Genomic DNA, 288,358 nt, shown 5'->3' on the forward strand with positions numbered 1-288,358 from the left:
GGGTGGCCCTGGCTTCCATGCACTACACAAAATGTTGACCCACTCACATTGCTCATGCCCTTTCTCCCTTGTTGAGTCCTAATTCCCGGAGGGCCCTGCTCAAGGGGAAGCCAGAATGGCTACTATGGGGGTGTCTCTGAGTTCACTCTGGGCTGGGGGACCCCTAGAGGATGGTATCTTGAATAGCAACTTGGAGGGGGAAATGTAGCCACAGGGGAATAGGTCAGACCCCTCTCAGGCTCAGGGTTGATCACTGATAATTATTAGTCCTCATTTTCCCCCCTGAGGACCTACTATGTGCTGAGCACCCGGAAGTATACTATCTTACCAAACCCACCCATTGTTCAGATGAGAAGACTGAGGCTTAGAAGTCAGTTATTCACTGAACTAATGCTTGCTTGCCCTCCAAGTGCCAGGTACACCAGATAAAGAGCTGATGCTGGGGCCACAGTGGCAGACAGGACAGGTCCCTGCCCTCCAGGAATTCATGGTCCCAGGGAGAGACCCACCTCAGTAGGTGATCACCATGCTGCCACTGTGGTCTGGGGCCCAGCTGCCTTGGCTCAGGGCATCCTGAGAGACGGAGGCAGGGCCGGGATGTCCCGCTGGGGCCCTCCCTGCCGGTCCCATTGGGCTCTGTCTCCATCAAGGCGGCACTGTCCTCGCTGTCCCCCTGTCCACCTCTCACCAACGGGGTGACCCTGGGCACTGCTTAGCGTTTCTGGGCCTCAGTTTCCTCGTCTGTAAAGTAGGAATTATGATAACCTGCCGTTTAGGACTTTTAGTGGGGTTAAATGAGACAACATTCGCGTAGGGGTTTTTGACAATTATTTTCCATTTCCTCCTGTACATGTTTTTATTTATTCTGTGTTTCAAAGTTGCAGTTTCAAGCACTATGAGCAGAAAATATGTAACAAAAGATCCCTAACAAGTGGAAGAAAATAATTACACATGCTGGAAAATTTGGCCTCATAAACACATTTAGCCTAATACATGCCCCACTGGAAATCAATTATACGACATTTATTCGAGTGTTAACGTTTCCAAATCCCTCTGAGTAGTGAGCGCTCCAGCGTTCCCAGCGTAGAGTCCCTCAGTGTCTGAAGGCCACTCGGACAAGCAGCGTGAATGGTCACTCGGAGCTACTGTTTTGTTTTTTGTTTTTTAAATATATTTTATTGTTTTTTTACAGAGAGGAAGAGAGAGGGATAAGAGTCATAAACATCGATCAGCTGCCTCTTGCACACCCCCTACTGGGGATGTGCCCGCAACCAAGGTACATGCCCTTGACTGGAATCGAACCCGGGACCCTTGAGTCCGCAAGCTGACGCTCTATCCACTAAGCAGAACCGGTTTCGGCCGGAGCTAATGTTGACATCTTGTTCTGCTCCTTCCCCTATAGACGCTTCTGCTGTGTCTTTACACATCTTCCCCCTCTTTGTTCTGATCTTCCCGCAGCTTCAGAATCATGTTTTGCGTTTCTCCTCTTATTGTTCTCATTCTTGGGGTGGGAAACCAGTTTGCCAAATTCACAGATAGCTCAGAATTCAGAAGGCGATTTTTCTTAGAATTTGAACAACATCTGGCCAAGAAGGCCTCCGGAGTGAGTTCAGGAGACGGTGGGTTGTTCTCGGAATTATTACCTGGAGAACGGGCTGGGGTGGGTTCTGAGCTAGCCCTGGAAAGAAAAACAAACCGGGCCAGTGGGAGGGGTGGAGTCCAGGCAGCAGGCTCAGCACCTGCACAGGCCTCGCCCCAGCAGCAGACACAGCTCCTCCTGCCTGTGCAGCACCGGCTCGGGGTCCGAGGGAGCTTAGCTCCACCCCCATGAGTGCCCTGAGCCTCGGGAACTGGAAGCTCACCTCATCACCCCAGGTCAGACTGGATGCAGAAGGAAAAAGGCTCTGGTTGGACCAGCAAGGGACTGACTCTAGGTGAGGCCCCACTGAAGGCAGCCTGGATCCTGCCTTTATCTTCCACTTTGAAAGCCCCCAAGCTCTGGTCGGGTGGCTCAGTGGGTTGGAGCATTGTCCCTACACCAAAAGGTTATGGGCTCGATTCCCAATCAGGGCATATACTTAGAAGGCAACTGACCGATATTTCTGTCATCTCACATCAATGTCTGTCTCTCTCTCTCTCTCTCTCTCTCTCTCTCTTTCTCTCTCTCTTTCTCTCTCAAAAAGCAGTGAAAACAGCCTGGGTGAGGACTGAAAAACATTGTAGACATGTAAAAAGAAAAAAAAAGCCTCCGAAAGATGCCCCCTGATCCCGCTGAGGCCTGCCTTTGCCCTTCTGGCTCGGCTTCCCATGACTCAAGCGAGTGGCAGGCCTGCAATCCAGCTAAGCTCCGGAAGCGCCGCCAAACTCCGGAAAAGAACCCGCGCTGGGCCGGAGGCCCTGAGGCCGCCCTGGCCTTCCCCCAGGAAGGAGCCGCACCCGCACCCAGGTTTCTGGCCCAAGGACCCGCCAGCAGCACAGAGAGGCCACAGCAGGAGGAGCAGCCTCTGGGAAAGGCCTCGACTCCTGCTCCCAGGCGGGGGAGATATCTCAAGTTTGCCAACACTAGCCACTGCCACCTCCTGAGACTCCCAGAATATCAAAAGTGAAAAACTTCAAAGCAGGCACACAAAAATAATTGTACCGTAAGGTCCTAAATGTTTACATTAAACAAATGCATGTGTTTAAACAAGCACACACACCCATAGTAATGCAGTCAGAGCGATGTCGTTATGCCAGCCCTGGGACGATGGCAGGGGTTACAGCGGGGCCCGTGGGACCCAAATCTGAAGCGGCCAATGGTCGCCTTCCTGCCCCAGCCCATCAGGAGGCTGTGACCCCCCCGTGGTGCCTTCCGGGGATAACGTTAAGTACGTCGCCCAGAAAAATCTCTCTGCACAGGAGGATGTAGGCCCAATGGCCCTGAAAAGCAGAGGTCAGCCCGCCCTCACCCTGCCCTGGCCTCCGACCCTCAAACAGGATGTCGAGTGGCGGGAGCAGCTCCGAGGCCTCTCATTTTGCCCTGCTGCTCCCCTGCCACGATGCCGCCTGGGCCCCTGGGAGAGACCGCAGACACTGGGGTCAAGGACAGCGCAGGGAAACCGCAATTTCTGGGACCCCAGCCCTGAGGCTCTGCGACGCCAGGTGGAGAGGTCCCGGCCACCCCGAGCCGCAAGTCCCTGTGGGCCCACAGCCTTGCGTTTCTTTATGAAATGAAGAACGCTGGCAGCCCACAGCTCATCTGCGAGGATGCCCAGGCCCCCAGGAGGAGGAGAACTGCAGGCCCGAGGCGGACAGGAAGAGGAACTGCCTGTGGTAAGGTGGAGGGGCCTGTGGTTCCTGCTGCGCTGGGAACAAGGTCCTTACCTGTTCAGGTGATCGCGACACGGGCACTCCAAAGGCTGGCTGCGAAAAGCTCTGCAATGGGAAGAGAAGCCAGAAATCAGGCTTGGATCTAGGGTAAGGTGACCAGACGTCCCGCCAAAAACAGGACGTCTGGTCACCTTAATCTAGGGCAAGTGGAGACCCACACCCTGGATGGGACCCCGTTGCCCTAGGAAGCACAGACACTCGCACATTGCACCCGCAGGTGGTAGACACTGGCTCATTTCTGCACCAGCGGTCAAGGTCAGGGTGGCCAATTTGACCTCAGCGCTGCTTTGGAAGGAGAAAAAATGGTAATTCAAGGGGTCAAAATTCAAATACCTATCAGTAGGTGAGCTTCGTGACTCCAGTGAGGCAGGGACTGCTCTTTGATCAGTTTGGACACTTTCATGAACAGGAGCTCCCTATTCCAGATCCTTAGCCCTTCCGAGTTTAGCTTCCGCATTGACAATGTGGATGTAAAAAGGATTAAATTGCATGATTTGCACCAAGTGCTGGTCTGGGCCTGGCACATCCTTAGTGATCCATAAATCTTAGCAGTTGCCATTACCTATTAAATGGAAGTGATGAACCGGCTAGGCCTGAGGACGCTTCAAAAAGCTTTTCAGGGGTGAGGGGTTCTTCCTTCTCGCCTTTAAGATGTGGTCAGTATCCCTGGCATCAGTTTCATCTTTGCCCTCAAAGCGAAAGTGGCCCTGGGGTCTGAGGGGGTCGGCCCGCCTGGCCTGACGGGACCTGGTCACCTAGAAACGCAGAGTTGGCTTCTTTGCCTTACACATCCAACCCGGAGAGAAACGGGAGAGCTGATCCACACGTCCCTCAGCATAGAACTTCTCTCTGGAACCCACCTCACGGTGGCCCTCACACCACCTCTCAGACCAACACCAGCTCAGAAATGAACACTGTTGGCTTTGAGTTTTTGACCAGAGGTTGCCACTGGCAGCCCACAGGCAAACCGGAGCTCACAGATGTGTTGTCTTTGGCCTGCGGAGCCTTTAAAATGGTAATAATAAATTTGATTTGGTTGCCAACGTTTTTAAATCAGGAAATTTCATTTTGAAAAAAAAAAAAAAAAAAAAGCACACAGATTTTTGGCTTCTCTTTAAAAAAATCAGATGATCAAACGATTTGGCAGCTCCGGGCCTGCATTCCCACAGGGCAACAGCTGGTGGGAGCAGAACAGCGGTAATAGAATATTCGTTAGGGAAGGCTAGCTGCTGTAATGAACAACCCCAAGCTTTCACTGGCTTACCTCAATACAGTTTTACTTCTTGCTCATATCATGGTCCAAGGAAGTGTGGGGGGGAAGCAGGGGTGTCCACAAGTTATTTTAGGAATTCAGGTGCCTTCCATTTTATGTCTCTGACATCTTCTACGACTTCATTTTTTAGACACTGAGCTGGAGGGTGGTGAAGCTGACGGACTTTTCACTACATCATCTAGGAAATGGCCCACACGGGTGAGAACCAGTCACGAGGCCCAACAGGGACCCAAGGGGACTGCGAAATGTGGTGCCTGGCTCGGGGGCCAGCAGGAAGAGAACTCAGAGGCTTAAAAGCATTAGTATCTCTTTTTCAAGTGGCTGCCCTACGTGTTTTCTCTGCTTGGACATGGAAGCTCTATTCTTCCCATTGTTCTTCCTCTCCCCTCCTCAGCATAGCCATTCCGGTCAGGGTCAGGGGAAACCACCAGTCACTGGCTGAAGGATGGTCACATGATGCAATCCCAACCAATGAGACAAGATGAATTTGCATGTGACTCCTGGAACTGCTGCAGCCATTCTGGGACCAGCCTTGGGTTGAAGCCAACCCAGTGATGGCAGAGAAGAGAGATGGAAGGTACCAGCGTCTCTGGAGGCCTGGTAGAGGTGCTCAAACAACCAACCCAGAAAACCACCTATCTCTATACTTCCTCATACATGCATACTAAATTCCAGTTGGAGGCAGGGGAGCTCCTGTTCATGAAAGTGTCCAAACTGATAAGAGAGCAGTCCCTGCCTCACTGGGGTCACAGAGGTCACTTGCTGTTAGGTATTTGCATTTTGACCCCTTGACTTGCCATTTTTTTCTCCCTCCGAAGCAGAGCTGAGCTGAGGTCAAATTGGCCAGGCCTGACCTTGACGGCTGGTGCCGAAATGAGCCAGTGTCTACCACCTGCGGGTGCAATGTGCGAGTGTCTGTGCTTCCTAGGGCAACGGGGTCCCATCCAGGGTCTGGGTCTCCACTTGCATGTTGGGTACACAATCCACATGCAACTCAGACCACACGATGAACGGGTGTGGATTTGAGTGCGGGCTCCACCACGCCTTCACAGAGTGAATGTAGGCAAACCAGTTCACCTCGCTGATCTTCAGTTTCCTCAGCTGAACACGAGGCTAGAACTTGGATTGCTGTTATCATGGCCAGAAGGTTCAATTCTGGCAGTGGCTCTTCCCCACGTCTCAGCACACAGAGTGCTCACAGTAGATGTTGGCTGGTGGTGTGGTCACTGTCCAGCAGCTGAGGCTACTGAGTGACCAGATGGTGGAAGGTTTGCTGCCAACTACGAGGTTACTATTAGGGGAGACCCAGCCCTAAAACAAGAGGCCCCTGTGGTGCGATAAGGTTGGTTTTAGAGCCTGAACAGAGGGGCCTTCGATAGCTCTGCATAACCTCGTAGAAATGTATTCCCGTCTCACTTTTCCTAAACTCCTCCTGATCTTGGGAAGGAGAACGTCTCAGTCTGCTCTGCTCTTCCTTTCAGTTATTCCTTTGGAAAAATAGAAGCAGTATTTTTCTCATCGTTTTTGTGCCAGGCTCTGTGCCGGCGCAGGTCTGTGAGAGTGGTAAGGTGAGTTAGACCATGTAGACCCTCTTTTTTATTTTTATTTTTTTACTTTTAATTATGAGGTATTTCAGGCCAACCAACCAATAGACAAACCAACAAACAAATATCCATGTGCCTACCAGCCAGCTTAATTAATACATAAATCAAATCAATATTCAACTAAGACCCCTCAATGCCCTTTCTCCATCTCAGCCCTTTTTTTTAAAAAAATCCTCACCTGAAGATATATTTTCATTGATGAGAGAGAGAGAGAGAGAGAGAGAGAGAGAGAGAGAGAGAGAGAGAGAGAGAGATCAATGGGAAAGAGAAACATCAATCAACCATCTCCCTCACAGGATGGAACCTGCAATCTGGATGTGTGCCCTGACCAGGAACTGAACCCTCGAACTTTCAGTGCATGGACAATGCTCCCATCAACTGAGCCACAATGCCAGGGCACAGGCCATCTCCTGACACCCCACGGAGGGTGCCATCCCGAATTTAGATCTTATTCCCCTCAGTCAGCCATTGGAGCTGCTGTTACCCGTGTAGACAGAAACAGCAGGTAGGGCATTGTTTGTATGACACTGACTGTGTAAATGGTCTCATGGCGTCCCATCTTTCTGTGCCTGCCCTCATTCTAGTCCACGTTTCGTGAACACGTTTTTCCACGGTGAGTGACGCAGCTACAGTTTACTCATCTGAACTGCTGATCCGAGTTGAAGTCTGTGAGCACAGCACAGCTGACCCTTCCGTGCTCCTCGGTGCTGCAATGTGCACGCAGGAGGATTTCCGTGTGGTTTACGTCTCACAGTAGGATTCCTGGGTCTCCTCAAAATGGGGTTTTCAGAAACAGGGTGGCCTTTAGCTTGGTTTTTTTATTTTTTAAAAACATTTTCCTCAGTCTCCAACTGGTCTTTGTTGTCTTACACCCAAGTGCCTTTATATGTTCACATGGTCTGTCTGGCTCCTGGAGGCATTGATGCTCTCACCGTGGGTCTCTTGGGAGAGAATACGGGAATGTAAGCTAGTAAGTGTAATATCTTGTGATAAATGCTGGAGAAATGATAAACCTGCCCAAACCGGTTTGGTTCAGTGGATAGAGCGTTGGCCTACGAACTGAAAGGTCCCAGATTCGATTCCAGTCGAGGGCATGTACCTTGGTTGTGGGCACATCCCCAGTAGAGGGTGTGTAGGAGGCAGCTGATCAATGATTCTCTCTCATTGATGTTTCTAACTCTCTATCCTTCTCTCTTCCTCTCTGTAAAAAAATCAATTTTATATATATATATATATATATATATATATATATATATATATGTGATAAACCCAAGGTGCTGAGGTCGAGGAATGACTCAAATGAATCGTTAATTTAGTAACAGTAAGGAAAGGTTTTGTGGCATGAGTAGGAGTTCTCTGGGAAGATGTGAGTGGAGAGAGGACATTATATTATAGGTAGAGGGACATATGCACAGGCAATAAGGACAAGGGAGCACACTGAAGTGAAGGCATAGCCAAGGCGGTGTGCCCAGAGCAGGAGGAAGCACGGAGGGAGGGAGCACACTGGGTCTGGAATACCACGCCAAGGAGGTGGGATTTACTGGGAGGTGGGGGGCCTCTTGTGAAGGACCAATGCACGAAAATGACATGGTCACTGCTGTGTTTGAGAGAGGTCAGGTGATGCAGAGAGAAGACTGAATGCAAGGGACACTAGGTAGGAGTCTACCGAGACAGTCCAGACACCAGACACCCAAGAAGAAATGGCACGGTGAAGGCTTGAGGCAGCACAGAAGGGGCCGTTCGGAGAGAGCATTAGGTAGAGACTAATCGGGTGAGCAGGTGAGGATGGAGGGATGAGTCAAGGGTTGGGGCAGGCAAAATAATGCTTCCCCAAACACGCCCACACTCTACTTCCAGGAACCTATGAATATATTAGTATAAAAAGGGGCTTTGCAGATGTAAGTACGGGGTTAGACCTTTCAACAGGGAGCTTAGTCTGGTTTCTCTAAGTCCGTGGCCGGCAAACTGCGGCTCTCGAGCCACATGCAGCTCTTTGGCCCCTTGAGTGTGGCTCTTCCACAGAATACCACAGCCTGGGAGAGTCTATTTTGAAGAAGTGGTGTTAGAAGAAGTTTAAGTTTAAAAAATTTGGCTCTCCAAGGAAATTTCAGTCGTTGTACTGTTGATATTTGGCTCTGTTGACTAATGAGTTTGCTGAACACTGGTCTAGGTAGACCCAATCTAAGTCCACGAACCCTCAAAACCAGAGCTTTCTTTGCCTGCCTGAGAAAGGTGCAAAAGGAAGGGAAGGTGGAGAGACTGGAAACAGGAGCCACCAACATGGGGACGTGCTGTGTGTGATAGGCAAGGACCGGAGAGAGGCCCCCAGGAGCCAAGGAAGCAGAGAACTCAGTCCTACTGGTGCACGGAGCTGAATTTGGCCCACAACCCGGGCAACGGTGGACGGGATCCTTCCCAGAGCCTCCTGAGAACAGCCCAGCTGGTTGACACCTTGACTCTGCCCTTGTGAGACGCAGAGCAGAAAAACCAGCCAAGGCCAACCTGGACTCCTGACACACAGAAACTGCGTCGCACAAGTCGTTTTAAGCCGCTAAGGCTGTGGTGAGTCGGTGAGGCAGCGGTGGGACATGAACACGGGGTGACACCCAGGAACATACACACAGACACCGAGGGCTCGGACAGATGTCGCCCTGGCCCGCGGCGGGGCTGGATGGAAGACCGGATGTTGCCGTTCCATCTCAGACTCTCCCTGTGTTAGCTGTCTATTGCTGCATGGCAATAGTACCACCACTTAGCAGCTTACAGGACACATGCACAACACACGTGCCTTCTCTGCTGGTCTGGGGGCCAGGAGTCCAGGCACAGCTGAGTGAGTTCTCTGCCAGGCTGCAGCGAAGGTGTAGGCTGGGTTCGCTTCTGAACACCCAGCCAGTGTCTTGGTCGGGTTGGGCCGCTGTCACAGGGGGTGGCTTCCGGGACATTTCTGTCCCACAGTTCGCGAGGCTGGGAGGCTGAGGCTGACATCAGGGTGTCTGGGGAGCTTCCTCCTGGCTCGCAGACGGCCGCCTTCTCGCTGTGTCCTCCTCGCCCTGTGGGGGGAGAGGCGGAGCTCTCCTGCCCTGGCCTCCTTTTATAAGGCGGCAATTCTGCCAGGAGGGCCCCACCCTCATGGCCTCATGTAACCCTCATCGCCTCCCAGGGCCCTCACCTCCAAATGCACTGGGGATTATGGCTTCAATCTAAGACACCAGCATTCAGTCCACAGCAACCAAGGAGGGCCTCGCGCTCACGCTCACAGAGCTGAGGACAGAACTCCGTTCCCCGGGGCCCGTCCGGCTGAGGGCTTCGGTCCTTTCCTGAAGATGCCAGGAGACGCCCTGTTTCTTGTCAGCGTGGGCCTCCCAGCATGGCCACTGGTTTCGCCCAACGAGGGAGAGGAAGCCTGCTAGCCAGGTGGGCGTTGCCATCTTATGGAACAGACCGTGTCCCCTTTGCCGTGCTCTCTCCCTGGGAAGCAGGTCACAGGCCCACTCCCAGGCAAGAGGAGACCTACCCAAGGGCGTGACTCCCCAAGGCCGGGACAACCGGGGAGATGGCAGTCTCCCCGCCAACATGTCACCTCGGAAGACTCGGGCTCCTTCTCTGGGCGTGCTGCACGAATTGTGAAGAGATGTGTGCCTGCTGCCAGGCCTCTGCTGCAGGGTTCTCTCCGGTCCCGGTCAGTCATACATAAGCTCCGCTCACTGAGTCTGAAGGGCAGGGAGGGGGCCCCGGGGAACTGGCCTCAGGAAACGTTTGTCCTGCGCCAGCCTGGTGATCTGCTCAGCAAAACTCAAGCTGATGTGACATAAACCACGCCTGCGGCTGCCAGGGGCCCTCCACAATATTTTCTCCGAAGCTCTGCTCACGTCTGAGGTCACTTCTGGTTCTGAAATATGGTTCTCTGTTCATGCACGTGGGCAAACCACTCACTCCTTATTAAGAGTCCCGTTTCTTATTCTTTTTTTAATATATATATATATATATATATATATATATATATACATATATATATATATATATATATATATATATATAAAATCTTTTTATTGACTTCAGAGAGGAAGGAAGAGTGAGATAGAAATATCCATAATGAGAGAGAATCACGGATCAGCTGCCTCCTGCAAGTCCCCCACTGGGGATTGAGTCCACAACCTTGGCATGTGCCCTTGGCCAGGATCGAACCTAGGACCCTTCAGTCCGCAGGCAGACGCTCTCTCCACTGAGCCAAATCGGCTAGGGCAGGGCATTCATTCTCTTTGACGGCTGCCCATGATGCCATGAGATGGATCAGCATTTACATCCTAGCCAGCGGATGTTTACAATGTCATCGTCAGAAGAACTCCATGAGAGGAGAAGTGAGTAAATATGTGTCTTTCCAATTTTAGAATGGGAGAAACTGAGGCACAGGGAGGATCAGTGGAGAGTGGGTGGCTCCCAGCAGTGGGTGAGTGGCTCCTAGCAGTTCCTGGCAGAATCGATCTAGCCCTTGCTTCATGCTGCCACAAGGAGGCACTGTTACACTTGCTCCCGAGAAGTCTCTGTGGACTTCCTTGCTTGCTAACACCAGGATTCTGGACACCCCTCGGTTTCAAAAGTCCAGTTAAACCTTTTCCTGCCACTGACCATCACGATCTATCCTAATTTTGAAGAACAGGGAGATGGGTTGGAAGAGTTTAATTTCTTCTTTCCCAGAAATCCCTGGGCTCCTTATGCAAACCCATTTTCTCCCCAATGGACGAGTTTGCCCAGGGAGGTCTGAGGCTCATTTCACCCTCCTCTCCTCCCAAACCCAGCATCAGGGGCCTTCTTATCTCCTCTTGACGTATCCAAGGGAGACCCGAGACTGCTTCTTCACAGGACGAAGGCTGCCGACTTCAAGGTGACTGTAACAAAAGTTACAGAACTCCAAACACAGCATTACATATCCACGAACACACGTGGCTTAAATGAACATATAATGTCGTGCTTATCCAGACACACGATGAGCTTTACCCATTTAAGTGCATCCAGGACCCAGGTTCAGGATTTTGCTCACCAGTTTCTGATTCTGCAGCCTGTGCCAAATGGGTTTGACAGCTCTGTGGATACTGAGCTTTCAAACAGAGGGGGCAGTTTTGAGATTTGTGTGCAATCTTCCAGGCTCAAAAAGAAAACAAATAAAAACAGCTGGCAGGTCTCCCGACACATGAGTATATACCCTTGGATATTTGGGGCCATTTTTTTTTTTTTTTCATAAATGGTACCGATAGTACATTGTGTAAACTGCTTGTTTTGTGAAGTCCATTCTTCACCTGGGGCAGAGAGTGGAGTGGGGCCAATGGGGGTGTGGGTGACAATGGGCTTTTCCTGAGGATAATGTCACAGGGAGTGCTGCTTCCTTCCGGGGAGCACAGGAAGATCCGAGTGGACAGGCTCCCCAGATGCTGGCCCACCTGTGGGGGGTAGTGTGGTCCTTTTTATTTTTTAATGAGGAGGCATACAATTGCTCTTTAGTGGCACTCTGAAAAAGAGAGACAAGTGGTTGCTCTAGTGGAGAGAAGAGAATAGTCATGTATGTCTTAATTCTGGATGCTTCTAATTTGCCTGCTTTCTCATAGGTTATCTTAGTATTTGTGGGCTTTGGAGGTTATTCTGGGGGGAAAAAATTGCACATGTAATAGAGACATTTGTAGAAAATCCAAGCAATGTGAAAACTAACAGAGTAAGGAATCCTTTCAACAGCCCCTTCCCTCCGCAGAGGCAGCCACTGTTCCCCAGGGCGGGTCCTCCTCTCCCTGGCTGCTCAGTGCGGGCGGGGACCAGCACACCAGCATCGCCCAGACCCGCAGAGTCAGAAACTGCATTTTAACACGAGCTCCAGGTTGAAGTGTTCATATTTGTATGTGTGAGTTTACATATTTGTGTGTGTGCAGACACGTGCTCCTGGGGTTAGAATGTGGCTCTGGGGACAGTAGCAACAGCAGCGCTCTCTGGCAGGCAGTTAGACAGACAAAAGATCAGGTCCCAGCTCAGAATTACCGAATGCAGACGCAGCGGAGGTGGGCACAGCCATCATGTTTTCACAAGTTCTCCAGGGGTGCTGATGAACTCCATGAGAGGGGAAGTGCGGGAACCACTTCTGAAAAGTGGGGACTCTTACCTGCTCTCCTGCCAGGCTCCCACCCCCCATCACATCCATCACCCCTTCTTTGTGGCTTGCCCAGATCTGGCTGGCCCACCGAGGTACTGTCAGATCCAGCCCCACCAGGCGTGCACCAGGAGCCCCGTTAACACTTTCTCCAATTAGGTATCTGGGGCTAATACAGGTTCCCCCAATTTAGGTCAGGCTGTTTTTTGGATTTATACAACTTCTGGAGGCTGATGGAGGTCATGGCATAATCTCCATAAACTCATTCGAGCAGGCCCGTGTGCATTCTCTCCTGATGCAAAAGAAACAGGTGCCATACGGCCGGCCGCATCTTCTTTTACTTAAACCTCTCTCTGGCAGCTGGCTTCAACACCGGTGCTAGAAAGAGACCCATTATACAGAGGGGCAAACAGAGGCCCAGAGCGAGGGTTCCGTTTTCATGTCAGAGCTGCTGCAAGTCTGGGCAGGATTTCCTCTCTGCGATGCAGAGCCTATGCTGGATTTCCTTTTAAAATAACAAGCCAGCCCTAACCGGTTTGGCTCAGTGGATACAGTGGTGGCCTGCAGACTGAAAAGTCCCAGGTTCGATTCCGGTTAAGGGCATTTATCTTGGTTGCAGGCACATCCCCAGTAGGGGGTGTGGAGGAGGCAGCTGAATTGGTGTCTCTCTCATCGATGTTTCTAGCTCTCTATCCCTCTCCCTTCCTCTCTGTAAAAAAGCAATAAAAATATATTTTAAAAATAAAATAACAAGCCAGATGCCAGCTGACAAGCAATGGCAGTTCGAGGATAAAGTTGGACTTCAGAGTGCAGAACAGTGCTTAGCGGCTCTTAAGCCTAGTACAGGCCACTGTAGGTGTCTTCCCGCAGCCCACGGTTTGCAGGTGACCCCTGCGGCGGTGGAGTTTGTGAGCTCGGTCCAACGGTCCAACGGAGCCCCCACGAAACCAGCCGCCCGGGGATGGAGGGGTCGCAGTGCCCGGCGGGCCTCCCAGCCTGTCGGGGGCGGGAGAGGAGTTGGAACGCAAACTGAGTGAAAAGGGTTGGCCTGGCCGGGACCTCGCGGTAAAGATCCGAACGCGGCACCCGCGGGTGTGACTGCTGATGAGCTCCGTGAAAACTAATCCTACTTCTAAAAAAGTCTTCTGCGGAGAAGGCACGGACGGGGTTCGAACCCGTGATCTTCGGTTTACGAGACCGACGCCTTACCACTTGGCCACCGCGCCTGCGTTGGAATGGCGGCTCGGGGAGCGTCTATCCTGTCTTCGCTCCGGTGAGCTCGCCCCGCGGGCGCGAGCGTCGGCACGAGCGCGAGCGCGAGCCCGAGCGAACGCGACCACGCCCCCGGCCCCGGCCCCGCCCCCTCTGCCCGCCCCCTCGCGGCGGCCGGCGGGATAAGTCGGGACGCTGCGCCCGCTGCTCCCCCGGACCCGGGGCCGCCTGCCCAGCCCAGCCCGGAGGTGCCCCCCGCCGGCCGGACGTCCCTCAGCCCCTCACGCCCGGGGCTGGGTCTCCGGAGTCCCCACGGCCTGCCTGGAGGGAGGCGTGTCTGGAACTCGGAGCTGGCGGGACGCTCGCCGGCGTCGCAGAACATGGGGTTCGAAACCCCGCTCCGCTGTCTCTCCGCGCCGCGGACCTCAGGCTTTTGAGCCTCAGTTTCCCCGCTCGGGCGGGCACCTCGGAGGCAGAGGTATGGGGGCAGCTCTTATTACGACCCCGGGTCCGCCCACGGCTGCCCTGAGGCGCTCTGCAGGGTTGTCAATGGAGTGAAAGCTTTCTGAAATCTGCACTGGTTGCATAAAATACCTATGTACTCGAGTAATAAATTCATTGTTTAGCTAGAAAAAAAAAAAAAAAAAAGCCCAAACGCCCCTCCTCCCAGACTGCAGGTGTGGCCCAGGGACAAGCAGCATCACCTGGCGGCTTTATTCAAACCAAAATGGGATGACTTCACAGTTCTCTGCACTTTAATTTTTTTTCCTTTCCCCCCCCCCCCCCCGAACTTTGATTTTTCATGAATTAATGTATGACGTGTCAATATACAATGGCTTGTAGTCCATAATACAATATAATCACAATACATACTAGCATATATTATCAAATATAATTCCATTGTATTCGTCAATGTGCATAGCACATAGTACATTATACATATAGCAGTCTATATACTGTAATATGAGATTGTGCATGAGTACGTCACCTTTATTATTCTCTTGGTTAGCTGCGTGGTTTTCTAGTGAGTGGCTTTATCACAATGGATGCAATCAGGTTCTGGGAGGTAGGCCTTGGATGGTCTGCAGCTTTTTTTTCTGCACAGAACATTCTGCTGTATGTGTCTGCCGCCTGGCACCAGGGATGCGTGTAAGGGCATATGGAGACATGAAAAACGTCCACACCCCACCAGGCAGGTAGGTAGGCAAATAGGAAACTTAAAAATACCAGGAAGTTGTGCTCACCAAGTTGCTTTAAATGTCAGGGTTTGGGCAGGTGAGTGGGGAAGGCCCTGGCATTGACCCTCAGACAGGAGCCCTGCGACACGGGCCCTGGAGTGACTGAGGTCAGCATGCAACCCTCCCTGCAGCTCCCTAACTCAACAGAATACATAAGCTGAACGTTTTCAGAATTAAAATACGCATTACGGGGCACTGCTTCTGACTGATTGATAAGATGGGTTCTATGAAGTTTTAAATGTTGATAAGTCCAATTTATCACTGTTTTCCTTTTGTGTTTTTGTCCTTTCTAAGAAATCTCTGTCTCCCTGGGTCACGAAGGTGTTCTCCTAGACGAGTTTTGACTATTTTAGCTTTTATGTTTTGATCTGCCATCTGTTTTGAGTTAATTTTTGTGGGTGGTGTGAGGTAGGGCTTGCTGTTACATTTTCTCCTCCTTTCTTTGGTGTTCACTGAGTTGTTGAAATCATTGTGCCGAAGTGACGGGGGCTTATAAAAAAAGGGAAAAGAAATTGGCAAACGAGAGAACATGACACGAGCTGACCCCAGAACTCACTGGCAGGTGAAATGCGAGTCTAACAGGCGCTTTTATCCGCTCCGTCTTCTGAGGGAATGGCGGTAGCCGAATGAGAAAGGTGCAGTTGCACCTGGATGGGCAGGTGGGATGCCTGAGGTATATGCAGGGCCTTGGGGGCCCCTCCCGAGGGAGGCTGATTCTCCAACCCAGTGGTCGGCAAACTGTGGCTCGAGAGCCACATGCAGCTTGCGAGCCGCGGTCTGCCGCTCTGTTGACTAATGAGTTTGCCGACCACTGGGATAGGGGCTTCATCACAAGGAACAACAACAGCCTGTCATTATTGGAATCGAGAGTCTACGTCAGTGGTCGGCAAACTCATTAGCCCAGTGTTTCCCAACCTTCTCTCATGATGAGAATCACCTGGTGGAGTTGTTAAAACACAGATTCCCGGATCCCAACTAAGAAGTGCTAAACTAGAATTTTTGGGAACATATAGGTAAAATTGTATACCTAACTAGTGCTCTAAGACAGATTTTATATACAGAGCACTAAGTTAGGTATGCAATTTTACCTATATGTTCCCAAAAATTCTAGTTTAGCACTTCTTAGTTGGGATCCGGGAATCTGTGTTTTAACAACTCCACCAGGTGATTCTCATCATGAGAGAAGGTTGGGAAACACTGGGCTAATGAGTTTGCCGACCACTGACGTAGACTCTCGATTCCAATAATTACAGGCTGTTGTTGTTCCTTGTGATGAAGCCCCTATCCCAGTGGTCAGCAAACTCATTAGTCAACAGAGCGGCAGACCGCGGCTCGCAAGCTGCATGTGGCTCGAGAGCCGCAGTTTGCCGACCACTGCTCTGACCCTCGGTGAGTCCTAGAGAGCACAGGTGCTGGGCGTTCTGACGCTACTTATCTTCCAGGAGGAGGAGCCCGAGAGGCCACCGATCTCAGACACCTGGGTGGAGGATCGGCTCGCGTTGGCTCCCGCGTCTTAGACTTAGAGCGATGCCCGCACAGGTAGGTCCTTAAAAGGTTTTGCAGTTTGTTGGATACGCTGGATACAAGTCTTTGTCAGATGTCTTGTGAATATTTTTCTCCTTCTCTGTGGCTTGCCTGTTTGTTTTCTTCTTCATGGTTTCTTTCGAAATGCTGAAGTTTTAAACGTTCATGGAGTCCAATTTATCGCTGTTTTCCTTTTGTGCTTGTTGTCTCCTTTCTAAGAAATCTCTGTTGACCTGGGTCACGAAGGTGTTCTCCTAGAGCACATGTGTCAAACACAAGGCCCGCGGGCCAAATCCGTCCTGCAAGGCCTTGCAATGTGGCCCACACCGCGGTGTCATCACTGCACTCCGCTGCGTTTCCATCACAATGACAGTTTATGACTGTTCAGTAAACCATTCGGCCCGCGATTTAGGCTGGATTTTAGATTTTGGCCCCTTCTCTGATTTAGTTCGACACCCCTATCCTAGAGTTTTGGTCTTTATGTTTTGACCTGCCATCTGTGTTGAGTTAATTTTTGTGGGTGGCGTGAGGGAGGGCTTGCTGCTACATTTCCCCCCCATACGGATATCCGGCACCATTTATTGAAATGATTACCCTCTCCTCATGGAATTGCTGGGGTACGTTTGTTAAAATTCAGTGGACTGTTGACGTGTGGTGTGTTCCTGGAGTTTGTGTTGGTTTCCATTGGTGTGTGTGTGTGTGTGTGCGCGCGCCAGTTTTTACGCCAATTATGACATAGCCTTGATGATTGTATTTTATGGGGAGTCCTGAAATCAAGTATTGTAAATCCTCCAATGTTGTCCTCCTTTTATAACATTGTTTTGCCTGTTCTGGTCCTTGGCGTGTCTGGGTAATTCTTAGAATCGGCTCATCAGTTCTATAAGATGCAGGCTGGGATTTTGATTGGGACTGCATTTGGAAAAGCTGCTGTCTTAACTCTACTGAGTCCTCCTGTCCATGAATATTTCAGTATTTTGTTGCTGGTGCCAATGGGTCTTGGATTATCGGTTCATTTCGTCAGCATTTCTTTACGTGAGCTTCCGTGTTTTCGGTGGTAGAGTAGCCGGAATATTTGCGGTACCTGTGTTCACCTCCTTTGGCTCTCTGTCCACGCACAGACCCCTGTCACGTGTAGGGATCGTGTGGGGCCTCCGCAGGACACCCCAAGATAAGGTGTGAAGCAAGACACGCAGCCTGTGTCACTACTGTGACACATTCAGAAGCAGGAAAGATCTCTCCGCTTAGAAAGAGATTTAATGACTGTCAACACTCTTCACAGATCATGTCGACTATACATAAAATGTTAAGGTGAAAAGTACATTTTTCTCCAGAAAAGTGACAGCTGTACAGAATGGTATCTCCTCACCAACTCAATCTGAGAACATCCAACTTTGGAAAGTGTGCTTTAACAGCCAGAGGAGATCACGTTGGCAGCAGGAATAATGCAGTTTTCAGTTCTTCCTTTTTTCCCTTTTGTGTTTCAGATAAACTTTAAAAGGTTCGTCAGATCTGAGAATCAGATTGGCAGGCAGAGTTGGCAGTTGTTTTATGTTTGTATATAAAAAGCAATAGACAGTGACAGAATAAAACTGCTGCTTCTCTTATTAGTCTCCCAGCTCTCGCTTCCCCCTACTCTTCCCTACTTTTCTTTTCTTTTCTTTTTTTTTTTTTTAATATATTTTTTACAGAGAGGAAGAGAGGGATAGAGAGTTAGAAACATCGATGAGAGAGAATTATCGATCAGCTGCCTCTTGCACAGCCCTACTGGGGATGTCCCCGCAACCAATGTACATGCCCTTACCGGAATCGAACCTGGGACCTTTCAGTCTGCAGGCCAACGCCCTATCCACTGAGCCAAAGTGGTTTCAGCTCTTCCCTACTTTTCAAAGTGACCATATTATCAGTTTATTTTGGATTTTTCCATTTATTTTCCTTTGCTTTTCTGTTGACGCAGGTTTATACAAAGGAAATGTAGTGTCTTCGGTGGGATATTTCTCCCCACAAATGGTGTTATAATGTATGTTTTTTGATGTCTTTAAAAAATAAGGTTTTATTGATTTTAGAGAAGAAAGGAGAAGGAGAGAGAAATAGAAACATCAATGAGAGAGACATAGCAACACTCCTCCTGCACACCCCTTGCTGGGGAGTGAGCCCCCAACCCAGGCACGTGCCCTGACCAGGAATTGAACCCTGACCTCCTGGTGATGGGTTGATGCTCAACCATCGAGTCAACATCACGAAGGCTTTTTTTTTTTTTTTTTAATTCTACAAAACATCGAAGGTCCAGCCCTATGATTCCCTGTTCCTTTTAACTGCTGTGTTCTAGTCCAGTGGGTGAAGCAGAGTTTTTACTAAATCTTCTATTCTGACTATCTAGGTCAGTGGTCGGCAAACTGTAGCTCTTAAGCCGTGGTTTGCCATTCTGTTACTAATGATTACTAATGAGGTTGCCGACCACTGAAGACTCTCGATTCCTAATTCAGGCTGTTGTTCCTTGTGATTAAGCCCGTAGGTTGTTTCTGACTTAAAAAAAAAAAAATATTTGTATTGATTTCAGAAGGAAGGGAGAGATAGAAGCATTAAAGAGAGAGACTAATTGATCGGTTTCCTCCTACACGGCCCAAACTGGGGATTGAGCCAGCACCCCAGGCACGTGCCCTGACTGGGAATAGAACCGTGACCTCCTGGTTCCTAGGTCGACACTCAGCCACTGAGCCACGCCAGCTGGCCTGGCTTTGCTTTATCATGAACACAGCTGCTCCTGCACCTTCGCATGTGCCTCCCTTCTCTCACACGTGAGGGTTCCTTAGCACAGCCATCGGGGCCATCCTTTCCCAGGATAACCTTTCTGCTGTATTTCAGCGGCCTTGAGAAGAGGATTCTGCAAACACCTGCTTGCTAGTAATTGAATCAGCCCTCAGGGTCACTGGGCAACAGGAGCCATACCCGCTCTTGCTCGAGTCTCCTTTTTAACTCCGTGTGGAGTTGGTTGGGGGAAGGCAGCAATCATCAGCCACCCGTTTAGTGCGATGGCTGATGAGGTCTACCGAACGGGCAGAGACCAAACTGAACAGGTTTCTTGTGTTGTTTCAGTCCTATGAGCTTGTAAGAAACAGTGTGTGAATGTCCCACATTGGTCCTTCACCTGTTACCACTTTCTATAAAGTGGCACCAGCAGCTCATACATGAATGATACATCGGGCGTGTTTCTCAATACAGTGAAGAATCACTTCTTGTCCTGCAGATTTATTAGTGTTACATGATAGTTCAAAAACTCAATATTTATTCGTATTAACCAGGAAGTCATTTTGGCAGACAGATAGATTGATAGTGACCTTTAGCTAGGCCTTCTATTTTAAGATTATTTGTTTCATAAATGACACGACCTAATGGGTTGCAATTAAAAAACAACAACAAAAAAAACAGTATAGAGCTTTGATGAATTAATGCTTGCTAATGGTCCATATTCCACATACATTGTGTGCTCTCTTTTAAAATCTGGGAGTTAAAGTAGCATATACATGGTTAACGATGCTTCTTTCTCATGGATGTTCCTACCTCTCTATCCAAAATAAATAAAAACATACTTAAAAAAGAAAGAAAGAGCCCTAGCCAGTTTGGCTTAGTGGATAGAGCACCCACCTGTGGACTGAAGGGTCTCAGGTTCGAGTACCGTCAAGGGCACACGCCCAGGTTACCGGCTCGGCCCCCAGTGGGGGACATGTGAGGCAGATGATTCTCTGACATCATAATGTTTCTGTCTCTTCCTCTTCCTTCCTCTCTGAAATCACTAAATATATATTAAAAAAGAAATATGTATCATATTATGAAGTGGAAACTGACTATTTAAAAGTGCCATTTCCCATAATCGGACACCAGTGATCGTATTCCCACCGATTGGCATGGTCGGCGGTTGTTCCCAGGTTTGTTGGTGGGGAAGGTAAGTGTGTGGAAGGGACGGGAGCAGATGTGCCGGTAAGCTGACTTACTAGGTGAGATACACCTTCCACATTTCCCCTGTGACTTGGCTTCAGTGCTGCTACATGGTAAATGTGCACGTGAAACGCAGATGTAAGAATGTCTAACATGAGATACAACATGTGCCTTTCATAGACATCTTAGAATTTTGTGTGTGGAAACATGAAGAAGATTTGCTGAAACATCTTGTTGCTGTCACTGTGTTTGTTGCGATGCTTTCTGCTCAGTGGCTGCCTGTCGGAGTCAGCACGGTGCCCTGAAGTGCAAATGGCTTTCCCTCGCGTTTACCTCGTGTGCTTGCCAGTTGTCACCATATATTAGCGAGCACTGTTTAATCCTCTGTTACCTTAAAAATAACACCAGGGGAAATATTTAGAGAAAGTGCACAGATTACAGCCAGACCTCAGCTTATCCTATTTATTAAAGAGGTAATATGCAAATTAGACCGGACATCCTTCCTGACAAAGCCAGGACTGTGAGGGAAGCCCAGGTCCCGGGTGCCAGAGGGAAGCCGGAGCCGGCAGCTGCGGGAAGGGAGGCCTACTCTTGCACAAATTTTGTGCATCAGGCCTCTGGTCTCAGATAAAAGCCATTAATTCCATTCAGGTAAAAATGCCTGTGTAACCCGGGGTGGCTTCTTTCTTTTGAATGGGTTGTTTGATTTATTTGGTTGGTTTTTTGTTTGTTTGTTTGTTTTGTTTTTAAATATATTTTATTGATTTTGTACAGAGAGGAAGGGAGACAGATAGAGAGTTAGAAACTTCGATGAGCGAGAGTCATCGATCAGCTGCCTCCTGCACACCCCCTATTGGGGATGTGCCCGCAACCAAGGTACATACCCTTGACCGGAATCGAACCCGGGACCCTTCAGTCCCCAAGCCGACGCTCTATCCATTGAGCCAAACCGGTCCTGGCTGGTTTTTTTTTTAATGCCTTTTGTCATCCTTCTCCTCCTGCCCCCGCCCCCCATCCCCAACCACCATTCTGCTCTCTGTCACTTCATGTTAGTTTGCATATCCTAGAATTTTATATAAATGGGATTAAACAGTATGGTGGGGTTTTTTTTTTTGTTTGTTTGTTTGCTTTTGGCTTCTTTCATTCAGCATAATTATTTCGATATTCATTCACTCTGTACATTATTGGGTAGCAAGAATTCATTCCTTGTTATCACAGAGTTCTAGTGTGGACATTTGAGTTGTTTCCTGTTTTAGACGATTCCAATAGAGCTCTGAACATTCATGTGCAAACCTTTGAAAGGACATTACACGGTTTTTATTCCTCTTGGGTCGGTACATAGTGAAATGCCTGGATTGCCCGTTTCCTTTTAGAGAAGCTGGCTAATGGTTTCCCGAAGTGGTTGTGCCATTTTGTATTCCCACCAGCATCAGAGGAGCGTTCCCGTTCCTCCACAGCCTCACCAGTACTTGGTTATGTGCTCCATCTTCTTGTTTAGCCATCGTGACAGGTAGGCAGTGGTATCTCACTGTGGTTTTAAAATGACTAGTGATGCTGAGCATTTTTGTGTGTGTTTATTTACAGTTCATCTCTCTTCTTTAGAGAAGTGTCTGTTCCAATCCCTTATGCATTTTTATTGGATTGTTTTCTTATTATTGGGTTTTCAAAGTTCTCGATGTATTCTGGATACAAATATTTCACCAGACAGATGATTTTCAAATATTTTCTCCCAGTTTGTGACTCTTGATGGTTATGTGTTTTTGTTTTTAGAGCAGAAGTTTTAAATTTTGATAAAATCCTATGTATTTGTTCCTCATGCATCACTCTTGTTATATCTAGGATAGCTTTGCCTAACGGTTTTTTCCTGAGTTTTTCTCTGGAAGTTTTATAATTTTAGATTTTACAATTAGGCTTATGATCCATTTGAAGTTAGTTTTTATTTCATGTAAATTATCATGATTAAGTGTGATGTTAGCTGTGGGTTTGTCATAGACATCCTCTATCTGGTTGAGGAAGTCTCCTTTTCCTACTTTATTGGGGATTTTTTTCTTCAAAAAAAAAAACCCAGAAATGAATGCCCTCTTTTGTTAATTGCTTTTTCTGTGTCAATTAAGATGATCCTGGTTTTTAATTTCTTAGTTTGTTAAGCTAAATTACCTTGATTTTTCAAATGTTAAACCATCCCTACATTTCTTGGACAAACTGCACTTGGTCAGGATGTGTTATCTTTTTTTTTTTTTTAAACTTTTGCTTTTTAAAAAAATATATTTTATTGATTTTTTACAGAGAGGAAAGGAGAGAGATAGAGAGCTAGAAACGTCGATGAGAGAGAAACATCGACCAGCCGCCTCCTGCACGCCCCCTACTGGTGATGTGCCCGCAACCAATGTACATGCCCTTGACCGGAATCAAACCCGGGACCCTTCAGTCCGCAGACCGACGCTCTACCACTGAGTCAAACCGGCTTCAGCTGTGTTATCTGTTTTACATATTGTTGGACCCAATTTTCTAAACATTTGTAGAAATTTTGCATGTTCATGAAGGATATTGGTCAGTAATTTTCTCTTCTATTAATGTCTTTGTCTGGCTTTGGTATCAGGGTAATATTGGCATCATTGAATAAGTTGGGAAGAATTCTCTCCTTTTCCATTTTCTAGAAGAATCTTTGTAGAATTGGTATTATTTCTTCCTCAACTGATTGGTAGAATTCTCCAGGAAAGCCATTTGGGCCTGGGATTTTCCTTGTGGAAGGTTTTCACTGTTGCCCTGCTGGTGTGGCTCAGTGGGTTGAGCCTTATCCCAGGCACCAAGAGGTTGCTGGCTGGATTCCTGATCAGGGCACATGCCTGGGTTGTGAGCTGGTGTTTGCCAGTTGTCATGATATATATATATATATATATATATATATATATATATTAGCGAGCACTATTTAATCCTATGTTATCTTAAAAATAACACAAGGGAAAATATTTAGAGAAAGTATAAACATTTTAGCCAAACCTCAGCTTATCTCAAATAAAAACCACTAGTTCTATTCAGATAAAAATACCCATAGGGCTAGGGCATCTTTGCACACTAGGGCTGTGCAGGTGGCAGCCAATCAATGTTTTCATCTCCTTGATGTTTGTCTCCCCCTTCCTCTCTCTCTTAAAAAAAAAAAAAATCAATAAAATCTTATTTTTTTTTAAAAGGTTTTCATTATTAATTCAAGTTCTTTTATAGATATAGGACTAATCAGGTTATCAATTTCTTCTAAGTGGGCTTTTATAGTTTGTATCTTTCAAGGAAATTGTTTCATCTAAGTTGTTGAATTTATTGATATAAAAGTTTTTTATACTATTATTGCCTTATCCATTTTGTATTTGCAGAATCTGTAGTGACATCACCTCCCTCATTCCTGGTATTGGTAATCTGTGTCCTCTCTTCATTTTTCTGATTTGTCTTTTAATAAAGGCTCTTCAATTTTACTGATTTCCCCCAGGGACCACCTTTTAATTCATTGATTTTTTCCCTATTACTTTTCCGTTTTCTATTTCATTTCTGCTCTGACCTTGATCACTTTTTTCTATTTTAGCTTTAATTTGCTTTTATATTTTTAGTTTTATTTTATTTTTTAAGGTGGACACTGAGGCCATTGATTTGAGACCATTCCTTTTTTAATTTTTTAATTCCTTTTTTACTCAGCGCTGTAAAGTTTCCTACTGGGGATCAAGGCCGTGTGGCTTGACTGGGAATTGAACTGGTGACCTGTTGGTGCATGGGATGATGCTCAACCAATTGAGCCACAGCTGCCAGGCGGGTTAGGCTTAAATTTATTATCTTACTGTTTACTTTCTATTTGTCCTAGATGCTTTTTGTTCCCTTATTTTCTTTTTATATATCATTAATATATATATATATTATTGATTTTTAAAAATTGATTTTTCACAGAGAGGAAGGGAGAGAGATAGAGAGCTAGAAACGTCGATGAGAGAGAAACATCGACCAGCTGCCTCCTGCACACCCCCTACCGGGGATGTGCCCGCAACCAATGTACATGCCCTTGACCGGAATCGAACCTGGGACCTTTCAGTCCGCAGACCGACGCTCTACCACTGAGCCAAACCCGTTTCTGCTATTTTATTGATTTTTTTACAAAGAAGAAGAGAGAGGGACAGAGTTAGAAACATCGATGAGAGAGAATCATCGATCAGCTTCCTCTTGCACCCGCCTTACTGGGGATGTGCCCGCAACCAAGGTACATGTCCTTAACCTGAATTGAAACTGGGACCTTTCAGTCCGCAGGCTGACGCTCTGTCCACTGAGCCAAACCGGTTTTGGCTCTTTTTATATATCTTTTAACTTCTTGAGATTTTATGGTTCCATTTACCCCCTTGCTTGGCTTATTAGCTATAACTCTTTGTTTTATTAGTTTAGTGTTTGCTATAGGATTCATAATACACATTTTTAACTTACCATGGTCTACCACTAAGTGATATTATACCACTTCACATCTAATATAAACATTTCACAATAGTGTACTCCCATTTCCTTCACCTGAGTTTTATGCTATTGTTGTCATGTATTTTACTTTCACATCTTACCTAATAATAGAAAAATGTATAAATTGACCATACCTCCTCTATGCCCACAGCCAAGCAGAGTGAGTATGCAAATTAACCCAACAAAGATGATGGTTAATTTGCATACATTCCTAGGTCCTGGAACCTTGTCAGCACCCAGATCACTCCCAGCCGGCCATCGGAGAGGTGGGGAAGGGCCAAGCTTGCAATCGGAGGGGTAGGGTGGTGGGGGGGGGGGGGGGGTGCTCATTCCCAAGCCTAAAGCCTTGGGCGTAGGCTTTAGGCTTGGGAAGAGGCTGCACCTGCGATTGGAGGGGCGGTAGGGGCCTTTCCAAGCCTAAAGCCTGAGCAGCCCGAGCTGGCGATCAGAGGGGCAGGGGGTGCTGAGCCTGGGATAGGAGGGAAGGGGATAAAATCAATGGAAACATATCCTCAGGTGAGGATAAAGAAAAAGATAAAGAAACGTAATATCCTATGAAAGACACATCTTGAAAATGCCTAAAGAAAGTTGTCACCGGAACCGGTTTGGCTCAGTGGATAGAGCGTCAGCCTGTGGACTGCAAGGTCCCAGGTTCGATTCTGGTCAAGGGCATGTGCCTTGGTTGCGGGCATATCCCCAGTAGGGGGTGTGCAAGAGGCAGCTGATCGATGATTCTCTCTCATTGATGTTTCTAACTCTCTATCCCTCTCTCTTCCTCTCTGTAAAAAAATCAATAAAATATATTAAAAAAAGAAAGTTGTCATTTTTTCATGGTGAAGGGACTGGAGTCCGTGTTGATGAAAACACCTTGGTGGCTGTGGTGATTGGCAGTGGCTGCAGCAGCGGGGTGATGGGCTGGCGCCTTCCCCTGATCAGCCCAGTCGCCTCCCCCAAAGGGAGGCCAGACTGCTGCTTAGGTCCGCTCCCAATGGGGAGCAGGCCTAAGCCGTCAGTAGGACATCTCCTGAAGGCTCCCAGTATGAGAGCGGGCAGGCTGGGCTGAGGTATCCCTCCCCAGTGCATGAATTTCGTGCACTGGGCCCCTAGTATGCTATAAATCCCACACAATGTTGTTGTCGTTTTAGTTAAACAGCAAGTTATCCTTTAGGAGACTTATACACTATGTCAGACTGCCATGTGCTTATTTATGTTGTTACCATTTCTAGTGCTTCTCATTTCTTTGTGTGGACCCAGACTTCCATCTGGTATTGTTTTCCTCTGTCTGAAGATTTCCTTTAACATTTCTTGTTTGTTTCTTAAATCTTTATTGTTGAAAGTATTACATATGTCCCCTTTTATCCCCTATTGACTCCTTCCAGCCCACCTCTGCCCCACCCCAGGCCTTCACCACACTGTTGTCTGTGTCCAGGGGTTGTGCATATATGCATACAAGTTCTTTGGTTGATCTCTTCCCACCTACTCCTGACTTCCCTCTGAGATGTGACAGTCTGTTCCATGCTTCTATGTCTCTGGATCGACTTTGCTCATCAGTTTATCTTGTTCATTGATTCCACATATGATACTTGCCTTTCTCTGACTGGCTTATTTTGCTTAGCATAATATTCTCCAGGTCCTTCCATGCTGCCTCAAAGGTTATTAATTTTTTTTTTAATTTTAAAACAATTTTTTTTTGAAAAAGGGTAAGAGATCCTTTTTTTTTTTTTTTTTACTGCTGTATATTATTTCATGGTGTAGATGTACCACTGCTTTTTATTTTAATATATTCTATTGATTTTTTACAGAGAGGAAGGAAGAGGGATAGAGAGTTAGAAACATTGATGAAAGAGAATCATCAATCAGCTGCCTCTTGTATACCCCCTACTGGGGATGTGCCCACAACAAAGGCACATGCCCTTCACCGGAATCGAACCCGGGACCTTTTAGTCCGCAGGCCGATGCTCTGTCCATTGAGCCAAACCGGTTTCGGCATACCACTGCTTTTTTAATCCACTCATCCACTGATGGGTACTTGGCTTTTTCTAGATCTTCGCTATTGTGAGTTGCACTGCTATGAACATAGGGGTGCATATGTTCTTTCAGATTGGTGTTTCAAGTTTCTTAGGATATATTCCTAGAAGTGGTATCACTAGGTCAAATGGCAGTTCCATATTTAATTTTTCGAGGAAACTCCATACTGTTTTCTATTGTTGCATTAGCCTGCATTCCCACCAGCAGTGCAGAGGGCTCCCTTTTCTCCACATCTTCGCCAGCACTTGTTATTTGTTGACTTGTTGGTGCTAGCCATTCTGACAGGTGTGAGGTGATACCCTACTGACCTTTTGTTTTCTCTCTGATGATTAATGATTTTGAGCATTTTTTCATATGTCTCTTGGCCATCTGTATGTCCACTTTGGAGAAGTGTCTAAGTCCTTTGCCCATTTTAAAATAGGATTGTTTGTCTTTCGTTAAATTGTATGAGTTCCTTATATATTTTGGGTATTAACCCTTTACCAGATGTATCATTGGCAAATATGTTCTCCCTTAATATTTCTTGTTGTAAGAATCTGAAGATGATTTGTTTCGGCCTTTATATGTCTGATTAAGTCTGCCTTCATTTTTGAAAAATATTTTCGCAGGTTATAGAATTTGAGATTAATAGATCTCTTTTCTTTTTTCTTTTGGTACTTTAAAGATGATACCCCAATACCTTCTAGCTTACATTATTTCCAGCAAGAATTCTGCCATAATCCTTACCTTTTCTCCATTATATATAGCATGTCTTTTTTCCTCTGACTGTGTTTTAAAAAAAGTTTAAAGGTGGTAAAATACACATAATATAAATGTTACCATCTTAACCATTTTAAGTGTACAGTTTAGTGGCGTTAAATACATTCACTTTGTGCAACCATCATCATCTATCTCCAGAACTATTTTTATCTTTTTTTAAAAAAATATATTTTATTGATTTTGTACAGAGAGGAAGAGAGAGAGATAGAGAGTTAGAAACACTGATGAGAGAGAGTCATCGATCAGCTGCCTCTTGCACACCCCCTACTGGGGATGTGCCCGCAACTAAGGTACATGCCCGTGACCGGAATCGAACCTGGGACCTTTCAGTCCTCAAGCCGACGCTCTATCCATTGAGCCAAACCGGTTTCAGCAAGAACTATTTTTATCTTAAACCAGAGGCCCTGTGCATGGATTTGTGCACTGGTGGGGTCCCTTGGCTTGGCCTGTGGGGATTGAGTGAAATCGGCTCTCTGACATACCCCAAGGGGTCCCATATTGTGAGAGGGTGCAGGCCAGACGAGGAACCCCATTGGTGCAACATCGGGGCCAGGGCGGGGCTGTGGGAGGGCTCCAGGATGTGTCCAGCCCATCTTGCCTAGTCCCAATCAACTGACTCTAGCAGCAAGCTAACTTACTGGTTGGAGCATCTGCCCCCTGGTGGTCAGTGGGCATCATAGCAACTGGTCAAATGGTTGGACGCTTAGCATATTAGTCTTTTATCATATAGGATAACTAAAACTATGTACCCACTAAGCAATAACACCTGATTATCCCCTATAAGAACCCCTGACAACCATTATTTTACAGACTGCCTATGAATTTGACTATAATAGGTATCTCATATGAGTGGAATTATACAGTATTTATCTTTTTTAAAAAAATATATATTTTATTGATTTTTTACAGAGAAGAAGAAAGAAGAATAGAGAGTTAGAAACATCGATGAGAGAGAATCATCGATTAGCTGCCTCTTGCACACCCCCTGCTGGGGATGTGCCCGCAACCAAGGTACATGCCCTTGACCGGAATCGAACCTGGGACCTTTCAGTCCACAGACCGATGCTCTGTCCACTGAGCCAAACTGGTTTTGGCCAGTATTTATCTTTTTGTGACTGACTTATTTCACTTAGCATAATGGCCTCAAGATTCATCCACATTGTAGAATGCACCAGAATTTCCTTTTTGAAGCTGAATAATATTCCATGGTGTGTACCTACAACATCTTGTTTACCCATTCATTCACTGATGGACACTTGGGTTGCTTCCACCTTTTGGCTATTGTGAATAATTCTGCTAAGAACAGGAGTGTACAGATATCTCTTCAAGACCCCGGTTGTAATTCTTTTGGGTATATATATATACATAGAGTGGAATTGCTTTACTACTTTGGGTATATACCCAGAGTGGATCATATGGTATTCTCTGATTAATTTTTGAAGGAACTGCTATCTTGTTGTCCATAGCATCTGCACCATTTTACATTCCTTCCAATAATGAATGAGGGTCCTACTTTTCTAATACTTACCAACACTTATTTTCTTTCTTTGTGTTAACATAAAAAAAAAAAAAACAAACACATTGAAACCTGTAAATAATTTTGGTGAGTTTATTCGAGCCAAACTGCCAACAATGCCGGGAAGCAGAACCTCAAGGAATTGAGCTAATGCTCCAGAGACTGGCAGGTTACATCTGTATTTGTACATTGCAATCAAAGGAAAGGGAAGTAGGTGGGTTACATGAAATCCATTGGTAATAGACTAGAGAGGTGGAGAAAGCAAATCAGGGAAACCCCTGGGATTGGATAGAAAGTAAAATGATGGACACACACTTAGGTGGTGTGATGCCCAGATTTCGTGATCCCCCAAAACCACCAGGGAGCCGAGTCCAATGCAAAAGCAAAAGAGCCGTTTATTCAGGAAGCCCGAGCTCTGTCCCACTAATACCGACAGCAGCGAGGTAGAGAGCGAGCTTCAACGGATCAAAGGGTTTTCTAGGGGTGGTGATGTCACTGCTTTGACTGACCCCGATTGGTTGGGTGAGGCTAGGGCCCAGTTACACAATGACATACAAAATAGTGGATCAGGAGTTAGCCCCGCCCTGCCCTCTCAGTAGGTGCAGGAACAATTAACATGATAAGGAAGGAATTTGTGGTGTCTGTCCAGGGGCCCAGCACATTTGGTTGTGCCCCAAGGGGTCCAGAAAAGGGAAGTTACAGTTAGCCAGACATATGTATGTTATCATAGATGCAAAAAGACAGATAGGCTCAGTTCGGTAAAGGTTGACCTTGTCAGTGAAAATACTGCCCACCATAACTGCTTTTAGATAAAGTTTAATTTCAGGCCATCTTTTGTGGTTATTTACATCTCTTGAGTTTGCAAGATCACCGTGCAGGGCTTCTCTGAGCTTGTCAGGTCAGCATGTGGCCACTTTCGTCCACATTTGGTTTTTTTGTGTGTTTTTTTACAGCAGCCACCCTAATGAGTGTGAAGTGGTATGTCATGTGATTTTGATTTGCATTTTTCTAATGATTAGTGATGTTGGATACCTTTTTGTGTACTTAATTGACCATTAGTATACCTTCTTTGGAGAAATGTCTGTTCCGATTGTTTGATCATTTTTAAATTGTGGTGTTTATTTATATCTTTTGTTGTGGGATTATGGGAGTTCTTTATTCATTCTGTCAATGATTGCTTTATATATTTAGGATCTGTGGTATTTGCATATTTATAATCATTATATTCTTGGTATATTGATTCCTTTATCATTACATAATGTCTTTTTCTTTTTCTCTTGTAATAGTTTTGATTTAAAGTCTATTTTGTCTGATATTAGTGTAGCGAACCATTCTCTTGTGGTTACTATTTGCATGGAATAACTTTTCCTATCCTTCCACTTCTATTTTTTTAAATAGATATTTTTATTGATTTCAGAGAGAAAGGGAGAGGGAAAGAGATCACTGATTGGCTGCCTGCTGCACACCTCCTACTGGGGACCAAACCTGCAACCCAGGCAACTGCCCTGACCAGGAATTGAATGGTGACCTCCTGGTTCATAGCTTGAAGCTCAACCACTGAGCCACCCAGGCTGGGCATGGACCAGTTGTTTCATTTATTTATTTATTTTTAAATATATTTTTTATCGATTTCAGAGAGGAAGAGAGAGGGATAGAAATATCAATGATGAGAGAATCATTGATTGGCTGCCTGCATGTGCCTACTGGGAATCAAGCCCACAACCCAGGCATATGTCCTTGACCGGAATTGAACCTGGGACCCTTCAGTCTGCAGGCCAACACTCTCTCCACTGAGCCAAACCAACTAGGGCCCCATCCTTTCACTTTTAATCTAGGCATGTCCTTAGGTCTAAAGTGCGTTTCTCATAGACAGTGTCTGGTCAGATCCTGTTTTTTAATTCATTCTGCCAGTCTGTGTCTTTTAATTGGGCAGTGTAATTAACTTACATTTAAACTAATTCCTGATAGGGAAGGATTGACTGTTGCTGTTTTATTTTTCTAAATGTCTTGTAGCGATTTTGTCTCTCATTTCCTTCCTTACTACCTCCTCTTTGTGTTTAGATGATTTGTTTTTGTACTGTTACTTTTTGATTCCCTCTCATTCCTTTGTATATATTTTCTATATATCTTCTCTGTGGTAATGGGGATTACATATGACATCCTAAAGTTATAACAATCTACTTAAACTGATAACTACATAACTTTGCTCACAAAAAAAAAATAATAATTCTTCGCCTTCTTCGCCTTCTTCGCCTTCTTCGCCTTCTTCGCCTTCTTCGCCTTCTTCGCCTTCTTCGCCTTCTTCGCCTTCTTCGCCTTCTTCCTCTTCTTCGCCTTCTTCCTCTTCTTCGCCTTCTTCCTCTTCTTCCTCTTCTTCCTCTTCTTCCTCTTCTTCCTCTTCTTCCTCTTCTTCCTCTTCTTCCTCTTCTTCCTCCTTCTTCCTTCTCTCTTTCCTCACCTGAGGATATTTTTCCATTGATTTTTTCCCATGTTATTATTTGAAGTATTACAATAGTAATACATATGTCTCATTTCCTCCCCATTTACCTCCCCCCAGCCCTTCCCCCCCCCCCCCCCCCCGCCCCGCAAATGCCCTCACCCCCCTCAGTGACTTGTGTCCATTGATAGTTGAAGGGAGAGGGAGAAACAGAGAGAAAAACATTGATGTGAGAGACACACAAAAATTGGTTGCCTCTTGCACGTGGCCCAACCAGGGCCTGAGATAGAGTCTGCAATGTGTTCTTGGCTGGAATCGACGAAACCAGGAAACTTCAGTCTGTGGACTAATGCTCTATCCACTGAGCCAAACTGGCTAAGGCAAATTCTACTTCTTTATAGCTCCATTTACCTTCCTTTTGTTATTGATGTCACAAATTACAGTATTATATTTATGTCTCCATTAATACAGATTTAGAATTATTTTGTCTTTTAAATTCTATGAAAGAATAAGAAGTTGAGTTAAACAAAAAGACAATAATGCAGGTTTTCATTTATTCATGTATTTCCTTTATGGAGAATCTTACATTAAAAGACTGAGTTACTGTCAATGTCCTTTCATTTCAACTTGAAATCCTCCCTTTGCATATCTTGTAAGGCAGGTGTAATGGTAATGAATTTCTTTAGCTTTTGTTTATTTTGGAATAGCAATTTCTCCCTCATTTTTGAGTGTCACTTTGTCATATAGAATATTTGGTTGAGAGTTTTTTTCCTTTCAGCATCTAAAAAAAGTTTCCCCTCCAGATTGATAAATAAAAACTGTATATACTTAAGGTGTACAACAATGAAATTTGATATTCATGTACATTATGAAAGAACTAGAGGCCCAGTGCACGAAATTTGTGTGGGGGGAGTGGGAGGGAGGAGAGGGGGTGGTAATGTCCTTCAGCCCAGCCTGCATCCTTTCCAATCTGGGACCCCTCGAGGGATGTCCAACTGCCCATTTAGGCCCGGTGGAATAGGACCTAAATGGGCAGTCGGATGTCCCTCTAACAATTCAGGACTGCTGGCTTCCAAATACTCCCTGCCTGCCTTCCTGATTGCCCCTAACTGCTTCTGCCTGCCAGCACCTAACCACTAACTCACCCCCTAACCACTCCCATACCACTCCCATGCCAGGCTGATTGATGTCTAACTGCTCCCCTGCCAGCCTGTTTCCCCCCAACTTCCCTCCTCTACTGGCCTGGTTACCCCTAACTGCCCTCCCCTGCAAGGTTGATCACCTCCAACTGCCCTCCCCTGCTGGTCATCTTGTGGTGGCCATCTTGTGTCCACATGGGTGCAGCCATCTTTGACAACATGGGGACAGCTATTGTGTGTTGGAGTGATGGTCAATCTGCATATTACTCTTTTATTAGATAGGATAGAGGCCTGGTGCATGGGTGGGGGCCTGCTGGTTTTCCCTGAAGGGTGTCCCAGATCAGGATGGGGGTTCCCTTGGGATGTGGAGAGGACTGGGCAAGGGGCCTGTGGTGGTTTGCAGGTCAGCCATGCCCCCTGGCAACACAAGTGGAGGCCCTGGTGTCTGGAATTTATTTACCTTCTACTATTGAAATTTTGTAGCCTGGAGCAGAGCCAAGCCTCCTGCTCACTTGGTGGCCAGCAGCCATTTCTGTTTGGATTTGTTTACCTTCCATAATTAAACTTTGTAGCCTTGAGTGGAGGCCTAGGCCAGCAAGGGCAGGTGGAAAGCTTGGCTTCCGCTGTTGCCTGGGAAACTCAAGCCTCCTTCCTGCTCTGTGTGGCTGGTAGCCATCTTGGTTGGGTTTATTTGCATGTTCGCTCTGATTGGCTGGTGGGTATGGCTGGTGGGCGTGGCTTGTGGGTATAGCAGAATGATGGTTAATTTGCATATTACACTCTTATTAGGTAGGATTACCACTGTCAAGCTAGTTAACACAGCCTTCAAACTACATACAAAGAGGGTAGTTACCCTCTTTTTGTGTGTGGTGAGATCTATTTTAGCAAATTTCAATACAGTATTATTAACTGTAACCATGCTGTGCGTTAGATCCTCAAAACTTATTAATCTTATTACTGGAAGTTTGTACCCTTGACCAGCCCATCTCCCAGCCCCTGGCAGCCACATTTTATTCTGTGTTTCTGTGAGTTAGACATAATGAGTGAGATCATACAGTATTTGTCTTTTTTTGTCCTACTTGTTTCACTAACCATAATGTCCTTTAGTTTACTCATGTTGTGTGAAATGGCAAGATTTCCTTCTTTTCTAAGGCTGAAAATATTCCATTGTGTGTATATACAAATGTATATACAGAGTGGAGCAAAAGTAGATTTACAGTTGTTCATAAAGAAAATAATACCATAATAAATAAAGAATAATATAAGAATAAACTCTCTATTTTGCACATTCACAACTTTAAACCTATTTTTTGCCATACCCTGTATGTATGTGTGTATCCTATATAATAAAGAGCTAATATGCAAATGATTGTCTCACCCTCATGCTGGAATACTCAGACACTCAACACTAGGGAGAGAGGAATGGGGACCGGCCAGGCTGTGGCCGTTAAGTGAGCAGTTAGGGGTGATCAGGCAGGTAGGCAGGCAGAGGTGGTTAGGGGCAATCAGACAGGAAGGCAGGTGAGCCATTAGGAGCCAGTGATCCTGGATTGCGAGAGGCAGTTGGACATCCCTCAGGGGATCCCAGATTGGAGATGGTGCAGGCCAGGCTGAGGGACCTACCCCCTGTGCACGAATTTTATGCACCGGGCCACACGTGTGTGTGTGTGTGTGTGTGTGTGTGTGTGTGTGTATGTGTGTATATATGTGTGTATATATATATGTGTATATATGTATATGTGTGTATATATGTATATGTGTGTATTATATATATATACATGTATGTATATGTGTGTTCTTTATCTACTCACTGGACAGTAGGCTGTTTCTATATCTTGAGTATTGTGAATGAACATGGGGGTGCAGATAGTTTCTTTTAGATACTGATTCATTTCCTCTAGAAATATATCCAGAAGTGGGATTACTGGATCATGTGGTAGTTCTATTTAAAAATTTTTGAGGAATCTTCATATTTTTTCTATAATAGCTATAGCCATTTACATTCCCACCAACAGTGCCCGAGGGTTCCCTTTCCTTCTCACCTTTTCTGACACGTGTTATGTCTTGTCTTTTTGATATTAGCCATTCTAGTAGATGTGATGTGACATCTCATTGTGATTTTGTTGTAAATTTCTCTGATGACTAGTGATGTTGAGAATCTCTTCATGTGCCTTTTAGCCAATTAATTATTTGTGTTATTTGGGAAAATGTCTGTTTAGGTCCTCTGCCCAACTTAAAAAAAATTATTTTTGAAAATCTATTTTTATTGATTTCAGAAAAGAAAGAAGAGAGAGATAGAAACATCAATGATAAGAGAATCATTGATCAGCTGCCTCCTGCACATCCCCCACTGGGGATCAAACCTGCATACCAGGCATGTGCCCTGACCGGGAATGGAATCGTGACCTTCTGGTTCATAGCTCGAAGCTCGACCACTGAGCCACATTGGCCTCTGCCCAACTTTTAATCAGATTTCTTTTGCTATGGAGTTGTATGAGTTTATATATTTTTTATGATAACCTCTTATCAGGTATATGGTTTGCAGATATTTTCTCCCATTCTGTATGTAGGTTACCTTTTTATTTTGTTGATGGTTTCCTTTGCTATGCAAAAGCTTTTTAGTTTGATGTAGTTCCACTTGTTTATTTTTGCTTTTGTTGCCTATGTGTTTAATGCTATATTACAAACAAATAATTGCCAAGGAACCCTTTTCTTATGTTTTCTCATAGAATTTTTATGGTTTCAAATTTTACAATGAAGATTTCTATCCACTTTGAATTAATTATTGTATTTGGGCCCAATTTCATTATTTTGCATGTGGACATTCTGTTTTCCTGATGACATTTATTGAAGAGACTGTCTTTTCCTTGTTTATTTTTGGCTCCCTTTTCAAAGATTAATTGTATATTCTAATATGTGTGCATGTAGATTTATTTCTGGGATCTGTATTCGGTTCCATTGGTCTATTGATGCCAGTACCATATAGCTTTGTAACATACTCTGAGGTCAGGAAGTGTGATACCTCCAGTTTTGTTTTCTTTCTCAAGGTTGTTTTGGCTATGCGTGTCTCTTGAGGTTCCATATGAATGTTAGTACTATTGTTTGTTCTGGGAAAAATCCCATTGAAATATTGATAGGTAAGGCATTGAATCTGTAGATCACTTTGGGTATCATGGACACTTAAATAATATTAATCTTTCTAGTTCCTGTACATGAGATGTCATGATAACATTTATTTCACAAATTTTCAATATTTTCATTTCTGTCTTATAGTTTTCAATGTAGATTGTTCACCTCCTTGGATAAGTATATTCCATAAGTACTTTATTCTTTTTGATGCTATTGCAAATGGGATTGTTTTTTTAAATATTTTTGGATAGTTCATTGTTAGTGTACTGCAATGATAGTGATTTTACCATGGTTAATTTGTATTCTGCAACTTTGCTGAATTCATTTATTAGTTTTAACAGTTATTGGGTGGGATCTTTAGGGTTTTCTATATAAAATATGTCATCTGCAAAACAGATGATCTTTTCCTTTCTATTTTTAAAAATATATTTTATTGATTTTTTACAGAGAGGAAAGGAGAGGGATAGAGAGCTAGAAACATCGATGAGAGAGAAACATCGACCAGCTGCCTCTTGCACACTCCCTACTGGGGATGTGCCCGCAACCAAGGTACATGCCCTTGACCGGAATCGAACCTGGGACCTTTCAGTCCGCAGGCCGATGCTCTATCCACTGAGCCAAACCGGTTTCGGCTCCTTTCTATTTTGGATGCTTTTTCTTTTTCTCTTTTTCCTTCTTGCTTAATTGTCTGGCAAGGAGTTCCAGTACTATGTTGAGTAAAAGTGGTGAGAGTCTGCTTCCTTATCTTGTTCCCGATCTTCGAGGAAAATCTTTTAGCTTTTCATTGTTGAGTATGATGTTAATTGTGGGCTTGTTGTATATGGCCTTTATTATGTTGAGGTATATTCCCTATATTCTCAGTTTTTTGAGAGTTTTTATGTGGAAAGGTGTTGAATTTTGTCAAATAGATGCTTTTTCTGCATCTATCTAGGTGATCATATGATGTTTATCCTTCATTGTTAGTGTGGTGTATCACATTTATTGATTTGCATATGTTGAACCAGCCTTGCATCCCAGGGATAAATCCTACTGGTTCACAGTGTATGATCCTTTTGAGGTGCTGTTGAATTTGGTTGGCAAGCATTTTGTTGAGGATTTTTGCATCTATATTCATCAGAGGAATTGGCCTGTAATTTTCTTTTTTTGTAATGTCTTTATCTTGCTTTGACATGAGGGTAATGCAGGCCCTGTAGAAGGAGTTTAGAAGTGTTCCCTCCTGTTCAGTTTTTTTGAAGAGTTTGAGCAGGATTTGCATTCTTTTTTTTTTTAAATGTTTGGTAGAATTCACCCATGAAGCCACCTAGTTTGGGGATTTTTTTTTTCTTTTGGAAGTTTTTTTTTTTTTTTTTTAATTTTTATTACTGCTTCAATCGCTTTACTTGTTATTGGTCTGTTCAGATTTTCTATTTTTTCATGATTCAGTCTTGGTAGGCTGTATGTTTCTAGGAATTTATCCAATATTTGTAGATTATGTAATTTGTTGGTATATAATTGTTGATAGTAATCTCTTATGAACCTTTGTATTTCTGTAATATGTAATATCTTCTTTCACTTACAATTTTATTTGAGCTCAGTGTGTTATTTTCTTGGTTAATCTAGCTAAATGCTTGTCAATTTTATTTTATTTTTTCAAAACTAACTCTTGTTTTTTTTTTAATCTTTTGTATTATCTTTCTATTTCCATTTTATTTCTGCTCTAATCATTTTATGTTCTGATAATTTTGGGCTTAGTTGTTTGTTTTCTTTTTTTCTCGAGGTTTAAAGTTAGGTTGTTTACTTAAGATCTTTCATTTTCCTTAATGTAGGCATTAATTATTAAAAACATCTTTCTTAGAACTGCCTTTGCTAAATCCCATAAAGTTTTGGTACAATGTGTTTCCATTTTCTTTTGTCATAGAATACTTTTTGATTTCCCTCTTGATATTTCTTTGACCATTGGTTGTTCAGGAGCATGTTGTTAAATTTTCAAATACATATGAGAATTTTCTAATTTTCCTCCTGTTACTGATTTCTAGTTTTATGCCACTGTGGTTGAAACATCAATTCAGTCTAATTAAATGTAAGGCTTGCTTTTGGCCTAACATATGATCTAACCTGGAGAAGTTTCATGTCTGCTTGAGAAGAATCTTTATTTACTGTTATTGATAGGATGATCTTTGTATGTCTGTTAGGTTCATTTGGTCTATAATATCATTATTGATTTTTCTGTCTGGATAGTTTATCCATTGCTGAAAGTGGGGCATTGAAGTCCCTACTATTATGTATTGCTTTTTATTTCTCTATTTAGCTTTATATATGCTTCTTACATGTATTTAGGTGTTCCAGTATTAGGCACATATATATTTACAGTTGTCATATCCTGTTTGATGAACTGATCCCTTTATCTTTATATAGGGAGTGACCTTTCCTATTTTTTACTGAAAGTCTTATTTTAACTGAAAGTCTGTTTTGCCTGGCCTAAATATAGTCACCTCTGTTCCCTTTTGGTTATCATTTGCATGGAACATCTTTTTCCATCTTTCACTTGCAGCCTGTGTGTATCATGAGAGCTAAGACAAGTCTCTTGTAGCAGAATATTGTTGGATCTTGTTTATTAAAAATTCTTCAAATAATATATATTTCAAATATAGTTGATATACAGCATTATTTTTAAGTGTACAATCCAGTGATTAGACATTTATGTAGCTTACAAAGTGATCACCCCAATAAATCTAGTACCCACTTGACACACAGAGTTATTATGATATTATTGACTTTATTCCCTATTCACTTTACATCCCCATGACTATTCTATAACTACCAATTTGTACTTCTTAATTCTTTCACCTTTTCCACACATTTTCCAAATGCTTCTCCCATCTGGCAAATGTCAAAATAGTCTTTGTAGCTATACTGGTAAGTCTATTTCTCCTCTGCCTATTTATTTTTTTTAGATCCCACATATAAGTGGTATCATCTGGCACTTGTCTTTCTCTGTCTGACTTACTTCACTCAGCATAATACTCTCTAGGCCCATCTATGTTGTTGCAGATAATGTCATGCTTTTTTTTTTTTAAATGGCTGAATCATATTCCATGTCTACTTTATCCATTCATCCATGGGTGAAACCTAATTGCTTCAATATCTTGACTGTTGTAAATAATGCTTCAATAAAAATATGGATATATGTCTTTTGGATTTAGTGTTTTGGGTTTCTTCAGAAAAATACCCAGAAATGGAATTGCTTTGTCCTGCTTGGTCTCTTGTTATAGTATTTGTTTTAAAGTCTCTTGTCTGGTATAAGTATTGCTACACCAGCTTTTTGTTTGAGGAGCAACTTTGAAATCTATTTTTCTATCCCTTTTAGTCTGTTGTCTCTTTTGATCTGAAGTGAGTCTCTTGTAGACAGCATATGTAAAGGTCTTGTTATGCCTTCAGTCACTATATCTCTTTTGATCAAAGTATTTAATCTGTTTGCTTTTAAAATAATTATTGATAGATATATTTATTGCCATTTTAAAATTCATATTCTTAATTTTTGTTTTTTCCTTTCTAAAGAAAACCCTTTAACATTTCTTATAATACTGGTTTGGTGGTGATGAACTCCTTTAGTTTTTTGTCTGAGAAGCTCTTTATCTGTCTTTCAATTCTAAATGATAACCTTGCTGGATGGCATAATCTTGGTTGTAGATCCTTGATTTTTATCACTTTGAATATTTTGTATGAATTCCTTCTGATCTGCAAAGTTTCTGCTGAGAAACCAGCTGATAGCCCTATGGGAGCTCCCTTGTAGGTAATGAATTGCTTTTCTCTTGTTGCTTTTAAGATTCTCTCTTTGCCTTTAAACTTTGGCATTTTAATTATGATGTGTCTTGGTGTAGACCTCTTTGTGTTCATCTTCTTTGGGACATCCTATGCTTCCTGGATTTGTATGTCTTATTTCTGTCATTATTTTTCCAAATAGGTTTTCAATTCCTTGCTCTCTTCCTGTGGCACCCCTATGATGCAAATATTGGTACACTTGATGTTGTCCGGGAGGCTCCTTAATCTGTTCTCATTTTTTGGATTCTTTTTTCATTTTCCTCTTCTGATTGAGTATGTTCTTCTAGATCAGTGGTTCTCAACCTTTCTCAAGCTGTAACCCTTTTTTTTGTTTGTTTGTTTTTTTGTTTGTTTTTGTTTTTGTTTTTGTCAGGTGTTAATTTTTAATATAAGCATATAGGTTTAAGTTCAGAGACCACAAGAAAAATCGAATCCCTGATTTAAAAACTGGGCCAGGTGAGAAAACATTGAGGTAGATGGACTGGGTGGTTGACCATAGTCCTCTGAGCTGGTTAATAGGAGCTTCAATTGCCTGAGCTTTGAATCAACTTGTTTTGGATTCTGAATGACTCACAGTCTCATGATAGCTGGAGGGTACCTCTCTCTCCCTCCTCAGATAAACCCTGCGGGGGACCATCCATGCAAGATTTCATCAGCAAGTGAAGGGCATGTGATAAAAAGCATGTCCACAAGGGAAGAATTATCTTTTCCTGGCAATCTGAGAGCACTGCTGAAAAAATGTTCTTCTGTGATCAAATTATTAATGCTTTCACATCAAACAAAAATTTCTTGTTTAAACCCTGGGTGAATATTGGATGTCATTTTTTTTTTCCTGCTGGGTATTTTGATATTGTTACGCCCAGACTTCGTGATCCCCAGACTTCGTGATCCCCAAGGACCACCAGGGAGCTGAGTCCAATGCAATGAACAAAAGAGCCTGTTCCATGCTAGCATGGGCTCCTCCCACTCACGCCGGCAGCATGGCGGAAGAGAGCGTGAATTTCGCCCAGTCCAGGGGTTTTACTCTGATCGGTGGTGATGTCACTGCTTCGGCTAACCCTGATTGGTTGGGTGAGGGCTAGGGATAACTCCGCCCTGTGGGGCGGGGTTGGGAGCTCATCCTCGCCCTGCCCTGCCCTCTTATTCCCCCCTTGTCTAATGTGCCTAGTCAAATCATTGACTCAGCCTACTTCCTTTCAGCATAAACAACAAATACAGTTACCAAGACCCTTAGTACCACAGTTCCCATCAGTATTGTCCTCACTGAAGTCCAGTTCCCCTCCTGCAGGCATCAGTTCTCCTGGCCTGTAGTTGCCAGGATCCAGGCCATGCAGGAGCTGGGAGTCATGTAGTCAGGTCTGGGTGCCATCTACTTCAACAGCAGTGGGCGTGCTCAGGATAACAGTGCAGCGTCCCTTTGAGTCCTTGGGCAGTGAATTTCTTTACCCACATTGAGTTCCGGGGCTACAAGGTCTGCAGTGGGCACTGGCAGTGCATCTGGAACAAGCTGTGACCCTTTAATAAAGTTCTTCATGTTATGGTGACCCCCAACCATAAAATTATTTTTGTTGCTACTTTATAACTGTAATTTTGCTACTGTTAATGAATCATAATGTAATATCTGTGTTTTCTGATAATCTTAGGCTCTACAGCATTGATTCTCAACCTGTGGGTTGCAACAGAACTGCTAGCAGGGTCACCCAAGACCATCGGAAAACACAAATATTTACATTATGATTCATAATAGTAGCAAAATTACAGTTATGAAGTAGCAACGAAAATAATTTTATGGTTGGGAGTCACCACAACATGAGGAACTGTATTAAAGGGTTGCAGCATTAGAAAGGTTGAAAACCACTGTTCTAGATTGTTGATTTGATTCTCTGCTTCATCTGCTCTTACTGTCGATTCCCTGTAACATACTGTTCACTTCAGTTATTATATTCTACATTCCTGACTGGTTCTTTGTTTTCTGCCTCCATTTTCATATTTCCTATCTCTTTGTTGAAGCTCTTATTAAGTTTATCTACTCTTCCTTTGAGTTCCTTGAACATCCTTATAATCAGTCTTTTGAATTCTGCATCTAGTAGCTTGCTTGTCTCCATTTAAAAAATTTTTTTTTTAACTTTTGTTCTATTATTTCATTTCGGACACATTTGGTCTCATTTTGGCAGCCTCCCTGTGTTTGGTCCTATTGGCTAGGTAGACCTGCTGTGCCTCCTGGTCTTGGTAGAGTGGCCTATGCAGTAGGTCAGGGGTGTCGAACTCAATCAGAGAAGGGGCCAAAATCTAAAATCCAGCCTAAATCGCAGGCCGAATGGTTTACTGAACAGTCATAAACTGACAATGTTAACCAGAAATGTGAATTTAAAATGAGTGGAACAATCTTTTCCTTAACAGTGCTGTTAACCAATTCACATGCTATCAAGCAAAACAGTAATATTGGTATCAAGCAAAACAGTAATATTGGAATGTACCTAAAATGCTCATTGTTTTGTTTTCTGGCTAGATGTCTGACACCGTTTTCCCCGGATCAATGAGTCAATGTTAGGTTTTATTTCTTGGGCTGTAGCAACCCGCAAAACAGCATGGAGGTTGTCATCGGTAATGCGTGATCTGTGCTTGTTTTTGTTCAGATTCATTATTGAAAACATCTGTTCACAAAGATAGGTGCTCCCGAACATGGATAGAATACGGGCAGCATGAAGTCGGAGCTCTGGCATTGAGTCAGGGGGCAGTAGAGGGTAGAAGTCCTCAATTTCAACATCCTGAAACCTTGATTTCAGGCCACTGTCAGACTGAAGCTCGATTATCTCCATCTGAAGGTGATGGGGCACATTGTTGACATCAACTGTAAAAGGATTGGCAAAGATGTCAAAGCCTGAGTGCTGTGTTCTAAAGTCAGAGAAGCGCCACTCAAATTCACTTAGTAAACGGCTAACTTTGGTAGCCAGCCGACTGCAAGGAAAAGTACCAGAAATAGTGGTTGAGATACTCAAACAAACGGGAAAGTGGGCAAGATTGTCCTGTTCCAGTTGGGACTTCCATAGTTGAAGTTTACGCTGGAATGCTGTGATCATGTCAGACATCTTCGTGATGACTTGTTTGCGTCCCTGCAGCTTCAGATTCAGTTGGGCGAGATGCTCGCATATGTCACACATCATAGCAAAATCACATAGCCAGGCGGGATCCGACAGTTCAGGCAAGGGCTTTCCTTTACTTTCCATGAAAAGAGCAATTTGTTCTCTGAGCTCAAAAAATCTTTTGAGGACTGCGCTCTTGCTCAGCCATCTTACTTCTGTGTGGTATGGCACGTCTCCATGCTCTGCACCCACCTCCTGTAAAAACTGCTGGAACTGGCGATGATTCAGGCCACGTGCCCGAATAAGTTAATAGTTTTAATGACTGTGGTCATTATGTCATTCATGTCCAGAACTTTTCCACACATAGCCTCTTGGTGGATAATGCAATGATAAGTAATCAAGGGTGTGTGGCAGTGACTTTTTTTCATTCTTTCCTTCATTAGTCCAACCAAGCCTTTCTTTTCTCCGCACATTGAAGGTGCGCCATCGGTAGTTAGTCCCACCAAATTTCCCAGGGTAATTTAAAATTATTTATAGATTTCTCCACAGCCTCAAATATATCTCTACCAGTCGTTGTCCCATACATGGCAGCTACATCCAAAAGTTCCTCAGTGACAGAGAGGTCGGTCTTCGTAGCACGTATAAAGATGGACAGCTGCGCTGTATCAGTGTTGTCTGTGCTTTCATCGATAGCAAGTGAAAAAGCGAGATAACTGCATGCCTGTTCGGCCAGCTGTGATGATAGATTTCCTGAGAGTTCTTGAACTCTATCTGCAATGGTGTTTCTTGACAAACTGACATTTTGAAAACTCTGTATCTGGTCTGGGCATACTTGCTCACACACTTTTAGCATGCATTGCTTCAAAAAGGCACCCTCTGAAAAACACCTTGAAGTACGGGCAATTTCTTCAGCCACTATAAAGCTTGCTTTCACTGCAGCATCATTTTTCGCTGTAGCCTTTGTTAACATTTGCTGCTGTGATTGTAGTTTGCCTTTTAGTTCTTTAAAAATTTTATGCTTTTCTTCCAAAGTATATTTGCCATACTTAACATTATGTTTGGTGTCAAAATGACGACGTATATTGTACTCTTTCATCACTTACACTGTCTCATTACACAATATACACACTGGTTTGCCCTCTCTAAGCACAAACATGTATTCATTTTCCCATTTGTCATTAAATTGTCTGCCTTCACCGTCAACTTTTCTTTTCCTGGACATTTTGGGATCAATATTGGCCGTAAAAGATGTAGTTTATTGGAAATCTGCGTTAGAAGGAAAAAGTTGAAAACTGCACAGGGATAGCTTGATTTGGCAGATGGAGTGGAGAAAAAAAAGTCAGTCAATAAATGCCTGACTGGGTACAGACAGCAGATTCTGTTGTGATTTTTATGCCTGCACTTTATGCCAGGAACTGGCAGCTTCTGCTGTGTATTTTTTATGCCTGCACACTCACTCTCTCCTCTGCTCTGCCACCCGCACAACCACATCAGATGCCGGACTATAGGTCACGCCTCCTGAATCTCGCGTGACTTGTTATCTATGTGCATGCGAAGCCTCCTATGTCACCGCGCGTCATTGTGATGGAACGCAGCGGAGTGCAGTGATGACAGCGCGGTGCGGGCCACATTGCAAGGCCTAGCGGGCCGGATTTGGCCCGCGGGTCTTGTGTTTGACATGTGTGCAGTAGGTTTTGTGTTGGGCCCAGAGGCCTCGCCTCCCCACTCACCTAATCAGGGTACTCCAGGCGTGCCCCTTGTGTGAGCCATGTGTGCCCTCCTGTCGTAGTTGATCCTTGATTGCTGTTGGCACATTGATGGGAAGGATCTACACCCTGGGCCACTGTGGGGGATCTGCTGTGCAGGGGCAGATCCCTTGGGGCAGGACTGACTTCAGCAGGGCTTTGGTGCCTGTTGAGTCCATCCTTTCCGTGTGTCCCTGGTGGGGATTGGGTGGTGCTTCGACATGGTCTGAAGCTGCCCACTGGGTATGTTGGTGGCTCTCAGGTCTCCTGGGAGGTGCAGGCTGCAGTCTGCCACCATCTGTGTCCTGCCCTGGGCCACCCAGCATGAGCTACAAAGTGATCTGCCGATGGCTGCTATTTTTGCTGGGCTGGGAGATGCCTGGAAGAGGCTAAGCTGCCAACCAAGGCCGGCTCTCTGGGACCTCTTAGCAAGAGGTGTGGGGCACACTGTGGCCACATGCTGCTTGTTTGAGATTTTAGGAAAGTCTCAGCATGAGCCAAGACAGGACGTTTGCATGGAGAAGCCACTGGACATGGCTTCGGTGGGCCAGAAAAGTTGGGTGGGGCAGGGTCTCGGGGAACCACCAGGGCCGGAGGAATAGCGCTAGCCAGGTTGATGGAAACTCAGATACGGCACTGCCCTGCCAGCTCTGTGGGCAGAGGGTTCAGCAAAGGAACAAAGGCCTCTACCCGCACTTCTTTCTGGGAGAAAGCTGCTCCTCCAGCCCTTGCCCAAAAGCCAGACAATTCAGTTCCTCACCGTAGGGCCCTGGTGCCTTTTGAGTTGCTACCTGAGCACTGGAGCTCTAAGTCCATGCCTAGCCCTTTAAGAGGAATGCCTGGGACTCCTCTGTCTCAGCCTTCATTCCCACTGGTTTTTATAGTCAGAAGTTATGGAGACTTCTCTTCCTGGCACCGCTGGAATCCTGGGCTGGGCGGCCTTGTGTGGGCTGGGATCCTGGGCCCTGGGGCCTGGGGTGGGCCTGGGACCCCTCCTTCTTCAGAGGGGATCTCCTTTTGTAATCTACTCAGCCACTCTGTCTTTTGAGTTGGAGAATTTGTTTTAAATGTAATTATGGATAAGGAAGGGCATACTGTTGCATTTTGTTCATTGTTTTTTAAAAAAATATATTTTATTAGATTTTTCACGGAGAAGGATAGAGAGTTAGAAACATCGATGAGAGAGAATCATTAATCAGCTGCCCCTTGCACACCCCATACTGGGGATGTGCCCACAACCAAGGTACATGCCCTTGCCCGGAATCGAACCCGGGACCTTTTAGTTCGCAGGCCGATGCTCTATCCACTGAGCCAAACTGGTCCTGACTATTCATTGTTTTCTTAATGTTATATAGTTCTTTTGTCCCTTTCTTTCCATCTTCCTTTGTGGTTTGATGATTTTTGTTATTGTTGCGGTATGTTTTGGTTCTTTCATCTTTTGTGTATCTACTGTAGGTTGTGATTTGATGAGGGGTATGTTGGGTTTTGTCAAAATCTTTCCCTGCATCTCCTGGATGTTTATGCAGATTTTGTACCATGTTCTGTACATATTGTGTACTACATTAATTGATATTTCAGGTGTTAGACCAATTTTTCATTCCTGGTATAAACTCCACTTGGTCATGGTGTATAATGCTTTCTGTATGTTGCTGGCCTTGGTTTGATAGAATTTTTATATGTATATTCATTAGCAAGATGGGTCTTCTCCCCTGCCACCTTTGTGATATCTTTGTGTGGTGTTGGTATCAGGAAATACTAGCCTAGTTGAATGAGTTGGGAAATAGTATTTTCTGTTCTATTCCCCCCCCCCCCCCCCCCCCGAGAATTTGTAAAATATTGATAATCTTTTTTAAATGTTTGGTAGAATTTGCCAGTGAAGCTATGTAGGGTTAGGTTCTTATTTGTTTGTAGTTTTTAAAATTACTATTCCATTTCTATACTTGGTAAGTCTAGTCAATTTTTCTATTTCTTCTTGAGACAATTTTTGGTAGTTTGTGTCTTTTGTGTCTTGTGTCTAACATTTGACTGTTTATCTTAGTTAACTAACTTATTGGCATGTAGTTGTTAATGGATTTCTTTTATAATTCTTTTTACTTTTAAACTAATCTTTTTTTTTTTTTTTTACCTGAAATAGTCCCAACTCACAGAAGTCAACTGCCAGTAAAGAAATGTTAATATAAAGAATTAAAGAAATGAAATAATCAATGTTAACCCAAGCCTACTTTACACCCTCCACAATCTGTTCCCTTTTTTTTCCAGAAGTATTGTGAATCTTGCTATTGATGTGAATCCTTACCACCCGTTTTTATACTTCATATCTTTATGTATAGACAAATGCACAGCGTTAGCATTTTAAAATGTTACTTGAGTTATGTAGGCTTCATGCTGTGCTTTCCTTTCAAGATACCTTTCCTTTCAAGATACTTTTCCATTGTCATGTTGGATTTAGTTCATGTATGTTAATGGCTATGTTTAAACAGTCTCCAAACGAAAGGCAGATGGGTTGTTTTCAATGCTTTCTTTGTGAATTAGTGTTAGTTCTTGCAAGTGATTGCCTGTGTGCATGTGTTTCTGAGACACAGAGTCCGTATCTTCAGCTTTGCTAAACACTGTAAAATGGTTCCGTGACTCGTGGGCTTCCAGATGCGCTGAGGTGGCTGCTGAAGCCCCAGGCTAGAGGGCAGTGTTTCATGATGAGTCCTTGTCTGTGGCCGCTCAGGGGGCTTCCTTCAAGGTGCCCCAGTCTTGTGACCCAGGTTCGGGTTAGAGTGAAGCTAGTAAAACCCGTGCCACTGATGCTCTTAACCATGACATAGTTACTTTTTGAAACCTGTGATAGAGAGGAGGCTGGAGGGACACCCAGTGGGGTGAGCTTCACAATGGACATGAATGAAGCAAGCCAGTCAGTTGAACTGGTAATTGAAAGAAGACGGAGAGTTTTATGTAGTGAGTCTTCAGAAATGGTCGGGTTTTGGCGTGACAGGGCTGGGTCTAAAATTTACTCTCTTCTTCCTTTGCAATTGCAAGCCAGTCATTTCTCCTCTCGGTCCTTAGTTGCCACATCTAAAATGGGGAAATGAGAGTTCCTAGTTCACAGACGGGTAACTAAATGAGGTTATACATGTGAAGTGTTGGGCACAGGGCCTGGCATCTAGCAGTACTTACTCTGGCTGCTGTTCTGTGGTTCTGCCTCTGGTTTCGTTCCTGTCCTTTGGCATTGTGTACCATGAGGGTGGGGAGAAGGGGAGGCAGCACTGGGTCACAGCACCTGTTTCTCTTGGTCTCCCAGTTGTAGCTTCTGTTTCTCTAGAGCAGTGTTTCCCAAAGTGTGGTACGTGTACCCCCAGGGGTATGGGAAGTTTGGTGGGGGTACGCGTTGCATCGGAGTTTGATGGGGATATGCCGTGCTTAGCTGTGCCTAATTCTACGTTCTCATGAGTATGAGGGGTACTCAGCATTACGAAAATTATAGAAGGGGTACACATATGTCAAAAGTTTGGGAAACACTGCTCTAGTGAATGTGATGTCCTGGTTCACTTTCCAAGTTGCTTAACAATTTCAGAAAATAAGGGTACTTGTTTAAATAGCTTTGCAGACTTTTCCTCACGCTTGAAGAAGTATTATAACCACTGTAACCTCACAGAAATTCATGTGCATTCTGCTTAGTGTGACCTGCACTTGATCCAGCTGTGGGTGAGAAAAGAGGCCTATATTTGAGCCTCTGATGGGAAATACTTGATATTCTCAGGTATCAACCTGGATAAAAACCCCTCCCTCTTCACCGTCAATCAAAAACTTGAGCTTTGGCCCAACTGGTATGGCTTAGTGGGTGAGCATCGATCTATGAACTAGGAGGTCATGCATGGTTCAATTCCCGGTCAGAGAACATGCTGGGGTTGTGGGCTCAATCCCCAGTAGAAGGCAGCCATTCCATGATTCTCATCATTGATGTTTCTCTCCCTTCCTCTCCTTTATTCTCTGAAATCAATAAAAATATATTTAAAAAATCTTCAGCTTTGGACAGGACAGTGCCAACATTGGGATGCGTTTGTCTTGTCTCTGCAGCACAGTGGGAGAGAGAACACAGGAGTTTCCACCCGTGGGGCCATATGCAGCGGTTTCTGTCAGTCATATCCGAGAGGAATTAAAAAAGCTGATGCATGTCCTCGTTTTTTTGTCTAATTATACAATATGGGTAGTTTTATTTTTTATTTATTTTTTAAAATATATTTTATTGATTTTGTACAGAGAGGAAGGGAGAGAGATAGAGAGCTAGAAATATCGATGAGAGAGTCATCGACCAGCTGCCTCTTGCACACCCCCCACTGGGGATATGCCCGCAACCAAGGTACATGCCCTTGACTAGAATCGAACCTGGGACCTTTCAGTCCCCAAGCCGACGCTCTATCCATTGAGCCAAACCGGTCTCGGCCAATATGGGTAGTTTTAATAACTTGTCATAAAATGAGCAGGAGAGATAGCTAGGATGAGGTTTCTTTTTGGAAGTTACTACCCATCAGAAATGGAAGATAAGCCATTTGTAGAAGGGGTGAAGGAATGGTGAATGGTTTAGGCAAGTTGGGGCAATCTTCAGGATTATGTGACACATGGAATTGTGACATTTAGTTGGCATCTGACCTGCAGTTGGTCTTGCATTTTATTGTAATGTGGCCTAGCTATCGTTCATTTCAGCTATCACTAAGTGTGTAGGTGTCTGCATTTACAAATGCTTTGGTGGTCACCTCAATTCTAGAGCAAATTGCTGTTATAAAGGTGCAAATGACTGTGTCCAATAGCTGAAAAGCTTTTGAAGGCCCTGTATTGCCCAATGTAGACAGTTGTCTATGGATGACTCTAAGCCTCCAAGAACTGGGGTCCTTGAATGTGCGGCTGTCTCCACGTTTCCAGATGGTGGAATATGGGTAGTTTTAATAGCTTGTCATAAAATGAGCAGGAGAGATAGCTAGGATGTTAGGATGAGGTTTCTTTCTGGAAATTACTACCCATCAGAAATGTAAATCTTGTCAGGTTCCAGTTTTACTACTCAGTACTTCCTGCGTGGATGCTGTCTTGCGGCCACACTCTGGTATTCCCAGGGCCCTGGTGAGCAGGGCCTCACCTTGGCCACCATCTCCCGTTAACTTGGACCTCACCCAGCCTGCTTTCTCAGCTTGGAATGTCCTCTCCGTGTCCCAACACCATCTCTTCCCACTCAGTCCCTTTCTGAGCACCCGTTGGCATAATTTCCTCTCCTTGAGGGCACGATCTTGGCTGGGTAATAAGTGATGTTACAAATGTTTTAGCAACTTGAAGCATAATCCACATACAGGTAGGTCTGGTGAGGCTGTTGTCTTCTCAGTGTCATGAATAATGAACATTTTGTGGATTTAGGCAATCCGTGATCTTGTCTCTCTCCCTACGGTTGATACAACACCCATTTTCCTAATCAGATACTGATAATGAAAGTTGTCTCTCAAGTTTACTATTTTATTTCATCAAAGCAAGGAGGAACATGTAAAGCTGTCTGCCTCAAAACTTTTAACCATGGGCTTTTGGGTTGAAAATTAAATGCCAACTCACCAAAATAATACGGAATTCTAAAGACCTCTTTGTATGCTCTATGAAAACACCTCACATAAATAGTTGCTTTTGAAACTTGGCTGAGTTGAAAGATTATCGGGTCTCGCAGGAATTTTGTTGGAGCTGCAGGTATTACTGTCAGAGCATGTAAGTTATCTATCAACCCCCAGGGGAACTACATATTTATCACGTCTTGAGTCCAGTGCTTCCTTATGATATGGAGGAAAGAACAAGATTTTGGTGTAAATCTTGTCAGGTTCCAGTTCAGCTAATACCTGTTTCCAGTCTGTACGCTTGGGCCTGGGCGAGGGTTGCTTACTTGATGTGTCACCTACAAACCCCGCCCTGATGAGTCCTCTTGTTTTTTGTGGTGACAGTCTGCTGTGACATGTATCCTAAACTCGGTGTCTCCATCTCCCACCCTCAGGGCTGCCCACAGGGTGGTCTTTTCTCTGCATAGCAAGAATCATAGTACATCAAAATGTTTTTTTATTTGAGACACAAAAATGCAAAATTGCTGAGATATCAAACATTTTCCGATCCGCTACAATACTGCCACTATGTACAAAAGATCTGATGATAAATGTGCACACATATAAAAATACAGTATGCATTACCTATATACAGTACATGTGCAAAACATATGGCATTCAAACATGATATGGAATTGATTTCAGGGGTGCAAACAGCAAATACAAAGGCATCATGGTTTTTCTTTTAAAAAACAACACAAAGGCAATACATGAATGGACCCCCAATTGCCATAACTTTTTATTTCTTAAGCGAGTGCTTTAATAAGCAGGGCTCTGTAGATTGGTATTTTCTCCTTTTTTTTTTTTTTTCCATAAAGTGAGATGCTAAGACATAATGTGACAATGAAAATAAGAGAAACACCTATCACGTTGCATTTCTATTGCAAGCAAGAAAAGAAGAAAGCTAAGTTGTACGTAGAAAGGAAACAAACTTTGTATTACTACTATGTACTATCCTAAACCAACAAAACAAATCTATACTATTTTACATGAAAATGATAGAGAAATATCTACACCTCTGAAAATTATAACCTTAAATGGATAATACATTTTTGGGACTGATTTTTGAGATCTCCTTAGTCTCAAATTTTAAATAAAAAGTGCCTTCTTTTGGCAAATACTTGGCAATGCCTTTGGTTCCTTTAAAGCAAGTTTGCATTACTATTGGTTGCCTGAGGTTAAGTACTTTTGGTAGATACTAAACCCTTTCCTAAATGCTTCTTCCTCCTACCAAATCAGCAACTTTTCTTACAGCGTAATGTAGAGGTAATTGTTATGAGTCTCGGTGATTCATGAACTTGGTTAAAGCTTCGACTTAGTAGTTGGCACAAAGCTCTGTTAAACACGACAGTGGTGTTGATATTGCCACTGACAAGTTTTATCTGATTCCAGACAGCACCTTGTAGAACTGAGATTGCCATCCTGCTGTTACAAGACTGTGACATTTTTTTCAATAACGATTCACAGAGCAATGTGTTTGTGTGGAGGGGTAGAGTGCTTTTGTAAACATGTGCAGCTTTTTAAATTACAGGCCTCAAATCAAAGATTTCCGGTAGAAGCCCTCTGCAATGATGCATTCCCTCGAATGCTGGCAGAAGGGTGAGCAGGGAAGAACATATATTGCCATGCAGACAGTCACTTCACACGTAAAAACGTAGCCTGGAAAGATCACTGAGCAAGCTCTCCAAAGTTTGAGAAGGAATTAATATAGCTGAATTATTTTCCAGTTTTGACTGAAGCCACTTTTTAAAAGATGAGCTGAAATGCAGTTAGGATGCTCTCCAAACACACATGACCGCACTGGGAAGCTGTGTTTCTTGATAAACCTTACCTTCCAGTTAATGTTTTTGGTAATTGGGGCTAACTCTGTGGCCTGATGGACAGTTGGTGTGGTATTCTGCTCTGCTGCCCGTAGCCAGGATCCATGTTGTTGGTGATGGATAGGAAAGGGAGGGTTATTGTGAATGTGGTGAAATGGACCCGTGCTGCTCAGCTGGTAGACTCCCGGTAACTGTTCTCCCTAAAGTTCTCTAACCGTCCCTGCGGTGCTGGGCGCTCCCCACTGGACAGCAACGTGGGGGAGGCGGCCCTGGGCATGGCGTGTGGTGTGCACTGGATGCTGCCAGAAAGCTTTCCCACTTCCCCTCGGCCAGTGTCTGCGGACAGGAGACGGACTGTCCCCTCACTCGTGGGGACAGCTGTCTTGTCAGCTGTCGTGGCTGGCCAGTGGGAATTCGGAAAGGACGAAGCAAGCTGTGTGTGACCTGGAATGATCTGGGCTGAGGGTGAGGACACCTGCGTCAGCTCTGGTGACAGAACGGGTGCCATGCTCCTGACACGGCTCTCAGTTGCTATCTTATTACCATAACCTCACTTACAAGCGGCGGCACTTTGGAGGCAGAACCAGACTGCCATGGCCACTGCTCTTAAACGGCACTTACAAAGTGTCAGGAACATGGGTCACAGGACCGTGCAGGTTTTAAAAAGGAGATTTAAATAAGATCTCTTTAGTATTATAAAAATATTCATATAAAACAATCACAAATAGTATCTGAATGAGAAATTCTATGAATTCAGAATACATCTATGTACAAATACATGGCAAGTGCTATACAGTAGATTGCACATTTCAGGAAAAACACTAGAACCCGAACCACTAACACTGTCCCTAGGTTCTAGCACATGCTTTGCTGAAATGTGCAAGACAACTACACCCCCGACTCCCAAAGACTGTGGAAGCAGCTTTGGTATAACCTCTGTGCATCCCTCCCCGTGACATGACTGCATACCTATATACACAGGAAGGTAACCTGATACTACCGTGTTTCAGGAATATTTGGGGGAATAAGACTGGCTGTGAGAGAGTACGTTTCTAGGAGATGTTTTCTTGGCAAGATGCTCTACCACAGTACCTGTAGCAGTACCTCCTCTGAACGACACATCTGCACACAAAAACCCAACCAGCTGTTCTGACGGGGCCTTTACACCTCACCTCAGACAACACCTTTCCCACTGCATTCACCCCCACGTACCCTGAGTTGGGGCAAAGGAGCCTTGGTTAGAGTATCATCTTTGGTCATGTCACATGCAGCACACGATCTGTGTCCTCCCTCAAACCTGGAACGTGTAGCTGGGAGCCTACAGATGCCCAGCTTGCTGCTCAGGCCGGGAGGGCCCAGTGGAATGGTGTGCGTAGGTGGCTGGTAGACTTAGTTATTGGACTCCTTACCTTTCTTCCTCTTAAATGAAATGCTGGTACATGAAGGATAGCACACAGATGTAAAGTGGGCACATTAGCAACACAGTCCAGGGAGAGCAGGCTAAGAAGGCGGCCTTCTTTGCACTGAGTGTGTTTGGAGAGCAGCCTTCCTGTAGCATGGTTCACAGGGGCTAGGAAACGACCTGTGCACACAGCTTAGAAGGATGGGAACAAAGTTCTTCAGCGAGTCAGCAGACTAGTTCGGTTGTCTCCTACAGCCCCACTGATGTCTGGTGCTAATAAGCCATTTAAATCTGAATAAAGATGATGCTTAGAGTCCAAGTAGGGACCAGATAAGCTCATCTCTCAGACCTGCCCCGGAGACAAGCCCTGAAAGGAGTGACTCGAAGGTGCACATTGTGCCCACGATGGTGACAGACCCTCTTGCTGGGTTTGGTCAGACGGCAGCATGCTGGATCCCACACGTGGGGGGATGACCAATTTCTAACAAACTACTCACCGCAGACTACACTGAGCACACCCGGAACCAGTCAGAAGCACTTCAGGTTGGGAAGGGCCAGATAACAGAGCTCCAGGGTCCTGGGAGACCGAGTTCTGGAAAAAGGCTTTTCTTACATGTAGTGAAATTTACAAACTGAAATAAGAATTTGAAATAAGGTCAGCTCTTAGGCAAAACACAAACCCAGAATGATTCGCAAGTTCTTTCCAAATAATGGGTCAGGCTGCCTCTACATGCCGTGGGAACAATTGCCAATGACTCAGAGAGCAATTTGACCCCAGGGCTCACACAGGTGAGGTGGAGAGCAGGAAAGTATTGTTTAATGAAAACCTGTACACTTTTTAGTAGATTGTAGGTTTGTTTTTTTTTCTTTCAGTTTTATACATTTTGTCATATACTTAAATGACTATTTTGAAATCATTTAGAAATCCTGTGATAGTTGGCATTTTAGAAAAATCTTAAGAAACCACTCAACAAATGTGATACCTTTTTGTCTATATAAAAAACGAATAAAACCTCCAGTTTTCCAATCTTCGGCTTGAAAAGATAGCGAAAGCCCCGGTATGACATCCAGTTCCAAACTGTAAAGCAGTGACAGGATGAGCGGCAGGAGAGGCAGCCGGAGGGGGTCCGAGGCCAACTCGGCAGCAGGCTCACCTGTAACCGGTGTGGGAATGTCCGGGAACAGACTCCTCCTGCCTTCACTTTGCAGCTCACCAGCTCAGAAAGATATTTTACACGAAAGCCTTTCCTTGGTTCTTTGAGATGGTCTGGTTACCTGAAAGTTATTTCTTAAAAATACAGAAATACATGTGGCTCAAGTACTCCAGAAATATGCGACTTATTAAAAGTAGTAGGGCCACTACTTATGCCCATGTAGGCTGTACAAATCCCAACATAGAGTGCACAGATATATGTCTAATTTACACATTAAGTCAATCTAATCAACCCAGAGGATTGCTAGCAGAGTTTACAGTGTTACCAATAGACCCAGACTTTTTACAGGGGGTGGTTTATGAAGTGTTTTGAAGACATTGTCTGGTTATAGTGAAAGAACTTTCATTTACAGTTGGAAGTCTAAAGTAAGATTCCAAAAATCACAAGATAAACTACAACACAAAAATATTACATTGGTTTATGAATGGAACCCAAAGTCTTCAGCTGGAAGCCTTTGCCGCCTGGCTGGCGCTCTCCGCTGCCTGGATCCCTGCTGTTGTGGGCGGCTCAGGCCAGGCTAGAAACAGGTGCGGTGATCCCTCACCTCCCTCACGCGGCTTTCTTGTTTGAGTGGAGCTGTCTGCTTGTATTTAGGGCCTGAAAGTGACCACAGAGGTTTAAATGTAGTTGCTAACCAGAGAATCTGCATGTCGTTATCCTGCACACATTACTCTCTAGGTTTTATCTAAAGGTACTTTGCATTCTTTACTGAAGTCTGGAGAAACGGGTCTTCTTTGACTAGTGGTTTTTCAGAAGGCCCTGTGCTATATTAAATGCAGACATTCACTGCTGGGTGCAATGAAACGTCCTCAAACTTGGTTTCCATGCTGTGACCATCTATCCGTTTTTTTCTGTGACATGTTTTCATTGCAATGACGCAACTATAGAGCTGTCTCTAAAAACTGACCTTTTAGTACTGTCTTCTTAAACCTCGTGAACTCAGACGACGAATCTGTGATGTTAGTCCCATGGCAACGGCAGGTCTTGGGGGTCTAGGAAGTCAGCAGAGAACATGCTTGGGGCAGTGGCGCTGAGGGGAGTGAGTCCCGACGACGTGTTGGGCATGGTGATGTCTAACCACTCCATGTTGTCCAGGTTTGAGTCAGAGAGGTCCAGGGACAGGCAGGGAGTGCTCGCGGCAAACTGGGCCTCGGCGGTCTCCATGGGCGAGTGTGAGGGGTCCAGCATGCTCGAGTGACTCAGCAGGTCGTTCTGGAGATCCTCGATCAGGGAGAAGGGCTCTCGGTCCTCGCTGCTGCTTTGTAGTGGAGTAATCTCATTGGCTGAAGGTAAAGTCCCATCCAAGAAAGCTTCCAGTTGGTTCTCTAAGCTGGCAGATAAACTGCTCAGAGGTTCTAGAGATATGGGCGGTGCCATTTGGACCTGGGGCGGTGGCCGGGACACCACGGTGTTGACTGGCATTGTGGTGATGCTGGCTGTCACTGGTCTCATTTTGGAAATTGGAGAAGGCTCTTCCTTTATAGGGAGAGAAATTTCTGTGCAAAATAAATAAATAGTAAACATTTACTGCTATTTACAATTTTTATTAATTACTGAGTTATTTTACTATTTTGTGACAACTTGATACACAGCCCATCTTAGAGGTAGAAAGAGAATGGTATTGGCTTTTGATGACTTTAGGAAGATGGATCATTTTAAATAAACATTTACGTTTATAGCATTCTGACATGCTTTCAATTCCTTTTAGTAAGAGTAAGCATTAAAAGCACTTGTACCCCACCAAGTAGGATGTTGTTTTTAGATGATGTGATCATTGGATCCCATTCTCGAGCATTGTAGCTTTAAGACAGGGCTCATGTCTTACTCTGTAACAAATCTGCGATCACAGCAGCACGCTATCCTAATGTGAATGTGGAAACGTGGTTCTTCCATGTAATGAATGATCTAACTATATTTGTTCTTTTTTATCATTATAAAACTCTGTGTCCAATTTAGCCATATCCGTTCCATATAAAGTTCTGAAAAGATACAGTGCCACCATATGACCTGATTTAAGACACCTACAGTGGCCCACCTCATCTTTTTTCAGTTTATATAAAAACTTGAGGATTTGGTAAATGTCTTAAGAAGCACTAGCTATGTGCTATTCCTTGCCAAATCATGTAGAAAAATATATGTAGCTAAGTGAACTCTGGTCCATTAAAGAGTGAAAAAAGATACTTAAAAAACATATATGAGAATCTGACTTGATTTCATTTATATGCAATACACTTATATGCAATACACTAAGAATTTTACTCAGCAGCTCTTCAGCTCAGGGACTGGGCTGTGTAAATAGGAGAGACAACACTGAGGATTCCTCTCAGCTGGGTGTGTTCCAGGACGGTTCACGTCTCATTGCCTGTTAGTCAGCTCTGGAATTGTTTTGAAAGCTGAAAGTGCAATTTAGACTTATAAGTGCAACTAGTCTTATAATCAACGACTTAAATCTTTCTCATTGTTACTAGTATTAGTTTACAATAAGATGAAATAATATACTTTGCCATTAAAAAAAAAATCATTCCTTTTAGAATATAACTCATTTCTATGTTTAGGCTGTAAAATTATTCTTTTTAATCATTAAAAAAAGTATTTTCATCAGATTTGGCAAAAAGCACTTTTAAAATTTTAAATTCAAGGCATGAAATATCTGTTTCTCTAACTTCCAGAGTTTAGCTATATCATGAGTTTATTTTGCGAGGCCGATAGTTATTTGCAAAAATAAACCAAAAAATAAAGCTATTCGCACATGTAGATCTGCTGTCAAATATCAAGAATTTTCTATATTATGTCAAACACTCTGACAACATAATTAATAACAAAACCAAATAATATCTGGCATGAATGGCTAAATTTTGATAACTATTTAAAAATCTGAATAAAACTTTCACTAGGAAATTTAAGACTTTAAAATATTTTAAAATAGCACTGTAAATTTTTGAAGTACTTATAAACTGAGGCAGAGATATCCTTGAGTTTTTTTTTTGTTTGGTTTATATCCCTTACCCCTTTTTAAGATGACACATTATAAAATTGAAGATTTTCATTTATATGCAGAAAGTGTTTTAGAATTGCCTTTGAATATTAATCAAGTTATTTGATCCTAAGCTAGGTGACTCGGTTGTTACAAATAACTCGTGAATTGGAATATTTTTATCCCCTTGCAATTGCTGATACCACACATGGAGCAGTTCTGAAGTTTTCAATGTGGAATTCATATCTGTCTACTTTGCTATTTTGAGATGGTTTGTCTTTTCAGCAGGTATATATCTGTGGGTAAATCTAACGTTATCTTAGTATTTTTACCTGAATCAATGGCTTTCCCCATTCATAAGAAAGTTGTATTAATGGCCTAAATGTAACAGATTTTAAAACAGGAAATGCAGTTAGGAAAATATGGAAGCTCTAGAGCCGTGGTCGACAAACTGCGGCTCACGAGCCACATGTGGCTCTTTGGCCCTTTGACTGCGGCTCACGAGCCACATGTGGCTCTTTGGCCCTTTGAGTGTGGCTCTTCCACAAAATACCACGGCCTGGGCGAGTCTATTTTGAAGAAGTGGTGTTGAAGAAGTTTAAAAAATGTGGCTCTCAAAAGAAAATTCAATCACTGTACTGTTGATATTTGGCTCTGTGGACTAACAAGTTTGCCGACCACTGCTCTAGAGGAAAACGCTCACATCTTGTGACAAGGGATATGGGGTCTGATGTGACTTTCCACCTACCTCCACTCTTAATGAGGATGTCAAAGAGGTCGTCCATCTGCTGACTGTGTGCATTGGAAACCTACAACCAAGGACAATATAAATTAGCTTTCTTTTAGCTTTCTTTTATACAAACCAGGAAGTGTCATATAACTGGGAGCACCAAAGGACCTTACAGACAGCTAGTTCTAATCAATCACTTGCTCATTTTGAAAACACTGAAGTCCCCTGAGAAGTTAGACCTTTCACCCATGTGTTGGCTGACAGAACAAGAATGGGGCTAATACCCAGCTCAGATGACTTTTACACTGACTTGTACATTGAGTACATTTTGAGAGGCTTCTCATATTTTAAAAATATTTTAACTCACTTGCATTCTGGTAAAAATATAATATAAAGTATATATAAAGGTGGCCATCTATATTTTTTGAGCTTTATTGAGAGTAAATTAACATACAATAACCTGCAGTTATATGAATTATGCAATTCTTTAAGTTTTGTCATATGTATACACCCATAAAATTATCAGCAAAATCAAGATATTCTATTGCTTCTAGCTTCCTTGTGCTTCTTTGTGATAGCACTTCCTTCATCCCTAGGCGACAATGACTTGATTTCTCCCATTACAGATTAACTTACTTGTCTAGAGTTTTATAGAAATGGACTCATAGAGTAGAGGGAGTGGCTTCTTTTACTCAATAGGATTTTGAGGTTTATCCATGTTGTAGATTATACTTCAGGAATAGTTCATTCCTTTTTATCGCTGAGAACTTTCTGATTGGGTTGTTCCTACATTTTGGCTACTATAGATAAAGGTGCTATGAACATTTGTGTGCTATGAACATTTGTATACAAATCTCCGTATTTGTGTGTAAATACTGAGAGTGGAATGACTGGATCATAGGTGTTTAACTTTTTAAGAAATGGCTGTTTTCCAAAGTGATTTGCACATTTTACATTTCCACTAGCAATGTACGAGATTTCCAATAGCTCTTCATTCTCTCCAACACTTAGTACAGTGAGTCACTTTAATTTTAGACAGCTAGCCAAAACCAGTTTGGTTCAGTGGATAGAGCGTCGGCCTGCGGACTGAAAGGTCCCAGGTTCGATTCCAGTCAAGAGCACGTACCTTGGTTGCGGGCACATCCCCAGGGGGGGTTTGCAAGAGGCAACTGGTCGATGTCTCTCTCTCATCGATGTTTCTAACTCTCTATTCCTCTCTGTGTAAAATCAATAAAATATATTTAAAAAAAATTTAGACAGCTAATCGGCCTATAGTGGTATTGCACTGTGGATTTAATGTGTATTTCCTAATGATTTGATGTTGCATCTTTTCACGTGGTTCTCTGCCATCTCTTTATCTTTCTTTGGTGATGTGTCTGTTCAAATCCTTTGCCTATTCCAGATTTCTTATGCTTACTGGTACATCTTTTCCCAACCATTTACTTTCAACCTGTGTCTTTGTCTTTAAAGTATGCTTCTTGTAGATGCACACATTAGTTATCATAAAACTTCTAAAACACTTCGTGGCTAAAAATGCCAGACAGTTATTATCTCACAGTTTCTGAATCAGGAGTTTAGGAATGGTATAGATGGGTAGTTCTGGTTTGGGGTCTTTCATGAGATTGTAGTCAAGATGTTGGCCAGGTTTCAGCCATCTCCAGGCTTGGCTGGAGAATGTTCTTTTTTTTCCAAGCCAGTGTGAGTTTTTATTATCCTTTTGCTCATCTCAATTTATGGCATAAATTTAGTAGAATAATACTTAAGTTGCTTTAAAATGTAAAACAGATTCCAACTTTGCATGTATGTGGGTGTGTGTGTATATATTTATATATATACACACACACACACCCTGAGTGGCCAGATTATGATGATCTCTGAGTGCATAATCTGGCCACTCAGGGTGTGTGTATTAGAGGTCCAGTGGATGAACTCGTGTATGGGTGGAGTCTGGCCAGGAGGAGGGAACATGGGCAGTTGGCCAGCCTGCTGGTCGAACTCCTGGTCCAGGGGACAATTTGCATATTAGCCTCTTATTATATAGGATATACACTGAGTGGCCAGATTATTATGTGTTCAGAGATCATAATAATCTGGCCACTCAGTGTATATATAATAGAAGGCATTTTATTTATTCCCAAATGGGAATTTTTTTTACTTCAAGAAGAATGATTTTAAATATAATGTAACATGCAATAAACACTTAATATCTCATGCAAAATGATTTTAAATATAATGTTACATGCAGTAAACACCAATTCAAGAATTATCTTAAATATATTACATGCAATAAACATTAATATTTAAAAAAGGATTTTAAATATATTATCAACACTGTACTATTACTAACATAGTATGATATCACAAAAGTTGTAGGAAATATTAAAAATCTGCAAATACAGGATTGCTTCTATTATATTCTAAAATATTTTTTCCCATCTATTTATGTTGTTCATTATATTCCACAAATGAGTGAGGTTGTGATATTTTCCTTTTAACTGGCTTATTTTGCTTAGCATGATACTCTATCTAGGTCCATCCATGCTGTTGCAAATGGTAGGAGTTCCTTCTTTTTTACCGCAGCATAGTATTCCATTGTATAGATAACAGTTAAGAAGTATAGTTTTTAAAAAGAGCTATACTTCTATATGTCCTCTACAATTTATTTTTTAAAAGCTATAGTTAACTATTATCTATACAATATACATTCTTAATTAACTATTATCTATACAATATACATTCTTAATTTTTCATAAGCTACTTAATGCTGCATATCCTATATAATAAAAGCCTAATATGCAAAGTGTCCGACTGTTCGACCGGTTGCTATGATGCGCTCTGACCACCTGGGGGGCAGACCCTCCGACCAGTCGGTTAGCTTGCTGCTGAGGTCCAGCTGATCGGGGCTGGGCATGCCTGGAGCCCTCCCACAGTCTCTCCCTGGCTTCTCAAGTACTTCTTTTAATTAATTTTCTTTTCAATGTGCATGAATCTGTGCAATGGGCCTCTGGTAAAATATAAAACTTCTGTAAACATACTGATCCCTTTATTTCCTGTATCCTTTATAAAAGGCTAATATGCTAAGTATCTGACTGTCCAGGTAATGAAGTCATGTAACAATGCCTGGCTTCCTCTCCCTAGCGACTAGCCTCCTTGCAATTTCTTCAGCCCGGGAACCTGACTTGACTCATAGCCAGCTGATAGCAAAGGTCAATGCTTACCTTGAGCGAGCCCTGTCCATTGTTTTTATGCATCTAAGATAACAGATCAGAGCAATTTTATTTTCCTCCTAAAGGCACAACCACTGGCACAAGACCATGGAACCCCTCAGTGTTCCCTTGTTCCTTGATACGATATCTATGTGCTGTAAAAGAGGTATGTGTTTCTCTATATAACTTCTCCCGCCTCCTTAATTTACCAACAGTGGATTTCAGATAACCCTCCTTAATTCTTGTCCTTTGATTATAATGTATAAAATAAGTTACAAAACTGCTATTCTTGTGATGATCAATTTGTCAGTTATAAAAATGTGTAAAAGTATGTTGCACACCTGAAAGTAATATAATAGTGCATGTCAATGTGAATGAAAAGTAAAATAAAATGTCCTTTCTAATCTAGAGATTTTCGTACCTGACATCGTGTGTTTTTTGTGAAGATAGATCCTCTCCTCCTACCTTCCAGAAATCAGTTACTGTATGATCCCATTTATATGTGGAATATAAAAAGCCCAAAATAAATGAAGAAAAACCTCCAGAAACAGACTCATAGATATAAAGAACAAGCTGGTGGTTGCCAATAGGAAGGGTCTGGATGATGGAAATAAAAAAAAGGTATATCCACTAAAAAAAGTTATATACAGTACTCACTTTGCTGCATCTTATTCAATAAACATATTCATTTAAAAGACTGAGTTAAGAAGTATGAGTCCAAATATATCTTAAAGATTTTATAAACATAAAAATGTGTTATATACAGCAGAATATTAATAAAAGGATTCTGGGTGGTAGGACCACTGGTAATTTTCTCTATTTTTTTATAATTGAAAAATATTTGCATAACTTTTTTCTAAGAGACTAGATGTGAGCAAAACATAAATGTTTAGTGAAATGTTAGTAATAAGCTCTTCAAGAACACAGGATAAAACTGACATCAGATTGTTTCAAAACCTCAGACACATTGATATGTCTCTAAATCTAAGAGTACTTAGAAGACATGGTTACAGCTGACTTAGAAAAATACATCAACCTGTCTGTTTCCCTTAGAGGAGGATCTTATTTAGGAAAAAGAAAAGAGGGACCCATGTAACAATCACATCTACCCTAATACAACCCATCCCTCGGCCCCAAAGGAGAGCTAAAAGACAAATCCCAAATTTCCGAGTAATTGCAGGTTACACAGCTGTTGAAACCTGCCTGGAAGTTGGGGTCTTTACATTTAAAATGCAAACAAGGCTCCTAGCCACGAACTTAGAAGAGGATTCAATGTGAGGATGACAGAGGACAGAAGCCACTGGGCGCACTTACCTCTGGGAGAGAGGACTGGGTGCTGCGTGTCTGCTTGATGGCCTCCTCGTAGCGCGGCGGGTCTTTCGTCTTGGGGACCGGGCTCCCAAACAGAGAGTGCTGGACGACAAACTGCTGGGGTGGCAGGGGTGAGCTCGGCTGTGGCACACAGAGGGGAGCACATGTCAGCTCTGGCAGGGAGCTTCCTCATGCCTGGCTGGCACCAGCTCCGCTTTCCTCACCAGGGACCTCCTGGGTCGGTGAGGCGTCTGGCCGAAGACCTACCTGTGAGGCTGTCTTTGCTGTGACAGTTTCAGCTATCTCCCCGTGAACACTGATCTCAGTCACTCCCAGCCTAAAGCTCTGGCTGTGGGACGGCCTTACCCAGTAAGTGTGTCACTGTGGCAGTGGCCGCAGGCTTACCTTGCTGGGCGGGCTCGGTCCGTTTTGCAGGGACGGAAGGGGCGCACTTCTGGACTGGAGAACGCTGCTGGACGTCTTGTTAACGAAGGGCTGCTGGACCGCTGGAGCCGGTGATCTCTGATATGGAAGAACTGTATTGGATGCCGAGCTTGTGAAAACCTGTAACGAAGAAGTATTTTCCCATCAGTATGCCCGTCCTACTAAAGAAAACCATGTTTTAAAACAGGTCGGTTAATTTTTTCTGCCAAGGGCCACAGGGTATACAGGTGAGGGTTTGTGGGCTGTGCTGTCTCCATGGTGATCGCTCCTCTCTGCTGTTATAGCACAGACGTGGCCTGGACAACATGCAAATAAATGTGTGGGGCGGGTACCGGTACAACTTCATCTACAAAAACGGGCAGGGCTGGATTGGGCCCGTAGGCATGGTTTGCCACCCCACTCAGCATCAGTGGTCCCTTTGCTCATCTTTGATGGCAGCATGACTGTTTTTTTGGGAAAGCAGCATTTCCTCAGCATAATTTCCCTAGTAAACGACAGCTGAACTTCTTATATTCCTCGCTAGGGTGATCGCATCTTTTCTCCTGGCTCTGCTGCTGACGATGAATCTAACGATCCTAAGCCTACTTCTCTCTTCCAACCTTGCTCCGAGGTGCCAGAGACAAATTTACAAACATAAATTTGGGACATCTCAAATGTAATATATTCCAAACTAAACTTTTCCCTTCTTCCCTCCATCCCTAGCCTCTGAGGGAAAGTAAGTGCTGGTTCTGTCTTCATATTCCTTTAAACTTTAGTAATTGAGCCACCCTCTCCTGTAAACCCGTGGCCTCCTGTATACTCAGAGGCCCCAGCTGAACATGTACTCTGCCTCCTCTCCTCAGAGCTCACCTTTCTTAGAAATGACCCTGGGATCAGGCCTCTGTTCTTTGCTGTCCTAATCCAGGTCCTTATTATCTGCCACTGGAATCCTGCCCAGCAACCAGGCCATGCCCCCTGCCTGTCAGTACAGTCTTGTCCCCTCCAGGACAATACAGTCTGAGCACATACCTGAGGGAGCTCTGCCACTCACCAGCTCCTCTTTCTTGGGGTAAAAGCTAACCTTTGGCTGACATGCAAACCTTCTCACTACCTGGCCCTTTTCCATGCTACCTGAAAGGCCACACATGTTGTGGCCATGCTCAGTTTTCCAGTTGCTTAGAAATTTCTCCAAATCCTCGCAAAGCCCCATTTAAAATCTGCCTCCTCCTGAGAAGCTGTCTGATCCATTGGGCAAAGGTGAGATTTCTTCCTGTGGAACTAACTGCAAAGTGTTCTGTTTAGTCCCTTTAAGAGCCAAATGTTTTAAGGCTTTTTACAAATGTATGGCCAGATTATTGATATTTAACTGTATTTCACAGAACTGGTTTGCTCATAAAAATGTTTTATATACTTTATGCCCTCGTATTCCAAGAGAGAAAAACTTACCCCCTGTATTTTTATTATAATGAGTATTTCTTAAACATGAAAGTAGGTGTGTGTGTGGTTATAGTCCTCTAAAACCAGTGGTTGGCAAACTGCGGCTCGCGAGCCACATGCGGCTCTTTGGCCTCTTGAGTGTGGCTCTTCCACAAAATACCACGTGTGGGAGTGCACGTACAGTGCGATCGAAACTTCGTGGCCCATGTGCAGAAGTCGGTTTTCCGCTCTCAAAAGAAATTTCAATCGTTGTACTGTTGATGTTTGGCTCTGTTGACTAATGAGTTTGCCAACTACTGCTCTAAACAATACAACTTCTCTGTCAAGACCTTTTTAAAAGACTGAATTTCCTAATACTTAGTAAAACATACACAAAAACTTCTTTCTTTAAATTGGGAGTAATGATCCCTAATTCTGGCATTCTGAGATTCAGTGAATAAGTCCTTATTTATCCTGTCTAGATAATGTTTTTCTTCCCCCCTAAAACAAAACTGTCTCAACATTTGAACATTCAGTAAGCTTATCACTACACTAAAATGTCATTTTCAGCCCAAAATAATATGTAGCTAGAACTCTGCATTTTTCAGAGGAGAGTCCAAAAGAGAACATGTGTGTTAATGTGCCTCTTCTGACCTGACAGGTCTTTTCTGTCTGTCCCTCAAGCTCTCAGTCCAGACAGCTCACCCCACCCCTGAGACATACTGACAGGTCTATCTAGTTATCTGGGTTCCTTTATGTTAAAGATGGAAATTCTGGGACTAATACTAATTCTCAAGGTTTGTCATAGTAAGACCTTTTGAGGCCTTGGGATTTTTCTGGCAAGGAGATGTGCACACAGCTCCACCTATTGGATGGTGGGAAGTCTGGCAACTATTGGGGCTACTTAACAGGTTTTTTAAGCGGAACTCCTTTAGGGGACAGTGAGCCCTTGATCAACAGCATAATTTTAAAGATGAGAAAACTGACACTCAGAGAAAGCCAGTGAACTGTGCACAAGGCCCATCATGTAGCTGAACCAAAATGATAGCCAGAACCAGGCCATCTGGTTCTCAATCCATGAGATGGCAAACTGAAAATACAGAAACGTCTCACTCAAGAGATACATTTCAGGAACTGTCTTTTTCATCTTCAAGTATCTCTTCCCAGGGAATAGCACTTTCCCCTACAAAAATGGTTAATTTAAGAAAAATTTAAACCCAAGAGGATTCTACATATAAAGATTGAAAAAGTACCTTTGAAACTTTTACTTAGAAAAGGAGCTGAACTGTTAAGACAAGCTATCTTTTAGTAATAAAGAACTCCCTTTCCAAATACTTGGACAATCTGCAGACAAATGGCATCTGACCTGAGGCTCCCGTGGCGGGAGGTGGGAGATGAGATGGATCGTAGAGAGAACACAGGGAGCTCCCCGAGGAGGCTCCTGTGAAGATGCTGAGTGTCGAGCAGATGAGGGACCAGTCAGCCCCGTCTGTCACCCTTTAGTGTTCACCAACCTTTCTGACTTGCGGCTGACTGAGCACGTGCGGTGCGAACGTGCCTGGTTGCTGAGGCGCAGTCTGTGCCAAGCCTGAGGACAAGGTGGTGGTTGCTATCTGAGGCTGAGTCTGGACTCCTGCTTGTGGTGGAGTCTAGGAGGCAAAATCAACAAATAAGCCAATTTAATTGTCAAAATCAAAGTTAGAATCCAGAGTTAGGTGTGAGATAACTGGTCATTTGGGGGATTTTATCTAAAATAAAATAAGATAAAATGTTTATAGATGCACACTTTAACTCATCAGTACCTAAATTTGAGCCTTAACAATTCTGAACCATAGAGTTAAACACCAGACCAGTTATTTTCATGCTCTTATTATTCCTTAAGTGACTAAGACATTCATTTGAAAATTTTGTGAGAATAGAAAACTGAGATAAGAACCTGTAGCGGCTCTACTCCTAATAGGTCAGGTGTCAATAATTTTAAGAGCGGCAGGGAAACTGAAGCCCAAGAGTCTAAATCCCTGCGTTTAAGCTGCAATGCGTCCACTCTCTGGTGACAGTCAGCCACGTGCTGGCGCACACAAGCCCAGAAGAAAATGAGGTTCTTCGCCTAAATGTCAATCCTCAGGGAAGATTTGGACAGAAAAGTTTAGGAAAACTACATTAAAGAGCAGCTTTCCATTTCACAGACTCTTAAAGGTAAAATGGGAATTAGGGTTTTCACCAATGCCAAGGGCCTGTGGGTCACTCTGCTCAGGATATCTGGGTGGTCAAGGCTGAGGAGCACTATACGTGGCCCCCAGTTTGTTAAAACCCATTGGAATCACATTACATAACAACGTAGGGCCAATGCACAGGTTACGTGGGCATAAAAGGACATTATACCAGTAACGCCCTCCCTCTGACTCTGGGGGGGGCCTTTTCCTTAATGCAGGCACCTTCCCATCGATGGTGCCTCTCAGGGACACGTGGGAGACAGAACATCAGAGTCAAAAGGCTGAGGTTTAAACACTAGTTCTGTCCTCGGCAACTTGCCAAACTCAAGGGCCTCAGTTTCCTTATCTAGAAATGGGTTTATCCTTAGATTTTCTGGGGGAAGGGAGGAGTAAATGAAGTAAGCTATTTAAAATAGTTGAGGCTATGCCTTGTGCATTAAAAATACTCAGTAACAGTAGTTATCATGATAATGTCATAGGTATGTAAAAACAACATGTAAATGTGTTCATTAAAAGTAAAAGGTAACAAATAGAAAAGTACCCCCACTTTTTTACTATCTAAAAAGAGCGCTGGTGTTCAAATTCTTGAATGTCTCCCCACCACAGCCCACCAACACAGTTTTCTGCCGTGAAGCCTGATTCGGATGCATCTATGAAAAAGCTCCATTCCATGTGGGCTGCAAGGCAAGTAGTTAGAAGACAAACTTCACACCTGCAGTTTGAGGTTGCCCACGGGGAGCTGCACAGAGGTGACACTGGAGCCCTGGATGGACACTGGGAGCAGCAGCTGAGCAGTCTGCGTGGTCAGCAGAGCCTGCGGCTGAGCGACAACAGCAGGCGGTGGCGGTGGCGGTGCCTGGGAACTCACGTAGAACTGTGGGGCCACGCTTGGCTGCTCTGCCTGGGCCACAGGGACCTCTTGCTTGATCACCACAGCCTTTTTGGTGACAAGGGTCTGGCCACCTACAGAGACAGGCTGCCCCACAGGATGGCTGGCTACCGGGACAGGCTTCCTGGGGCTGGAGCAGTCAGCGAGTGAGGTCTCATCTTTGACGAAGGAGCCCACACTGCCCTGTTTCTGCTCTGACTGGCTGACAGAATGAGCAGGGGCGCTGGGCTGGGGGTCCAGTGGCCGCCGCTGCTGCTGCCCTCGTTTTTCAACCTCCAGTTGCATTTTCAGAACTTCCACGAGCTTCTGCTCTTGTTCCAATTTCCTCTTTAGCTCTTCGATCTGCTTTTCTTTCTCCTGAAGCTTGCGATCCTTCTCAGCTGCATCCAGTTCCAGAGTGGACAGAGTGCTGCTGGTGGGACTCAGGCTGTCTTCGTTACTGGTCACTCTCAACGGAGATGAACACAAGAACTGGGATGGAGACATCATGGTCATAATCTCAGTGAAAGTGTCGGCCATGGTTGTGTCCTCGGTGCTGAGACTGGACTGTTCGGAGGGAGATGGTGAGATTGGCAGAGGCGAGTTAACATTCTCCACGTGGATCATATTGCTGGCTCCAGCAGAGGGCAGTTCTGCCTTGAGAGGGGAGCCCGAGCTTGCCACACAGTTATGCAGGGTGGTGACTGGCACTGCCATGGTGACTTCTGGGCTGCTGGTGATGACAGCAGCTGTTGACACGGCCACGATGCCATCAGCAGCAGCTCCGTTGCTGTTCATCTCCTGGAAGGGTTTCAAGCGTTCGATAAGGTTTGGTTTGGTGCCTGACACTGGAAGACCTCTCAGCTTCAGTTCTGTTTTCAGTTCTGATACCTGGAAGAACAAACCCATCAGCTCTCTGTGTCTGGTATAGCTTTCTGACAAATCTATAGGATGACAACTCCATATTATTGCACAGCTGAAAGTGGGGCCATTTCACTTTACAGCCCTGAAGAATTTGGAAGGCCAGTGATAATAAACAAGGGTTTTTAGAGGGCAATTCCTCTGTTGTGTCAAAGAAATGATTTACTACCAGAAATGATAACAGCTACATTTATTGAGTAATTACTATGTGCCAGACACTGTTGGAAGTGGTTTATTCTTTCAATTAACCTTCACATGAGGTATTGGTATTATTGTTTCCATTTTAAAGTTGAGGAGATCAAAGAAAGAGAGGCTGAATCACTAGTCCAAGCTACACAGACAACAGAAAGCTGAGCTGGGGCAGAAACCCAGAAAGGCTGCCCTGAGATCACATTCTTAACTGTTACGTTTCCCTGCTTTTCCCAGACTTGGCAATGAGCAGGGAAGGAAAAAATCTTCCTCTAGAGTCAGAACAGGTATGGTGCTGACACATAGCATATGCTCAATAAATGAGAGTTATTACTGGTCATTGTAATAACACTGTAAAATAAACTTAATGGACGTGAAAGGAAAGTACCTCTATAAGGGTTATCATATAGTTGGTAAAGTTGAATGTATACCAAGTGGCCAGATTATTATGATCTCTGAACGCATAATAATCTGGCCACTCAGAGAGAGAGAGAGAGGAGAGAGAGAGAGAGAGAGAGTGAGTGTGTGTGTGTGTGTGTATACATATACATATACATATACGTATATTAGAGACTTGGGGCGTGAGTTCGTGCATAGGTGGGGTCTGGCCAGCCTGGCCAGGGGGAGGGGACATGGGTGGTTGACTGGCCTGCCTGCTGGCCCAACTCCTGGTTGAGGGGACAATTTGCATATTAGCCTTTTATTATATAGGATATACACTGAGTGACCAGATTATTATGCCTTCAGAGGTCATAATAATCTGGCCACTCAGTGTATACTGAAAACTACTTGCTAGACAAATCTGGCAAATCATCATTTACACTTCTGTGGTACAATGGGTAAATAGACTCTACTTGGAATCATCACCTTTAAATCATCCAAACTGGGAGGCAGAGGTCCTGGCTTCCTCACAGGAGCAGATGCATTCGGTCTTGGTGTGTTAGGTGTAGTATTGTTCAAAGCTGAATTGCCACTGTTGTTATTTTTGTCATTGAGTGGCCTTCAAAAGAAAAAGAAAATTAGAGTGTATAATAAAACTAGTGGCCTGGTGCACAGATTCGTGCACAGTGAAAGGAAATTAATTAGAATATTTTAATATCGCTATCTGCCCTTTATAATAGAAGTGTCAGAGATGAAAGAAAATTAGTAAGATGTATATGAAAATAATATATAAATTAATAAATAACATGATATAACAAAGACATGATATAAAAACAAAAAACATGATATAACATTGATAAAAATGACTGATAAATTGATTAAACTTATTCTAATATCTCCCTGTATACCACATTAAGAGTAAAGATACTTGCAGAGTGCTTGACTAATTTCCTTTGTGATGAAGTATTTAAAATTTTATCACATACTCTTCAAACTCAAAAAGAAGCAACATATAACTGACCATGACCGAAAACGGGTTCAATAAGGAATATTGCTACTCTGTCTAGAGTTTGTCCTTGTGACTTATTTATAGTTATTGCAAATGCTGGCATCACGGGAAACTGTCTTTGAATTAATTTAAATGGGAGGCCAGTATCAGATGGGGACAAATCAATTCTTTGAATCAGGACAACCTCTCCTCCTGCAGATCCTATTAATACTTATTGTCAGGTTGCAATATTGTGATAATAAATCTAGTACCATTACAAAGACCCCACTTACTATTAAGATTTCTCAGTAGCATGGTGATTGCACCTACTTTTAATTTTAATTTATACATGGCATTCCTGAAGGAGTATTATTATTTAGAAATTCGATGGAAAAATTTTCCTTATCAGCATCATCCGTTGAATCGATGGAATCACTTTCAGCTTCAGAGGTACATTATAAAATAGTTGGTCTTCAGATACATTTTGTCGATGATGCTGGCTTCTTTAGGCTTCAGAGGTATGTTGTGCCAGTAGTTAGTCTTCAGACATATTCTTTTGATGATACCGCTTTCTTTCAGCTTCAGAATGTCAACAAAAACAACCAAATTCATGATTCACAATGACAAATTGAAACACATGTGTATGATTGTGCCAGTGAGAGCTTTATATGTATCATGCATGCGCGAGTCAACATTTATTTTTAATAGCCAATGTGTGTTATATATACCGGCTGGTCAGTCAGTCACATGGTCAGTCACTTAGCTTTTTACAATATATATATAGATAATTTCTGAATTTGACATTGCTTCTGCTAAAAATGTGACTATTAAGTGAGGAGGAGAAAAATACCATAGACATGAATTGGAGGACTTAATATGGTAAAGAAGTCAATCAAATCAGGTCCCAATAAAAATTCCTGCAGGTTCTGCTTGCTTTGTAGAGATTTAAAGTGATTCTAACCTTTATATGGAAATGCAAAGCACGAAGAATGGCCATGGCAACTCTAAAGAAGGAAAGCAAAGCTGGGAGAGCCATACCACCAGACACTGACAGTTATTACAAAGCCAGTTACTCACATGGTGTGGTGCTGGTGCAAGGACAAAGCCTCAGACACATCAAGATCAGAAAATGCAGAAACAGACCCTACATACATTGGTGACACCCACAGCAGTTCTATTAAATGATACTGGCCACACTGGAAAAAATACTGCTCCTGATGAATCCCTACCTCATATCATCTTCAAAAACCTAAATGTGGCCCTAGACAACCTGTCGATGTGTCTTTTTTACATCAATGTCTCTCTCTCTCTCTCTCTCTCCCTCCCTCCCTCCTTCCCTCCCTCCCTCCCTCCCCCCTTCCCCCCCCCCCCCTCTCAAAAAAAAATAAAAAAATAAAAAAAGGAAAAATATCCTTAGGCAAGGATTAATAAAAACAAAATCCCTAAATGTGAATTTTGAAAACAATAAAGCTTTTAGAAGGAAACTAGGATAATATCTTCATGGCCTTTGGATAGAAAATATTTCTTAAACAGGACACAAAAAGCACTAAATAAAGAGGTTGAAAAGACAAGCCAAAGCCACTGAAGAAATATTTGTAATATATTTTTTTTCCCCGACAAAGGCCTCATATCTACAATATACTAAGAGTCTTGCAAATCAGTAAGAAAATGACAGAAAACCCAATGGGAAAATCCTGGGTAAGCATATCACAAGAAGATATACCCAAATGGTCAATAAACATGTGAACAAGACCTTAACCTCAACAGGCAGGAGGAAAATGCAAATGAAATGCACAACAGAACAACACCGCACATCCAGAAGGATTGCTGCTAGAATAACACCGCCAATACCAACTACTTGGAACAGTCAGGACACTCGCATACACACTGCCAGACTGTGCATTGGGACAACCACACTGGAGAACTATTTCACAGTATCTACTTAACCCATGCCTATCCTCTGACCCACCAGTTCCATTCCTGACAGACACCTGACAAAGACATACATTTGTCAGCCATAAGATGCAGACTAGGATATTATGTCATTTTTCATATCATCCTCAATTGGAAGCAACCCAACTGTCCATCAAGAGTATGATGGATAAATTACAGGATACCAGTCAGCAATAAAAATGAACTGCTATTTGCACCAGTGAAGATGCATCTCACAAACATAATGATGAGAAAAGAAGCCAGACACACATGTGTACTATAGATTTGCATTTATATAATGTTCAAAAGCAGGCAAAACTAATCTATAGGATATAAGTCAGGATAGTCACCGAGAGAGGGACTGATAATGTTGCTTTTCTTTAAAATTTTTTTAAATTTAATATTAGAGCGTGAAAAGGAGAAACATTGATCTGCTGTTCCTACCTATCTATGCATTTATTCGTTGATTACTGTATGTGTCTGGACTGAGGACCAAACCCGCAACCTTGGCCTATCGGGACAATGCTCCAACCAACCAAGCTACTTGACCCGGGCTTATGATAATGTTCTAATTCTTCTTCTTTTTTAAATTAATTTATACAATGTCATTTAAAAAATATATATTTTTTTATAACAATATGTATTTTATTGATTTTTTTACAGGGAGGGAAGGAGAGGAATAGAGAGTTAGAAACATCGATGAGAGAGAATCATCCATCAGCTGCCTCTTGCACACTCCCCACTGGGGATGTGTCCGCAACCAAGGTACATGCCCTTGACTGGAATCGAACCCGGGACCTTTCAGTCCCGCAGGCCAACGCTCTATCCACTGAGTCACATGGCTAGGGCAAAAATATATTCTTATTGATTTCAGAGAGGAAGGGAGAGAGAGAAATAGAAACATCAATGATGAGAGAGAATCACTGATCTGCTGCCTTTTGCATGCCCCCTCCTGGGGATCGAGCCCACAACCCGGGCATGTGCCCTTGTCCAGAATCAAATCCAGGACCCTTCAGTCCACATATTGATGCTCTATCCACTGAGCCAAACTGGCCAGGGCATGTCCTACTTCTTGATGTAGGTGGTAATATGGGCACGCTTACTTTGGCATTAATTTTTACTTACAATTTATGGACTTTCTGTATGTAAGATATACTTCATTTTAAAAGTTTATTAAAAAATGTTGGTTAGTCAGTTGTCAAGTTCCAAAGTTAGGTGCTTTTGTACCAATTTCCCTAAAGGCCTGTCTGCACCAAACTGAGGCCCATGGAGGAGGGGACGCATGGAGCCCCAGGGGCTGCCTAGGGCAAGAGATCAACTGGGACCTGCCCTCGACGCCAGACACTCACACTTCCGATTGCCGGCCAGGCCTAGGGACTGTCCCCATGCACGGTCTCGTGCACCGGGCCTCTAGCATTCATATTGTCCCTGTAAGGAGCCTTTTTAGACACTTTTTTCTTATTGCTCTCCCTATGAAATTTTAATACCATGGCTATGCTGCAGTGCTTATCTATGTATTGTATCTATGTATGTGCTTTATTAAATAAAAATGTAAGCTTCCCCTCAACCAACTTTTGGTCCCTTGTGAATGAGATAATCTCGAGAATACATAATTTCAGTGAATTATTCTATTCATGCTCTTTTTGGTTGAAATTCTACAATACTCCTAGTTACTATGATGAACAGTTCAGTGTTTAATTCAACCTTTAAAGTAATGGAAATAAATTAACCTATTTTTTCCCCCAAATCAAGAGGAAAAAAGAGGAAGTTAGGAGGGGATAAATGTGATCATTGTGTGGATGAGAAACCTGAAGTTGAGAGAGATGGCATGACCTTCCAGGAACCTTCAGCCAGTGTGTGGGATTACAGCCCTGTGCATTCAGGCTCTTGTTCCTTCCATGGTACCAAAGGCTGCATTATCAAGAAAATCCCACTACTGCAGGCACTGCAGTACTTCCACATTTAGTTTCTCATAATGGAGTTTTGGTAAAAAAAAAAAGTGTTAAAGCCAGCTCCATTTCTAGGACTTGGAAGCTAAACAGAACTGGTGTTCAGTCCTCGTGTGGTGAGACAGCACTGAAGAACCATAGTCTTGCCTCCTCCTGGTCACTGGGTCTTCCTGTGTGAAGTTTTCCTTGACGGCTTGGCTCGGTCACTTCAGTGGTGGGAATGTTTGCGGAGGACTGGGGACTGGAAGCCTTGGGAAAACGAAGAACTGTAGAGTTCAGAAACCCACTCCTCAGATGTATTCTTCTCATCTACAAAGCCAGTCCCATACACCCAATACCGTTCATTACAGGAAAGACTATTCCATAGACAGACAGCACAAAAAATCCTTTTATGGGGTTTCAGTTGACCAGTTTCCTCGCCTGGGAAAGGAATCAACAATATTGGTCCCCGGATAGTAACCATGTGGATGATGATGATGTGAGGTGCTGAGCACACTGCTTGGGGCATCTTTGCTGTTACTATCATGGAGCCCAAGGAGGGTGGAGGCAGTGGGGATACCACCGACATGGACAGAGCAGCCAAGTGGCACCTTTCGTTTCTGATGCTCTTTCAGCTCTTGATCTTCCTGGGCCCCTGCCAATGTCAACAGCTGTCTCAGGCTTGCTAGCTCTTAAAATAATAATACGCTACAAGATTCTTCCTTCCTTCATCTCCGTGCCCTGATGTTGTAAATTTCAGTGCTTCACAGTAAAGTCTGAATGACTGACTAGTCTAACCTTTCTTGACATATTTGGTTCTTGCAAGAAAACATATGCGGAGGTCCTTCTTACAGAGAAGCTGCTTAGTGGGTCTTGCTTTCCACTCCTGGGAGGAATGCTTAGCCTTCTGTGTCTCCAGATCATGTGATTACAAGTCGAGGGGCTTGAACTAGAGAATAATTTTTCCCTGTATGAAATTTGATCTTTTTCTAGGGTTTCTTTTCCAAGTTGAATATAAATATCCCTTCCTCCTAAAAAGTGAACAAAGTGAAGGATGGGGGCTTTGCATTTTTACCTGTTTCCTAGAAAAAGTATTTGAGGATGCATAAATTTCTTTTATTACATAATTAAAACAAGCCATGGATGTCTTACTATGGATTCAATCGCAGAAACTGCCAGAACTCACTCACTCACTCCCTCCCAATTGGGCTCAAACTGTGGAAAAATGTTTCTTCTCCATGGCTGTTGGTCACAAAGACTTTTCATTCACTGTCTTTTGGGACTTCTGTCCTGTTCCTCCTTTTCCATTATCATTGCCATTTCATCTTCTGGGATCTACTTTACTGCAAAATTCCCAACTGGTTTTCCTATTTCCAGACCTCCCTTCGGTACTGGCGTCAAATGATTCTTTCCTGCATGTTGATTTTACCACGTCAGTGCAGCCTCTGAAACAACTACCACATCAAGAGTAGAGCTGGCCCGATTTCAGGTTCCTGCAGACATCGGGCCTACTCAATTCTGTCCTCCACTTTCTTTAAAAACAAGTCATGTTTGTTATTCAACAGGCCATTCTTCTCACAATCCAATAAACAGGCACTGCACTCTGTACCTCCACTCATATCGTCCCCTTTGCTCAGAGGGCCCTTCCCATTCCAGGCCCTTTCCCACATACACATCCAGCCTTTTTCATAAAACTTTGACCACTCCAAGTTTTATGGTCCTGTTTTACCAGCTCTTATGCTTTCTCATAGCATTTACCACTAGGCAAATCTTTATTGAATGCATAATTGTGAAAAGTCACTTCTAACTTTAAAATTCAGAGCCGACTTAGGAGGACAAAACCGAGTGGCATGCAAGCTATTCTCACTGTGCTGACTTCAGACACTGTATGAGAAGCTTTGATGGTAATAAAATAAAAATGGTCATTAAGCACAAATAAATCACAACATCCAACCTTCAGTAACTAATGGATCCTCATAAAAACCACAATAAAACCCACTTTAGAAGCCAGCCCCGGCCCCGGCCCCATACTTGAGTGGCGCAGGCAGGATGGTCTGGTAGTTGTAGTGCTGCTGTTGCTGGCTCAGGATCTGCAGCTGCAGGAACAGCTGCTGCTGCTGGAGCAGGCGGGCGTAGTTGGAGTCCAGCTGCGGCTCACTCTTCTCACCTTTCTGGTCGGGGGGAATGTACTGGTGATATTTCAACTTCTTTACCCGTGGTTTGGGGTCTTTGCATTTTTTGCTACGGTGCTTGTCATTTGAATTCTTGGGGTGGCTTTGCTATTTATGAGAAAAAGGGAATAAGAGCATTTTAAGAGATGCCATCACATGCAATCTATTTTATTGTGCCTCAAGATTTGGACTGAAAAAGCAACGCAGCTTCCAGAACTGGTAGAGCCACTGTGGAAAGCAATATACCATATACGTTTAGAGAGTCAGGAAAACATTCACATATTCCCTTGATCAAGAAATGTTGCTCCTAAGAACTCATTTCTCCCTCAGACTACGGGCAAGATGCTCAGCTTAGCATCATCCATTCACATTCAACAATAGTTACTCAGTCTTCTGTGAAGACACATTGCCAAGTGCTTCCATATATTATCTCCCAGTGAAAAAGATGTAAATTAAGTATACAATAGAAAAAAAAATTAGGTCCATGCAAATCGACCATACAGCGGCACGACTAGTAGCTATGATGCACAATGACCTCAGACACTCAACCTAGAAGCTGCCCCCTGCTGGTCAGTGCACTCCCCCTGCTCAGTCAGAAGCTTTGCTCACAGCTGGTGAGCACAGCGGGGGTGGCAGGAGCCTTTCCCACTTCTGCAGCAGCACTAAGGATGTCCTACTGACAGCTTAGTCCCGCTCCCTGGGACTAAGCTGTCAGTCAGACATCCCTTGAGGGCTCCTGGACTGCGAGAGGGCGCAGGCTGGGTTGAGGGACCCCCCGAGTGCACAAATTTCATGTACTGCACCTCTAATTTCACTATAACTATGTAATATTTTATAATCATTAAAAAATAATGGAGCCTGTTCAGTATGGCTCAGTGATTGAACCATGAGGTCACAGTGATTCCCAGTCAGGGCATATGCCTGGGTTGTGGGCTCAATCCCCAGTGGGGGTCAACAGGAAGCAGCCAATCAATGATTCTCATCATTAAAGTTTCTCTCTTTCTCTCCTTTCTTTTATGACATCAATAAAAATATATTTTAAAAAAATCAATGGAGAATATGCAAAAACAGAAAAATGCTTGTAATGAGAATCAAGTGGAATAAAGGCTATGCATTTCTATGGAAAGTACACATAAGCAAAAATACTGAGCAATGTAATATGTGCTTAAAATTTTTTACAAAAATATATTTGTATTTTGAAAATGGTGTGTGAGACCCCATCTTATGATTAAGATTCAGATGACTCCTGAGTTTTCTTTCTCCATTCATAAGTTTTCAGATCACTTTCTACTTTTCAGTATTCATATTATAACTTTGTTTGAAGAAAAAAAAAAGGTCACCAACAAAGCAATAAGGTATAAGAAATTATTCCTAAACTTCCTTAGGTAAAATACTCAGTAAGAAGACTTTTGAGAAGTACTACATTAAATATGGCTAATGGTATCATTTTATATGTGTTCATATTTGAGTTAGGAAATTTTTTTAAAATCACCATATTCTACAGACCAGACACCATAGCTATATTTACTTTTTGCCCATAGATACCCTCATGGCAACTCCTTCACCTCTTTTAGATCCCGCCCAAGCATGCTTGTTTGCTTGGCAGCTCCAGTCCTCACTTTATCTTCACTGTCAGCCCTCTCTGTTTTGCTGTTTACCTCCCAGTCCTAATCAAGGTGGGGTGCCTTGTCATGTTTCTTTCACTGCTTCAGTGACTATACCCAGAACAGTGCCTGGCACATAAAAAGTGCTAGATAAGTATTTGCTGAATAAGTTAATGATGAATGTTATGCAATTAGAAATCACTTGAATTGTCAGGCACTCACTACACATCACAATGTCAGGAAATATCCTTGCCCTTTAAAAATCCTCCTGTAATCTCACAGTATTAGTCAGTTCACTGTCACGTGCTTATGTTTTTATCAATAATACATTTTATTTCCAGTCTTTTCAAACTGAGCATACCAATGAATGGGGTCTGGGTTTCGGAGGTATGACTATAACTGTTAACACTGACCCGACTGCGACCAGGAAGCTACCTGCTGACAAGGGAGGGGACACAAACTCAAAAACCAGTGTTCCTCGGAGCAAATCTGCTATTACCTATTTACCTATTAGCTGGAACATGTCTATTCTCTCAGGAAGTGAGGATGGGAAACAGCTTTCCTCATAGAAAAAGCCAAACGATTGTGATCTGTTTCCTAATATGTACCGTCCTTTCCTCCACTGGCAGAGTCCTAGGGTTACCTCCCCAACCCCTGGACCTCACATTCTTACACAATGCCTGTGGCCGTACAACCAAGGCCCTCCTTACAGGCAGACATAGTGAAGAGGAGAACTTGGAAGAGTAGGAGAGGCAGAGAACAAATTCTCAGTCTGAAGGGAAAGATGGGTTGGCATTCAAATGCTCTTTGTGCCATTGTGGTACATGCTTGGGGGTGTGGGAGGAGGTAAGAGCTGATTTTATTGACGTGGTTGCCACTTGGCACCCTCTGGAATTTCTGGCTCCAATACTTAGCGATGGTAGATGGTGAAATATATTGCTATATACCCTTGAAGGCACATAGATGCAGCCACACTGACAAAGCGAGCCAGGAGTAGAAACAGAACCTCCTGTCAGGGACAAGGACAGGCCCGGGGACAGGTGGAGATGAGCACTGTGCCTCTGAAGAGTCCTGCAATGGGTTAATGAGAAGGCAGAAAGAGGGCTGGCCTGGCACTTGGGAGATTGCGTCCTTCCTAGCCTGGTCACTTCACTTCTTTGGGCCTCAGTCTCCTCATCTGAAAGGTGGTGAGAGCGTTAGCTGGCTCCCTAATGTCCTTTTTTAGTTTGAGATCTGTGTTCTGCTAGTTTTGGCAAAAGCCACATCGGGATGAATAAAGTATTCTGCAGGTTTTCCACTACCCCCACTTTATTTAGCAGTTTTAAGTACACTTCAAAAAAACTTGAAAAATGTATTATACAGCACGCATTTTAATATTCTTTGGGACTTATTCTGAGTTATTTTGACTAGGGAACAATGTCACAAATCTGCAGCTTATCTGAAGAACAAACCAAGCTTCATCTGGCCAAATCTGCTAAATCAAAAAACTGTGCTTACTTCTTCAAACCTTTAACCTGTCATGTAATATATCTGGAATTCCACTGAGTTTAACCTTGTGTAGAAAGTCCAGAATCATGTTACCATTAGAGATCTGTTTGTGAGATTCGGGACTCACATGCTGTGTGAAAGTACCTCCATCTACCCTGTTTCCCTTGTTCCATCTTGATGGCGGGGAAGGGGGGGTGAGGGGGGGAAGGGGGACAAAGGACGGGGCGCTGCTGACAGAATGACCCCTACACCCTTCCTTGTGCCTCCAGTAGTTTATATACATTTTGTGCTGTTCTGTGACTGCGGAGTAATAGGTCGTGCATTGAAGGTGGTAGTTTCAAATATTAACGTCTGGTCTAGCAAGTCCTCCCACGCTTTTGTCTTCAAGGCTCCAGGCTAACAGGCAGGCTGGGTGGTGTGGACACAGGCCTTTGTCTTCCATGTATGGGGCTACAGACAAGAGTCACAAGACACTCAAACCAGTTTGTATGTGGAGTACCCACCTTTACCAGTGTTGGCCCAGGCTTTGCTGAGGACACAGTGTTTGGGGGGAGCACAGGAGCTGTGCACCTTGTAGGGGGCTGATCCGTAGTAGTAGTAGTAGTAGTAGTAGTAGTAGTAGTTTTCAAGAATTCAGGAACTGTTGGGGACACTGTAGTAAACTGGTGGAAAAGGCAGAAAGGAACAAGTCTGTGAAATCAATGACAGTGAAAATAGAAAAACCAGAATTATAAGGCAATGACCTCATTTAAAAAAGATCCCAATACAAAGGAAACAAAGGAAACTATTATGTTATAGACCCAGATTGAGGAATAACATGTCTTATCTCTGTAAAACCAAAAGTCTTTGCCTCAATACTAGTATAAAAAAGCTAACTCTAAATAGGGTTAGATTGATTAAACTATAGTGTTTTCTCAGGAATATGGTCAGAATCACCCTTTCTTGGCAGAAAAAAAAAAAGTACAGGACTCTTGTAAAATGGTCAAAACATACATGGTATTCATAAAGTTTTCTTGCCTTACAGGTCTCACTAATCCGGGCTAATTCCAATGTCATCTTTAGTCTTTGTTTCAGGGCCTGTGAGCCCCTCCGCCACACCGAGACCCACTGCCAGGCAGCATCTGGGAGAAAGCTTCACTCCTGCAGGCCCACTCCTGCACGTGTCCTCCTGCTACCTCCACACCCGACTAGTACTCATCATCCTCTCCCCCATCTCTTGCAAAGAAAATATTTCTGTAAAGATTGACTTGTTTCATGGGCAGCATCCTCACACTTAAAGCAAGAACTTAATTTGTTATCTGGGCAATTATTCAATTTCAATTTGGGATCATATATTAACAAAGGAAACCACAGAAGACTTGGCTAGGTTTTTATCAACCACCTAACAATCCATTCCAACTAGCACTCTTCTTTAAGTATTCATTTACTGGAAAAAGATATTACTATTACAATGAATCAGTCAAATGTTGCCTATTGATTACTACTTGGGCTTATTTCCAGCCTTATCTTAAGGAAAAGTTTCTTTATCACTTAACTTTTCCAAACAACTCTCAAATTCATTACAACAATCAAAGTCAGTTCTCTTGTTGAAGTATTTGGGTTTAAAAATAGTAAACTGTATTTTCGCTCCTTAAAATAAATGACCTGAAAAGTCAGAAGGCTATTAGCTGCAAGAAATATGAAGCTTGGCACATACTAGATACTCAATAAATATTTGTTTAATGGGTGAATGGAAATTCCTTGTGGCTTTACTCATGATAGGTCACACTCTCAAGCCTCTGGGCCTGCATGTGTGTAAGTGTGCAATTAATTGTGCTGCCCATGTTAGCTCTGACATTTATTATTTTGCCATGATTTCAGCTTTTAAGTAATTATCAGTAACTGTAAGTGTTGACAATAGAAAAGACTTGCTTTTAAAAAATTGGCTACACTCAATTTCATTTTCAAACAGAAATGAAAGGAAGAACTTATCCAAAGTGTTGACACCTATGCTCCAGGCTGACTCCGCCCCCAATGGCCCTGTGACGCCAGCTCCTCCATGGACCTCTGGCACCAGATGAAAGCTGACAGCCAGCTGATCACTGCTCTAAGGGGTAGGGTTCTAAGTTATTTGTTTTCCTTTCACTTTGTACATTTTTGGGAAATGATACTTCTCTCTGGGTCAATATTCACACAGGAGAAAAACATTCCTTGGCTACTAAATAATTGGCATATGAAGTAGAATCAGATATTGAATTTTAAAATATATATTTCCTTGCACATTAATTCTAACCTGGCAGCTATTTTTTCCAGCCTAGTCCCCACTGGCTGTTTTGATAGTAATGATGCATTTGAGAGTAGTCAGTGTTAATAATCTGAAAAATAACCCAGGAGCATGAATGTGGTGTTAACTGTAACATTTATGGAAACGTTTTGCCTATATTTCTTGACCCTACCTAACTGACTTCAGCCCTTATTACTGACTGATACTCCCATCTTCATTTGGTATTTCAGTGTGACTTTGCTATTCAGAAAACCACAGATTCCAGCATAATACAAGAATAACTCAACCGAGATACCAGTGATTAACTTTACCTAATCCGAAAATAAATTCAGTTAAAAAGGAAGAAATAGCTAAATGCTTTACATTTTCCCAATCTGTTTCATGTGCCTTAGAGAGGACCCTCCAAAAAACCTTGGATCATATCTAAATGTTAGAATCCTACTGGCTAGAGTTACAAAAATAAAAATAAAATGTAGATATTAATGCTTCTTAAATGACTATCTTAAAAAAAGGATTAAGAGTGAGAGAATATCCAAGCAATAAAAAATACTTATTTTGTTTCACAGTAGGTTGAGAAATATGTTAAAATCTTAAGAGAATGCTTTAAATATGCGTAAACTGCCACTGAGACCTAAGTTCACCTCATGTATTATCGAAGTTCAGTCTCAAAATGATTTCAGAATCTTTTCCCTAAAGAAACAAACAAACAAAAAAAGCTGCAAACTTTGCTTTGTTTTACTGGATCTGATCACTGTTCTCATCACAAGTAATAGGTCTCATGACTGCTAGTTCTGTAACTGTCATCATAACGTCATGAGAGGAAATGTCAGGAAACACTGTGGTCTCAGAGTGGATATTTATGTGTTAAATAAACTCAAAGGAAAGTACTTCCAATCTGAAAGACTGACCTTTCCCTTACTAGAAAGTGCTATGGGAAAGTAGTGATACAAAAGAAAAACACAAGTCAGAGCAAATGTTTAAACTGACTAACGTTTCATAACATTTCAGGCGTCTATACTGGTTCCTTCTGAAAAGATGATATACTTCCAAGGACCAATCACTATTCTCTGGTAAGTTCCTTTTTTATTAGAATTTCTTTACACAATTTAAAAGGACAAAAACTAGATAATTAAAGACAAATTTTTTTTGTACTGTTGATTTAAAATCTATAATTAATGTGCTTTTATTTTAGAATGCAGCAGAGATGTTAATTATGATGGTAATATGCAAATAGATTAAAAATGTAACTATTTAAAAAATATTTTTTTCCGTATTATTCCAATCCCCAGACAAAAAATGAACACTACTCAGTGAATAAGTTGATTATAAATAAAAACATGTGCTTTGAAAATGTAATAGATGGAAGGATATTTTATGTTTGTATTTAAACATTTCATTTTTAGAGCAAGTAGTTGAACATTAAAAGTGAATTAATCTATTAGCACAATATCACCTGAGCAGTTAGTTGTTACTTGATTGCCTAATTAGCAGTGAGGATTTGCATGTATCCCTCTCATTTAAAAAATCTATTTTTAAAATAAATTGTGGTAAAATATATCGTACATAACATAAAAATTTCCATTTAAGCCACTTAAAGTGAATAGTTCTATGGACTTCAGTACATTCACATTGTCCTACAGCTGTCACCACCACCCATTCCAGAACTTGCCCTGAAACTCTGTACCCATCAAACCAGTCCCCAGGCTCCCCAGCTCCTGGCAACCACCATTTACTTGATGACCTCATATAAGTGGAATCATACAACATATTTCATTTGTGTTTGGCTTATTTCACGTCTCAATGTTATAGCTGTATCAGGTTTCCTTTTTTTTTTAAGGCTGAAAAATATTCCATTGTGTGTTTAAACATTATTTTATCCACTCATTTGTAATGGATGGACACATGGATTGCTTCTACCTCTGGGTACTGTGAATAATGGTGCTATAAAATGGGTGTACAAATACCGGTTCAAGTCCCTGCTTTCAATTCTTTTGGGCATATGCTCAGAAGTGGGATTGCTGGATCATATGGTCGTTCTATTATACATTTTTGAAGAACTGCCATACCATTTTCTATAGTGATTGCAGCATTTTACAATCCCATCAACAGTGCACAAGGGTTCTAGTTTTCCATGTCCTTGTTGACAATTTTTAATTTATGTACTTTTGGTAGTAAACACTTGCTTGTGTGCTGGATCCTGTGTGTTCACTACGAAGTTACTAAGATAAAATTATGGGACGTCCCTGCCTCTTGGAAACTTCATGTTTAATGAGAAGCAGTGTTTTCAGGTAGGTACTTTCCCCTTGAACTATTATAATGTGAAATAATTATATTTAGGGAGATAAATATATTTTTTATATATCAAGTGAGATGCCTGGATAAATTCTATAAACAACACTAAATAATAAAGTACAAAATTCGCCAAAACAATATAGTACAGTTAACAGAGAGATGCTTCTTTAATTGTATGAATAAAAATATAAATAATAAGAATCTTTGTCAGATCCCTTACTTATAAATACTATGAAGGTCACACAATCCTTTAAATTTTATAAAATAAAATTTAAGAAGGCCTTGAGGCATATGGTACAGAAATTACATAACAAGTAAAGTTGCAGCGAGCCAGCTCTGATTCTGGGTTCTTTTACTTGAATGTGTAAGTAGGGAGTGTACTGTTCTCTAAAGAGGGTATCTGCCCACAGGCTCGGTTAACAGATAAAGAGCAGACTGTTAATGGTTTGCACACAGCAGGCAGAATACTAAAGCAGCAATACTAAAGCATGTTATAAAAACTGTTTATGTTCAAGAATGATCTAAGGCAATAAATAGATCATACTTATTTTTAAAGAAAAATGGCTATTTCTCTTTTTCTTCAAGGAATGTCAGTCCACTAGATAGGACTACCTCTGGTTAAAAGTTTCTGACTTACAAACTTAGCTGGAGACCAAGTTTCAGGAGCAAAGCAAAAAAACCTAACAGTACGAGCCATGCTGGAAAAAGGAGAATGACAGTCTTCACAGGTGAACTGTTGTGAAGCCATTACCAGGTAGATGGCTAAATTTTTTTGGTGTTACTAAAAATTCTGTGTTACTAAAAGCTAAGGCCATGCTATTAGCTATCTACTATCCTGACCTACTCAGACAGAAGCAGAAAAGAACCCAAATGGATAAGTAGAACTGTGTTTTAATGTTATTTACTTGCATACTTGACATTCTTTTTAGCCCTGTTTTTTAAGCTCAAAACTAGGGTGCAGCAAATATGTGAGAACACAGTAGGGGCTGGTTTTCCTTACTCTCCCTCTCTGCCTGCTTAGACCTTGGACTGTGGGCTGGTCCCTGACCCATCCTTCTTCCAGGCCAGGCTCCAGCAAAGCTGAGGGGCTAGTCACTCTTGCCCTGTAAACTTGGACAGGAGCATAGGAACTGTAGCTACCCAAGCTACATGATGAGTCCAAGCTGGAGAGGCTTTGTTCTCAAAGGAAGAACACAAACACTGCTTCTATTATACGATACGAGCTGGATGTTAGTCAGCCTCATGGTGCTGAGTTCAATGTTTACTGAGCACTTTTCCTGAACCAGGGCCTATGCTAGATGTTGAAGATAGACAGACAGACACACACAGACACACAGACACAGACACAGACACAGACACACACAGACACACATACACACACACACACACACACACACACACACACACACACACACACGTAGCTCTTGTCCTCTGAGTCTAAGTTCTCCTCATAGGCTAACACTTTCACATTTATTTAGAGGCATGGACACAATAACAAAGAAATTAATATAGTTCAGATTATAGTGATTAGTACAAGGAAGAAAATAATGCTGAAAGACAGATATTCATGAAAGAGAAGAAATGCTATAAGAAAATAATCAAATATTTTTAATCCCCAAACTTCCATACCTCTCTGAACCCAGACCTCCCCTAGTGTAAGAGTTAAGGCAAATAACTGCTAAATTCCTTTCCAACTAAAAAAATCTATGATGTTAGACTTTAACAAGGACATTTTCTACTGAACTTGACCAATCCCATTAAGTAGCTCAATAATTTTGACTTAAAAAACCCTCAGAGCCTAGCCTTTTGCCTCGTTACTTCAAAGAAAGCAAGATGGGTAACCAGCAACTCTGTTGGAGCCATCAGAGAAGATTTAGCAAGATTCTCATTCTTGCCATGTCTGCTCAAATGTACATGATCTGATCTGGAAATATGGCCTCGATATGTGCCTCCAGTGTGTCAGTCAGTACAAGAAGGATATAGACTTCATTAAGTTGGATCAGCTAAACTTTTATGAATGGGTCACTTAAGATATCTACCTTACCACAGAATGCTATCTCTTGTACATGAAATAAAAAACTTCAGTTATTAAAGAAAACACAAGAAAAAACCCAAAGCCTAGCAGCCATTTTTAAAAAAAATATATATTTTATTGACTTTTTACAGAGAGGAAGGGAGAGAGATAGAGAGCTAGAAACGTCGATGAGAGAGAAATATCGACCAGCTGCCTCTTGCACAGTCCCTACCGGGGATGTGCCTGCAGCCAACGTACATGCCCCTGACGGGAATCGAACCTGGGACCTTTCAGTCCGCAGGCCGATGCTCTATCCACTGAGCCAAACCGGTTTCGGTGCTAGCAGCCATTTTTAACAGGAACCCTTCATGCAAACTGCTCTTTATAGAGAAGCCTGCACTGAACTACCTGCCTCCGCACTGACCCGCTTGCCTGTACTGTTTTCTGCCATCTGAGCCAGCTCTTATAAAGGAATTCCTGGAATCCTATTTCAACTAATGGGACTGAGGCTTTCTCCACCCAATTGGAGTTGTGCAGCTCTGACCAACCAGAGTGGTTCTATTCTGACCAATCAGGACAGTGCCTTTTGAACCAGTCAAAATTCGAGGATTTGTAGTCCTCATTTGCATGAAAACAGGCCAATCAAAACAAAGAGTGGTAACTTCTATCCATATAAACCAGCTACCCTCTGAAAGTACACTTTCCTCTTTCAGTGAACACTGCATTTCCCTGGATGAGCTAAAACAAAGATGTCTTATTAGAGCACAGAGTAGACCAGTGAGGAGCACAGCAGAGCAGTCTACCTAGAGAGGCCTGGCCTCAAGGCTGCCTGAGAACTGCTGTTTTCACAGCCAAGCTGTATCACAATTGAGCTGTTTTGCACTGAATAAAGCTTCCTTCTTCAACACACACCAAATTGGGGATTCCTAATGGGGCTGAACTGGCATCAATGACCATTAAGTTGACAACCATAAGGAGAGAACAACAAATTATATACAGCATAGGAGTTCTTATAAAATCAAAAGAAACATGAACACCCACTGGAAAAAAAAAAAAAAGTGTATTTCCAATGCAATTATAAAAAATATTTTAGATCCTTTTGCATGCACTAGATTTTCAGTTCCTAATACAATCTGACACATAAAAGGTACTCAATATATAATTGTTGAACAAATGAACTCAATCTAATAGAAATCAAGGAGTCATATAAAGAGTCAAATATCCAAATGGTGTGCAAGACTTAAGGTAATGATATTACCTGCTGTGGTAAACACATAGTGACTAGAAATCTGTATTACCTACCTGGAAAGCAATTAAACTGTCTTATCTTTTGCCCAACAAAAGGTTCAAGTTAATTTCCATATATGGTAATTATTCAGAGAAATAATGAATAAGTGCTCAACAGTGTATGTCTTAAAAAAAACACCCCAGGGTGTAGCAAATATGTAAGAATACAATAGAGCAGGCATCTTCAAACTACGGCCCGCGGGCCACATGTGGCCCGCAGAGGAGTCTGATCTGGCCTGCCAGGTTTTTTGGGCAGTGAGCGCAGCCGAGGTGTTACAGTAGGAATTAGTAGTTCATATAGTCCGGCCCTCCAGCTCTCTGAGGGACCGTGATCTGGCCCCCACTTTAAAAAGTTTGAGGACCCCTGCAATAGAGGCTCTTATTGTGTGTATAAGTGAAAAACAGGAAACAAGTCCAAATAACCAACAATGGAAATTGGTTAAAAGAGATGCAGTGTATCAGTTCAATGGAATACTATCCTATATAATAGGGGTGTTGAACTCAATCAGAGAAGGGGCCAAAATCTAAAATCCAGCCTAAATCGCGGGCCGAATGGTTTACTGAACAGTCATAAACTGTCATTGTGATGGAAACGCAGCGGAGTGCAGTGATGACAGCGTGGTGCGGGCCACATTGCAAGGCCTGGCGGAACGGATTTGGCCCGCGGGCCTTGTGTTTGACACATGTGCTATATAATAAAGAGGTAATATGCAAATTGACCATCCTGCCATCACACAAGATAGCCGCTCCCATGTGATCACAAGATAGTTGCCACAAGATGGCTGGCAGGGGAGGGCAGTTGAGGACAATCAGGCCAGCAGGGATGGGCAGTTGTGGGTGATCAGGCCAGCAAGGAGAGCAGTTGGGGGCAACCACGCCTGCAGGGGAGGGCAGTTGGGAATGACTGGGCCTGCAGGAGAGGGCAGTTGGGGGCAATCGGGCCTGCAGGGGAAGGAGGGCAGTTGAGGGCAACCAGCCTGTAGGGGAGAGAGGGCAGTTGGGGGGACCAGGCATGGAGGGGAGGGCAGTTAGGGGTGACCAGGCCATCAGAGGAGGGCAGTTGTGGGGGACCAGGTCTGTAGGGGAGGGCTGTTGGGGGTAACCGGGCCTCCAGGGGAAGGTAGTTGGGGGCAACCGAGTCTGCAGGGGAGGGAAGGCAGTTGGGGGGACCAGGCCTATAGGAGAGGGCAGTTGGGGGGGGGTCTGCAAGGGAGGGCAGTTGGGGGTGACCAGGTTGGCAGGAGAGGGCAGTTGGGGGCAATTGGGCCACCAGGGGAGCAGTTAGGTGTTGATCAAGCTGGCAGGGGAGTGATTAGGAGATGATCAGGCTGGCAGGCAGAAGCTGTTAGAGGCAATCAGGCAGGTAGGTAGGCAAGCAGGCAAGTGAGTGGTGGGGAGCCAACAGTCCCAGACTGTGAGAGGGATGTCCAACTGTGAAATCGGGCCTAAACCAGCAGTTGGACATCCCCCAACGAGTTCCAGATTGGAGAGGGTGCAGGCTGGGCTGAGGGACACCCCATCCCCATGCATGAATTTTGTGCACCGGGCCTCTAGTGTAGCAATAAAAAGCGATGTATATATTTATTGACAAGGGACTATATCAAACTTAAAAACTTATTTGCATTTAAGGACACTATCAACAGAGTGAAGAAGTGACACATGGAATGGGAGAAAATATTTTCAAATCATATATCTGATAAAAGATTAATATCCAGAATATGTAAAGAACTACAACTCAACAATAGAAAAACAACCTGATTAAAAAATGGGCAAGAAATTTAACAGAAATTTCTCCAAAGATAATATAGAAATAGTCAACAAGCATATGAAAAGGTGCTCAATATCACTGATCATTAAAGAAATGCAAATCAAAAGCACAGTGAGATATCACCTCACACCACTGGCATGGCTACTATTACAAGAACATAAATTAACAAGCATCAGCAAGGATGTGGCTAATTGGAATCCTCGTGCACTGCTGAATATGAAATGGTATAGCAACTATGGAGACCTATATTGCAGCTTCCTTAGCAAATTAAAAATAGAGTAACCATATGATCCAGCAATTTCACTTCTGAGTATATGCCCAAAAGAATTGAAAACCCAAGTACACAGCACCATTATTCACAATAGTCAAGAGATGGGACCACCCAATATCCATTGACAAATGGATAAAAAAATGTAAATCCATACAGTGGAGTATTATTCAGCCTTAAAAATAAAGGAGGTTCTGTCACATACTACAACATGGATGAACCTTGAGTACATTATATTAAGTAAAATAAGACAGTCACAAAAAGAAAAATACTGTATGATTCTACTAATATGAAATATCTAAAGCAGTCAAATTCATAAAGACAGAAACTGAATGGTGGTTGCTAGGGCCTGGAGGTGGGGGGGAGGAACTGGGAGTTGTTTATTGGGTATAATTTCAGTTTTGCAACACAAAAACATTCTGGCAATCTTGCACAACAATGTGAGTATATTTAACATTACTCAACTGTACACTTTAAAATGGTGAAGGTGGTGCCCTAGTTGGTTTGGCTCAGTGGATAGAGTGTTGGCCTGTGGACTGGAGGGCCCCGTTTCCATTCTGATCAAGGGCACATGCCTGGGTTGTAGGCTCGATCCTCCATAGGGGGAAGCATGAGGCAGCCGATCAATTAATCTCTCTCATCATTGAGGTTTCTATCTCTCCCTCTCCCTTCTTCTCTGAAACCAATAAAATAAAATAAATGGTAAAGGTGGTAAGAAAAAGGTGGACTTTATGATATATGAATTATATCTAAAAAAATTATGTGAGAAATTTTAAGAGTTACAAACTAAAATAAAAATGCAAGACTCTATTGAAAAATGTTAACAGTGGTTAGATTACAAGTGAATAGATATTTCTCTATATTTTCAGACTTCTAGTGAGAATGTACTGATATGTAAATTACAAGATATATACTTGATATACAAAAAAGCAAGGTACGTTCTCTATTTAGGGGTAGAAACAAGGATGATACCTGGGCTGGAGTGTTTGCAGTCACAGGAGACGGTGACTCACTAACTCTTGGCTCACTTGGGGATGCAGCCGAGCCCTGCGACTCCTGGCTGGCGGGCTGGTCTGGAGACAAAGCATCACTACTGTCTTCGTCAAATGAGAAATCACCCTGAGTTTGGGGATAGCCTTCCTTCCCAACACCTAAAGAAAGAAATGATTTGTAAATACCAAAATTAAAATGAAAAAGAAGGAGAAACATTGGTGTTTTTTTTTCTTCTTCTTCTAAGAACTTAGGAATCTGGATATATATATATATATATATATATATATATATATATATATCAATTTCAATATATCACCACTACCTACCTTAATTACTTGGGGGGGGGAATCAAACATGAATCAAATCAAGCCTTTGAATCCAACTACCAGTTATAGGAAGTACAGGAGACAGAAGTTTTTAACGACACCCGGGGATGCAAATGCATCCAGTAAAATCAAATGCCACAGATAAAACTACCACATTTATCAACAAACAAATAGTGAGAAATGAAAGGAGGCAGAAGACCCATGTACAAGATTTAGACTTAAGAGGTGTATCAGCCAAAGGCTACATGTGGACCTTATTTGGATCCTGATTTGGAATCCAACTATTACAAAGCTTTAATAGGCAATGGGAAATGGCGCTGGTGACTGGGTATTGTGCTAAGTCCCACTTCATGAGTGGCCCAGCTATACCGATACTTTGCTTTTGGAAACCCGTTTCCTTGGGATTAAAAAGAATCATAGTTGATTGTATCACTTCGAATTATGGACTACAAATTGCTTAAGATTGAAATTCATACTAATGCAAAACAGAAAGTCCCATGAGTAATGGAAACTATCATAGTTTTTCAAGTAGAATATTAACTTTAAAAATTGCTTGTAGAGCCCTAGCCGGTTTGGCTCAGTGAATAGAGAGTTAACCTATGGAATGAAGGGTGCCAGATTCGATTCCTGTCAAGGACATGTACCTAGGTTGCAGGCTCGATCCCTGGCCCTGATCTGGTTCGGGTAGGAGGCAACCAATCGATGTGTCTCTCTAACATTGATGTTTCTCTCTGTCTCTCCCCATCCCTTCCACTCTCTTTAAAAAACAATGGAAAAATATCCTTAGGTGAGGATTAACCAAAACAAATTTGCTTGCTGAGTAAGTGGCATTATTCTGGAATTTATTTTTCATGCTAAATCTTATACCAGAAAAAAGTAGAAACATTAGTAACAAAGTACAATAAAATACTACCATTCATAATGAATACATATAAACTCATCTGCTATTTACCTTGCTGAACTAACAAAGAACAAGCTATTTTTCTTTATCTTTCTTAGAAGTAAATAGAACAAAAATAAGAACTTTGTAAAAATTTTAAACAAAACAATAAACTAAACAGTACAGTACAATAAGTCTAACTTAGACAAATGTGATAAGGAAATCAGAACTTAAAGATTTAAACCTAGGATGTAAGGAGAATCTCTGTGTTAACTGGTAAGAGATGCTATTCTTAACAATAGTTAATATACAGTCAGCCTTCTGTATCTGTGGGTTCTGCATCTTCAGATTCAAACAACTCCAGATGATAAATATTCCCCCAAAACGTGACGTTATTGCTGACATGTACTACACAGTTAGGCCTAAGATGAATGTCTCTTAGAACATGTACAGACTTTTTCAGGCCATTATTCCCAAGCAATATAGTTTAACAACTATTTACATAGCATTAACATGGTATTAGGTATCTAGAAATGATCTGAAGTATATGGGAGGATGGTAGGTAGGTTAAATGCGAATACCATGGCATTTATAGTCAGGACTTGAGCATCCAAGGATTTTGGTATCCATGGGGGGGTCCTGGAACCAATCTACCTTGGATGCTGAGGGACAACTGTAATAATAATAATCATGGAATCAATGCAAGTGTTAATTTCCAACCCACCAGAAAACAATACTTAGGACTGGTGCTGGCCTTTAAAAGTAAATTTGTTTTCTCTATAACTGCCAAGCTTTTTTTCCTCCCAGAATAAACTTTTAGAGTCTTGCCTATAATTGCTTCCTTAACACTGGAGTCTACAGGCAGGATGTTTTTCTCTACCAGCTCCATAGGACCAGGTCTCTGAGCAATCTTTTCATTGAGATCATCAGCGAGGCGGGCTCTTTTCAGCTTCATCTGAGTGGCCTGCAGGGATGGCTCTGCGAATGTTTCTAAAAGAAGAAACACAGTTTAAACCATTACTTGAATTACTGTCTCTAGTCCACAATGCTATTTCAAGCCAACTAATTTAAGTTAAATTGGTTTAAACATATTGATGTGTTCTCAACATTTTTATGGGAAAAGAAAATGACTTTTTAAGACCGTTCCAGTATATATTTTATATTTTTAGTCCTGGATAGCCTATACAAATGGATGCCCATTGACTCAAATTAACATGAACTTAAGCAAAAAATGGGGCACTGCTATTGTTCATTTATGGAAAGAGGGACATATTCACATTTATAAGATATCAGGATACAGAGGGTGAACAAGACAGATATGGTCCATGGTTCATGAAATTCACTGTTTTAGATTTGGCTTCATTGGAAAGTCAGTTCCCAGAGGAGAGACACTGTATCTTAGAAGTCTGTATTTTAGGATATAAACCTCTGCAGGAGTCAGTGAGAAGAGCTTCAAGTCACATTCTTGTATTGATCCCCATGTGTCTCAGAGTCAATCATCATAATTAAGAATTTGGCTTTATTTCGGCATACATAAATAACCCAGTGTCTGTTAGAACATTCAATTACTGTACATAGTAATTACTGGTCATATAGAAGCATCAACTCATCTACTTACAAATAAATGAAGTTGTGAAACTATTATAAACATCATAACTTGTTCATTTGCATAATTCTGTCAATTACTTGTATTTATCATAACTCTCACTAACATTTTATTACATTGTTCTAAATAATGTTTATAATCGTTCAAACATAATGATGAGGTGTTAACTCAGAATTTTAAGTTGAAAGTTGCTTGCCTCTTAAATTATACAGAAGGTCTTTTAATGAAATTCTCTGTAAGTACTCTCAGGATTAACTGATGTTCTTCATTTTGTAGGTAAAATGTCCTTGTTGAAGCCAAAGCTCACTGCAAACCTGAGGCTGATAAATTACTCTGCTGAGCATCTGAGTACAGCTGACCAATGAACACCTCGGTGGGGTTTGGTGTGTTCAAAAATCTACATGTAGCCGGGACCAGTTTGGCTCAGTGGATAGAGCGTCGGCCTGTGAACTGTAAGGTCCCGGGTTCAATTCCAGTCAAGGGCATGTACCTTGGTTGCGTGCATATCCCCAGTAGGGGGTGTACAAGAGGCAGCTGATAGATGATTCTCTCTCATTGATGTTTCTAACTCTCTATCCCTCTCTCTCTCTTCCTGTGAAAAATCAATAAAATATATATATTTAAAAAATCTACATATAACTTAACTACTAATAGCCTACTGTTGGCCAGAAGCATTACTGATAACTTAAATAGCCAATTAACACATATTTTATATATTATATGTATTATTCACAGTATTCTTAGAATAAAGTAAGCTAGAGTAAAATACTAAGAAAATTTTAAGGAAGACAAAATACATTTATAGCATTTACTGAAAAAATCATATATAAGTGGACTTGTACAGCTCAAACCCATATTGATCACGAGTCACTGCACTTATCTTTCCACTAGTTGATTTATATGCTTGCCAAAACCATGACTGTCCACAAAATAGTTCATACCTGTCAGGATTGCTAATGTCAATACATAATATAATTAGATGTTATGAGGAAAGACAAAGTTCAAAAATAGAATGATTATTAATACTTTCAACAATAAAGAGTTTAAAAAATATAAGAATAAAAAAATAAAATGAAACCTGTTCAAATGCTCTTAGAAACCTGTACAAATCCTTCAGAACAATTTGAGAAAGGTCAATCATTAAAAAACTACTGTCAAATTAGGGCAGTTATTAACTATAAAAGATTTGGGGAAAAATTGTAAAATCTAGGATTTAAAAACCCACATTGCTTTTCAAGTGTCTAAGTTTTTCTTTCACCATAAATGGAAATTGTAGACAATGTACACTGGTTGTGCTTTATACAAGAAAGATGAAGTGAACTCCATTCATTAAAGCCTTCCCCAAAGTGAAGGTCCTAGCCCTCCTCAGAATTTTGGCAAATAAATGCATGTTTGTAAGTTAAAATAACGTGTAGTCATCTCATTTTTATGACTTTGCATATAATTAACTGTGGCCCCAATCTTGTTAAGTAAAACACTCCCAACAATAGAGGATGACAGGTTGTGAGAATTAGATCATGCACTCTTAGATTGATATTTAAATGCTTCTGCTAAGATCTAGGTAGAGCAGTCTTCTGCCTTTCTCTTCTCTCCCGTCAACACAATCTTTGTGATACCAGGAATATGTTTGGAAAGAATATATTCCAAAAATAAATACTCAGAGGCTGGTATTTCGGTATATTGCTGTCCCTAGTCTTATTACCACCTCATTTCCATTAGGCCGAGGCTGGATTTTAGCTGCTGAACTTCAGAAAATAATTTAGACTTTTGCCTGCCAAATATCCAAGCCAATAAAATTGGGATAATGTTAAAATAAGTTGGGAATAGTTTTAAGGCATTTTAAACAGTATAGATGACACATTTTTTTCTTCAAAAATTTCAACTTGAGGACAGATGTCTTAAAAACATCACTTAAGGTTCATTCATGTACATGATTAGGTTTTTAAATATTGGGTAGCCTTCTTTATAAAAAGCAAATGTGATTTCTTTTGATAGTTTTGGCCTTGGTTTTAATTATATTAATAAAGTCTGTTACAGTTAGGGGTAAGATGAAACAAGCAGCATTGTTCCTCCCAAAATGCCTCTTATAGGTCATGATGTCTGCAGGCCGAGAAAGCAGTAATTTACTGGTAAGTGACTAGATAAATGTCACTTACCAGTTAATGTGTCTGGTCACTTACCAGTAAATTACTTCTTTGGAGGCTCACTGATAGCTGCAGCTGCTCCGCCCTACCACCGGAGTGTTTTAGTTCAGGGGACTTCCGAGAGCACAACCTGGAGAGTTTGCCAGCCAGGGGCTTCCACTTCCCGCCCGACATGAAGATGGTCACATAATCATAGATTCTGTGTGCTAGAAAAGACCCTACTTGAGGTTGTAGAGACTAACTTTATGCTTGTAGCTTCTTTACAATATCATTAATATGGTGTCAGCCTGTACTCATTCTCATAGCAGCCTCTTTATTCCTTATAGAGGACTTTTCTGAATCTGTAATTCATTTATTTTGTTTGTCTGTCGGTGCCATTAGAATGTAAACTCCATGAAGACAGGTTCACTTGCTGGCCTCTGGTGTCTAGCTCATTGGCCAATCACTAAACACCTCTGATCACAGCCACCATATGGCTTCCTGAAGAGTCTGTATTTTTAGGGTATTATTCCTTATGTTGAGCTACAACCTAATACCTTACTATTAATGTCAACCTAATTCTGATACTAAATCTGTCATCAGGCAAGAGAGAACAGATCTAATCTTTCCTCTACATAATAATTGTGTCTGAATATTTGAGGAATTTTCAGATTCTTTCTGTATCTTTTCAAGTTTTAACATACGGAAGACTATCACAGGGTCAAGCTCAATAAATTAGTCAGAGAAGCAAAACAAGGAAAGAAAATGTAACTTGGGAAATTTATGGTAGTGATACCAGCTTTCAAGAATGCTCTGTGTTCAGCCACTGTGGAAAACAGTGTGTAGTTTCCTAAAAAAATTACAAATGGAACTGCTGTTTCACCCAGTGAACCCACTTGTGGGAATATATCCGAAGAACCCCAAAACACTAATAAGAAAGAATATATGTACCCTGATGTTCATAGCAGTGTTTACAATAGCCAAGGTCTGGAAAGAGCCAAAGTATCAATCCGTAGATGAGTGGATAAAAGCTCGTGTGGCTCAGGTAGAGAGTGTTGTCCTGTATAGCAAAACATGGTGGGTTCAACCCCTGATGGGATCGACATTTCTTACATCAATGTCTGTCTATCTGTCTGTCTCTCTCTCTCAGCTGTAAAAAAGGAGCTCTTTCCTTTCGTAATAGTATGGATGGACCTGGAGATTAAACTAAGCGAAATAAGCCAGTCAGAGAAAGACAAATGCCATATGCTCTCACTTATAGTATGTGGAAGCTAATGACCAAAATAAACTGACGGACAAAATAGGATCAGAGGCATGGAGGCATAGAACAGACTGACAGAGCTATGAGGGGAGGAGAGGAGTGTAGGGGTAGGGGGATGAGAAGAGATTAGCCAAAGAACAGAAATGCATATGTGTAGCCCATGGGCACAGACAACAATGGTGAAGGCAAGGGGGAGCCGGGGGGCATGTGTAATAGTGCCAACCATAATAAAAAAAAGAATGCTATGTCTTCAGAGAGAAAAATATCCTGGCCTTAGCCATTTGTCTCACGAAAGATGAAATAGAATCATCCCTACCAGCTTTATAAGTGATGAGGCCAGAAGAGAAAATTTGATGGGCTGAGTAGAGGATGTTTAAGATAATGGTCAAATCAGCTGGATTGTTGTGGGCAAGTAGCAACAAAGCAATAATGTTAGGTGTGGACATTGTACCAGGCAGACATAACAGGGTCCAAGTAGCTGAAAATCTATAGTTAGACTTGTGGCTATTGTACCCGTTATTACTTAATGAGTGGGCACATGTCTCTTGCTGAAGAAGAATTCCTTTGGACTGAAAATGTTTTTCCAGAACAGTGTGATAGACACCTATGGTACCAGCTGGTAGGGGAAGAGTCAGTCGATCAGTAGGTTATTTGGAGAATCAAACCTTTCCCATGTATCTAACATAACTTTGGGTTTTCATGTTGCTATCCATGGAGGATGTCAGCCTGTGGGGTAAAGTTATTAAATGGTAATAAAGAGAAATGGTGGCATTCTCACATAAAATAAGCAGAAACAAAACTTTTACCTTCTAAAATGTGCATCCTGACAAGTTCAGAACGATCTGGTCGGCTTCGAATCTTGTGCTTCAAAAAGTTTTCAGTCTTAAAAAAAAGAAAAATCTTGTCATAAATTGATTATGACTTATTGTGGTTTTACATATTTTTCTCTCAAGGTACTCCATTTAAATTAATTGATACCCTTTTGGTCATGATTTTGAGAGAAAGAGAAAAGTAGAAATTAATGCTTTGAGAAACTATTATCCAATATATGATTTAAATTGCAGCCTTCAAAATTGTACAAGGACATAGTATATGCTGGTATAAAGTAATCAAGTTATGGACCTTTATTTTAAAACTTGGGAAAGGCAAAGGCTCATAATTTTAAAATTGATTTTTGAACAGACACATTTAAATATTTTAAAAAATATAAACTTCAGGTCAAGTAAAAAAAATCCACCTAAATAATAATTTACTAAAATTACTCATATATTTTCTTTGGTGAGTTCATATCCTTGATCAGATTTTCTTATTCAGAATTGTACTCAACTCTAAACAATAGAGTTTTATATTTTGTAAGACTCTAAGAGATCATTATTGCATCCTGAGAAAATTCTAAAGGAATTTTTGGAAAATGCTTTTCATAAAACATGATAGAAGTTTTGCCTAAAACAAAAAGAAAAATGTGCATATTAGTACTTTTAAAGAAAAGTAATAAATATCAATTCGGTGTGCAACTATGATGGAGTCAGCTCAGAATAAAACAGAGTGACTTGAGGCCATATTCATTCATTCGGTCAGATTCTCCTACCCTTGGTCAGAGATGTACAGGTAACACAGTAGGGTCTGTGTCCATCTGCTGGGGTAACAAATGGCAGAATTACTTCATTATTATTCTGAAAACTGGTTATGCTCTGAAAGCAAGTAAGCAAAGAAGTATTTTTATATGATTTGTCTTATATATATATAAAATTAGTCACTAGTTTTAAAAACAAAATTTGAATGTCATGTATTTTCTATTAACTTCCAAGATAAAATTAACCCAGGATATATTACTCTATATGGCATATATCTTGCAAATTCACTGCAGTTCCTCCTTTGACATATTTAGGAGTAAGATTGCTACTTGTCCCCTGGTACTTTGAAATAAGAGAGAAGCAGAGAAGTATAACATTTTAAAGTGAGATTTCTTACTCTGGCTCGTTCCAAGCTTTTTATCTGCTCATGGAATGCTGCTGGGCTCTTCAAGGCTGGGAGAGGAAAATAAATTGGTTCCGTAGTATAAATAGAGGAGTTAATACTTCAGTCAAATGTTACAGTATTTTCTTGATTTTTCTTCTTAACCTTATTAGTTCACATCTACAGTTCCATTTATTTACTAGTTCCTTTAGGAGATCTGCAAAATATGGAACCTTAAGTGTTTCATAATTAAAACTATATGTTTCAGCCCTAGCTGGTTTGGCTAAGTGGATAGAGCATCAGCCTGTGAACTGAAAGGTCCCAAGTTTAATTCTGGTCAAGGGCACGTGCCCAGGTTGCGAACTCAAACCCCAGTGGGGGATGTGCAGGAGGTAGCAGATCAATGATTCTTTCTTATCACTGATGATTCTCTCTCTCTCTCTTCCTTCCTCTCTGAAATCAACACACACACACACACACACACACACACACACACACAGAAAAACATCCCACACTATATATTTTATAGGAGCATTTGAGATCTTGTTCCCTGACATACATCAGTTTAGCTCAAATAAACTCAAAAATTAAAAAACACTATGTATTTCATAAATAAAACAAACTTTTAAAATGAAGTTGTATATATAATGACAATGCAAATATCAGGTTAGATTAGTTCCAACCAATTGCTGGGGCAAATTACTATCACCAAGAGAATTCTGATGATTCCTTGACAGGATTTTATTGGCCATCTAAGCTATTAGAAAAAGCCCAAATGTTCTTAGGACATTTAACCTTGAGTGATCTAACCTTGAACATGAGACACACTGTACTTCATGTTGTACACATCTATTATTTACTGAGAACCCACAACAGGCTTAGCCCAGTGTTCTGTGGTCAATTACAATTATATTACTGTTGATCATCACAACAATTTTGCAAGGTAGGCATTAGCCCCAGTATAGATGAAAGGCTCCAAGAAGTAAAATGAATTCTTGAAGTTATATAGCTAGAAGGTGATCAAAGTTATTTAGCTAAATGGTGATCAAAATAAATCTAGAATTTTGAATTTGAAAGGTTCATGCTCTTTCTACCACACCACAATGCAAACCACTCTAAAGACATAGTGATTCTTTAATATGTTAAGTGCTAGTACATTAAATATTCCAAAATCCCAAAGTGAGGGTAAGCAGTGCTTATTTACTAAGTCCTTGTCTACTGCAGTTTTTCTACCATTTATCTTTGCAAAATCTTTTGCATGTCCACCACTGTCTGATAACACCCTGCACTTATGACTACAGGCAGTTAGATGATGTGAGATACAGGACTAGCTAGGCTCACTTAGGCTGTCATCTCCAAAAGTTGGCCCATCAACTCTTGTAACATTATTATTATCAGCTCTGGTACTTGAAGCACTGCAGAGACTCCCAGCAGCCAGCCCCAACAGGTTTGGCTAGGGACCAACTTCTAAAAGCGGAAACCAACTTCTAAAAGTGGACTGGCTTAGCAGTGGTGTCTTAAACATAATTTATACCTCTATTTGATTGATCCTGTTCATAGTCAGGAATGTAGTGGTGAAGAAATCTGGCAGATTATTAAACCAGCTTTGACTGTCACAATGCTAGCTTAAAAATATTTAGACAATTAATAGTCCAGAAAAAAAGTTTCAATGGGAAAAATTACTACAGAACAAAACTGTTCCTTATAAACCAAAAAAGGAAAAATTAATGATTCAGAAGACTGGGAAGCATACTAGTAAATGTATTTTGTAATTTTCTTTCTTTTTTTTTTTTAAAGAAAAAATCCATATAAATAATCCTAATGGCCTAAAAAAACCACCACTCTTCCCCTTTAAAATATGGCATCATCTTCTACTTGATGAATTAAGTTAAACAAGACAACCTGGACAAATTTCCTAAAATTAATCAACTCTCAAAAAATGAAGGATTGAAGCTTAGAGATAGCTAGTTGGAAAATATCTGTACTCAGGCAAGGAAGATTTTATTTATTATAAATAGAGCATTTATTAGTCCTGTAACTAAAACACACTTAATATTACAGCCCATACTATAGCATAAAAGATAATTTAAATGATTTAAAACAGAATAAGGTTTTGAGTTAATTTTATATGCTACTTTTGCAAGTCTAAGTAACACTGAATCCATTATGTAGGATTACTTCAATTATTTAAAACTAAAACAGCAGTTGCAGTTTGAAGTCTAATTGTAGAGTTTTAAAGGTGTACCTCTGTATAATAAAAAATTTGAGTCCAATTTTTAAAAAGCATTGAGTTTTCAAAATGTGTTTTAAATAATTAAATTAGGTTGGCAATGCTGAAGCCTGGTTTTTCTTATAAACTTATCTGGTAATTACATATTGATTACACGGATACAGGTTCTTCTTGGACATGCCCAGTGTTACATTAGAGATGACAGACACTTGAATCTTACGTGGCATGATGCCCTGGTCCACGAGCTGTTCCCGCGTCCGCCTCTGTTGCAGCCTCAGCTGAAGCACTGTGAAAAGGAAATAATTATCACTGGAGTTCAGAGGCAACTGCAGGTGGCAACTTTATTAAACATCTTCTAATTCATAATGGAAAACGAATACTACCTGGCACCATCCAACCTGTAAAAGGAGAATCAGTTCATGATTTCTGCCTGCTTGGTGAACTCTGACATTCTCTCCGAATACTTTGTGTTAAGTTAGGTAATGATGTTAATTTGCTGAATAAAGTGAATTATTTGTTGTTTAAATACAATCACATAGTACTTGCCAAATAAATAAAAATAACTGGCTTATATACTGTCTTATTTGTAGAAATAGAAATATGAGATTTCTAAACATACCTTAGTTTCTTTAAAAAACTGGTTATGGCAAAAATGTATTTTAAGAAAATATTGAATTATTTGGAGGGATTTACTCCATGTGCAACAAATTTTAAATTGATTTAATGAAGGTCAACTGCATAATAAAAATTAGACCCATGAGATATTACTAACAACCTGAGGGAAATTTTCTAAATTAAGAATTTAAAGTTTACTAATCTTTGCACAATACAAGAAACCACAGCTCATTCTACAACTTCTAAGGAAGTGACAAATTGATGGACACATTACAATTTTTTTTGACACATTACAATTTTAATAAAAAGAAATCATTAGAACTTATAAAAAAAACAACAAGGTATATCACAAAATGTGTATATTTGCCAATTTAATAAAAACAAAGTTTTGTTCTCAATTTCTTAAGTGGATTCCTTTCATAGCATCTCTATAATTTTAGCTGGAAAATTAGCTAATTTCAAAAGAGGGATATATGAAGAAACTTAAAAAAAATTTTTTCCTTGGTTTACCTTACATTAAATTTTAAGTTTCCACTTTTATTTTTATTTCAAAACCTTGATGAAAACCAAGGCTAGGATTTTAAGTATCTGCTTAAGGGTTGTCAATATGCAAATGAATAAAAAATTTCCATGTGCATTTCTTTTTTTCTTTTTTGTTAATCCTCACCCAAGGATATATTTCCATTGATTTTTAGAGAAAGTGGAAGGGAGGGGAAGAGACAGAGAGAAACATTGATGTGAGAGAGACACATCTATTGGTTGCCTCCTGTATGCACCTCGATCAGGACCGGGGAACCTGCAACCAAGGAACATGTCCTTGAGTGGAATCAAACCCAGGACACTTCACTCCATAGGCTCTATCCACTGAGCCAAACCAGCTTGGGCCCCATGTATATTTCTTAAATGTTTGGAAGGGCAATAAGAGAGAATTTTCTAGTAAGGGGTGATGGCGGGAATAGGAGCTAGCTTAGACCAGTCTCTTACCTAGGCTCAAATGCAATTCATGAATGGCTCCTACTTGCAACAAACCTGAGGCCTGAAGACAAAGGGCCTATGGCCCTCAAGCCTTTGTTTTTTGCTTGCCCATGTGCTGACATAGAGCAAAGCACAATCAAAAAGAAGGTAGGTTATAAAATAGCTTTTAAGCATTCTTAAATTCACTGCTAGATATGAATGTCTTCCTTTATTAAGTACTGAAAAAAAATTTTTTTTCAGTACTTAATAAAGATTCATGACATCCCATTTAGAATTGAAGCAATTGACATAAGATTCTATTACACAAGCAAAAGCAAAATTTAATAGTAAAAAAAATGTATGCACATGTTTCTCATATTAAAATGCTTTGTGATATTTTAGATTAATTATGCTCTAACACAAAGATCTTTTCCTTGATAACTTACAGTTTATTGAGGATAGTGTGTTCCCACTGTACTTTACTAGGAACAAAAATAACCAAAGAGTCGACCTGTGAATCTGATAGCACCCAAATGGCTGCATACTCTAACATTCTTCTGTGAATACTAAAGTTAATGCTTGTATGAAATTAATGGTCATATTCAAGAGGTAGAATCCCATATTCCAAGAAAAGGAATACTGAGAGGAAAAAAAGGTCAGAACAATGTCCAGTTCAAAGGCTGACACTTCTGGAACACGGTGGTCCACGTCTGTTGGAGAGTCTCTAGCAGTATTTCTTTTCTCCCAAGGGAGATCTCAAAGAAAGGAGTAAAATAAAAAGGGTAATGAAAACATCAATCCCCTTCTTTGGTTTAAAGCAAGCAAGCAAACAAACAAACAAACAAAGCACCAAACTTGAGAAATGTATCAAACGCAATATATATTTTTGGGCTATGGTGTTTTGAAATGATGGATACATTTGCAACTAATTGATGTGCAAACCAACACTGAAGGCAACAGCTTGATAGTCTTGAAGCACCTCCTGATTGTATATTGGTCAACTGCCCTCATGCACTTTGACAATACCCTGTTAACTGCATCATCTTTGATTAGAAATCATACTTTCATGCTGATGTGTTAAGGTATCTGCTACCACAAGGGTAACACAAAATTAATGCATGTCACCAATCAATTGTTCAAATAAAACAAAACACAAATGCAAACCAATTGTGTTTCCTATCCAGTTTGATGGCAAAACAGTCAATTTAACTTAAGCCTTACCACTAGAAGATCAATTTTCCAATCAATGCTCTCATCATGCCTATATAATCTTCCCAATAAGTACTATCATTATACTACAAAGCAGTATGGCAGGCAGCCTTCCAAGATGTGTTCATTTATTAAGACACTAGTGGCCTGGTGCATGAAATTCATGTTCCCTCAGCTGAGCCTGCACCTTTTTCAATTGGGGATCCCTTGGGGGATGTCCAACTACCGGTTTAGGTCCAATCTCATAGGAATCCCACAGGGATCAGGCCTAAACCAGCAGTCAGACATCCCTCTCACAATCTGGGACTGCTGGCTCTTAACTGTTTACCTGCCTGCCTGCCTGATTGCCCCTAACTGCCTCTGTCTATCTGCCTGCCTGCCTGCCTGATTGCCTGATTGCCGCTAACTGCCTCTGCCTCTGCCTCAGCCCCACCACTGTGGCTTTGTCCGAAAGGAAGTCAGACATCTGGAAGATGGCTGGTCGACCCAATCTAATTAGCATAGTATAGATCAGTGTTTCCCAACCTTCTCTCATGATGAGAATCACCTGGTGGAGTTGTTAAAACACAGATTCCTGAATCCCAACTAAGAAGTGCTAAACTAGAATTTTTGAGAACATATAGGTAAAATTGCATACCTAACTTAGTGCTCTGAATATAAAATCTGTCTTAGAGCACTAGTTAAGTATACAATTTTACCTATATGTTTCCAAAAATTCTAGTTTAGCACTTCTTAGTTGGGATTCAGGAATCTGTGTTTTAACAACTCCACCAGGTGATTCTCATCATGAGAGAAGGTTGGGAAACACTGGTATAGATTATATAGATTATATAGGATAGGATTGCTTAAATGGGGGGGGGAGGGGCATTTTTCAGCAGGAGGAGATGCTCTTGGCAGACAAAAATACATAATCTCTATATCTGGACTGCTAGTCAGCCATATGCACTATACTGCCAAACCGGTCATTAAAATATTGAACCACTTTCTTACACCTTACACTAAACAGCTGTTGCCCTTAAAACCCCTCCTTAGTCCCCACCTTAGGTTCTGCCTTTGCAGTTCACACAGATTAAGTTCTGATTGGTCAGTTTCTATGCTAGTCAGTGTCAAAAGCTTCGCCTCCTAGGCAGCCATTTGCTCCTTGCAGTTCACCCAGATTTGGTTCTGATTGGTCACTTTCTATGCCAGTCAGCATCAAAATCTCTGCCTCCTAGGTAGCCATTGGCTCCTTCTTCACTCAGATTTTGGTTCTGATTGGCTGGTTTCTATGCCACTCAGCATCAAAAGCTCCACCTCCTAGGCAGCCATTGGCTCCTAACAGTTCACCCAGATTTGGTTCTGATTGGCCGTTTTCTATGCCAGTCAGTGTCTCTGAGTCTACCTCCGGGTCTGATGAGAGTGGTGGGGCTGATCAGCACCCACCCTGCGGCCGGAGAGAAAGAGAAGCAAGCGCTGATCAACAGCTGCCACGGAGGCTGTGAATCAGACCCTGCTTTTCTCTCTGGGCCTGATCTGCAGCCCCCTCGGCAGTTAGTGCTGGGTCACTGAGCCTGCACTGATTGCAGGACTGACTTCAGTTGTTCGGTCATCTGTTGGGTTATTTTGGATGTTATGGACCCTGGCTCTTTATAGAGAGCTTATGAAGAACATGAATGGAAGGAGAGTCATTATCACCAATCACGCTGTTAGTACTGTTAATGACATGCTTGATTTAGTTTTAATCTATCACAATAAGTGGGCATTATTGGACACATTCTACTAAATATGAGGCACAATATACACCATTAAAAGCCAGGGTACATTACCACTTAGGATTAATGTTAAAACAATTATAATATTCATTGATATTAAATATATTATACAAAGTCACTCATAACCTGATAGAGGCTCTTCTGAGAACAACTAATGGTTATAAAGAGTTCCCATCAAATAGGGACAGGCTCATAATTATGGAAAATATCAAACTTCTATTTAGTACTTCCCACTCATCACATTCACAAAAATTCAATATATTAAAAAAAATAACAAATTATATCTGCATCTTACAGAACACTGAAGGCCGGGAAGAACAAGGCTTGAATGATGTGTACAGCTTATTGTACCACAACATGGGAGAACTAGAATTGGGCAGAATTGGGCTTTCCAGTACTGTGAAGGGAGAAGACCCTCTCTTAATGATCAGAAGCATTCGTGGTTGGGATGAATATTTTTTATCAAGTTTCTCTGGGACTGAATTAAGCCTAGAGATCATCTTCCTCTCGTAGTAGCCTCCACATTCATGTCTGCACAGCATCAGGGAAGGTCCAGATCATTGCATGATACTGCACATGTTGCACAGTTAAGTTTCTTAAGAACAATGAATAAACTGGCTGATCTCTGGAAAACCTGACACTGCCTGTGTTGACAAGATTGCATTTCTAAAAACTCAAGACTATGCACTGGTCCAACACTGCTTTTCTACGGTGGCAAGTGGGTGGAGATGGTAGTGCAGCTGCCTAAGAAGACAATTTCCTGAGCAATGGCCTTGGGTCTGAAAACTGAACCCATGAGTATTCTCTTTGTGTGCCTAGTTGAGTTGATGTACTGTGCTATTGGACTGACATAGCTTCCATTCTAATTAGTTAATTGACAGAAATCCAGTATCCTCCATGGCCATCTTGCCAATAATTACAAGTCTATAGAATTCTCAGGGAGAAGAAAAAGTTCAAAACACTGAGTGAGCAGTAACATCTTTTCAGAAAACAAAGGACAGAGTGACAGGGTTGAAATAGAATTCATGTTATAAATGCTCACAGTTGAACATTTTCAAAGACTATCTTTATCTTTGAAAAATGTATAAACAAAAATAATCAAACTTATGATCCTAAGAATTTCTTAAGTTTAAAATATTTGGGTTTAAACCTGATTTTCTCCAAAAAGGGGAGGCAGCAATTAAGTATGTATATTCTCACTATAAAGCTAGTATGTATTCTCAGTGCAAAATCAGGTCCTATAAGTTCAGAATTATCTAATAGTTCTGTATTTCCTGATGATAAAACTCAGAAAAGGCATGAAAAGGGCCCTCATCAGTAGGAGAGGAGGCTCTAGAGCCAGCTGCTGACCATGACATATGTATCAACTTCGAAATTATAGGTGAGTGAGAATATAAATACATATTACTTTATATCCACTGCATTTAGAGATAAAATTTTTAATTAACTGTTGCCAAGGTGATGTGTCTTGTTATCTCTTAGGGCTAACATTCATGATATCTTATAATATTACATTTCAACAAAGAAAAATACATATAATTTTGAAAATTCTACTTAGTGTTTTCCTTGTTAGAATGAATAAAAACAATATTGTGTCAACAGAAGTGTTTGAACTTGCTTTTTTTTTTATACAGGAAAAGAAAAATTTAATTTTAAAGACCATTTACAAAAATGAAAGGTAACTTATCTAATGGTAAAGATAAAATGTCATTCTTATTCAGCATCATAAATAGTTCAGATATTTAAAATTACCTTCTTTTAGTTCCTTCTGCTTCTTAAATTGTTTAAAGTGCTTTCAGAACAAAATCTTAGGATTAGTCTCCAGTATGAAAAACCTTAAAATATCATGCTGTCTTTCACGTAATACTTATATCCACTTCAAAGTTTCCAGCTGCTTTGTGAACCCAGATGATATGTCTATTCATTTTGTTTCTATAAGTAGAATGTTTGGAATGTTGCCTTATTAAGATGTAATTAAAGTGCTTTTTCACTCTAAAGAAAAAAAACAACCCTATTATACAACATTTTAATAATAACATATAGCGATTCAGTATGAATTGAATAAGCCAAAACAAAGCATAGTTTTAGCCTAGGTTTGCAAGGGGACATTTGAAGACTATATTATAAAAACAAGGCAGAAATAATACTTCCTAGGAAGCAGAATGGCAGGCAGCCATGGTCTTGGCAACTCTTTATAAATAGTTAGTTATGGGGTATGAAGGAGGGTGGGTTGAAGAGGGGAGGGCAGATAAGCAGCTGTCTGCAAGCTAGAGAGGATCCAATGTATGTTATTTAATTATAAGATGCTGGACAAAAAAACTGCAGAATCATGAGAGGTGAAAAACAAAACAAAACACACACACAAAAAACCTGAGCAGTCAAGAAACTGTTGGGTAAAACAGAGGTAAAAGCAAAGATGGAAAACTAAAGAACACTCTTGGAATTGACTATGTATTGACTCTGAATCAGTATCAGGCCAACAACAGAACCTAATTTTTAAGAATATATTTTCAAACAGATATATAAATGAATGAAGTTGTCGGTTGGCAAACATTTATTATGTATTGTTTAAGCACTCAAGTAGACCATTTACTGAGATAAAGAGCACAAATTGGCCATTAGGGAGTCCAGTCTCGGACATGTCTGAATTGGAAGTAGAAATGTGCAAGTGACAACTGGCTGTAGGGTCCAGATTTCAGAAGGTAGGTCTTGCTAGAAGATTGAGATTTGGAAGTTGTGACTTATGTAGTATGTGCCAATGTAGAGAACAGAAAAAGAAAAGGCAGCCGAAACCGGTTTGGCTCAGTGGTAGAGGATCGGTCTGCGGACTGAAAGGTCCCAGGTTCGATTCTGGTCAAGGGCATGTACATTGGTTGCAGGTACATCCCCGGTAGGGGGTGTGCAGGAGGCAGCTTGTCGATGTTTCTTTCTTATCGATGTTTCTGGCTCTCTATCTCTCTCCCTTCCTCTCTGTAAAAAATCAATAAAGTATATTTAGAAAAAAAAGAAGAAAAAAAAAAAAGAAAAAGCAGAAGAAGCCCAGGATTATGCTCTGAGGAAAGTTAACAATTAAAAGTTAACAATTTATAGATCAGCTAGGGCTGTGGTTGGCAAACTGCGGCTCGCGAGCCACATGCGGCTCTTTGGCCCCTTGAGTGTGGCTCTTCCACAAAATACCATGCTGGGTGAGTCTATTTTGAAGAAGTGGCATTAGAAGAAGTTTAAGTTTAAAAAATTTGGCTCTCAAAAGAAATTTCAATCGTTGTACTGTTGATATTTGGTTCTGTTGACTAATGAGTTTGCCGACCACTGGGTTAGGAGATGAAAATCCAATAAAGGAGACAGAGGAAGCTGCCTGGGAGAGGAGGAGCCTGAAGGGTGTGTATAAAGTGTTTCATGATCAACAGGGTTAAGTATTGCTGTTTCAGTACATGGAGGAGCTACTTTTTGGAGTGAGGAATGGAAGTCATACTGGAGGAGGTGAAGGAATAGAGAAGGAACCAGAGTGTGAATGACGTTAATGGAAACAATACTTTCAAGATGTTGCCCATGAAGGTAGGAAAGAGGGTGAAAAGCTTGAGAAAGCATGGAACTACAGGTTGGAACACACTTGAGCAAGTTTATAACTAATGAAGAGCAAGAGAGAGGAAAGGGAAGGAAAGAGAAAGGAAGAGAAAGGAGGGAAATGAATATGGGTGAAAATGAACAATTGAGATTAAGAGGCAGCAGGTCCCTTGAAGGGAGGAGGTGCAGAGCATACAAGAACAGCCTCTGTTAAGAGACACTTCTATCATGATAGGAGGCTAGCAAGGACTGGATATAGCTGTAGATAGGTTTATAGATTTGGTCTGGGAGGTCCAAATGATGGCTTTTATTTTCTCAGAGAAGGAGGAAGAAAGGTCATCTGTTGAAAGTGAGATGAAGGAAAAATTAGTTTGAAGCCAGTAAAGGAGGTCTGAAATATCACTGCAGACAGTGAAGAGCAAGTCGAAAAGAAACATGGTTATTTATTACAGAAAAGCTCCAACTAATAATGACAACAGCTTGGGGGAGAGAAGTCAGTCAGGAAGCTGGCAAGTCACTCACTGGCTCTATATCATTTTTATAAGAGAAGACCACGAGAAATGAAATCAGAACTTTGGCAGTTCTTTTTAAAGCTTATTATATAAAACTATTATAGAGACCTGATGCATGAAGTTCGTAGGCCTTTCCCCGGCTGCTGGCATCGACTTCCTTCTGGCACTTGGGACCCAGGCTGGCTTCCCTCTGCCCATCTGCCGGCACCGGGGACCCAGGTTGGCTTCCCTTAGGCTGCCCGCAGGCACCTGGGACCCGAGCTTCACTCTGGCTGCCGGCACACACCCAGGCTGGCTTCCTTCCGGCTGCCCACAGGCATGAGACCCGGGTTTTACTCTGGCAGCTCCCCTCTGGCCCTGGCTTCATCCAGAAGGTCGTCCGGTCTAATTAGCATACTACCCTTTTATTATTATAGTCTAGAGTAGGGGTGTCGAACTCAATCAGAGAAGGGGCCAAAATCTAAAATCCAGCCTAAATCGCGGGCCGAATGGTTTACTGAACAGTCATAAACTGTCATTGTGATGGAAACGCAGCAGAGTGCAGTGATGACAGCGCGGTGCGGGCCACATTGCAAGGCCTGGCGGGATGGATTTGGCCCGCGGGCCTTGTGTTTGACACATGTGGTCTAGAGGCCTGGTACACAAATCCATGCACTGCTGGGGTCCCTTAGCGGGGTCAGCCACTCCTGTTCATTCTGGCCCTTGCTGCTCCTGCCATGGGCTCGTGCCATCAGTCCTGATCAGGAGAGGCTCAGGCCACTGCAGAGGAGATTCCTTCTCACCAGCTGTGAGCCTTGTGTCTTGCACCTGTCCTCTGGGCAGGTGGTGAGATGCCCTTCCCAGCCCAGAATCTGGATCTGTCCTGCTGACCTTTGCACAAGTTGTGGGGAGCCACCTGGCAGACACTTTTATATCATTTCTTCCTTGCAGAGTGTCTAGGGAGGGAAGCGGCTGTGGTGCCTGAGGCTGATGGTTCTGTTGGGATTGTGCCAGCAGCACAGGTCTGTTGGTGTCTGGCCCGTTCTCCAGAGATCGGACCTGCAGGACTACTGAGGGAGCGAGTGGCTGTCACGGGAGTGGTGGGTGGCTGGAATGGGCAAACTGCACAGCACTCCCGCTGTAGGAGCACCATTGACCACCGAGGGGGGGGGTAGGGAAGGGTAGCTCCTGCATTGAGTGTCTGCCTCCTGGTGGTCATTGCATATCATAGCAACCAGTCAACCAGTCATTTGGTCACTTAGGGTTTTATATATATAGACTAGAGGCCGAGTGCACAAAATTTGCGCATTGGGGGATGTCCCTCAGCTTGACCTGCACCCTCTTCAATCCGGGAGCCCTTGAGGGATGTCCAACTGCTAGCTGCAATCAGGACCTCTGGCTCCTAACCACTCTGCCTGCCTGCCTAATCCTCCTAACTGCCCTCCCCTACCAGTCTGGTCAACCCTATTAACTTTTTAAAAAAAATCTTATCCCCTTCACACACAATTGTATTTGACTTCCTTACTGGCGTCTCCCTGTCACACAATTTTTCTCTCTCTTTTATGTAACACTTTTTCCTACTGACTTATCATTTATATACTTTTCTTTCCTCCTTATTTCCTACTTCTGTTCCATCATCCTTCTTCCCATCTTTCTCCTACCTTCCCTGCCTCCACACATTCCTTCTTTCCTTTATCTTTACCCCTCGATTCCCTCCCCTTTTCCTTCCTTCCCACCTTAAGTTTTTTCTTCACTTCCTCTCTCGGACCTGCTTTGCTCCCTGCCCCATTTCTTCCTTCTTCCCATTCTTCTTTTAAGCTCTACTGGCTCCCCTTTAAGACTTTTCTTCCATCCCTCTTTCTCTCTCATCCTGCCTTTTCTATACATTCTTCTCTACTTACTTCCACTGTTTTAATATCTATCTATCTACCTGCCTAATTATTCACTATCATTTATCTTTTTTCTTTTGATTCCTACTTTTAAAATCTGTCCTCAGTACACAACTATACTTGATTGTCAATACAGCTCCTAGAGTTCACTGATACCACCTCTTTCCTTCTTTAACGCTACTCTCTACTGACTCCTTTATAAAGTTCTTCCCTTCCTCCCTCCCTTCTTAAAGCTTCCTTTGGGAGGGGGAGTGTCAACCTGCAGCCCAGGGCTCAGCCCCGGCCAGGTGTTCACCATCCCCCCTTCCCGGCCTCCTCACCACTGTCCTGCTCCCATTCTCAGGCTGGGATGCCTGGCTCAGTGAGGGTGGCCGAGATCCATGCCACCTGGGCGCTGCTGCCGCTGCCACGAAGCTGAAGCACGTCTCCCCAGAATGGGAGAGGCACCATTCACCACTCCACCCCAGACCCATAGGTGCCTTGCCTCCCTGCCAATGGCCCATGCTAGGGGCCGCTGCCCTTCTCCCGAGTCTGGGCGGGGCTCCCCCATTTCCCCTCACCAGGCACACCTGCTCCCCCCAACCCGATTGCCACCCACTCCTGTGTGCAGCCCCGAGTTTCCTTCCCCTTTCCATTCCTGCATCTTTCTCCTGTTCCCTTTCTGTATTTGTTTCTCCTCTTGGCCTGTCTGCATGCAGGCCTGCCTTTCTCTCCCTCTCCTTTCTTATCCCCTCCTATCGTATCCTATCCTACCCCCCCACCCCCCCTTGCAGCTGCCTGAGCAGAGAGAGGGTGGGGGCGCAGGCTGCTGACCCGGATAATTTACATATTTCTCTATTATTAGTATAGATTTTAATTAACAACAGTTGCAGCTCAACAATTCCACTTCTAGGTAAACTGAAAATAATTGAAATCTGGCAATCAAACACATACATGTACACACATGGGAACAGGCCAAAAGGTGGGAAAAGATCAACAGATGCATGGGTAAACAAAATGTGATCTATCCATACAATGAAATGCTATTCAGCCATAAAAAGAAATGAAATACTGGTTCATGCTACAAGACAGAAGAACCTGAAAAACATTATGCTACATGAAAGAAACCAGCCACAAAGGATCACATATTACAGGATTCCAGATATGGGAAAGATCCAGAACTGGTAAACCCAGAGAGCTCAGATTGTTGGTTACCAGGGACTGGGGAGAAAAGAGCATGGGAGTTTTTTTTTGGGGTGATGAAAATGTTTTGAAACTAGAGAGAGGTGTGGTTGCATAACACTGTGAATACATTAGATGTCTCTAAATTATTTTATTTTAAAATGGCTAATTTTATGTTATGTGAATTTTACTTTAATTTATAAAAGATAAATTGCTAGTAAGGACTTTAAGAAACGAATTACACAGTAACTAGACTTTCTTATTTCTCACCAATTCTCCCCTCTCACCACCATAATTCCATTAATCACAAGTGGTGTCTTTATCTTTTAATAATTTGATAACTACAATAACAACTACATTATATATTCCTGGTCATACTGAATTCTAGGTTTTGTTGTTTTTTTCTGGCCTCTATTTCCCCTTCTAACCCTCATCCTATATTGTAACACTTTCTACAAAGCTCACCACATAGAAGTTTTAATAAACATGTTTTACTCAGTTTTGCATGGTATACTTATTATATAATTAAGTTACTATTTTCTAAGGAAAGAGAATACTATGCCAAATTTAAGAATAAATCACCAAGAGGATTGTCTATGGGCAAGTGATTATCATGGGGCAGAACCAATGCTGTTTTGCTTTGTTATATGAATTTGAGGCTCGGGTATTTTTGAATTGATGTTGGCAGTAGAACAAAAGGAAAAATGTAATGACATTGTTCTGAAGGGTACAAGAAGGCTAAAAAGGGCAGGTGAAGGGAAAAGGAATAAAGGGCACCACAAAAAACTGGTAGATACTAATTTCTTTTCATCTCCACTTACAATTAATGTGAAATTCATGCTGCATTGAGAAAAACACTAAGTACTTTCATAGATGATAAAAAGTAGCAGCCAAAGATTACAGATTGATTGTATTTTCAGGGGTCTAATTTGCCAATTAAAAAAAAAAATAAGGTTCTTTAAGTAATTTTAGAAAATGGAAAGCAAGAGGCCAAAAATAAAATGGTGGTTTGTCCTGAGGGGGAAAAGGCAGGTGGTACAAACTGCAGAATTCTAAACCACTGACCGAACCTTGCTGGTAAGGAGGTCACAGTCTAGAATGTAGCTTTTACCATCTATAAGGAATTAAAGAACAAAAATGAAGTAAAAAGTAAAATGCTGACAGTCTAGGCTAACACACTGTAGGTTTCCTGCATTAATCTGCAGCATGAGGTCGGGAAGACAATGTTTTCAACACTGTGCCTTGGAAATTTACAGGCACTTTGATAACTCCAGTTGGCTGCTGCTTCTGTTACCATGGAAACAGACTGCTAAAAATGGGGCATGTTTCTTTAAACTGATCATACCTTCAGACAAATTCCCTTCTCCTTTTTGTCAAATGATGGAATGAATTTAAGTATACTTCTCGTGGTATGACAATGTGATGTCAAGCCAGGGGCCTGGTACAGAATGGCAGAAATAACATTAGCCTATGGCAACGTATAGAAAGGGATTATATATGTACAGGTATGCACTTTAAAAAAATCTCATTTGGTTAAAAAGTAGTGAAAATAAAATACACAATGGGATAAATTGAAGTATAACAACATAAACACTTCAAAAACAAAATCATCCATTTAATTGCCTGATCACCAGCAATGTACAAAGATTAATACAATACTTGATTTTATCGGACATTATTTAATCTGTAGTAACATGCTGGTTCTGTACCTGAACTTCTAGATTTCTTACCCTTAATGGTTCTAAAAGGATATAATGTTTATTTTTCTTATTTTGGGGCAATCAGAAATTCTACATTCTACCACTATATTAGAATTTCACTGTGCGGCACTAGGTAGAAGTTATAAGTTAATTCCTCTGAAATTATTACCATAACTTTCGGCTGTGAGTTCCCTGAATTCCTTCCTAATTCCTCTGAAATGGGAAAATGTATGCTGTATAAAAGATTCTGAAATGTTTTGATGTAAATTCCTAATGAAGGCTCCTTGAACAAAAGGACAATTATGAAACGGAAATAATAGAATGTTCTTTACCTCCAATTTTTCCCATTATACAAAGTTCATGCTATTCTCTTGAGGTCACTTCATCCTGGCCCAGTATCCTGGTCCTTCTTCTCCTTTTGTGGATTCAGGAGTGGGACTCACACACATGCATGCACACATGCATGTCTACATATAGCCATTCATATATATATATATATACCTACATGAACACACACATCACACACATATCTCACACACACACACACACACACACACACACACACACACACCACCAAAACATAAAGAGAACACAAAACTGTCATAACTTGTGAGCTATCCTAATATCATAGCAACCATGCATGATGACGCAGGTAGAAGGGTGAGTTGCAGTTCAGGCTAATGGGGTGGGGTTGGGGTTGGGATGGGCAGGGAGAGGCATTCTGGGAGAGAATAACAGAGGGAGAGAGGAGTACCACATGCTGCTGAGACAGAGGCAGGCCTCAGTAAAGGGGTGAATGTGGGAGGAATCAGCTGCAGGTCTATCTTTACTTGAGTAAAGATTTCTATAAATACTCTCTCCTTTTATTTAATACTAGAGGCCTGGTACATGAAATTTGTGCATGGGGTTTGGTGGGGGGCCCTCAGCCCGTCCTGCACCCTCTCCAATCCGGGACTTTTCAGGGAATGACTGACTGCCGGTTTATTTGGCCTAAACTGGCAGTCAGACATCCCTCTGGGACTGCTGGCTCCTAACCCCTCACCTGCCAACCCCTCACCTGCCTGCCTGCTGGCCTGATCGCCCCTAACTGCCTCTGCCTGCTAACCTGCCCGATCGCCCCTAAAAGCCTCTGCCTGGTCCCCACCACCATGGCTTTGTCTGGAAGGAGGACCAAACGACCGGAAGATATCTGGTTGGCCCAGTCTAATTATTAATAGCATAATAATACATTTTTATTAGTATAGATCCACATGAGAGGATGAATACTGACAAAACTTACCATGGTAATAATTTCATGATATATTTAAGTCAAATCATTATTCTGCATGCCTTAAACTTTTTATATGCTGTCAATTATATTTCTAAAACTAAAAAAGAAAAGAAAAGAAAAAAAAAGACTATTTGAGGAAGGATGGTACCCGTGGTTGGACAGTGTTGTGGATAAATACTTTTTTTGAGGTCGGGTGCGGCCAGGCCCCGAGCAACAGCAGCCAAGTCCAGAGCAACTAGGTCGGGAGCGGCAGAGACCAGACCCGGAGCAGCTGGTTGTGGAACGAACCAGAGCAACAGAGGCCAGGCCCGGAGCAGCCAGGCCTGGAACAGCTCGCTCCTCGCCTGCCTCTGCCCCACGGCTGCCTTTCAAACATGGCTGGAAACTTTTGCGGGAACTTGAGGGTCTGCTGAATCAAGTGATGAAGGCTTAGATCTGGATGTGTTGAGTTAGTATAGCGCTAGGGTGTTGATCTGTGAGTGCCTTGGGTGGGGCCTGGACGAGGCTGATTGACCTATTTGGAAATGTCTTTTGTGTGAACTGTATCATTGGGCATGTGGAGGTATTATTGATATGAGAAAATGCTAAGTAACTGATTTACTATCTGAAAAGGGATTTACTATCGGGGAAAGGGAGGGAGAAAGAGACTGAGCATAAACTGTGCACCAATGGATGAGGACAATGGGGGATGGGGAGGGGGTGGAGGGTAGGGTACTGGTGGAGGGGGAAGAAATGAGGAACCCATTGTGGGAGCGCGCTGACCAGGAGGGCAGGTCCATGGCCACTCAGCTGACTGAGATGAGCAGCACTCCCACAGCAGGCCAATCCCTGCAGGCCACACCCCCTACCAGTGTACGAATCTGCACACTGGGCCTTTAGTTTATTATAAAGACCATACCTTACTTTTCAAATTTACTTAAAAAAACATATTAAGTTATTGAAACCTCACTTGTACAACACTTTCAATTATGTAGAAAACTGGCAGAAAATAAAGAAGAAATTCCCAGAGAAATCAAAATAGATGTGTTTTTAAAATATATATATTTTATTGATTTTTCACAGAGAGGAAGAGAGAGGGATAGAGAGTTAGAAACATCGATGAGAGAGAATCATCGACCAGCTGCCTCTTGCACATCCCCTACTGGGGAAGTGCCTACAACCAAGGTACATGCCATTGCCCAGAATCGAACCTGGGACTTTTCAGTCCGCAGGCAGACGCTCTATCCACTGAGCCAAACCGGTGCCGGCTCAAAATAGATGTTTTAAAATTCATGTGTAATGTGCCTTATTTCAACTGTCTATTTGATTGTTTCTCTGCTGTGGCTCAATACATAGCAGCTGAATCAACAACAGAATCAGGATTCCACTATTACATTTTGCTAATTTATTGCTTAATTTAAAGAAGATTAGAAGCAGCAAATCAGAAAGGGAGATAAGCTAGAAGTAGCAGATGACAAAAATCAAACATTAAATAATAGTTCTAGTAGTCTAGTAATGATTTAGGTGTCATTGTATGCATGGGCAAATATTTTGTACAAAACAATGCTTTAAGACACCAATACATTATATTTTGGGCCAGCTCTGAACTTATAATTGAGTTATAAATTATATCTGAAGATAATAGTTCAAATTATATTCTGCTTAAGAGGAAGAGCTGTATATAATCCTCTTTAAATAATTGCTGCATAATAATGTGTCGATGAGATGCAGGACACTGGGGGTTGAGATATTAAATGATTCAAACAATGATTCTATCTCCAAGAGATATTATGTCTAATAATGAAGATAGCACAGATATATATCATAGTGGCAAAAGGTGAAATGCCTTAAAGAGATGCAGATCAAGTTAACAGGAGAGAAGAAACTATTTTTTAATTGACAGGATCAAGTAAATTTCTTTAGGAAATGGCATGAGGATTAGGTTTAAAGACACTTTGGACCTGCAAACTAGGGTGAGGGGAATGTTGTGAGCAAAGGCATGGAGGAGGGAGCAGTCCAATAGTATTTTCTGTATTGATGGAAATGTTTTATAGTCTACACTGTTCAATAGTAGCCACTAACCACATATGGCAACTGAGTGGTTGAAATGTGGCTCATGTAATTAAGGAGTTAAATTTTTGAAAATATTTCATTTTAATTATTTTAAATTTAAATAACCACATGTGGCTAAAGGACAGCATAGGTAGAGTATGTCTGAGATAATTTTCATCACTTAAAAAAGTTTTGGTGCCTCAATAAAGGTACCTATTTAATCTATTTCCTCAGGTTGGATTACTCATAATATGTCAGACAAAGGTGCATTTTTCCACAAATAGATCTACTGTAGCCATGTCCCAGTATACCACATTAATGTACTACACTGTCTACTACACAATGTACCACAAACGTTTACAGATATTATCTCAACTGTTATTAACTAGCCTGTGCCAGATTAGGAATGAAGTCCTCCAAATCTGTTAACTCCTTCCCCACGACTGAGCCACACAATGAAAGAGGCCCATTTCCCCAAGGCACTTCTTGGAGGACAGTTGACTACGTTCTCCAATCCACTTAGGTTTATGTATTGAGCAAGAAATCACTTTGTTTAAAAAACAATGAATGCAAGTTACTTCAGTCCAGGTAATTAATACACAACCCAGTTTTCTTTCTGTGGTATTTCATTTTTACCATTAGAGAGCTCTGTATATTGAATGTTAATTCTTCTATTTGCTATCATTTTGTCTTGATAAACATGGGATATAACTAGGTGGTAGCATTGGTATTATAATTCAATATATTAATAAGTTATACTAAACCAGTTATGTGAATTAAATCATCTCGATTTATTTGATTTCCCTCAAAAGTCATAATTACTGATTCTCAAGTTGTCAAGTCAATGATTTATAATATCTTCCTTTAGCCACAGAATCAGAAATTAAATTTAAATCTCATCCATGGTGAACATTATTTGAAAATGTCCTAACCCTTCTGTGGATAAGGCAAAAATTAAGAATCCCTAATGCTGCCCTGGCAAAAGTTAAGAGATTCTAAATTTTCCTAGGGAAAATTTCCTATTTTAAATTTGATTAGAATTCATGACATTTATTGCTATGGTGGTCTAAAGCAAAAAACAATTAAATTCTCCAAATACACACATGGGTTGACATAGTTATAAAAAAATTTATACAAGCATTAGCAAAAGTATGAGGTGAAATGCTTTATTACCCAAACAATTCTCTGGCATGTGATGACAACTACTCATTGGCAGTACATACAAACATTTTCAATAGGCATTACTAAATTTTCTGTTAAGGTGTCACACAAACTCTTGAAACATGATTGCTGCTGACAAGTCTGTTTCTCTCCCCCCTCCCCCCCAATAATTATTTCAGCTAATTAGTACTCTCAGCAATAATAAGAATTCCAAAATATTCAATATAAACAAGAACTAGACCAACAACTTGAGAAGCAGAGTAGACCTCTAATCCCCTACAGTAGACACATATCAGAAATACCAGTGAGATCAAGCTGTGTCTCTGATCAGAACTAAATGGACCCAAATAAAATGGACCCAAATTTATCTTTTCTTCATTACCTAGAAATTTATGATCCAGACATTAAGAATAACTCCAAAGGTTATTCTTTCATAAAAATAAAACCAAAAACCAACTTTCCTAAAAATAAATGGAAAATCAAACAGTCTTGATATAAAATATAATAAATATTTTGTGCGTTCCCTTAACAGATGAGGCATAAACCATTAGACATTACTGACAGTCACTTATATATTTGTCTCTTTTGACAAAACAGTCTAGGATCTCAATAAACTAGGGCATTTTAGTATTCAAACAACTGTAGCCAACTTGTATGAATTAATTCAACTGACTCCATGCTTAAAAACAGATAAAGCTGTGCAGTGGCTTGTTCCTTGTTTTATTCTACGAGTTTGAGAAGCTGACTTTTGGTGTTCACCTGTAAGCAGTAACTGTGACACACTAAATTTCACCAGTTCAATCTTGCATGGGAACCAAAGTATTTTCATACTATTCCAGTAGCAAATCACTGTCAGCATCTCTACATGCTTTTTTGCCCTCAGCTCTACCTGTACCAGAAAATGTGGTACATTGAGTAGAGACACAATCTGCTGAAATATAAAGCAAAACCCAGTTCAGTGCAACAGTGGAGACACAGGTGAATTTTATCATCCAATCTTTCTGTGGAATGTTTTAAAACATGTAAGTTCTCTCCCCTTTCCTTTTTATATCCATGAAGTTACATGACAGTAAAATACAGAATACTTCTATATTTGTCAATGTACATAGGATCTCAATTTAATTTTAAATAGAAGGGGAAAATAACAAAAGTTAAAAAAACAACAACAAGAAGAGGGATGATAAGCTGGTATTAAAACAGGCATCTCATAAAAACATTATGAAGTAAATATTGTTTCTCTTCATTGCACAAAATTTGTCCAGGGTCACAGAGCTAGAAAATGGTATCCCTGGGATTTGACCCCAAGTATATTTATCTCACTTGAGAGTCCATGATTTTGCTCTTTTGACATCATACTATCACACATGTATAAACAGAAAGCATGGTCACGACTGTTAGGGAAACAATCCACACATTATGTAATTATCTCAACACTACTTTGCTGTTCCTGTTGATAATTCCCCTATAATTTTAATCCTTGGTTTCTATGCTCCTTTATTATATTCTGCTGTTGTGACATCTTTTTATTTTTCCTATTCCATTTTCTTCTCCTTTCTCAGGTTTTCAAGTAGCACAAAAATTGTTTTAAATTTAAGGTAGCATTAATAGCTTAACACTTGAACTTGACTTAAATGAAATATATATCATTTCTCAACTTTTTTTTTTAAGTGAATGATTAAAAAATATTACGTTTTCCTTAGTGAGTCACCAGAATGTCTCCTAAAAACTCCAGCGGTATTGCTTCTATAATGACTTACAGTAAGGCCTGCTGTGCACAAGCAGAGGAACCCATTGTTTGGTTCTTGGCAACAGCTATTTATACCTCATTGTGTGTCATCTGCTTCGATCTAGATGTTTTTCTACCTATACCCGAAAGTAGTTCAACTATAGGAAGTCCAACTATTGTTTCTCATTATCTTTTAAATCTACAATAAACTATCATGCTCATGTTCTAAATGAGCAAAAATGGAGGAATACGGGGGAGAGGTTGATGGGGGAGGGGGGTAGAGACATATCTAATACTTTAAACAATAAAGAATTTAAATTTTAAAAAATAGAGGACTATCCTTTTGGAAGAAGCTCAAACTGCTACTTAGGCAGATAACGCTACATTTACTCTCTGGGTCTGTATAAGATGAGTAAGAGCGAGTGGAAAGGTGAGGGGGTGGCTCATGGCAGGAGCTGAAAGCAGATAAAATGAAAAAGATGGGGTTTTTCCTTCCAAAGAACATTAGAAAATCAAATTTCAGATTAAATAAGTATTGAGATAGATGATCTGCACATCTCAAATTTAGGAAAAACTTATTCTCTACAGATGCTAATTTTTTATACCATGGCCCTTGACCTCCAGCTGCTACGGTAAAGCATGCCATGCACTGGTCTTGCCATAATAGGCCAGGACACAGGTCAGCAATGCCCATAAACTAATCAGTAGGTACCCGTACAATAACTGATGGTATTCTTAAGCTTCTTCTTTGCTTTGTTACAAAACCACAAAACTGCAATGTGTGTTTAAAAACAAACATTGCAGAATGCATTATAACCAGTTAAACCAATGATTTAGAGATACAATTAAGAAAGAGCTAGCTACCTTCCTCGTTTGAAACACTAAAAACCATAAACATGCTAATTAGAAAAAAATTTAAGTTTCCTGCAATTATGTATTTGTAAACATAAAAGAAGCAGTGCTCTGAATAATATTAAAAAGGAAATGGCCTCTCCTAAGGAGCGAGGGGGGGGGGGGTTGTCAAAAAAATTTGGAGAATATGAGAAAACATACAAAATGAACCTGGAAGGATTTCAGTAAAACGAGGACTGACTTCATAAGTCCCCTTACTATATTATTGCAAAATCCCTGGAGTTCCATCAGTTAATGAATCTTTAGAGAGGGCTACCAGTAACAGCATTAAGCTTTCATTTCAAAGTACTTAGACGGTGTAAGGTACAGCAGGGAACAGAGAGAGACAGGGCATGGTGATCAGACAGACATGCTGAGGCTGGCTGAGGGGGAACAGGAATTTGGCAGCTTTGGCTCAGTCCACAGAAACACTGACCTTCCTTGAGACTTTTCTGGTTGCTCCCCTCAAGGCATTCCTTTTCTTTTAATGGCTCGAAATCGCCAGCAGTTAAAATCTCTGGGAACCCCTGTTGCTGCTTCTTGGAGCTATCGATCATGGTGAGAGCTTCTGGAGACAGGCAGCATCAAGCAGGAGAAGAGCTCAATTTGCCGATAAGCAGAGACCGGAGCTCAAAATACCCTGGTCCCTGGGTGCCAGGCGCCTCCTCACAATATCCCAATCACCAGTGGGCAATTATGTCTTTACCCAGCTGAAGGCAGCCATTGATCAGCCTTGGGTTCCCAGCCTGACCTGCACAGACACTCATGCTGCTGGAAGCCGTAAACTCTCCCACATCGGGAGGCAGAGTTGCGGAGGCATGGTGATGCTGAAATCCCACCCCTTTTCCCAGCCAGCCCCTTTCCTTTGCCATTCCAGCTTCCCCTGCTCTGGGCACTTCAATCTGCAGTTTGATGGTCCGAATCATCTGACAAACACTGAGTCAAGCAGTTAAAAATAAATCCTCTAGTTGTTAAAAGAGAAGACTTTGCTGATACCTAAGACGACAAATTGCTGCCTGTGGTCTCTCTCTGGCTCTCTATAAACACAGACACAGCCTGTGGAAATACTTTCTATCAGCCAGACAAGCACATTCATTACTCATTAAGTTCTGCAGCTAAACAAACAGCAGCTCAGGGCATCTGAAGGAAGCGGTCTTATCGCCGCAGAGGCACAGCGCTGAATAAACATGCTACTAGCCCATCTGAATGAAAACACAGGCACTGCACCACCAAAGTTCTTTTGTGCGGTGCTTTCTGCTGCATCCAGCTCTCCCTGGCAAAGCAGTGCTCTGTAATAGGGACAAGTACTGTCACTGCAGCTTTCTGCCTCGCCAGTTCAGACCTGAGCAGCATTTTTCCTCTGTGCCGCTAGTCGGCTGCGAGCGTTACATCGCCATGATTGTTCTAAGGAAAAATCTCTTCCCCTGTATTAAAAGCAGAGGCATGAGAGCTTCGATTTCTTAACAGATTCAACCAGAGATCAGCCCAAGTAAATTTCATATGAGCAATCAACAACGGGCACTTCTGCAGAACAGACTGCTGTCCTCTAGACACAAGGGATGCTGCTTGAAGGAAATCTAGGGATGGCAATTCCAGGCAGAAGTGGAGTTAAGGCTGTTTTTATACACCTCAAAATATATTTATAACTATAGCCAGAATAATAATATTTTTTTAATGACTCAAAGTATACTCCTTTACAAAGAGCTCCCATAAAGTCCATTAGAGGTTGTAAGGGTAGCAGGCCAAATCCTCTTCCAGGATAAACCTGTTCACCTTTTTATAACTAACACAAAGCAGAGTGCCTGGAATATTAGTTCTCAATAAGTACTTGTTGCATGACTGAGTGAATGAATTAAAGCAGAAGAAAGTGCACCAGGAAAACTACCTTTGGTAGTACTCAAGAGTTCTAAATCAATGACCAAAAGTCACTAATTTTAGATGGACAACTAAATGTTCTCTAAAGGAGGCACATTTTCCCTTTAAAAGAAAACACTCTAACATGATCCTTCTGAGGGATAAAGAAAGGCTTACATTTTTAGAGCCAGAAAAGTCAATATTCTCCTTGCCATTTAAACACAGACGGAAACTAAATGAAGTCTATCCTTTGTTCCGGGTTCCAAGGCTGGTGTGCACGACACCCATGCTGTTCTAGAAAGATAGTTATCTATCCTGCTCCAGCATCTCTTGAGAATGGGATTACACAGCACATGACATGTTTCTTGTCAAGTGAAATTCCTTCTGAAGCAATTTAAGCCCAGTGCTGGTAGTCTAAACCTCTGCAGGAACAAACAGCCACAGCGAGCTTATCACAATTCTGAAAAATGCCCTCAGATGCTCCGCTTCTAAGACCTTTATTTTTCTAAATTAACTGCTCCTGCACCTTTAAAGCAGAAAAAAAAAAAAAAGCCATACTTTTTTGAAGGCATTCTTTAGGGTGGTCTTTTTATTTAGAAGTTTTGCAAAGTTTGTCTCATTTGACCCCTGTCAATCTCTGTGATTATTTGTACATTATAGATATTTTACAGACAAAGAACAAAGTTATAAAGCTGGTACATGGCGGGTCTGAAATTTAACCAGTCTGGGTTTTCCAAAGCCCAAGTTTTTTTTGTTTTGTTTTGTTTTTTTCCCTGTTGCACTGCAATGCTTGCTGTGTTCTAGAATACGCTTTAATTCCAGATTTTAGTTTGATCTTGGGACAGGTTTAACAGCAGAGAACATAACTTTGATGGCTTCCTAGTAATTCTCCACCTGTGAGGGAGAAGGAAGCCAATATAAAAGAAGGTGTTTATGAAAGTGTTTTAACTTTTCCTGAAATAATAAAGCAACTGCAAGCAGTATTTAGTACTTACAATGTGCCATAGTCTACATAGTGCTCTCAATGTATTATCTCACTTATTCTGTTTACCTGTGAATTCAACATTATTATCCTGATTTACAGATGAGAAAACTGAGGCCTAGAAATATTTAGATTGTATCTTATAAGTAGTGGCGGAGTTCCAAACAGAAAGCTTGGCTCCAGGGCCTACATTCTTAATTACCTTGCAAAAAGAACCAGGAACAATAATCCCAACATTCTCTTTTTCAGGATGTTGCTTTTTAGATCCTGCCCAGCTGATTTTAGGCCCCAGGTTTAAAAACCTGAGTACCTACACAGCTTTAACAGTCGTTTTCCAATTCTTTACTGGCTTTGTGTTTTGCATGTGAATAGTGTGCATGTTGAAGGTGTAAAAAAAAGAAAGAAAAAAAAAAACAAAACCCAAAACTCCCCTTTTAAGAATTCTTTTCAAGTTTATTATTTTTGTATCTGATAAATGTAAAAAATCTCAATAAGAAAACACACTGTCCTGCTGTAGATTTATATAAAAAGTCTTTTCTTTATAGGTTTGAAAATAATTTCTTTAGTGGCGAATATGCCTGACAGAACATTTATTTTGCTATTTTAAAAAAATATATATTTTATTGATTTTTTCACAGAAAGGAAGAGAGAGGGATAGAGAGTTAGAAACATCGATCAGCTGCCTCCTGCACACCCCCCACTGGGGATGTGTCTGCAACCAAAGTACATGCCCTTGACCGGAATCGAACCTAGGATCTTTCAGTCTGCAGGCAGACGCTCTATCCACTGAGCTAAACCGGTTTCAGCTACTTTTGCTATTTTTAAACATTTGAAATAATTTTAGGTTCAGAGAGCATTTTTTTTTTACTAAGCCATCTGTGAGTGGGCTCTGACATGATATCCCTCTACATTCAGTACTTTGAATAATTCCTACAAACAAGGATATTATGATATATAACCATGACTATCAGGAAATTAACAATGACATATCATTACCATCTAATTCACAGATTCTATTCAAGTTTCACCAGTTGTCAGAACAACATCCTTCATAGCAAAAGAATCCAAACTAGGATTATCCAGAGAACTGAATTATCAAGTCTCTTTTGCTTTTTCCCTTCTTTCTTTCTTCATGTTTCTTTCCTTGAATTTTGAAGATTACAGGCACGTTATTTTGCAAAATTACCTTCAATGTGAGTTTGTCTGATGTGTCTTCATGATTAGATTCAAGTTATGGCAGAATTATATTTGGCAGGAATAAGGCAGAAGTAAAGATGTATTCTTTGTATCCTATCAGGTGGTACACATATTCAATTTGTCTCACTACTGATCATGTTTATTTTGACTTATTGAGTACAGTGGCATCAGCCATGTTTCTTCATTGTAAAGTTTTTCCTCTTCATAATTATTTTATAGGGCTAAATTATTTATGATTACGATGGTTGCCAAATGGGGATTTTGAAAATTCTATCATTCCTTCTATAATTATTAGTGGCACATCCTACTATAAGAAAAAGAATTTTTTTAAATCTATTTATGGTATTTCTTTATATCAGTACTATAGGTTCCGTGCATGGATTTGTGCATTGTTGGGGTCCCTCGGCCTGGCCTGCAGAGACTGGGCTGAAACTGGTTCTCCGATATCCCCCAAGGGGTCCTGGATCGTGAGAGGGCAGTTCGTGGGTGATGCACCCCCAAATCAGGCTCCCTCCTCTCTGGTTCTGGGTGCATCACCCAAGAACTGCAGCTGACAAATCAACGCAGCTCAGCAGCTCCTGAGTTGAGCGTCTGCCCCTGGTCATCAGTGCACGTCATAGCTACCAGAGCATTTGCCCACTGGTGGTCATTGCATGTCATAGTTACTGGCTGGATGGTTGCTTAGGCTTTTATATTTAGAGATGTGCTCATGGACTTCTATTTTCTTCAGTTGGTTATACCATGATCCTATCATTATTTATTTTGATGCTAATTATTTTAGACTTGGCATCCAGCTGATTTCAGTTTCTTATTGTCATGATCCCATTATTCTTTGAGCTCTTTCTTACTTTCTGGACAAGATGTTCCAGCTCACCTTTTATGTTTCCTGCTCTTTTGAGAAACCAAGCTCTATATTCTAGATGTGCTCAGTTATTAGGGTGTTACTATTCCCTTCTTAGCCTTCTCTGTAGGTTTAGTTAGGGAATATGTCTGTGAGTTCATGTACGTGCATGTATGCAAGCACACACATATTTACATTTCCAGAAATTAATAGATGTAAAATATAGATCTATATTTACATCTACATTATTTATCTATACTAAAACAGAGGAATATCCAAATTGTCCAGAACGCCGTCAAAGTAACAGTGATGACCAAACAGCAAGCAGCTTGTGGCAACAAGGCCAGCAGTGGGTTTAGTGAGGGACGACCAAACGACTGAACAGCAGGCTGCGTGGGGTGACCAGACCAGCAGAAAGGGGCGGGGGGCAGTAGGGGGTAACTAGGCTGTGCAGGGCAGGGTAGTTGGAGGTGACCAGGCTGGTAGGGGAGGGCAATTGGGTGTGACCAGGCCTGCAGAGGAGGGCAGTTGGGGGTGACCAGGTCAGCAGGAGAGGGCAGTTGGAGGTAACCAGGCAGGGCGGCAGGGGAGGGCACAGGCCGGCAGGGGAGGGCAATTGGGGGTGATCGGGCCAGCAGAGGAGAGTTAGGGGGTGATCAGGCTGGTAGGCAGAAGCGATTAGGGGCAATCAGACAGGTAGGCAGGCAGACGAGTGGTAGGAGTCCTGGATTGTGAGGGGGATGTCCGGCTGCCAGTTTAGGCCTGATCCCGGCAGTTAAACATCCCCCAAGTAATCCCAGATTGTAGAGGGTACAAGCTGGGCTGAGAGACAACGCCCCCCTACCCCTGTGCACGAATTTCATGCACCGGGCCTCTAATATGCAATAAAAATAATGAATTCACCTTGATGGCTCCAATTCTAATCCAATGCCACAGGTTCACTCTAATGTTCTCTTTTCTACATCTGTAACCCTCTTCTATAATGAGAACCTTGTTTTCCATGGTTTCTGCCACCCCACTCATGAATATCCTGTTCACCTCACTGGCACTGCTGTAGCAAATTCCTATGCAGATGTCTCCCCATCCCACACAGCCTCTGCAGCCCTGTCACTGCCTTCACTCCCCTGCTCAGTCCCACATAATGCCTTTGGATTGTTAAGAAATGAAGGACAGAGAAGCCCACCTTTGTCATATGGACTACTTTCCAGTAGGTCTACCCTTGTTCCTTACTATACATGCTACATCAACTTCTGTGTCATTTGTCTCTATTGTCACGAGTGACATTTAACTTCAAATGATAGGTGATTAAAGTCACTTTGACTATGATAAATTTGCTTCTACATGGTCCTTGTGTATGCACACTCAAAAGAGCTGTTTTAGTATGAAAGAGAGTACCATAAATCAAGTCCATTTTCTCACTACAGATATTTAATAAGCGTGAGAAAAACTGTATGGCTTGGAGACTAGGAATAATCCAAGAAAGACTTCAGGGAATTAGAACAGAAACAAACTTGGCTCAAGGGACCTACTCCAAAACTTGGCAGAGTTATTATATGCGTACAGAACTGTTGATAAAAAGATTATCACTGTATGATCCTGGACTTCAATAAAGAAAAACCTTCCACTATCGCCAAATGGGCAAGGTTCACCAATGTGAAAACTTTCAAAAGTAATGAATAAAGTCATTAGTAACAGAATGCAAAGAGACTGCTAAATATTGAGCCTCACTTCTCTGGTGGTATTCCTGACACTACCATTGAGAGGCAATGACTTTTTTCTTCCATCTTCCACGTCGTGTAACAGGTCTTTGAGTAGCCAATCATTGAATCAAATGGGGTACACCGTGGCACACAGTGTGAGCCACAATATGATAAAATTTATGTAGACATAGTCAATTAAATTGGATGTATTTAGGGAGAAAAATTTCAATCTAGGTTACATCTAAATTTTTTCCTAAGGATACCATATTTTTAGTAAGATAGATATTTGATCCTTAATTTTCTCCTTTTAACATAATAAATACCACTATAAAATATTTAGATTATTAAATTGTAATAAATCCCAATAATTTAATAATTATTAAGCCCAATTTAATAATACTGATAACTTAAAATATTTTTGTAAACAAGAAAGATTAAAGGGCGCTATATCTAAAATCACACAGCCTATCATATTAAGTCCTTCATTTTTTATAAAATTTTTCAGTACATGGACATCAAACATACAGTACTTCAGACGTAGTAAAGAGTAACAAATTAGTTCTTATTAAAGTCACTGTTTCATGAGGAAGGATAAATTTGCTGACATTTCTAAGAAAATATGATTTTGAAGGAGTATCAATGATGTCAGCAATTAAATATTGCTGCATAACTAAACAGTACTACAGCAGGGCAAACAGCCTGATAATTTGGTGTGCAGTCTTTGCTTATTATCACCTATCATCTTAAAACATACACAATCCTAGCACAGCTGGCACTGCCATCTTGGGTTTGCTTTATCCTCTTGAAGATGAGAATGTGATTCTGGCAAGGTTTTTCAGGACTGAAATTTTATCATCATGTTTTTGTGAGTTTTTAAAAAATATATTTTAATTGATTTCAGAGAGGAAGGAGAGAAAGAGATAAAAACATCAATGATGAGAGGGAATCATTGATTGGCTGCCTCCTCCACGTTGGACTGAGCCTGCAACCCAGGCATGTGCCATTGACTAGAATTGAATCTGGGACCCTTTGGTCCACAGGCAGATGCTCTATCCACTGAACCAAACTGGCTGGGACTATCATCATCATGCTTGCTGATTAACCCTCTGCTTAGACTGGAGAGAGAATTTCCTATGTGTTGGGACAAATGACAGGTGAGGTGGAGGAACATATATCTCAGGTAATTCTCAGTCAGGTCATTACATTATGACACATACCTCAACTAAAGCAATCTGACTACACACACAGAAATGACCAGTGCCATTTGTCTGCCCTGCTCAAATCTTTAGTATGGATAATCAAGAGATGACAGAATACATTTTATCAGCTTTAAAAAAGTCATTCAAGTCTTTTCTCTATTTCTAACCTTTATTGTTACTTATTAACATAACAGAGGCCTAGCACATAAAATTCGTGCCCGGGTACAGTCCCTTAGGCCTGGCCTATGATCAGGGCCACCTTCCACAGATGCTGGCAGCCGTCCCCATTCCCTGCTGCCACCCACCCATCAGTTCCCGGTTCACCATTGGGTGATTGGAGCCTGCAGCTGGGAAGAGGGACTGACAGGCTGGCTGTTCCTGCCCATTTGCCTGCCCCGTCCCCGACGCTAGTTGCCCTCTGTATGTGGGGCGGGAGCCTTGGCCTGGTGCCGCCCACATCCACTGCCACCCACCCCCGGTTCCCTGTTTCCCATTGGGCAATTGGAGCCTGCAGGCTGGGAGGAGGAACCACGAGGTTGGCTGGCAGGCCCTGATTGGGTGCTCGGGGCCTGTGGCAGGGGGCAGCTCCTGTGTTAAGTGTCTGCCATCTGGTCGTCAGTGCACATCATAGCAACTGGTCGTTCTGCCGTTTGGTTGATTTGCGTATTATCCTTTTATTATATAGGATAAAATTGGGTAACTGGCTAGAACATTGACAACGAAGAGCTTTCCTTAGATTATATATCTTTAACACAGTCTTCCTTGGATTCCAAGTTATCTACACTAATAAAAGAGAAATATGCAAGTTGACTATACCTCACGACACCCACCAGCCAACCAGAACTGAATATGCAAATTAACCCAACAAAAATGGCAGGTTAATTTGCATATGTAGGCACAGAGCCATCTATGAGGGGGAGGGTGCGGGTGGAGGGAGTTACAAGAGCAGTGCTCTGGCCAGAGCAGAGAAGACCGAAGCCTTCAGTTAGAGCAAACACTGAAGGCTCAGGCCAGAGCAAAGATGGAAGGTGGCAGCTAGAGCAAAGGACTGGGTCTCTGGTGCTGGAGGAAAACCAGTGCTGGAAGCCAAGGAAGGAAGTCCTAATTGCACGAATCTTCGTGCAATGGGCCTCTAGTGGAATATAAAAGAGAATGAGATGACTATAGCATGAAGTTCAGCAGAGATGGAATGGAGTAACGAAGAGTTAAGAGGGTCCAATCCCAGCAAAGCCTAGAAGGTGCATTGTTAAGTTATGATCAGTGTGAAAATGAGGTTAATATTTGTTAAAAAAAATTGTCTACATAGAGTTTCAACTATTTTTACATTATTGTCCCTATTTTCTGACCCTTTTTTTGTTTTGTTTTTTTAATAAAATTGTTTGCTAATCACTTTCCATGAAATTTTAATACCACAGATTTACCACATGTCTGTTTATGCTTTATATGTGTGTGTGTGTTTGTGTATGTTTTGCACCTTATACATGAAAAAAATAATTTTTTTGCCTAGTCTCCAAGAACCAATTTTCACCCCTTTGAGAATCTACTAGAGGGAAAGCCAATATTTTCTATTTTGTTGAGAAAAAATAGAATAACAGAGTGAACTGTATGTAGGAAACCCACAATGAGGAAATAAATGTTTATCATCTGTGATAAGGATTCTAGGTTACAAGTGCATTCAGCAAATCTTTTGAGGAACTTTTGAACTTCAGCATCTCTGTGTCATTTAATTTCAGATGGTAACACTATAGGTAGATTTATGAAGGTTAGTGGCAGGATGGTCTATGGAAGGAGCACAACTTCAGAGGTAACATAATTCAGTTGTGAGATCTGTTCTGTGGCTGCCTCACTACAGAAATGTACAACCAACAACAGATGTTTTCTGTGATTATAAAAATTAGGGAAAAATGCATTTAAAATACTCAACACAAGCAAGACAGGCACTCCCCAAATGGTAGTGTCTGTTAGGACTCATTTCTTGGATGATTTCCCCTGTCTGTTATCCTGCAGGACTGCATGTTTCCTAGGTTGGGAGGTTTTCTTATAACACACACACACACACACACACACACACACACACACACACCAGCACACTGACCACAATACCACACACATGTTCTATTGTATAATTTCCAATCACACCCTTTAAGGCTGAAGCAGGGTGCAGGGAAAGTTCATCATTTTTTGGTTTGGCACTTAATACCTTTTTTTCTGATAAGTTCCTACTATTTCAAATTTCACTTATTAGATTATACATTCAGAGAACCCTGCTGGCACTATTTCACTTAACTGGAATAATGAAATAGAAAAAGTGCCCCCACATGACTAATCACAGCCGAGTAATCAGCCACAGAAGGTCTAGGAACTGGGTAGGACAAACATTAGGTCATTTTCAGTCCAGATGTCAAAGTAGGTCAACTCTGTGCTTTCCTCCTTCCACAAGCATGTTAAAATTACAAATAAACTATAGAACAATTGTCATTGTGAACCACCTGAGGATTAGCTGAACAGAAATCCTATAACTAAGGATATAAAGTATAAGCCACGATAAGACTAGTGAAAGAGAAGGCGATGAGAAGTGGCCTGGCCCCACGCATGGTGTGGCGATTAAGAAGAGGGAAGGGTATCTAGTAGACCGTGGAGGGAGGAGTCCCAGAGCAGGGAAGAGGAGTCTACACAAACCTGGCTGTGCAAACCAGTGGGCATTGCATCCAGTGAGACAGAGGGCTGCTGGAGTCGCAGGCGTTCTTCCTGAGGGGCCTGCACAAGAACTCACTGGTCTGTGCTACAGCTAAAACAGCACCAGGGATATACAGGGGGGAGCTGAATTGACTAGCTCCAGGATGAGGGCTCAAGGGACAGGAGTCAGAGCAACTCCCTCAGGGAACGAAGGTGCTGGTAGGTGCCACTGTCCCGCTGTTGAGCACCACCCCAACCAGCCAGCAAGTGCAGGTGGGTGCCAAATCAGATCTTTCCATTAACCTGGATAACATGGTTCTACCCTGTGATTCCTTAAGACTGGACCCCACCCAACTCATGTGCCCAAGCTGCTTCCATTGGCTTTTCAATACAAATGGCCTGCCTCAGCTTGTGCTGCAGACTTTCTTAAAATCTCTCAAAAGTACACAAACCCCAAACAGGCATCAGCTGGCTTTGGTGTGCTCTGTACCACTTGCTAAGAGGCCCCAAATCTGGCACAAGCAGCAACCAGTCTCAACTTGCACTGAAACTCCCATCAGGTGGCTCCAAGCCTGGCATAGCTGCACCAGTGTTTGCTTAGGCTGTAGCTTCAATATAGCAGCCAAATCCTGGCACAAGTTGTGGCTGGCCTCAGCTCAGAACATGGTATACACCAAAGGGTCCCAAGCCTGGCACTAGCGGAGGCCAACCTTGATTTCAGCATAGCCTCTCCAAAGCACCTCCAAATAAAGTACAAGTATCAAACTACTGCAGATCACTTTGTAGCTTCCACCTGCTTTCCTCAACCTAGGCACACATGGCAGTTCAATTTGGCCTTCAGATTTATTCACTGGATTTTTAGATTCACTTGTTGGTAGGTATGTACTTGATGTCTTTTGATTAGAAAGGATAGAGGCCTTGTGCCCTGAATCAGGGTGGGGGTTCCCTTGGGGCATGGGGCGGCCTGGGTGAGGGGCCTGTAGTTGTCTGCAGGCTGGCCATGCTCCCCGGTGACCCAAAAGGAGGTCCTGGTATCTGGGATTTATTTATCTTCTATAATTAAAATTTTGTAGCCTTGAGCAGAGCCAAGCCTCCTGCTTGCTCTGTGGCTGCAGCCATTTTTGTTGGGATTTATTTATCTTCTATAATGGAAACTTCATTGCCTTGAGCAGAGCCAAGCCTCCTGCTGGCTCTGTGGCTGCAGACATTTTTGTTGGGGTTGTTTATCTTCTATAATTGAAACTTTTTTTTTTTTTTAATATATATTTTAATGATTTTTCACAGAGAGGAAGAGAGAGAGAGTTAGAAACATCGATGAGAGAGAGTCATCGATCAGCTGCCTCTTGCACACCCCCTACTGGGGATGTGCCCGCAACCAAGGTACATGCCCTTGCCCGGAATCGAACCTGGGACCTTTCAGTCCGCAGGCCGACGCTCTATCCACTGAGCCAAACCGGTCCCGGCTATAATTGAAACTTTTGTATCCTTAAGTGGAGTCCAGGGTCCACCAGAGCAGGTAGAAAGCTTGGCTTCTTCCATTGTTGGGGAAACCCAAGCCTCCTGCTCTCGCTGTGGCTGCAGCCATCTTGGTTGGGGTTAATTTGTATATGTGCTCTTGAATGGCTGGTGGGCATGGCTTATTGGTATAGTGATGGTTAATTTGCATATTACTCTTTTATTAGGATTGTTTGCCAACAAATTGGGACAACCTGGGAGAAATAAAGAAATTCCTAGAAACTTATAATCTTCCAAGACTAAATCAAGAAGAAATACAAAATCTGAACAGACTGATGACAGCTAATGAAATTAAACCAGTAATTTAAAAAAACAACAACAACCTCCCAACAAACAAAACCCCTGGACCAGATGGCTTTACAGGTAAACTTTATCAAACATTAAAAAAAAAAAATTAATACCTAACCTTCTCAAATACTTCCAAAAAACTAAAGAGGAGGGAAGGTTCCCAAATTCATTTTATGAGGCCAAACCTGATACAAAAAAACAGACAAGGCCGAAACCGGTTTGGCTCAGTGTATAGAGCGTTGGCCTGCAGACTGAGGGATCTTGGGTTTGATTCCGGTCAAGGGCATGTACCTTGGTTGCGAGCACATCCCCAGTGGGGGGTGTGCAGGAGGCAGCTGATCGATGTCTTTCTCTCATTGATGTTTCTGACTCTCTATCCTTCTACCTTCCTCTCTAAAAAAATCAATAAAATATATTAAAAGAACGACAACAAAAAACAAACAAAAACCAGACAAGGACATTACTCCCCTTCTTCCTCCTCCTCATTAATAAGAGAAATATGCAAATTGACCATCACTTCACAACACCCACCAATCAGGAATGAGTATGCAAATTAGCCAAAGATGGTGACAGTCCCACCCTACAGCTGCTCTAAGCCTCTGGACAGCATGCATGAAGGTACAGAGTGGCCAGGTGGGGCAGGATGCCTGCTATGAGGGGAAAGAGGGGGCAGAGGAACGGTGCTCCAGCTGGAGTGAAGACTGAAGGCTCCAGCCAGAGCGAAGGCTTGGGTCCCGGGTGTTGGAGGAAAACCAGTGCTGGCAGCCAGGGGAAGGAAGGACTATTGCATGAATCTTTGTGCAATGGGCCTCCAGTGATAACAATAATAATAGGCCAATATCCAAGATGAACATAGATGCAAAAATCTCCAACAAAATATTAGCAAATGGAATTAAGCAATACATTAAAAGATCATACACCATGATCAAGTGAGACTTGTTCTTGAGATATATGGTTGGTTCAATATTTGCAAGTCAATTAAGATGATACACCACATAAAAAAGGTTAAGAATCATGATCATACCAATAAATACAGAAAATAAATGGCTGTAGGTCTTTGCTTTTCATCCCCTACCACATTTTTTAATTCATGATTAAAAAACACACACAAAATGCAACAAAAAACCTGTCAGCATGGGGATGGAGGAAATATACCTCAACATAATGGTGGTCAAGTATGACAAACACACAGCTAACATCATACTCAATAGTAAAAACCTGAAAGCTTTTTCTTTAAGATCAGGAACAAGACAAGAATGACCACTTTCACCATTTTTATTCAATATAGTATTGGAAGTCCTAGCCACAACAATCAAGACAAGAAAAAGAAATAAAAGACATACTAATTAGAAAGGAAGAGTAAAATTGTGATTTGCAGATTACATGATAATATATATAAACCTAAAAATTCCACCTGAACATAAAAGAATAAATAAATTCAGTAAAATAGCAGAATACAAAATTAATACTCAGAAACTAGTTGCATTTTATACAACTATTAGAAGCCCGATGCACGAAATTCATGCAAGGGGCTCAGCCCTCGCAGCCCCACGACCCTGCCTATTGGTCCTTCTGGAAGGTCATTCTGCTGTCTGGTCTAATTAGAATATTACCTCTTTATTATATAGAATACTAAGTTTATCTGAAGAAGAAACTAAGAAAACAACCCCATTTACAATTGCATCAAAAAGAATATAATGCCTAGGGACAAAGTTAACCAGGGTAGTAAAATGCTTGTACTCAAAACTATAAGACATTGAAAGAAAGTTGAAGATACAAATAAATGAAAGGATATATCATGCTCATTAATAGAAAGAATTAACATCATTAAAATGTACATACTACCCAAAGCAATCTACAGATTTAATGCAATCTCCATCAAAATGCATTTTTCACAAAACTACAACAAATAATCCTAAAATTTTTATGGAACCACACACACACACACACACACACAAATCCTAAAAAGACAAAACAATCTTAAGAGGAACAAAGTTGAAGGGATCATGCCACCTGATAGCAAACTATACTACAAGTCATTAAAATAGCAAGGCACTGGCTGATTTGCCATGAAGGGTGTCCTGGATCAGGGTGGGGGTTCCCTTGGGGCATGGGGCGGCCTGGGTGAGGGGCCTGTGGTGGTCTGCTGGCTGGCCATGCTCCCTATGCCCCAAATGGAGGCCTTGGTATCTGGGATTTATTTATCTTCTATAATTAAAATTTTGTAGCTTGAGCAGAGCCAAGCCTCCTGCTTGTTCTGTGGCAGAAGCCATTTTTGTTGAGATTTTATTTTATTCCTAACGTTGAATACTTTAAGTATATGCATTTACTGTATGTCAATTATACTTCAACAAAACTGTTTAAAGAAACATAATGGTACTTATAGGAACAGAAAAATTCCTTTATGTAATGATAACTCTGAAATAGTCTTTGCTATTTACAGAATTTTAATGTAATAGATTTATCTGAGGATCTAAAATCTGAAAGCAACTGAGTAACAGAATTTCTCAAAATAATCTTAAAAGAAAGAAAAGCCAAATCAATAACTCTATCCATTTAAAATAAATAAAATAAATCCCATGTATAATCACAATGATTTCTCTGTGATGGTGGGCAGTGACCGACCAATGAGCCCAAATGATTTTGGTGGACTGATGTGTTACAGATTGGGATGGTAAAAAGAATAGTGTTCCTGAACACAGAAAACAGAATTCAAGTGAAAAACATTATATATGATAAAGAAGAACATTTTTAATACTAAAAGTCATAATTGGTAATAGAGAATACACCGATTATGATTATGCCCAAAACAATTTAACCACTGTTACAAAACAAAAATCAAGAAGATGCAATATGACATAAACAGAAACATGACAATAAGAGACTTTAATCTGCCATTCTCAGTACAAACAGAGGAAATAGGAAAAAAAAATGAGGATATATATGCCAAAACCAGTTTGGCTCAGTGGATAGAGAATCAGCGTGTGGACTGAAAGGTCCCGGGTTCGATTCGGTCAAGGGCATGTACCTTTGTTGCGGGCACATCCCCAGTAGGATGTGCGCAAGAGGCAGCTGATCGATGACTCTCTCTCATCGATGTTTCTAACTCTCTAGCCCTCTCTCTTCCTCTCTGTAAAAAAATCAATAAAATATATTTAAAGAAAAAAAGAAAAAAAATGAGGATATATGTGTGTGTATGTGTGTGTGTGTGTGTGTGTGTGTGTGTGTGTATGGCTAAAGCAGCATAATCAATAAAAAGATCTATTGATATTAGTGAATATATATTGTTAATAGAGAAGATATTGTCTCAAATATACATGAAATAATTTAAAAACAATCACATATTAGGTAACAAAGAAAACCTGAGCGTGTTCCATAAATAAAAAATAATATAAATAGCACTCTGATGACAATATAATTACACTAGAAATTATTAAAATAAAAAGGCCTGACTATATAAAAATTAATAACACCTATTAAATCATATCAATAAAAAAGAAGAAAAATTAAAAAATTAAAAGATGAAAGAAAATTTATTTTGCATAATCAGAATCTAAGGTATATATTTAAAGCAGTAATCAGAGAAAAACTCAAATTCATAAACCATTATACCAAAGAATGAAAAACTATGTGCCTAAGGATAAGTAAAAGATTAAGACAAAAACAAAGCACAGAGTCCCAGTGACTCATGGGTTGATATCAGGTCTATCTTATGTGCAATTAGAGTTCCAGAGGAGGGCAGAGAAAGAATGAGGCAGAAAATATACTTGCAAAAGGAATGCCTAAAAATTCCCCAAAGTTATGAAATGCACACATTTATAGAGTCAAGAAACCTGGCAAACTTCAAGTATGATAAATTCAAACACAAGCAGAAACCAATAGCCTTCAGATATACAAACAATAAGCAGTTAGAAAGGAGAACAGTAGAGAACTGCATCAATAGCAGCAGCAAAGAAGACAAAAAATCAGGAGTAAACTTAAGATGAAATGTGAAAAACTGGAAAAATGAAAAAGTAGGCTTGAACAAACAGAAAACTAGACCTTGTTTTTGAATACCGTATTTTTCGGACCATAAGACACACCGGACCATAAGACGCACCAGTTTTTAGAGAAGGGAAATGAAGAAAAAAAGATTCTGAAACAAATAGTGTCCTAAAATATTTTATGTGCATTAAAACCCAACATCACAGTCATAAACACATGTAATCAACCCTGTAAAGTAAACAGCAGCATTTAGAACCATTTTAGAGCCGGGCAAGCACACAGAGACCACACAGAGCTGGGCAAGTAAAAAAACTTTTTTTTTAAAGTATATGTGTAGGCTATATTTGGACCATAAGACGCAGGGACTTCCCCCCCCCGCCACTTCTGGGGGGAAAAAAGTGCGTCTTATGGTCCGAAAAATATGGTAATAACACATCATAAAAATGTTGGTTTTCTATTACTTACCAATTTAATGCAATTTCAATAAAAATAACAAAAAGCTTTTTAATGGAGTTAGATTAATTGATACTTAAGTTCATATGTAAAAAATAGAAACACACAAGAGAAACCAGGAAACATAGGAGAAAACATTGCCATGTAGGAGAAAACAGTGCCATGTAGGAGAGGGTAAAAGATCCTTATTAGATAAAAATAAACTTTGAGTGGATCAGGAATAAAAAAAGTTTTATAAAATTAGATCATATAGGACTCTAATACTTCTACAACCTGGACTGAGGAAAAGTTTTCTAACTAGGACCCCAAAATCAAAGCAATATAAGAAAAGACTGATAAATTCTGTCCATGTTAAAACAAAAGCATTGAAGAGAAATGGCTAATTTCCCCAATGCATAAGTAACTTGAAAAATTAAAAAGTTTAGCCAAGACCGGTTTGGCTCAATGGATAGAGCGTCGGCTTGGGGACTGAAGGGTCCCAGGTTCGATTCCGGTCGGGGGCGTGTGCCTTGGTTGCGGGCATATCCCCATTAGGGGGTGTGCAGGAGGCAGCTGATCGATGACTCTCTCTCATCGATGTTTCTGTCTTTCTATCTCTCTCCCTTCCTCTCTGTACAAAATCAATAAAATATATTTTTTAAAAAAATTAAAAAGTTTAAAAACCTAACAGAGAAATTAACACATAATTCACACTTTCCTCCAGAAAAAGATTCTGAAATAGCCCCTACATATATTAAAAAATGTTCAATCGTCCTCCTCATAGCTAGGGAAAGGCAATTAAAATTACAACCAAAGACCAGATGGCAAAAAATGTGACAACACATTCTGTTCTGGGGCTCTGGGGGAAATAAATATTCTCATACATTGTTCTTTGGAATGTAAACTGGCATAACGCTTTGGGAGAGAGATCTGGCAATAACAAAACTACAAATGAATTTACCTTTTGACCCTACAATCCCATATTTAAGAATTCACCTGCGTATTATGCTAAGTGAAATAAGACAGTCAGAGAAAGACAAGTACCATATGATTTCTTTCGCTTATATGTAGAATCTAATGAACAAAATAAGCTGAAAAACAAAATAGCAACAGATTCATAGATGTAGCAACAGACTGACAGCTGTTAGAGGGAAGAGGGTTTGGGGCCAGGGTAAAAAGGTGAAAGGATTAAGCAGAAACAAGACAAAACAAAAACTGAATAGACACAGACAACAGGATGGTGATTATCAGAGAAAAGGGAGGGTGGGGGCAAGTAGAAGAGAGTAGAAGGGGGAAAAATGATGATGGAAGAAGACTTGACTTTGGGTGGTAAACACAATACCATATAGAGATGATGTATCATAGAACTGTATACTTGAAACCTATATAATTTTATTAATTAATGTCACCCCAATAAATTCAATAACAACTAAAAAAAATTAAAAAAAGGAAAAATAGAATTTACCTGAAATATACATCTCCAACATTATAAAATGGTACTTGTCAAAAGTTATTTATTACAGCACTGTTTGTAACTGCAAAATACTGGAAATAATTTAAATGCCCCCACACAGGAGATTGGTTGAGTAAACTATGGAACATCCACACCATGGGATACCGTATAGCTATAAAAAGGACTAAAGAAGATCTCTATGAAATGATATGAATGGGTCTTCTGACATTAAATGAAATAAGCAAACAGAAAAACAGTGTATATGTTATGTCTCGTGTAAGAAAGAAGGAAAACCAAGAAAATATACTTATAGTTGATTATTTGTGGGGGAAAAAATGAAGGGATGGATAAACTAGAAACTAATGTGTGGGGAAACAGGGTGGGAAGGATGAGGAAAGGAAAGGGGACAGGAGAGTTGGGCAGTGACATCTCTCTGAGGATATAATTTTAAACTTCTTTATCCTCACTTGAGAATATGTTTTTTAAATTAATTTTTAGAGTGAGAGGAAGAGAGAGATACATTGGAGGTTTACCCAACCAGGGACTGAATCTAGTAGAACCTTTTGGTGTATGGGACTAGACTTTAACCAACCAAGTCATCCAGCCAAAGCTCTGAGGACATCTTTTTTTCATAAGCTTTGACTTTTAGAAACTTGTTAATACATTACATGCTCTAAAAAAAATTAATGACATCTGCAAGGATATGTCCAAACTTGAATACAAACACAACAAATGAATCCAACTATTCTCAAATAAATGACATGGACATCCTGACGAGAGGATAAAACAAACCATATCAACTTCTGAATACAATATTTTGGCTATATAACTTTGGGCTAAAGAGAAAATGTAAACAAATATTCAACTCCAGTTAATAAATATTTTTAAACAGCTTAACTGATATATAATTTAGACTATAAAATTCACCTGTTTGAAGTACAGCAGATTTAATTTTTAGAGTAGCATGAGTTAGCAATTCTGAAACTAACTTCTGTATATTCTAGAATTAAGCACATAGGAAAATCTATTGTGGGTGATGGAAGCAGGGTTCTTCACTGTCAGAGAAGGGAGTTATAAATATGGGGAAAGAAAAAGGTTAAAATAAACTCTGATGCTGGGTTAAAATCAGAGGTGTCAGTAAGAATGCATGGTTTTTAATATATACAATAATACAGGTGTGTGTAGGTGAATAAACATATACAGTTCCTATTTCTGTCTACTGAGGACCTAGAAGCAATGAACAAACAGCAGCAATAAATACACTTAGTTCCCAAGATGTAGATTTATAAATACTCCACTAAAACAAACCATACTTCCCAGGGCTAGGGCAGAAAAAATTATAAGGTGAGCCTTGAACATCTTGCTGTGCCAGAAAGCAAATAAATATTCAAAGAATGATGGGAACTTATAAAAAAAAATATACTAGTATATATAAGCCAGCCTGAATGAGCTGAATCTAATATAATTTGAGCATCAAACTAAATAATAACAATAAAAAATTACTATTAGTAAATAGTGTTATTTACTAATAAATAGAGTAAGACTCAGATTACACACTAATATAAATTAATAAAGGGGGCATAAAGAAAAGCTTATCTTAAAGCAGAATGTCATCTAGTAAATGGTTACATTCTTAAAAAAAAGAAAATATATATATATATATATATATATAATTGATTTTTTTACAGAGAGGAAGAAAGAGGGATAGTTAGAAACATTGATGGGAGAGAAACATCGATCAGCTGCCTCCTTGCACACCCCCCACTGGGGATGTGCCCGCAACCAATGTACATGCCCTTGACCGGAATTGAACCTGGGGCCTTTGAGTCCGTAGGCCGGTGCTCTATCCACTGAGCCAAACTGGTTAGGGCAGATATTTTCTATATTAAAATTATTTTGAATTAATAATCCAAACTGTTCTCCTCATGTAACAACATGTATATAATTCACTTAAACAAATGTTAAGGTATTATAGATAAGCAAATATATACCTTTGGTGCACCAGGCCTCTAGTATGGTAAATGAAATAAGTCAGAAAAAGCTAAAACCATGTGATTTCACTCATATGTGGGATATAAAAAAGCAAGACAGCTACTGAGAAAGTACTAAACAATTTTAAAGCATTTCTATGGATTTAAGAGAAGAAATTAGGTATTTATTTCACAAGAACTGTCAGCAAATTATATTCTGACTCTAAATTAAGCATTCCCTTACCTCATGTAATTCTATATTGTTCTAGGAAATGCCTCTGATAAAGTACACACTATCGTCATTCTCTATGTATTTTGGCAAATAAGTTATGCCTGATATTTCTTGTTTAAACATTAAGAATAAAGCTATTTGAAAATAATTAACAAGAAAAAAAAACTTTTCTATATAACATGGATCCCACCTAGTTTGACTATCTGAGAGACAGTCAAAGGACATAAAATACTACCAACCCCAAAGCCACATTTTTGTAAAGCAGTCTTATAATGCCAGACAAAGCCATTTTAGAGAAGCCTATGATAAATGACTAACAAGCATTCCAGAATTTCTAACTACAAAATTAATTTGCAACAAGAGGACTGTTGCCATCTCACAAACTGAAATTTTCTTGTTTACTCTGTAAACAGATTTAGATGTACCACCTGACTAGAGGAGAGGGTATATGAGGTATAATATATAAATCAGACTAAATTTCATTTTAACTCCTTTATTCCTGTAAAATAGAAAAAATCAACAATTACTCCAGATTTTTATTTAGGATAACTTTGTATAAGACACCATTTTAAGAAATTTGTTTCATTTCATTTAATGCCCTCAACAACCCTAACAGATAGGATTAAACTATTGATATAATAAATGTCCCTAATTACAGATGAAGCAGCCAAGAGTATAGTAAGTTAACTAGCTTGTATTCTTAATCTTAGAACTGTCTGAGTTCCAAAGTCCATGTTCTTAGTCAGGATATACCTTAAAACTTTACCTGAGCTAACTAAATAAGGAACACTTTAAGAAATAAGACTAAAAATGTATTTTAACAGTTTCAAAAGTGGTAGTATAAAGATTTTAATCTGTGGCAAAAACTAAAAAAAAACACACACAATTTAAGCGTCCAAGAGTAAGGATATGGTTAACTGATGTACTCGTCACTTGAGCTAGTACACAATAATTAAGTTGCCATATATACAACAAAAATTTTTAAAAATTTACAAAAAGGTATGTAAAATTGAAAAATAAATCAGGAAATAAATTTACATTAGTGACATTTTAAAATCAAACCAGCTCTTTGTCTCTCATTTTCTTCTTTCTCATAAATTTGCCATAAATATATACTAGTGCCATTTTAGAATCAATAATCAAACTATTTTTTAAAAAACCAATAGGCTAAGTATCTAAGTAACAGAAAAAGATAAAAGAAAATGCAAAACCAAGAATGAGAAGTGCAAACAATGACTGACAATGAAAACATTTCTCATAAAAATTAATATCAGCTATTTGCATATGATCACAATGGTTTTCCAGAGTTGTGTTTGCTGTGATTTCAAATTTTCCCTAAGTATTATTTTTAAAATCATAATTTTTTTTTAACTTTAGAGGACATTACTTACATGTTAATAAAGGCATATGGAAGTTTCAAATAGGACGGTGAGAACTTCTAACAAAGAAGAGAGAAATAGGAAAGAAAACAGGAAATGGCTAACTTACCTAATGCACTGTCAAGGACAAACACTTTCTTAGTCACAACAGTACAGACCACTCATACACAGAATACAAATATAAACAAAAAAGCTTCAAATAAAAGCAAGAGGTAGGGTCTGAGGTGTATTCAAACTATATTAAGAAGATTTTATATATATACACAAACAATATTTAACAAGGAAGAACAAAAACGGGAAATAACACGAAAAAGTCTATATTATTTTTATGAGGTTACATACAAGTTTCACATAAGCAAAAAAAAAAAAAAAAAGGCTGGTCAACTAGAATACTGTAGAAACGGTTTTTGTTGTTGTTGTTGTTATTGTTGCTAATCCTCACCCAAGGATATTTTTCCCATTGATTTTTAGGGGGAGGGGGAAGGAAGTGGGGAAAGAAGGGAGAAAGAAGAGGAGAGGGGTAGGTCAATGTGAGAGAGACACATCCATTGGTTGCCTCTTTCACATGCCCCGACCAGGGCCAGGAATCAAACCTGCAACACAAGTATTTGCCCTTGACCGGAATGCATGGGCCCATACTCTAATTACTGAACTATGTTGGCCGGGACTGTAGAAACAGTATTAAAGATAAAAGGGCAAATTCATGAACATAGAGATCTGTAAAGTGCTAAATTGTGTGGATAGCTAAATAAATGTAGCTTAGAATGATAATAATGTCATCAATAATCCTTTTCAAAATGAGGTTCATTCCCATTTCAGAACATTCATAATAGGTTTCTAGGAATTTTGGTGGAAATAAATCCTTATCTGAATTGATACATAATAAAATGTATTTAAAAGGATTTTTTATGTAACATCCTACATCAATGACAAAGGTTATTAGAAATCTACAAGATCATCAGCAAAGCAGAAAAGAAAGCAATGTTTAGGTCATAAAATTAGTCTAAAATGAAATTTAAAAACCAATTTCATTGACAACACTGTCAAAACCAGATTTATGTATAAGACCTCTATATTAAAAACTAGAAAATTCTGCGGAAAGAGATCAAGGAAAGGCTATACAAATGGAGAGATATCATATTGATGGATTGGAATAAGATGTCAGTTCATCTAAATTAACATACAGATTAAACACATTTTCAAGAGCAGTGTCCACCACAGAAGCCATCAATAAACATAAGGTCTAGTAATAATTAATGTCGTTTTCTAATACTTTTTTAAATCGAATTTATTTAAACAATACAACAAAATTTAATCAACAATATAGTTGCCGTTGTTTTCTACTACTTGTGCCCAACGCTCAGGAAGCATTTTAATCCCTCTGTTGTAAAATTCTTGTGAATTTGATGCAAAAAATTCGGTCAATGCATTTTTGAGGCATTCTTCATTATTAAATTTTTTTCCAAGAAGAAAGTTTTGCAAAGAACGAAACAAATGGTAATCGGAAGGGGCAATATCAGGAGAATATGCAGGTTGAGGGAGAACTTCCCATTCCAACTGGCGCAGTTTTTCAGCAGTGATTCTTGCAGTATGCGGTCGTGCGTTATCGTGGTGAAGAATTACACCCTTCCGATTAATCAGCGCGGGTTCTTTTTCTCTTAAAGCTTGGGCTAACCTTTCCAATTGGGCACTATACACTGCACTTGTAATGGTTTGGTTAGATGGTAAAAGTTCATAATGAAGAATTCCTTTAAAATTCCACCAAACACACATCACTTTTTTCGCATGCAAGTCAGGTTTTGGCGTGGGCTGCGGAGCCTCATTTTTGTCCAACCATTGAGGCCGCCTTTTCAAATTAACATACAGCACCCATGCTTCATCTCCGGTAACAATTTGCTCTAAAAACGGCAAACGGTTTTGACGAGAGAGGAGCGAACTGCAAATTGTGACTCTTTGATTACGGTTGTTGTCGGTCAACTCATGAGGAACCCATTTTCCAAACTTTTGAACTTTGCCAAGTGCACGCAATTGATTGGAAATTGTTTTTTGTGAACAATTTAAAGTTGTCGCAAGCTCTTGTTGGGTAATTTGAGGATTTTGCACCAAAAGAGCTTGAAGAGCTTCTTGATCAAAATTGGACACACGGCCTCGACCACTCTTGTCATCTAACGAAAAATTTCCCTTGCGAAATTTCTCAAACCAACGCTGGCATTTTCTGGCGCTAACTGCATCTTGACCAAGAGCACTACAGATGTTTTTTGCAGCCTCACTTGCTTTTCTTCCTAATTGGAACTCATAAAGCATGCAGTGCCGAATATGCTCTTCATCTGCCATCTTCTTAGCCCTAGTTTTGCAACAAAAACCAAACCAAACACAAACTTTTTCAAGCAAAACTTGTTAATTGCACTTCACACATTCTGTAGATACCACGTGTTTGAAGGTTATGTCAATACAAGTCAACGCCAAGCAAGATTTTAAACGAATGTTAAAAAATGACATTAATTATTACTAGACACGATATGTGTTCCATTTTTCCTAATATCCTGTTTTCTAGTAAAAATCACTAAAAGAGGCTAAAGGTTTGTTCATTTAATTGGCATATAAATATATGTGAACTAACACCCTTATTTAATAAAAACACAGATTGGCTTAGATCTAAGATAAATTGATACATAATGCTAAAATACTGGGAAATGTGTTAATGACAGAAGTCAAGGCTATAATGACTATTGATTTCCCTGCAAATTACTTGTTTTATTTGAAAAAATGAACCACCCTTTAAAATTCTTTGTAAGAAGATGTGCTACATACATTCAATAGAATACTACTCAGCCACAAAAAAAGGATGAAATAGTGCCATTTGCAACAACATGGATGGACCTTGAAAATATATTTTAGTAAGTATAAGTCAGAAAAAGCTAAAACCATGTGATTTCACTCATATGAGGGAAATAAAACTGAAACTTATGAACATAAACAGCAGTGTGGTGGTTGCTAGAGGGAAGGGGTGGGGAGGAAGAGGGAATATGTTGACAGATTTGACTTTGGGTGGTGGGCACATGGTGCAATATACAGATATTGTAACATAGAAACCCACATCTGATATTTGTATGATCATGTAGATCAATGTTACCCCAATAAATTTATTTCAAAAAATAAAACGGTTTCTAAAGTATCTCCCAATAATGTCTTTTTAACCCTTTGCACTCCGAACCATTCTGGACATTGGCTACCAGCTACTCGACGCTACTTTGCGGCGGACACGTGCGTTGAATTATCTCAATTCCCCGTGATCACTAATAAACTGTAATGTCCCCCCTGAGAGGGGACATCCGAGTGATATGCTAGAATTCCGATGTCCCCTGAGAGGGGACAGCAGAGTGTAAAGGGTAAATGGTAATACCCGACTTTCTTCCAACTGAGTCTACCCAAGAGAATGAAAGTATGAAATGATAGTACCATATGAAGTCTGTTATTTATTTCAATAACAATTATGTGGGTGGGAAGAAGAAAAGAAGGGAATGAGTCTTTTTTAGTTATATTTTTTATATAGTTCTGACTTTGCACCAATAATGAACTCTCAGAAAGAGAAGAAAACAATCCCATTTACCATTGCAACAATAAAGATGAGGAACAAATTAAAATTGAATAGGAACAGAAACAAATTAACCTAATTACATATCAAACTGATAACACAACATCGCAAAGCCAACAAGACAATAAATCCAAGAAAATTTTAAACACAGTCATGATTGTACACCTTCACTGGAAATACTGGAGACAGTCTAAGGCTATAGGACTGAGCAAATCAGTATATATATTGATGTTTTGGGAACCAAAGTTTTCATTTTGGAGAAAAGAAATGGTGTTGGATTAAAATTAGATTTAGGATTTTTATTTTTTTACTTTTAATTTTAATGTAAAATACATTACCCCCCCCCCCCCCCAAACATTTCTCTTACCCTAAGAGCTCCTGCTTTTTGTGCTTCCCTTCTAGTCACCTCTCCTCTGACAGGGTCTAACTACTATCCTGATTTCTAACACCACAGAGTAGTTTTGTCTGTTTTTGAACTTTATATAAATAGAATCATATAGTATGTACTCTTATGACTAGCTGCCTTAGCTCAATGTTATTTTTGTGACATTCATAAATATTCTTAAATTGAGCTGTATTCTGTTCATTCTCTTTCCTATATTCTATTGTGTGATATATCACATTTATTCAACCATTCTATTGCAGGTGGACATCTGACCAGTTCCCTATAGCCAGTAGATGAACCACATGAAATTGCTGACAGTACATACAAAAAAGGGCAATTTCATATAATTCAAATTAATGCATCTTTTGAGGAACGTATCTATATCTATCTATCTATCTATCTATCTATCTATCTATCTATCTATCTATCTATCTATAAAAGCCTAAATGACAGGTCACCTGTTCGATCATTTAATCAGTAGCTATGATGCAAACTGACCACCGGGGGACAGACGCTCAATGCACAGGCATGGTAACATGGAATGGGGAAAGGGGGACGAGGAAAGGGCAGGAAGAGATTAAACAAAGATATTAGAGGCCTGGTGCACAGATTTGTACACTGGTAGGGTCCCTCGGCCTGGCCTACGAGGATCAGGCTGAAATTGGCAGTCCGACATCCCCTAAGGGATGCGAGAGGGTATAGGCCAGGCCAAGGGACCCCACCGGTGCACAAATCTGTGCTGGGCTTCTAGTGTGTGTGTGTATGTGTGTGTGTGTATTTCTGTTGAGTTAAATCTAGGAGTGGAATTGCTGATACCTAGAATTATACAAAATAATTTTCTAAAATGGTTATAACAGTGTACATACCTACTGATTGTTCAATATCCTTGATACAACTGTTTCTTTTTCATTTTAGCCATTCTTGTAGATGTGGTCTTCATTTGCACTAATGATGACAAATTAATACAAAGCCCCATATATGCCCACCATTTTGTATTTCTACTTTTATGAAGTTTGTGCCAAGGCTTTTTTTGTCTAATTATTTTATATTGACTTGTATCTGTTGTTTCCTTATTCTGAAGAAAAATCTTTTGTTAAATATATGAATTAAGAATAATCTCTTTCCATTTGGTGGTTGCCTTTTCTCTCAGTGATGTCTTTTGGTGCACAGGAGTTATTAATTTAAATATAGATTTTTCTTTTATGGGTAGTGCTATTTATGTCTTATTTAAGAAATTTTTGCTCACTCCAAGTTTATGGAAATGTTTTCCCCTAAAGTGCTTTACGTCTTTCATAGTTACGCTTTTTGGGTATGGCAGGAATTCCATATAAATTTCTTTCAACTGGATACTACATTAATCCAGATTATTTATTAAAAAAAAGACCATCCTGGACCAGGAGAGCATTATGCTAAGTGAAATAAGCCAGTGGGAGAAAGATAAGTATCACATGATCTCACTCATTTGTGGAATATAAGGAATAACATAAACTGATGAACAAAAATAGATCCAGAGACATAGAAGCAACGAACAGACCATCAAATCTCATAGGGAAGGCAAAGGAGGTAGTGGTAGTGTAGGGGAGGGGGTGTAGGGGGATTAAGAGATCAACCAAAGGACTTGAATATACGCATATAAGCATAACCAATGGACACAGACAGTAGAGGGGTGAGGAGCAGGTTGGGTGGGTTTAATGGGGGAAAAAGGAGACATATGTAATACTTTCAACAATAAAGAATTTTTAAAAAAAAGACCATCCCACCCCAAATGCGCATACATGTCACCTTTGTAATGAATTAGATGATTGAATAATACTGTCTATTCCTGATTTCTCTCTTCTGATCCATTGGCTAGACTGCTTATCTGTCTAAACTACCATAGTATAATATTACAGCAGGTCTTGATATATGATAATGTAAACCTTCTATTTGTCCATATTCTTTTTTTTTTTAAATATATTTTATTGATTTTTCACAGAGGAAGAGAGAGGGATAGAAAGTTAGAAACATCGATGAGAGAGAATCATCGATCAGCTGCCTCTTGCATACCCTCTACTGGGGATGTGTCCACAACCAAGGTACATGCCCTTGCCCGGAATCGAACCAGGGACCTTTCAGTCCGCAGGCCGATGCTCTATCCCACATGTGTCAAACACAAGGCCCGCGGGCCAAATCCGTCCCGCCAGGCCTTGCAATGTGGCCCGCACCGCGCTGTCATCACTGCACTCCGCTGTGTTTCCATCACAATGACAGTTTATGACTGTTCAGTAAACCATTCGGCCCGCGATTTAGGCTGGATTTTAGATTTTGGCCCCTTCTCTGATTGAGTTCGACACCCCTACTATCCACTGAGCCAAACCAGTCCCGGCTAGTTGTCCATATTCTTTAAGACTACATGGCTATTCCTGACTGGAATTAATAATTTTTTCTTAAAAAAAACCAAACAGTTCCAGCTCTGCCTAGAAGCAATGGCACCCAAGTAACAATGAGCACATTTAGTTCTCAGATCTTGGTTTCTAAAAACTATTCCTCAATAAAAGAACCAGGAATCCTTACAAAAAATACTAATTCCAGGATTGGGGCAATGCAAACATAAAGGAAATCCTGAAATGACCAAAATGTAAGGGTGATGGGTCAAAGGGAAACAAAAGCCATATTGAACAGGCTTTCATTGGTCAAATTTGGGACAATTTGTGCATAAAAATACAATAATAGGTAGTATCGATATCTTTCCAATTATAAAAAATAAACAACATATGAGTCCACAGGAATAAGTCCCTTTAGAAAAGAAGGTTGTTCTCATGTCAGTTAATAAATGGAAGAAAGGAAATGTGAGGATTAGAAAACCATCACTTCTAATTACTTTTACCATAATTTTTTTAGGCAAGAATCATTAAAACCATGAATGAAAGCATTAGGAAACAAAATAGCCAGTCTCAAAGTATGATCCCACATATTACTTTACAATTAATTATATTGTAATTAATTACTAATTACAATTACTGAAAAGAAATAGGAGATGAGGGGAACAATTTCTTTTTTTGTTGTTAATTCTCACCTGAGGATACTTTTCCATTGACTTTTAGAGAGAGTGGGAGAAAGGGAGTTGGTAGTGGGGAGAGAGAACGATCAGTATGGCTTCCTTCTGCACCCACTCTGGGGCTGGAGATTGAAAATGTAACTCAGGCATGTGCCCTTGACCTGGAACCGAACCCAAGAACCTTCGGGGCACAGGCCGACGCTCTAACCACTGAAAACACAGGCCAAGGAAGGGGATACTACAGTATCGTAACTCCTGATCACACTGAATATCACCAGTTATGGGACAAACTGTCACATACTTCCTGATGTGCTTCCCTGAGGACACAATGTCACCTATGTAATATTTCCACCACAATCAGTCCCAAACTGGACTGATTTTGCAAAATAACTGGCCTGAACTCTTCCAAATGCCAAGTTGTGGAAGATATTTTTTTAAAGCTGGTTGAGAATGCAAAATGGTATAGCCACTTTGAAAGAGTTTCGCAGTTTCTTATAAAACTAAGCCAGTAATCATGCATGCTCTTTGGTATTACTGTGAGCAGCCGAAAACTATGTCTATACAAAAACTTGCAAACATATTTATAGTAGGCTTCTTCATAATTATGAAAACTTGGAAGCAACTGATGTCCTTCAGTAGGTTGAATGAATAAACTGTGCTACATCAGACAATAGAATATTGAATATTCAGCCAAAACCGGTTTGGCTCAATGGATAGAGCGTCGGCTTGGGGACTGAAAGGTCCCGGGTTCGATTCCGGTCAAGGGCATGTATCTTCGTTGCGGGCATATCCCCAGTAGAGGGTATGCAAGAGGCAGCTGATCGATGATTCTCTCTCATCGATGTTTCTAACTCTCTATCTCTCTCCCTTCCTCTCTGTACAAAATCAATAAAATATATTTTAAAAAAAAAGAATATTGAATATTCAGCACTAAGTGGAAATGAACTAACAAGCCATGAAAAAGACATGGAGGAACCTTAAAAGAAGCCAATCTGAAAAGGCCACATATTGTATGATCCCAATTATGTGGCATTCTGGAAAAGGCAAAATATGGAGACAATAAAAAGACCAATGATTGCTAGGTTGGGGAGGGGGAGAGAGGAGGAATGTGGAGAAAACAGATGAATAGGAAAAACACAGAGTTTTTTAGAGTGGTGAACGTATTCTGTATGGTATTATAATGATGGATACATGTCATTATACATTTGTCCAAAACCACTGAATGTACAACATCAAGAGTGAACCATAAGGTAAACTATGAACTTTAAGTGATTATGATGTGTCAATGTGGATTCTTCCTTGATAAAATATGTGCCACTCTGGTGAATGATGCTGATAACGAGGGAGGCTACCCATGTATTGAGAGTATATGGAAAATCTCTATACATTTTCCTCAGTTCTATTATAAAACTAGAACTGTTCTGAAAATATCACATCTTTTTAAAAAAAAAGTAGAGGAATTGTTCCAGATTAGAGGAGATTAAAGGTATATGACAACCAAATGCAGTGATATATGATTAGATCCTGGTTTTTATGTAAGCATAATACTCTCTAGGTCCCCCCATGCTGTCTCAAAGAGTTAGAGATCCTTCTTTTTCACTGGTGCATAGTATTGCATGGTGTAAGCTTTTTTATCTACTCATCTACTGATGGGCACTTGGGCTGTTTCCAGACCTTAGCTATTGTAAATTGTGTTGCTATGAACATAGGGGTGCATATATTCTGTTTGGTGTTTTGGGTTTCTTAGGATACATTCCTAGAAGTGGGGTCACTGGGTCAAATGGCAGTTCCATATTTAATTGAGGGAACTCCATACTGTTTTCCATAATGGCTGTACCAGTCTGCATTTCCACCAGCATTGTACTGGGATTCCCTTTTCTCCACACCCTCGCCAGCACTTGTCATTTGTTGATTTGTTGATAGTAGTCCTTCTGACAGATGAGGCAATATCACATTGTCATTTTAATTTGCATCTCTCTGATGATCAGAGATTATGGGCATTTTTTCATATGTCTCTTGGCCAACTGTATGTCCACCATGGAAATGTGTCTATTTAGGCCCTTTGGTCATTTTTTTCATTTGGATTGTCTTCCTTTTGTTAAATTGTATGAGCTTCTTTTTGTTTTGGATATTAACCCCTTATCAGATGTATCATTGGCAAATATATTCTCCCATACAGTGGGCTCCTTTTCATTTTGTTGATGGTTTCTTTTGCTGTGCAGGTGCTTTTAATTTTGATGTAGTCCCATTTGTTTATTTTCTCTTGTTTCCCTAGCCCTAGGAGTGTACTGACAAAGGTATTACTATGAGAGATGTCTGAGATTTTGCTGCCAAAGCTTTCTTCTAGGATTTTAATGGTTTCACGACTTACATTTAAGTCTTTTATCCATTTTGAGTTTATCACATGATCTCACTCATATGTGGAATCTAAAGAACAAAATAAATTGATGAACAAAACAGATCCAGTGACACAGCAACATGGAACAGACTGACAAAGCTCAGAGGGTAGGTGGGGATGGGTGGGAAGAGATCAACCAAAGAACTTGTATGCATCTCTATTACCCATGGACACAGCATGAGCCTCTCCTGATTGGGACTGACTGGGCACGAGCCTGTGGCAGGCCGAGCAGGGCCAAGGTGAGAGAGAGTGGCAGGCAGGAGCAGCAGGCGGCAATAGACTGCTGGTTTTAGCCCGATCCTCTCAGGCCACGCCGAGGGACCCCACTAGTCAACGCACAAATCCATGCACCGGGCCTCTAGTATCTACATATTAAGATGTAAAGATAGTGAAATGGGACACTGTAATAAAAATTAACTTTAAAAAGGCTAGGAAAGAGGATTAAAGAAACTGAAGACACTAGGTAAACAAACAGCAAAATGATATATTTAAACTCAATTATGGTAGATAGTGCCTAAGACAGCTCCCAGTGATCTGCCTTCTGGTATTCACGGCCTCACAGAATCCTCTCCCTTTAAGTAATTTGTTTCTAATCAATAAAATTGGGCGATGTTGAGGAAATGTTACTTTGTCTTGCTAGCAGATTTTCTCTAACTAGCTTTGCTAATGTAAACTGTCATGTTGGAGAGGTCCGCGTGAGTAGCAACTGAGGATCCAAAAGCCCTTAAGGAGCAGCATCTCACCAAGAACAATGTAAGTTTAGAAGTGGATCCTTCCCAGTGGAACCTTGAGATGAAAGCCCAGCCTTGGCTGATACCTGAATGCAGGCTTGTGAGAAACCTAGAGGCAGAGGTGCCCATCTAAGCTGTGCCTGAATTCCAGACCTACAGGAACTGTGAGGTGATAAATGTGTGGTAAGCTACTAAGGTATGAAGTTGCTATACAGAAACAGATAACTGTACACCAGACATATCACTAATTACTATAAATGCAAACAATCTAAACACTTCTATTGAAAGACGGATTGTTAGACTAGACTTACAAAAAAAAGATGCACTTCTATGCATCTAAAATAATTGCACTTTAAATATAAAGATACAATATAAGTTAAAGGTAAAAGCTAGGAAAAGATTTATTGTGCAATGCTAACCTTAAGAAACTTAAAGCGGCTATATTACTATCAAAGAAGACATTAGTAGAAGAATCATTACTAAGGATGTAGGAACATTTCATAATGTAAACAAGTCAATTAATCAACAACACATAACAGAGTCTCAAAACACAGAAAGGGAAAACAATATGGAAAGAAGAAACAAACAAATCCAATAGTAGATGGAGTTTTCAGCATACCTTTCTCTAAGTCATTGAATGTACAAGTTAAAAAAAGTCAAGATGTGTAAGACTTGAACAGCCTTTATAAACCAAGTGGACCTAACTGACATTTATTTCATTTTCAAGGGTACAGAAAGCACTCATGGTCACTTAAGAAATATACATATTTTTTGAGAGAGTGATTATACCTTAAATAGTTTTAGTGTAATAACCAAAAACTAAAGTACAGTTGACTTTTGAACAAGATGGGGGTTAGGGATTCTGACTCCTGTGCAGTTGAAAATTCATATATAACTTAACTTGGCCCTCTGTATCTGTAGATTTCCAACAGAGGACAGAAAATTTTGACCCACAGAAACCCAAAACACTAATTTGAAAGAATATATGCACCCCTAGGTTTATTGCAGTGCTATTTACAATAGCCAAGATTTTGAAGTACCCCACGTGCCCATCAATAGATGAAAGAACTATGGTACGCCCTAACCAGTTTGGCGCAGTGGATAGAACATCAGCCTGTGGACTGAAGGATCCCAGGTTCGATTCCAGTCAAGGGCATGTACCGTGGTTGCGGGCACATCCCCAGTAGGGGGTTTGCAGGAGGCAGCTGATCGATGTTTCTCTCTCATTGATGTTTCTAACTCTATCCCTCTCCCTTCCTCTCTGTAAAAAAAAAAAAGTCAAGAAGATATATATTTTTAAAAAGCTATGGTATATTTACACAAGGGAATACTACTTGGCCATAAAAAAGAAAGCTTACTCTTTGCAACTGCCTGGATGGACCTGGAAAGCATTATGCTTAGTGAAATAAGTCAGTCAGAAAAAGACAAGTACCATATGATTTCACTCATAAGGAATCTAATGAACAAAATGAACTAACAAACAAAATAAAAACAGACTCATAGATACAGAGAACAGACTGACTACTGTCAGAGGAGAAGGATTTGGGGGCTGGGTAAAAAACATAAAGGGATTAACCAAAACAAAATAAAACAAAACAAAACAAAACAAAAAATAACCTCTTAGACACAGACAACAGTTGACGATTACCAGAAGGGAAGAGGGGTGGGGTGTGGGGATGGCCAAAGAGGGTAAAGGAGGATAAATGGTGATAGAAGGAAACTCAACTTGGGGTGGTGAACACACAATATTATATATACAGTTGATGTATTATAGAACTATATACCTGAAATCTGCATAATTTTATTAAGCAATGACACACAGTAAATTCAATAAGAGGGAAATGAAATAATTATGAGCAGATTATATTCATAATGTACTATGAGAGAGAATATTTTAAGGATTCTTTTATAAAGTTGTTTTTAAAAGCAATTAATATGCTCCTGAGGATCTGTGAAGACGACGACGACTGGGGCAACTACGTATTTATTGAAAAGAAAAATCCACATATAGTGGGCCAGCACAGTTCAAATCTGTGCTCTTCAAGGGCCAATTGTACTGTCAAAAACCACTGAACTCCAAAATCAAAGTTTAGAACTAAGTTCTTGAATTTTTTTAAAAAAATTATTGATGAGAGAGAGAGGGAGGGAGAGAGAGAGAGAGAGAGAAAGAGAGAGAGAGAGAGGGAGGGAGGAGGGAGGGAGGGAGGGAGGGAGAGAGAGAGAGAGAGAGAGAGAGAGAGAGAGAGAGAGAGAGAGAGAGAATATGAATGATCAGTTGTCCCACCTATATATGCATTCATTGGTTGATTCTTGTATGTGTCCTGACTGGGAATGCAACCATGGTGTATGGGGGTAACACTAACCAACTGAGCTACCTGGCCAGGGCTTGGATTTCTTTAAATTTCAATTTGTTTAATCCTAACTCGATCTGATTGATATAAGTTTATATTCCTTTATCTATAAGATTCTACAAATTTATAATATTTGGGTGTCCAAATAAAATCTTCAACCTTTTGAAGGTGTAAGCATTTTCTTTCTATTGAGTGTTCAGAAGGCATTCAGCAATCAATCAAGCAGCTGCTCTACTTCTATGCACAAATAAATAAGCACACAATTGTGTAACCAGAGATTTCACTAATTTTTCAGCTGGTTGCTATTTAACCAGATTCCATTTATTTGAAAAATGAAGAGACTAGCTAACAGAAATAGACAAAGATAGAAAAATCTATGTTAGAAAAATATACTATTAGAAGAGTAATACTTGCTCATATTTTTCATTATATTTTTATATCAAACAAGAGCCACACAATTTTAGCACATTAAATAACTATATGCAATCAATTACTAAGCAACTTATTATTTCATATTTGTTGCCATTTTATTTTACTAGGAGACTCTGAAATATTCTGGGATTCTGACAAGTTATTAGATTATAAATATAATAAAATGAGTTTTATTTTTACTACTAATTTTGAGAGGCTTGGTTGGGATCATATATCAATTTACTTGTCTGTGTCTGATTTTTAAATTTGACCAAAACATATTATAATCCTACAATGAGATATCAAATCATAAGAAATTTTTCACTGTGTAAGGACTCTTCCAATAGCTAAAATTTTGCACATTCATCCACAGGATTAACTCATTGAAAGGAAACGTGCAAAGAAGGAAGCAAACCATACAAAATTCCCCAATAAACCCAATCCTTCAAACGAGGAATGGTATTCATCTCTGGAACTTCATACATGCAACTCACAGACTTCAGATAACCATGAGGCTGCAGCATTTAAGGCCAACTATAAACCAAATAAGTCCTAATTACCCATTTCCTTAAGTTGTCTAGGCCCTAAAGTTCTTGGGTTCTGACCTTCTCATTTATTTTTAGGAGTATATTCTTAAAAAAAAAAAAAAAAGATTATATAATAATAGTCAAATAGTTTAGACTATACAGATTAATTAAAAACAACTTATAGATCTGACTCCACCCCAGTAACCATAAAGCCTCATCTAAACAACTGCCATCATACTAAGATTTCACAGATCCTACCACACTAGAACAATTTTTATATATTCCAAAGCTCACTGTGAGACAAGTAATCATATTTGCATGTATGCTTGTTTTGTAAAAAATTGTTTCTGAATTTAGTTTATTTCTTTGTTAAATAGTTGTGTTAATAATGAAAATTTTAATTTAGCAATATGGTTATATATAGATTTCCTGGAATCAAAAACAGAAGTCATTTAAAAGACAACTCATAGCAAGAAATTTCTTTCAACATGACAAATTAACTGTTTTATCACTTCAAAATACCAAAAGTCTTTAGTACAGTACTTATCATATACATCAAATGTCTTAAAAGAGTCTCAGCAACCATATCTATTATGCTAATCTCTGCAGAACAAGTACATAAGGAGAAAAATCTGCAAATCAATTCTTGATGACAGAGCGTTTGTTTAGGAGTTTACCAAATGGAATGACCTTGCTGGAATTCCCTCAAGCAGCCTGTGAAAATGTCAGAACGGAGTCTGTTTTAGAGGTCATAGTCCCTAGAGAGCTCTGAGTTTTGGCCTGTTTGTCTTTTCACATGCTTTAATATTTGAAAATCATTCCTTGTAGACACTGACTGATGCCCAGGGAATGCTAAGATTGTGGGAACTGGCAGTACCAACAAGAAAGACGAACTTTATGGGAAATCAGTGCCTACTACATTTGCCTTCTCAGCTCTCATCAGAAAAGTTGCTCTTCAAATGTTATGAAGGCACACAGTGAGACATTAAGAAATTATGTCATTCTGACGTCTTAAAAAATAAAAACTTGTGGAAGATGGGGACAAAATTACAAGGATTATTGAAAAAAACACTAAGTTACAAAACACCACGGTGGAACCCTGAAGAACTATATTCACTTAGTATGAATTGAAATGTTGCATTTTCAAAACATACATACTAATAAAAAAGTTATAGTGTGCTAAATGTATGCCCATACTGTCCTCAGTACTCGACTTGTATGAACTCATTTAATCCCATGGCAGGTATTAGTATGATCCCTGTTTTGCAGATGAAGAATCGAGGCAAAGAAAATAAATTTCATTTTTCTAAACTCACATAAGTAGTGATGTTTTAGCTAGGAGCCAGACTCACACAGGGTGGCTCCAGAGTTGATGTTCTCCCTCACTGTGCCACTTCATGGTACATTTCCACCAAGCATGTAATGCTGACTAACTGGAACATGGAATAGTGATGTGCTACTTAATATTAATATAAATGCTTTATTTCATTAACAGCCCCCCCTCTCAATAACCTATGTGGTACATCTAATGATTCCCATTTATAGATGAGAGGCAGGATCTGTGTGGCCTGATACCACATATCTAGAGCGATGGAACAGTCCCTAAGCTTGACTCTGCAGCTCTCTTTAAAACTAGGTTTGCCTTGCTCTCAGTTATTGGTAAGAATTGTCTCTAAATTAATTTTTTGTATACAGTTGAGGGAATTACTTTCAAAGATCTATGTGTTCAACAATTTTATGAGACTATTCTAAATTTTAAATTGCCAATATTATACTAGAGGCTTAAAATCTAAGAATTATTTTAAGGTAACTGACACATGATCATTCAATAATTTTTTTTCTACTCTTGAATTTTTTTTTAATACTTTGGGAGAATTGAATATTCTGATATGTAAACTTTTCTTTTATATAGGACCTGATGTGGTTTGATTAAGTAGTCCAATTGATAAACTTCTTAACTGCTCTGTTGGAATCTAGGCTTCTGTCAAAGAAGGTCTCCTATTTTGTGGCCATAGAGTGCTGACTAATTCTAACATTAGTTAGTTCTTAAACTTAGCCTACAAGAAGCAATTGCTTTTCTTGTTATATCTTTATTAAACAGAGAGGTCATATGTCAAAAATTTAAGTTGGTAAAACAGACATCCAAATATTAACATTTCTTAATGAAAGCAATAACATAAATGACCAAAAATTAAATGAATAATTTGAGCTTAAAAAAAAAGAAGCTAAAATACTGTCTTTAAACTGATAATCTAATGCTATTATAAAAATGTTAACACAATCCTGCCAACCCTTGAAAACCATGAATAGGAAGATATGGCATATTCTAAATTAGATACATTATTATTATTTTTTTTAAAATGTTTTATTGATTTTTTTACAGAGAGGAAGGAAGAGAGATCGTTAGAAACATCAATGAGAGAGAAACATTGGTCAGCTGCCTCCTGCACACTCCCTACTGGGGATGTGCCCACAACCAAGGTACATGCCCTTGACTGGAATCAAACCTGGGACCCTTCAGATCGCAGGCCAACACTCTATCCACTGAGCCAAACTGGTTAGGGCTAGATACATTATTTTTTAGAATAACACAATTTTAGTCAATTTCTCTTTTCAATATGGGGGAATGTCTGACTAATTGTGTGAGCTGGCATGTATGTTTAATAATATATCTGTGAGGAATGTATTAAATAGCAACATTGCTAATTCCTACCTATGGAAAATTCCATTGGTTAACTGAGATGGAAGTTATCCTCTTTCTGTTTCTGCTGCCCGATGGATAGCACAAGGCAAGTGATAATGCGATATAAGAACACATGATGCAATGAGGGAGGGCAGCCAGAAAAAGACACATGGGCTGAAAGCTACCACATGGGTATTACAATAAGCATACCGTGACACAGAGAGCTTCTGAGACTTACCCATGCTCACAGACTGAGTCAGCAGAGGAGACTGGAGTCCTGACTCCCAAAAGACTATACTTCCTGTTAATAATAGTGAGGGCAGCAGGTGAGGGTAGTCAACAATATGGGTTATTTAAAGGAGTTAGAAAAACATTGATTATGATATTTACTCATTAGTGTGGGTGATTATTAACTACAAAACCAAGAGAAAATTCCAATACATTTGTTATTCCAACATATTTGTCTTGTTGCTTTCCGTCATAATAATACTTTATTACTGATGTCTTAAAATAAAATAACAAAGAAAGAAAAATAATCATGGATCACTTTTTCCCCCAGTACATGCCCTATATCTATCCTTTCTCTTCCTTTTTGCTAGAAAAGGTGATTGGGGTTAAGTTAGATGGCTGACATAAGTAAAAAAAGCACTAACTTAATTTTAACAAAGTCTCTTGGCTCAGCACAAGGTCTGATTCAATTATTCAACTATAAATTAATTATTCAATTCCAAGTAGCCCTAAAATGTCTAAGGAGCTAGGGGATTGTAGTTGAGTAATATTTATTAACTAATCATTTATATTTTGTATGTTATCTTTTAAAATTGCTTTCTGAGAAACAGAAGACTGGTAACTCTAAAAAAAGCTTCGTATAATTTTCAGGCAAACATTTTTAGAAGTTTAAGATAATGTTGTCTCATGTTGGATTAAACTGCTAATTATTATGTTCTAAATCTTACTTTTAATATAAATGTTAATTGCTGACTTTCTAAGGTTATTTCTGCAAGAGTACACAGTTTAAAGACTGAATAAGTAACTCAAAATGAGGCTTTAGGGTATTACATAACTAGGGCCTATTGTCTTGCTGATGCACTTTTGAAGCTGTAAGCTTCCTCTACCCTCTCAGTGATAACCAAAACACACCTATGTTAGTGTTCTGAACATGCCAGCTACAAAGGGCAGGCTGTAAATTAATGCCCCCCCCACCCCTCCCCCCAATCCCTCATCACACACACTTACTGCTTGGGTGTGTTCAGCATGCAGCAAACTAAATCCTCAGTAACAATAAAACTACCTACATAAGAAACCCAGAGTAGGTGAGAGAAGGTGGACAGGGTTACAGGTACTTATTGACATTGTGAAATAAAACATGCTATTTAATAGCTGGCTTTATAAAGTCCATTTTGAAAGGCAGCACCTCACCTTTAAGCTACTTATTTGGCTTTTTCCTTTGGAAAGGATCAATAGATTGCCACTAACAAAAAGTATGAGAGCTGCTATAATTAATTGAGAACTTCATTTTGCAGTTCTCAGGAAGTTCATAGTTGGCTTTTAAACTTTATACTTGTGGTTAGTATAAGTCCTAAAGCCTAATTTTCAAAAAACATTCAAAACGAACTACAGAAAATATTTAAATATATTTATCTTCTAAGTATAAATATTCTTAAGTAACTCCTGAAAACAGGAAAAGAAATCACTTAAATGTATCAGAATATTTATTAATATCTTTGAGAATTATTTTAAATATTCAAGATTCTAAATATGTTAATAGTAAAGCCAATGACAAGAGAATTTTATAGAAAATTATTCATTTCTATTACCTCCAGTTGTAGAAAGGGAAAGAAAGAATCCATAGTTCCCTATCTTGACTTTTTAGCCTCTAATTATTTCTCGCCCATTTATGACACTACTAGAGGCCTGGGGCACGAGTGTGTGTAAGGGTAGGGTCCCTTGACCTGGCTGGCGATCAGGGCCGATGGGGGAGAGGGGGGCGGGCACAGCCTGCTGGAGGAGGGATTACAGGAGGTTGGCCAAAACAGCAAGCTAAGGCACGGATGATTCCTCAAGGAATCAGGCTCCCTCCTCCCTCCTGTCTGGGTCCGGGGTGCGGGTGAACCAGATTTGGGGCTGTCAGAGCCCCAGCAACAAGGTCTGGGTCAGTGCACATCATAGCTACCACCTGGTCGACCAATGATTTGGGTCTTTTGGTGGTAACAGTCATTTAGGCTTTTATACACATACATGAGAATTTTATGCCTGGTTGTCTGCTCCGGAGAAAAATAGGTATATCCTCTCTTTCCCTCACCTATGTCCATTAGGCCATACAACTCCTGTACATTCTAAGAAACAGGATTGTGCTTAAGACAAATGCGCATCACCTGTGGACTGTCTGTAAGCCTAACAGGTTAATGAGGAGTGGAAAAATGTTCTCAAAGTAAAACCAAAAGAAAAGACCCACTCTAAACATTTATTTTCCATGGTACAAGGCAGGCAGTTTTTTTTGGCTGGGCGAGGCAGAGTTCATCTGACTGTTTGCAAAGGTATTAGTCCCATATTGGAGCCACCATGTATTTCCTTGTGCAACACACTTTTGAATAAATTATTTTCTTTCTACTAAGAACAAGATATTGTCTAAAATTATTCAGAGTGATTCATTTAATGGATGAAAATCTTAGGAAAAAAATTTTGACATGGGACTATAAGTTCAAAAATCTAACAACTGTAGTAACTGGTAATACCAAAATTTAAAACAAGAGTAACAAACAGTCTCTCCTCTTCACAGTAGCCTAAAACATGCTATTTCATAATAAATACAGTTTTAAAAAGCTGGTTAATTTAGGGAGAGGAAGGTGGCAGATGCTTATTTTCCATGGACTTAACATAACCGACAGCTGGCCTGTGGTATATCTGTGGCCATGTTAACATGATTGAACCTCATCTTCAGAGACATATCAAGAAGTACTGAAATAATAAAGTTTTATTAAAAGGGAATCTATATCTTCTTACTATGTGATACTGCTGGCCATGACTTAAAAGCTTAATTCACCAACCAACCTAGATTAGTCTGGCAAATGGCCTCATGAATGAAAAGCTGCTTCTTCATGGTCTCATCTAGGCGAGGATCCTGGCAAAGGAGCCGCAGCTCTTTCAGGTATATTGTCTCCATCAACTTTGCCTTTCCCTCCTTTTATAAAGCTACACTCAACCCATAGCATCTGAGCTTTTCCTGTTTAAACAATAAAAGAACTAACTATCCCCCTAACTGATTTCCCTCATCTGAAGGAATGTTAACACATTGCGGACCAGTAGTTTATTGATAGCTTTACCCAGTGACCAGATAAGTTTCTATTGAATGAAGACAAAAAGTTTTACATAAATGTTAAAGGCATGCTTTAAAATTAAGTACCCAATTGCATTTTGAAGTTACTTATAACATGTTCTTACAAGCTAATATCTATTAAAATATGATTGGCCACAAGCTTTAGAAAAGAAAACATGAGAATTCTCATGACTTGTCTGCAATGTATTAATATTGAAACATGAAAATTAGTCTGTGTATAAACTGTCAAAACAAAGCTCAACATCCATGTCTACGCACTCTTAGTAAAAGTAGATCTATTTATGCATTTCTGTATATCCACTTTCTTTTATGAAGGAGTCACTTGTTGGTAAGTTATTAACTGCCTAAATGGTTGCCTTACTTTTTTTTAAAAAATATATTTTATTGATTTTGTACAGAGAGGAAGGGAGAGAGACAGAGAGTTAGAAACATCGATGAGAGTCATCGATCAGCTGCCTCTTGCACACCCCCTACTGGGGATTTGCCCGCAACCAAGGTACATGCCCTTGACCGGAATCAAACCTGGGACCCTTCAGTCCCCAAGCCGACACTCTATCCATTGAGCCAAACTGGTTTCGGCTGGTTGCCTTACTTTTGAAGTGTCACTAACTAGAATTATTTTGGCCACGTTCAAGGGTAAAGGAAACCCTAGTTTATCTTTACTAAACATCTTTTATGTTTAGACCAGTAGTGGGAATATTCTGCCACTACACTAACACTGCCAACATAAATATTAATAAAAAAAAATAAGGGGAGATCCTGGAATCTTACTTAAATGTCAAGTTCATATTCCTTGTTAAGTTTATTTATAAAATTTTTGGTGACATAATCCTACATACTAAGCCCAAATTGAAATGTTGTCATTTTTCTCCAACAGAAAAGAAAATAATCCTAACAAGTGAAATTCAAATACTTAGGAATAACAATAAAATACAACCATTAAGAAAATATCTAATCTGATTATTTCAAAATATTTAAACCATATTTTGTATTAATTAATTTTTAGGCTAATGCCTACATTTTGAATATGATATGATTTATCATATCAAAGCATTAAGAAGACATAAAAAGTGAAGAATAAACTTGAAAAATTCATTAAGGTAAAAAAAGTTACAGTTCTTCTATCTATATGTTATTTGATGTGGCTCTACTGTACTTACCTAACTGCATTAAAAACAGACTTCTGAGAGCTATGCAAGAATCCCATTTATGCTTTGTAATATATACACAAATTAGGTTAACGTATCATAAACCTAAAAGTACTGTATGCCTAAATATAAGGTAAGTATTTTAACTTCCTGAAATCAGTTGTTAGAAAAAAGGAGATTCTCTCATATTTGAGTCCTTACATAGTATCTCATAAGATGTTCTTTCATTTACTTAATATTAAACAAAAAAGTATTTGAGAAGAATGCATTAGCTCTGGAGAACAATATGGAGGTTCCTAAAAAATTACAAAAAGAGTAAAACATTTATTTGTAAAGGTATATATAACCCTATGTTCATTGCAGCATTATTCATTGTAGCATATTTCAACACACGGAAACAACTGAAGTGTCCTATAGATGATTGAATAAAGAAGATGTTGTACATTTATACAATGTGATAATACTCAGCCATAAGAGATGCCATTTGTGACAACATGATGGATCTTGAGACTATCATGCTATGCAAAATAAGTCAGACAAAAAAAGTCATGAATCACATGATTTCACTCATATACGAGATATAAAAATGAAAGTAACAAATGAACAAATAAGACAAATAAACAAACAAAAACTCATAGACACAGACAGCAGTATGGTGCTTACCAGAGTGAAAGCGGATTGGGGAAGAGGTAGTTAAAGGGGTCAAATATATGGTGACGGAAGGAGATCTGACTTTGAATGGTAAATACACAATGCAATCTGTATTATAAAAGGCCTGTGGCCGTCACGTCCTAACATGAAATGACCGAACAACAGGTCACCAGGAGATGCTGGAGTACCTTTTGGTCCCCCTCATCCGGTCCACGACCCCCATCCGGCCCATGAGCCACTCGAAGTGGTGGGGCAGGTCGGGCTTGCGGGGCTTACACAGGGCTGGTGGAGCTTGTGCCGGGCCTGTGGCTCGTGCAGGGTGGGTCTGGGGTCCCGCTGGCATGGTGGGTCTGGGTCTTGCGTGATTTCACATGCTGGGCCTTTAGTATACAGATGATGTATCACAGAACTGCACATGTGAAGCCTAAACAATTTTATTAACCAACTAGAGGACTGGTGCACGAAATTCGTGCACTCAGGATGGTGATCCTTCAGCCCTGCCTGTGCCCTCTTGTAGTCCAGGAGCCCTTGGGGAATGTCTGACTGCCATGGAGGCAGGAGATGTTCCCATCACTGACACTGTGCTTGCCAGCTGTGAGCCCGGCTTCTGGCTGAGCAGCGCTCCCCCTGTGGGAGTACACTGATCACCAGGGGGCAGTTCCTGCATTGAGAGTCTGCCTCCTGGTGGTCAGTGGATGTCATAGTGACCGGTCATTCCGCCAGTCAATTTGCACATTAGCCTTTTATTATATAGATGTCACCCCAACAAATTCATTTCAAAAAATGTTTTTAATCGACTTCATTAGAAATTGACTTTAGGATGTTAACAGAAATACCTTAATAGAATTTTTTTTAAAAAGTGGGGGGGAAATCAACACATTAATTATTCCTAAGTTATAACCTTAAAATTAAAAGTGTTGGATGTTGTTACAAAGACTTTCAAAACTGCTTTAAAAAAAAGTAAACAAATAGCATTTTCTCAGAAAAAAAACACAAGTTAACAGTTGCTAATTGAGGGGAAGCAACTGGTGGCTTAAGGTGACCTATTTTTCATTGTTTACCAATTTGTACCCTTTACTTTTTAAACTCTGTGAATGCATTACTTCTAACAAAAAGGGGGAGGAGGTTAAATTCAGAAACAGAAACTACAGCCCCATAAAATGTAAATCACAGATCAAACTTGAGTAATTATGTTGCAGCGGTTCTCAACCTTTCTAATGCTGCGACTCTTTAATACAGTTCCTTATTTTGTGGTGACCCCCAACCATAAAATTATTTTCATTGCTACTTCATAACTGTAATTTTGCTACTGTTATGAATCGTTATGTATATATCTGTATTTTCGGATGGTCTTCGGTGACCCTGCTAGCAGTTCTGTTGAGAACTGCTGCTGTAGAGCCTAAGATCATCGGAAAACACAGATATTTGCATTACCATTCATTATCAGTAACAAAATTACAGTTATGAAGTAGCAACAAAAATAATTTTATGGTTGGGGATCACCACAACATGAGGAACTGTATTAAAGGGTCGCAGCATTAGAAAGGTTGAGAACCACTGTGTTAGAGAGATCATGAATATATAATTATGAGACACATACAAAAAAATAAAACAAAAAACCGCAGCCCCACTGTTTTGCAAATGGTTTATACATAAAATATTCAGTGTCAGATCATGCATGCATTCAACAACTGCTGTAATTTAAACAAAAGAGACAGAAATGAAGATGCACCCTGGATTTTCATGTTACATGGATGATGCAAAGAGGTTCTACTGATGATAAAAACACCACCAAGATTCATGGATAGAGTTTGAGCAAGATGGTTTTATAAAATGTAAGCATGGATAAAACAATTCTTTTATATTATTGAACTGCTGCATAAAATGTCAATTAAATTATATATGTAACTAAATTAAAAAACTAAAACTTACCATTTCATCAAAAGTTTATAAGGGGAGTTTACCTTATATTCAGGCATACGTATTCAAGAGAACATTCTTATAAGATAATGTGGTGAGTTGAATCAAGTAAATCTTCACAGAATATAAACTTATTTCACACACTTCAGTTATCTCCTCTGTTACATATGACCTTACATATGACCATCTTCTTGAGCAATTGTATATTAGGGTAATTTTATAACCAATCAACCCTCTTGTTTTTCAGGTAATAATTTGAACATTATTAGACTGATCCAAGTGTACTGTGTAAATTTGATCACATTTAGTCACGTTTCAGATAATGTGGTTATTCTCTCTCAGACACTAAGATAAAGCTAGGCTTTTAATTGATGGAAGGTTCTAAAGCCATCATCCATACATCATCCACAGCCTCATGAAGGCTTTGAGAATACCCCAGCCAAAATATTGCTATATACCAATTAAACTGCACAAGAGTTGTGCCTAACAACAAGTATCACATATCATATCGAAGGGAGAACAAGTTATACTCCAAAGACATACACTAAAAAAACTAAGCACAGTAGTGTATATCTTTTATCCATTTTTCTGAATAAGATAAGGTCAATAATGAAAAGAATTGGGAAATACTAAGAACCCAGAAAATAATTAACAAGGAAGTGTTGTATAGGACACCAGTTTTATTTCTTCTGGCTTTTAAAAGTGAAATTAAAAAAATATATTTGCGAATGTAACACTCATCAGAACTGAGGAAAGCACAGTAAAATCCAGTTGAAATTCTTAATCACGCATTTTTAACATGCATACTTATTTAGTGTGTTTTCAAATGCTAATAGTTTATATTTGCTAGTTTTATGTTTTAAGTTATTAAGAATAAGTTATATCATTTCTATTAATTTATGTTAAAAATTGGCACTATTGTGTTTTTGGAAACTCTGAGATGTCTCTGTAATCAATGAAAATTTCCTGAAGAGATAACAAATTAATAGAAATTATTCATTTTGTATACAATGACGAGCCAGCCAAAGACTGAAAATATGACCTTATCTATTCCTCATTAAAATAAAAGTACTCAAATAAAACATTCTTATTTTCTTAGTGATCATTAAGATAGTGCAAATTTTGCCAATTCTGAAATTAAGGTGCAACACATTGGAGATGGGGAAATTGGGAGGAGAACCTATATAATTCCACAAATCTATCTTCCCTAGAATCAGGACAGAAAGCTACTCTCTAATCCCATTCTAGCATGAAATGTTCTGCTGGTGCTAAAATGGTTGCATTTAAAGCTCATTGCCAAAGAGAATGCTGCTACTAACGATAAAGGGAAATAATGGAAGAATTGAATTGAAGTTGCATGTTACTCAAAACGAGGAAGTAACCCGATGAGGTTCTCTCCTGTGTAACAAACTGCCAAATATAACTGGCAACAACAACAACAAAATTACTACCAAAGAGAAATAAACTGGGCTCACAAAGTCTAACTCAAATCAAAGTCCCCACTGCACATGCTGAAGCACTCACCATTCTTCCTTTCGTTCAGAGGGGGTAAGTACTGACTGGACTGCAAGGAGAGTTCTTGGAATTCGTGGGCAACAGCTTCACTTTGAGGACTTGGAGCAAGATGGGCTAAAGGTCCCAATTCATCCTCAGTGTCTAGTGCCCCTGGGTGATCCATTGTGTTCCAGCCACTGGCAATGGGTAGTCCGAGATACCTCTTAAATGTGGTCTGTTGAAGAGACTGTCAAAATAAAGAATGTATAAGTATGTGGTACATTTATTTTTCTTCAATATGCACAAAAGTATTAAAATGAGATTCCTTAGTACTAGTTTAGTTTCATGGCTATGTGACAGTTGCCCTCTCTGGACCTCAGATTCCTTCTAACACTCAGGAACAACCTATTTCCCAACTAACAACTATAAGTAAAAGTTGAAAGTATTTTGTATGATATTTTGGACAGTATAAAGAAAAGTTAATAGTTATTGATATCATTACTTAAAGATTTCAATGAATCCTAAAATGAGACAAAAGCCAACTAAAGCTTATGAAAATAAAAAAGCAGTCTGGCTTGAAAATCTATCTTAACTGCCTCAAATTAACCTGATTGACAGAGAAATCAATAACTGAAGCATCAAAGACATAATAAAAACCCTAAATATGTGACACTGGCTTAGGAACTGAGCAGTGGGCAGCAAAAGAACTGTTACTGAAAGCTAGAAGGATGGCGGTCCATATCATTCAGTGGCAAAACATTTGATAAAACTGTTGCCTGCTTAGTAGCATTTCATACCATTTTGTTTATTCATTCATCTTTAGGTGGACATTGAGTTTCTTATAGTTTTTACCGAAAATAAAGACGCTATAAACATTACAAGTATTTTTTTTTCCATTGATTTTTTTTTTTTTTTTTTTTTTTTTTTTTTTTTTTTTAGAGAGTGTGGAAGGAAAGAAGAAAGACAGAGGGGAGATATATGCCCTTGACCAAAATTGAACCTGGAACCCTTCAGTCCAAGGACCAATGCACTATCTACTGAGCCAAAATGGCTAGAGCTCTTGTATAAGCATTTATATGGATACATGCTTTCACTTCTCTTGGGCAACACTTAACCTTATCCTGGGCAAATACCTAGGAATATAAGGGCTGAATCGTATGGCAGCTACACGTTCAGATTTTAAAGCAACTGATAAACTGTTTTTCAAAGTGGTTGTGCCATTTTGCACTCTTACCAGCAGTGAATGAGAGTTCATTTGTTTCACTTTCTAACCAACATTTGATTATGATCAATCTTTTAGTTATTTTATTTTCATTTTTAAAATTAGATGGTTTATTTTAACATTTTAAAAGTTCTTTATATATCCTGAACAGAAGTCCTTTATCAGGTATGTAATTTGCAAATATTTTCTCCAAGTCAATGTTTTATCTTACTATGCTCTTAAAAGTGTTTTGTAAAGAACAGATGCTTTGAATTTGATGAAGTCCAATTTATCAATTTTTTCTTTTATGAAACATGTTTTTAGTGTTGAAGCTAGGAAATCTTTGATTAACCCAAGGTCACAAAGATTATCTCATGTTTTGTTTTAGATATTTTATAGTTTTTGTTTTACATTTAAGTCTATGATCCACTTTGGGTTAATTTTTATATATGTTGTGAAATCTGAATCAAAGTTTTCTTTTTTGGCATAAGGACATTTGATTGTCTCAGCACCATTTGTTGAAAAGGTAATCTTTTCTTCACTAAACTGCCTTGGCACCTGTGTTGCAAGTCAATTAACCATGTATATGATTGATTTCTTGACTTTATATTTAGAATTCAAAGTAAAAATTTTTAACACTGTTATAATAATATATATGTAATACAGATTTGCTTTTGTTCCAATATTTTTTTTCTAATTTAATTTCTGGTTTGATTACTTGAATGTTCTTGTATTTCAAAAGACTGTGAAATTCATAGAATAACAATATCTTAACTGAAAGGTATCTCAGAACCAAGGTCTAGTATAAGAAATTCTTAACCTTCCTCACAATATGATAATACAATAATTTGAGGGGGAAAAATTCCTCATGGGTTAGGGAAGTGGTTGGCAAACTCATTAGTCAACAGAGCCAAATATCAACAGTACATTGATGGAAATTTCTTTTGAGAGCTAAATTTTTTAAACTTAAACTTCTTCTAACGCCACTTCTTCAAAATAGACTCGCCCAGGCCATGGTATTTTGTGGAAGAGCCACACTCAAGGGACCAAAGGGCCAAAGGGTTGCATGTGGCTCAAGAGCCGCAGTCTGCTGACCACGAGGTTAGGGCAAGGGGGAGGATCTACAAAAATTTTGATAGAATTGGTCTTGATAGAGTGATACTAATGTGTAGCCAGGTTGAGATGAATTAATCCAGTGAGACCCACCCCCTATTTTATAGAGACTAAGTAAGTCATCTGTCCAATGAGTGGGAAGAGAAGTCAGTAGCAAACTATTACATCATGTGTAAAAAATAACAGAATATAAGTAGGTATGTAGTGGTACAGGAACCTAAGAATTAAATTCCTAATTTTATTTGGGTAAACTAGGAAAGTCTTGTAGGGTAAATAGAAGTTGGAAGGTACAGAAATCTTTCTCATCCAAGTATAGTGGTATGAATAGTTATTGCAAAGGTTTGATGGGACCAGTGTAGAAAGGGCATGGCATTGGGGGTGGGGGGAGAAGACAAGCTGGTGTGGTAAATTAAAGCATAACTGTGAAGTAATATGACTCTATGTGATCAGACTGGTATTTTAGAAAGGTAATTCTGACAGAGGTAAGTAACTAGTAAAATCTCTTGCTAAAATGCTGAAGGACTAAGATGGTAGAAATGCAGAATAGGGAATGAATTCCAATTAACATATAAGAGACAAAGTATCAAGGCTTGATGACTGGCTAATTTGAAAGGTAAAGGAAAATAAAGAATTGAGGGTGGTGGAGGCTTTTAGATTTGGCAGTTGTAAAAGCTGGGATGAGTAGTAGGGAAGATGAAAGTAAACTGAGAATCTACAGGACCTTTGGAGGGAGCTCTAAAAAGATGGGTGGCTAGAGATAGGGAGATTTAATTTTTGGAAAAATACTTAACCTCTCAGGGACTCAGTTTCATAACTTAAAATGTGAAAATAAGAAAAGGATAGAATATTTACTACATTTCTATTAAGCTTGGCACTAAGCCTTATCTTTGCATTCCTTACTTTTTTCTTAATGACCTCTCTGTGGGTAGGTATTATTCTCATTTTACAGATGAGAAAACTAAGGCTTGGAAAAATTAAACAAATTTGAGAGATTAACTTTGAAAAATCAAAGCCAGGATTCCCAACTTTAGAGCCCATATTCTTTAACAATAACACAATAATTATGTGCCAAAAATGTCAATAAGTAGGAGCAAATAATTGTGAGGGACAGAAATATTTGGGGGAGGGGAGAGTCGTGAGAAAGAGGAAGATAAAGCTTTGAAAAGATCCATTTATACTTTTTTTTTTTAACATTCACATTGAAGGCCCAGAGCATTAGGCACTGGGATGGGCACTAGGGTTCCAATGACAATTCAATCATATCCCTGTATCTCTTGGAGGTCCAGACCACATCAATTAGGCAATTATAACCTAACATTAGTGCTTAACAGGAGTTAGTAGAACATGCTTGCTTCGTGGCAGATGAAGGAAACCCACTCCTTATTATGCTTTAGAAAACTCTCACAGTATAACTAACTTTAATTAAACTCCTGACCAGAAAAAAAAAAAAATGAAATCTACAGTCATAGATGTACTAAATAAAAAAGAACATTTTTGACATCAGGTAAAAGTGTTTTAAATAAACAACTTCTAAGCAGGGTTTTTATTTGTAGCAGTTGGATTTTTATATATCACCATAAAATACAGAGCAAAAATGTTATAAGAATACCAAATTCTGAGAATACACTATATAGGAAAAGTTACATAACTATTCTATGCTTGAAGTGGCAGGTATAGTTCTAAAAATGCCAGTGAGATGATTTATTTTTTAACTTGTTTATTGGAAATTTGTCTCAAATGAAAATAACATGGAACAAATTACATACTTAACATCTTAAAAAATGATGCATTCTTAAGTACTACAACTAATACTTAAGTAAACACAATTCAAAAAAAATTTGAATTAGCAAAATTTAAAACACATGTGACTTTTAAATTGCCATAAAAAAGATATAAAGAACTAGAAAATTTTATTAGTTCTCCAAACCCAAGTCTTTAAACAGCTTGAACAATTACATTTTCCAAGTTTACTAAAAGTGAATGATTCTCAGAGAGTAAGAACTGATTGGATAATTAATTTTAAGCTAAGATGATTCCCATATTTAGCAACTACTTGGTCAAGAAGAAACTAATTTTGTTGAACCACAAATCAGCATTTGATTTAAATGCTAATAATATTTGTAAACATATTAAATGTGTTATATATATATATATATATATATATATATATATATATATATGTATTTATTTATTTCAGAGAGGAAGAAAGAGGGAGAGAGAAATAGAAACATCAGTGACAAGAGAGAATCACTGATTGGCTGCCTCCTGCACATCCGCACTGGGGATGGAGCCACAGCCCAGGCATGCGCCCTGACTGGAAGTGAAACTGGGAGCCTTCAGTCCGCAGGCCAATGCTCTACTCACTGAGCCAAACCAGTTAAGGCATAAATGTTTTATTTAACAAGATAATAAGTATACTGTACTCCAATTTCCCAATTCTTTAAGGCAGGGAAGAAAGGAGAATGGGAAAAGGAAACAAAGAGAGAAAGGAGAAGAGAAAGGCATTCTAAAAAGAGGGAATTAAGTTTTCTAACTCTTTACTCTTTTTGATGTTAGGAATCACTAAAATGTAAACAAAACTATTTTGCTAAATTCAAAAGTATTGCAAAATACATGAAAAAAAATCAAAGTTTAAATTATTGTGACTAGTTCAGTAGCAGAGGTGGGACCATGAGTCCCCTACCTTGTAATCCAGTTCTTTGGTTTCTAATTAACCAGAGGAGAAATCCTATTATCTGAGGCAACCATGCCAGTAGTTTGGTGCTAAACCGAAAAAAATTCAGTTAAAGAAGAGTCATTAAAAATGATACTCAATTCTGAAACACTGTCTTTTAAATTAAACTGCATAATGTCCATTTGTTTGCCAGTCTTCCAATAGAGGGTCATGATTTTCTCTTTCCAAATGTGTCAGGTCTTTGGCATAAACCACGACTATCTATAAGTTCTAGTTTCCATTTCTTTAAAGTAGAACAAAAATTTAAAAGATTTTGGGCACAGAATGCATCAACATTTTAATAATTTTTTACTCAATATTTTTAGTTTTTCGCCTACACTCAATTTAAAAGTATTAAGTAATATGCTTCTATGTTCCCAAACATTTAATGTTTTTGCACTCTTATTTCATCAGTTTATATAATATTTAGTCAAACTACATAATTATGACTACTACAACTACTGGCATAAACAGATTTAGGAATAAACACAGCTGACTTTTGCTTAGCATACAACTTAGTGAAAACAGATGCGTCACCAGAATTCAGTGTCATTTCCTAGCCATGACCATTCAGTATGTCCTAAGACAAAGGGATTGGAGAGAGTGGTAATCCAACAAACTGGACAAGTGGAGGATAGATAAGAGAGGTTATTCCACAAAGCATTTTAAAGATTTATGTTGATGCCAAGGACATCTCATTTAGAAATTTGGGTCTTTTTAATGTTTTATAGTTTTCTGGAATCTGTTAATACAAATTACTACTTAAATATTAATTCATTACTTAACTTTATGCAAATGTGTTAATATTGTACTCTAAAATAACAGTTCAGAGTACACATCAAATAAAAGTTCACATTCATAGTTTTGTAACAGCATTCTAATACAACTATGAACACATTTCAAACACTTTAGTTCCACATGAAATAATCTATTCTCACTGTATCATAGTCCTTCAAAATACTTGTGAATTCTTCTTTGGATTAAACATAATATCTATAATAATAATAGTGAAATATGCAAGTTGACCGAATGGCTGAACAGCAAAGCAACCATCCAGATGACATTCTGGATTATGCCGGGGCTGCAAGGTCAGCCGGAGCTGTGAAGGCCTACTCTTGCACAAATTTCGTGTGTCAGGCCTCTAGTATATCATAAAATAACAGTTTTAATCAACTGTGAAAATAGCATTAATTTTACTAGTATAATAGCTGTAGATAAGAGTTTTCTGTTAAGATATAATTCACATGCCAAAAAATCATTTTAAATTGCACAATTCAATAATTTTTAGTATATTCACAAGATGCGCAACCATCACTGTCTAATTTCAGAACATTGGTTTCACATCTAAAAATAAATACCATATGCATTAGTAGTCATTTCCTGTTCTCTCTACCCCAAATTCCTGGCAACTTCTAACCAATGGCTTTCATGTTCTAGATATTTTATATTAATAGAACATATAATACAATGGATTTGCAGATTCTAGACACTGCAAATCAATAGAATCATATAATATGTGGCCTCTTTGTGTAATTCCTTTCACTTGACATGTTTTCAAGATTCATTCATGTTGTACCAGGTATCAGTATTCCCTTCCATTTTATGGCTGAATAATATCCCATTGTACGGATCTACCACAATTTGTTTATCCACTCTTCAGTTAACAGACTTCAGATTAATTCTGCATTTTGGCTACTATAAATAATTTGCTATGAACATTCATTTATAGCTTTTTGTGTAACATATGTTTTCAATTCTCTTGGGTATTTTCATAGGAGTGAAATAACTGGGTCATATCGTAACTTTATGCTTGAGGAACTACCCAACTGTTGTCCACATTTTGCATTTCTACCAGCAAAGTATAAGGGTTCCAATTTCTCTAAGTCCTCCTTAAAGAAAAAAATCAAGGTTATCGTAGTGGCTATGAAGTAGTAGCTCATTGCGGTTTTGATGCCTAATTATGTTGAGCATAATTCCCTGATGCCTAATTATGTTGAGCATCTTTTTATGGCCATTTATATATCTTCTTTGGAGAAATGCCCATTTGATAATTAGGTTATTTGGCCCTTGAAGGTGTGGCTCAGTTGGTTGCAGCGTTGTCCTATACACCAAAAGACTTTGGATTCAATTCCCATTCAGGGCACATACCTAGGTTGCAGGTTCAATCCCCAGTCTGACCCGGGGTTACGGAGGCAGTCGATCAGTTTTCTCTCTCACCTCTCCCCCCCCCGCCCCCATAAATGAATAAATAAAGTAAATAAATATATAATTAGGACATTTGTCTTTTTGAGTTGGAATATTTCTTTCTGTGTATGTGTGATTCTCAATATTATTAGTTAGTTGGGAAATGCACTTAGAACCACAATGAGATACCACTTTACACTCACCAGAATGGCTATACCAAAAAAGACAGCTCTGGCTAGGTGGCTCTCATTTGGTAGGAGCGTCATCCTGTATACCAAAAGGTTGCAGGTTCAATTTAGAGCCATGACAAGTAGGGCAGCTGATCAATGTTTCCCTCTCATATTGATGATATTCTTTCTCTCTATCTCCCCCCCCGTCCGTCCGTCCCTCCCTCTCTCTCTCTCTCTCTCTCTCTCTCTCTCTCTCTCTCTCTCTCTCTCTGTCTCTCCCCTAACTTCCTTCCCTCCCTCTTTCTCTAAAATCAATTTAAAAAATACTTATGTGCAAGGGAGCTCCCATAAGATTGTCGGTTGATTTCTTAACAGAAACTGCAGATCAAGAGATTGGCACAAAATATTAAAAATGATGAAAAGTAAGGATTGACAACTACCTGGCAAGTGTATCATTTAGAATTGAAGGAGAGATATGTCCCAAAGAAGAAAAAGCTAAAGGATATCATCACCACTAAATCAGTATTATAGCATACTAGAGGGCACATGAAATTTGTCCACGGAGAGAGAGTCTTTCAGCCCTAACTGTACCCTCTCATAATCTGGAACCTTGGCTCCTAACTGCTTGCCTGTCTGTCTGCCTGATTGCCCCTAGCCACTCTGCCTGCCTGAACACCCCCAACTACTCGCCTGCCTGATCACCCCTAACCATCTCTGTATGTGCCTTGGCCCTTGCCATGGCAGCTTCATCCAGAACGATGTCCGGAAGGTTGTTCGGCTGTCTGGTCTAATTAGTATATTATGTTTTTATTATCATAGATGCTAGAGGGACATCTTTAAATAACAAAAGATTAGAAATGCAAATAAGAAAATTAAGTTTTCACTGACAGAGGCAAACACTTAATAAAGTTAATTGCCCTGGCTGGTTTAGCTCAGTAGATAGAGCAGCGGCCTGCAGACTGAAGAGTCCCAGGTTCAATTCCAGTCAAGGGCACATGCCCAGGTTGTAGGCTTGATCCCCAGTAGGGGCCATGTAGTAGGCAGCTGATCAATGATTCTTTCCCATTATTGATGTTTCTATCTCTCTCTCCCTTCCTCTCTGAAATTAAAAAAAAATTTTTAATCAATTATTTAGCCAATTATAAAGGTAGTACAAAAGTTAAAAGACAAAAGTAGAAAGATCATGTGTAATTACAATAATAAATTAAGAGATAACTACAAACACACATAAAAGAAGTAAATAATAATGAAAATAAATATGGAGGGAGGAAAAATTGTAGTGACTTTAGAATGTCTTCTAATTTAAGTAACCATTAACTTAAAACAGACTGTCATAAGTATAACTTGGTATATAGGAAGCACATAGTAACCACAAATTTAAAAAAACTACAATATAGAAAGAGAAAGGAATACAAACACAATACTACTAAAGTCATCAACATAAAAGAGGAGAATAAGAGTATAACAAAAGAACAGAGAAGAAATACAAAAAGAATCAGAAAAAAATAAAATGGCAGTAACTACATGCCTATCAATAATTATCTTAGCCCTGCCGATGTGACTAATTATTATTATTTTAAATGTAAATGGACTACATGCTTTAACCTGAAGACCTAGGATGGTTGAATGAATAAAAAACAAAAAACAAGACATATGCATATGCTGCCTACAAGAGATCCATTTCAGATCAAAAGACACACACAGACTGAATATAAAGGGAAGGAAAAAGATATTTTATGCAAATAAAAACCAAAAAAGTCTGGGGTAGCAATACTTATATCAGACAAAGACTTTAAAACAGTGGCTGTAACAAGAGACAAAGAGGTTATTTCAAAATGATAAATGGATCAATCAAAAAGAGAATATAAATCTTGTACACATTGAAGCACCAACTGTAGGAGCACCTGAATATACAATATAAAGGCAATATTAATCGATATAAAGGTAGAGACAGAAAGATACCATTGTAGGGGACTTTAATACCACATTGACATCAATGGATAGATAATACAGACAGAAAATCAACAAGAAAACAGTAGCCTTAAATGACACATTATCCTATATAATAAAAGGATAATATGCAAATTGACCAGAGTGGAATGACCAGTCGCTATAATACACTCTGACCACCAGGGAGCAGATGCTCAGTGCAGGAGCTGCTCCCTGGTGGTCAGTGTGCTCCCACAGGGGGAGGGCCTCTCAGCCAGAAGCTGGGCTCACAGCTGACGAGTACAGCAGCGGTGGTGGGAGCCTCTCCTGCCTCCGCAACAGTGTTAAGGATATCTAACTGATGGCTCAGGCCCATTCCCTGCGAGAGGATGCAGGCCAGGCTAAGGGACCTCTCTCCCCCACAAGCGCACAAATTTCGGGTACTGGGCCTCTAGTATTAGATATTTGGTAATTGATATTTTAGAACATTTCACCCAAAAGCAGAATATATATTCCTTTCAAGTGCACATTGAACATTTTCTAAGACATACCACATGTTAGGTCACAAAACAAACCTAAATAAATTTAAGAAGACTGAAATCATATTTAGCATCTTCTTGGATCATAATGGTAGGAAGTAATTCAGCAAAGTGGAACTAGATAAAACATACCTCAACAAAATAAAGTATATATATGACAAGAAGAAAACTGGGGGGGAGGGGGGGAGAGCAGAGGGGCTAAATAACATGCTACTAAAAAATGAGATCAAGGAAGAAATCAAAAGATACTTTGAGATAAGTGAAAATGAAGATACAAACCTATGAGACACAGCCAAAGTAGTTCTAAGAGGGAATGGGTAACAAATAGGACTATCTCAAGAAACAAGAAATAAATCTCAAATAAACAATCTAACCTTACACCTAAAGGAACTGGAACAAGAATAAACAAAGCACACAGTGAGAAGAAGAAAAGAAATGGTAAAGATCAGAATAAAAATAAACAAAATAGAGCCTTAAAAGTGAACAGAAAAGATCAATGAAACTAAGAGCTAGTTCTTTGAGAAGATAAACAAAATTGTTCTATGTATGACTGGGATAATGTGATGGGACTGGTTTCTGGCAGAGTTGAGGGTGAATTTTATTTTTTAATTTAGAGGATGCTTATTAAAGATGGGTCTAGGGTCACAGGAGAGGAACAGGTAGAGAAACGAGCCTCGGCTGGGTAACTGGCTCATTAAGAAATCAGAGAAAAGAGGGCGTTGGGGAGAGGTTCAGGGTGTTTGCCCAGGATAAACTGCTACTGTCCATGGCTGCCCTGGTTGCAAGCCTTCTGAGATCCCTTAGAGTTTTGGAGATGCAGGCCTATGGGGGAAGGAGAGGTGAGCAGGAGGGGAAAGATGCAGATGTGCTCCTGGGAGGAAGAACATGCTGAAATTGAATTTTAGTATTGTTTAATTATTACTTCAGAACAAATGATTGTATTAATTATGTATAAATAGGAAACAAAAAAGATCTTTTTGAATATTTGACCCATTCTCTAATTTATATAGTTTCTCTCAGCTTTTTGTAATTTAAAATTTGCCCTTTATATATATTCACTAGAGGTCTGATAGACGAAATTTGTGAAAGGGGCTTGCGCCCCCCCCCCCCCCCCCTCCCCCCCCCCCCCTCCCCCCGCCCCCCCCCCCCCCGCCCCCCCCCCCCCTTGCCAGTCCTTGTTGCCGCCATGCCTCTGCCTTGGCCCCCGCCACCATAGCTTCGTCCAGAAGGACGCCTGGTCTAATTAGCATATTACACTTTTATTATTATAGATCTTAGTCAAATATTTAACTGAACAGAACTTGACAAATCCTTCTAAACTAATAAAAATCTTTCCTATGGATGTTAATCCATCACTATCCCAACTTCCGAAGTTACAAGAAGCACAACTTAAGGGCAAGTCATTTAACCTCCCTAATAAGCCTCTTTGTAAAATGGGTATAAATAATATTTCCCTTGTGGGGTGCAAGTGAACTGAGACAAAGATATCAAGTGCTTGGAATCATGCTTGGCACTAAGAAGGCATTCAGTAATTGCTCTTGGGCTTCACTTTCAGTTATGGTTGTTTCCTGGCTGATGTATTTACCTAACTGTCATAACAGTTAGCCCCTATTTCATGAGAGGGTCTGTCACATAAAACCTGTGGTGTTGGAAGCTTTCTCCTTTGTCTGTCAGCCTGCCTGGGTTCAACTTCCAGCTCTGAAATTTTCTGGTTGGTGGGCAAACCACTTAAACTTTCAAAGCTGCAGAATCTTTTTTAAAAAATGGGGGTGACAAAGGTACTTACTTCACAGGATTAAAAGGAGCATTGAAGAATATTAGATGTGAGGTGAACAGTAGAGTTTTGGGCACATAGGAAGTAGTCAATAAATTAGTGTTGTTATTTTGTCAATGACATTCCTAGTCCTCTGTGAAATAACATAAAAAGTATTTCAATTATTAATTTAAATTTTGATTTAAAAAAAAAAAAGAAACCAAAAAACTCATGTTAAACCTCATTTCTAGCTTGTATTGGCTTTCTAATTATACTTCAAACTTCCAAATTAAAAAAAAAAAAGTTTATTCTTACCAAGTGTTCTGACACACACACAGAAATATTCTGGTGAATAAATGATCATAGGGTTTAAAAAATGTTTCCTAACACAGGCATAATACAGGCTAGCTCTGAAAGAAGCAGAGGGTGAAATCAATATTAATATACTTTATTGTTTTAATATTTAGGATTTAATATGCTTTGGACTTCCAGATACTTGACAATATAACATGTCTGTAGGTATAAACTAAAGTTTTCTGAAAGAAAATAATGACTCATTTTTAAAGAGAGAATACTGTTCCTATGGTCACTTCTTGAAACCAAGTACACAAATTAATCTCAGCAGAGTATAAGAATTTCACAAAGTGGTATGGGTGGTCTTTCTTAATAGGATCAGTAAAATAAAGCTCTCCACAATCTTTAGTTTTTTCTTGAAGTATCCAGAGACATTCAGGAGTGTGAGTTCAGTCCTGGAAAGCAATTACTTAAGGGAAGGACTACAATCTCTGTGCTGGAAATGACTGATCGAATGAGGGGGAAGGCAGCTCAGATGTGTGTTCCGCAAGCCCTTTGTTTTTCAAGCAGCATTATTTTAGTTATTTCCTATAAATACATCATTGTCCTTAAGAAAAATATTTTTCAGATAAACACAGAAAATCTTTAATCATCACTTGGAACATCACTTGGAAATGACCTCAGCATATTATAAACTTTAAAAACAGATTTAGCGTATGAAAGCCCGTTTGCTAAATAAGAAAAGCAACTATTACATGGAATTTCATTAAATAAGTCATTTTAGAAAGACATAAGGGTGTTTTTTGTTTTTTGTTTTTATCAGATGAGTGGCAACAGAATATTTTTAGAAAATTCTGGGAAGTGTGGCAAAAAAAATTATCAACTCAACAGAACTGAGGTGTTAGCCAGAGAGTGATTCCGCTGACTCACCTACCTCTACTGATACCAGAAAATTCTGAGGTTTCCCCTCCAAGCTGCCTCCTTCGGCAGAAATGACCATTCTCTTTGCTAGGCCAGGATTACAATTAATCCTTGGGTAGGAATTAAGATTTCCTTCCAAATCTAAGAGAGATAAGAGAGACCTGGAGCCCCAAGTATTTTTCCCAGATGGAATTCTGACCATGAAGCTAAGATGGAGGGGTTGGACAGAGGGTGAGCCTGCTGCTGGCTTTACAGACACCCTTGTCAAGATGGCCACAAGAAAGGTAGATGCAACTGCACTTGGCCAGCCTGAGACAGACAGCAATGGGCTGACACTCGTGTCAATAAAGCATTCTAGTTTCTTTCTCCTTAGCACACTGCACTGTTAAAGACTAATGTGGTCCTTGAAGCTATAAGTAAGTGACTCTCCAGGGTCTTTTTTTTTTTTTTTTTGAAGTGCTTTGTGAATTCCAACAGGTACCAAAGTACAAAATAAAAGGCAGATTTCATCATTTTGAACAAACTTACCCCATGCACAACAACAAAGTATTCAAAGAGCACACAGGAAAAATTATAACAGGAAAAACTGTAGTAGCTAAAAATATACATTTTTAGGAAAAAAATGAAAACAATCTATTGCCTATCATGTTAAATAAGTACTGGTACATTCATTCCACTGAAATTATCCTATAATTGAAAAGAAAAACAAAAACTTAGATAGATCTATATGTACCAAAAAAGGAAAATGTCCATGATATATAACTAAACAGAAAAACCTGCCTATTGAACAGAAAGAATCATGTGTGTATATAACACATACATAGAGAGAGCAAGAGAAAGAATGAGACAGGTAAGGACAGAGGCAGGTAGGCTGGCAGATGAGAGTAGGCAGGGAGAGTATACGCAAGGCAGGCTAAAAGCTAAAGAAACAGAGAAGGTGACAGGAAAACAGACAGATAGGAGAGATAGGTGGGACACAGAGAGAAAGAAGAAACAGGCATGAGGCAGCAGACAGAGACCAACAGATACACAAGGACAGACACGGAAAGGTACACTCCGAAATGGCTATCACTCTGAAAGTCCTATAAATAGCCACTAGCCACATGTGTCTGTTTAAATTTAAATTAATTAAAATTAAATACCATTTAAAATTCCGTTCTGCCATTGCACTAGTCACCTTTCAAGTGCTCCATAGCTACATATGGTTAATGGCTACTGTATTGGCAGCACAAAACATTTCCATCACTGCAGAAAGTTCTGCTGGGTAGTGCTGTTTTATATCCTTTGGCATTGTGGAAACTTTTTGTATTTTTACAGTTTGCAAAGAGAATAAATATTGATACATTTCCAATTTGAAAAACATAGTTTTTGTTTTACTCTCCCTCCCCATTCTGCATCTCTTTTAAATTATTTTTCCAACATTGCAGAAGCATCAGAGGGCTTAATGACCTGTGTACATTGCCAATTTTCTCTAAGTTATTTGATTCTTGCTAACTCAGTTCTGCTTAATAAGAGTTCAAATGCCACCAAAACAAGGAAGATGACATACATTTGGAGCATCGTGACATCGCTCTTGTTCTCTAAAATCAAAGAAAGGTCATGTTACTCATTCTTAGTAGGAGCAAGCACAGTTGACAGAAATTCCCTGCAGTTTAGACAAACATTTTAAATTGAACCTTTTCTTCAAAAGAATAATGGCATTAAAAAATAGCATTCATTTTTTTATGACTCAATTCGGTGCTAAGTGGAGGGAGTAAAACGAAAGTGTTTTGTGTGGTTTTTTTTTTAAGTGCCACATTAACTAAAAAAAGAAAATGGCAATTTTCAAATGAAGGCTGTAACACCAAAGCAATGAATGGGTTTCTAAAGGCTTTCTCAGGTGTACAAGTTTGAGGCATCTGGTGAGGTTTCAAGAGGGTAAATAGCATTTTAAGGAAAAGTAACAGCAAGTTCTCCAGAAAAAAACCCCACACACACAAAAAAACAACCCATAAAGCATATATACAAGTTTGTAGGGAATGCACAAATACTAACATTTTGAGACTCTTAGTCCCACTGGGAAAAAAACATTGGTTGGTGTTAAAAAATCACAGCCCAGTCCCTACTGCTAGCCCCACCAGCATTCAGGAACCCACTGGGCCCTATAGGCACACCCATTTAATCTGTATTCTCAAAGTTCTGCTTCAAATCCTTCACAATATCATATCCATCTATTTTCCTAATGCAACCACCCAGTATTCTATCGCCAGAAACTAAGTTCCAACCATAACCATCTATTAAAGGTTCTTACCATAGAGCCATACATAATACAGTAAATAAATCTATAAAGCCCCAGTAAGACAGTGTAGAAGCAACACAAGAATATATTACAGACCAATGTAGCAGAACCTGTACATACTGAGCAATCCCACTGTATACAAGTCTAAATGGCATACAAATTAGAGAGGGAAAAGATGGACTATGCATCAGATAGACTGGCTTGTGCAACTAGTTTTTTCACATGGAAAACTACTCCATATCTTATACCCACACAAAGAAACAAATTCCATGTGGATTTGACTTATGCTGAAGAGCAGCACAAACTTTTAGAAAAAGAAATATGGCAGAAACTCTTTATAACCCCGAAGTACACAGTAGTAAGATTTATTAAACAAGATGCAAAAAGCACCAACCATAAACAAGCAGACTTAATAAAAATGACTAAACTAAAAAGTAAAACTTGAACACAACAAAGCACATAAAGTAGAAAGAAAAGCTACTGGGAGAACATATTTAAAATTAAAAATATCAACAAAAGATAAATAAAATAACCAGAATACATCTATATATATATAAAAAGCCAGCAACCAGAAAGCTGTAATGACCAGAATAACCAGTCACTATGATGCCCACAGAGGCCAGCAAACCAGCCAGATCAGTAGGATGGGGCCTGCCAGCCAATGTCCCCCCATGGCCCTTCCCCCAGCTGACCCTGCACCCATGGGCCCCAAACACCGATTAGCCCGCAGCTAATAAGGGGCGGGGCCAGCTAGCCAACCTCCTGCAGTCCCTCCCTCTGGCCGGCCCCACGCCCAATGGGCCTTCATCACCCTGATTGGCCCACAACTCCTCCCCCAGCCAGCCCCGCTCCTGATTGCTCCCCGCTGCCCCAATAGGTGGTAAAGCTGGTCGGACAACGCCTGCAGCCCCTCCTCCCCTCCAGGCCCCACTTCAGATTGGCCACCCCCCTCCAATCAGGAGCAGGGCTGGCCAGCCAACCACCCATGGACCTTTCTCCAGGCTCCTGGCCCCATGCCATTCTGGGGTGGAGCTGGCTGGCCCACCAACCACAGCCCAGCCCCATAGCCAGCCCCACCCCCAATCAACCCCCACCACCCTGATTGGCCTGTGGTCCCCCCGCCCCCCCGCAGCTCTGCCGAGTGCCCCCCCACCAATTGGGGTGGGGCCAGCTGGCCTACTACCCACAGCCCTTCCCCCAATCAGGGCAGGGCCTGCCAGCCAATCATTTGCAGTCCCTCCTCCCAGCCAACTCAGCCCTGATCAAGCCCCAATTGGGAAGGGCCAGCTGGCCAACCTCCTGTTAGCTCCTCCTCCTGACAGGCTTGGCCCAGATCCACCCTGATTGGGGACAAATCCCACCTGTGCATGAATTCGTGCACTGGGCCTCTAGTAAAGACATAAAAATATATAGAAGGGGGAAACAATCTAATAGAAAATCGTAAAAGATATAAATCATAACAAAAGAAGAAACTGAAATAGCCAAATAAACATTAGAAATAATGCTCAAATATATCAGAAATAAAGAAAATATATTTTAAATTAGCAAAAATTTGGAAGTCTGACAATACCAAGACTTGGCAAGGATATGGAGCAATAAAAACTACCAGACAGTGATGTTAGTCACTGAAATTTGTACAATTCTTCTGAAGGATATGCATACCTATGTACAAGCAATTCTACCTTTAGATCCAAACTTTCGAGAAGCTATTAACCATTCACAAGAAGATAATGTGCCACATGTTCATAGCAACATAGTTAATAGCAAAGCATGGAAATGTCCAAAAATTCCACTGACAGAATGAATGAACTACACAATATAATCCTAGAATACTATAAAGCTACACATCTACATGGATATTTTATAGAGAATGTTAAAATGAAAAAGCAAGTTGCAGAATATATACACATATGATACCATACTGTACGAAGTTTGGGATCCTCAAACTAAACACAGCTTATAAATATACATGCATATGATATAAATGGAAAGCCATACAAGGGAATGATGCTTCAGGATGATGCTTCTGTAGAAGGAAAAAGGAAAATCGCATCTGGGAGGGATTCACAGGCAGCACCAACTATATGTGAATATTTTTTCAATACAACTTTAAATTTTTAATATAAAGCAAAAAATACACAATGTTAAGATTTAACTATTCTGTATAGAGGTTATATTATTCTAATTTTCTGTGTTCATGAAATATTTCAAAATATGAAGCAACTTGTATTTTAAAGAATAAGAAAAAGCAACAGAGATTGAAATTTACCAAGTAGTTGCCTCCTAATATTGAGCCTTTGGTTATGAGTAGTTTTACTTATATTTTTCCTAATCTTCTATATTTTCTAATTTTTTTCTTTAATAAAGTCAACCCAGATACTTCTAGCCCAATTTATTCTCCCATTTTACTCCCAAATTCAATACTGTACTGTCTTATTTGTTTGGTGGAGAACTTGGCAAGGAAATATGCACTGTTTCCTCCACTTGAACATGGGTTCTTGGGAGGGCATACCACATCATTCTCGTTTTATATAAATTATGTATTGAATGCCTACAAGGTGACAGTTACTATTCCAACAGCTAGAGAAACATAAATGAACAAAACATGCATTTCCCTTCCTCCTCAGAGTTTAGTCTCAATGAATATATTAAATAAGCATAGGAAAAATTATATAATTAAAATTGTGAAAATGCTATGAAGGAAAAGAATAGGTGTTATAGGACAACACAGTAGAAAGACCTAATATAACCTCAACTGAATAGAAATAGAAATATGCCAGGAAGGGAAGGTTGAAGGGCCCTGTGGACAGAGACAAAACCCCCGGAGTCTTTGTTACTGGGCCAAAGCACCTCGAGGGCAGGGACTGCTTCTGATTTATATCTGCACGTGTTACTTACATATCTGTTTAACAAATGCCTCCTGGTTGATTCTAAGGCAGTCTCTAAGCAATCAGGAAATTCTGTGCCTGCAGCTCTAGGGCAAATCTACCTCTCTATTCATCTGTCTATTTATCCTTCCCCTTCCTGTTCAGTACCCACATCCCATCATTATTGAACAATTTAATTCAATACATTTAAGAGGACCCGTATGTGTCAAGCTAGGGATATGAAGACCCACACAGCATAGCCTCTGCCTCAAATAACTTTCTGTCTAGACCAGAGGATCTCAACGAGGGGTAATTGTGTCCCCCAGGGACATTTGACAATGTCTGTAAATATTTTTGGTTGTCACAATGGGGTAGGGGAGGGTGTAATAGTGGCATCCAGTAGGTAGATTCCAGGGATACTGCTAAACATCCTACAGTGATACTTACAATGACAGCCCCCTCGAGAAAGATTTTATCTGGACCCAAATGTCAATAATGCCAAAGTAGAGAAACCTAGTATAAGTTATTTAGAACCATGCCTAGAATTGACTCCCAAAAACAGGTGAGTATTAGAGGTCAAGGACCAGAGGCAAGTAGGCAAGTGTCAGAGAACAGTATTAAACATCAGGTCACCAGGTAAGCATATAAAAAATGTCAACAGTGCCCAAACTGAGATACCTTCTCTAGAGAATTAGTGGCATAATTACATCACAATATAGCAGGAGTATAAGTTATTGACCAAATTCAAAGGTGGGGCATCTAGTTTAGAACCAGGGTGAAAAAGCTTCCTTAGAAGTGACATCTAATTCAAAACCTCAAAAATAGATAAGATAGAAAAGGATGTAAGGATGAAGGAAGGATAAAGGGTCTATTCCAGACAGAAGGAACAGTTAACAGGCAAGTAGGACTATGAAATGAAAGATATGTTTGTACAGTGGAAAAAAAGGGAGTGGCCATTGAAGAACTGAAAGGCAAACAACCCAGATCATAATGCGCTTGTACCATAGGTTAAGAAATGTAGACTTTATCTTTTGGGCAATGTAAGCCACTGAGTGTATGTACACAGAGAAGTGACATGACCAAAACTTGTTTTAGGACATTCACTCTGGAGAATGGACTGCTAAGGAACTGAACAGGAGGACACTGCAATCCAGGTGACAGCTGTGGCTTGACCTAGTGATGGTTCTGAGGATGGAGGGAGACAGACATTCAAGAGATGCTTCAACAGTCAGCATTCCACCAAGATGTGTGCCTACCATTGTCCTCTGCATAGTAATTCCAAAGGCCCCAAACTCCCAAACTTAAACGTTTCTTCATAATTCATCAGTGGCCCAACTTAACTAGAGTTATGTGGCAGCAAAACCAGAACCTGAATGGAACTGAGGCTATTTATAGTACATTTATCATATTTTGTGTGAATATTTCAAGGCACAAGTATTGTTTGATTATAGGTGACATGAAATAGAGATGGGCCCTCATGGCAATGGATTGTATTACAGGGGCAAACAAACATGAAGCGTATAATTACAATAAGGTATAAAAGTTATGATAGGAAAGCATAATGATGACTAAATCAGCAGAGAGATCGAATGTCATAGGAAAGAAAGAATCTAGAAATCTCTCTCTCTGAGAAAGTGATATTGAAACTGAGACCTAAAGGATAATTAGAAACTATGGATCTGAAGGGACAAGAAAGAAATTGAACTGAAGCAAAGCAGAACAGGGGGAAACCAGAGAATAGGAGGAAATAATGGTTGAAAGAAAGCTGAGGGTGGGAAGCTCAGTGCCAGTGGAATCATGGTGGGATGCAGCTTCAAGTGTAGCCTGGAAAGGCATTATTACCCGGAAGAAACCCTAATGGAAATTGGACCACACTTTCTGATGTTTTGGAAGGTGCTTTGCATCTAAAAATAAAATAAATCTAGGGAGTGGAGTTTAAAACACTTAAACATTTATTTTGTGGGTTATTTGGGCTGGGGGGAAATAATGCTTCTGTGCAATAAAGCATATCTAAAATGCACTGCAAATGGACAAAATGGGTAATTGCATACTGAAGCAGTAAGAATACTTACAATGAGTTTGAATAATAATTTAGGTCATCAGCAATACGCTGCCAACTTTGTAAAGCACTATGGTCTGGCAGGGTGTTTTAAAATAATAAATTGACCAGAAACATAATTGAGATACTCAGATGTCAATTGGAAAGATTTTGGCGACATTAAAGTTTCCAACCACAAATATATCAGTTTAAATCATACCCTCTATTTTGAACTAATGACAGCTTCAAAAGCAAGTGCTATTATTCCACCCCAAATATCTGAAGGAACTAGCCATCGACAGCAACTATTTTAATTGGTGAATACTTATTATCCCACACCAGAATATTAGACTTTTAAAAACCAGTGTTAGGCCTGGCTGGCATGTCTCAGTGGTTGAGTGACAAAGAGGGGGGTGGGGTTAGCCATAGAATGAAGGGAAGAACATTTGGGACCCTGGCGGGAAGGACAAGTAAATGTTAACCAGCAGGGATTTTGAGTCACTGAGAAAGTGACTATGAACCAGGAGGTGATGGTTCAATTCCCAGTCAGGGTTGCAGGCCCGATCCCCAGTGTAGGGCATGCAGGAGACAGTTGATTAATGGTTCTCTCTCTCATTATTGTTGTTTCTGTCCCTTTCCCTCTCCCTTCCTCTCTGAAACACACACACACACACACACACACACACACACACACACACACACACACAGTGTTAGCACATTTTAACTAAATGTACCTGGGAGAACTGGGGAGTGGGGAGGGAACCAAGCTTGATGTAAGAGAGGCAACACTTCACAACTATTACTTAGTTTCCTTGTAAATCTGCTATTAGTTTTTTAAAATATATTTTATTGATTTTTTTAGAGAGGAAGAGAGAGGGATAGAGAGTTAGAAATATCGATGAGAGAGAAACATTGATCAGCTGCCTCTTGCACACCCCCTACTGAGGTTGTGCCTGCATCCAAGGTACATGCCCTTGACTGGAATCGAACCTGGGACCTTTCAGTCCCAGGCCGATGCTCTATCCACTGAGCCAAACCGGTTTCGGCTGCTATTTATTTTTGTTAAACAATCTCATCCTCCAACTTTTGTTAGTCATCTATTTGCCATCCAGTCCCTCTGAAATTCCAGTTACAGGAGCCTGAATTATAGTTTTTCTCTCTTCCATCATGCTGGAGGAGTTGAATTCCCTCTAAGGAATCCAGTGCCCCAGTAATTCAACTTCCTCAAAACAGGAACCTTCTCATTTTCTCCAGCTCCCACAATAACACTCACATCCCAGACCTACCCTAGAACCTGAATTCTGAAACAACCTCCTCTGAATACATCGTTTCCTTACCCTTTATGCCTCCTGTACCTGTTTGCTCATCCCTCCTTTCATCCATCCATCCACCCACCCATATTCAACAGATATTCATTAAATATTTGCCTTTTGCCAAGTTCTATTCTAGATGCAGGAGGGAAAGCATTATTAAAAAAATATATCTCACCCTAAATGGTTTGTCTCAGTGGATAGAGCGTCAGCCTATGGACTGAAAGGTCCCAGGTTTGATTCCAGTCAAGGGCATGTACCTTGGTTGCAGACACATCCCCTATGGGAGGTGTGCAGGAGGCTGCTGATCGATGTTTCCCTCCCAATGATGTTTCTAACTCTCTATCCCTCTCCCTTTCTCTGTAAAAAATCAATAACATATATTTTTAGAAAATCTATCTCTATAAAAGCCTAAGCAACCATCACAACCGAACGGATGACCAAACAGGCTGCATTGGGCAACCAGGCCGGCAGGGGAGTGAGGGGTGACCAAATGACCAAGCAGCAAGCTGCATGGAGTGACCTGGCTGGCAAGGGGGAAGGGGGAGGGAGTTGGGGCAACCAGACTGGTGGGGGGATTGGGAGGAGCAATCAGGCCAGCAGGCAAAGGTGATTAGGGGTGATCAGGCTGGTTGGGGGGCAGTTAGAGGTAATCAGGCAGGCAGGCAGGTGAGCAGTTCAGGATTGTATTTACTAAACTAGCAGTCGGACATCCCCCAAGATTATCCTGGAATGGAGAGGATACAAGCTGGGCTGAGGGGACCCTCTTCTCTCCACCCAACCCCCATGCATGAATGTCATGCACTGGACCTCTAGTAAAGATATAATAATCTAGACAAAAATCTCTACCCCCATGTAACATATAAATAAACAAATAAGTGATATTGAAACAGAGTATTTAGCAAGTGGTAACTTTACTTTCTTCATGTCCTTAATACCCCCAACCCCATCCCAGTCGCTCTGGATAGATGAACTTGGTTTCTATTTTACGGAGGGCAAAGTCCACTTGATGTGAGTGAGAAGGGTCTTTAAAACTTCCTTTCTCTTATTAACAAATGTTACCCCAATAATTAAATTAAAAACACACACACACAAAACAAACTTTCTCTGTGACTCACAATCCCTGCAGGTTAACATTTACTTGTCCTTCCCTCCCGGGTCCCAAATGTTCTTCCCTTCATTCTATGACTAACCTCACCCCTTTCTCTGTCACTCCCAAGTCAGATCTGTAGTGCTTTATTCAGTTATCTTACCTTTCTTGAATTCTGAATTTGTTAAATGTAGAGGTTATGAAAAGAAAAAGAGCATTCCAGATAAAAAAAATAAAATGAACAAGTTACATGAGTAGGAAAAAATAGTGAATGCTTATGATAAAAGCAGTAATAAAACTGGTCTTATTGCATAGCAGGGTGCATTGGATGGTGATAGAATACAAAGTTAGATGGATAGGGTGGGACAAGGTTACACAGTATGTTAAAAGCCACACAGTGTAGGTTGATGGTTTCTGAACAAGAAAATGCTCACAATGAAAGTATTTAAGGAAGATGAAACTTTGAGTTTGGGATGAGATGGGATGGAAAGGATTAACCTTGGAATAACAATTAGATCAGGATTGAGGGCAGGGATGGCAAAAGGCAAGAGGGTGAGGCAATCATCCTGACAAGTATATTGAAAACCTGCTGAGTGTGGAGATAGTGAGAAGGAAAAAAGGAAAAGACAAAAGACATTTACCAGAGAGAAATGGACAGAATGATGACTAACAGCATAGTTGGATCAATTTCAATCAAGTTCTTGGCACTGTAATAGCTACAAGATGGAAGGCACAGTGCAACATTGATCAAGTTCCTATAATCACAGGCCTGGAGGTTGGAAAGGGCTGGGGCCTCTGAGATCATGTGACCCATTTTATAAATGAGGAAGCAGAGGCCCAAAGAAGTGAAGTGATTTGTCCAAAGTCACAAAGCAAGTTGCTAAGAGATGAGACTGGAACACTGTCTCCTGTGGGCCTTTGGAGCTCCCTCCACACCCTGGGGCTTCTTCTAGACCCATTTAAGCTCCTATTTGTTCACTGAGACCCTCAGGTACCACCCTTCCACCAATGAAAATTGCACTATGGAACTAGCCACCTGAGTTTGGCCTCTGCACATATCTGGTCCGGGAGAGTTAACTCTCGGTCACCAGGGCTTCAAAGTTGCTTGGCGGACTCTACCCCAGGGCCTTCCTGAAGATAAGCCGGCTTTGTCCTTTCATGGGGAGCCCAGCTCAGACTGTGCTATGTCTCCAGACACTGTTTTGAAATTTCTAGTAAGTCTAAAGGTGATAGAGTAAATAAGACACACACCCTTCTCTAAGGATTATTAAAATGATTTTGAGATTAAAGAGCAAACCATATTGACCCTTATTGTTTCCTTCTTCCCCACCTATTCTGACTCAGTAACAGAATTTAAGCCATGTTTATGATTCCCTGGAAAGGCTGGAATTTGTACTAGTATTTGGTAATCTTCATACTATCAGCTCATAGAACATGGCTGATAATAAAATAGTCTATTATATTTCTAATGGTGTGTCTACATTTTTTTTCTAGACAACATTCATTAGTAAAATAGGAGTTTCTGGGTTATTTTCTAGAGAACTTTGAGCCTTAACATAAGTTAACACAAATATAGCTTCCAATATTTTATGGAAACCAAGCATGGTAATTTACAATAAATATGGACAACTTGGGTATCTCATTTCCTCTGCCAGTATCAAAAAGGCCTTTACCAAGCTACCATGGACTGGACCAAGCAGCCATATTCAAACAGATATTTAGAGTGAACTGTTCTGAACTATTTGAACTTATCAAGAGCTGTCTGATAAAATCATGGTGTAATACTGAATAATTTAATAACAGAAGTATTAAGTATTGTTTATGTTTTCTCCTCGTGCTTTTCCCAAGAGTTGCAATACACCTTTTTTTTTTAAAGATAACAAAAAACAATAAAATATGGCAAATCCTTCTTTAGAAAAATATTGACAATTATATGTTTTCAAGGACAAATTTTCAAAGTAACAGTGCTCACAGTGATGACAGAATTGCAATTAAAATGTACACAATTCAGGTATCCAACTTGACCCTATGGCTTATTTTTTCTTCTAACTTAATTTCCTCATACTACTCATTTTGGGGGGGAAAATTTTTTTACCACATGCTTTGAACATTTCAAAAGCTTAAACTGAGTACATCTGTTTGTTCAGCAGCTTTAAGATACTCTCTTTTATGACTAAGAGGCAGGTGCTGTTCAGTTTATCATCATCCATGTAAACTAATTAAGCCCTTGAATTTAGAGTGAGGAAAAGCACTCGGCTTACAGTTTAGAAAGGAAGGAACTACACACCAGCTTCCTTTAGAACAGGCTGCTTTTTCAGCTTCCTGTATGAAAATAATATTACATTTTTATAGGAATTTTTGAAAACAATGAATAAATTATATTTAAGCCATTAGACAGTGAAGCTTTAAATCATTTAAAGAGCAAACAATTTCTTCCAATAATTTTTATATTTAAATCAAGCCAGGAACAGAAAAAAAAAAGATTAATAAAATAAAGTAGAAATGTGGTACAAAGTTAACAGTGGATTATACAATTTTCAGATCATACATTCATATTTTCTTCCAGTAAATGACAAACACTAAGCTTTTGGCTTTAAAAGCCTCAAATTCCAAGCTACTGTATTTGGTAGAGATGATGAGGGAAAGATTTTTCTGTTGGTGTGGTTTCTGCTATTATTGTTATGAAAATATTTTCAAAAAACAAAAATATACCAAGTTTATTATTAAGTGCAGTTACCCAGACTATAACTGAACCAGAGAAAATTGGCTATTTTTTATAAAAATAAAAATAAAATGCGTGCAGAATCTCAAATTCTAGGGGAGAGAGCAGTAATCTCCTCAAGATACAGGCCTTAAATGTCCTCTCAAACTTCTAGGAAATCACCAACTTACCCAGCAGACTGCTTCCATGGCCATCTCTCACATATGGATTTCTACACCAAGCATACTTCAGTATGCCATTACTATGCATTTAGAAATTTTCTATCAATGATTGTTAAGTGAACTAAAGCTTATCATGAAATTCAACCTATTCTTCTTACAGTACTCTTTCTTGAATGTTAACATTTCATTGTATTCAAATATTCAAGATTCAAGTGTGTCAGAAAATTCCAATTACTTGGACTGTTTAGGAAAGAGCAATACAGATGTGGGCAACTAAAGATTCAGGAACTATAGTTTCCTGGATGTTCTTTAACCCACCCTAGTCCTACCCCTGCACAGTATCCAGCATGGGAATAGCAGCTGTTGCACATCCAGGGCTCAGAGAAGTGTATGACCCTGGTCTAACAGACTAGTCAGGTGAACAGTAAGCTCTAGCTCTGGAAGCACCGCATTCCACTGCTATGACCTGGATCCCGGGAAGTAAAGGGCTACCTGGAAGAAAAGCAGTGGTGGGAACAGAAGGCAGAGGTGGCTGATGTCTGGGACGAGAACTCAGGGTTTGCTGTTCCTACTTGAAATAGGACACTTGGAGAAGACAATAACAGAAAGTGTGTCTTCTACAGCTCCCAACAACCCTACTGTGCCCCCTCCCCAGTGCACTCTGCAGGATATTGCCATTGACTTTTCTGCCACTCCAGTAACTGCCACTCCACATGCATTGCATTTACCTGTTTATCTTTTAATCTGCCCATAGATTTTAAGATTACTGAAGTGGAAGAGCTCATCTTTTCATCTCTGTACCTACCCCTAGTTTCTAGACGAGAAGTCGGCACAAAGCAGTCATTCATTCAGTATTTGTTCTTGAACATTTTGTAGAAGAGCTGTTAGAGAGTAAAATAAAGTCTGTCTTCTAGTATGTTAATACACCTCCACCTCCCTCAACTGCAACTCACCTCTATTCTATTTTCAATGTTCATTCCTTATTTCTGATCAAAAACCACTATCAGGAAAGGATATAATAAATCTATTCATTCTAAAAGGAAAAAGATATGTGGTTGACCTCTCTTAGTGATTCTGCAAAATGAAGACATTCCAATTATCTAAATGGGAATGGGAGAGAGATTCTAGGTGGCAGTCCTGGAATCACCCCACAGGGGCAACTGCTTTCCTTTACACCAGGCAGGTTCACCACACAGAAAATATTTTCTGTTTATTTTTTCCCCTAAGTCTAAATAAAAAAAAGGCTTCTTTGATTTTGCCTAACTGCTATCTCTATCCTTTGTTCTCTCTCTGGTATCCTATGTCTACGCTCACTTGAAAACAATAAGTTGGCCACACAAGCAACTATACTATTTTAATTAATATACTAAGCAATTGTACAGATAGATATAACATACTTTATTTCATATTTGTTCATTTTCTTTTACAACTATGTCGGAAGCTGCCTAGCGGTAGGAGCTACATATACTTCTCCACACAGAGTCCTAGCCCAATGCTGAGCATATAGTAGGTAAGTATTCAATGGGGTAATACAATAAAATTTGTAATCCAGCAAACATAGAAAATGTTTTATCTAATAACTCTGCTGTTACAAAAGCACTCAAAATTATCAGCCAGCTAGAATGAACAATGGTAATATTGGGGCTGTTAAAAAGCAATTCACATTTATTTAGAGTTTATTAATGTCAAACTTTAACCTATGCCCTTCACAGTCTCTCATTCAATCTTTATGGGGTTTGGAGAGGTTAAATACCTCCAAATTATACTGTCAAGTGGGGCAGGTGGCAGGCTGATTCCAGAGTCTATATTCAACCGACTCATGAATTTAAAAATATGAGGTCCCCCAAATATTTCCTAACAGTATGGCTAAGCAGATGTACAGTGATTTTAAAAAACTGCTTTAAAATAACTCTTCAGCTCTTAGCCCCTACCAATGCAGTTTCCTCTATGGGAACATCCTCCCTCACCCCACCTCCCTGTCTATCCGGCAAATTTCACACATCCTTAAAGTTACCTCAAGCATTCCTTCTGTAACACTTCCCTTGCACCTTGCACACACTGACATTCTACCAACAATCCTGCTCTAATCCATGTATCTGTTTATTATTTATCCATGAGAATCTGAGCTCCTAGAATTAAGAACCTTATCTTTTCATTTGTGTATCTAGGTCTCTAACACAGTACCTACCACACAACAAGTGCAAGGTCAATACTTTTTCTTAAAATAGTTGTTGGAGTAGCATTAAGATTCTTAGTTTGCAACATCTACCTTTCACAGCAGATCTGTATCAAGATCTACATTTTAACTTTCAACTCAATAATTTAAATTTGTTTCCATAGCAATGAGACAAAGTGCTTCTTATAATAATGAGAAAGGTAAGCTAAAACTTAAGGTTCATCCCACTGAAATATTTCACAATTATTTGCTTTTGTTCTCAGTATAAAGAGACAGAATGACAGATTTAACTTTCTGTAATTTCTTCTCTCTTTAAGAACACTCTAACTTTATCCCTTACAATAAACCAAAGCTTATTTTTCAAACATAGACTATAATTTCCATTAATAAAAGGACAGCATCTCATTTCTCCACAAATCTAAAATGTCTATAAAAGAATAATACATCTAATCAAGCCATAGTTATATTTCAGACTCTGACAGACCAAAAGATATTTTTAAAGTAAACATAACTCCTTCTGACAACTGACCTTTTAAGAAAGATGTCATGTTCTATAAGAAAGAGAATACAGGAGACAACTCTTTGGGCTCTAATTTAAAACATGGCCTAAATTAGGCAAGGGGGGTTAGGGTTAAGACAACTTCTCAGGGTCACTTCCAGCTCAGTAATTTTTATACAAAAGAAAGAAAAAAATGGATTCATTTTTTCATTCTTAATTAGGCTGCTTATTTTCTGAAAGTCAGCTGATTTCCATGACATTAAATTTCAATTTCATCCACATCCTCCACCCCTAACTATCAGACCAATAAAAAGCACTGGTAGAAAGAACCTAGATAGGCCTAAATTCTCATAATGAAATCAAAAGTAGAAATGTTAATATGGCTCAGCTCAAGGGAAGGATAACTGCATTCAGCTCTAATATCTTCAGCATGGAAGCCCATGACATATAGGTGGTGATCCTGAGAAAGCTACCCATTGCACCTTGCACACACTGACATTCTATCAACAGTCCTGCTCTAATCCATGTATCTGTTTATTATTTGTCCATGACAATCTGAGCTCCTAGAATTAAGAACCTTATCTTTTCATTTGTGCATCTAGGTCTCTAACACAGTACCTACCACACAACAAGTGCAAGGTCAATAGTGAAAATGGAATGGGACACCTACGTCTGAGTTAAATAAAAAAAGAAAAGATTTCATCTTAAATTTATTGAGTCTCTCAAAGCTTACATTAAAAACAAACAAACAAAAAAAAACACCTGTCGTTCTCAAAATTTAGTACTGAAAATTTATAAATAATATTATTTCCAATAGTAAACAATTCTTTTTTGGTTTTGTTCCTTTATGACAAATGGAATGTCTTCATATAACAAAACTTACTGATTTGTTTAAAAGTTAAGATTCAGCTAGATCAATAAACTAATAGAACTTCCCTATCCTGCTGAGAGCAAAATACTGGACATGCATCTACTTATTGCGGCTCACTTATCATGTTCACTCATTATTATCTCTGCTGCCTCTAAGCAGCATCTACAGAACATGAATTTCAAGAATAAATTAGGAAAATAGAAGAAACTCTAAGAAGTGGTGAAAAGGGAAAGAAGGAGCAAATATGCTCAGCCCAGACATTGAAGCAGATCAGGCCTTTATAGGCTCCTCCTCATCTGAATAAATAGACAATGTTCAGTTCAGCTTCAACTCAGGACATCACACCTAAACACTCCCTACTCTATACCATGAGGATAGTAGGTCATTCAAATGAATGTCAAAATTAAGGTCCCCCCCCCCCATTCTCATTCAAGAGCTCCCTTTGAGAAAACATTGTCAACTATCAACTAGGCAGATTATATATTAATCGATGTCACATGATCATGTGGTTTCTTATTTTTCCAATATTAGCCAATAATAAATCATGGTTTCTATGCCTGAGCATCCAGAGACCACACACAAATCTTCAGGGAAGTTAACCACTTACCTGATTGAGTATAATAGAGCTGTAATTCTCTATATTGTTATTCTATAGTGCAGGAAAGGGAAGCAGGAGCCAGTTACCTCTTTAAAATTGCTATTCTTTCAATTTTGATAAATTCCAATTGAACATCTAAATTACTTTGTTGAATGTAATTCAACTTTGCAGAAATGGCTCTGTGAAGGCACTGAAAACAAACTATATGTGTAGCCAAGTGGTCTATGTACTTAAGTGCAAAAATGTAGCTGCATCACTGCAAGATTCCGCTGTGATTGCGGCAGTGGAAACAGGAAAATCCATGGATGTATCCCAGATTCCTCAAAGGCCCTGAACTCGAACAAGCACTGAGCAATATCACAAAGGGTGTCAACAACATCAAGAAAACCTGAGCTCATTCCTGAAGCTCAAGCATTTCCTTAGTGATAAAAAGAAAGAGGCTGGAATACTGAAAAAGAAATATCTTTATTAGACAGATAGTACATTCTTATTCTCTGAACACAATGCACCAAACTCAAGGCTTCCTATACAACACAACTTCCTTGAGCACCTTTAATCGGGTGCTGAAATATGAGAAGTAAGACTAATTCCCTGACTCTCAAAGATGTGTCAGGAAGACAGACAAGAAAACAGACACTCACAATGCAGTGTGGTGAAGAATACTAGGAGACAGCAAGGTGTTGTGGGAGCACTGGGGGAAGGAGACTTTAACACACTGGGCAAAAGGATCAGCAAAGGGACCCCAGAGGAAATAAGGAATGCAGCTAAATCTTAAAAAATGAAGTAGAAAAAGGATAGGGAGGTGTGGAGAGAAGGAGCAATTCAGACAGAGGGAGATGATATGCAAATGATCTCTCTGATTCAAGACTTTTTTTCACTCAACATGCTATATCTCACTATCCTCCTGTAACCTGAAAGCTAGAGGAACAGGAAGCCCCCAAATAGAGGAAATATCACAGTCCCAAGTAATATCTTACAGTGTGTGACTATTAAATACATTTCAAGATGTGTGACATGAGAGAAAACATTACTTGTGTTAGCACATATTGTTTGCTAGACACATCATTACGAAGTTTGAAAAGCTTACAGATTTAAAAGCAACGATTAAGCATGGAAATTCAGTTGCATTTGTTCAATTAGAAAAAAGGCTTTTATAAATCTAAAAGTAGGTGGAGTGGATGACGTGGAATCACTTTAGGAAACAAAAACGCTAAATCAAATAGCTTCTTATCTGCACATATGACTCTTAATTATTTCCTTGAGTCCTTGAGAAGGGGAAAAGGATTCCCTACGCAAAATAGTATTTAACACTTAACGAGTGATAACTCACACATTTTCTCATTTATATCACAACCAGAAGAAAAATAACATTATCATCTCCATTTTACAGATGAAGAGGTAAGGTTAATTATGGTATATCCAGTATAAAGGAGGCAGATTTAGAATACAGGTTTTCTGCTCAAGAGTCTAAGCTCTGGTCCTGGCACTATCACAAATTAGCTGCTTAGTCATATTGTTGTTTTCCCCTCTACAAATCAAGGAATTGAAAGTTTTATAATGTTGAGAAGCAAAGTGGTAAAGGAATAGCTTGCTCTTTCAACCATACAATTTTAAAAAAGGATCAGGTTCACGTTGTCATTATTATTAAACTAAAATCATTTACATAGCCCTTGGCCATCCTATCCATTTGAAAATAATTCCTCTATTTCCCCCCTTTTGTTTCTTCCCTACAGTTGAACACCAGCCATGGAGGTGCATCTCAGCTAACAGCTGTTATGTATTTTCAAAATCCCTAAATATAGTACCTTGATTCAGATTGGAGAGAAACTCAACCTATGGATGCTGAGATTATATTATTACACCAGAGGCCTGGTGAACAAAATTCGTGCATTGGAGGGTGGGGGCGGGGGAGAGCATCCCTCAGCCCAGCCTGCACCCTCTCTAATCTGGGACCCCTTGAGGGATGTCCGACTGCCAGTTTTAAAGGGCCTGGGGGACTGAGGCTGGATGAGTGGGGCTGAGAGAACTGGGGGACTCCAGCTGGATGAGGCTCACAGCTCCTGCCACCCCCCTGCAGGCCTGAAGGGACTGGAGGATTCTGGCTGGTTGAGGTGGGGCTGAGGAGACAGGGTGCCACCATCTTGTGCCTGTGAGGACATGTTGGACAATTAGCATATTCCCTCTTTATTAGATAGGATTATGCTGGTTTCACTCCATTTATAAAATAATTATAGAATTAAACATTTTTAATAATAAAAATACATTTTAAAAAGTTATAACTTGTTAAACAAGAGACAGTTTGTTAATTATTCATTACTAAATGAGATAGTTTGCAGTGAAATACTGATGTAAACTTTTACATCAACCCCCCACATTCCACCCCCAGACTTTCCTCCTATTCAACATAATCCTGTCAGCCACACCTGCCACTACTGTTACAGCTATAGTTACCATGACTACTGCAAACAGACTTAATAGAAATAAAAAACATATTTGGCAATTAAACCCAAGGGAGCATTAGCTGCATGCAGAATTACTTTTGGAATATTCTAACTCATTCTACAGAATACACAACCAAAAGGGAGATCTGAGGCCAGCGAAAAATACACTTTAAGAATACTTAGGTTTGGTCTCATAGATTTACCCTAGACTTCAACAAAATAAGATCTTTCAGACATCAACTTCTCCAAGGAGGCCCCTTATCCCACTCTTCTTAATATATACATATTTTTATTGCTTTCAGAGAGGAAAGGAGAGGGAGAGAGCAATAGAAACATCAATGATGAGAAACATTAATCATCAGCCTCAATATCTCATTTGTCTTGGAGAAGAAATACTTTAAATAAAAACCTTAAAAGAACCATATTGTATAAAGTTAGAAAAATTTAGCAAAAGAAAAAAGAATATTGTACACAATACAGTAAGCAGAAGGAGGGAAATAGTGGAGATCAAAGCAGAAAATCAATGAAATAAGGAAGAAAATGAAACAATCAACAGCTGTTGTTGTTGTTTTTTTTTTGTTGTTGTTGTTGGTTTGTTTTGAGAATGTAAATAAAATTGATAGCCCTCCAACTTGACTGAGCAGGAAAAAAGGAGAGAAGACACAGAATACCAGGATCAGGAATGAGAGAGGAAATATCACCACAGATTTTACAGATATGAAAAGGATAATAAGGAATTATTGTGAAAACCTTTATGGCTGCCGGGACCGGTTTGGCTCAATGGATAGAGCGTCGGCTTTGGGACTGAAGGGTCCCGGGTTCGATTCCGGTCAAGGGCATGTACCTTGGTTGCGGGCATATCCCCAGTAGGGGGTGTGCAAGAGGCAGCTGATCGATGACTCTCTCTCATCGATGTTTCTAACTATCTCTCTCCCTTTCTCTCTGTATAAAAATCAATTAAAAAAAAAAAAACCTTTATGGCAATAAATTCAATAATTTAGATGAAGTGGACAAAGTCTTTGATACAAAATACCAAAACTCATTAAAAAAAAAACAAATAACTTGAATAGTCATATCTATATTAAAAACTGAATTTGTAGACTAAAATTTTCTCTCAAAGTAAAATCTGGATATAGATGCCCTTATTGGTGGTTCTAACAAACATTTAAGGAAAAAAATAGTACCAATTCTACACAAATTCTTCCAGATAATTAAACAGGAGGAAATAACTCCCAACTATCCTCTGAGGCCAGCATTAACCTAATACTAAAGCTAAATAATGACATTACAAAAGGCTATATGTCCCTGTTAGATACAGATGAAAACTTTCCAAACAAAATTGAACAAATCAAATCCAAAAGTATATAAAAGGGATAAATCCATCATGACCAAGTGGGATTCATCCCAGGATTGGAAAGCTTGTTTACCATTCAAAGTACAATCAATGTAATTTATCATATAGTAAAAACCATAATGATCATCCTAATAAATGCAGAAAAATATTTAACAAAATCCAAAATCCATTCCTGATTAAAACTCTTAGAAAACTGGAATAGAAGAGAATTTCTGCAATCTGATAAAGGAAACACACACACACACTTACAGTATAACATTGGTGGAAAACTAAATAATTTCCCTACAAGATGAGAAACAACATGAGGGTGTCCACTCTTATCATTTCTATCCAGTATAGTATAGGCTCTTATTGGTGCAATAAAACATATTGCAAACATCCAGATTATAAAGGAAGAAATAAACTGTTTTCAGAAAGAAAAAAAAAGACATGATTATTTCTGTAGAAAATCCAATAAATTCTACAAAAGAGCTACTATAATTAATAAATGTGTTTTATCAAAGCTGCAGGATATTAGATCAATATTCAAAACTGTATTTCCATGCTAATAATAATTTTATACTGAATTTTTTTAAAGTATCATTTATAATGATGTCAAAAAATATGAATTACTTAGAGATAAATCTCTAAAAGATGTGAAGATCTATAGTTTAAAACATTGCTGAGAGAAATCAAAGACATAAATGGAAAAAAATAGCATGCTCATGATTTGGAAGAGTTAGTATTGTTAAGAAGTCAATTCTCTCCAAATTGACATACAGATGCAATATAAGGCCAAACTAAATCCCAGCAGGATGTTTTGTTTAAATGGACAGGCTGATTCTAAACTTCATATGGATATTCAAAGGACCTAGAATAGGCAGACAGCTTGGGGGGGGGGGGGGGGGAACTGGAGGACTATCATTACCAAATTTCAAGACATTATAAAGCTACAGTAATTAAGACATGTGGTACTAGTTTAGAGATAGACAAATATATCAGTGGGACAAAATAGAGTCCAAAATAGACCTGCATATATAGACAATTGATTTTTTACAAAGGTGCAAAGGCAATTCAGTGAAAAGAGGTCAGTCATTACAACAAATAATGCTGGAATAACTAAATACCACATCCAAAAATATGAACTTTGATCCACACCTTGCACCACACACATTTATTAAGTAAAAAAAATATATTTCTAAAATGTAAAACCATAACAATTCTGGAAAAAAACAGGAGATAATCTCTGTGACTTAAGATTAGGTAAAGCTTTCTTTAAGTATTATACCAAAAACATAACTCATAAAATAACAAATTGATTAACTGACTTCTTAACAATACTGACTCTTCCAAATCATGAGCATGCTATTTTTTTCCATTTATGTCTTTGATTTCTCTCAGCAGTGTTTTAAACTATAGATCTTCACATCTTTTAGAGATTTATCTCTAAGTAATTCATATTTTTTGACATCATTATAACAGATGAACACTTAGCATATTAGCCTTTTATATATATAGATGCTTAACTCAGTCATTAGGAAAATGCAAATTAAAGATGCATTAAGAACCCTAGCCTATTTGGCTAAGTGGCTAGAGTAGGGGTGTCGAACTCAATCAGAGAAGGGGCCAAAATCTAAAATCCAGCCTAAATTGCGGGCCGAATGGTTTACTGAACAGTCATAAACTGTCATTGTGATGGAAACGCAGCGGAGTGCAGTGATGACAGCGCTGCCTTGCGGGCCACATTGCAAGGCCTGGCGGGACGGATTTGGCCCGTGGGCCTTGTGTTTGACACATGTGGGCTAGAGCATCAGCTGCGGACCAAAGGATCCCAGGCTCAATTCTGATTAAGGGCACATACCTTGGTTGCAGGCTCCTCCCCAGCTCAGGCCCTGGTCCAGGCGTGTAAGGAGGCAACCAATTGATGTGTCTGTCTCACATTGATGTTTCTATCTGTCTTTTTCTCTCCCACTCTCTCTAAAAAAAAAAAAAAAAAAAAAAAAAAAAAGGAAAAATATCCTCAGGTGAGGATTATAAAAAGATGCAATAAGATATCACTAAACACTTATTAGAATGGCTAAAATTAAAAAAACTAACCATACTAACTGTTAACAGAGATGTGGAACAATTGGAACTCTCATGCACTGCTAATTGGAAAAGTAAAAGGATACAATAACTTGAAAATAATTTGCTAGTTTTTACAAAGTTAAACATACACCTACCATATGATCCAGCCATCCCACTCCTAGGTTTTTGCCTAAGACAGTGGTCGGCAAACTCATTAGTCAATAGAGCCAAATATCAATAGTACAACGATTGAAATTTCTTTTGAGAGTCAAATTTTTTTAAACTTAAACTTCTTCTAACGCCACTTCTTCAAAATAGACTCGCCCAGGCCGTGGTATTTTGTGGAAGAGCCACACTCAAGGGGCCAAAGAGCCGCATGTGGCTCTCGAGCCGCATTTTGCCGACCACGGGCCTAAGTGAAAAGAAAGCATATGTCCATACGAAGATTTGTATATAGATGCTCGGATCAGTTTTATTTGTAATAGCAAGAAACTGGAAATACCCAAATGGCCATCAACAGTAAATATCCACATTCCTCCGAAATAAAAAGGAATAAACTATTGATATACTCATCATGGATGAATCTCAAAATAATTAAGCCCGACAAAAAAAAGAGAGTATACACTATACAAGTCCACTTATATAAAACCATCAGATAGGCAAACTAATCTATATGACAGAAAGCAGATCAGCTATTGCCTGAAGATAGAGGCAGAGCAGCATAAGGATAAGATTACAAAGGAGTACAAAGAAAGTTTGAAGGTGGGTGGGTGATATTTTCATTATTCTTACTGTGGTTGCTGTTTTATGGGTGCACATGTGTCAGAACAGATTAAACAGTATACTTGAGATGTGCCATTTACTGCATGTTAATTATGCCTTAATAAAATTGGACAAAATAACTGCCTAAATTTTATACCTTTTTAAAATTACCCCTTTTGCAGCAGCACCTGAAAATCATTGTAGCAAAGCAATTGATGTAACTGCCTCAAATACACCCTTTCCTTTAACCTTTACTCTATATAAACACAATTGTCAAAGTAAATTACTATTGGATGGGAAAGTGAACAAACTGGTCTCTCTGGATTGCACAGTGGTCTGTTTACTGGCTTCAAATGAAACCTGAATACTTAGTAAACTACCAGTACTGAAGGCTTGGTCACTTAATACTGAAAATATTATAACCACAAACTGCCCTAGAGCAATTCATTAATTCAAATAAACATTTATTGTACATATATTCTGTCTGGCATTGTTAAGTGTTGGATTTCATGCAGAATGTTAAGTATGAAATTGTAGAGCCATTCCACATTTACTAAGGAAATAATTTGTACAGTTTTAGTAATTACATTTAAATAAAACCACCAAAGAATAATGATGGGAATAAGCAGACTCTTCTAATACAGTAAAAGTTAAAATAATAAATGCTAGTGATAAGATGACTAAAGAATTATACACTAACAACTTAGAATTCTGGAACAAAGGTATGTCTTGAAAACTAAGTGAATTCAGAACAAATATAAAAAAGTACTTCTAGCCGGGACCGGTTTGGCTCAATGGATAGAGCGTCGGCTTGGGGATCGGGAGGGTCCCGGGTTCGATTCCAGTCAAGGGCATGTACCTTGGTTGCGGGCATATCCCCAGTGGGGGGGTGTGCAGGAGGCAGCTGATCGATGACTCTCTCTCATCGATGTTTCTAACTCTCTAGCCCTCTCTCTTTCTCTCTGTGAAAAATCAATAAAAATATAAAAAAAAAAAAAAAAAAAAAAGTACTTCTATACACCACTGCAAGAGTGGAACTTCTCAGTGTCGTCATCCAGTAAGGGGGGGAAAAAAAAGATGTGAAAAACTTAGGTAGACAGATCCAAAATTATATATATGTAAAATAAACAGAAAGCTTGAAGTAAATTCCCTAAATGTTAGCATTGAAGACAACACTCTGTTTCACATCATATTCTTTTCTATTGATTTTAGGAAATTCTATGCTAACTGGACTAAGGGAGATGATTATATCTGATTAAAGATGTAAGTTTATTTCCTTATCTTACCTAATAGACAAACATGTAAATTGACTGTACCTCCACTATGCCCACAGCCAATCAGAGTGAGTATGCAGATTAGAAGGCCAAAGATGGCCGTTGCCCAGCTGCTCCAGGTGTGGAGGGGATGTGTGTGTGTGTGTGGGGGGGGGGGGGCAGTGAAGGGATCTATAGGAGTGGAGTGCAGCAGCAAAGACAAGACTGAAGACAAGATTGCAGACTTTGGAGTTTGCAGCGAAGATGAAGATGGCAGACTCTGGCCAGAGTCTGCAGCAAAGCAGTGAAGATGAACTGGCTGGAGTCTGCAGCAAAGATGAAGAAGGCAGACTCTGGCCGGAGCAAAGGCCTGGATCCCGGGTGCTGGAGGAAAACCAGTGCTGGAAGCCAAGGGAAGGAAGGCCTATTGCACGAATCTCTTCATGCAACGGGCCTCTAGTCACAAAGAAAGTTCAATAGGTCTAGTACATAACTTGCCACAGATGTATAGGACATTGTATAGCTTGTCAATGGTATCTATTTGCAAACATTTTATTATCTTTATTTACACCTGTAGTGGTACTTCTCTTTTAGGCTTTTTCTATAAAAGAGTCAATGAACTCATGCAACAGACATAAAATCAAGACCCCTTGCTACAGGTAACTGTTGATAACCTTGAAGTTCAGATTCCCTTAAAAATTGTATTCCTTTAGTAAAATGTTCAGATTGCCTCTGAACTGTCATATTTTGTGTCCTCAAAGGAACAATTTTACTAAACAATAAGCTTTTAGTGAATTATGACTGACAATGATTCTCTGTTACATATTCTAAGGACATCACAGCCAAATTCATAACCACATTATAAACCATTGCTGATATTCTAAATATTCAGTAACCCATAACATTCCAGACCACAGGTTCTGTGAGCATAGTCTGTAAATGGTCTCATTCCTGTAGAGAAGCAGTAACTATTAAAACAAAAGGAAAGCCCAGCCACTGTGACTCACTGGCTGAGCGTCAACCTATGAACCAGGAGGTCAGGGTTCGAGTGTGACTCAGTGGCTGAGCGTTGACCTATGCACTAGGAGGTCAAGATTCGATTCCCGGTCAAGGCATATGCCCGGGTTGTGAGCTCAATCCCCAGTGGGGGTCTCTCTCATCATTGATGTTTCTATCTCTCTCTCCCTCTCCCTTCCTCTCTGAAATCAATAAAAATATATTTAAAACAAAGATGAAAAACAAACCATAGTACCTTCTGCTTTAATTTTTCAGATTTTAAAAATGAAGGTTCTGTTTTAGATAAAATGGTAAGAAAGATATCCAAAAAGTAGAAGCATTCAACAACTGATAGTTAACATCAAGTCGACACTATGGAACTTCTCCATCTCACCTCCAATATTTACTTTAATTAAAATAATAAATGACCCTTGCTGCAGTTTGAGTTCCATTCAAACTCGGAAACAAATTTGTGTTTCCTCATGATACTTCCACTGTCAATTATTACCTTACTGTTACATTTCCTTTAGAAAGAAAATATTGTTCTACTGTCTAACATCTACTGGTAATTTATAATGTGGCTGGCCCTGTGCTAAATATTTTATATTTTTTTTTTAATTTATTGTTGAAAGTATTACATATGTCCCTCTTTCCCCCCCCCCCCATTAACCCCTTTGAGCCTGCCCCAGGCTTTTACGACCCCATTGTTTGTGTCCATGGGTAATAGAGAGATGCATACAAAGTTCTATGGTTGATCTCTTCCCACCCACCCCTGCCTTCCCTCTAAAATTTGACAGTCTGCTCCATGTTTCTATGTCTCTGGATCTATTTTGTTCAACAGTTTATTTTGTTCGTTAGATTCCGCATATGAGTGAGATTATATGATACTTGGTTTTCTCTGGCTGGCTTATTTCACTTATGCACTAAATACTTTATATGCAACATTTCCACTCACCGGAATATTTTACAGCTAAATCGTGTTATTAACCTTAAGAACTTGCCCAAGGTCACAGAGCTATTTCACAGTACACATATAATAGTACAGAGGAAATCCTGAACCCTTTAGCAGTTAAGTCTCCCAAGCCAGGCCCCTATAGGACCAGACCTGTCTGCAGTGTGGACTCATCTAAACACGAGCACTTGGTGTATACTTATTCTCCAAGTGGTTATTATCCTCTAATTCATTATACGCCTTAACATGGAAGAGAAACAACATCATGACAGGACTAGGTGATACGACAACTTATCTTCCATGCTTTGGCTTTCAGGTACTCTTTGTTATAATCTTGCAAAGTCAGGCAAGGCTTCTTTTGTAAGAAGACGAGACTATTTTAGAGCTATGGGGTAACCTAACTAGTAGTGTGATTATTACATATTCAGACAATTCTGATTTAAAATCATATCAGTGTTTATCATATAAGCAATAAAGTATACAAATATAACAAACAGGCTACATGAATAATTTATCCTTCTCCCCTCCACCCAAGATTTGCCATTTCATTAATGACAGCATGGCTCAGTGGTTTCAAATGATGTTCCTGGAGCCTCTGCAGGGTGACAGTCCAGCCTCCACTGCCCTCTGAAAATATACTGGGGTTTCATGAATAACATACTCAGAAAATAAGTCTACAAATGCCCTAGCCAGTTTGGTTTGGTGGAGAGAGCATCGGTCTCCTGACCAAAGGATCTCTGGTTTGATTCTGGTCAAGGTCGCATACTTCAGTTGCAGGATCCTCCCTGGACAGGGTGTGCAGAAGAGGCAGCCAATTGATATTTTCTGTCTGTCTTTCTCTCTCTCTCCCATTCTAAAAAAATAATAATAATAAAATAAAAAATAAATAAATAAATAAATGGAAAAATATCTTGGGGTGAGGATTAAGAAAAGAAAAAAAAAAAGTCTACAAACCACACACTCCCCCACCCTTATCGCATTTCTGTACACTATTTTGCCATCTTTGAGATTTAGACTACAATTTAAATTCAGTCTTTCTTAAACATAGGAGCAAGAACTAGCTTTTGCTTTCCGTTTTGTCTATCAAAGACTATTCAGTAGAGAACATAAAATTCGTCAGCTACTTCAACTATAGAAACTACAGTTAAAGCAAATTAGGAATGTCTAATTACATACAGAATACATATATATTACTTATAATCACTTTTCAGATTCTTAATAACTGCTAGGCAACACATTAACCTAAATTCTATACACACTTAAATAGAAGTGCACTTCAATTGTTTTATACTTTTCATATTTCAAACAAATTCTTCTTAATTAGACTAAATCTGGGTAGAGATAAAATGTTTGGATTTTCCATTATTTAATGCTCCTTTTTAAATTATATTTATCAGTCATACAAAAATCTAATAAGCGAAAAACCATGTGCGTGAAAGTGATCTTGCCGCCTTAGGTAGTACATTAGAGGAGTGACCCTCACAAGCCCAGAAATCAACTGCAGGAGGATCCAAGCTCTTTCTTCAGGGCCCCGTGTTCAGAGTCTGTGAGAGCTGCTTACTCCCTCCCTGATATCTCCCTCCCTGTCACCTTCTCTCTTCTGAATAATACTACCTTTGAAGAATTAGCAAAGAATGAAACTAACTACCTCCTAAGAATAAAATCATTTCAGATGCATTTTAACTATATTTTTCCAGGAGCTAATAAGAATGCCTCCAGAAATCAACATTCTTTAATTTCACCTCTGATTTCAAAAGAGATACAATTTGCAAGGGTCTGGGATTTCAGCATTGAGATTTTTCCATGTAATCATGTACAGAACTAATTTATGCAAGAATTAAATATATATATTACATTAATTTCAAAGTTGAGATGCTATAAGCTACTCAATTTGAGTTCTTAGAAATGCTCTATTATATTACAACTTGCTAAAAGACACTGACCTGCCTTTGGAGTCAGGCAAATTTAGTAGGAGTTCTTTAGTAAAAAATAAAAATAATTAAATACTTTTTAAAAAATGGTTCACATCTCTGTTGCAAGGGGGGGCCTAGGAGGAAACTAAGACACTAAAACATATGTAATTTACTATAAATCTTGTCATATGGCAGGGTGTTAGGATGAGAAGTGTTCAGCCTACAAAAGTAACACAACTATATTTATGCCTTAAAATGAAAACAACAAAAACCAACTTCTCCCAATTGTGAACATAATATTACTACTTTATATAAAGATGACCATGCTTTTCTCATATTTAAATAATATTATGGCATATCCAAAGTACCAGAGGCTTGGTTCCCTGAATAAAGATGTAGTCTAAATCTCAAAGATGGCAAAGAGAACAGACAGAGCTGGAAGCACATTTACCTCCAAATTAAAGGGTAAAAAACGAAAGTCAAATTCCATTTCTAGACTAGTGTTCCAATAGTTAGGAGATCAGAATCAGGAGTCAGATTTTAAGATGCCAAGATTTAAAATCTATAATTCATTTTATTTTTATATAAAAGATGAAACTAAGACAACACCTGCTATTCAAAATACAAAATTTAAGTCTGGATGAGAACCAAATTCCTATTTTTCAGGTGAACTTCCAGTCCTTTCTATTCACAAATAGGACTTGATTTATTAAGTTCCCTGCTTTGTATCTCCAGAGTCGATCAAAGCACATTTTCTTAGTACAATCTGTATTGTTCCAAGTGTTTCATAAACATTTTTTGTGAGAGTTTACAGGAGTGATCAGAAATTATATCCAAGGTCTCATCCCATGAGTCAGTTTTTCTTAAAAGGAAGCAGAAACTGTATCACCTCTATTTTCCCATCTATCACAAATCTAATTCTATTCTGTCACAAACTTAAAAAAAAAAAATTGGCAAGACTGTCAGTAGGTAATTACTGGCATTAAATATTAGGCAGTGCAAAGAAAAAAGAGAAAAGGTAATTTCATTACCTGGACATAAAAATTACAGGTCTACATGGTACCTAAATTTTCAGTCCCTTAGCCATTAAGGACAACTCCCGGTCTTGTTTACCATCTACCCCTATACTGATAACTCCCAAGTCTGTATTTCCTATCCTCTCCTGAGATACAAACTGTCCATCTAGCTTCCTGCTGGAAATGTGCACTTGAATTCATTAAGTCACATCAATATTTACTAAATACCTACTACTGCCAACTAGAATATGCTAGGCTCTGGAGATAGATAGCAAAGAGAACAGACAGTTTCTGCCTTGTGGGCCTTCTAATGGTAAAGGAAGCCAAACCAATCAACATATCATAAAAATGGGTAACACACAAATTGTGATTAGACCTATGCCCCAGTCTAGGCTGGTTTAAAATGGAACTTTTATTCACTAAACTCTGACCTACTTGCCCCTAAACCCTTATTCTTGGATGCTATCATGACAGGTTACCAAAGCCACAAACTTGGGAGGCATTCTTGACTCCTGCTTCCTCATCCAATCTTTTCAACCTCTGGGTCTGGTCTGTATTTCCAGAGTGGATGGACGGGGTTGGCTCCATTCAGAACCTTTCCCTCACTTCTTTTGGGCACTCCCAATGTGAAGGTGGTAGAAAGCTTCCACAAAGACCCCAACGCCTGGGGAAGGCCCAAGAACCCAACGCCAAGAGAGCCCCTGGAGTTTTAAAGAGTATAGCTGGGAGGGAGAAGCTCTTTCTTCCCCTCCATTGGAGAGTATGAAGATGGACGCTATTCTGTGGAAAAACCTGAGAGAACAGAGTTAGAGGAAAGAGCTCCTGTGATAACAAGTACCACTTCGATTCCCCAACATCACTGGTCTCTACAGCATTTTCATTTTTCGTGTGACCTTCTCCAGGAATCTTCCAATTAATCTCTTTTAGATTAAGATAGTTTGAGCAGGGTTTTTGTTACTTGTAGCTAGGATTCCTGACTAATAGCTCCTACATGTTTCCAGCCTGTTGTCTAATCCAACTCAGCCACAAATGCCCTAGTTCAGACCTTCATCAACTCTCACGTGGACTAGTGTAACTATGTAATGGGTCTTGTGTGTCATCCTGTCCCTTGCACCCAGCATCTGTCTACAGTAACCAAAGTGACCACATCCTTCTCTCCCGCCAGACTTATCACTCTCCAGCCAAACAACTGTTACTCCCTGCTTCACACACACACACACACACACACACACACACACACACACACACACACACGGCTTCTTCTTCTTAGAAACACACATACACACACCATGCTGAACTAATTAGACCTAAAGAAATTAAACTGGTTTCTTCAAGTTTGCTTCTAGGTATCAAAGTCATCACACCTATGTTGACATTTTATTACATCAATAATCCCAAACATTATTTCTATAAGGTATCTGGTGCCAGGAAACATGGCAAACACAGCAGCAAGTAACCAGAAGAGAGTATCACAGGCCCTAAGAAAAAGTTCTGGTAGCTTATCCATCTTTGTGGACTGAACACAAGTGTCTCCTCTTAGCGAGGCATCCCTGCCCAGATGGAGGAGAGTACTCCCTCCTCTCCTGCACACCTCCTCTGTGCATGCTACCAGCATGGCATGTGAGCACTTGTTTCTTAAGAACAGGGCCATGTTCCACTCACCTTGGATTCCTAAGACCAGTCAAGTTCACAGAATGATACTTGCATTCTGAGGTAGGCAGAACACTGAAAAGTCATTTTTCTAACTTTTTTTAAAAGGGGCACACTGGTTGTTAGATTAGAAAAATTGGTCTTTTCACATTGAATTAGATAAGAATATTTGAGAAAATGAAAAATGTTTTATACCTCTAATCCCCTATATAGTTAACTAGCTGACCACTTAATTTTGCACCAATTTTTTAAATAGGAGAAATAATGACTTTTAAAGTTACACCGAATTTCAAACAGAGAGAAGACTGCACAAACAACCAAAGAATAGATTAATTAAACTTAATAAAAAATAAAAGCTTTCTACTTCAAAGAACAACTTCAAGAATAGGAGAAAATTTTTACACTTCATTTATCTGATAAGAATGTATGTGTACATGTGTCTATCCAGAATAAAAAACTATTACATCTCAATAATAAAAAGACAACCCAATTTTAAAAATAGAAAAAGAATTTGAACAGGTATTTCTCTAAAAAGACATATGAGTGGCCAATTAGAACATGGAAAGATGCTCAATATCATTAGTCACTAGAGAAATGCAAAGCAAAACTGCATGAGATAGCACTTCACATACCCATTGGGATGGCTACTACAGAAAAACAAACACCAAGAAAATAATAAATGTTGGCAATGATATGTAGAAGTTGGAATCCTCTAACATTTGCTGATGGGAATGTAAAATGATGCAGCCACAGTTTTGTAATTCATAAAAAAAAATTAGGACATAAGAGTTAATGATAAAACCCATCAATTCTACTCCTAGGTACATATCCCAAAAAAATGAAAACATATGTCCTCCCAAAAACCTATACCTGAAAGTTCACAGCAGCATTATTCATAACAGCCAGAATGTGGAGACCACCCAAATGTCCATAAATGAGTGAATATCCACGCAGTAGAATATTATTCAGCAACAAGAAGAAATGAAATTTCTTATACATGCTACCACATAGATGAACCTCAAAAACATGCCAAGTGAAAGAAGACAAACACAAAAGGCCGCATATATTGTGTGACTCCATTTATATGACAGGTCCAAGAGAGGCAAATCCATAGGCACAGAAAGTGGTTTCCAGGGGCTAAAGAGAGGGTAGAATGAAGAGTGACTGCTGCTGGGACCGGTTTTGCTCAATGGATAGAGCATTGGCTTGGGGACTGAAGGGTCCTGAGTTCGATTCCGGTCAAGGGCATGTACCTTGGTTGCGGCATATCCCCAGTAGGGGGTGTGCAAGAGGCAGCTGATCGATGACTCTCTCTCATCGATGTTTCTAACTATCTCTCTCCCTTCCTCTCTGTATAAAAATCAATAAAATATATATATATTTTTTAAAAGAGTGACTGCTAATTAGGTATGGGGTTTCATTTGGGGGTGATGAAAGTGTTCTGGAATTAAGACGGGATCAGTGTACAACTCTGTAAATATATTAAAATCCACTGAATTGTATTATTTAAATGAGTGAACTTTGTGGTATGTCAATGTCACAATAGAGCTGTTATTAAAAAAGTGGCTAAGAAAATTAATACAATGACACCTCTGTGCAGTGGCCTGGTTAAATCATTCTGCCTACTATAGGATAACCTCCTGTAAAATAGGCAGAGTCTGTTCAAATGAAAAACAATTCCTTTCATTTCCTACCATGAAATCCCTACAGTGACCAACCATAAAATAAAATCCAAAGTAAAAAGAGAAAAGAGCAAGAGCACACAATTTGCAATTCCCTGGCAGGTATGAAATGAACCAAAGATCTGCACAAAGAAAATGTTTAATAGAACTGTTCACTTCCCTTTGATTACACAGATATAAACAAGTCAAAATCCTTTTTAACTCAGGAGAAAAGGTGCCAGCTTCTTTATTAGCAAAGAGCAAGGAAAAACAAGCATCTCTTCTATAACAAAATTAACATCCAACAGAAGGTCTGTTTGTACTTGGCCGTCATGAATCTTTCATCTCAGAGCACTGTTAAATTAAACAAGCCTATGTTGTATTGAACACAGCGAGCCAGACACCCTGGCAGGCTCCTAAACTTCATCAGTTAAAGCTGAAGAACGATAGAAATAAAGAGGATGGTAGGAACCATGGTGATGTTGATGACAAAGTAGCTTTATCTTCATTCTGCCCAACATTTCATTTACAATAACAGAAACATTCTAGCAACTGTGAGACCCCTTTCTCAGTCAATGTACATAAGAAGAGAGCATGGACTTTGAAGCCAGAGAGATCTGGATTCAAGTCATTCTTTTTTCTAACCTATTAAGCTGTGTAACTAAGGACAAATTTCATAACCAAAGCCTTCTATTCTCTAAAACCAGTGCTGACTGTATCTATCCTCTCTTTAGAGTTGTGAAAACTAAATGAGAGAATGCACACACACAGTAGAGGCCCAATGCTCAACATGTATGCCCCACCATAAAAACCCTCACTGCTCTCAACTCTTCCAAGCACATGCTCATTTTAGAGCTTATATCATCATATAAGTAACTGACATCAGCCATCCTTCTTCTACCCCAAGGACATTTAAACAACTGAAAGATTCTATGAAGATTTCACATTAAATAAATTATGCCCCTTCCTGAAGAACTGAAGGTGGGAAAGCCATCAAGAAAGTCTATCTTAAATGTCTTAATTTAGGGTATGACACAAAGCATTCATTTATCTAGGAAGTATTTAAAAGCACTGAACTAAGAGAGAGAGATCAAGAGAAACAATTACAGAAAATGCATATTTTTCAGTGCAATAATTAGTAACCTTTCCATTAAGATTGATGCAATCCTATATAATAAAAGCCTAATGTGCAAACTGTCCCCTCGTGCACTGACCACCAGGGGGCGGCGTGAAACATGGCAGGCATCAGTGATGTGGCACTGGCAGTAGAGAGCAGTGGAGGTGCTGCCAGTCCAATGGGCCCCAACGAGAGTGAACTTCAGTGGGATGGTGGAGCATGTGAGTGGGTGGGCATGAGGCCAAGGCGGGTGTGAGCAGGACCTGATAGCCCCACCAACTGCCCCACAGATGGAGACCAGCTGTGGCAGCGGGATCCTGATGACTCAGGCGAAGGGGGGTATACAGGGTCCTGGAGGCCCAGGTGCTGCCCAGGGCCCAGAGATCAGCTGGGACATGTCCTTCCACATCAGAAGCTCAGACTCTGATCAATAGCCAGGCCCAAGGACTGCACCTGTGCACGAATTTTGTGCACTAGACCTCTAGTCTGATTATAATTTCCAAGTGTCTCAGTAATTAGTTTTCAAAGTAAAAGAAAAAAGAAGTGGGATGGTTTCCAGAAAAGACGTAGGAGGATATCCTTTGCTAGTGACAGCAATTAATGTTTGAGTGACGGTTGCTGGAACATTCAGACTAAAAAACTCTATTACATTAGAATACACTGAAATCTATTTAAAACAAAACTTACTGGGTTTTTCCTAACCAGTTTGGCTCAATGGAGAGAACATCAGCTTGTGGATTGAAAGGTCCCAGGTTTGATTCCGATCAAGGACATGTACCTTAATTGAGGGGACATCCCCACAAGGAGGTGGGCAGGAGGCAGCTGATTGATGTTTCTCTCTCACTGATGTTTCTAACTCTCTATCCCTCTCCCTTCCTCTCTGTAAAAAGTCAATAAAATATATATATTTTAAAACTTCCTGGATTTAATATACACAAACACAACCCTCACCATGGATTATGTGTCCTCTCTGAACAAACTGGCATACAGAAAAAACTTGCATGATATTCCCTTTTTGTCATTATAGTATGATACAGGGGAAATGATAGTGTTCAGCCATACTCCCATGTTGGAAATCCTTTTAAAGAGAGTATCTAACAGCAGTAATAAGCAGAGCCAGACTTCTTTGCCCAGCTCCACACACATATCATGCCACAACACTAAGCAAAGCTTCCAGAGTTAGGAAGGACAAAATTTTCTCGAAGGAGGATGCGACAGTCAGAGTCTGAGAACACCCTTAGGGAGTTTTACTAAGCCCTGTGCTTTCTATGGAATTTGTGACCCAAATCTACTATTCTCCATCCCATTTTTCTATAACTCTACCCTTAACACTCTGAGTTAATAAGATCTCTGTGAGAGACCAACTCAGTTACAGATACTATAGGAGAAGCCCAATGTTGGCTTTGCTAGGGATCTATTATCCTCTGTTTATAAGCACTTAAAAATTTTTTTCCTTCCTACTGCAATTCTATACTCTCACCCTGATCATAAGAGTTTCATCTAAATATTCTGCACCACAAATTCTGTATATGAAGAGAGAACTTCTCCTCTATCCAACTTTCCAGTCAAATAACCACTTACACTGCCAGTCTAAATTTTAAGCTTGATGACTAAAATAGAAAAAAACTATTACAAATGCACAAAATCCAACTCACTAAATACGTAACAATATCTTAAAATCTGTTTGTTTTTTAAAATATGTTTTTATTGATTTCAGAGAGAGAAAGGGAAAGGGAGAGAAAGATAGAAACTTCAATGATGAGAGAGAATCACTGATTGGCTGCCTCCTGCCCTCTCTCCCCTACTACTGGGAATCAAGCCTGCAATCTGGGCATGTGCCCTTGGCAGAAATTAAACCATGTCCTCCTGGTTCATGGGTCGACACAACAACTGAGTCACACCAGCTGGGCAAAATCTATTTTAGTACAGTATAAAAATGTTTACAAATGCAGCTAAGAGAAATAAATGATAGTCTTTACTACTGGTAGTAATTCCTCACTTTCCAGGAGTATTTTTAGAATTAGGTTTAAAGAAATTAACTCATCAGTGTAATGAAAGCTAATAATACACAAATTCTTATACTGCCATAGAAAAGAGATTAAAGAACCAAAAACTGTGGTTATTTTAGAAAACAAATACAAGCTTATTCCATTAGCCACAATATCAGAGGATAAAGTCTAGGAAATCTCATTAATTTAGGTACAACTAATAACTCAGTAATTTCAAATCTGCCTATATTTAACTTTGGACTTTTAAAAAAAATATATAGTCCAAAGTTAATATAGACTGCCTCCTGCATGCCCCACAGTGGGGATTGAATCTGCAACCCATGCATATGCCTGATGGGGAATTGAACTGAGACTTCCTAGTTCCTAGGTCAATGCTCAACAACTGAGCAATGCCAGCTGAATTGGACTATTTTTATGTTTTTTGTTTTGTTTGTTTGTTTGTTTTTAGGGAGAGAGGAAGGGAAAGGAATAGAGAGACAGAAACATCTATGAGAGAGAGACATTGATTGGCTGCCTCCTGCAGGGCCCCTACTGGGGATCAAGCTCAAAACCTGGGCATGTGTCTTGACTGGGAATTGAACCCTGAAACTCTTGGTCCATGGGACTACGCTCAATCCACTATGCCACACTCGCCAGGCTGGACCAGTTTTTAAGGAAGGAGTTGCTAAGCAAATTAAAACACAAATAAAAATTGCTAAATTATTAAGTCAATTTTTAAAATGTTATATGCAAATAAACTAACTCAGGTATTCCCTATAAGAATCCCATACTCCAGTGGAAACAAAATGTATGAGACAAGCATCCACAATATTGCTAAAACATGTTACAGCTTTGACCTAGATGGCTCAGTTGGTTGGAGTATCATCCCTACATCAAGAAGTGGTGAGTTTAATTCCCAGTCAAGTCACATACCTAGGTTGCAGTTCCATCCCTGGTCAGGGTGAGTATGGGAGGCAACTGATCTATATTTCCTTTTCACATCAATGTGTTTTTTTATTCTCTCTCCCTTTTCCTCTATCACTAAAATCAGTGGAAACTCGTTATCGGGTGAGGATTAAAAAAAATATAGTAGATAATTTTTTCATCTTCTCTGTTTATTTTGGCTGTGAAAAACTGGTATAGGAGTCAGAAAAGCTTTATAGGAATCTACTGCACAAAATATTCTCAGTGGTTGGCAATCCATATCTCTACTTCTATTTTTAAAAAATTAAATCTTTATTGTTGAAATTATTACATATGTCCCTTTTCTCTTCCATCGATCCCTTCTAGTCCACCCCTGCCTCCCACCCCAGGTCTTCTCCACCCCACTGTTCGTGTCTATGGGTTACGCATACATACATTCAAGTTCTCTGGTTGATCTCTTCCCACCCACCCACTCCCACCTTCCCTCTGTTTCTACTTCTATTTATAATAAATACAACTCAATTTCTCTCTATTATAACTAAAATATGTTTTTGGGAATTCACTTTATCCTTGTCTTCAAATAACATAACTGAAAAAATACCTCATCTATAATAGGAAATATAAACAGGATTCCTTAATAAGATCTAATATCTTACCTAGTTTAGATACTACTTTGCCCTTTATAGCAACAACAAAAATACAAATGAAAAAGAGTAAACTACCATAATGTATATGAGTCTGAAAAGAAATAGTATATAGTCCAAATCAATAATCTAAACAAAATGTTACAAAATTTTAAAGTAGCAAGTGTCACTATAATATATACGCCTATATTTACAAGCATTTAAAAACCACAAGTGCTAGTTTTATTCTCCAAGGAATTAAGTTTCTTAATTAAAATTTAAGATACTTCTCTTTTACATCTTAATTCTAACTCAATGACAATATTCATCATTCACTTACTCCTTCAAAAATGGTTTGTGTGTCTATCATGTATATTCCAGGTATCATATGAGTTGCTAGATGTAAGATGGAAAATAAAACACTCTTGGTTCTGGGTCAATAATTTTAACTTGGAGTAGGTCAATGGTGTGTATAATCCTATTTGGTCAAAATAAAATCTAAAACAAACATAAAATTAGAGCCCACATTCCTATCAGCAACAGGCAAAATCCTTTGGACAGATGAAACTCAACGTCAATATTCATAGGTTTACACATGACAGCATATTCACTTAGTTCATGTAACTCAATAATATTCCATGATCACCCAAGTTTGTAAATCCTATTCTGTATGTTTGTAAATCCTATTCTGTATGTTTGTAAATCCTTTTCTGCAACTGTACCCATGTTTGAAATCTATTGAGAAGCTGAAGTTTTTAAAGCTCTACTATAAATAAAAAAAACAGGTATTGCACTTTTAGTACCCAAAACAATTAGTGCCAATAATTTAAAAATATTTATGAGTCAATAATTTAAAACAAAGAACACAACATTTTAACATTTATAGTCCAAGAGTATCTCACTTACACATGAGAATCACAGATACATTCTCAATAAGGAAATTCTTTATGTAAATAAATATATCAAACTAAACCCAGTGCGCAACATTCGTGTACTGGAGGGGGTTACCTCAGCCTGACCTGTGCCCTCTCGCAGTCCAGGACCCCTCAAGGGATGTCGGATTGCAGGAGAGAAGGCCTAAGCCAGCAGTTGGACATTCCCTGAGGGCTCCTTAACGCTGCCATAGAGCAGGAGAGGCTCCCACCACTGCCACTGCACTCGCCACCGTGAGCCCAGCTTCTGACTGAGTGGTGCTGCCTTGGAAGGAGAATGAGCCTGGCTTCTGGCTGAGTGCACTGACCACCAAAGGGCAGCTCCTGCATTGAGCATCTGCCCCCTGGTGGTCAGTGTGTATCATAGTGACCAGTCATTCTCCTGTTTGGTCGATTTGTATATTAGCCTTTTATTATATAAGATGAAAGAGGTCTTTGAAAACATAAATTTATTTTAGGCAAAAACCTTGCAATCTCAAAATGGTATTTTCCCCCCCTCCTATTGACTGGAGAAAAAAGATTTAAAAACTCAGTGTGAGCAGGGATATGGGAAACATAAACCTCATGGACTTTGCTGGGGGTCAGGATAAGATGGGAGGGTGGTGGTAATAAATTGTTAGTCTTTACAGAGGGCACTTTTACCATATATATCAACATTTAAAACATGTAATATTTGACTCAGCTCCTGTATGTCTAAAAAATAAATTAGTAAGTATACAACAACCTAAGTACAAGGTTGATCAACACATCATTAACTATTATCTTTTAGGAGCAAGCTAAATTTTTTGTTGTCAAAGGAGTGATTAAATAAATTATGTTGCCTCAAATAATGGCATGTTAGGTACCCAGTAAAATAATCATGTATGATTTATACATGTCTTTTACAATCGTGTGTAGAAATGTACAAAGCATATTGTTGCATTAAAAAGATCATCATATATAGTATAAACCAATTTACTTAAAGATTTGTATGTAAATACTTATTTTACAGATAAATTCCTAAAAGTGTGTTCACCAAAATACTAATGGCAGTCATTTCTGGATGGTAGAAGTTGGGTGTTTATTTATGTCATTATGTTGCTTTATACTGATGGAAGGTTTTTCTCATTATTATAATAACAAAATACAACACCTTTACATTTAAGAAAAGTGTTGCTATGTTACCAGAAGTGACTTTAAATCTCTTCAACTCTCTATTTAAAAAAACAAAGCTATCACTGAATGTGGAAATATAATCACCAAACAGCTTATGGATTTCCACCTGCTAGACCTCCTTCTCAGTAGCATGTCCTCAAATAAGAAGATAATAAGAATTTAAATGGTTTTATTCAAACAGCCCACCTTTTCTGCATCCACCTAAAAGCCACAGGTGGCCATAAACTGAAACACTCCTAAAGCAATCTCCCTCTTATATCTTAATAAGACAGGCTATGGAGAGAAATTAAAAGCAAAAATAAGCCCTGGCTGATTTTGCTTGGTGGTTAGAGTATCGGCCCGGGGACTTGAAGGTCTCAGGTTTGATTCCTGGTCAAGGGCACTTATGGGCACATACCTTGGTTGCAGGCTCCCTGGCCCAGAAAGGGGCACCATGCGGGAGGCAACCAATGGATGTATCTTATTTGGATGTTTCTCTGCCGCTCTCTCCACCTCCTCCCTCCCTTCTACTCTCTAGAAATCAATGAAAAACATATCCTCAGGTGAAGATTAAAAAACAAAACAAACAAAAAACAATAATAAGAGATAAGAGTTCTTTACAAATATTAAATCATAAAAAAACTTACCTCAATCAAATATTCAATTATATTCTTGTCTTACATTCTCTTTATTAGCACCTTTATTGTGAACCTGGAAAAGGGGGAAAAAGTGAAAATTAACTTTTTTATAGAAGTTAATGCCAGACAGGCTGGTCAAATAAAGCCTCCTGGAGAACATGAAATCTAAGATAAATTGGAAAACAAAATGGAAGTTACTAAAATGGGATTGTTGGGAAGGAAAGTTGAGACATGCAAGTATAATTAAATAACTTTTCCTAAAATTTTCAAGGAGCTACATAAATGACTATACTATTGAACAAATTGTCTTAAAGGACTAAGAAAAGTTGGGTTGCTAGACTCAGAACACCAGCACTGAATTCCAGCTCTCAACTTTCTAGCTTGTGTAATCTTCAGCAAGTCCCCAAGCCTCTGTGTGCCTCGTTTTCCCCATCCTATCTAAGAAAAGCATAGTATACAAATTGTCCCCTCCACCAGGAGTTCTTCCGGGAGTTCGACCAGAGGACAGGGCCTGCCATGCACTGGGCCTCTAGTTGCAATAACAATACCCAACTCAGAATTGTGAAGGATTATATGAGGTAATCCACATCAAGACTTTGTAAGTTTCTGGAATGTAACAAATGTTCAATAAATGTTAATTATTGCCTTTATTATTATACTAGAGGCCCAGTGCACAAATTCGTACACGGGTGGTGTTTGGCTGGTGGGGCAAATTGGGGCCAGCCTGTTGGAAGAGATGGCTGGAGGTTGGCCAGCCATCTCATCCTGATCAGAGGCAGATCAGGACCAGGCCAACTGGGGAAAGGGTCTGAGGGCAAATAGCCAGCAGGCCCCGCCCCCGGCTGGGGTGAGGGGGCTGACTAGGGCAGGACTGCCCATGGGGAAAAGCCATGGGAGGTCAGCCAGCCAGCCCTACCCCCAATTGGTATTGGAGGAGCCGATAGCGGGTGGAGCTGGCTGGAGGGGCTGCAGGCCAATCAGGGTGGTAGGGCTGATTGGGGATAGGGCCAGCCATGGGGAGGAGTTATGGGGAGGGGGTTTTAGCAGTGGGCCAGCTGGCCCTGCCCCTCAATGGTGTGGGGGGAGCCAATTGGGGGCCAGCAGTCTGGGGAAGGGGCATAGGTGGTTGGCCGGTTAGCCCTGCTCCTGATCAGAGTAGGGGGACCCATCAGAGGCAAAGCTGACTGGGGGGAGGGACTGCAGGAGGTTGGCTGTCTGGCCCCACCCCCTGTTCAGTCTGGTTCGCTGGCCGCAAGTGGGTGTCATAGCAACCCGTCATCCTGATTGTTACAGCATTCCAGTCACTGGCTTTTTATATATATAGATATTTTTGTATAATAAAAATCTGTACCAACATTACTTTATTATTGACAAATGGCATAATCTTGTCTTGTAGGGGTTTACAGGGTACTTGGAGAGAGATAAGAGTCACCCAAGCACATAAGACAAAAGAAAGATCAATGCCAATTATTATTCATTTAACAAATCTCAGACTCTGTTCATTGTCAGGTATTTTGTTAGGCATTCTTTGGTGGACAGGATGGACAGTTTCTAGCCTATCCCGGGTCATGTTATAGGACAGATGAGCTACACGAGGAGAAAGATGTTGTGCTTTTACGGATACGGGGCAGTACGTATGTGAACTGGTAGAAATGGACAGAGCATTCGTGAGAGGAAACACAGGATGTCTGGGCAGCCTCATTGTCAGGGTGCACCCAAGAGGGCAATAAGTAAGAGGATAGAACGCAGGGAGAATTTGTTCTCTGTTCAAGTATGTTGATTATCCTGCTCAAATTGAACCACTTCAATTTTAATATATGTTATCATTTCTATTTGAATAAATTTTTATTGTTTTTCTTCATGGTTTCGTTTTTGTTTTTTGGTGTTTTTTTGTTTGTTTGTTTGTTTGCATTTTAAATGTGAGAGGGGTAAGAGTAGGAAAAAGGAAAAAAGAACAAAATTTCAACCCATGTTGGCAGTGATGGTGGAAGTGGAATTACATGATGAGCTTTATATTTTCTTTAATTCTCCCAACTTTCTAACAAAGACAAAATTGCTCCTTTTACAGATTAAGAAACTCAGGCTCTGAGTAGTCAAATAGATCCCCAGATGTCCACGGAACTAATAAATGCAGATACAAAATTAAGCTTGCAGTCTTTCCTTTTCTTAGGCAAAAATATATATAAGGGATTTTGCTGAATATAAAGTCTGTTAAAAAATACTTAGAACTCCAGGGTCTACCAACTTCTGTACTTACACAGAAATAAACAGCCTTCATATACACAGTCACAACCATTTAGAAAAGAGAAAAGAAGAGATGATTGTACTTACAAGAACAAAAAGATAAAATAGTTAAGATGAATTTAACAAGAAATGGGCAAAACCTATATGAGAAAATCTTTAAAAGCTTCAGAAGGATTCGAGAGTAAAATCAAATAAAAAAATATACAATGTCTTTGGATAGGAAATTTCAACACCAGAAAAATATCAATTCTCCCTATGTTAGTTTATAAATTTAACATGATCTCAATTTTTTAAAAGAGTTTTCCCCCACCAGAACAAGACACAATAATTCTAAAGTTCATATGGAAAAACAAACAAGCAAGAACTGCCAGGGAAACGAAGCTTTATGAAATAGCAAAACATTTTATAAAATCAATAACGTATACTAGTGTATGAATAGAGCCTAAAGGAATAGAACAGGAGTTAAGAGGTGTGCCCCAATACATCAGGAAGTTCAGAATACAATAAAGGTGCATTGTATTATGAAATAAATGGATAAGGTAACTGATAGGCATATTGAAAAAGACAAAGCTGAATGTATACATCACCCCTGAATGCCAGAATAAATTCTACATGGATCAAAGATTAAACTTAAAAATAAAACCATAAATGTATTAAAAGAAAACAAAAGCAAATTCCAAATTCTTTTAGGCTTTTCTGTGACTTAATCCAGACACCTGAAAAAAATTAATATTAACTACTGAAAACTTAAAGATACAACTTTTAAGCCTGCTCCATACCAAAATACATGAAAGTAAGTTAAAACAAACAAACAAAAAAACACCCACATACAAATGACAACTGGGGGTAATTGCAACTCACATCGCAAAGGGCTAATCTCGCTAATTTACAAACAGAAATTTATTAGAGAAAAAGCAATCCAAAAGAAAAATGTGCAAAGGGCAGGAACAGATAGTTCATAGAAAAAGAATTAGAAATAGGTTTAAGTATATAAAAAGATATCCAGCCTCATTCATAATCAAAGCAATGCACATTAAAACTACACCTAGTTATCATTTTCACCTATCAAACTGATATAAACCCCCAGGTTGGAGTCTGCTGGTGAGGCTATGGAGAAACAGGTGCTCTAAATAATATTATTTTAGAAGGTTCCAAATGGTACAACCCTGAAGGAGGGCAGCATTTATCAAATTATAATTGCATTGCTCACTGACCCAGCAATACCACTTCTGGAAAGATATCCTACATAGACACCTCACATATACAAAATGACATGTGGACAAGATGCTGCTGGTTCAGGGCCCCCATTTTGAGAAGAAAAGCTAACGTCCACCTGTGGAAGAAGATAAGCACTCTTCATGTGGTTGAGTTTCCTATGAAACCTGCCCTCACTATCAGACGGAAAAAGTCCTTAGACAGGTTTCCTGGCTAAGAGATATCATGCAGCCTCCCATATAAATTCCGTACTTAACACTTAGTAAATATATTTGCAAACATATTTCTTATTAAAATAATTATTATTAATTTTTGAAATCCTATTTAAAGATGTCCAATTTAAGAAAGGAAGTTTTTTATAAGTGGACCTATGAATCTTCCAGAATCATAAAAAAAAAAAATCATATCCATACACCTGCTGGTTATACTGTCTGATTAACTTTACTTCAAACGCTTTAACCAAACCACCATCTGCTCACCATGAAAATCACCAAGCAGTCTGTTTCTCATATTTACAAATACTGACTCTCCATTTGTTTTATAGGAATCTTCCAAGTAAAGAACTAGGGTTTAGAAGGAAGGATCTAGACATGTCGTATAGCTTCATTTTGAAAGTCATCCCTTGATAAAGTTTTTGGTGTCAAACATAAACCAATGTGCTGAAATTTCTATACCCTATTTTACTGAATCTAAAATGCCATCAATTTTCAGACACACTATTATTTTAGGTACCGCTAAGAAAAGTTGCCAATTAAACCATGCCAATTTTAAAATACCATTCCATCTTAGATATGCATCTCAAAACATCAATGAAATTGCTTAATTATAAATCTCAGTGGTATGTACATAATAAATAACTCATTTTCATCCATATAAGCATGGATTTTTGCCCATTCAACAATGTATTCCCCATGCCTAAAAACCGTAACAATTTACCGTAACAATTTAGAGCCGGGCAAGCACACAGAGACCACACAGAGCCGGGCAAGTAAAAAAACTTTTTTTTTAAAAGTATATGTGTAGGCTATATTTGGACCATAAGACGCAGGGACTTTTTCCCCCCACTTCTGGGGGGAAAAAAGTGCGTCTTATGGTCCGAAAAATACGGTACATATCTATGCAAGTCATATTATTTGATTCAGTTCTGTTCAGGTGAATATAAAAAGTAGTAGTAATTTTTTTTTTTTTTAAGTAACAAAGGAAAAAAAAAGGAGGAGTGATATCTTTTTATCCTGGAGTGTGATATTGCTTGCTCAAAATAATAAAAATTAATTACTCTCAATTTAGGTAACTTTCCAATCCAAAAGTATTCAATGAATCTATCTCTAGTCAATTTAAAATATATCCTTCTATTTTGATAACAGTCTTTACTTACATGTTTGTTTCCATAGCACCTTTCAAAAGTTACAACCAATGAACAATAAACATTTTACAGCAAGAAGCAATTTATCCATTGAACAAAACAGAAAAATAAACTTGCTTTGTAATTTTAGCAAGAGTCAAAGAAATTTAAGTTACTCTTGTAGCTATATAATAGTCGGAGTTGAACTTTCTTAACTCAATTTGCATTTTTCCCTAAATTTCATTACTGAGTTTCATGTGAAAAATCAATTTCTAACTAATCATACCAATAGGTCTAAAGACGTATGTGATTTCAGGTCATTTTAATTTTCACCTTTGTACACAACCACATTTTCTAAATTCTCTAATATGGATATTAGTACATAGGAATGATGGTTATTTAAAAAGTGGTTATACAGTAAAAATTTGTATTTTTATTTAATTCAGGCCTTTTTAGTTATTTACACATATTGGTGTCACTTCACAACTCTAGTCTCAAACTCTTCAATTATTCAAGAGTTTAATTGTCAACATTTCTAACAAGAATTTCCATTAAACAAAGCAAATTTTTCAGACAGAGGGACATAAGTTACTAATCTTGTCTCCCACCTGAAATTCTAGAATAATCAATGAAGTGCCAGTAGCCAAGGGCCTGATTTTTTTATATGTAATACATATCAGAAAGAAAAATTTTCCCAACAAAAATTGTGTGTGTCAAATTCTGCCTATATCTACACTAATAAAAGAGTACATGCTAATTGACCATACCTTCCCAATGCTCACCAGCCAATCAGAAGTATGCAAATTAACCCAACAAAGATGGTGAGTTAATTTGTATATGCAGGCTCCGAGCAGCCTGGGTGGGGCAGGACGCTTGCGTCATCACCATGGTGACGATGCAGGTGCTCCATATCACCCCAGCTACTCCGGGCCTCTGGGCAGTGCGGGAAGGTGGGAAGGTGGAAAGAGGGCTCCAGCCAGAGCGAAGGAAGTGCAGGCAGCCAAAGGAAGGAAGCCCATTCTTATACGACTCTTCGTGCATTGGGCCTCTAGTATATATACAAAAAGCCAGTGATCAGAACGCTGCAATGACCAGAACGATTGGTTGCTATGAGGCCCACTGAGGTCAGCGAATGGCCCTATGGGGGTGCTCCCTCTCTGGCCAACCCCCGCAGCCCTTCTCCCCGGGCTGGCCCCAACCCTAATCGACCCCCTACCCCAATAGGGGGCAGGGCCATCTGGCCAACCTTCTGCATCCCCTCCCCCCTGGCCACCTACCCCTTATGTGCCCTCACCACCCCATCCACCCACAGCCCCTCCTGCCGGCCAGCCCTGCCCCTGATTGGGCCACCACTACCCCAATAGGGGGCAGGCTTGGCCTTCTGTAGCCCCTCCCCCTGCCCAGCCCCACCCCAGATTGCCCCCCACCCCGATCAGGGGCAGGGCTGGCAAGCCCTACTCCTGGTGGGCCCCCACAACCCCCATTGGCCTGCAGCTCCTCCCCCCGGCCAGCTCCATCCCCTATCAGCTCCACCACACCAATTCAGGGTGGAGCTGGCCGGCCAACCTCCCATAGCCTTCCCCTGGCCACTGACCCCCACCAACGCCCTCCCACCCCCACCTCCCAATTCAGGGGCAGGGCTGAATGGCCCACTGCCCACAGCCCCTCCCCACATGAATGAATTCATGCACTGGGTCTCTAGTAAAATTACAATTAAGGCTGTTCATTACAGTAGGTCACACGGGGGCTAGTACTATCTCCTAGCAGGGGTCCTCAAACTTTTTAAAGTGGGGGCCAGATCACGGTCCCTCAGAGAGCTGGAGGGCCGGACTATATGAACTACTAATTCCTACTGTACCACCTCGGCTGCGCTCACTGCCCAAAAAACCTGGCGGGCCGGATCAGACTCCTCTGCGGGCCGCATGTGGCCCGCGGGCCGTAGTTTGAAGACGCCTGCTCCTAAGAGACATGACCAGTTATCAAAGTGACTGGAGACACCACCGTGTTTGGGAGTCAAGATGCATGGGACAGACTCATGTAGTGAAGAGTTGTATTGAGAATCTTTTAAATATCCAACTAGATTAATCACGATAAAACGGCATCACTTTAGGACACACACTGAAAAGTCTTTATATTATGGAAAACCCAAGGTAATTTAGGAGAATATAGCTAATGTGAAAAAAGTAGAGATAAAATAATGTCTAAAAATCAGTGACCATTTTTCTCACATCACATAATGCTAACATTGCAATGTCATAGACTGGGACTATCTAAACTAGTAATTGAGATACTGGCATTGAAGCCTTAAATTTCAATCTTGTTATTTTATTCATTATTATCAGTAAGCAGAAAGAATCCAGTATGTGTCTCGAAGCTTGTGACACAAAACGTGCTATACAATGTAACTTGAAAATATGGCAGTCACAGAGGGGTTATATTATGTGTGTTGAATGTGATAGTCTATAATTTATCTTGGCATTTTATCTCTAATTTAATATGTCGTTTATTATCATAAATGGGTTATGCAACACTTAGGTAACACACACACACAGTGTCCATCTGTATCTCTGGTCCTTCTTTTTCTTGTTAGAAATAGCTCCTAATATATATATATATATTTTTTTTTATCGCTCTTTGATCCAAATTCATTCATTGGAAGCAGGTGCAAACACCCAGGCACGTGCTCTCTTCTAACAGAGTAAGTACCACAGTGATTGGGCGACGCATGTCACACATTGCTCTCCTTTTAGACCTCCCTTGCCATTGAAACTGATGATGTGTATTTCATGGTAAGTTTCATTCCACGGCCGTCAAGTGGGCTTCATTCATTCATAAATGTCTGCGGCGAAGGGAAGGAGCCTTCGTTCTGAGCATCACTGCTCCAAGAGTAGAATCACGTGCTTCACAAAAAAATCAGACTTAACAAGTTTCCGCTGCCTAACTAATAATACAAGTCCGGGGATCCAATATCCCAATTCCACCTGACCTGACACACACACACGCCGCCGCTCTAAGCCCACTTCTGTCCTCCCACCGGAACAAACAAGAGTTCTGAACCACTTCGGGATCCAAGGACCCTTTGGGGGAATTTGACAAAAAAAGCCAAGGACCACCTCCCCAGTATTTCACACACCACGCTGCATTCTATTTGGGAGGGTTGGGGGGCAGCGGCGCCCAGACACACCCTCTGCAGCCCGGCGGGGACCCGGTGGTTAGAACTCCAGCCTGAAAGCCCTGCGAGCGGGGGCGGGGGGGTGGGGGCGGCCAAGACGGGCGTGGGCGCCGGGGTCCGCGTGCCCGGCCTGAGCCCCGTCCCGCCCCCTCCCAGCTGTGTGACTGCGGGCGGGGAGCTGCACCCCTCGGTGCAGCACCGGAGGGCAAGTTGAGTGCCCCGCGTACGGGCAAGGCTCAAACGGCGTTGGCACTGCCAGCAGCACCGCGTCCTCGGCGCCACACCGCAGCCGGAGTGGGGAGGGTTTGGGGGGGCTGAGGCGGGCGCCGAGCAGCGTCCGTCGGGCTGCAAAGGGGACCGACCCCGGGCGGCCCCGGCCAGGCCGCCCCGCCCCGTCCGCGCGGGTCCCGGGACGGGGCGGACCGACCGGGCGGCTCCGCTGCAGCCGCGGAGCGAGCTGGGACCGCCGCCCAGGACGCGGGCCGCTCGCCCGGCCCGTTCCCGCGTCGGACCCTCGGTCTCCGCCATTCGCACCCCCTCTTCGGCCCCAACGGTCGCCACGACCGCCCGCAGCTCACCTCCCCGGCCGCCGCCGCTGCTGCCGTCGCCGCCGCCGCCGCCGCCGCCACCGCCGCCGCGCGCGATATCGCGAGACTTCGCTCCCCTCGGGCTCCCCGGCGCTCCCCCGCCCTCCCGCGGCCAGCGCGCACGGAGCCGGGCCCGGGATAGACGCGGCGCGCTCCCTATAAGCTGAGGGGTCTGGCCTAGCCGTGTGCTTAGCAACCTGCGCCTCAGTCGTTATATCCGCTCCGCCCACCTCCGTGAAGGCGAAGCGTTAATAACCAGGTGCGAGACGGACGACCGCTTCTCTCTCTCACCTGGCCGGCCGGTACGCGTGCGCATGCGCGCGCCTGCAGCCCTGGACCTGCGAGCCTTTGCAGAGGCTCTGGTCTCGGTGGCAGTAATCCCAGCAGCGGGTCTGCCAGGGCATAGGTGTGCCCAGTGCTTTTACAGCTCCCTTTGGGTCCCAGCAGCAGCCCCCAAGAAATGGGTATTACCATTCTGGTACTCCCCATTCCAGAGAGGAAGAAGCGGAGGCTTGGCAAGGTGAAGTCACTAGCTCCAGGACACAAGGCAGGAATTGGCATCTGGGGTTGTCTTGACTCCCAAGCCAAAGCCCCATTTCCCCCCTTCCATGACAAGCCCCCACAGGCCCCTGTTCCTGCCCCCCTTCCGCTGAGAACACTAGTCTCAGCACTAGTCTTGACTTCCCTCCCAAGGCTCACCCAGGTGAGAGCCCCTAGGCTATTAGTTGCTACAATCCCTCTGGTTTTTTGGAGCTGCTGTCAGGAAAACACTTCCCCCAAATTACACAACCTTCCTAAAGGCCTCCCTGTTCTAGATCCCGTACAGCGCCCTGAAAATGACCTGAATATATTTTGCTCTATCTCCTCTCCAGACCAGTGACATTTTGAGGATGGCAGAGAGCACAGTAGTTCTTATGGGACACAGGACATAGAACCAGAATGCATGTGATATTAGGTGGCATAGAGAACCACAGGACTACTTCTTAAGGGGAAAATCGTAACATTATAAACAGTAGTTTCTCCCTATCCAGGGCTTCGCTCTCTGCAGTTTCAGTTACCTGTGGTCAACCACAGTCCAAAAATATTAAATGGAAAATTCCAGAAACAAACAGTTCATTCGTTTTCAAGTGCAGGCCATTCTGACTAGTGTGATGAAATCTCCAGCCTTCCGTTCTATCCAGATGGGGACATGAATCATCCCTCGGTCCAGCTATCCTTGCTTTATGTGATCCCCTTCTGTTAGTCACTCAGTAGCTGCCTCTCTTATCTCATCAAATGCCTTAGAATCATAGTGCTTGTATTCAAGTAACCTTTTTTTCATAGGTATGTGTGTATAGGAAAAAAACATAGTACAGATAAGAGTTCAGTACTCTTCCAGGTGTAAGGCATTCACTGGGGGTCTTGGAACATAGTCCCCACAAATACTATTATTGTCATTGTTTCTGAAGAAGAACTAGCATTGATTGAGGGCACTTCAAGGTCACTACCAATAGTCTTCAAGTTAAGTCAGAGTAAAACAGAAATTCAGGGAGATGAAGAAACTGGCCTAAGTTTCTGTAATGAGACAGGATTTGCACTTGGGCCTGAGTTCAGAGCTAACTGCTGCCTTGCACTAAAGCCTCATGAGCCAGTTGGGCTGGGCCAACAAGCTGTTGTCAAATCAAGAGCCTTGGAGGTTTTAGCTATCCCTTCACCATCAGGGCCTTACTCAGCCCCCTGATAGCCACATCAATGTCAACAAAAGTTGGCTTGCCCACCTGCAAGCCTGTCAATCCCTCCAGAAGCAATGCTACTCTCAAAGGTCATAGGTGTCCCTCCACGGGCCAGCATCACTCAAACCACCCGATTAAGGAAGTGAGAGAGAAAGGGAAATCACATCTGTCGAGGAAGTGAGAGAGGTGGGGAAATCAAATCTTATGAGCAGCAGCAAGGTGTCAAATACTACTCCAGGTGCTATACATTCATTAGCTCATTTAGTCCTCCCAAGAGCCACATGTGGATGGTAAATTGTACCCATTTTAAAGTTAAGAAAGTCAAGAAACTAAGAGGAGAGAGAATTTGCTAAGGGTACACAGTTGGTAAGTGGGAGGGCTGGGGTTACACTTCAAGTCAGGCTATACCCCAAACCACGAGCTTTGACCTCAGTGACCAAAACAAGGTTCTTCCCTGCTCCCAAAAACTTATGTCTTCATGAAGCTGAAAACCTAAAAATCCCCTGAGTTCAGGACTCCAGTCTGAGACACTATATTTTCCTCCAGATTGAACATGCCTCAATATTCTCATCTAAAATAAGCGATAAGCCCAGCCGGTGTGGCTCAGTGGTTGAGTGTTCACGCATGAACCAAGAGGTGTCTGGATCAATTCCCAGTTGGGGCACATGCCCAGATTGCAGGCTTAATCACCAGCAGGAGATGTGCAGGAGGCAGCTGATAGATGATGTTTCTCTCTCATCGATGTTTCTATCCCCCTTCTTTCCTCTCTCTCTAAAAATCAATTAAAAATAAATAAGGAAGGGGTTTCTAAATTCAAAATAATTTATCCTATTTCTGACTACTCCACATTCCATATGATATAGAGAGTTTTGTGTGTGTGTGTTTTTTTTTTAAGGATATACATGGGTTGTTGGGAGGATTAACCAAGTTAATATTTGTGAAGCATGTACGAAAGTGCCTTGAACAGGTTAAGCTCTCAATAAATTATAGCTATTATTATCCTGGGGATGGCTGTGATATTTCATCCATTCCTCATCTCTCAACATAAACTCCAAATCAGTTTGGAGGGATGTGGCCTTTTCTGTTCAGGCATTCTGGAAACGATAAATGCTCTTTAATGGACAAAATTACCCCTGTTCTTCCTCCATCATGATCATGAAATCATGATCATGAAATCCTGATCATGAAAAGAGACTAGACTCTTTTCAAGCTCTTCCCAGTTTCCTGGAAGACTAGCAGCTGGTTTTTAAAAAGACTCCCCTTGTATAGAAAAAGTCACCCAAATATTTTTAAGTTTCTGGCAAAAACAAACAAGTGAAAAAACAACTAAGCTGAAATTTTTAAGAGAATTCTGGTGAGGCTGGGAGTTAATATAACTATAGTGATCTCATGATAGGTGGTGGGGGGGTTTACAGGAACTGAAGCTGCCATCACCCTCAGCCATGGCACTCCAAAGGGAGGTTTCTTCTACCCTGACACAAGGTATACCGCACATTCCCATCAATGGCAACCTGTCACCATGGAAGGAGTGGACATAACAGGATCCATTGAAGACATTATAGTTTGACAAAAAAAAAAAAAAAGCAACACAAAACAACTGAGATGATTCTAATATGCACACGTCTAAAGGCTTAATGTACAGTTCCCAAACAGTGCTATTTAAATATCTGTTGATCCAAGAGGAATTTTATACATGCCTAAAATGGATTCATTTAGTGCTCATTCATTCATTAAACACATATTAAGCACTTAAGAGCCAATTATTATGTGAGTAGCTATGAGTAAGACAGATCATGGCCCATGCTCTCATCACAGTTATGGCCAAAAAGGAGAGAGAGGTGCTAATTAAATAATTGAACCTATAAATGCTAAAATGTTATGTGATAAATAAGATGAAAAAGAAGAGCAAATGGCTCCCTTACCTCCTCCCCCGGAAAAAAAAAGTCTGGATGGAAAGGTAGGAAAGAACTTGTTTGAACTAAGTTCAGAAGGATACATTAGAGTGCACTAGGAGGAGAGGGGAGAACATTCCAGAGATAGGGATGGCTTGGATCAGCAAGGAGAAGGTAAGTGTTGGTAGCTGGGAAGACAGGAGGGTGGTGGGACCTCTAGGCATCTTGGACATGTATGTACTCTGAGCATATGGGATTGAGAGGAGAGAACCAACTGGAGGCAGAAGAGTGATGTGTTGAATGCCACTGGTCCCTACATGCCCATTCTGCCCTGTTGGCCAATCCAAGCTCATTATGGAATCCTGACACCTCTGCCCCACTGGTGGTTGGTCAAGGGTGACAAAGCTGTCATATTCAAACTACGGCCCGCGGGCCACATGAGCCCGCAGAGGAGTCTGATCCGGCCCGCCAGGTTTTTTGGGCAGTGAGCGCAGCCGAGGTGGTACAGTAGAAATTAGTAGTTCATATAGTCCGGCCCTCCAGCTCTCTGAGGGACCGTGATCTGGCCCCCACTTTAAAAAGTTTGAGGACGCCTGCCTAGCCCATATGTGATTTGAGGAAATCAAACATTATAAGGTCCCAGCACCCTAGAGCAGAAATCCAGCTGCAAATCTCTTGCCTATCTTGCAACTAGGACTGGGAGATGATGTAGGCTCTGCCGGCCACAGGTACCATGTGAGGCCCATCCTGGGTTCTGTTGATGTGACCGGTGTCCAAAGCAGCCAGCTCTGGGGATGGTGGTGTAGAGTGGACCTCCTGATGGAGAGCTGCATCGGTGCTGACGGCAGTGGTGGCTGCTGTGAGAGCAGACTTGGGAGGGTAGCAGCTAGCTCATAGGGCCAGGCCTGCAGTGTGGCTTGGGGCATTTTTCCTAGAAGCTTAGCCTCAAGTTCCTTCTTCCAGCCCACCAATGATTCTGTGGGATATCCAGCTTCCTTTATTACATTCTCCTTTCTGCCTAAACCAGCTAGCATTTCCAGCAAGAACACTGACCCTTCACAGGCAAAGCCCATTGGAGCCAATGAGACTTGGAGAGAGTCTTGCTAAGATGAGTGGCCAGGGGAACTTTCTCGGCTGTAAGAGAGAGCCTGAGGAGGCCAGCACACTCTCCCTGCCTGACATGGACCTCAGTCACCATCAATGGCTCTTCCCACAACTGTGGGATAGGATAGGGCCTGGACGGCACAGAGCAGAGGTGAGAGACCAAAGGACCCTGGGTTCTTAACATCAGCAGCTGCTGGACTGACCCTAGACACATAAAGCCCGGATGTCCCCTTCCCTGAGCTGATGCATGTGGTTAAACCATTTTGAGTTGGTTTCTCTGTTCCTTGCAGCCCAAACATTCACACTGGTGCAGGGAGGAAGGGGGCAGCTTATGGGGGACAGGCATGTATCTTCCCTGGCTGTGTCAGGAGCCACCCCAAGTCCTGGGCAACCTTTCACATCTACCTCCTCTCCGCTCCTGCACCTCCCTCCCCCCCCCCCCCCCCCACACACACACACATTCTACATACTCCCACCAATATCAATACCATTAGGTGATCTCTGCCTGGCTTCAAACACTTCATTCATGAAAACACATACTTTCTTAGCCCCTCCCCTCTTTTGACCATTTCTTTAATGAGCACCACTTGCTCAGTTCACATATCTGGTACATGGCAGAGCTGAAGGTCTGGAGGCAATCCAGATCCCAAAATTTTAGCTACTAATTTTAATGCTATACACCATCCAGCCTCCTTACATTTAAAAAAAAAATACACACACACACACACACACACACACACACACACACATATATATATATATATATATATATATATATATATATATATATATACTTGAGCTGGGAGGAGGTCAGGGGTGGGGGAATAGAAAAAGAGCTCAGATCCACCTCCATATTTGTTATCTGGCCTTGAGCAAGCTTCTTAGGTCTCACTTGGAAGGGAAAGTGAAGTTAATGATGCAAGCTCCATAGTCTGCCAGTCATCTGTGCTGTTTGCTCATGACCTCTGGCTTCCCACCTTCTGGACACATTCAGTATTGCACTTCTGGCCCACTTGGGTGGGGTCATGCTGCTAGTCCTAGCCAAGGAGTGTGTGAATGGAGAGAGTGTGTGTCACTTCTGGGCCACTGCTCTGTTGAGCAGAATCCCTAGGCAGTCCATTGGGAACATATTATATAATATGGGCAAAAAAACCACACCTTTATTGTTTTAAGCCACTAAGAGTTGGGGGTTGATGGTTGCCCTAGCACCCATTTGCCTATCCCTGTTAGTACATAAAGTATGTTGATTTGCTCATTTATTCACTCAAGAAACACTTTTATGCTATGGTTCAAAACCCCAGCTTGACGAGAGAGAAAGCTCAGGCAGTCCTGACGATTCTGGCTCAATATGTATGGACGGGGCCCAGACCCCTACAGTTTGGGGATTCCTGTTATACTGGCAAGCCTGAGACCCTTGCTTACTATTGGGCCACCATGTGATGAAAGAATAGAATAGGGTCCCTCTCCTTGGTGTCCACATAGGCTGGGAAGGACAGGGGCAGACATGCAAACATGGTTAGGTGATCTGGAACCTGTAAAGAGCTTTATAAAGCTGTATGTGTGATAGATAGTAGACTTGCACCGTGGCAAACTCATTCATCAACTCTGTGACCCAAGACCAGGTACTTAGGCTTTCTGAGTCTCCATTTCCTCATTCTAGCATGCATAGTATCATTTGTCTCTGTTTTCCAAATATGAAAATTGAAATTCAGCAAAGTTCTAGAAACCAGCCTATAGTTACACAGCTAGTATGTGGATGTACTGAAATTTACCCCCAGGTTCTTCTGTATCTACAGTCCATATTCTTTAAAATATATTGTTATTTATATGTATATCTATCTATCTATCTATCTATATCTAATATATATATATATATATATATATATATATATATATATATATATATCATATTGATTTCAGAGAGGTAGATAGAGGTAGAAACATCAATGATGAGAATCATTGGCTATCTCCTACCCACACCACTTACTGGGGATCAAGCCCGCACATCAAACCACAGCCTCCTGGTTCATGGGTTGATGCTCAACTGCTGAGCCACACCAGCCTGTGAGCCCACATTTTCAAACACTGGGCTTAGCTGGTTCACACAAGGCCCCTGCTTATCTCTCCAGTCATGGCTTTTGTCTCCCTCTTCACCTACAACCTTATCTTCCAGTCATACCAAAGTGCTTGCCATTCTAGGCACAACCATGCTACTTCATTCCTCCATGCTTTGGCTCAAGCTGGTCGCTCTGCTTAGTATACCTTCCCTTCATTCCTGCCACTCTAGCTCCAAACATCGGCTGAATCTTTGGACTCACTTTGATGGCCCCATTCTTTGTTCTGTGACCATCCCCCACAATACGGTCCTGCAAATGGCCTTGCATACACCTCCATCATTAGACTGAAGCCTTGTGGAGGGCAGAGCCTTGAGTTCCTGTCTCTGGACCATCTGACTAGCATTGTGAGCACTTGTGCTAAAGCATAAGTCATAGCTACTTGAATACCAACCAGCTCAGCAAAACCAAAACCCTACAGTTCACAAGACAGACCCTCCCAAGAAGACCACATAGCAAAATGTTTCAGAGAGCAAGTTGAGAATTTTAATCTAGCCTTCACCACTTTGTAGCTCTGTGATCCCAAGCACCATGCTTAAACCCTTTCAATCCTCGCTTTCTTAGATGTAAAATGGGACAAATGAAAGTACGTCCTCACACAATTGTTGTGAGAATTCAGTGAGCTATAATGTATACAGTAAACTTACACACACTGCCCCGCTGATAAGGAAGAACTGAATTAAATTCCAGCCACCTTCATAACTATTGGGTCGGCAGCTAAGTAATTGCGGGTTTCACACACATATGGCTTCAGTTGAATTTTTAGGTTTGCAGACGTAGTACAAATGTAAAACACATTTTGTTATTTGGTACTTGGCTATTCAGCTGTTAATCAGTGAAAAAAGTTTTTTGATCTGTTTTGTAGTTTTCGTTTGGCGTTCGTTGAAAAATGGAAAATCAAAAGGAACATTTTTGTCATATTTTGCTTTTTTATTTCCACAAGGGAAAAACGCATTGCAAGCTCATAAAAAGTTATGTGCTGTTTATGGTGACGAAGCCTTAAAAGAACGGCAGTGTCAAAATTGGTTTGCCAAATTTCGTTCTGGTGATTTTTCACTCAAAGATGAAAAACGCTCTGGTCGTCCAGTTGAAGTTGATGACGCCCTAATCAAAGCAATAATCAATTCGGACTGTCACAGTACAACACGTGAGATTGCAGAGAAGCTTCATGTATCACATACATGCATTGAAAATCACTTAAAACAACTTGGCTATGTTCAAAAACTCGATACGTGGGTTCCTCACGAACTGAAAGAATCACAGTTAACGCAACGCATTAGCAGCTGCGATTTGCTAAAGAAACATAATGAAAATGATCCATTTTTAAAACGACTGATAACTGGCGATGAAAAATGGGTTGTTTACAACAATATCAAGCGGAAAAGATCGTGGAGCAGGCCAGGTGAACCAACTCAAACAACATCAAAAGCTGATATTCATCAAAAGAAGGTTTTGTTATCAGTTTGGTGGGATTACAAAGGAATTGTCTACTTTGAACTCTTACCACCCAACCGAACGATCAATTCTGATGTCTACATTGAACAACTAACGAAATTAAACAATGCAGTTGAAGAAAAGTGGCCCGAATTGACAAATCGAAAAGGTGTTGTATTCCATCATGACAATGCAAGGCCACACACATCTTTGGTCACTCGGCAAAAATTAATGGAGCTTGGTTGGGATGTTTTGCCACATCCACCATATAGTCCTGACCTTGCACCATCTGATTACTTTTTGTTTCGATCTTTACAAAACTCCCTCTATGGTAAAAATTTCAATAATGATGATGATGTCAAATCGTACCTGATTCAGTTTTTTGCTAATAAAAACCAGAAGTTTTTTGAACGTGGGATTATGATGCTGCCTGAAAGATGGTAAAAGGTCATTGATCAAAATGGGCAATACATTACAGAATAAAGTTATTTAGTTCCATGAAAAAATTGTCTTTGATTTTCTTTAAAAAATCCGCAAGTACTTAGTTGCCGACCCAATATTATAATTATCACCGTCTACTTATTATCATTATTATTGCTACCGCTACACTCAGCATGTCCCCATTGCTATCCTTATTAATCACCACATTCTTCCTCCCTTTCCAACAAGCCCTAGGTGACTTTGGTAAGGATTCCTTCCAAGAAAGGATAGTATTCTCGGAATTCTTGAAATGAGTTCTCCATTGTCTCGGGGATGGTTCAGTGCCCACAATGATTTAATACCTCTGATGCCCCCCAGGAACTGCCCAGTTGGCTCCTCAGGAAGTTTGTGTCTGCCAAGACCTTCTCGTCTAGGCTTCCTGGATGCAGCTAAAAAAAAAATAGGAGCTCCCCTGAGGCTCCCCCTCTCCCTTACTTGACATCATCTGGCTCTGGGGCATTCTGAGTTCATTCCTGGTCAGCCCAGGCCACTGCAAAAGGGGCCCCCACCCCTGGCTGTGGGAGTGGCAGGATCCCAGTTCAACAGGTCTATGGGCTTCTGGACTCATTGATAACACTGTGAGGAATAATACCTGGAACAGGCTTCTTTCTTTCTTCCCGGAGGGAGCTGAATTGAGTTTCGAATAATAAATGTTTCATGTGACATCAGCGTGAGAAACTCTTACCTTGCCTAACTTATTTTTCACATATCCGGAGTGTGGCGGGCAACATTTTGGTTTTCAGTTAAGCATTCCTTGAGGTTTCATGCAGAAAAACTCCAAGCTGTTATGAAAGGGCGGAAGAACAAAAAAATTCCCCCAGGAAAAAGGAACCAAACCTCAGACAACAAAATCAAGGAAAATGTAACTTTGGCTTTTCTGATTAAAAAGAGACTGAAGACCAGTCATGAAAGGTTTCTGCTAAAACCTGCTGTTGGGTGAACATTCACAGGGTCTATGAAAGGGAAATAAAGATGGATGTTGGGAGGGGAGGGAGGAGAAATCAATGAGGAGAAAAGGAGGCAGAGCCAGCAAGAGGTAAGGTGTTTCTAGGAGCAAGGACAGCAGTCCAGGAAAGAGGACCACTGGATGAGTTTTAAGCAAGGAGGCAAACTTTTGTTTTTTTCCTTTTCAGAACCATGTTGATACTCAACTACTCAAATACATTTGCATTCCCATCTCAACTGACTCATTTGGCTGGAACAATGAGCTCACATTCCAGAGTCTGGGCTGACCCTCATGCACCCCACTGCCGATAAAATATAAAGCATGTAATTAGTGCTTTTTTGCACTCAGATAGACCATGCAATCTGCTGGGTTCTCTTTTGTCTAGCGTCTGACTGCAACGTCTAGTAATGCTGTGTTCTCATGTCAGCCATTTCCAGGGCAAAAGGATGAGACAGAAACTTTTACAATTTATCAAGATTTAAAGATCAGCCCTTCAATTAAAAATAACAAAGTTATAAATAAGGAAAGTTTTAAATAAAGAGGGAGGCAAGCATGACCCTATTGTGATGAATTGAAATTACAATAGTAGTATTTAGTATGAAAAATAAAAATTTTCTTAAATAGATAGATACAGATATTCCTCGCAGTGTTATCAATGAGTCCAGAAGCCCATAGACCTGTTGGACTGGGATCCTGCCACTCCCACAGCCAGGGGTGGGGGTTCCTTTCGCAGTGGCCTGGGCTGACCAGGAATGAACTCAGAATGCCCCTAGTATATAAATATACTAGATTTGTGTGTGTATACAGAACATATTTCTGTTGGTATCCAGAATATATTTCCAAGCTCTGAACACTGAGAGGACCGACAAGCAATGATTGCCCAGTAGCAATGAGCAGTTTGCTACAATGGCAACATTTACCACCCAGATATTGGTTTCTAAACACCATTCTCCAATAAAAGGAGCCAGGGCTCCTTATAGAAGTGGTTGATTACATACCTGAGGCAGGAAAAATATAAGATGGACCTTGAACCAGAAAAATAGGGAATTGCTAAAAATAATAAATAAGTCTGTAAATAAATAAATAAATAAATAAATAGGGTTTGTTGAAAACATTTAGAAGTTTTCAATGGCCAAAGCTGGAATAGTTTGAGCAATAAAATAATGACAGTTGGATTAAAAGCCATAGAATAAAATAAATACCCATGATTCCATATTAATTATAGACACCTAACTAACCAAGTGATCGAGGTTAATGTCAGTAATAAGCCAGGTTGCTATGAACCCCTGATATAATTCAATGAGGAGGGCACTTCACCTCTGTAGTGCCCTTCCCCAGATCCACTGTCACATCAGAAGAAAACATCAGGCAAACCCAAACTAAGGGACATTCTACAAAATACCTGACCAGTATTTTTTTAAGTGCCAATGTCATGAAAGACAAGGGGAAACTGAGGAGTTGTACAAACTGGAGGAGAACAAGAAGATATGCTAACTAAGTGGGACCTTACATATAAAAGGACATTAGGGGTAAAAGGACAACACTGGTAAAATCGGAAGGAAGTCCATGGGTTAGTTAATGTTGTGTCCATGTTAATTTCTTAGTCTTGCTATCATTATAAGAGATGTGAACATTGGGAGATGCTGGGGGAAGAGTATATGGAAATACTTTGTTGAAAGTCTAAAATCATTTTAAAATAAAAAGTCTGAAAAAATGAAGTGCTGAATTTTCCTCGTTATTGCTGATAGGATTTTCTAGGTACAGCCTGGAAGCCATCGATTCCAAGACCAGTGTAATTGTCAATATTGTTAAGCCAATACATTTAATTAAAAATAAAAACTAGTATAAGAAGTAAGGATCTCAAGAGCTATCCAGTTCTTGAGGAGAAGTTTCACTCAACAACAAGTGCTTATGCATATTAAGTTCTGCACTGGGCTCTGGGGACATAATGGCAAACATAAGACATGGTCCCTGTCCTCAGAGATCTTACAATCTAAGGGAGGAGAACAGACCAAACATAAAGCACAAAAGATAAATAAAATAACTGCAGTCTGTGACAAATGCCCAGAAGGAAATCAGTGAGGAAGCCTGGAAAAGCATTTCTCAATTGAGGTTGAGACCTAAAGAATTGCCCTAACTGGTTCGGCTCAGTGGATAGAATGTTGGCTTTCAGACTGAAAGGTCCCAGGTTCAATTCTGCTCAAGGGCATGTACCTGGGTTGTGGGCACATCCCCAGTAGGAGGTGTGCAGGAGGCAGCTGATCAATGTTTCTCATTGATGTTTCTAACTTTCTATGAAAAATCAAAAAGTATATATTTTTTTAAAAAGAATGGAGACCTGTGGCACAAAGAATCATGAATATTAGGTTATATGTTGACTTAGATTAGAATCCTAAATCCACAGTGTACACTGTGACCACCACATCTACTACCACCATATTTCATGTGGTTCTCCCAATAATTCTATCAGGGAAAGATGAATGAACCCATCAGCAGCACCAGCAATACAACCCTAAATGGTAATAATGAAATGGAGTGTACTCATGTGCTATGTTCTAAATAATTATGTACTTTCTTCTCCCCACCCCCAACCAAATTCATATGTTGGAACCTAGTATTGAATATGATGATATTTGGATGGGAGACCTTTGGGAGGTGATTGGATCATGAGGATGGAGCCCTTACAAATGGGATTAGTGCCCTTGTAAAATAGACCTCAGAGAACTCTCTCACCCCATTCTGTCACGGGTGGACACAGTGAACAGACAACCATCAAGAAACCAACAAGTAGGCTATCAAATACCAAATCTGCCAGCACCATGACTTTGGACTTCTCAACCTCCAGAAATGTGAGAAATCAATGTTTGTTTTTTAAGCTACCTACTCTGCCATTTTTTGTGATAACAGCCCAAGTGGACTAAGACACCAGGCCTGTATTTTAAGGTTGTGTGAGGGCATGTGTCATTATTCATATCAGTGGAGAAATTGACCTCTATGCTGTTCTTTTCCCCTGGCAGAACCTGAGAGAGGAAAAGACCCGATTGGAGGACACAGCACATTCATGAGAGAGGAGATTGCAATGCAACGCTTAGACCAGAGTATGAAATGAGTTTAAAAGAAAAAAGGTGTTCTGATAAGTAAGAAAAATATTTGGGGTGGGGAGAGTAAAAGAAGGGAGGAAGGGAAAGATACTCAGGGGATCTTGAAGGAAGACACTTAATGCTCACTTATAAGGTGTTTGCATTGAAAACTCCTTCTAGACTCCCAGAAACTTGTAAAGCCTACCATATACTCAGATACGGTGTGTCTGTGTGTCTGTGTGTGTCTGTGTGTCTCTATGCATGTGAGTGCATGTCTATGTATATGTGTGCATGTCTGCCTGTGTGTCTCTGTGCATACATTTGTGTATATATTGATACATGCATGTGTCTATGTATATCTGAGTATGTGTCTGCCTGTGCATGCATATGTGTGTCTGTGTGTATCTGAGTATATGCTGTGTGTGTCTGTACATGCATATATCTGTATGAATCAAATACACAAATACATACACAAACACACACAGACACACACAGACACATACAAATTCACAGAGGCACATCGAAACAAAGACCCACCCAGCACAGATAGGCACAGCAACACACAGACTGAGACAGAACCATTTACAGACACAGACTCACACAGACACATACCCATGTATGCACACATACAGAGACATATACTCAGACTCACATAGACACACATGCATGCACAGACACACACAGAAACACATGCTCAGACTCACACAGACACTCACATGCATACACAGAGGCCTAAATGCCTGCAGAGTGAAGACAAATGCATTGCCACAAGAGCCAAAGAGACAGAGAAGTGGGCAGAGAAAGGAGGAAGTCAAGGCCCAGGTGACTGTGAAAATGTAAGACTCCATGAATTGAATGACATCTTTGCAAGGACATTGGAATTTCCCTAGGACTTGGAATGCGGGTGGGAGTGGCAATCAGGTTCCCATTATCTAGAGACTTCAAAGGGTAGGATGGCCCGCCCCCAAATTGGCACCTGGCTTTTGGTGTTTTATCTCCATTTTTGCAGCTGAGAAAGGAAGTGTTAAGGCTAGGACTTTCATAGACTGAATAGAAACATCCACAACTGAGCTTGGGTGAACTGACCCTTGGCTGAAAACAATGAATCACAGAGTGAGAAAATCATTCCTCTTTCAATTTGCTTTCGTCCTTATGCTGAGAAAATCTCTTTTAGGTGCTACTCTATATATCCCTAATACTTGCTAATCTTTTTTGAAAGAAATTTTTTTATTATCAATATAGAGCATCCTAGCCTCAGGCACACTAACTGGAATATATTCATTCCCTCGTGGCCTTACATAAGTACAGCTCGGCAGATACATGGTTACAGTAATAGAACATCCAGACAAAGTGATTCTAGAATCATTCGGGAGTCAATTTAGCTGACTTATCAACATAAATGGGATGGCATGGAAGATATTTTTCCACTTAATAGACATATTAATTTTTCTTATCTATTCTGGGAGCAAACTAGGAAGTATCCAACTCATTAGACACTAGTATTTGAAGCCCTCCTGAGCTTCCAAAAATTCAAGGCTTTTGTGATAGTAGAGATACTACATTCAGGAAAGGTCTTTTATTTGTTTTCTTGCTGTTAATTTTTATTTTGTAAAAATCCAAACCTGCAAGAAAGTTGTAAGAACAGCACAATAAACTTATGCTCTTAACCTAGATTCTTCAACTGTTTACATTTTTACCACATCTACTTTCTTTGTGTGTGTATGCACATGTTATGTCTGTATATGTGTATAAGTGTATGTGTATACACACATATACACAGTATATGCTATGCATATAAATACACAAACACACTTTTTAAAAAAGCATTTCAGAATAAGTTGATCAATTTCATGATCTTTTATTCCTAAACTAGAGGCCCAGTGCATGAAATTGTGCACTGAGGGTGAGGGTGGGAGTCCCTCAGCCTGGCCTGTGCCCTCTCACAGTCCACTGCGATTATCTGTCATTTTGCTCCAGTCTGACTTAATCTGAAATAGTTCCTCAGTCTTTCTTCATCCTTTATGTCATTGACCTAACTCCCTTTTTAATGAAGGGAAACTCAGCTTTGAACTAGGAACAACATCCAGCTAGAATGTGATCAGCTTTTGTTTTCTGAGTGTTTGTCTTTCCAATTTATTTTTATTGATTTCAGAGAGGAAGGGGGAGGGAGAGAGAAAGAAATATGAATGATGAGAGAGAATCATTGATTGGCTGCCTCCTGCATGCCCCCCAGTGGGGATCGAGCCCGCAACCCAGACATGTGCCCTGACCGGGAATCAAACCGTGACCTCCTGGTTCACAGGTTGACACTCAACTACTGAGCCATGCCAGCTGGTCTCTAATTATTTTCTACTTAAGGCACTGGTTTCTTATTTATGGCAGTGATATATGGTTTTCCTAAAGTTTTTAAAAATTTAATGAGTGAATTAATTTAAAGGACAATATTAAGGGAATGATAGAACAGGAATATAGATCTAGTCCAGGTCCTCTCAAACTCAATCCTGGTGGCATTTGGGGGCAGATAATTCAGTATTGCACGGAGCTGTCTTGTGCTACGTAGGGTGTTTTAGCAGCGTCTCTGGTCCCCACCTACTAGATGCCAGAAGCATCCCCCACACTCCCTCTGGTTGTGATGACCAAAAATATCTCCAGACATTACCAAATGCTCCCCTGGGAGGCAAACTCACTTGGTTGCGAGCCACTGATCTGGCCAAAAAACACGAGAATGGAATGTGAGAGATCGAAGTTTGGGAGCCCTGGAATAGAGCACTCGCCTTTGTCCAGTTCGGCTCTGGTGATATTTACCAAGTCCTGCCACCATGCCTGGCCTGTGCTGGGTCCTGGGGGGATGGAAGTGAGCAGGACACAGTTCAGATCTTAAGGAGCCGCTGTGAAACAAAAAGGGGTGCGCAGAGGTGGTCCAAGAGGCAGAAAAAAAAGTAAACCTAAGAGAAAGGAGCTTGGAAAAGTGATACCATCACCTAGAATTAAGTCTCCTTAAGCCTTGTGACTCTCACAACAGTTCTGCCCCAATAATTCCTTTCAAGGCATGAATCAGATTATTTAACTCTCCTGATTAAAAGCCTCCAGTAGCTTTCCATCACACGTGGTCTAAGACCCAAACTCCTTTGAGGACCTAAAAGCACACGACCCAGCTCCCTTCCTCCTTAGCCTTTGTGTTGTTCGCTCATTGTTCTCATGCTCCATCCACTCTGAACGTCTCTCTCTTCCACGATCTCACCATGCTTGTTTCTGAAGGAGAGACTCTTTGTTTTGTGATGTTCTCTCTGTGGAATACTCTGTTGCCAAATATTTGCAGGGCTGGCCCCTTGTTGTTGGGTCTCTGTTCAAATGTCACCTTCCCTGGCCACCCTACATACAGGAGCCATCTCTCCCATAGTCCCGTTTGATTTCTCCTTAGTGACCACCAGGCCAAGGTGGCCATCTGCCCCAGATCTGATCAATAAGAGATGCTGGTACACTATCTCGCCCCGCCCCCCTTCCACCTTCCTTCTGAATCACAGGGGTGATGACTAGAGCTATTCAGTCATTCTAGGGCCATGAGCGAAAGACCATGCAAATGGTCTTGAGTCATAGAATCAGCACCAGCATCTCTTACCATCTGTTCTTCCATCTAGGGAGTAAAATAAATCCCGATGGCTAACACCACTGCAATTGGGTTATCTGATACTTGCAGGCAAAGGTAGCCCTAATTAAAACATATTTGAAATTACTCCGTTAATGAAGCTGTGTGGATTTTGTCCGGGTCCTCCATTAGACTCCAAGGGCCATGAGACAGGAATTCATATGTGTCTTATTCACTACAACATCTTCAGCCCCTAGGCAAGTGCCTGACTCACGATAACATTCAGTGACTATTACTAGTAACCAACCTGTTCCCTAGTTTCCTCACATGTAAGATAGAGACAGTCACAGCACCTTGGAAGATTGTAAGGATGAAATGAGTCAGTACACATGCTTACTGCTTAGAGCAGTGCCTGGCACACAATCATTGCTCAAAGCATTGCCATTACTTGTTGACTCGCTGGCCTAATTAACGTAGGAAAGAAAGAAAGGGCTCCTTCCGTGTGTGCTTTGCAGCGGCGGCTTCTTCCTTCTCCAACCGAAGCCGTGTTTACTCGGTGCTGACAAGTCAGGCTATTGATTAAGAAACATGACCGTGGCAGTTGGAAGAAATTCACACCATTTACGGTGAGTGGCTGGATTAGCACCTTCAGTGGGTGGAGAGGGAGGCAGCACAGGCACACAAAAGGGCGGGGTGCATAAAGCCGAGCATATTCCGAAGTTGAGGCCAAGAAATGCTGGAAATGAAATCTAATATGAGACTTTGCCGCTGTGCTCCGTGGGAAGAACAGAACTGTGCATTGCAACTGGGGCTCAACCAAAGCCACCCGGAGGTCACGTGGAGGTAACAGGGACAGCGGCTCTAGATTGGGGTCAGAAGTGGGGCAAGAGCCCAACGGGGTCAAAGGGGTTCACTCATTCATTACCCCACAAGGTGTCTGTTAGGCAGGCCCTGGGTGTAATGTAAAGAGGGCTCTGGCAGGGGAACAGGGAGTTCAGCCTTGACTGGGGATTCCGAGGGACCCGAGAGCCTTTCTTCGCTAATGGTCTTGCAACCAAGTGAATCCCAGTGCAAACTTCAGATCCCCCGTGACCAAGACTGCTCTTCCTAACTAACATTTTCCAGCATTTCCTCTGCATGAGGTGCTATGTCCAGGACACATTACCAGCCACGACAGAAACCATTAGCTAGGAACCTACACAACTTTTATGTCCTTCTTCCTTCCTAACAAAAACCCTCCCTTTTATTCAGGTGGCACCAAAGAGCACTTATCCCCAAATAAAACTGGCAGCCAATTTTTATTAGTAGTACCCAAGCATGTATCCTAATGAAGACAGGGGCATTCATTCATTTCTCTCTCTCAACTCAGTGAAGGAGGGGTTAAGATCGCCCCCATTTTACAGATGAGCAGACTGAGTTTCAGAGCGTTTAAATGATCTGCCAAAAGTCAGACAGCTTCTAGCCGGTGGAGGTTGAATGTGAATCCAAGTGCTTTGATTCCAGAACCTATACTCTTTCTATCCTTTTGGTCTATTCTCATGTGTACAGAAGCACATGTATCCATGGCTCATCTAATCGTTGGGACAAGTCAGATTTTCAAATATCAGCCGACATACATTCCCTAGTCATCAGCTGGCTTCCTTCCTTGAACCACTTTCCTCCCCATTCGTGGGCTAGTGCAGTTGAGAGGATGGAAGAAGAGGGAGAGAAGCAGAGAAGCAGTCTGCTGTGTTGGGATGTCCATCTGGGCAGCTCCTAGAAGGCTGTTAGGGGAAAGCCAAAAGCAGAGAAGCCTTTGTATCATTTCCCGTATGGGATTGCAGGAAGAGACATTAAAATAAAATGAGTACACAATATGGTGAGGCAGAGGGAGGGCTTCAAATTTGTATGCAGAAGGTTTCATGTGCCCTGGGGAGGGATACAGAAAGTAGCTGACAGTGCCAGTGGGTGAGATTTTGCAGTGTCAGATGGTGAAGTGGCTCTGAGACAGAGAACTATAATGTGACCCTAGACGACTAGGAGGAAATGGGTGTGGTAGCCAGATTCCAGAGGCAAGTTTGGCACCAGAAAGAAGTGAGGCAGGGCTGGTCAGCTGGAGGCACCCTGAGTGGACTGAGCTGACTTCCCACTGTCTGGGAGTCCACCAGATGCTGGCCCAACAACCACAACCTTCTGGGAGCAGGGAGATAGAAATATCAGAGGCCACCTCCCAGGACTATGAGGATAAAATGAGGATGGGGGCCACGGAAGAGCGTGACATAGATCACATGCTAGATGTGGGACTTCAAAACCGGTCCTCTCTTCCATTCAGTTGACTGGCCATGGACGCTGCCATCAATGGGGCTCAGAGCTGTTGGAACCTAGATGCTGGCTCAGTGATAGGAAAGAGACAAAGAGGCTTTATTTGAATGCTTTAAATTTAATGATTTCCTGTTAACTAATTAACTAACCTTGTTACCAGTTGGTATTTATTGGCATTTAGCAGATTGATTAAATGAGTGAATGAATGATTAAGGCTTTTGCCAGGGACTACAGGAGTCATGAAAATGTTTAAGGTGTAGAGAATGGCACTGAAATCATAGTACAGCAGAGAGGAAATAGATAAATATAGATTTCCTTCTCTGGTACAGAATTGAGGGGGTTCAAGAGAGAAGGCCGACGAGGACTGGAGCAGATAAGAAAGGCCTTACACCAGACATGGCCACCAGCTAGTGTCATGTGAAGCTCTGGCATGCTTTTGGCAAGATTACCTAAATAGCAGAGGGAGTCACTTTATGTTCAGTTCAGATGTCACCTCCTCCAGGAAGACATCCCTGATACCCCCAGGCTGGACTAGGTGTCTATTCTGTGCTCCTCTCTGTCACTACACTATATATGCTAGTCTGTTCATTGTGATTCTCTCACTTGAGCATGAGTTCTTAGAGACAAAGTTAGGTCTCATTCCATCTTTCCATGTCCCTAGCAGAGGGTCTAACCCAAGGAGGGCATTCAGGGAATAATAAGAACCTTTTTTTTTTTAGTGCTTCTCAGGTACCTAGGCCTGTACTCAGGGCTTTAACTACTAGTGTCCTTGACTTTCTCAATAGCCTCAGCAGCCAGGGTGGGCCCCTTCTAACACTGTACAAGTAAGAAAGATGAAGTTCAGAAAAGCTAAGCAGCCTTCTAGCTCTTCATTATTTCTGCATCCTTCTCTGCCAGGGTGACTGGCCTAAATTCTTGAGGTTTGAAACAGTATGGAAGCTCAGGGTGACGAGGCAGTCAGGCTGGGTGGGTGACTGGGTGGGTGGGTAGGAAGATGGAACAATAAAGAAAGAGCACATGGTAGCAATTGGTATCTATACCACATGCCAGACACAATGCGTTCTCCTGGACCACCCGAGGAGAGATGGCTAGTGGTCTCTGAGTGTGAGTGTGAGTGTGTGTGTGAATCACATGCTCTCCAAGTACCAACTGCTAACTGATTTGGAACAAATGGGAACAAGGGAGCGTGTGCTGTTAGATGTATGGCGCTTCTGGCAGGAAGAATTGGAGGGAGACCAACCTCAGAATCCCAGGAACACATGTGGATGTATACAGAGGGGAGCTGCCATGGGTTGTACACAGTGACATGAGAATGCCTGCTCCAAGATCCAAGAAGGAAGAAAACGCCACCACGCTGTTGCACACCCAGTTTTTAAGATCAAATAAAGGAGGGCTGCAGTTTTGCTTTCTGAGGAAGCCCTCCTCGCCCGACTCCCGAAGTCCCCCAGGGGACCTGTTCCTTTGTAGCCTTTCCTGGCCTCACGCCGGTCTGCCCGTAAATCTGACCCTCTCCAGGGCCAGCAGGCCGCTGGAGCATGGAGACTCACCGGAGCAAACAACTTCACAAAAACAATCTGTCCTATAAACAAAGTCAGTGGAAAGCGTCCAGCCCCACACAATGGAGCTAATCTTCTGGGCACATATTTCCCGTCCGGAGTATTAGCTTAGACACCGCTTCCTCCTAGGTGGAGGTAACGCCACTTGGCCTGCAGATCCAAGAAAAATAAGGCTCTGTAGATTCCCCCACTTGTCAGAGGCACAACAGGCAGGGATTCAAAAGCCAGGGGCCACTCTCCTCCCTCCTGCCTTTTCTTAAAGAGGCACAGCACCTGTAAAGGCAGGGTCACATGTTGGAGAGAACATGGTTGTATGGACCGCACAACTTTGCGGACTGAAAGGTCCCGGGTTTGATTCCGGTCAAGGGCATGTACCTTGGTTGTGGGCACATCCCCAGTAGGGGGTGTGCAGGAGGCAGCTGATCGATGTCTTTCTCATAGATGTTTCTAACTCTCTATCTTTCTCTCTTCTTCTCTGTAAAAAATCAATAACAATAGTAATAATAATAAAATAAAATAAAAAAACACAACTCTGGATTTTGATTTGGCTGCACCACTGATGAGCCCAGTGCTTTAGGGAAAACGATTTAACCTCCCAGAACCGTCCTGTTCCCCTTGTTCAAAGGGCAGTGTGTTAAGATGTCCAGCCTAGCTTGTACTCAGGGAGAGGGAAAATTAAAATGTTGAAAATAACCCGTGTTGATGAGAATGTGGAGAAACTGTAACCCTTGAGCACTATTGGGTCAGAGTATAAAATGATGCAGCTGCTATGGGGAACCGTATGTGGGTTCCTAAAAAGAAATTAAAAATAAAACCACCATATGATTGAACTGAGTATATATACTTCTGGGTATATATACAAAAGAATTAAAATAAGACATTCATGCACCATGCTCATAGCAGCATTATTCACAATGGCCAAGAAGTACAAGCAAATTGAGTATCCATTTCTGGATGAATGGGTTAAAAAAAAAAATGGGTCTATCCACACAATGGAATATTACTCAGCCTCTAAAAAGAAGGAAATCCTGTCACATGTTACAGAACGAACAAGCCTTGAGGATCTTATGCCAAGTGACACAAGACAGGCATAGAAAACACTGCATGTGTTACATACGTGAGTTACTCAGGCCGAATGGTGTTTCCTAGTGGAATGGTTTCTTCTAGGGGCTGGAGGGAGGGTGGATGGGGAGTTAATGTTCAACCAGTGTGGAGTTTCTGTTTTGCAAGATGAACAAGAGAGCTGTTGCACAACAGTGTGAATGTGCTTACTACGAAACCATGCACTTCAAAATGGTTAAGATGGTAAGTGATTGTGCTTTTACCATAATAATTAAAAATATAAAACACTGAGGTACTACTTCTCTTCCCATCAGATTGGCAAAAATGGAAGTGTCTAGCAACACCAAGTGTTAGTAATATTGTGGAGAAAAGTAAGTATTCCTATTTTGTAGGGGAGTGTAAATCAGTGTGACTGCTGTAAAGAACAATTGGCCCCCATCTAGCAAAATATAAAATATACATATTCTAGAGCCCTAGGATGTGTACTTGGATGTTTGAGTCATTATTGTTATAAATAAAAAAAATTGAAGACAATCTAAATGGTTATTAATAGGGGAATGAATAAATAAAAATAGTATGTACTTACAATGTAAGGGAATGAATCAGATCTCTTTATATCAGTACAGATTGATCTAAAAAACATTATTGAGTGAAAAAAAAGCAGCTTATATATTTATACATAGCATATCACTCAACACATTAAAAGAGTACAAAATACCAATACAGGGTGGGACAAAATAGGTTTTTAGTTATTCATATAGAAAATATTACAATAAAAAATAAATAATACAAGAATAAAATGTTTTGAGTAGTCACAACTGTAAATCTACTTTTGTCCCACCCTATTTATATGTTCTGTGCATCCAAATATAGACGAGGTAACTGGAAAATTAGTTAATCAGAAAGTAAAAAGCTCTTTCTTAATTTCTACTGTGTCAGTTTCTGAGATGGCCCCCAGTGATCCTTGCCTCCTGGTATTTCAGTCTCGTGTGGTCCCCTCCCACACCGGATAAGGCTGACCTGTGCCCTATTCATTCCACAGTCTCCTGATTAGGAGACTGGAAATGGCGGCGTATGACTTCCTAGGTTAGGAGGTAAAAGATTTTGTGGCTTCCTCTTTGCTCTCTTTTCTCCATTGCTCTGAGGACATCAGCTGCCATGTTCTGAGGACACTCAAGCAGCCATGTGACTAGGAACAGAGGGCTCCCTCCAGCAGCCAGTCCCAACTTGATCCACCTTCGAAGTGCAACCAGTGGTCCCAGCCAGCCTGTAGGTGACTGCACTGCATGAGAAACCTTGAATTGGAACTACCGCCCCTGAGCTGCCTCTGAGTTCCTGACCGATAGAAACTGTGGCCTAATAAATGTGAGCTGTGCTGAACCACTAAGTTTGAGCATGTTTGTGATGTAGCAGTTATAAATAAAAGATGTGGGCTCCAATAAGAGAATCAGGTCCCACAGTGGAGGAGACAGAGGTAAGTAAGACAGAGATGATTGCCTGCCTGAGGCTCCGTGTCTGAGGCCTGTTCTCCATTTGCCCCAGCAGGGGTCAGAGAGGTTACCAGGGGCACATGAGCACTAAACCAGACATTTTCTTCTTAAAGTAATTAGAAGAATAGATCGTTCTTTAAGGCTTAATTCTGCATTTGATACAAAGTCGGTTCTACCAGCAGCAGTAGCTGTATTTCAGAAAGCACTGATGGGCTGGTATGGGCTGAAATATGCCCACCCCCATCCCTCAATTCATATGTTGAATTCCTAATCCCCACCCAGTACCTCAGAATATGACTCTATTTGGAGAAAGGACCTTTAAAGAAGTCATTAAGTTAAAATAAGGACATTGGGGTAATATGCCTGGGGTCCTTATAAGAAGATTTAGACATAGACATGCACAGTGACAGAGAGAAGACACAGGGAGAAGATGGCTGTCTATAAGCCAAGGAAAATTCTCACCAGAACCTGACCATGCTGACACTTTGATCTTGAACTTCCAGCCTCCAGAATTGTGGGGAAAATTCATTTCTATTGATTAAGCCACCCATATGTGGTTGTATTGGCAGCCTTAGCAAACTAACACACAGTCCAGAACCTTTGCTTTGTAAAGGATGACCTTGGGTCTGAAGGGTGGATGTGACTTGACCAAGGTCACAGAGAATGTAAAGCGGAACAGCAATGAGAGCCCACATCTCCTAAATGGAATCTAGTGCTTCTTCCAATAAGAGAATAAGGTCCCACAGTGGAGAAGAATTCCCAGAAAATGCTTGTTCCTTGTTCCTTGTTCACAATGGCAAGTGAGTGGCCTCTGTCTGCAGCCTCTGTCACCTCTGCCTCACACATTGCAATTTCTCTCTGAGAACCAACCCCAGCGTGACTTTCCTTTTTTTAGGGTCACCTCCCATTGCAAGAGCAGCCAGTTCAGGAAATTGTACTATTCTCCAGGAAGCAATGACAGCAAGCCTACAGAGCATTCACCATGGCGGTGGTGGCTAGAAGCCCATGAACACTCAGAACTCTCAAATGAATGCGTAAAGAGTTAAGAAAAGAAAGAACTCTTACTGTTTGCAATGGCATGGAAGGACCTGGAGGGTATTATGCTAAGCAACATAAGCCAGTCAGAGAAAGATAAGTATCACATGATATCACTCATATGTGCAATTTAATGAACAAAATAAACTGATGAACAACATAGATCCAGAGACAGAGAAGCATGGAACAAACTGTTGAATCTCAGAGGGAAGGCAGGGGGAGGGTGGGTGGGTGAGGAGAGATCAACCAAAGAACTTGTATGCAATCCGTGGACACAGACAATAGTGAAGGCCTGGGATGGGGATGGAGTGAGGGGCAAGGGGGGTCTAGGAGAGGTCAGGGGGGGGGGGGGGGACAAATCTAATATTTTAAATAATAAAGATTTTTTTTAAAGTGTTAAAAAAAAAAAGTCTCACCTCTATGTAATGACAGACTAAATGGAAGGCCCCCTCCCCCACATGAAAATCTCCTGCCCCCATGCACAATTTCAACTATCTCTAGACATCTCCATCTGGACATCTCCTGAACACCTAAATCTTAACAAGCTCAAAATGGAATCAATTTTCTTTCAGCATCATCACCTACCACAGCCCTGATTTCATTTAACATCATTGCCATAACAACGATAGTGATCTACCATCTACTGAGTACCCGCAGTATGCCAGGTAATGTACACAAATAGTCAATCCCTCAAACTCAACCACGCACAGCAGGGATTATCACTGCCCTTCTGCAGACGAGGATGCCAGGCTTCCAACAATGATGTGGTTGCAGATCTTGCAAGGGGCTGAGTTGGGACACAAACTCATGCCTGCCCGGCTCTGAAGCAAACTGGTGTCCTACCAGCCACATCTGGTCTGCAGATGGCTTTTGTTTGGCCTTGACAGTGGGTTTTTGTTGCTTTTTTTGTTTTTGATCCTAATTAGTTACTCACATTAGAAAGTTAGGACATATCCCATAAGAAGACAGTTTTCTGGAAAAATAAGAAAGAGAGAGAGAGAGATATGATCTGGCTGTGTAACCGTGACAAGATCATTAACTTCTCTGAACTCAATAAGGCCAATAAAAAGGGGGCGGCTGCTACTCCGCTCTAGAGAGGGTTGTCAGCAGGGTGGAGACGAGCAGAGTGTCACGATGGTAGAAATGGCTAATGTTTACTGTACACTCATCAGAACCAGGAGAGAGGACAGTGGAGCTGGCTTCTGACTCCAAACACCAGGCCTGTGCAGCTCAAGACTATGACGGACTTAGGCAGGCCAGAGACCAGTCCCCTGGGGAGGGGTCTGTGTTCCCTGCTAGACTGAGGGCAGCTTTCAAGCTCACTCATTTTTCTATCTTCCCAGGTGCTGTCCAATACCTCTTTGTTAAACCACATGGAATAAGAATCTAAAAAACAAACACGAACAAGAACAAACTCGTGGATATAGAGAACAAATTGATTTTTGCCAAATGGGAAGGGGTCAGAAGGACGGGTGAAAATGGGGGAGGAATTAAGACATGCAAATTGCCAGTTATAAAAACAGTCATGGGGATGTTAAGTACAGCATAGGGAAAATAGTCAATAATATTGTAGTAACTATGTTCATTGCCTTGTGAGTATTAGACTTATTGAGTTGACATAAATGTCTAATCACTACATTATGCCCCCAAAACTAATACAATATTGTATGTCAACTGTAATGGGAAAACAAAAGAATTGGTAACTAAGGCAAAGTTAGTTTAAAGCCTGGTTGCTTATTAAAAAGATAAGCAACGAGCCATGGCAAAAATAAAATAGCACATACACACATCCTTTGACCCAGCAATTCCACTCCAAGGCATTTATCTAAAAGATATAGTCACATGCATGCAGAAATCACACATGTACGAGGAAATTCACAGCAGCATAAGAATAGCAAAAAAATTGGATACTAGTCAAATGCACTCAGACCCATCTGACAACCAGACACTCTTCTGTGGGAGACTGTGGCACGGGAAGTATCACAAGAGGCCAGATGTCAGTGTGGCCATGGAGCCTCAGTTTTCCCATCCGGAAAATGGGGAAGTGGTAATACTTGCATCATCGAGTCACTGAGGAGGCACAGAGGGTAAACGTTTAGAAAAGAGACTGGCATACATCTTAACAAGCAGGATCTAAGCATATTATCGATAGTAGCACTAATAATAATGATAGTAGTATTACTGCTTCTCTGTAGCCACCAAAAGGCAAGATGCAACTCAGAATTTTGCAGCACATCTATATAAACTGCCTATTTAATAAATAAAATTTCAAGAGAGAAAGGCAGGAGGGGTGCTGGGCAGCTGATCAGTTAGAATAAAAGCAGAGCTGGAGTCAGGAGATTCTTGCCTGGGGATCGGCCACATGCCAGCTGTGTGCCCCCCCCACCCCTCCTCCGCAACAGTCATACAACTCTCTCCTCTGCACCTGGCCTCCTGGCTTACAGGAAGGAGTATATCACACGAGCCCGGGAGGAGCTCACCCCAACACACTTTCCATAAAGTCAAGTCTGCTGCAGGGGCTGCTGGTTGTCTAGGTATAACCAAACATACCTTGGTGGCTATGACTGCCTTCGAGTGTGGGGAGCACATCCTGAAGTACAGCCTCTCCAGAGGCGAGGTCACCAAAGGGTAAAGGCCAGGGACTTCCTGACCATATTTCTGTCTCCATGGGGTGGAGGACAACATACCCTTCCTGGAACCAGTGACAGGATTGACCCAGCAGAGAAACTGTGGAGGAGACTGGGGCTTGGGGAGGCAGGCCTGGGGTGATGACGTCCTCCTTCCCACTCACTGAAACAGACCTGTTATAGGTTGAATTGTGTGCCCCTAAAAGGTGTTGAGGGCCTAACCCCCAGTATCTGTGAATGTGACCTTATTTAGAAACTAGTGGCCTGGTGCAAGAAATTCATGCCCCTCCCACCAGCCTGGTTGTCTCCAAATGCCCCCCCCCCTCCACCAGCCTGGTTGCCCCTTATTGCACCCCCTGCTGGCGTGGTTGCCCCCAACTGACCCCTACCATCACCAATCTGGTCGCCCCTCACTGCCTGCCTCTACCAGCCTGGTCACCACTCACTAACCCCCCTGTCAGCCTGTCGCCCCACACAGCCTGTTCGGTTGTCCATTCAGTTGTTTCCAATGCGATGATGGCTTAGCCTTTTATATATATATATATAGATAGATAGATAGGGTCTTTGCAGATGATCAAGGTAAGATGTGGTCACTATTGATTAGCATAGGCCCTAATCAATAAGACAGGTGACCTTATAATACGGGGAAATTTGGACAGAGGAGAAACATACAGAGGAAAAATGATGTGAAGACATAGGAATAGTGCCATCTACAAGGTTACCGGAAACCAGATGCCTGAGGTTACCGGAAACCAGGAGAGAGGCATGGAGCAGATTCTCCCTCCCCTGCTCAGAAGGAATCAGACCATGATCTTGGACATCTAGCCTCTGAAATGGCGAGACACTATATTTTTGTTGTGCAAATCATCCAGCTGGTGGTACTTTGTTACAGATGCCCTAGGAAACACCTATAAGGCCGCAGCCGCAGGTCACGGCTAGAAGAAAGGCAAGGCAGCACCACCTGTCGGTGCCAAGACTGAGCTCACAGCCACAGAACAGGGAAGATGGGCATGGAACATCTTCCCTCTCACCCTCATCGTCAATCCAGTGGTTGGCAAACTCATTAGTCAACAGAGCTAAATATCAACAGTACAATGATCGAAATTTCTTTTGAGAGCCACATTTTTTAAACTTAAACTTCTTCTAATGCCACTTCTTCAAAATAGATTCACCCAGGCTGCGATATTTTGTGGAAGAGCCACACTCAAGGGGCCAAAGAGCTGCATGTGGCTCAAGAGCTGCAGTTTGCCGACCCCTTCAAAATGTGGTTTCCCCTTTGTAACCACCTCGTGCTCCCAGCATGATTTTTCATGTCTGTTCTAAGAACACAAGGGCCTGGAGGGACCCAAGGTCCAGAACTCCCCAATCGTGAGTCATTTTCCAATAACCTTCCTGATTTGTGCCTACCCACTTACTGCTGGCCCTGATGACTTAATCTTTCCTATCTACTTAAAAAATCAAACTTAAATACTTCCTCTACATTTATCTTAAATGTAATATTTATTTTATCATGGAGTGAATGTGCTAAGTTATTTTTCTAGTATGTATTCAATGTATAAACTATTAAAATGATAAATGTTGGCTCATGTTCCCAAGTCTGGAGAACACTGACTTCAATGAATCCTTTCTTCCCTTTTCCCCCATAAATGACCCAAGAGGCCCAAGGCTACACGGGCCTTGCTTAGTCCTGCAGGAGCCTGGACAGCCCGCCCCAATGTCTCATCTCATTAGGGGCCTGCCCTCTGGTCTGTCCCCTGCTCCCGTATGTTTGTTAACCTTCAGGTTTCTCACTGGGGGGCCACTGGCATTGGAAGTGGGATGATTTCTTGTCAATCTGTCCTGTGCATTGCACAACATTTCTCCTCATGGCACCCTCCGATTGCATGCCAGCAGCTCGCCTCTGTTGTCAAGACAACCAGAGCCTCCCACCTCGATTTCAACTGAATACCCACACACTTACACTGTCTACTGGGCCCAACATCTTATTTCATTCTCTAAGCATGAGCTTCATGTTATGATCCCATTTCACAGATGATAAAAGGGAGGCGTAAAGTGGCAGCCCTGGCAGCTTTACCTCCCTCACCAAAGAAGTGATGGAACCAGGGTCTGAATCCAGTTATATCCGAATCTGCAGCGATGTGGGGAGAGGGAGAGTGCTGAGCTGGAAGCCGGGAGACCAGTTTCGGGGAGTTGTTTTTGCTTACGCCTGCCTGTGCAGGAATATCACTGGCCCTCTATAGACCTCAACATCCTCATCAGAAAAAAAAGGGCCTTGGGCTACCTGCTTTCTGCTGACTCCTAAGACCTATATTTTCTGTGAGCCTCAGAGAACTGGAGCCCCAGAGGGGCTAGAAGGCTGCAGAAATCTACCCTGCAGGACACAGAGTTCCCCGCCTCACCACGTGCAGGGAGGCAGCCTGCTGGCTGATCCCCGGGCTCTCACTCCTGGCCCGCCCCCCATGCCCAGGCATCTACCCGACTGCACTCAGGGCACCTGAGGACATGGAGGATGTTATCTGGCCCTGAATGCTGGGCCCAGTTTCCGGGGAATGAGTCAGGTGAGGCTGCAGGTAACCCAGATAGCCACTCTCTGCGAGGTCCCCATGAGAACTGCTGTGCCCAGGGGACAGTACGCCGTGGCAGCTGCCTCTGCTGGACATTGATTCCTCCTAACAGCCTCAGGGGGGGTGGTGGAGGAGGAGGCGGTTCCCGCGGCTGCAAATACCTGCAGATTGTATAATGCCGTCTCTGCCTGTGATGTGCAAAGCAATGATAAAAATGGCAGAGATCATCATTTGTTACTACCCCGGCCACTGAGGAGCCCCCAGGTGTGGGGCACAGTGCTCTCTACTCAGTATTTTTTTTTTCTTTTTAAATACTTAATACTCACACAGCCCTCTTGGTCAGGCACCTCTATCTTCCATCTTAGAATGGGGGAACAGAGATTCTAAGAACTTAAAGAAGGTGATCAACAGCTGGCAAAAAGTAGAGCTGGGGCTGAAGCCAGTTTGGCTTAATGGATAGAGCATCGGCCTGCGGACTGAAAGGTCCCAGGTTTGATTCCAGTCAAGGGCATGTACCTTGGTTGCAGGCACATCCCCGGTGGTGGGTGTGCAGGAGGCAGCTGGTCGATGTTTCTCTCTCATCGATGTTTCTAGCTCTCTATCCCTCTCCTTTCTTCTCTGTAAAAAATCAATAAAATATATTAAAAAAAAAAAAAAAAAGCAGAGTTGGGATTCGAACCTGGGGCAGCTGACTTACCACCTGCTGCTTGCCACCCTCACTAAAGGCCCGACCATGCCCCTGCCCCACAGGCTGTCCTTTAAGGGCTTCCGTGTCCCTTTGAAGTTGCCCTGCGTGACTTCATCTGGATACAAAGGAGAAGTCAGTGGAGTGGGTCAGCGGGAGGAAGAAACCCAGATGCTGGGCCCAAGCCTCTCCCTTGGTGCCCGATGCAACGTCACAAAGAGGAAGGCGAAAGGCGTCACGTTCCCTGAGCACAAATAAGCTGCCTGGCCCTGAGTCCTTAATCCGAATCTCAATATCCACACAAGAGTCCAACAAGCTAAGGCGATGTTATTCCCAACGTACAGATGGAAACACTGAGGTGAAGTGACTTGTCCCAAGATCACACGATTAGGAAGCCGCGGAGGGGATTGAAACTCTGGCCTAACAGGCTCCAAGGGAAACAATAGCATTTGAAAAGCTGCAGGCAGGTCGTTGGAAGCAGCTCAAAGGCCAAGTTTGTGGCAGGAGAAGAGGTTCTTTCTCTCCAGGCCATGTGGCCAGATAGGAACCTGGGAAGATTATGTCCCCTGCCAGACCTGGGCCAGTGCTGGTGTCCTCTGCCCACTTGCTTGTTTGCTCATCCCAGAATCCCCAGCTCTGTCACTCAGCCTCACATACCTTTCCTGGCATCTCCATGCTCGGGAAACTTGAGCTTCCTTGCACCTGCCCAGCCAGGATCCCAGGACACAGCCTGGGGGAGGGGAAGCAAGGAGCATGGAGACCTAAGTCGGGGCTCCTTTCCCTCTTCAGAGTTAGAGTAGGACAGACGCAGCAGGGAAATTATTCATTTATTCCCAGGCCCTCGTTAAGTTCTGGCTGTTTGCCATGCACGATGGTGAGCCCTAGGGAAATAGTAGTAAATAAGAAAGAATTGCTCCATAAAGATATGCCATCCTTTTTTATGATTGCATACTGTTCTATTGCCATCCCCAGACTTTTATGAATAAGCCCCTTTAAAGTTTTTTTCTATAGTTTTGGATCTATGAAAAGCTCCAAAATATAGTACAGAGTCCTCAGGTACCTTCACCCAGCTTTCCCCAGTGCTAACATCTTATGTAACTATGGTACAATTTCAAAACCTGGACACTACATATCTTAGTCAGATTTCAGCAGGTTTTTCATTTTTTTTTACAGTACTCCAAAATTGCAACATGTGTAGATCTGTTGCAATTGACATCATACTATAATAGTAATCAGAATAAAGAATTATTTTATCACTAAGTCCCCCATACTACGCATTCTAGTTACATCCTATTCCACCCTAATCACTGGCAGCCACTGATCCATTTCTCCATCTCTATAATCCTTTTATTTCAGATATTATAGAAATGAAGTCATATCTATATAAATAAAAGCCGACGTGACCGAACCACCGAATGACTGGTCGACCAGTTGCTATGACACACACTGACCACCAGGGGGCAGATGCTTGACACAGGAGCTGATCCCTGGTGGTCAGTGTGCTCCCCTACTGTGGTCCCTCCTCCTAGCTGGCCAGCCCCAATTGGCCCACATTGGCCTCAATCACCAGCCAGGCCAAGGAACCCTATCCATGCATGAATTCATGCACTGTGCCTCTAGTAGTATATAACTTTCGGTGATTGGCTCCCCCCCACCCCCCATCCGCAGCATAATACCCTTGAGGTTCATCCAAGTGGTTGGGTGTATCAATGCTTCATTCTTTTTGTGGCTGAGTAGCAGTTGTTTTATCCATTTGCCTATTGAAGGACACTTAGGTTGTTTCCAGTTTGGGGCTATTACAAGTAATGCTGCTATGAAAAATCATGTATAGGTTTCTGTGTGGATGTAACCTTTTGTTTCTCTAGTATAAATAAATGTGCAGGAGTGCAATTATAAGATGGTGAAGGCATAATTAACTTGGAAACTAGTGACCCCATGCATGAAATTTGTGTACATTAAAAGGAGATTAATTATAGGAAATAATTTAATATTGCTATTTGCACTTTATAATAGAAGTGTCAGAGATAAAAGAAAATTAGTAAAATGTATATGAAAACCTTCCTCCTGTCAGAGTCTGGGGATCACCATGGGACCCAGAGTCAAGTCCCCACCCCCTCACATGCACCTCAAAATCGTGTGAGACCCAGATCCAGCCACCTCCCCCACCCCATACACACACATTAGGCTAGATCCAGACCCAGCCAGTCCAACCCTCGTCAAGCCCTGCTGGGCAGGGGGCATAGCCTCAGGTCCCCTGGTCTGGCACATGTGCACGTGGCCTGAGGTCCCCCAGCCCAGACTGGGGTGAGGGGCATGCCTTGAGGTTCTCCATCAAGCCCTGCCAGGTAAGGACATGGCCTGAGATCCTCTAGCAAGCCCTGCTGGGTGGGGGGCATGGCCTAAGGTCCCCTGTCAAGCCCCGCCAGGTGGGGGGGAGACAGCCTCAGGTCCCCCTGCCCAGTGCTGGGGTGTGGGGCGCAGCCTGAAGTCCCCTGTCAAGCCCCACCTGTTGGGGGGGGGGCAGCCTGAGGTCCCCTAGCCCAGTACCAGGACAGGAAGTGCATCTTGAGCTCCCTTGTCAAGCCCCACAGGGCAGGGGAGGGCATAGCCTCAGATCCCTGCTGATTGCTCCTTAAGGCTCCTTATGGGAATTTGGCCTCAGCTGTGGGCACAGCCATATTGTGATGGTTAATTTGCATATTCCCTCTTTATTATATAGGATTATCAAATTCCTTTTCAGATTCACTGTATCATTTTACATTCCTACCAACAATGGAGGAGAGGTCCAGTGCTCTATATTCTCATCAATGCAAAATATGCCCATATTTTTAATTTGAGCCTCTCTGATTAGTATATAGTTATATCCTATTTTTGCATTTCCCAATGGCTGCATCTATTCATGTCTTTTTAAAGTCCTTTATATATTCTGGACCTAAAATTTTGTATGTATTTTCTCACAGTCCGTGGCTGTCTTTTCATTCTCTTAACTGGTTCTCTCATAAACCTGAATTTTCTAATGTTGAGAAAGTCCAACTTCACAGTATTTTCTCTTTTTTATGGATTGTGCTTTTGGTGGTACATATAGAACTGTTCACCTGATCTTAGGTCACGGAAAATTTCTTCTGATTTTTCTTGCAAGTTTCATAGATTTATGCTTTAGGTTTAGACCTATGACCCATTTTGAGTTCATTTTTGAACAAAGTGGGATGCTTATTTTGAGGATCATATTTTTGTTTATGAATGGCTGATGGTTTTTGCACCTTCATCAAAAATCAATCGGGTATACTTGTCTGGGTCTATTCCTGAGTTCTCTATTCTGTTGCGTTGATCTTTGTGTCTGCTGCTGATCCCAGATAGTTTTTATTATTTTGACTTTATAATAAGCTTTAACATCAGAGTAAACCTCTTAACTTCCCACTTTTTCCTTCTTTTTCAATATTGTTTTAGCTATTTTAGGTCTTTTGTCTTCCCATGTAAACTTTAGAATCATACTGTCTATACCTGCAAAAATATTGTTGGGGTTCTTATAGAAATGTGTTAAGTCTATAAATCAATTTGTTGAAAACTGACATCCACACATTATATTGAATGAACACGGTATGCCTCTATTTATTTAGGCCTTTTAAAACTTCATCTTTCAATATTTAAAACCTTTTGCATATATTTCTGTGCATGTTTTGTTGGGTTTATACAGAAGTATTTTCCTATTTGGCACAATGGAAATGGTACGTATTTTTAATTTTGTATCCAGTGGTTGGAGCTAGTACATAGAAACATGACTGATTTCTGTACACTGGCCTCGCATCCTGCAACCTTGCCCTACTCAATTAGTAGTCCTAAGAGTTGTTATTTTTTAGGTTCTTTATCACTCTTCCAAGAATCTCCAGCTTTGTCACATAGTGTCCAAGACCTCGATCTCCAGGCTTCAGAAAACCTGAGCCTTCCTACACCTGCCAGCTAGTAGCCTAACACACAGGGCCTGGAGGAGGAGGAGCAAGGAACAGGAACCCCTGGGTCTGGGCTCCCTTTTCCTACCTTCACAGTCAAACTAGACTCAGACATTGCGCTGAGGTTATTCATTCATACCCTGGTGCTTGGTGAATTCTTATTATATGCAAGGTGCTGGTAAGCACTTAAAGATCTACTGCATCCTTTTGATGACTGTATACTGTTCTGAACTTTTGTAATCAAGCTCCTTTAAAGCTTTGAACTTCCTTAGAAAACATACTTTTACTGGAGGCCTGATGCACAAAATTCATGCTAGAGCAAGCCTTCCTTCCCCCGGCAGCCGGTCTAATTAGCATATTATGCTTTTATTATTATAGATTGAGTTCAGAGAGGAAGGGAGAGGGGGAGAGAGAGAAACATCAAAGATGAGAGAAAATCATTGATCGGCTGTCTCCTGCCCCACACTGGGGATCGAACCCACAAGCCAGGCATGTGCCTGACCCAAACTTGAACTGTGATCTCCTGGTTAACAGGTTGATGCTCAACCATTGAGTCACACCGGCTTGGCTAACATTTTAAACTTTAAACAACTCTAAGTTGTTGCATATTCCTTTTTTCACACATTAAGACAAGAGCTACTACCATGTGAATGACTATATTATGTACATTACAGAGAAGGAAAAGCAGTTTAGCATGGCGATTACTCTCACTGCCTTAGGAATGACTGCCTGGATTCAAACTCCAGGTTCCCTGGGTAACTCTTGGGAAAGTTACTTAACTTCTCTGTGTCTCAAACAGGGATGATAATAGTACCTACCTCATAAAGTTGTGAAAATTAAATGAATAAACAGGGCCTCACTCACAGCAAGTTTGTTCTTATTAAATCATGTGAAACAAGGAGAAACATGAAATGTAATAATAGAGCTAGAGCCCTAACCAGTTTGGCTCAGTGTTTAGAACGTTGACTTGCAGACTCAAGGGTCCCAGGTTCGATTCCAATCAAAGGCATGTACCTTGGTTGCAGGCACATCACCAGCAGGGAGTTTGCAGGAGGCAGCTGATCGATGTTTCTCTCTCATCAGTGTTTTTAACTCTCTATCCTTTTCCCTTCATCTCTGTAAAAAATCAATAAAATATCTTTAAAAAAATAGAGCTAGGAGGTCTATATTACTTTTGCACTGCCTCTCCGGGGGTGCCCCGTTTTATTTAACTATTCCTCTTTGGCTGAACATTGCGGTTGTCGCACTTTGGCTATTATGAAGGGTAGAGCAATGAACGTCCTTCTCTGTGGCTTCTTGGGGTTAGATGCCAACGTGGCTCTAAAGTGTCTTCAGAGAAGTGAAGCTGCTGAGTCAGGAGAAATGCCCATTTTTATTTTTAATAGCGCCTGCCAGGCTGCCCTCCACCGTGGCCATATCCATTTACAATGCCTGGGCGCTTCTATTTCTCCCCCACAACAACACCTGACAGTGTCAGACTTTGGGGAGGAGAGAAGGGACCAGGAGGAAACACGGTATTCAGAGGAGACATTGTCTTTATCCTCAATGATCCAGCTTGTTTACAAAGTGCATTCTTAACGACTGGTATAATTAAAAATCAATCATAAAGCAACTCCTCTCAACATAATAGCCCCGATGGAGCTAAAATCTAGTAGTGGTTGTACTAGACAATGAATGATCACACAGACAAGAATTATGCTTGTGCCTTAGCTGGTTTGGGTCAGTGGATAGAGCACTGGCCTGCGGGCTGAAGGGTCCCAGGTTTGATTTCGGTCAAGGGCACATGCCTGGGTTGCAGGCTTGTTCCCCAACTCAGGGCGTGCAGGAGGCAGCCGATCAATGATTCTCTCTCATCATTGATGTTTTTATGTCTCCCTCTCCTTTCCTCTCTGAAATCCATAAAAATATTGAAATATATTTTTAAAAGTCTGTTTGCAAATGGTAAGAAGGGCTGCGAAGGACACGGATGGGACTTGGTGATGTGGTTGTTGATGACAAGATGGTTGATGGTGCTGATAGCTGCTGCCACCAGGTGCCAGGGACAGTTCCAAGCACGCTGCCAACGTAAAATCATTATTCCTGGCACGGCCCCATGGAGCAGATGCTACTCTTTCCAGTTTACAAATGACAATACTGAAACATGGAGCTTAAAAACTTGCCCAGGGTCATGTGGCAAATAGAGGGACGGGGACCGAAGCACAGCAGTCTGATGCCAGAGTCCAAGCTCTCAACCAGCTCTGCCACCGCTATCCCTAAAGGAGCCAGAGGGGGTGCCATTCAACCTTAGAGCAATCATAGTTCCCTGAGATATAACAATAACAATAATGACTTAAACATGTACGCTGCGGTGATGAAGTACTTACTTAAACATGTACGCTGTGGTGATGAAGTACTTTTTGCCCATGTAATTTTATTTAACCTGAAACTGTAAAATGGGATAATGACAGAGTTGGTAAGCCTTAGCTCTCATTCACTCTCTACAGAGGGTGAATTGGAATTCAGGGGTGAATAGGTTTGCCCATAGTTAGTGTCAGCGCAAGGGGGTAAATCCCATTATTCTGCCTGTTATGATACATGGCAAAAAGGACGTTGTAGATGTGATTAAGGGTACAGACCTTACAATAGGGAGATTATCCTGGTGAGTCCAATATAATCACATGATTTTTTAAAAAAAAACCCTTCAAATCAGAGATCTTTCTCTCACTGGAGAGATATGGCAAATGAATTCATATTTGGAGCACTGTTGCTAGAGGGAGCACATGGAAAGCACGAAAAGGAATAGCAGCAGCCTCTAGTTGCAAAGACCGACCCCCAGATCTAAACAGGCACCTCAGTCCTACAACCACAAGGAATTGTTTTCAGCTAACAACTTGAATGAACTTGGAATAGAATCCATCCCCAGAGCCTCTAGAAAGAAATGTAGTCCCATTTGACATTTTGGCCTTAGTCTTGTGAGACTCTAGGCCAAGCATATCAAACTCATGGCCCGCAGGTCGCATGAGACCCACAATAAATATTTTTGAGGCCCAGCCAAAATAAGGGTATGTAAGAAACATTTTAATAAAAACTTCATAACTAAATTTTTACAATATCCTATTATAACATAATCTACACTAATAAAAGAGAAAGATGCAAATTGACCATACGTTTGCAAGACCCACAGCCAATCAGGAGTGAGTATGCAAATTAACCCAATAAATATGGCGGGTTAATTTGCATACATAGGCACTGAGTGGCCGTGGGTGGGATGCTTGCATCATCAGCATCATCACCATGGCGACAATGTAGGCATTCCGCACCACCCCAGCCCCTTCAGGCCTCTAGGCAGCTTGGGAAGGCGGGAAGGCAGCTCCAGTGCCTGAGCAAAAGCAGTGCCCTCAGCCAGGAGAAGGAAGGCCCATTCTTGCATGAATCTTCATGCATCGGGCCTCTAGTTATTAATAACGAACTCAACATTCGCTAATGACTGATTACTATAATTGTGTTGCATTCATTTCCCTTATGCCCCTTACACACAGGAGCACCATTTCTCTCCACTAATAGTAACAGCAAATATTTTAGCAGCTGATTGCCAAGTCATTAGTCTTGTACTAATTTGTTTGATATGCACAACCGGAAATATTTTGCTTTGGGAGGACAAGAAAAATATGTTTATTTGCATTACGCTTATTAATTTGTGCAGTTACTCAGTGCCTGGTACATTAATGTCCAAGAAAAAATATAAATTTTTATTAAAATGTTCTATTATTTTATGTTAACAACTACTCATTTATTTCAGCCCTTTGTATTCAGCATGTCTCTATTGAAATAAACCTACAATTCTCTAAAAATTGAAGCTTTTTTTTTTGTGCTTCATATAAACTTAAACCTTGTTTATTTGGCCCTTGTTAGCCATTGAGTTTGACACATTGTTCTAGGCAAATTCATTGAGCTACACACTGTGCTTGAACTTCTGACCTGTGCAACTGTGGCATAATAAACAGATGATTTAAGCCAACAAACTTGTGGTAATTCATTAAACTAGCAATAAAAAACAATACACCAATGTTGGTGTCATCACATCACAGATGATTTACAAGGCTTGAACACTCACTTGGCCTAAAAATATCCCTTCTACTGACTTGCCACAGCAGCTGATATTCCTGCCATCAGGGGCACATCTAGAAATTAAGACAATTTTCCTTCAATAATCCTATTGATAAGCACAGATGCTACCTGAGATGAAGTAACATAGTAACATATTAGTAGTCTATCATTGATTAACATGAAACCAGTGGTGTTTCCTGCCTCAGTACATAGAACAGGCATGTTCTGATGCAGAGTCCAGAACATCCATATGAAAATGGACTCTGCTCTGAAAGAGAAGATCTAGATAAAAGACAGAAGTTGGAGGACCCTAAATAGCCTGTAGGAACTAAGGGCTCATTGGCAACAGGAGGGAGAGTGGACCCCAATATAACCTTTAAAAATGTGTTTTTATTGATTTCAGAGAGAGGGCGGAAGAGAGAGAGAGAGATAGAAACATTCATGAGAGAGAAATATTCATCAGCCATCTTCTGCATACCCCCTACTGAGGATTGAGCCCCCAAACCAGGCATGTTTGATTTCCTGACCTGGAATCAAACCGTGACCTCCTGGTTCATGGGTCAATGCTCAACCACTGAGCAACACCCGCTGAACCCCAATATAATTTTATCTGGAGCTGTCAAGGTCTTGCACTGCCCTGCCTTATTGCCTTTGCACTAGCTGTTCCCTGTGCAAAGAATGCCTTTCCCTCAGCTCTTCCTGGAGATGGCTTCCACTCATTGTCTAGGTTGAGCTTGTTAGAAAGATCTTCCATTAGCATTAGTATCTGGCTAAAGCAGCATCCTTCTCTCCTAGTTGTCCTGACCTTCTCCATGGCTCTATCACTCTCTGAAATGATCTTTTTTGCATGCTAAGGCACTTTTATTAAACTTCCTACCCCAACCAGGCAATAAGCTCCAAGAATGCTGGACTTGCCTTATTACCGAGGTATCCCCAGTGCCCAAACAATGGCTGAAACATCATGGGTATTCAGTAACTATTTTCTGGGTGAGTGGAAGGCTTAAACACAAGGTAATGTTTGTTGCCAAAAGCAATAAGAGACATAAAGGCTGAGATTCTATAACGGTGTACAGGGGGATGAAAGAGAATTAATTGAAAAGATCCAAGATGTTTTCATGGGAAGAACATGTTTGATCAAGATAGGATTTGGTCAACAGGAGGCTGGACTAACTCAAGCAAAGACAAGGCAATGGGACAGCATTGGGGCTGGTCAGGCAATGGTAGTCAATCCAGTGTGGCCAGAATAAAGCTTGTATAGATGAGGCGAATATACTGTGAAGCTCAGTAAACTTAAGCTTCAGGATTTACCACTTGTGTTGGCATTTCCTAAGCTCTAGCAAGGTGCTCATGTTTTATATGTTCCTATAAAATTTGCAAGACTGTGATAGTTTAAGCATGATCAATTAAGATCAATGTCTCCTTCCACCTGACTTCTCTTCTACCTCACCCATCTCATTCCTTCTGTGTTTGGTGGCACTGGAATTTCTGTGGGCATTTCTCTTTATCTAGCTAAAGGAAGCTGAGATGGACATACTTCTAGTTTGGGTTGAGTAGGTGTAGTTCACAGCCACTTCCTCATCTAGTTAAGTAATTTCCAGCTATCTTCATGTAGGAAATAGTTTTCAGGAATTCTCTTACTATCCACAGGCCCATGCACCAGGAATTATGACATAAAGCTCTGTGGCAAATATGAATATTCCCCCAAGTATGCGGGAGGTGGAAAAGAAACAAGGTCTGACATGTACAGACCCAGAAGCTAGTTTGTGGGAAATGATTCCAAACCTTTCGGCACATACCTGAGAGAAAGTTGACTGTGATTTTCCAGAATTGAACAATAGCTCTAAAAACTTTTGACCAATAAACAGTTGTAAAGCCAAAAGAAAATTTTATCACTTATCCACAATAGAGAGCCAAATCCAACCAACATGCTGTAGGAAAAATAGAATAATCTTTCTATTCTCGTTATCAGAGGAAGAGGAGAGGCACAATGGCACCATGATCATGAAAGTCAACTGTAGGGAAGCAACCGTGGAAGTTATAGAAGTGGAACTGCTCACTCAAAGAGGATCAGACAGTGAGAACAGGGGTCGGAGGACAGAACCTTGAGGCTTATCCTCACTTAATCAAAGAAAAGGAACAAGCATTATTGACCAACTACTAGTTGCCCAGCATTGTGCTAACAGCTGGATGTTTGTTCTCTTGTTTGATTCTCAACCATCCCTACAAGGTAAGAATGTTGTAACCTTTCCAGAGACACAAACAGGAAGCTCAGAAGAGTTAGGATTTAACCGAGATCTGCTCAGCTCTAAAACCCCTACCATCCCCAGCACAGGAGGACTGAGATGAAAAGGAAGTACTTTGAGGCAGTGACAAGGAAGCTGGCAGAGGACAGAATGTGAGGAAGAGGCAAGCAATGGCCCTGGTTACAGGGGCTGAGATGGAAAACCCAAAACTCCACAGGGGCTGGGCAGGAAAGCAAACGAGTGAAGGTGTTTTAACATAAAACTCATAGCACAGTCTTTTCTTACACAGATTAACTTATAGCGTATTTTTCGGACCATAAGACGCACTTTTCCCCCCCCCAGAAGTGGGGGGAAAAGTCCCTGCGTCTTATGGTCCAAATATAGCCTACACATATACTTTAAAAAAAAAGTTTTTTTACTTGCCCGGCTCTGTGTGGTCTCTGTGTGCTTGCCCGGCTCTAAAATGGTTCTAAATGCTGCTGTTTACTTTACAGGGTTGATTACATGTGTTTATGACTGTGATGTTGGATTTTAATGCACATAAAATATTTTAGGACACTATTTGTTTCAGAATCTTTTTTTCTTCATTTCCCTTCTCTAAAAACTGGTGCGTCTTATGGTCCGGAGCGTCTTATGGTCCGAAAAACACGGTACTTTCTTTTGCAAATCTATGACCTCCTTGGTCTAGCTTTCATCTTCTTAGGTACAAGAACTATTTCTTTTTCTTTTAAAAAAAAATATTTTATTGATTTTTTTTTACAGAGAGGAAGAGAGAGGGATAGAGAGTTAGAAACATTCATGAGAGAGAAACATCGACCAGCTGCCTCTTGCACACCCTCTCCTGGGGATGTGCCCACAACCCAGGTACATGCCTTTGTCTGGAATCGAACCTGGGACCTTTCAGTCCACAGGCCGAAGGTCTATTCACTGAGCCAAACCAGGTTCGGCAGAAACTATTTCTTGACTTTGGGGAATACAAGCCTGTAAGCATATGGGACTCCTGGTTTCAGTGGTGGGGACTGTGCCAAACTACTCAGCTCCAGCCCATGACACCAGGCAGAGCTCAGACCCGGAATTGTCAGACTTGACTTTCTAAGAAAAACCAATAATCCAGAATTTCATGTGAACTCTTCCTTTCTAAATGTTGTCGATGAATGTATGATGATCATTAGAATAAGGTGGAGCCAACAAGACGTAACTGTGAGTCAGCTATGGGACCATGTTTGACCTAAAATGAATGAGGCTGGTGAGAATAGTAAATAATGAAACCAACGTAATAATGATGGTGGTAATGAACATGTGAGTACTTAATACATGCCAAGTATTGTTCCAAATGCCTTGCTTAAATTAACTCACTTAAAGTTCACCACAACCCTATAAAGCTAGATATTATTGTCCCCTTTTTACAATTGGGGAAACTGGGGTTCAGAGTGGCTCATATTCATGTAGCCAGGTAGGGTGGAAATAGAATTTACAATAATCTGACTCTAGAACTTGGGTCTTCATCCCCAAAGCTGGTTAAGAAAAAAAAAAAGAAAAAAAAAAAAAAGGAAAGGAAGTCTATAGTTTTCATAAAGTTCTCAAAGAGACCCCAAAAGGTGAGGAATGATTGATTTAGGACCCTGAGTAACTCTGGGGCTGGAGAAGCCAGTCGCAGAGTCAGGGGCAGAAGCTGGATGGCTAGGGGTTAAAATGAGAGTCAGCTGCAGGGGTGTGTGTGTGTGTGTGTGTGTGTGTGTGTGTGTGTGCGCGTGCGTGCCCTGTTTGGAATACTGGCAGTGCTGGAAGAGAAAGAGAGGAAAGTAACTTGAAAATAAGGCAGGGGTAAGGGAAGATTCTTAAGATAAGAGAGACCTGGACATTTTGACCACTGAGGAATGGGGGCCAGGAAAGAGGGCGAGACCGAGGGATTTATGATTCTCACAAAGCAAGGACGCTTTGGAAAAGGGCCACGCCTTCGCTGCCAAAACCAAGGCTCCCAAGAAGGCTGGTTGAGTTAAATTACAACAAGACTTCACAAAGGGGAGTTTTCCTCCTCTTTCCTGGCTCCTCCAGAAGTAAATCTGGAGATCTTTTCCCACCCACCCACCCCTTCCTGCTCTCCTGTGAGGTTCCTGCCAGCAGGCGGGCTCGTGATGCAGAGCTGGTGTCAGTGCACCCCGAGCTCTGCTAGTGCATGTCTCATACACAGCCACCCAGCTCCTACTCCCCTCCAGGACTGGGGAACCATAACTGCCTCTTTGCATTCTCCAAGAAAAACAGCCTCCCCATGCTCCTTGTATATGTCCATTCTTCTGGTATAATTTCCACTCTGATTAATCTGATCTCAACAGTATATGAGAATCACTTTTTAAAAAATATATTTTATTGATTTTTTTTTTTTACCGAGAGGAAGGGAGAGGGATAGAAAGTTAGAAACATCAATGAGAGAGAAACATCTATCAGCTGCCTCCTGAACACCCCCTACTGAGGATGTGCCCGCAACCAAGGTACATGTCCTTGACTGGAATCGAACCTGGGACCTTTCAGTCCACAGGACGATGCTCTATCCACTGAGCAAACCGGTTTCAGGAGAATCACCTCTAAGAGGCAAAAAAAAAAATGTGTGATCATCTCTTGCAACAGAAATCTCCTGAAGTATACTCCGACGTCAATCTAGTATGATTGCATCCATTCAGTTCATTTTATTTTACCCAACAGCTCTTTACAGAAGGCCTGCCGTGCCAAGGGAAGGGGGCCAAAGGATATAATGGTGAACAAAACAGATGGGTTTCCTCGCTCACCTGAGATTTAAAATCTAGTAGAAAAGACTGGATATAAGCTATAGAAACTATGATAAGTAGATGGATTTAAAAGAACAACATATTGTGAGTACATGCTATAGACTGAATGTGTCTCTGCAAAAGTTTGTATGTTGAAACCTAGCCCCCAAAGTGGTATCTGGAAGTAGAGTCTTTGGGAGGTGATTAGGTCAGGAGGATAGAGCCCTCGTGAATAAGTTCCCTTATAAAGGAAACTCCGGAGAGCTCCTTTGCCCCTTCTACTGTGTGAGGGCACAGTGAAAAGACAGCTGTCTAAGAACCAAGAGGTGGGATCTCACCAGACACGGATTCTGATAGCACCTTGATCTGGGACTTCCCAACTTCCAGAGCTGTAAGCAGTGTTCCTGTTGTTCAAGCCACCCAGTCTATGGTATTTTTGTTACAGCAGCCTGAACAGACCGAGGCAGCCTATACCTAAGGACAGAAGTCAGAATCAGCTTTTCTGAGGATATTATTTTTGAGGTGAGACATGAAGAATGAATCAAAGTTAACTTTATTCAAAGGTGAAAAGGTGGGAGGGCGGTGATTTGGGAGATAAAGAGCAATCCAGGCAGAGTGACACTGAAAGGAGAAAGAATTCCCTCAGTTAGGGGGCAGGAGTAGACCCATGAGGATCATGTACTACCACAGTGGTAGACACAGGCCCTGTGAGAACACAGAAGCACCTAGCTATGAGTACGGGTCCCAGGGGTGGATGAGTAGTGGCAGTGGTAACTTCTTGGCAGATTTAGGAAGTTCAATGTACAATTTTTTGTGCATTTGGCTGCACCTGTTACATATAATTCCTAGATTTGAAAAATCCTCCAATTTAAGTGTCTCTTCTACAAGTGGAAGCCAGAAACTCTCCTTCCAGGACGCTCTTACAGCAAAGATGTAAGTGTTGTTCCTGCTGTGTGTCCTTCAAGCTCATTGTATCGGCTCCTGCTGGAGATTCTGTGAGTTAGCTACTGCAACCTCACGTTTCCCCTTGCTTTTCAGAGCAGCTAAAGTGGACTCTGTTGTTTGCGACCAAGAACTCTGACAAATACAGGAAGGATGATTAAGTCAGTAGAGGAAAATGGTAGGAAAAGAGGCAGGAAAGGAGACTGTGCACAGGGATGAAAAATAAGATGACGTGGGAAGGAGAGCAGAATAGTTTCCCCCCCAAGTCTGAGAAGGAAGTGTCTTCAGCTTAGGTGTAAACAAGCCCTAGGGTTGCTTTTGTATTCCTGCCACTTCTGGAAGCTTGCTGGGTATCTGCTGCTCCCAACAGAAGGTTAGGGCTGTGGAGACCTGTGAGGAAGCTGTAGGAGGAGAAGGTTGGGCCCAGTGAATACAGAATCTGGTTCATGAGGCGAGGGCACTACCTGCGTCTGCTCAGACCCTGTCATCATCTGACGCAGGAATTGACAAAAGAACACACTCTTGAGGACCAGAAGCCCTGGGCTGGAGAGCACGACCGGCTAATTGTGTAGCCTGGATATGAGGTCACTGCTATTCTCTGACTGTTTCCTCTGTAAAGGGAGGGTTATTTGACACAGCACCTGCACAAACCTTTGTAAACTGCAAAGTGATAAATAAACATAATAAATGCTTCTCGCCATCTGTGCGGTGCCAAAATAGATGTTCAAGGACAAATGAAAATAAGATGAATAATTCCAGTGGGTCAAAAAGTTCAGATGGTCCCTGAGGCCACAGGTGGGAAGTAGTCCACATTGAGCAAGAAGCAGTGTTGGACAAAGTGGTTAAGAATACTGTAATCAGCTGAAACTGGTTTGGCTCAGGGGATAGAGCATCAGCCTGCAGACTGAAAGGTCCCAGGTTCAATTCTGGTCAAGGGCATGTACAATACCTTGGTTGCGGGCACATCCCCAGTGGGGAGTGTGCAGGAGGCAGCTGATCGATGTTTCTAACTCTCTATCCCTCTATCTTCCTCTCTGTAAAAAATCAATAAATATATATTTTTTAAAAAGAATACTGTAGTCAGTCAGGACTCTGTTATAGTTGCAAGCGACACAAAATGGGTGCAAAAGGAAAAAACACAGACATTTCATATAATCAGAAAGCTCAATGATTCAGACCCAATTGGAGTCAATGACTTTAGTAATAAAATCATAATTATGACTCTCTCCATCTCTTGTTCCATTCTTACTTCTGGCCATCTTTAGACAGATTCTCTCCTCCTGCTGCCAAGAGGGCTGTAGCAGCTTCAGCTCCATGTAAAGCTAGGTTCTGATCGATTGGAAAAGAATCTTGTTGCATCGAAGATTTTCCTGTAAAAGCCTTCTTTCATTTCATTGGCCCAAACTAAATGACGAATTCTACCTGAACCAATAGCTTATGACTGGGGGGGATGTGATGATCTAATTGGCTAATTCTGAGTCACATGACCACATCAGGAGCTAATCAACATCACCTCTCTTACATGATCTGGGAATGGGGTACAGTAGACTTATAAAAAGGAGTGGTTTAAAACAATTAAAAATACCCACCATATATATTAATAGTTACTGACAGGGTATTTACTATGTTTTGAGGAATCTGAGTGGGACCCATCTAAAAAAAAACATCATGCTTGCTGTAAGCTCCACACCTTATTTCTGGCTGGGAAGAGTCTTACTTACTCCAGGAGTTATAGATCCTGAGGATGACTTGAATTTAGCTCTCTGAATGGATCTTTTACATCTTGTACTTTTCTAACTTTCCACAGAGTTCCCAGATCCACTCCTTTCTTCTGTATAAATTCAACAGCACTCCTATGAATCAGAAAATTAAGAAACTTGCTTAAAATCACAGAGTCAACCCGGATTTCCGCCTCCTGACCTATGGAGTGGGCCCAACCATTCTCATCCTGGTTACTAATAATTTACGGGCAAGTTAGGGGAGGGGAGATGCTGTCATACAGCACTGAAACATGAAGGATTATGAAAGCAGAAGGTGGACAGACAGATTCGATCTCTGTAGGTATAAGCCGGAGGTCTAGTGTGGACACAGACAAAAAACCAGACCGTTTCCTGTTCTTATGACACAGGTAAGCCCAGAGCCATCTGGGAGATCCTGCCAATTTTGATGGCGACAGTGTTCTTCCAGTAAAGGCAGGACGAGCAAGCCTGTATCTTTAAGGATCACATAATCCCCATGTTAATTATTAACTTGCTGCATTATTAACTGACCAGCTGTGTGTGGCAGGAAAGCAGGGGTCAGAACTGCACAGCTACGATTCATTCCTGATGGGACCTCCAGGTCAGTGGCTCTGAGGCCTTCTGAGGGAACATTGAGAACCTGGTGACTGCTGGAGAACTTCCTTCCGGAAAAACACAATTTGTCTGCAATTTCAGGATTCAGCTAAGATTATACGTACTTCATCCCGATGTCCTGAGAGGCTACCCACACCAGGTCTAACGTTATCGCAGGTGCCCTACCTTTCCAGCTGTCTTTTGAATAATAGGTTGCTGCCATCACCCGAAAGGCAGCCTTGGGGAACTAGGGTTAAGGAGGTGGGATTTAGGGCAGACCTACATTTTTTTTTTTTTTTTTTTTTTTTGAGAGGAGAGGAAAATGAAGTTCCCTTCACTGAATTGCCTTTCCTGAGACACAGGCCAGACAGAACTGTAAGTGGGCATCCCACGAGCGAGTGTGTGTACTCGCAGCCTCCATCCGCACACGCACACAGTCATTCCCAAACTTCAGCCATGCAATTGCCACCTTCAACGCTTTTGCTCCATTCCACCTGTACTGTTACCATTTTTTCTCTAAAACACTACACTTGACCTTAAGTTTATTTTCAATGGAAGCTTTCTATCACACCAGAAATGAAGAGTCACAAATATTGCTTAAAAAGTTAAATGCTCGCCAAAACCGGTTTGGCTCAATGGATGGAGCATCGGTTTGGGGACTGAAAGGTCCCGGGTTCGATTCTGGTCAAGTGCATGTACCTTGGTTGTGGGCATATCCCCAGTAGGGGGTGTGCAAGAGGCAGCTGATCCATGATTCTCTCTCTCATCGATGTTTCTAACTATCTCTCTCCCTTCCTCTCTGTAAAAAATCAATAAAATATATTTTTTTAAAAAAAGAAGTAGCAGGTTGGGTGGAAAGGGGAATAGCAAGTGTAAAAAGAGATTTTAGAGACACATCAACACACAAAGTCTTGTTGTTATTAGAACAGAAATGATGGCCAAGTCAATAACTTGCTCACAAAATGTTTCAAAGTTACTTCATTCTCTACCTGAATTGCGGAACACTGTGGTTTATTTAACAAATGTTTATTGAGTTGTCTACGAGGTGCTCTTGACCTTAGAGAAATGGGGTGCATGGCCAATAGACATGGGTCCTGCCCTCCTGAAGGGAATATTCTCAGGGGGGAGACAGACAGCTCAAGGGAAAATAAAACCATTTCAAGTTGGGTTGAGTACTCCTAAAAAACCAAACCAGCCAACGAAGGCTTACAATAGTAAACCGGAGGGGCGAGGGTGGGGCTCAGAGGCTGGAGCCGAGATCAGAAGGCAGCTTGGTCCTGGTGCGAGTGAGCCCCGAGTTTCCAGTAGAAAACCCACGTTCGGGATCAGATTCTTAGCTAGTGGGAAAGTGGCTAGCAGCTGTAACTCGATCTCCCGGGCATAATCTGAGGGACCTGCTCTTTGCCCCTGATTCAATCAGAAAGCAAAGCAGATGTTGTCTTAATAGTTTTCCAGTCCAATGGCCAAGAGAAAACAAAACATGTCATACATGTGGTTGTAGTTAAAGGCAAAACTATAACACATGTTCGACCAACGGCTGTTGCTGGAGCAGGGGATTCCATTTGTAAACGCAGCTGAGTTAATCAAATTAATGGCACATAGAAGATGGCATGTTTTCAAGCTCAGCCACAACAGGCACAAGTACACAATATTTACAATGTCTCCCCCTCATCTTTCTCCGTAGGGCGCCAAACTGCCATCCTGTTTTTAAATGCGGACGTGTGGGAGACATGACGTGAGGGTTTCTATTTGCTGTGTCAGCTTGATCACCACAGAGGCAAGGGTTCAATGCCTTTAATAAGTTACCTCCTTTCAAATAGAAATTGGCACTCTGCTTTTGATCACAATTGATCAATATCTGGCCCCAAAGTGGAGACTGCACAAGGCACCAAGGACACACTACACTTACAGAATTTGATGCTCTGTGCCACACCCCTTGGTCCTTGCCTGGAGCCCAGGCTCCCCCCCACCAGCCAGTACCCCTGTGCTTCCCTTAGAGGGCCCAGGGTGGAGAGGGGTGAGAGGCTCCCAAAACCAGTCCCTGAAATCTCAGGCTTAACACCGGCCTCCTAACTGCAGCGTTCCCGGGGTGGGGGTGGGGGTGGGGGTGGGGGGGTGAGAGACAGGCATGTGACCAGGATGAAAGACTTTGGGGACTCTTGACTCATCTTTGTTGGGAGGCTGGAGAGAATAGGGGAGGACAATGGAGCATGCTCATTCCATTCAAAGGACCTCCCTTAGGTTTCAGGAAAAAGCTAGATGATGGGAATACTAGGATGGCAAGTCACAGACAGTTTGCTTTCCCATCCCCTGCAAGATTGAAGGGCAGGGTCATCACACTGGAGGCTTCCCGAGGCAGAGGGTTCAGGTATGGGGCTTGACAGCCCTGGGCTCCAAGTCCAGCTCTATCACTTACTACACATTGAAATGTGTGTGAGCTGCTTTAACCTCCCTGAGCTTCAGTATCCTCATCGGTGAAGAGGGCATGGCACTGCATGCTGATGCATAGGAAACGGCCTCTCCGGGTAGCTCCGAGGATGGGAGCGGATGCATGTGAAAATGTCAAGGTCAGCGCCTAGCTTGTAGTTTATTTGCATTCAGTCAAAATAGCTTCCCCACATGTGCCCTCTTCCCTCTCTCCTCTGGTTTCCTCTTATGTGCCGCCTCAACTCTAGGCAATCCCTATGATGTCATCTAACCCAGATCTTTCCAATTCTTCCTCAGGCCATACATTTTTCAGAGGCAATTCTGGGTGGCAGCCATCAATGCAAATTACAGCAGAGGAGTGTTCCATCTCTGTGAACAGCGATGCCCAAGTGTGCTCCATGGTACAGTTACGAATGCCTGTGAGCATCCCTTGGGAGAATTAAAGGACAAAATGGGATTCCGTGGCCACATCTATTTGGGACGTGCTTAGAGATGCACATAATATGCACTTAGCATATTAAAGGCTTCGAGAAGTCCTGCAGCAAATAAGCCCATTTAGCTTTGTTTACTGGAACTCTCCCACTTTATCTGACCTCATGGTGTCCAGTGAACCCTGGTCTGTTCTCTCGGTTCATCCTCCCAGTAGTTCCCCTTTCACAGATTCGGAAATGGAGTCCAGACATATTAAATGACTCGCCCAGAATGGTCCAGCTGGGTAGTGCCCCAAACAGCTGCTCTCTCACCAAGTCCAAGGCTCTTTTCTCTGCATCTGAAATAAACATCTTCATATGCTCCTTTCTGGCTAAATAGCCATTGAATCTATAAATCACTGGATGGATGGGCTCTGAAGATTATATTGCCCAATGGTTTTATTTTCTTGACAAAGAGAATACTAGAGAGGAGAAGTAGTTTGCCCAATCAGTTTGGGGTGGTAGAGCCAGAACTGGAATACAACCTACTAACCTCCATGCCTGGCTGCTTTTACCTTATGCCCTGGGCTTATGGGTCTGTCTTAAGCTCCTTAGTCATCTTCTTTTATTCCATGCCCCTCTCTCTAAAACCACAACAATGATGTCCAATAGACCTTTCCAAAATGGTGATGAAAATGTTCTGTACCTGGGCTGTCTATTCTAATTATTACTGTCTACATGTGGCTGTTGATGACTTGAAATGAGCCAAATACAAATGAGCAACTGGATTTTTAATGCTATCTAATTTTAATTAATTTACATTTAAATGACCCCATGTGACTAGTGGCTACTATATTGGACAGGGCAACACTACAGACAAGAAATTATATTGAGTCTATAGACACAATTGATGCAATTATCATAGGAGTAGAAGATCCTTGCAATAATAATCAAGTCTATACTACGTGGACATTTTAGGGGCTACATTCAGTTGTATTTAATGACAGGATATAATCTGAGACACCCTTGTTCAAGCCATTTCATCCTGCCCATTCTTCTAATCCAGGCTTAAAGGCATCCTCCTTCTGGAAGCCTTTGCTGATATACTGTCTCCTCATCAAGCAGGGTGAAGAAATTCTTCTATGGAACTCAAATCTCCTGTAATTGTTCCCAGATGGATGAAGAAGAGAGTTTTTGTTTTGCCGAAAGCCCTCTGATGAGCAAGTGGATGAGAGAGGAGAGAGTTTGCCTGGGGAGAGAGACTTGTGGCGGGGACTTTTGGGAAATGGTGCGAGAGAAATAAAGAAGATGTGATTATTTGTGACTTAACCTCCTCTATCTCCTCTACAACATCTTCAGTAAAAGTAGACATCACAAATTACAGTCACATGTGGATAAACTTCACAAACTATGTTGACAGAGAAATGCAAATCATATACTTCATAGTAAAAACATTCAGCATTCTAGGCGTAGAGGGAAACTTCCTCAGCCAGTTAAAGGGCATCTATACAAACCCAGAGCTAACATTATACTTAAATCTAATTTATGTATTTTTGGAAAAGACAATGCTTTCCCCCTAAGATCAGGAACAAGGTAAGAATGGCCTCTCTTGGCACTTATAGTCAATATTGTACTGAAACATTTTAGCCAGGGCAAGTAAGAAACCCCCCCACACAAAAAACAACAACAACAACAACACAACAACAACAACCCCAAAACAAAAAACACAAAAACAACAACAACACAACAACAAAAACCAACAACAGCATCCAGATTGGAAAGGGTTTCAGCAAGGTTGCAGAAAACTGCAAGATCAGCATATGAAAAGTAATTATATTTCTTTTATATATTGACAATGAGTGAATCTAGAATGAACTTAAGAAAACAATTTCATTTATATTAGCATCAAAGAGAATAAGTATTTAGGAATAAATTTATCCAAAGGAGCACAATACTTTTGAACTAAAAATACTGTTCAAAGGAATTAAAGATGAAGTAATTGATGTAAATAAATGGAAAGATATCCCATACTCATAGATGGTAAGATTTAATATTGTAAAGATGGTAATACTCCTCAAATTGATTTACAGATTTAATGCAATCCCTGTCAAAATACCAGATAATTTCTTTACAGAAATTGATAAGTTAGCCTAAACCAGTTTGGCTCAGTGGTAGAGCGTCGGTCTGCGGACTGAAGGGTCCCAGGTTCGATTCCGGTCAAGGGCATGTACATTGGTTGCGGGCACATCCCCAGTAGGGGGTGTGCAAGAGGCAGCTGGTCGATGTTACTCTCTCATCGACGTTTCTAGCTCTCTGTCTCTCTCCCTTCCTCTCTGTAAAAAAATCAATAAAAATAAAAAATAAAAAAATAATATATATATATATATATATATATATATATATATATATGAAATTGATAAGTTAATCCAATAATCCATATGGAAATTCAAGAGACCCAGAAGAGTAAAAACAATCTTGAAAAAGAACAAAGTTGGGGGACTCATATGCTTCACAGTAAAAACACTCCTGATTTCAAATTTTATTACAAAGCTATAGTAACCAAGACAGTGTAGAATTGGCATAAGAATAAGCATGTAGAGCAGTAGAATAGAACTGAGAGACTAGAAATAAACTCTCACATTTATGGCCAATTGATTTTAAAAAATATATTTTATTGATTTTTTTACAGAGAGGAAGGGAGAGAGACAGAGAGCTAGAAACGTCGATGAGAGAGAAACATCAACCAGCTGCCTCCTGCACACCCCCCACCGGGGATGTGCCCACAACCAAGGTACATGACCTTGTCCGGAATCAAACCTGGGACCTTTCAGTCTGCAGGCTGACGCTCTATCCACTGAGCCAAACCGGCTTCGGCTATGGCCAACACAATTCAATTCAGCATATGGTGGTGGGATAGCTTGATAGTCACATGAAAAAAAAAATGAAGTTGGAACCTTGACTCACACCATAAACAAAAATTAATTCAAAATTAATCAAAGAGCTAAGTATAAGAGCTAAAACTATAAAACTCTTAGAAGAAAACATAGGAGTCAATTTTCATGACTGTGGATTAGGCAGTGGAGTCTCAGATATAACACTCAAAGCACAAGCAACAAAAGAAAATGAAGTAAATTGGACTTCATTAAAATGAAAAGCATTTGTGCTTCAAAGATATCAAGAAAATAAAGATAATCCACAAAATGGGAGAAAAAATTTCAAATCACATATTTGATAAGATACTTCTATTTAGAATATATAAATAATTATTACAACTAAATAATTAAGACAAATAGCCAGATTTTTAAAATAGAAAAAAAATCTGGTAGACATTTCTTTAAAGAAGATAAATAGCTGATAAGCACACGAAAAGATGTTCATTTTCATTAGCCACCAGGGAAATGCAAATCAAAATCACAACGAGGCACCCACTAGGTTAGCTATAATAAAAAAGACAGACAATAATAAGAGTTGGCAAGGGTATAGGGAAACTGGAACCCTCATACATTGCTGGTGGGAATGTAAAGTGGGGTGGCTGCTTTTCAAAAACAGTTTGGCAGTTTCTCAAAAAATCAGGCATAGAGTTATCTTATGATTCAGCAATTCCACTCCTAGGTTTATAGAAAGCATGTCCATACATTGGTTCATTGCAGCATTATTCTTAAGAACCCCAAAGTGGAAACCACCCCAATATCCATTCACTGATGAATGAATAGATAAAATGTGGTCTATTCACACAATAAAATATTAGTTGTCGATAAGGAAGCACCGATATAGGCTATCACATGGATGAATCATGAAAACATTATGTTAAGGAAAAGAAGTCAGTCACAAAAGCTAGTAAATTCATTTATAAATGGAATTCCATATGTGGACTGTCTAAAATAGGCAAATCTATAGAGACAGAAAGATTAGTGGTGGCTAAGGTCTGGGAGGATAGGGAGATTTGGGGTAATAAAAGTCTTCTAAAATTGACCATGGTAATAGATGTATAACTGTGAATCTACTAAAAACCACTGAATTGTGTATATTAAGTCGGTGCATTATATGGTAGCAACAAAACTTTACACAAAGCAAATTGCATATAGATACATACAACACAATACCATTTAGTCAAAGATACTGACACATACGAACAACACTTTTATTTTAAAACACATACAAATGCAGCAAAAATACAGGTTGGGGCAAAAGTAGGTTTACAGTTGCTCAGATTTTAAAAAAATAACAAAACAATAAATAACAATACAAGAATAAACTCTGTTTCGTGAACTTACAACTGTAAACCTACTTTTGCCCCACACTGTCTAAAGACACACAGGTGAAAGAGAAACACACCAATCAGGATGGTAGTGATAAACCAGGGAGGGGGTGATTAGTGAACGAGGGAACCACAGGACGCTTAAATTATATTTGTGACATTTATTACTTAAGCTGGGTGATAGAATGTGGGTGTTCTGAATATTATCGCACACACCTTTTCTGTTGGCTTGGAATGCTTTGCGAGAAATTTTTATAGACATCCCCTAATGGTTTGGAAGTTGGATATGGTGTGTCTGATGCAGTGAGGAGGCAGGCTGACCTCAGGGACCCCTGCACTGGTTGAGCACAAGACCCCTGGGCTGGCTGAACATAAGGCTGCACTGAGGAAATGCCAGTTCCTGCAGGGTCCTCACAGTCAGTAGATGGTTCCTACTGAACCAAGCAGGGCACCATCTCTGGAGCATCATTTCCCCTGGTTGGAGTTCTGTTAGCAAAGAGCTTAAGCTCAGCATCCAGTCAGCCCCTGGTTTGAATCCCCATTCCGCCCTCCTTAGCAGCTGGCCTAGGCCCCAGGGCAAATTACTCAACCTCTCCGCGCTGTACTTCCCCTTCTGCCAAATGGGAATCAGATCGCCAATCCTCAAAACCGGTGCACAGTCAATGCAAAAGCCCTCACCCAGTGCCTGGCCCCCTCCCCTTGCCTGGTATTCCTGCTTATGCTGGCTCCCTCATTCTAGGGCGTGCGATTGGCCATCAATGAAAACTTGCTCAGTTGAGGGGACTTTAAGGGCCCTACCCTCCTTCCTCTCGTCCTCACTCCTTTGAAAAAGTCTGTGAAAAGAGCTCCCTTGCCTACTCTGAAAAACCAAGAAATGTATAAATACGTTGGCCATGCCCTTCGCTGCTGGTCATTCCCTGCTGTTGTTCAGCAGTTCTTGGAGGCTCTTGAGGCAGGGCCGGCTCTCAGGGGCTGCAGAAAGGGATGATAGTGTGTGTATTGTCTGCATTCTTTCCCCGTACAGCTGGGTGGGCTTTCTCTCCCTTCTTAGAGACCAAACGGGTGGATGCCAGCCAAGGCCCTTGCAGGTAAAATCCAGGTGCATCTCAGCACTCCCGCTGATGGCAGCTGAGCCCCTGGTGAAGAGCTGGGCCTGTGCTGGGAGCTGACCAGGGTTAGAGCTAGGAGCTCCCATGGTGGTAATGCCAATCACAGAACAGAACCTGGGAAGTGCTTTCATGAAGCTTTGGGCTCGAAGCTTTCTCTTGCACATGCCAGTTCCTGCATAAATCTCTGGCAGCTGGCCACTTCATTGCTCCCTCTGGGACTTGGCTGATTTGACTTGGGAGGGCTGCAGTCTCTGGTTTGGGCTGACAGGGGAGGGGATCAGGGAGGCAGGACCTTGTGGGGACCAGAGGGCTGTGCCCTGGCCAGTACCAACAGCCTGGCCACAGTGCCTCTCCATGGCACGCAGGCAGGTCAGACCACAGGCCCCGTTCATTCCACTTCCGACTGACCTGCAGTTACCCCACTGTGATTCCCCCTGGTGACAACTCAGCCTGGAAAGAGATGCATTGCTTTTAGCTTCTTCTGTGGTCCTCTGGGAATAGCTTGTGGCCACATCTGTCCAGGGACTGACCCTCCTGATCTGTGATCTCCCTGGCCCAGCGTGGGCGAGGACAGAGTGGGATGGGTGGCTTTGGGAATTAAGGGAAAAGTCAGTCCCTTCTTTCCACGCCCAGGGCTTTCTCTGGAGCTGAGCCATGCTCCCACCCACCCTCCCACTCACCCATCCAAATGAGGGGTCTCCAGAAACCAGGGCCAGGCTGCCACCAGGGCTCTGGCTTGTCTGAGGGGCCCTTCGGAGATACAGCTTGCTGCCCTCAGCCAGCGCCCTCCTCCCACCCATTCTCCTCTCAGCTGCCAAAGCCATCCATCTAAAACTCAAACGGGATTGTGTCACAGGCCTGCCTTAAAAGCCCCGCTTGGCTTCTCTCCCTGGACTGGAGGCCTACAGATGGGTTTTTTCCTTGCCTGTAATTTATTTTTTCTTTCTTTCAATTTGGACGTTTTGCATGAAACACTGGAGACACCAAGCCCTTTTTTCTGCGTCACTGCAGCTGGCTGGAGCTGAGCACGGCGTCCCCTCCCTCGGCGGGCGCTCCTGAGGGAACAGTCTCCATCAGTCCTGTTGCCTCCCAGCCAGTCTCCTTCCTCAGCACGTCCCCTGCCGGGTACCTGTGGGCATTGAGTTTCCTTCTAGTCTCCGGGCACAGGCTGCTGGCATGGCTTAGATGTCCTTCCCTCTGCCTGCTCACCCCACTCCCTCCCAGCACACTGGACACACTAATCTCTCTCTGGTCACCAAACATGCCAGTACCAGGATCGGTCCCCATCCATGCAGTTCCCACTGTCTGCCTTTCCGTGCCCTCATTCAGCAGATATATATTAAGCACCTACATGCACAGGGGCTCTGGGCCAGGTACTAGGGACAGGATAAGAAGGTCCAGTGTATTAGTCTGGGTTCTCCAGAGAAACAACACCAATGGGATAGGTAGATAGAGACTGCTATAAGGAGTTGGCTCATGGGATTGTGGAGGCTGGAAATCTACAGTCAGCAACCTGGACACTCCGAAGATTGATGCAATAAGTTCAAGTCAGAGTCAAGGCAGGAGAAGACCAGTGTCTCAGCTCCGAGACAATCAGGCAGAGGGAAGGACTTCTTTCTTACTCCGCCCTTTGCTTGTATTTAGCCCTTACGGGATGGAGTGAGACCCGCCTACACTGGGGAAGGTGGTCTCTTCACTCAGTTCACAGATTCAGATGTTGACCTCATTCAGAAGCACCCTCAGGACATGCCATGTAAGGTTTTCCCAAATATCTGAGCACTCAGGGGCCCTGTGCGCGCGCGCGCTCTCTCTCTCTCTCTCTCTCTCTCTCTCTCTCTCTCTCTCTCTCTCTCTCACACACACACACACACACACACACACACACACACATTCAAAGTCTACAAAAAGGTACAAAGATAATACAGCAAAGTGCCATGTACCCATTACCCATCCTTAAAAAATACAGCTTCACAGATACAGCTCAGGCCAGGATGGCCAAGCCAAGCCATCCCCATCTGCCCAGGATGGTTTTGCTTTTATCTTGCATCCTGGACCCCTTCATCCTGGGCAAACCTGGGGGGTTGATGACTGTGGTACATCCCTCCTCTACCCCATCCCCATGTATACGCTTCCTCAAAATCATCCCCCTGACTGGCATCAGAGGAAGACATTGATTTAAAGTTGTGTTGTCTTTCTTCATGCTTTGATTCATCCCCGAATGACATTAGAGAACTGGTTTGCACACAGGTGGGTCCAGATGACCCAAGTGGATGGATGACGCTTTCCTGATGGGCAGTGATGTTGTGAATATGGAAAGCAGTGGATGACACTTCCTGCATTTTGAAGAAAAACTAGAAGCTCAATAAACTGCACAGCACAGAAGCTGGACATGAAGAGGTAAGAGAGCAGGGATGATGTGGGAGTCGGGGACTAGGGAGAGACTTTCCCAGGAGGCAGTCAGAAGAGCCCAGAAAGAGGAGCCAGGCCGGAGAAGGCCTTTGGGAGGAGAGAAATGTGCAAGGGGTGTTTGGAGAGGTTGCTGCAAACGTTCTTTCTGGATGCTCCTGTGACACACTCAGGAGCATCTGCCGCCCTCACTCTTGTGTGGGGGCCAAAGGATGCTCTCAGGGGGCCCGGGAGGAGGTGCCTCAGAGCCTCTGCTCACCAGGCTGCACGTGGGGCAGCTGACACCTCTTGTCCCCCATGCCCCTGAGGGCTCCTGACACATGGGAGGGGGGGTCAGTATTATTTGTGGAAGGAAGGAAGGAAGGGAGGAAGGGAGGGAAGAAGGTGGGAACGAATGGAGGGAGGGAGAGAGGGACGGAGAGAGAGAGGGAGGAAGGAAGGGAAGAAGGAAAGAAAGAAAGAAAGTAGAAAGGGAAGAAGGGAGAGGGGGAGAGGGAGGAGGGAAAGGAGTGAGGGCCCTCAGCCCTGTTGGGGATCCAGAATGGCCCCGCTGTGGTCTTTCCTGCTGATCTGACAGCCTGATCAGTAGAGCAGGATGGGAGGCACCTCCGGCCGCCAGCCCTTGCGCTGCAGTGGCCCAGGGCCTGTTCCCTGATTCCCACCCCAACAGGCAGGGAAGAGCCCGTGAGCAAGGGCTGTGGGGTGGAGGGTGGAGTGAGACAGACAGCGGAGCAGAGGGAAGTGCAGAGGGGCAGAGGCATGCTGCTTAGCAACCATGGGAGACGATTTAGAGAAGTGACAGGACCGTTTCTCCCGGTGCCTCCAAGGGAAGCTTTTAAAGAACTCCCACGCCTACACTGGCTGATCCCAATGTGGCGGCTCCAAGTGTCTGCTGGGCCGGCTCCTCTGGAAGTCAGGCCCGTGCCCTGGAAGGCTGGCCGGCCACGGGGGGCTGTGGGAAAAGCTGCAGGAACACGGTCCCCAATCACTCGAAGGGAACAAGCCTCCAAGGAAAGATGTGGGGACACAGCCTCCCCCTTCTCTCCACTTTTCTCTGGCTCCCAGTTCCTTCGGCCGCCCCACCTCACAGGCCAACATCTGGGCTTTCCTTTTCATTCTCCCAGGACCCTATCAACAGCCCGGTCCCGCTCCCTCCCCTGCACTGAGAACTCTCAATTGCTTTTCTTTCTTAATTTGATTTTCTCTGGCTCAGCATCGAGATAAAAAAGAAGACATTCTTTCCAGCCTTTTAGGAATAATTCCCAGAGTCTCCCACTGGAAATGCATGCATAATTACCATCATTATTTAAAAAAAAAACCTCTTTCTTGCTCTCTTATCCACTTCGTTCCCGTTTCTGCTGCAGGCCCCAGGAGGAGGGGCGAAGGGGAAGCTCCAAGAAGGTCTCTGTGGTTGCAGATTGACTAGGAGTCACCATATTGTCCCAGGCAAAGTGTCACACCCACAGGGCTCCCCCTGCTCCCCTCCCCCCACTCCCCCCAACACACACACACACACACACACACACACACACACACACGAGAATTTTACATGTGCAGGCAAAGCACAGGAATAGCATCTCGCTAGCTAGTGGGAAATGCCATGGAACCGCCTGGTGGGAAGTCATTCCCTTTCTAATTAGTTTCGTCTTCATTTCTTTGAGTGTTAGCACCTCGCTGACACTTGCTAACCTCCCTTTTCACAGGCAGCAGTCCTCAGCTGGGAGCATGCAAAAGCCATCTGCAGCCATCAAATGTTTTCAGCGGGGCTTTGCATTCACCACTGCCTCCTTTTTCAAGGAAAGACAAATAAGTAGTAAATCATCAGTGCTTCGTCATCTATCGAGGTGGAGCAGGGAGCTGGTGCCTGGAAAAGTCCGTCCCCCCCCTCCCCCCCCCAGTTTGCCAGCCTCCAGGCCAGGGTGCTGGCTTGCCACCTGCCACCCGGCGGGCTGTGGGTCAGGCCCAGGAAAGGATCTTGTTTGAGGTCAGTGGGTCCAGCTGCTCAGCAGTCAGCTCTGAGCCAGCCTCGGGAGCTTTTATTTTTGTCGGAGCCGCTCAGCCGGGCTTTGCAGCCCGGGTGTAGCTCCTTCTGTTCCCAGGGATTGCAGAAGCCAGCTCCTCCGCGTCCTCTGCGGGACACAAGGCCGGGCAGGGCGGGCGACTGCCAAGTTGCCTTTTGGGTATCAGCCATGCCTGCCTTCCCTCTGGACAACCACCCCTCTCAGAGCTGGGGTGAGGGTGGAGCAGGCCCAGCCCTGGATCCAGGGCGGCACACTGGCCAGGCCTGACTCCCTCTGGGCTTCCCATTCCTCTGGCCTCAAGGATGAATGGGCTCAGGGATGGGCAATGAGAGGCACGGAGACTTTTGCTGGGAATGCTGGGCCCGGCTCTTTCCCACTGCCCTTGGTCCCCAGGAGATGAGACAGGGGGAAGGGGGCTCCCACAGCCATTTCTGCCACATGGGGAGGGAGCCCACAGCGAGGGAAGGGGCTGAGAAACCGGGAGAGAGAAACCCGATACCGATGGTATCACTTCCACCCCAGGATCCAGCTGTGCCTGAAGTTAGCCTCTATTCTTGGCCGCCTTTACAGCTGCCCGCTGTGCCAACAAATTCCCCTTTCATGTTATCCACTTCGGATCGATAGGGTTGTTTCGGTCACTGACAACCACAGAGTCTTAACTGATGAAATGGCTCAGTGCGAATCCTTGGCCACCGAGATGGAGTGTGGAGGCCCTGCTCTGCTGACAGGATGAGCGAACGGCGCTGTCACTGCGCACAGACACAGGCATAGGGAAGCAACCGCTGTATCGGGCAGCCCCAGGTGTCAGCCTGCCACGTGGTAGACACAGGCTGAGGGTGTTACGGTCAGCAGCTCATTTAATCCTTGCAACAGTGCTAGCACGTAGGAATGGGGCTGTCACCGGGCCGGGGAGCCTCTGGGAAGCCTAGTGACAGGGTCAAGGCTTGGTCCTCAATACTGTGTCCTCCCAATGTCACATCTGCAGTCAGCAAGTAGATTGTCCCCAGGCACATGCAAAACTCTGAGGACGTGTGATTGCAGGGCACCGTGAGCAGGGCCGTCAGGCAGCCCGTGATAATGTCACAGGTGATGTGAAGGCTCCCCCCACCCCAGCCG

General features: G+C 41.0%; 1 protein-coding gene, 2 long non-coding RNA genes, 1 other non-coding gene and 1 pseudogene across 14 annotated transcripts; 3 read left to right on the forward strand and 2 right to left on the reverse strand.

Moving 5' to 3' along the window:
• Window positions 1–13,530: 13,530 nt before the first annotated feature.
• On the reverse strand, window positions 13,531–13,602 carry TRNAT-CGU. The gene has a single exon. It is a non-coding gene; the product is annotated as a tRNA-Thr (tRNA).
• A 149-nt stretch (window positions 13,603–13,751) lies between these two features.
• Window positions 13,752–62,003, forward strand: LOC118703917. Its single transcript, XR_006739690.1, has 3 exons — window positions 13,752–14,066; window positions 61,447–61,526; window positions 61,807–62,003. It is a non-coding gene; the product is annotated as an uncharacterized LOC118703917 (long non-coding RNA).
• LOC118703918 lies at window positions 36,453–43,668 on the forward strand. Its single transcript, XR_004983192.1, has 3 exons — window positions 36,453–36,652; window positions 43,615–43,619; window positions 43,658–43,668. It is a non-coding gene; the product is annotated as an uncharacterized LOC118703918 (long non-coding RNA).
• MRTFB (myocardin related transcription factor B) lies at window positions 50,455–228,788 on the reverse strand. 11 transcript variants are annotated; one of them, XR_004983190.2, is made up of 19 exons: window positions 228,622–228,787; window positions 220,080–220,143; window positions 167,274–167,490; window positions 158,932–158,994; window positions 100,681–100,746; window positions 98,246–98,301; window positions 97,081–97,156; window positions 92,113–92,274; window positions 90,058–90,236; window positions 79,697–79,855; window positions 75,962–76,209; window positions 69,569–69,701; window positions 67,436–68,482; window positions 66,025–66,159; window positions 63,077–63,235; window positions 62,675–62,812; window positions 58,173–58,233; window positions 55,358–55,946; window positions 50,455–55,047 (listed from the first exon to the last, which is right to left on the reverse strand). XR_004983190.2 is itself a non-coding variant. In XM_045571285.1 (19 exons), the coding sequence occupies exons 4-19, from the start codon at window positions 167,425–167,427 to the stop codon at window positions 55,411–55,413; spliced, it is 3,372 nt and encodes a 1,123-aa protein (XP_045427241.1). In that variant the 5' UTR covers window positions 167,428–167,490; window positions 172,241–172,320; window positions 220,080–220,143; window positions 228,622–228,787; the 3' UTR covers window positions 50,455–55,410. The 11 variants fall into 11 exon arrangements, 10 of the variants coding, with proteins under 10 accessions (XP_045427241.1, XP_036267153.1, XP_036267152.1 ...); XM_045571285.1 differs by adding an exon at window positions 172,241–172,320 and having other exon boundaries at window positions 50,455–55,946; XM_036411260.2 differs by adding an exon at window positions 181,610–181,640 and having other exon boundaries at window positions 50,455–55,946.
• On the forward strand, window positions 85,555–88,705 carry LOC118702961 (annotated as a pseudogene).
• Window positions 228,789–288,358: the final 59,570 nt, after the last annotated feature.

This window comes from Pipistrellus kuhlii, unplaced genomic scaffold (genome assembly GCF_014108245.1).
Source record: "Pipistrellus kuhlii isolate mPipKuh1 unplaced genomic scaffold, mPipKuh1.p scaffold_m20_p_4, whole genome shotgun sequence".
NCBI lineage: Eukaryota > Metazoa > Chordata > Mammalia > Chiroptera > Vespertilionidae > Pipistrellus > Pipistrellus kuhlii.

Coding starts and splice junctions, on each gene's coding strand:
- MRTFB (XM_036411259.2), bottom strand. CDS start 167,427: ATGGATCACCCAGGGGCACTAGACACTGAGGATGAATTGGGACCTTTA. Junction 100,747..158,931: donor GACTCAGTCTGTGAGCATGG/GTAAGTCTCAGA, acceptor TCCTTTTCACAG/TGCTTCAGCTGAGGCTGCAA. Junction 62,813..63,076: donor GACCGAGCCCGCCCAGCAAG/GTAAGCCTGCGG, acceptor TGTGTGCCACAG/CCGAGCTCACCCCTGCCACC.